The 288358-nt window shown below is 33.9% G+C and overlaps 1 protein-coding gene and 1 pseudogene across 1 annotated transcript; both read left to right on the top strand.

The window, feature by feature from the left end:
- Positions 1-14089: 14089 nt before the first annotated feature.
- Positions 14090-14847, top strand: LOC150037726 (uncharacterized). The gene is made up of 2 exons (XM_090310996.1): positions 14090-14436; positions 14571-14847. The coding sequence occupies exons 1-2, from the start codon at positions 14090-14092 to the stop codon at positions 14845-14847; spliced, it is 624 nt and encodes a 207-aa protein (XP_090167122.1).
- A 41827-nt stretch (positions 14848-56674) lies between these two features.
- Positions 56675-61819, top strand: LOC150037725 (uncharacterized; annotated as a pseudogene).
- The last annotated feature ends 226539 nt before the right edge of the window (positions 61820-288358 follow it).

Here is a 288358-nt window from a genome sequence, read left to right as displayed (position 1 = left end):
ATCCATGCAATCCTTCATTTTTTAATAACTTAGCATTGTAATAAAGTGCATTTCTGTCCGTTATCACACCCCCAAATTTAAACAATGCTTGTCCTCAAGCATAAGCTACAGATTTCCTTAAGTCTTATACAAGTCTCTTCTTAAAATATTTCTAAGACCTAGGGACTGCAGGTTTAACCTTCAAAAGAACTTTACTAAATTCCCAGACATCGTATGATTTATTTCAAAAAAAACTTTTTCACTGGGGTATTAAATGATTTTTATCCTTGCATATTTTTGACATTGTTATTTTTTTTCTGACCTTGCGTTGATCCAAATGCCTTGTCTTCATTTTGGCTTGCCCCCACGTGTGTCATGCAAACATCCAACTATGAGCAAGGCGCTCTTTCTCAGACTAAACTCATACCTACTTGGCAGCAGAGTTATGGTCATTTATTTATGCATTGATCCTGGCGACTTACTTTCGTTTTCGCTTGCCCCAACGTGTGTCATGCAGTCATCCAAATACGAGTAAGTGCCTTTCACAACTTAACTCTTATCAACATGGGTTTCCCCATTGCGTTGACAGTGGAGTTGTTATTCTCAATTTTTTTTTCTAAAGCTAAAAATAGCAAGGTCGAAAATAAATACCTCACCCCAAAATTTAAAATGCGGCAATGTCCTCATTGCCAAAAGATTGAAAGAACTCATGCGATGTTCTTAGGAAGTTTAGTAAAGGGTCAGTTTGAAAGAAAGCTAGCAGACCACTAACTTCTAGAAATAATTCATGAGGTGACTTTCTTAAAATTAAGTTGACTTTAGTATATACGAAAAGAATAGAAGCATGTGTTTCATCATTAAAATCATAATTGATAAAGAGAAATCATGTGGAGACTGACTAAATTTATCAATATTAAATGGTCGCAGTAATCAAAGAGGATGCGGTGATAAAATTTTCAAAGCTAAAAATGCGATGTGATAGTGTAGAATTTGGAATAAAGTGAAGGAAAAATACAACCCCCAAATTTGCGCTGTCACCCGCATTGTTTGTTGACGCATCCTACTTTGTGGCGATCTATCATCTTTGGATTGCGGTAACAAAATAAGATAAGTTGTTTCTTCGAGTAACGCCTCTGCAATCGTTCGCCTCGATCATTATAAGAAAAATAATGAGAGGGTCAATTAATATTAACCAACAAAACAAAACAAACTCTTTTTTTTTTTTGTAATAAGATAAAGAACTAAAAAGATATAGTGAAATAAAAATTCTGAGGAGTAGAGAAAAGTTGAAGAATTCGTGATTCCAACAGGTACTTCACAAAACTTGCGTCCCTGATGAATTTCGATCGTCTGATAGCACAGGGACCACCTTCTTCTTCCTTAATCAGAGTTTCTTAGTTCCACGGAGTTAACTTGGCGATGCCAGCCTTCTCCGTGATACGCTTTTAATCGTTGCCCATTAACTTTGAATATGTTGGTTTCGTCATCATTAGATAATTCGACCACGCCATACGAGAATACCTCTCTAACTATGAATGGTCCGGACCAACGTGACTTTAGTTTCCTAGGGAAGAGTCATAGTCGTGAGTTGAATAGTAAGACCCTCTACCCGACTTGGAGGTTCTTGCCGCATATGTGTTTGTCGTCCCAGTGCTTTGTGCGCTCCTTGTAGATCCTTACGTTTTCATATGCATTGATCCTCCACTCCTCCAGCTCGACCAATTGAAGTTTTCTCACTTCTCCTGCTTTCTTCAAGTCAAAGTTTAGCTTCTTCACCACCCACAGTGCTTTGTATTCTAGCTCCAGAGGCAAATGACATGCCTTACAAAATACCAACGCATACGGGGATATATCTATGGGTGTTTTAAATGCAGTCTGGTATGCCCACAACGCATCGTCGAGCTTTGTTGCCCAATCCTTTCACGAGGGCCTTACCAGCTTTTCAAGTATCAGCTTGATCTCTCGGTTGGACACTTCGGCCTGACCATTCGTCTGCGGATGGTATGCTGTGGCCACTTTGTAGAGGATGTTATATTTGCCCAGCAGTTCCTTGACAGTATGATTGACAAAGTGAGACCTTTCATCACTTATTATGGCACGTGGAGTGCCAAAACGAGTGAAAATGTTTTTCTTCAGGAATTGAGAGACTATCGCTGCATCACTTGCGGCGCATGCCACTACTTCAACCCACTTGGATACGTAGTTGACGGCTAACAGAATGTAATTTTTACCATTTGATGGAGGGAATGGTCCCATGAAGTCGATACCTCAGACGTCGAACAACTCAAGTTCCAAGATGATGTTCACAGGCATCGCATGTTTCCATGAAATGTTACCTGTCCGTTGGTACCGGTCACATTTCATCACGTAGTCAGCTACATCCTTAAACAATGTTGACCAAAAAAATCCACTCTGTAATACTTTATTGAGGTGCGTTCTCCTCCAAAGTGTCCACCATATGGTGAGTCATGACATTGCGATAATATGCGTTGTTGAGCAGCATTTGGTACGCATAGTCGTAGAATCTGGTCTGCCTGCTTTTTATATAGATTTGGCTCATCCCAAAAGTATGATCTACATTCGTGCTTGAGCCTCCTCTTCTGATGGTCAGTATAATCCTCTGGAAATTGCTCACAAACCAGATAGTTGACTATGTCAGCATACCATGACAATTCTTCAACCTAAAACAGTTGCTCATCTGGGAACACTATACTCACTTCTGACTGATTGCGGTCAACCTCTAGGTTTTCCAATCTGGACAAGTGATCCGCAACTTGGTTCTCCGTCCCCTTGCGATCAATTATTTCTATGTCGAATTCCTGGAGGAGGAGAACCCATTTGATCAATCTCGGCTTCCCATCCTTTTTTGTCATTAAATACTTTTATCACCGAATGATCAGTGTGGATGAGTACTTTTGTTCCCAGAAATTACGCTCTAAATTTTTCCTAGGCAAAAATTACTACAAGTAGCTCTTTTTCTGTGGTGGTGTAGTTAGTGTGAGCAGGATTCAACGTCTTACTCGCATATGCGATGGGATGTAATATTGTTTTTCTCTTCTGTGCCAGAGCTTCTCCCATCGCATACCCGTTTGCATCACACATTAATTCAAAAGGAAGTGTCCAATCAGGTGCGATTAACACGAGCACAGTTGTCAGTGCATCCTTCAAAATCCTGAATGCATTGAGGCCATTGTCATCAAAATAAAATTCTCTGTCAGCCTCCATCAACGCACTCAGCGGTCGTGCTATTTTCGAAAAGTCTTTGACAAAGCGTTTGTAAAATTCGGCATGCCCTAAGAAACTTCTTACAACCTTTACACTTGTTGGAGGTGGGAGTTTTTCAATTGCTTCTATTTTTACTTTATCCACCTCCAACCTGTCCCGAGATACCTTGTGCCCCAGCACAATGCCCTCCTTCACCATAAAATGGCATTTTTCCCAGTTAAGAACAAGATTCGTCTCCTTGCATCCTTTTAGTATCTTCTCCAGGTTGGCCAGACAGACTTCGTAGTTGTGCCCATAGACAGAGAAGTTGTCCTTGAAGATTTCAACAAAGTCCTCAAGATATTCTGAAAAGATGGCCATCATGCACTTTTGGAACGTGCTCGGCGCATTGTAGAGGCCAAACCGGATGCGGCAAAAAGCAAAATTCCTATATGTGTAGGTGAATGTAGTCTTGTCCTGATCTTCTAGAGCAATCATAATCTCGTTATACTCAGCATACCCATCCAGAAAGTAGTAAGAGTCATTTTCGGCTAGACGATCTAGCATCTGGTTAATGAACGGTAGAAGAAAATTATCTTTCTTCGTTGTCACATTCAGCTTGCGGTAGTCCATGCAAATGCACTACCTGGTAATGGTCATTTGCGGTATCAGCTCATTATTTTCGTTCAGGACTACCATCATGCCACCCTTTTTTGGCATGCACTGCACGAGGCTGACCCACGTGCTGTCTGCTATTGGATAAATAATGCTCGTATCTAACCACTTGATGATCTCCTTTTTAACGACCTCTTTCATCACAGGGTTGAGTCTGCGTTGATGTTCGATCGATGCCTTGTGGTTTTCTTCAAGATGAATTTGGTGCATATAATATGCGGGGCTAATTCCTCGAATATCTATGAGCGTCCAGCCAATCGCTCGCACATGTTTCCTCAAAATGCTCACAACGCATTCTTCTGAATGCCTTCTTCTGGTCTTTATTAAATTCGGAGGAAATAATGACTGGCAGCTTTTCATTCTGCCCCAAAAATGCATACTTTAGGTGATTCGGTAGGGTCTTCAATTCCATTATTGGTGGTTCTACTAAGAACGATTGCGTTATTTTTCTTTCCTCTTTTACTATTGGCTCGTCTTCTTGGGTTGCGATCATCTCAACTTCCTTGCTTGTTTTTTCTATGATCGCATTACATGTCACAATGGATGCACTTGCATCCTCTTCTTCATTCTCTTCGTTAAGCTTTTCTTCTTCAGTCAAATTCTGGTCGTCTTCAGATTCATGTAGGTCTTCTTCGTCAGGAAAATTCATGGCACGGATGATGTTGAACTTGAGCTTCTGTCCATTTATGCTCAAAGTGATCTCTTGTTTGTGCACATCAATCTGGGCACAACCTGTTGATAGAAATGGTCGCCCCAGGATGATGAGCACATCTTCGTAATATAAGATGATGAAGTCAGTTGGTAAGATTAATTTGTCGATGGTGACCAACACGTCCTTCACCTTCCCCTCTGGATGCACCAAAGATCTATCTGCAAGTTAGACAGTCACAGTCGTGGGTGCAAGTTGCCCCACATTCAGCTGCTTAAAGATCGACAGAGGCATCAAATTGATGCTGGCTCCAAGATCACACAAAGCTTGCTCGATGTAGAGTCTTCCAATGAAGCAAGGTATAGTAAAGCTCCCAGGATCGCTCATCTTCGGTGGAATTATTGATTTCGAGCTCTGCATTAAAGCCACCATGGAAAACTTACCAGTGCCCCTCTTCTTGGTTACCATATCCTCCAAAAACTTCACGTATGCAGGCATCTCGTCAATCGCTTCACTGAATGGAATATTAATATGCAATTGTTTCAACATAGACATGAAGCGTTGGTACTGTACCTCGTCATTCTTTTTCTTTCTGAGTCTCTGCGAGAAAGGTGGCAACTACACTTTCACGGTCCCCTTTTCTGTCAGCTTTGAGGTGGAAGCAACTTCTGGCTCCATCGTTTCTTTTTCTCCTTCCTCTTCTTGAGTTACCGCAATTTTAGGTTCCAGCGCAAATGGAGTCATCCGGCCAGGCTCCGATCTTTCTCCCTCCACAGTTTCCACTCCACAATTTCACGACTTGACATTGCTCTTTACCTGATCCCCCGGGTTGCGTGGAAGTTCTGCTGAACTTGGTAAAGCCCCTTGTGGTCTGTTCTTTAGCTCGCTCGCAATCTGGCCCATCTGTAATTCTAGATTGCGGATGGACGTCGCCTGACTTTGAAGCACAGTTTCGTTTTATACTGTTTCAACAAGATTTCCAAGGAGGAAGATTGCGGTGATTGCAAGCTACTGGCTTGACTGCTTGTCTGATTGTTATTTTGCGGGAAGAATCCAGGTGACCCTTCTTTTTCTGCCACAGATTGGAAATTCTACTGCTGATTCTTCCATGCAAAGTTGGGGTGGTTTCTCCACCCGGGGTTGTAATTGTTAAAAAATGGATTATTTTTCATAAAGTAAATAGACTATGGGTTTTGTGGGAATTCTTCCATTGCGTGTCCCTTACCGAAAGTCCCACACCTTGCAGTGTTTTGATTAATTGTGTTTACTTGCCCATTTTGCAGTGTTGGGCTGTTGATTGCGATTCTTTGAATCAGGTTCATCATTGTGGTCATCTGATTCTAAAGTGAAGCAATAGCACCATTATTTGCATCGTTATCCTTGATTCTCAGTCTCTGATCACTCTCTCTCCAATCCTCGTGATTTTTAGAGATGTTCTTAGCCTCGTCATACGTTTTGTCTAGTAGATCACCAGCGGCTGCCGCATTGGTAGCAGTCTGTGAAGCGGGATTTAAACCATGATAAAAGATTTTCATTTGAAGGCAGTCTGGTAATCCGTTGTGTGGACAGTCCCGGACCAACTGCTTAAACCTCGCCCAGACGTTGCTGAGCGATTCATCCATGTCTTGTTCAAAATTAGTTATTAGTTTCCTTCGTCTAGCATTCTCAGTAGGTGGAAAATATTTCTTCATGAACTTCTCTACGACATATTCCCATGAAGTGATCTCTCCCTGCTCGAGGGAATATGCCTACTTTCTTGCCTGATCACACAGAGAAAATGGAAACAGAGTTAGTCGAACTTCTTTGACAGAGATGTTCAGGAACACGAAAGGATTGCAGATTTCTATAAAGCTACAGAGGTGGGTGTGCGGGTCCTTGCCAAGCCGTCCTCCGAATTGTCCTACAGTCTGGATTATTTGCAGCATCACCAGTTTCATTTCGAATCGGCTTCCATCAAGGGCAGGCCTCATGATTCCTGGAGAGAAATCATAGAGGTTTGGCGATGCATAGTCCCTAATGGGCCTATTACAATCATTTGCCAGTAGGATTGGATTCGCCATGACGTTGTTTTTGTTTGGTGCTCCGTTTTCAGGCTGCTCCACCATATCGTCTTTATCTGGCTGTTGTTGTTCACGGCTGTTTCTTAGTCTCCGTCTGAACGTCCTCTCAATCTCCGGGTCATAATTCGCCAGATATTGAAAGTCTGCAAAGAAATAAAAAAAATTACCATTAGCACACTGATTTGCTGAAGTCCCCGGCAATGGCACCAAAAACTTGACACGTTATTATTGGGCCATTAGGATTAGTGAAAGACATGTTGGTTAGAGTTAATGATCTAATGTTTCCTGTTTATTTTTATGTTTTGGACGTGAATGCTTCTATATCTCCCTCTGATTTATTTATTTTGCTAAGGAGACCTTTTCTGAAGACAGCTAAGGCTGTCATCGATGTGGACAAAGGGTCTCCCCAAATTTATGAGAGAGATAAAATTGAAATTTTTTCTATGATTGATTCTTCTTCCCCCGCTAATCCTATGTGTTCTAGTACTTCTACTTTTCAAGGTAGGGGCCAACCTCCTAAGTCAGGGGTGGAAGATGGTGGCTTTTTTGGGTTTTATGTCCTAATCTCGTGGTTTGTAAACCATAAACGGATTCTATTTTACAATAAAATTTTTATTGAGATTTATTTAGTAAAGTTGTTATTGAATATGTAAATTGCATTAAGATCCCTAAATCCAGTAAACTAAGAACCTCTGGCTATAGAATGAATACTTGAACTATATGTGGAGACATAAAAGTGGATCAAGTTCAAGTAACAGCTAGAAAGGTCTATAGTATAGGGATAATGATGGATACCTTATCCTGGTGACACTATGGATGCGATCCATTTTATATTTAATACAAAGATGTGATCCTGAATTGTTCACGTGAAGACATACGATTGGGGGCGTCTTATGCAATGAGTTTATATAAGATCAGATCGAGAAATAGTCACTTTTACTTTATAACGTCGTTTATTATCAATACTGACTATTTCAATATGATGACTGTTCGGATCGAAAAACGATGTCGTTAATTTGACTCCAAATTGAGACAAAATTATTTCTTAAATCACCAAAACCTATTTTGTATACTAACAAGTAGTATAAGCTGCAAGTACGGGATGGAACCATAGAGAGGCCAGAATTTAATCTTCTTTTAAGCTAAATTCAACTATGAAAAGTAGTAAAAACGAGGTTTCTGTTTTAGAGAAAGTGAAAACATGGAAAAAATTAAAATGCATGGGATATAGGAAAACAAGGATTTGTCTATCTAGTTTCTAAAGTCATTCAATGAAATTTCTATCATCCATTTTTGAAACTTAAACATGCAACTAATTCATATGTGCACAACTACTCTCTCAATGCGATCTAACTAGCCTCTACAAAGGTGGACGAATAGCAAAGATCGAACCTAGGGAGCGTCCTAAGCATCAATTATTATCGGAATGGTCATACCCCTACTAATCTACATGTTTGTAAATCCTATTAGGTTCAATAGCATCCATATAGAATTGAAAACACATGCATTATATTCAAGGATTCTATTGTGTCGATTAATTGTGAAGAAAGCCATATTCAATTAACTAAATTATCTTAAAACCTAGCAATTCATGAATCATAGGAAAAGCCATCAAATGCACAATTAACTAATGTTACTTGATTTATTTTAGTAATACATTCAGGTAAGAACATGACGTAACTAAAAATCGGTTAGCCATGCACGATTATGCTTGAACAGTCAACCTCACAATCATGCATATATAAATTATGATGGATTCAAAGAAGATACAAATTCAGCATGCAATTCATTCAATAACACAAAAACTCAAGAAATTGGCAAAGAATTAAAGCTCCAAAAAATTAAAAAGAAAACCATTACCTCAAACAATCCATAGAAAAATCGAAGAGGAAGATCAAATCCATCGTTTACAATCCAAAATAAAGTAAAAACATAACCTAAAAATACTAAAAATATAAAAAGGAATGAAGAAAACCAAGCCTCTCCTCGGCCTCCATAACATTTAACATTCCATTTGACCTAAAGTTAAGAGATGTATATATAGAGTCTCTTGGAGCATTGCAATGTAATTGTTAGGGTTGATACCCTAAATCTCGTAAGGTCTTGTAGTTTGTAAACACTTGTATGAACAAACATTTTGTGATTTTAATATATGATATTTATTCACTTCAGTCTATGCAATATTTGATATTTTTGTTGCATTAACCACAAACCAATAAACTAAGATCCATGGTTATCGTTGTAACTTAAACATGTATGTGGAGACATACGAGTGGATCGTGTTTTAAGTGATAACCTAAATGGTTTGTAGTATATGGATAAGGCTAGATACCTTATTCTGGTGACATTATGAGTATGGCCCGCTTTTGTAGGTGTTACAAATGTTGTAAAGTGCTACAAATGATCTGATCCTGATCATTCATGATCATTCAGCTATCGGTCTTTAGTGGAGTGCCCGACAGTTAACGGATAGTGCACAATGTGATTAAAGAGTTTAGTCAGTTATTCACGTACTGTTTGAGCTTCAAGTTACAGATCCATAAGGTTCCCTTAGTAGCTCAATGGATTCAAGTTGAGAATCAGTTTTTGAGTTAATTTGAAATGTTTAAATTAATAAGAGAGAATTTGATTATATATGATATAATTAAATTGATTCAATTATATATGATATAATTGACATAATGTATTTGATATATTATTGTTTGATTGTAAGAACTAATATTTGAATATGATTCAAATATAATTTCTATGAATAAGATTCATAGTTATTAAATTTAATATGAATATGATTTATACTAAATGTTAGAAATAAAGAAAAAGAACTATGGTTTATATATTATATATGATGCAATATTAAAACAATAGGTTATAAATATAATATGATAAATTAGTTATCATATTTTTTGTATTTATTAGTTATTCGATAATTAAATTTCTTTTTCTCCATAACCACCCTTAGTGGGTAGTTACATCGTCATGGCAATGTGGGATAAAATGAAAATAGTTTTCTATTGTTTCCAAGAGATATCAGATAGAATATCGAGCTACTACACGATAGCTTTAGATACTATACGATAGCCTTAATATCTAAATGATCGAGTATCTAGTCTATGCGATAGACTCTCTTTTGTACACGACTTTGTTATCGTTTACTCGATCGTCTTCCTCCTCAACTCTAAATCTTCCCTTAAACCAAAATAAGCCAGAGCCCACCACTCTTTAATTCTCACACAGAGAATACCAAGGTAATCTTGTGGTAGTGTCCGGTTTGTTCGAGGATCGAGTTTCTACTTGCTGCTGTTCGAGGGAGATCAAGTTGATCGCTACATTCATGAACAAAATTAGTTCGAGGGATCACTTGAAGAAAGGTTCTTCAAAGGTATGGTTTCTTGATCCTTTGTTTTCATTTCATAGCATGCTGTAATTTAGTTTATAATGCACAATCTTTTTCTGTATGACTGTAAATGTATATGTTCATTCACAATGGAGTTTGGATGATCCAATTCTGCTAAAAGGTCCTTTATAATTAGAATTCCTTCAGTTATGCAGCTAGCCCTCAAGCATTAGGCAAGAGGTGCGACATTGGCTTGACGCTGGTTTGTGCAAAAGACACATGCGTGGACATTGGAGACTTCATCAAAGCTCGTAGCGTTGAGTCCTAAATATTTAGCTATTGCCTTTCAACGTTGGGTTAGAATTGGGCTTAGGCATGATGAGTGTTGCAACGCTAATGTCAGGGGTAGTTTGGTCATTTTTACTCCATTAAAGCTCGGATGCTCAAATTACCTCCAAAATTGCTTCAAATTAACCTCGTTTGGCTCCAAATGCTCAGTTCTACCTCTTGGTTGCTCGCTACATACAAAATTGGATAATTAACATTAAAAACTTACTAATGAGCTTGAGTTAAGTTAGGAATTATAACTCCGTTTGAGAGCTATCAAATACCCCCAACTTAATTCTTACTCGTCCTGAGCAAGGTAGAAACACACATTCAAACAAAAATTTATTAAAAAATATCATGGCTTCTCTAAAATTACGCTTAGTTGTTAATCTAGTCTCCATAGTATAAAAGGATGAAATTTTCAATCAACAATGAAATTTGATTATAATTAATCAATGAAGCACATTTTTAAGAAGACATTAATTACAAAGGGACTTTCTCTCTGATTTCATCGAAAGACTCTTACAAGGTAGACATGATGCTGGTAGCTCACTTTGATTTATAGCTACACTAGATGGATGTAGTAACTACCTTTCTGAATGGAAACATTGATGAAACAACTTATATAGTGCAATAAGAAATCTCTTGATTCTAGTAATTCAAAGTCTATGGTGTGCACATTGAAGAAATCCCTATGGTCTGAAGCAAGCCTCTTGTTAATGGTATCACAAATTCCATGAAGTAATAAGCTCATTTGATTTTGAGATGAATATAGTGGAAGATTATGTATATTACAAGTTCAGTGGGAGCAAATCAATCTTTCTGGTGTTATATGTCGATGACATACTCATAGTAAGTAATGTTATTGGATTATTGCATGACACTGAGATGCTTCTCAAATGGAATTTTGAGATGAAGGATCTTGGTGACGCTTCTTTTGTATTAGGAATTGAAATACTACGAGAATTTTTTCAAGATATTTTGAGATTTTCAAAAAGAACTACATCGCAGAGATTTTGGGTAGATTTGACATGAAAGATTGTGCATCAGGAGATACCCCTGTTGCTAAAGGTGATAAATTTCATTTAGGTCAATGTCCCAAGGCTACACTCAAGTCTAAAGGGATGCATAAAGTTCCCTATGCATCGACTATTGGAAGTCTAATGTATGCTTAAGTATGTACACGTCTAGATATTTCATTCATAGTTAGAGTGTTAGGCAGATATTTGAGCAATCGGGGATGGATCGTTAAAAAGTAGCCAAACTGATTTTGAGGTATTTATAGAGAACAAAAGATTATAATCTCACTTATCGAAGATGAGAAGTTTCAGAGATCATTGGGTATTCCTATTTCAATTGTGTTGAATGCCAAGACACTTTGCGATCAATTTCAGGCTATATCTTCATGTTGACTGGAAGAGTTGTATACTTGAAAAGTGTTAAACAAACACTGCTTATGACTTATTCTACTATGACTGTGGAGTTTATAGCATGTTATGAGGTGTCCAATTATGAAATATGGTGAGAAAATTTTATCACTGAGCTACAGATAGTGGTTGGCTAGAAAGAACTCTACAATTATTTTGTGACAATAGATCGACAGTAATGTATTCCAACAACAACAGAAGCAATACAAAGTCAAAGCATGTAGACATGAAGTTTCTGATTGCGAAAGACAGAGTTTAGAATGGTCAAATTTTGATAGCACATATAGGAAGAAACACTATGGTGGAAGATCCATTGACTAAAGATTTATTACCTAAAGTTTTTCATGAGCATGTTGCTCACATGGGTGTTAGTCACTTTTCTGATCCCATGGTTTAGCGGGAGTTTATTATTGAGGATCTTTTTTTACCTTAGTTTGTTTATTTCCTATATAGAATTAATAAAATTGATGATTTATATTTTATTATTTGAACTTGTTTATCATCATGCAGTTTAGCATGAAGTTTTTTTAAGAATGATCTCACCAAGGAATTTGGACCAATTAGAAACAGGCATGATCTATATCACCTTACATGTAGTTTCCATGCTATACACTCATACTACATCTATGTCATTGAATGTATTGGAATTGGTGATCAAGAAATGTTTAGTTACAAGGGTAGTGACAAAAGTCGCCTTGATTCTATGCTAATATAGGAGATGGAGCAGATTAAACTAAAGGAGAATTCTATTATTGACATAATTTATTTATGCGCGCTTACAGTTTATTTAATTTAATTAAATCATGTAAACAAAATAGCTCAAATGAGAGATTGTTAGACGTATTTAAATAATGATACGTATGATTAAAGTATGGTCTATGTATGTGGATAAATATTTTATTAGATTGGACCCTATTATATGACCTAATTAATTAAGGCCCTAGATTTCTAACTGAGTATGAACTTAATGGGTAGAAGTTCATTCCTAGTTAATTAGAATTTATTGGGAACCCGAATTGAACTAGTATATAAAGAGATCTTTGGGCTATGATCCCCAATATACCAAAAACATACACGTGCACAGTCTTTCTTGAATCCCATCTAGAAAGAGATCCCATTAAGGGTATTCTAAGTTTTTGTTGAGGAAGAGTATAGTCATCTTGAAGCTATCATCAATTTCAATGGAATCCGGTATGTTATTTATTCTTGACAATTTAGCATGTATGATCCTAGGGCTAATCTATTTAATATAGATTTAAAGTAATTATGCTAATAGAAAAGACTAAGACTAAGCGAGTTATATATAGGGAAATTGGAAAATTTTGGTTGCCATGAAAACTACAATTATTTTTATCTTTGGACTTTGGAAAAACTCAAACTTCAAGCACTTAAGGTATATATCGTTAGAATATCTTAAATTTGTTATTTTATGCTTTCAAATGACTAAGTATAGGGTCTTGTTGGTGGAGCTTAGGGGTAAAGCCCCTTAAACCTCAATTGTATACATATTATATGTTATTAGTGACACTTTTGGGTCTAAGGTTTGAGAGGTGATATATATAAACCCTCTAATTTAATTAATTTCATTAATTTCTTTACATTTGTAGATCTGATATTTCTCTTAGATAATAAAACTGCTTCATTTGTAAGTAGAGATAACTGTTAGAAATTAATAAGCTAGATACATTATGGATAACACATTCCTAGATACATTTCTAATTTCAAGATATATGCATTTCTAGATACATGTAATTGTTCAAGTACATGAATAGTATGTATACATGTATTTTATTTATTTTGTGACTTTTAGGAAGTGTCTATTGAGTACTATATAAAGAGTTCATTTCCCTCATGAAAGAGAAAAGAATCAAAATCAATAGAAGCAAATTGAAGTTTAAAAAGAAACTGAGTTTCAAAAGAACAATATTTTTCTCTTGTGCGTTCTTGAGTTTTGTAAGAGAACAAGTTTCTTTTCTTAAAAGTTTGTGAGATTTAGAGTGAATTTAGAGTGTGCTCATCAACGCTTTCAACAAAGTGGTATTAGAGCAAAAGGATTGAAAGATGCCATCTAACATGCTATAGCCTCAACTTCCTTGCTTTGAGGGAAAAAATTATAGACGGTGGAGCCAACAAATGAAGGTTCTTTATGGATCTCAAGATTTTTAGGATATTGTTAACAAAGGATATTCGGAGCCAGAAAGTGAGGATGGTCTTTTACCACAACAACTCAATGAGTTGAGAGATAGTAGAAAAAAAATATAAGAAGGCATTATTTTTCATCTACCAAGCTGTGGATGAAAATATTTTTGAAAGAATATCAGGAGTCTCTACTGCTAAAGTAGCATGGGATGCATTGTAAAATTTGCACGAAGGAGAAGAAAAGGTAAAATTGGTCCGATTGCGAACACTTCAAGCTGAATTTGATACCATTCGAATGAAAGATGCTGAAACTATTGAAGATTTTTTTAACCGTGTTCTCTTAATTGTTAATAAATTGAGATCAAATGGAGAAACAATCAAAGATCAAAGGGTGGTTGGAAAGATCCTTAGAAGCATGACTAGAAAATATGAGCATATTGTTGTAGCAATTGAAGAATCCAAAGATTTGTCAACTCTTTCCATCAATAGCTTAATGGGATCTCTTCAACCTCATGAGTTCAGATTGAAGTTGTTTGATTCTACTCCTTCAGAAGAAGCTTTTCATATGAAATCCTCCTCTAGAGGGCGATCTGGTGGAAGAAGAGGTGATGTAGCGGTAGAGGCAATGGACGATCCAACGTCGTAACAAATTCAGAGTTAGAGAGCAGAGAGAATCCATCTTCTTCAAATAGAGGAAGGGGAAGAAGTTCAAATAGAGGAAAAGGCAGAAGTAGTGGTCGTGGAGATTTTTCTCACATACAATGTTTCAATTGTAGACGTTATGGACATTTTCAAGCAGACCGTTGGTCTAAGAAGGCTAATTCTAATAAAGCAGAAACCACTCTAATGCATGAGCAACAGGATAATGATCAAGGTCTTCTCTTCCTCACATTCAACGTCCAAGAAACAAGCACTGAGAAAATATGGTATCTTGATAGTGGTTGCAGTAACCACATGATAGGAAGAAAGGATATTTTTATATCATTAGATGAATCTATTCAAAATGTAGTGAAGACTAGTAACAACGAGAAGCTTGAGGTCAAAGGAAAATGAGATATTCTTGTCAAGACAAAAAAGAAAGCAAAAAGAATTACTGATGTGTATTATGTTTCAGGTCTCAAACACAATCTTCTAAATGTTGGGCAACTTCTCCAAAGAGGACATGATGTTATCTTTAAAGATAATATATGTGAGATTAGAACCAAGAATGGAGGTCTTATAACGAAGGTATGCATGACTCACAACAAAATGTTTCCAATTAAAATATGTTATGAGAAGCTTGTTTGTTTTGAGACTTTAGTAAATGACTCTTCATGGTTGTGTCATTGTTGATTTGGGCACCTGAGTTTTGACACTTTGTCTCACATGTGTCAACAACATATGGTGAGAGGAATGCCAAATATTGAAAAGGAATATCAACTTTGTGAAGCATGTGTTTTCGGAAAGCATCATCGAAATTCATTTTCGATCGGAGGTTCTTGGAGAGCATCAAAACCTCTCAAGCTTGTCCATATAGACTTATGTGGACCCATGAGAACCACTACACATGGAGTTAACTGTTATTTTCTCACATTTATTGATGACCATAGTCGAAAAACATGGATTTATCTGCTAAAAGAAAAGAGCTCTACTTTCGAATGTTTCAAGACATTCAAAGCAATGGTGGAAAATGAAAGTAACTTGAAATTGAAAGCATTTTGTTCGGATCGTGGAGGAGAATATATAGTCTTTTCAGATTTCTTAAAGGAAAATGGAAACAAGCATCAGAAGACTGTTCGAAGAACTCCTAAACAAAATGGAGTTACAGAGAGGAAAAACAGAAAAATAATGGAACTTGCAAGAAGTATGTTGAAGGCCAAGAACTTCCAGATCAATTTTGGGGAGATGTAGTAACTTGTGCTGTTTATCTCCTAAATCGACCTTCAACTAAAAGTGTTCAAGGTATTACTCCTTAAGAAGCATGGAGCGGATTGCAACCAACTGTTAGTCACCTAAGAATATTTGGGTGTATTGCTTACTTTAATATTTCAGATGAGAAAATAGGTAAACTAGATTATAAATCAGAAAAATGCATTTTTGTTGGATACAGTGAGAACTCCAAGGCTTATGATTATACAATCCTGTAAGTAAGAAAGTTATTATTAGTCGAGATGTCAAGTTCGATTTCTGGCAATGGGATGCACCAAATAAAGACCAGAATCCATTACTTGTTGACATGAATGGCAAAGAAGATGCTCGAGACTTGGAGCTTGAAGAGACTCAACCACTGACTTCACCTTCTTCATCACACTCCACAAGTGATGAACAAACTACTTCAAGGAAGACAAAAAATATTCAAGAGATCTATAATACTTCAAGAAGAATACAAGATGATGAACATGCTGATTTTGCTTTATTTGCAAATGTTAATCCTATATACTTTGAAGAAGCAATTTAAGATGAGAATTGGAAAGATGCAATGGATCAAGAGATTGATGTAATCAGAAGAAACGAGACATGAGAGTTGGTCAAATTACCAGATAATAGAAAAGCTTTTGGAGTCAAATGGATCTATAGAACAAAACTGAAGCAAAATGGAGAAGTGCAGAAATACAAGGCCAGACTCGTAGTAAAAGGTTACAAACAAAAATTTGGTGTGGATTACGAAGAAGTTTTTGCACCAGTAACTCCTTTGGAGACTGTTTGTTTGATGTTAGCCCTTGCAGCACAAAATAACTGGAAAGTTCATCAAATGGATGTCAAGTTAGCATTTCTAAATGGGTGTTTAGAGGACGAAATTTATGTCGAGCAGCCTCTTGATTATGCCAAAATTGGAGAAGAAAATAAGGTGTGTCGATTGAAGAAAGCATTGTATGGGCTAAAGCAAGCACCAAGAGCATGGTACAAACGTATCGATGATTTTTTCTTGATAGATGGCTTTAGAAGATGTCCATATGAACATGCTCTCTACACTAAAGAAGACGAAATTGTAATTTCTTGATGATTTGTCTATATTTTGATGATTTAATATTTACTGGAAATTCAAACATGATGATTGACGAATTCAAAGAGAGCATGAAGAAAGAATTTTTGATGACTGATATGGGTTTATTTCATTACTTTCTTGGTATTGATGTTAAACAAAGTGATAATGAGATTGCAATTTCCCAAAAGAAGTATGCAAAAGATTTGTTGATAAAGTTCAAAATGGAGAATGCTTATCCTGCTACTACTCCTATGGAACTTGGTTTAAAGTTAAGCAAGCATGTTGATAGTGAAGCTTTTGATGCCACCATCTATAGAAGTCTTGTTGGAAGTTTAATGTATTTAACTACAACTAAACCTGATCTTATGTTCTCAGTAAGTTTATTGAGTAGATTTATGGCATCACCAAAGAGAAGTCATTGGGCTGGAAAGAGAGTTCTGAGATATATTCTTGGAACTATTGATCATGGAATCTACTATAAAAGTAATGTGGATAACATTCTTGCTGGCTATGGTGATAGTGATTTGGGAGGAAATATTGATGATTTCAAAAGTACCTCTGGGTATGTATTCAACAACGGAAGCTAAATACATTTCTTTGTTTGCAGCTAGTTGTCAAGCACTTTGGCTTAGAAAGGTATTATATGAATTGAAGTGTCCTCAAGAGAAAGGGACCGTCATGTTCTGTGACAATAAATCATCTATTTCACTTTTGAAGAATCCAGTTTTTCATGGAAGAAGCAAACACATACAGATCAAGTACCATTTCATCAGAGAATTAATCAAAGATGGAGAAGTATATATCAAGTATTGCAAGACACGAGATCAAGTTGCAGACATATTCACAAAAACATTAAAGGCAGATTTATTCTTGAAAATGAAAGAGAAGCTCGGAATCAGGGAAGTCTAGCTTAAGGGGGCATGTTAGAAATTAATAAGCTAGATACATTATGGATAACACATTCCTAGATACATTTTTAATTTCAAGATACATGCATTTCTAGATACATGTAATTGTTCAAGTACATGAATGGTATGTATACATGTACTTCATTTATTTTGTCTTTTAGGAAGTGTCTCATTTGTATGCAAGAGAAACTGAGTTTGTATGCAAGAGAAAAGAATCAAAATCAATAGAAGTTTCTTCATTTATTTTGTCTTTTAGGGTACTATATAAAGAGTTCATTTCCCTCATTTGTATGCAAGAGAAAAGAATCAAAATCAATAGAAGCAAATTGAAATTTGAAAAGAAACTGAGTTTCAAGAGAACAATATTCTTCTCTTATGTGTTCTTGAGCTTTGTAAGAGAACATGTTTCTTTTCTTAAAAGTTTGTGAGATTTAGAGTGAATTTAGAGTAGGCTCGTCAACGCTTTAAACAATAACTAATTAATACATTATTAAATAAACTATGTAATTCTTTGTATCGATCATTATTGTTTATGCTTTCATTTTTTTTTTTTTTTTTTTTTGCTTAACTTCATTTCTCTCCCACAAAAATGATTCGCATTCTCCTATATCTCTCTATGGCTAAAATTTACAAGTAATAATATAATAATATGATAATCCCTCCCCTATCTGAAAGAAGAATTTTCACATTTGGATGGAAAGGTGGAATACATTGTTCTCATTCAAAGGAAAGATTATTTCTCTCCAACAACATTCACTCTCCACCATAAATTTATGACAACATAATACTGTAGGAAAGAAGACTCATTATTGTGATATAACTTTTTTATTCATCATGCTCCAATTAGCTCATCAAACTTTTTAATCTAGAAAACCAAAATTATTCATAGACCATATATTTTCTTAATCACACCCATGTCAGGAATATGTTGATAAATTTTGGGGGCACAATCATTGATATCATAAATGGCTTTGCAACAAGAAGGATGAGGAGCAACTGGAAGCTTGATCACATCTATCACACACATTGTGGCCTCTAAAATAAAGGGTGTGCAATTTGAGAAAGATAAATCCTCTAATACTAGTGGACTTGGTGCTGCTGCAATTGTGCGGGCCGTCATTGATGGTGCTAAAATGAGTATGCAAACAAGGAATACAAGTCCTAACCTTAACTTGGATGCGCTCATAGATTTTGCCTCCATTGTTTGTGTTGGGCCTGCACACTTGAAATTCTTGAATGAAAGCCCAAATGATGAAGCTGACCCTTTTGCTGATCCAAACCGTGATTAAGCCTAGTTGCCCCAAATAATTTTGGTAAGTAGATAACTTGGTCCTGGTTGCTCCACGATCTTCCAGCTAATGTGCAACACACTGATAGATCCACTTACTTTTGCCTGATGGAAGTGATGCCTTTTGCTCTGATGGGAAATGAATTTCAAACAAATTAATTCTTCTTTCTCTCTCACGTTCTCTCCTTTGTTTGCTGAAAAACTCTTTCTAACCCTTTTCTTTATGATTATTTGCGTGAGTTTTGTTGTGTGAATGATGAAGAAGAAGAACGTGCAATATGATAAAAAGAAAGAAGAGAATAAGATCTACACGATTATATACGTGATTCGGCAATACAGTGCCTACATCCACGGGAAGGAGAAGAATCTTTATTTCAAGAGCTAACTCACACTTTTTCTTTACAGATCTTGTAGCTTTCTTGTAAGCTTCTAAAAGATTGTACTATAAATTGTAAATGATGCATATTTATACATTTTTAGCTGATACAAGTAGTTTTATAACAAATTGTAAAGAAAAATGTAAGAGTTATTGAAGTTTTGTTTGTCTGCTTGAGCTTATTTTATACTTCAGTTTATAGAAAAGATGAGTGTAGATGTGAAACCCAGATCTCCATTTTCCTGCCTAAGTAAGTGATTAAGGGGTTAATTAGGAGAAAGTTAAATCCTATGTTATGTAAATAATCTAATAATTTTACAATTGTCATAATAACTGTAATAATTGTCACCTTTTGTGGATCAACAATTAGTAAAAGTGAATGTAAACTATAATGGTTAGGTATTATAGTTATGATAACTATATTTGATCCTGGAATATGAGTAGAGAGGACCCTAAAAGGATAATAAAGAAGAGAAAACCTTGAAGACTTAAATCTTGAATAGTGAAGAAAGGATGGAAGAACTGAGGAAAATATAGAAAATTATTTGGGAAAATTCGTGTGGAAGTTGCACGGACATAAACCATATTTACAGTAGCTAACGAGATTGGAGGAAGTTGGAGAGAATGGAGAGGGCGAGATTAGAGCGAGAGAATGGGAGAGAGTGAGACTGGTTGAGTGAGAGAATGGGAGAGAGCGAGATTGGTTGAGCGAGAGAATGGGAGAGAGCGAGACTAGCTGAGCGAGAGAATGGGAGAGAGCAACACTACCGAGTTCCAAGCTAGCGAGAAGGCTGGAGAGAACGAGATCCTTTGCGAGAGTGGAGAAAGCGAGAGTTTGAGCAAGAAAGTTGGAGAGACGAGAGTGGAGAGAGCGAGAGCAGCCTGAACGCCTCATTCGAATGTCACGCCCACACGATCGAAGGAAACCGCCTGTGCATCGAATGGCTGGGCATTTATGTGTTGTATTTGGCGCGTTGGTGTGGATTATGCATTGAAAACCCTAAATTGAATACAAACAAAGCTTGAAGATGTAAGGGCAAATGTCAATTAAAATTTAGGTGTCCGATTAAGAGGAATTCTTAAACCCTAAGAAATTGTGTTGGATGTGTATGGGAAGAATACATTGAACCAAGGTGAAGTCAGCCTACGTTGATAAAGGGAGGATTAAACATTTGGCCATGTAGTCAAGTAGGTGGTGTCAACACCATAGGAGGTTTGGACGCCTATAAATAGAGCCATTGGGATTTCATTTTCAAATCACAAATCATAAAATTCGTAAAAAGAGGGGGAGAATAGAGTGCATTGGACAGTGAGGGTGGAAGAGAATGCATCAACTTGAGACGAGGAGATTTCCCAAGCTACTCGAGCGTTTGATGTAATTTCAAAGCTATTTGAAAGATAAGAGAGTCTAGTTTTCATGGTGAGGCTGCCGGATAATAAGCTCTAAGGAATTGGGTTGGAGAATGAGGAAAAGACAGAGGGGTCGAGCTATCAGGTAAGCTGGGCCAGTCTTGATATTTGGATGATTCCGGCTAAACCATGAAGAGTTATGAGTTACAATTTTATGGTAAGCTTCTTGAGACATTTAAGAATAGTTTTGTAGAAGGAAGTATCTTAAAATAAGGTTTAGAACTATGAGTAATCTAAGCCGTAAATTAGATCTGGATTCTAGGGGTAAAAAGGGAGCCCGAGGTAGAAAAGGGAACTATTAGAAAGGCTCCTAAGCAGTTAAGGTGAGTGTTATAGTTTTGATAGTTAGCATATGTCGTGAGTGTTATAGATTTGATAATTAACACATAGTGTGGGTGTTATAGCATTATAGTTTCGATATATCGTGAGCGTTATGTTGCTTTGATAAATAAAGTGTGTTTATATAGTGTTGATAGTAAATGCATATTATGAGTATTCACTTAGCTTTATACTTTGATATTGGAATATATGCATCTGTGGATACAAGCTTTATGCTTTGGTAGTATGATGTTGCCATGATATTATTTGTGTGTGACTATGGAAACTGCGATTATGCCCGAGATATGGTTAGCATGCTTAACAAAAGGTGCTTGGCGGGAAAAATTGGCCGGCTTCGGTCGGCGGGAAATAATAGTCTGTGACGACCGGCGGGAAATATGGTCAAGTACCTAAGCATGACTAGCGGGATAAATAAAATGGTCGATGTGCACATTGACAGGAATTGGGGTCTTAGGAAGGTTTCCATAGGTGATTGTATTGATTGATGATATGATATGCATGCCACATGTAGCATTTTGGAATAAAGGTTAATCATTGCATGAATAAATCCATGATCATGCATGGGTACACTGTGATTATTATTATGTGCTTGGTTTCCCAAAATGATGATTTTCAAAATGAATTTTCATCTTAAAAGAACCACTCACTGGGCTTAGTAGCTCACACTCTTCAAATGTTTTCTTAATCCCCCCCAGGTAGCAAAAGATGAGGAGTTCCAGGGTGCTGCTAAGGTTAAGGTCTGCCACGTACCCCAATTACACTTCCGGAGAGTTTTTACGGTTGTCATTGTAAACTTTGTTGTTAAGTCCTTAAGTTGTATAAACGTTATATCATTGTCGTAATAAAAGATGGGCCTACTTAATCTGTTATAGTTTATCTCTTTGACTTAATCATTCCGCTGTGTATAAGTTATAATATGGTATCAGAGTTATTCCGCAAGAATCATTAGGCAGTAAGTGTTAGCTCAAGGGTTGATAACTGTTGCAGTCGCATCCCTCTCCCAGGCTTAGAAGATGGTCTAGGGGCGGGGTGTGACAGTAGAGACTCAAAGAATGAAAGAATCCCTGTTCGATTTGTGTGAGAAAATTGTGAATTGTGGAGTTTCTTATATAGGAGGGGATATAGTACTTGGGATTTTGGCATCTTGTTTGCTCATTGAAAACTACCATTTATATTGATGTAAGTTTGTTTTTTTAGGGATACTACATAACTTGAGTTTAGCTTCATATGGCTAATGCATAATCACAACTAAAAAGTCAGATATTCAAATTTTTCTACCTCCATATATATGTTGAACTTTATTCTTTAGACTTACAAAATCAAAGTGTAATTTCAAAGTTGTTTGATTCGTGGTAGAACTCCTACATGAATGTAGAAGCTAACTCAAAGTTAAAAGGAGAAGGTAGTTATTACTTTTTCTTCAGTTTAACAATTGCAAGGAAATGGAATCAAACTATGGTAATAAGTGTCTCATCGTTTGTGCTATGTTTGGATTGACAAGTACTTATTACTTTCTCGAGTTGAAAATTGGATTTCTTACACAATTTTATTCTACTTAAAAATAATGAAATTTATTTGAATTATTTATTTAATTATAACGTATAATTACTAACTAAAATATCTTTTTCATCAACTAAAAACGGCTTAAAATATTTTAATTTAATGAATTATTAATTAACAATTTAATAATTTAACTAAATAAATTTGAAATTTTTATAATACAAGGATTATATGTAACTAAAGTTATAGAAGAAAATTTATTAGTAGTGTGACAAGAAAATTAATAATAAGAAAAAAGATTATGATGCAATATGACATTTATGCCCTTTAATAGTTTAAAAGGAAAGTTCTACACATTTGGTATCTCAGTATCATATATAGTAATAGAAACTCAAACCATTAAATATCTTTTTCCCATTTACTTTTTTAGTATGAGTTAATTTTGATTTGTTTTCTGCATGCCAATGGACCCACTACCAAATTTATCAAGGTGTTTGGTCTATAATCTAAATAAATAGTTTCAATTACACAATTATTTTAACATTCTTGTTATTTACATGAATGTTTAATGGACTATCATTTTATGCAAAAGTCTGATTCAATTACAATATTTATCATATTCATGTTTTTTAAAATTATATAGCAAGATTAATACCAAAAGATACATTTAAGGGAAGTTTATCATGGTTATGAATCAAAACAATCTTCTTTTCAAAACCTACAAAAGTAAAAATCGTTTTCCGATAAATCTGAAAACTGTTCCTGTAATAAACGAAACTGACCTGGCTAGTATAACCAGCTTTCGCAATTGCAGTTTTAAGCAATTCAAGACCTTCCTTGTTTTCCTGTTGAATATGACAAGCAAAGATATAAAGAAAAGAAAACTCGGCGAAAAGATTCAAAGAAAAAAAAAGGTTTATTAGATAAGTACAACATAATATATTCGATATATATTTGAATCTTCTAAAAATAAACCAGCTAGGATATATTTTAAGGGTATTCGAAAAACTCGATGACCCAAAAAATTCGATCAACCCAGCCTAACAAGTATGATTTGGATTGAGTTACCAATTCATTTTGGGTTGGGTTGTGTTCAAATAAATGAAAATTTTATGAGTTTGTTGGTTCATAAGTTCACATAAAATAACCAAAAATAACCTGAACAACCCAAACTTATTGCTTTTTTTAAAAGAATGTTATTTTTACTTATGATGCAATTAGTTTTACATATATTTAGTTTTATTTCATAATTTTTGTTAATTTATTCTCCCACAACACCTAAAAATAGTTTTTGCACTTTGGAAAGAAATTTTTTATAATATAAATTGAAATTGAGTTATTAATCTAAATTTAATATATGAAAATAATTAAATAAATTTTGTACATATTAACCTTTCACTTATTTTTAGAAAAAAAAATTATATAAATGACACGAATAAGTGAAACCAACACAACCTAAATATTTCATAGTTTGTTTGGGTTGGATTCATTATTTCATAAGAGTTTTGATAAGTATATTTGATAAGTGTTTAAACAACCCGACCCAACCTAACCCATGAACACTCTTAGTATATTTGATAAGTGTTTAAACAAGACAATTTATATAATTTATCATCTTATATACTGAACAATATATGTGGTATGTATTTGCATTTTCAGTATGTTTTTTAGCACATAAAAAATAGAACATGATTTATATTTACATTTTAAAGTATATTGCTAGTATAATTGACATACACTTGAGATTTTAATGTCGAATTTGTCGACTTTTAGTCAAGAATATAGAAGAAAATAAACGAAATCTCCTAAAATAAAAAAACATTAACTAGAAATATTATTCAGTAAATGAATATAGATTGAAATTAATAATAACAAAAAAAAATTAAAAAATTAAAAAATAATGTAAATAAGGAAAGAATTAAATACATTTCAAGAATTTGGAAATAATGGTGAAAATATTAATTTAGTTCAAAACTAAACCTAGACGTTCTTAACAAAATAAGTTAAAATCTAAGATATTTATAAAATATACAGTGTACAAAACATTTTTTGTTTTTTTTGTGTAAAAATTTCTTTTATCAATCTTATTTTCATTCTTTATTTTTTGGACTACATAACATGTTTCTGAATTAGTTTATATTTTTTTAGTTTATATTTTTGTTTATGAATATGCCTTTAGAATGTAACCAATGATAGAATTAAATGAATAAATAATAAAAATAGATTATTTTTAAATGACTAAACCGCTAAAAATATTTTCAAGGATGGTAAAGTGTCAATCTGTTAGTGATAAATACTAATAGACATCCATCAGTGTTTATCAATGATAGATGATAGTAGTCTATTAGTATCTATCAGTATCTTTCACTAATAGACAGTGACATTGTTATATTTGTAAATATTTTGTTTCATTTTACTATATTGAAAATGCCACTAATAAAAATGAAGAAAACATTAATTTGAAATATTCTGCTTTAAATGAATATTAAGTAAAATTAATATATATAAAAAAAAAGTCGAAATTCAAAATTGATGTAAGATATGAAAAGAATGAAATTTTATAAATTTTAAAATAATGACGAAAATGTTAAATTAGTCCAAAATTAAAGTTAAAAGCTTTTAACGAAATAATTTAAAATCTAAAACATTTATGGAATCTACAAGGTATACAAACGAGTTTTTGTGTGTAATCCCTTTTATATTTTCTTTCCTTATTTTGCAGACTCCATAACATTTTTTTGAATTAGTATATATTTGTTAGCCTTCAAATTTTGGTTATATATCTATTAGTATATATATATATATGTAAACACAAACTGTTAATACTCGTTTATAAAATATCTTTGAACTTTCAAAAGTTACATTAATACTTTTAACTAGCCTTACAAAAATAAAATAAATTTGCTCCTGTAGTTAGTATCATGATCAATTTGTTTGAAATTTTCTTCAGTAAAAAAACATTCTAAAATAAATTATCTAGATATCCTCTTTTTTATTATATAGGTACTTTCATCTTTCTTCCATTTGTCCAATTCTACATAATATTTCTCAAAACAATATAAAACCAAAATTTTAAGATAAAGCATCGAATTCTACAAAAACTTATTTTTCTTTTTAACAGAAATACGATATGGTTGAGGGATCAGTAGGTGTACCACGATATCTCAACTAGGTTGACACAACCGTATTGTACCCTCATCACACCTCGACCCCAAATATATTCATCTTCAAAGCCCAAAAATATTTTCTCTATTTGTCCCTTTTGGGGCATCCAATAAAATTCCACAAAAGCTCGTGAAATTTAAAAATCAAAATCTCCTCTTAAAACATATCAAAATGATAAATAGCCAAATACGAAAAGGATGTATTTGGCTATAAACATACATTCAACTACTAACATACAACCTAGTTAAAATTTATGAGTCATAAGATTCCTTTAGTGCTTCCATTATTCTTTTTCAGCTTTTTGTCAAAATCTTTATATTTTAACTGAAGGCAGCATTTTTTTATGAGATAAACAGTGACAATGAGAAAGAAAAAGAGAAAATAGAGAAGTGCTAGCTCATACATTGAAGTAGGGGAGAGAGAGGAAATGAGAGAGGGAGATTCTAGGCTGTAGATAAATAATAAGTGAGCTATTTTAACCATGCTTGTCATTCTTATTTTCATTACTTATTTCATGGGCTCCATTACTGATAGCACTATAAATATGCTATCTGGATTGCTTAATTCGAGATTGTCTTAGGATTTTATTTGTTTATTTTACTATTTTGTAGGTATCGAGCACTCAAGAGGTAGAATCAAGCATCCGGAGTTAAACATGGTTAATTTGAAGCAAATTGAAGGTAATTTCAGCATCCAGGCTTCAAAGAAGAAAAAAATGACTGAAATGAACATGTAGCAGCTTCGCAAACCTATCGCTAGGCTCTCACGCTAGGCTAGAAGGCAGAAAGTGTGGATCTAAGGCAGCGTAGCAATGCTTGTCTTATGCTCGTGGTCTGTTTTGTGGCTAGAGCGTTACAATGTTCCTACCATTGTTGCAACACTGCGACTATGACTATAAATGGTTGTTTCAGCTACCTAGGTCAGAGAATCTCGATTTCTAACAATTCTAGCCATCTCTTAGTTCCATTTCTCTCCACTCTTCTTTTATTTCAGTTTGAGAATGTATCAAAACATTACCTTAGCATTTTTTATGTCTATTATGGGCTAAGATACTGGATCTAGCTTGGGTGTTTAGGATTTTTCACCTATTTGATTGTTTGTGAGATTTCGAACTATCGTTTTTTATAATTTCGAATTCGATTCTATTTTTAATGTTTACGATTATAAGATTAGACGTCTAGGAGGATCTTTGCTTTCAATTAAAATTTGATATATGATATTTAATATTTTGTTAATCAATTAGAAGCAATAGGTTAGGGTAACTTGCAATTCACCTAGATGAATATTGTTCTAATCAACCTAGGATTGAATCAACGGAATGTTTAATTAAGATTGTTTCTTGTTGAATATTCAACCTAGGTTTTCCCTAGATCTTAATACAATTAGGTCAATTTGACTTTGTACATTGTTCATCGATTTAAATTTGGCTAATAAGTTGATTAGGTTGGATTAACTAGTTGTGCCAATTAATTCAGTTAGGTAAAATTAATTATATATCTCTAGAAATGAGAATTATGCGACCGAATATATTGAATACATGATTCCATAAAAAACTCAAGCTAGGCTTTATCAAATTGAATTTTTGCATTTTATTTCATTTTATGCAATTTAATTTCTTTTAAAACAAAACAACTTTCACAAAACCCCCCTTTGGTTACCGTTGGATTGAAAAAACTTTATTTAAGAATTTTGAAGGCTCCCTATTTTCGACCCGGTCTTGCCACTAAGACTAGCAGTTTATTGTGGTGGATACGGTTAAATTATTTAATCCGAATTTGAACAAAAAAATCCGTTCCAACTAAATTGGTGCCGTTGTGAGGGAGCCAAGTATTTTCTTTTTAGTTTTAAAGTGTTTTCGATTCTTATTTCATTTTTGAATTTTTCTTCCTTTGTATGATTTGATCCTCCAAGGATCGAAATTGTTTGTTGTATTTTGCAGAGCTTGGTAGGGAGGAAAGTTGACGAAGAAGAGAAGCTAGAGAACGAAGAGCATTAGAGGAGCAAATCCATGTTGAAGGCACAGTTGAAGAAGAGCATTCCTAAAGAGTAGTTTGAGTAAGAAATGATGGCACAACCTGAAGAGCTCATCCTGAAGGAGCTTTCAACTCTTGACCTTACTCAGCAGTCCCTCCACATCACTTATCTTGAGATCACAGGTAAATTTTAATTAAAAACTGGTCTCATTCATTTACTACCTTCTTTTTCTAGACGTACGGATGAGGATCCACACAAGCACTTGAAGGACATCCACATCGTGTATAGTGGAATGTGCACTCACGGAGTAACTGAGTAGTAATTAAACCTACGAGCCTTTATGTTCTCTTTGAAGGATGATGCAAATGACTAGTTATACTATCTGCCATCGAGATGCATCACCACATAGACAGAGATAAAGAAGAGGTTTCTAGACAAATTTTTACCCAGCATCTAGAGCCACTAAAATAAGAAAATAGATTTACAGTGCCTTATAGGGACATGTGAAGTCTTTATATGAGTATTGGGTGAGGTTTAAGCGCCTCTATGCTGGCTTCCCCAATCATCAGTTCCAAGATCACGTTCTGATTCACTTCTTCTATAAGGGTTTACTATAAGACAAGAGTAACATCTATACAGCTGCAGGTGGAGCACTTGTGAATAAAACCCCTCTCAAGCTATGAAGGTGATTTCTACTATGGCTGAGAATAACCAACTGTAGGTGGAGCACTTGTGAACAAAACTCCCACTCAAGCTATGGAGCTGATTTCTACTATGACTAATAATAACCTGTAGTTCAGAACAAGAGATCGTATCTCTCAGTCAACCACATCTTTAGAAGAGGTAAATAACCTTAGAGCTAAAATTGTTGAACTTTTTACTCTTGTGAAATAGGTTTGCTCTGTAAGGTCAAAATCTTAAGAGCCTATTGAAAATTAGCAAGGCGGTGAGATGTACAATAATCGATGGGGCAACCAAGGACACTAGGGGCATAGTAGTTTGAGTATGCCTTTGAGGATATGGTGAAAAGCCTTGCAAAGTCTACCATACAGATTCAGTAGAACCAGGAGAAATTCTAACAGACTATTACTTCTCATATGATTAGTGTGGCTTCTAAGATCTCTTACCTAGTCGATGCGGTTAACAAGTTGGATACCCATTATGAGAAGCTTCCTTCCCAACCAGTGCCCAATATGCATAATATTAGTGTCATTTATGTTGTGAACTGTGTAGAGAGCCCTGAGGTTGAGGTTGTAAGTGAAGGAAGTTCTAAGGATACTGATGAGCTAATTGCCAGTGCACTTAGAAGATGAGGTATAAGATATGATCCACCTTTAAATTTTAAAGCTAATATCCTTTGTGCTCCTTTTCCTAATAGGTTGATTGTTGCTTAGGGAGGATCACTTAAGGAGGAGGTGGAGTCTGTCGAGTCTTTTTGTGGCAGAAGCCCTACTGAAAAGAGCAAGAAGGTTTGGGTTGAGATTCCTAAAGAAAGCAAAGTCGAAGTTCCTTAGAAAGAGGAAAAGAAAGAGCACATGGTCAAGCAGGAGATGGTTATCACATGTAACTTACCTATTAAGCAGGAAGCCCAAGTATGTTTTATATACCTTGTCAAATAGGTATTAGGAAATTTGAACATGCCATACTAGATTTAGGGTCCGCCATTAATATTATGCCTGCTCCTATCTTCTGTGAATTTCAATCTCACATCTTGCACTCGCTCGATATTTTAATGTAGAGTTGACCACTCTATTATTAGGCCATTAGGATTAGTGAAAGACATGTTGGTTAGAGTTAATGGTGTAATGTTTCTTGTTGATTTTTATGTTTTGTATGTGAATGCTTCTATCCCTCTCTCTAATTTATCTATTTTGCTAAGGAGACCCTTTCTGAAGATAGCTAATCTATCATCGATGTGGACAAAGGGTCTCCTTGAATTGATGAGAAAAGTAAAATTGAAATTTTTTTTATGATTGATTCTTCTTATCCCGCTAATCCTATGTGTTTGAGTACTTCTACTTTTCAAGGTAATGGCCAAATTCCTAAGTCGGGAGTGGGAGATGGAGGCTTTGTTAGGTTTTATGTCTTAAAACTCGAGGTTTGTAAATAATAAACGGATTATATTTTACATTAAAGTTGTTATTGAGGTTTATTTAGTAAAGATGTTATTGAATATGTGAATTGCATTTAAGAACCCTAAATCCATTAACTAAGAACCCTTCTCTATAGCATGAATACTTGAACTATTTGTGGAGATATAAAAGTGGATCAAGTTTAAGTAATAGCCAGGACAGTCTATAGTATAGGGATATTGGTGGATACCTTATCCTGGTAAAACTATGGATGCAGTTCACTTTGTATTTAATACAAATGATGTCATCCTGAATTTTTCATGTGAAGTCATACGATTGGGGACGTCTTATGTAATGAGTTTACATAAGATCGAATCAAGAAATAGTCACTTTTACTTTATAACGTCGTTTATTGTTAATACTGACTATTTCAATACGACGACTGTTTGGATCGAAAATTGATGTCATTAATTTGACTTCAAATAGACAAAAATATATTTTTTAAATCACCAAAACCTACTTCATGTAGTAACAAGTAGCATAAGGGACAAGTACGAGATTGAACCATAGAAAGGCTAGGATTTAATCTTCTATTAAGCTAAATTCAACTATGAGAAGCAGTAAAAATGAGGTTTTGGTTTTGGATAAAGTGAAAAGATGCAAGAAATTAAAATGCAAGATATAGATTTATTGCATGACACTAAGATGTTTCTCAAAAGGAATTTTGAGATGAAGGATCTTGTTGATAGTTCTTTTGTATGAGGAATTGAAATACTACGAGATTTTTCTCAAGGTATTTTGAGATTGTTAAAAAGAACTACATTGAAAAGATTTTGGGTAGATTTGACATGAAAGATTGTGCATCAGAAGATACCATTTTTGCTAAAGGTGATAAATTTCATTTAGGTCAATGGCCCAAGACTATACTCAAGACTAAGGAGATGCAAAAGGTTCCATATGCATCGGCTGTTGGAAGTCTAATGTACGCTCAAGTCATTCATAGTTGGAGTGTTAGGCAGATATTTGAGCAAGTCGGGGATGGATCATTGGAAAGCAGCCAAGTTGGTTTTGAGGTATTTACAGAGAAAAAAAGATTATATACTCACTTATCGTAGATCAGAAGTTTTGGAGATCATTGGGTATTCTGATTTTAATTATGCTAGATGCCAAGACACTTTGTGATCGATTTCAAGCTATATCTTTATGTTGAGTGAAAGAGTTGTATACTGGAAAAGTGTTAAACAAACACTTATGACTTCTTCTACCATGGCTGCGGATTTTGTAGCATGTTATGAAGCATCCAATCATGAAATATGGTGACGAAATTTTATCATTAGGCTACAGATAGTGGTTGGCATAGAAAGACCGCTAAAATTATTTTGCAACAATAGATCGACAGTAATGTATTCCAACAACAACAGAAGCAATACAAAGTTGAAGCATGTAGACATGAAGTTTCTGATTGCGAAAGGCAGAGTTTAGACTATTTAAATTTTGATAGAACATATAGGAAGAAACTCTATGGTGCTAGATCCATTGACTAAAGATTTACTACCTAAAGTTTTTCATGAGCATGTTGCTCACATGGGTGTTTGTCACTTTTCTGATTCTATGGTTTAGTGGGAGTTTATTATTGAAGATGTTCTTTGACCTTAATTTATTTATTTTCCATATAGAATCAATAAAGTTTATGGTTTATGTTTTATTGTTTGAACTTGTTTATCGTGCATGTGGCTTAGCATAAAGTTCTTTTTTTTTTTTTTTTTTTTTAAGAATGATCTCACCAAGGAATTTGTTTGGACCAATTAGAAATAGGCATGAGCTAGATCACTTTGCATGTAGTTTTCATGCTATACACCCATACTATATCTATGTCATCGAATATATTGGAATTGGTGGTCAAGGAAGGTTTAGTTTCAAAGGTAGTGACAAAAGCCGCCTTGATTCTATGCTAATACAAGAGATGGAGCATAATGAACTAAATGAGATTCTATTATTGAAATAATCTGTTTATGCGCGTTTACGATTTATGTGATTTAATTACATCAGGTAAACAAACATAGCCCTAGTGGGTGATTGTTAGACGTATTTAAATAATACATATGATTAAAGTATGAGTTATGTATGTGGATTAATATTTTATCACATTAGGTTATTATATTAGATTGGGCCATATTAGGTGATCTAATTAATCAAGACCCTAGATTTCTAATTGAGTATGGACATAATGGGTAGAAGTTCATTACTAGTTGACTAGGGTTTTTTGGGAACCCTAATTGAACTAATATATGAAGAGACCTTAGGGCTACGGTCCCCAATATACCAAAACAATATACACATTCAGTCTTTCTTTAATTCCATCTAGAGAGAGATCCCATTAAGGGTATTTGAAGATTTAGTTGAGGAAGACTATAGTCTTCTTGAAGCTATCATAAATTTCAATGGAATCTGGTATGTTATTTATTCTTGAAAATTAAGCATGAATGATCCTAGGGTTAATCTATTTAATATAGATTTAAAGTAATTATGTTAATAGCAAAAACTAAGACTAAGGAGGTTATATATAGGGAAATTGGAAACATTTGGTAGCCATGAAACCTGCAATTCTTTTTATGTTAACTTTGGATGCTGGAGTTACCTTGTACCCAAACATTTGTAGTTTATAATAATGCCAACAAGCGTTTCTTGTGAAGAATAATGTCAACAAGGTAAATCAATAAATCCGTAGTTTATAATAATGTCAACAAGAGTTCCTTGTACCCAAACATTTGCCAAATCCTCGAGACCTATGATTTTTAAACATTATTTGAAAATATATTATTATATGTTAATATCAATTTTAAAAATTGACATGGATAGGATCAGCAATATAAACCAAACCAATAACACACTGAAACTTCAAGTACTTAAAGTATATATTGTTGGAATACCTTAAATTTCTTATTTGATGCTTCAAATGACCAAGTATAGGATCTTGTTGGTGGAGTTCGGGGGTAAAGCCCCTTAAACCTGAATTGTATACGTATTATATGTTATTAGTGATACTTTTGGGCCTAGGGTTTGAGGGGTGATATATATAAACCCTCTAATTTCATTAGTGTCTTTACATTTATAGATCTTATATTTCTCTTAGATAATAAAACTACTTCATTTGTGAGTGGACAAAACTAATTAATACATTGTTAAATAAACTATGTAAATCTTTGTATCGATCATTATTATTTATGCTTTCTTGTGTTTATTTCCTTTTCTTTTTCTTTTCTTATTCGTTTAAAATTAATAGTATAATAATATGATAATCCCACCCCTATCTGAAAGAAAAAATTTCATATTTAGATGGAAAGGTAGAATACATTGTTCTCATTCAAAGGAAAGATTATTTCTCTCTAACAACATTCACTCTCCACCATAAATTTATGACAACATAATACTGTAGGAAAGAAGACTCATTATTATGATATAACTTTTTTATTCATCATACTCCAATTAGCCCATAGAACTTTTTAGTCTAGAAAACCAAAATTATTCAGACCACATATTTTCTTAATCACACCCATGTCAGGAATATGTTGATAAATTTCGGGGGCACAATCGTTGAGATCAGAAATTGCTTTGCAACAAGAAGGATGAGGAGCAACTGGAAGCTTGATCACATCTATCACACACATTGTCGCCTCTAAAATAAAGGGTGCGCAATTTGAGAAAGATAAATCCTCTAATACTAATGGACTTGGTGCTGCTGCCATTGTGCGAGCCGTCACTGATGGTGCTAAAATGACTATGCAAACAAGGAATACAAGTGCTAACCTTATTGTGGATGCGCTCATAGACTTTGCCTCCATTGTTTGTAGAAAAGATGAGTGTGGAGATCCAGAGAAAGAGAGAATCCCTGTTTGATTTGTGTGAGAAAATTGTGAATTGTGGAGCTTCTTATATAGGAGGGGATATAGTACTTGGGATTTTGGAATCTTGTTTAGTCATTAAAAACTACCATTTTTGTTGATGTAAGTTTTTTTTCTTAGGAATACTACATAACTTAAGTGTAGCTTCATATGGTTAATGCATAATCACAACTAAGAAGTCAGATATTAGAATTTTTCTACCTTCATATATATGTTGTTGAGCTTTATTCTTTAGACTTACAAAATCAAAGTGTAACATTTATGCCCTTTAATAGTTTAAAAGGAAAGTTCTACACATTTGGTATCTCAGTATCATATATAGTAATGAAAACTGAAACCATAAAATATCTTTTTCCCATTTACCTTTTTAGTATGAGTTGAATAATTATGAATTGTTTTCTGCAGGGAAAATTAAAAGGATATTGTCCTTTTAGAAACTATTTAGGAAAATATTGTTGTTTTCAAACTATTTGTAAAAATATCGTTGTTTTTTTTTTTAATAACTCGAGGTCGAATTTTGAACCCTCGACCTTGTCCTTTCGCTTTTCATTTGTAGGTCAAATTTTGAACCCTCGACCTTGCCCTTTCACTTTTTGAAACATTATTATTTTGAGTTTGTTTAATTATCATTCTGGAGACCTTCCTCGATCAAAAGATCGTATTTTTAAATTTTCATAAGGTCCCCCTGGAATTCCTTCCAAACCTTGTTGAATAATTTTTACGGATTCTGTCATCTCAGCAAGTCTGACTAAATAACGAGCTAGAGAGAGCGAAATTTTGAGAGAGAGCGAGATTTTGAGAGCGAGAGCGAGATTTTGAGCGAGAGGAGAGCGAGATAGCGAGACACTTCAATTTTTGGGTCATCCGTACAATTTTTTTTTAATTATTACACATTTCATCTTCTTCTTTCTTTCTTCCTTTCTTTTTTTTTTTTTAATTTTTCATTTTATAAAAACAATTTCTAAAAATATTTTATTATTTTATTTAAACTCTAAAAAGAATAAATTAAAAAAATAATATCTCATAAAAATAAAAAAAAATGTAAATTAAATATCTCATTTATATAAAAATAATTACAAAAATCAATGTGTCCCACAAGGCGGACGTCGTCGATTTCGAGCTGGTTGTCGTCGTCGACTTTGAACTTGAGGTTGCTCGGGTTCTTCTTGATGTTGCTCTGGTAGCTCTGCAGGTGCTTCATAATATAAATATTCATTATGCTCTCCCCGACCCCGACCATGTCCATACACGTATGAAGACGAAGGACCAGCCTCTGAGTCATAATGTCCTGAACCTAATGTTGGCATCATCATCATCAGACTAACATAATCAATTTGATTCTGCGTCTGCATCATAGGGGGCAACTCTTCCACATTATGTGCAACCTCATCAAACTCATCCTCTTCTCGTAAAGGTCCTCTACGTCTAGGAGCTGGTGGAGGAACAATAGGTATATCGTACATATAATGAATTTCCTCCATATAGCTTTGGTTGTCACTACATATAGCAAGAACCTAGTTCGGATCATTCGCAACCTCACGGAGTCTAGACAATATTTAAAATAAATTTAGACAAGAGTTTAGACAATATAGCAAGAACCTGGTGGAGGATCATTCGCAACCTAGTTTAGACAATATTTAAAATAAATTTAAATTAAAAATAATTAGATAATATTCATTCATTTACTAGATGACCCACAGCTGCTCCCGGACGAGTGATGTAGCGCCTTGTGATATTACTATACCAATGAATATATTCTGGAATGACATCTGTGTCAAACTATTCAAGAAAAACCCCTACTGCAATAAACCTTGCACGATAGTGCCATCGCGCTACCAAATGTGCAAATTTTTCGGACCAATCTCCAGTCCTTAGGTCAATATCATGCAGTACGGGTTCAATATTACAAGGCGATGGGACATCCTGCTGAAAACCGAATTGTCTCATCACCTTGTCAGGAAGATGTCACTCACCAATGTGAAAACGTATGAGAGGACTCATCGTCCGCCATATGTTTTGACCATTCATATAAAAATTAGGCAAAGTATGTATAATAATTTTGTATGGCTCCCAAATAACCTGAAACACAAAATATTATATTAGAGAATATTAAAGACAAATACAATAAAAATGTGTATAAAATAATCAATTAGGTTCAGTATAATGTACCTATTCAGGTTGAAGCAGATCAAACATGTATCTATACTGACTGACTACATATGTGGTTATCCTAGTCACACAAAATTTGTCTCTCCACCTAAATTTTTAAATTGATAATTTAGAATTTAAATTAACTAGATCAGTGATATAAAAATTAAATTGAATTAAAACAACATACCAAGAACCGTAGGCTCGTCTAACTAACTGAGCGTCATTAGCATGTTGTAGCTGTGGAGCCATTGTTGGAAATCACTCCCAAGCCCATAATTGCAAAAGTATGAAAGGCCCAGCTATCTCTCGAACCTCAAGTTTTGTTGCTTTGCATAGTTGTCTATACAACCATGCCAAGCATGCTCCACCCCACAAATACTGCCCCACATCATGGAAGTTAGCTAACAGTGGCAAGAACATCAAGTGAACAAAATGACTTGATTAATCTGAAAAACAGACTTCCACCCATCATTTGTAGTATATATGCTCGTGCATATCTTATGACGGTTTCCTCATCTACATCATCTGTGAGCTCACAAAATTGTGTTCCTAACCATATTAAACATAACCTTGATCCTTTAATCTTGTCGGTAGGTGGGGTCGCACCTAGGTACAGTTGACAAACTTCTGACTAGCCATCGTACATCACTCTGATGACTGGCTCACCGTCAACAAGTAACTCCAACAACATTTCTATGTCTTGTAGAGTGATAGTGCACTCTCCAACAGACATGAAATATATGCGTCTTGGGCCTTCATCCCTCGACCAAGGTTGTGATCAGATGCCAGTCCAACTGAATAAATCCTAATCTAGCAACCCCATAGAATCCAGATGTGCACAGTAGCGGTAGTATTCGAGGGTAGAGCGGGATAGTGCGCTGGAGAACTTCCTCTCGACGCCTGAAGGATATTTCTCTAGTAGTACGATCTCGTCATACAACAGATGATCGATGAATGGACTGGTCGTACAAAACATCAGGATCAACAGGTCCTGGATTTAAAGCCATGATCTGAAAAAAAAATATTTATTTCTCAATTAAAAAAATATTTGTTTCTCAATTAGAAGAATGATGTACAACTTAATTAAAAGAATAATGTACAACTTAATTAGAAGAATAATGTACAACTTAATTAAAAGAATAATGTACAACTTACTTAAAAGAATAATGTACAACTTAATTAAAAGAATATTTTAATAATATTCTTTTGAGGCTAGTAAATTCCACACTGTTAAATAAATTCTTTTGAGGCTAAATTCTACAACTTAATTAAAAGAATATTTTAATAAAGGAAATTGAATATACAATAAAAAAAACAAGAGGATCTCGCTCATGAGCAGGATCTCACTCATGAGCAGGATCTCACTCATGAGCGAGATTTCCTTCACCCACTTATCTTTTATTGTATATTCAATTTTTTTTATTATAAAGTTGTACATTATTCTTTTAATTAACTTGTACATTATTCTTTTAATTAATATATATATATTTCGGTCCCGATGGTGACATTTCGGTCCCGTCCAACTATTTACTGGGTTGTTCACTGCTACGATTATACCTGCATGTCGATCTGAAATTAAACATACCTCTTCGTGTGTTACAATTTCTCCAGGTGTTTCAGGAACCATCCCTATGAGTTTGCGGACTCTTCATCAGCAACGACAAACGTAATTGGAAGAAGATGGCCGTTCGAGTCAACTGATGTAGCAATCAACAGTTTTCCTCTATGTTTGCCGTACAAGTGTGTACCATCTATCTGAATTATCGGCTGACATTTATTAAAAGCTTTTATACAAGGACTAAATGCCCAAAATATAGAAGTTAGGATAACATGGCCTTCAGTAAGCGTTTCTTTAACTCTCCATTCTACACATGTTCCGGGATTGGTCTGCTTAACCATATATAACCACCTGGGCAACAATTTGTAAGACTCATCCCAATCACCGAACATTTTAGCCATCGCTTTTCTTTTTCCCTCCCATACCCTATGGTAAGGAACATGATATCCAAACTTTGATTTGATGTCGGACTGCAGTTGTGCCACACTGATAGATGGTTTTTCTCTTACGGCGTCACAGAACTCTAGTGCAATCATTAATGAATCCAATTGCACGTGATTTTGACTTAGTTTTGAATAAAAATATGTATGCTGCTCATCATACTTAGTGATCTCGAACAAGCCATGCGATTTTTTCTTTATTGCATGAAGTCTCCACTTGCAACCTTCCTCCCACTTCTTACACCGAATTGTCCAAATCATCGGTGTAGATTCAACAACCTCATATGGTGCGTGATACTTTATTGAAAAACATTTGACCGCGTGTTGTAGCATTTTCTTGTCTTGACAAATCATCTCCTTATACAATTGAGTATTGTCAACGTCCACAGGAGCTACAATTGGGTCATGTTCCCGAATGCTATCGAATACATTCATATCCAAATCATTGAATGTATTTGAAAGCATCTCATGTTCACGACCATCAAAATCCAACTCTTCAAATTCGCCATGCGTTGCTGTTCTGAAGTCTCTATACAGGTTGTTAGTCGCCATATTTTCATTATCCCATGGAGATGCAACTGACTCCGGATCAGGATCGATACATTGAGTTGGATCTTTAAATTGGTTAAATGATGTATCAGGATCCACCCCTATCCTATTTACATTTACATACAAATGCACTAGATTTGGCACTGACATTGCCATTGAGAACATAAAGTTCATAACTTGTGCATTCGAAATAGGGAATAACATAAACCTTATTGATCCTGATGGTTCTAGATTAGGATGTCTATATATTATTTCTATCTGATTTGCTCCCATATCTACACCAAGTAACATCCCAACTATTTCAATGAATTGTTCAAATACAATTTCATTGTTCACATTTATGGTAAAACTCCCACTTGGTGGTTGGTCATACTCAACTCCATCAATACCATCAATCATATTACCATTTGTAAACAACAAAAATCCCAAGCATTTGCCTGCCATTTTCTAAAAAAAAAAAAAAAAGACAAACATCAATTTTTTGTATTATACTTTTTATAAGAAGTATATTAAAAAATATTAAATTTTTTAGTTTATAAACATAAACTTTTTAAGTTTTATGAACATCAACTTTTTAAACATAACAATAAATTAAACTTTTTATAACTATTTTTAAACATAGCAATAAATTAAACTTTTTATAACTATTTTTAAAAATAACAACAAATTAAACTTTTCAAATTAAAATGAGGTAAACTTTTTAAAACTATTTTTTCAAATTTAATACAAAATAAAAAATTAAATTAAATTAAACTTTTTCAAACTATTTTAAACTATATTTTCAAAGTTAATACTAGAAAATATCAACTTATCACAATAAACATAACAACAATAATTTTCATATGAATAAACTAAAATTTTCAAACTATATTAAACTTTTGAAACTATACTAAACTTGTTAACTATCACAATAATTTTGTATTAAACTATAAATATCAACTTCTTAAACATAACAATAAACTAAACATTTTAACACTATAAACATCAAAGTTAATACTAAATAAATCAAATATCATAAGAATAAACTAAACTTTTCAAATATCATAAGTTCAACTCACAAATTCAACGGTAGTTCTCTTTTTTCCTTCAAAGTGACAACGTTCACCCTTTTTTCCTGTTATTTGTTATCTGACAACAACAACAAAAAATAAAAAAATAATTAGAATCTATAAAAAATAATAATATAAGAACAAAAATAAAATTTATAATTATTTTTAAAAAATAAAAATTTAGTAGAGTAACGAACCAGTATAGTTGTGTGAGAATAATTTGTATTAAACAAAATACTAGAAAAGAAATGGAAATGGAAATGGGAGGAGAGAAAGATGATTTCGAAGGCTTATTTTCGAAGGCAATGAGGGGGCAATGAGCTATGAAGGGGCAATGAGCAAATCAAGGGGAGAGGAGTGAGCAAAATCAAGGCAGTGAGTTAAAAATTATCGAGGGAGTGAGTGAGCAAAAATGAAGAGGATGGTGGTTTAAAATGATGTAGGTCGAGTGTTGAACACTCAACCCACGGGTTTGGGGTGGTTGAAGGAGCATTAAGGCTATGGCAGAGGGGCATGAATGCGTCAATGAATGTAGGGAATCGGAGCAGGGGAATCGGATCAGTCGGTCAATGCATGCATGGAATCGCGTAGGGGAATCGGAGCAGGGGCAGCATGGTGATAGGACCTCACACCTTTTTTTAATTTACTTGATAATAAAATCAAGGTTGACTATATTTTTTTCAGACTTATTTAATTATAGTCAATTTTAATATATGAACTTTTATTAAACTTACTCAATTATAGTTATTAGTTGTAACAAAATTCCGTTATTGTTGTTATTTTTTCATTAATAATTATTAGCTTTTTTCTCATTGGTCATGTATATAATATATATATATATATATATATATATATATATATATATTTCTGTGGAAAGTAAAAAAAGTGAAGACAAATATGAGTGAGATCCTCCTTATGAGCAAGATCCTCATGAGCGAGATCCTCAAGCATTTCTATAACAAACTATCTTCCTAGCGATGCTCACGAGATTCAGCCCACATTTCTAGCGAGATTCCTTTTTAGAGCCAGATCCCCATCATAAAATTAGCGAGATTTCCTTCTAGAGCGAGATCCTCAAGCATTTCTTTAACAAACTGTCTTCCTAATGATGCTCACGAGATTCAGCCCACATTTCTAGCGAGAATCCCTTCTAGAGCGAGATCCCCATCATAAAATTAGTGAGATTTCCTTCTAGAGCGAGATCCACAAGCATTTCTTTAACAAACTGTCTTCCTAGCGATGCTCACGAGATTCAGCCCATATTTCTAGCGAGAATCCCTTCTAGAGCGAGATCCCCATAACAAAATTAGCGAGATTTCCTTCTAGAGCGAGATCCTCAAGCATTTCTTTAACAAACTGTCTTTCTAGTGATGCTCACGAGATTCAGCCCACATTTCTAGCGAGATTCCCTTCTAAAGCGAGATCCTCATCACAAAATTAGCGAAATTTCCTTCTAAAGCGAGATCCTCAAGCATTTTTTAACAAACTGTCTTCCTAGCAAGACAGCGATGCTCACGAGATTCAGCCCACATTTTTACCAAAATTTCCTTCTAGAGCGAGATCCCCGTCACAAAATTAGCGAGATTTCCTTCTAGATCGAGATCCTCAAGCATTTTTTAACAAACTATATTCCTAGCGATGCTCACGAGATTTAGCCCACATTTCTAGCGAGATTCCCTTCTAGAGCGAGATTCTCATCACAAAATTAGCGAGATTTCCATCTAGAGCGAGATCCTCGAGCATTTCTTTAACAAACTGTCATCCTAGCGATGCTCACTAGATTCAGTCCACATTTCTAGCAAGATTCCTTTCTAGAGCGAGATCCCCATCACAAAATTAGTGAGATTTCCTTCTAGAGCAAGATCCCCATCACAAAATTAGTGAGATTTTCTTCTAGAGCGAGATCCTCATCACAAAATTAGCTTCACCCACTTATCTTCCTTGTCGAGGGTTGAAGTTTCGACTTATGTATGTCAAAACTTCAACCTTCACAACCTAATATACAAAATTAGCGAGATTCTTCTTCTAGAGCGAGATCCCCATCACAAAATTAGTGAGATTTCCCTTTCCTTGTTGAGGGTTGAAGTTTCGACTTATGTATGTCGAAACTTCAACCCTCGACAACCCTAATATACGTATTGTTTCCAAGCTTTTTTCTATTTGTCGAGTTCTCAACATTCGACCTCTACATTAATCAAATCCTCAACCCTCGACTTCTATCCTCGAACTCCCAAAACAATAATATTTCTCTAATAAGTTTCAAAACAACAATATATCTCTAATAAGTTTTGAAAACAACAATATTAATATTAAAGGTCTATTTTCTGCATGTCAATGAAAATTTTTGTTTTTTCTTTGTTACGGCTAAAATTGACTAATAGAATTAACTAGTCGGACCCAACTACCCAATTTATCAAGGTTTTTTTATCCATTACCTAAATAAATAGATTCAAATACATTATTATTTTAACTTTTTTTTATTTACCTGAATAGTTTAATGGGACTATTATTTTATGCAAAAGTCTCACTCAATTTTCTTTTCAACCGTATTTACCATATTCATGTTTTTTAAAATTATATAGCAATATTAATACTAAAAGATACATTTACGGGAAGTTTATCGTGGTTTTGAACTAAAATAATATTTTTTTACAAAACCTACAAAAGTAAAAAATGTTTCTCAATAAATCTGAAAATTGTTCCCGTAATAAACGAAATGGAGACTTGGTGAAAAGATTCAAAGGAAAAAAAAAAGTATATTAGATATATACAACACAATATATTTGATATATATTTGAATCTTCTAAAAATAAACCAGCTAGGATATATTTTAGAGGTGTTCGAAAAATACGATGACACGAAAAATTCGATCAACCTAACCTAACTCATATGATTTGGATTGAGTTAACCGATCATTTTAGGTTGGGAAAAGTTCAAATAAATGAAAATTTTATGGGTTGATTGTTCATAGATTCACCTAAAATAACCCAAACTAACCTCAACAACCCAAACTTATTGCTTTTAAAAAACATGTTGGTTTTACTTATGATGCAATTATTTTTACATATATTTAGTTTTATTTATTTTATTTCATAATTATTTTTGTTAATTTATTCTCCCACAACTCATAAAATAATTTTTGTACTTTAGAAAAAAATTAATTTATAATATAAAGTACAATTGAGTTATTAATTTAAATTCAATGTACGAAAATAATTAAATAAATTTTGTACATATTAACCTTTCACTTATTTTTTGAAATAAAAAATTAAATAAATGACACGAATAACTCAACCCAACACAACCCAAATATTTCATGGTTTGTTTGGGTTGGGTTCATTATTTCATAAGAGTTATTTGAGTTGAAGAATTTTACAATCTCAATAATTGTGTTGGGTCTAAATATGCTTCAACCTGACCGAACCTAACCCACGAAAAGTCATAGTATATTTGATAAGTATATAAACAAGAAAATTTGTACAATATATCGTCTTATGCACTGAACAATGTATGCGATGTGTATATGCAGTTTTTAGTATGTTTTTAACCACATAAAAAATAGAACAAGATATATATGACGTAAATTTCATTTTCAAGTATACGTCATATATATCCTGTTTTATTTTTTATGTGCTTAAAAACATACTGAAAAATGCACTTTTCTTCTATTTTAGTTTCGAGAATGTATCAAAACATGACCTTGGCATTTTCTATGACTATTAAGGGCTAAGGTACTCGATCTAGTTTGGGTGTTTAAGATTTTTTACATATTTGATTGTTTTTTAGATTTCGAACTATCGTTTTTTTTTTTTTTTTTTTTGTAATTTCAAACTCGTTTCTATTTTGAATGTTTATGATTATAAGATTAGACACCTAGGATGATATTTGCTTTTGATTAAAATTTGATATGTGACATTTAATATTTTGTTAATCAATTAGAAGCAATAGGTTAGGGTAGCTTGCAAATCACCTAGATAAGCATTGTTCCAATCAACCTAGGATCGAATCAACTGAATGTTTAATTAAGATTGTTTCTTGTTGAATGTTCAAATTTGTCTAATAAAGTTGATTAGGTCGAATTAACTAGTTGTCCCAATTAATCCAGTTTGATAAAATTAATTACATGTCTCTAGTAATAAGAATTTTGCAATCGGATATATTGAATAGATGAAGTTGGCCAAAACCCAAGCTAGGCTTTATCAAATTGAATTTTTGCATTTTATTTAATTTTATGCAATTTAACTTCTTTTACAACAAAACAACTTTCACAAAACCCCTCTTGTTACCGTTGGATTGAAAACACTTTATTTAAGAATTTTGAAGGCTCCCTATGTTCGACCCGGTCTTGCCACTAAGATTAGCAGTTTGTTGTGGTGGAAATTATTTGGTTCGAATTTGAACAACAAAATCCAATCCAACCAAATTGGCATCATTCTCGAGGAGCCAAGTATTTTCTTTTTTTGAAGGGTTTTCGGTTCTTATTTCATTCTTGAATTTTTTTTCCTTTGTATGACCTGATCCACCAAGGATCGAAATTCTTTGTTGTATTTTGCAGAGCTTGGTAGGGAGGAAATTTGATGAAGAAGAGAAGCTAAAGAACGAAGAGCTTTATAGGAGCAAATCCACGCTGAAGGTACAATTTAAGAAGAGCATTCTGAAGAGTAGTTTTAGTAAGAAACGATAGTGTAGCCTGAAGAGCTCATCTTGAAGGAGCTTTCAACTCCTGACCTTACTCAGCAGTCTCTCTACAACACTTATCTTGAGACCACAGGTAATTTTTAATTAAAAAGTGATCTCATTCACTTACTACCTTCTTTTTCTAAGCATGCGGGTGAGGATCCATACAAGCACTTGAAGGACTTCCACATCGTGTGTAGTGAAATGTGTCCTCATGGGGTAATTGAGGAGTAGGTCAACCTATAAGCCTTTCTGTTCTGTTTGAATAATGATGCAAAGGACTAGTTATTGTATCTGCCATCAGGATGCATCACCACATGGACAGAGATGAAGGAAAGGTTTCTAGAAAAGAAATTTTCCCAGCATCTAGAGCCACCAGAATAAGAAAAGAGATTTACAATGCCTTACAAGGACAATGGAAGTCTGTATATGAGTACTGGAAGAGGTTTAAGTGTCTCTACGCTGTCTTCCTCTACGCTGTATATGAGTACTTTGATGAGGGTTTACAACAGCAAGACAAGAGTAACATCGATGTAGTTGCAGATAAAGCACATGGGAACAAAACCCCTTCTTAAGCTATGGAGCTGATTTCTACTATGGTTGAGAATAACAAGCAGTTCGAAACAAGAGATCGTGTCTCTCAGTCAACCACATCTTCACAAGAGGTAAATAACCTTAGAACTAAAATTGTTGAACTTTTACTCTTTTGAAATAGGTTTGCTCTGCAAGATCACAATCTTAGGAGCCCATTGAAAATCAGTAAGGTGGTGAGATGAACAATAATCGATGGGGCAACCAAGGACACCAGAGGTAGAGTAGTTCGAGTATGTGTTTGGAGGATATGGTGAAAAGCCTACTAAAGTCTACTATGCAGATTCAACAGAACCAGGAAAAGTTCCAACAGATTACTACTTCTCATATGAAGAGTATGACTTATCAGATCTCTCAGTTGGCTGACACGGTTAGCAAGCTGGATACCCAATATGAGAAGCTTCCTTCCCAAAAAGTGTCCAATGTGCAAAATGTTAGTGTCATTTCTATTGTAAACTGTGTAGAATGCCCTGAGGTTCCTGTTGACGATCCAATTAAGGTTGTAAGTGAAGAAAGTCCTAAGCATGTTTATGAGCTGGTTGCCATTGCACCAAAAAGACGAGGAATAACGTTTGATCCACCTTTAAATTTTAAAGCTAAAATCCCTCATGCTTTTTTTCCTAGTAGGTTCACTATTGCTTAGGGAGGATCACCGAAGGAGGAGGTAGAGTCTGTCTAGTCTTCTAGTGGCAGAAGCCCTACTGAAAAGAGCAATAAGGTTTAGGATGAGATTGTTGGGGTTGATGCCCTAAATTTCGTAGGGTTCTATAGTTTATAAATATATTGAACAAACTCATTGTCTATTTAATAAAATATATGATATTATATTCCTTTTTTTTGTTGCATTATGTAGAGACATGTATCTTGCAACCTAGACATGTATGTAGAGACATACTAGTGGATCATGTTTAAGTGATAATATAAATGGTCTGTAGTAGATGGATAAGACTTGGTACCTTATCCTGGTGACACTATGAGTATGGCCCATTGAGAATAAGTGATAACATAAATATAACTATGACTAAACACTATGAGTAGGTGGTTGTTATATTTGGCATGTTGAAAAAAAGAGTTTTTTCTTCTTAATTGAGAGATTGGAAAACAACAGAAGAGTTATGTGTGCGAGTTTGAGTTGTTGTAAACAATTTCAAACCCTCCTCCTTCCTACTAAAATTTCCTCATTCCAAAATAGCTAGAGCCCACCACTCTTAGGTTCTATACCCGAGAATACCAAGGATGCCTTTGTGGTAGTGTTTGTGCTCTTGATCAAAGTTTTCTTGAAGAGAGTCTTTAAGACGTTCGTGTGTTGTTCGAGGGATACTTGAAGAAAAGTCTTCAACGGTAAGGTTTCTAAAACCTTTTTTTATATAGCATGTTGTAATTTATATAAATGCAAATCTAGTTCTTTATTTACTGTAAAAATTTACATTTAATAAAAGATGGATTTGGTACGATCTTTATTCCGCTCACTGTTCTCTTCAATTTGGGATCCTTTAGAGATTCCTAAAGAAAGAAAAGTTGAAATTCCTAAGAAAAAGGAAAAGAAAGAGGAAATGGTCAAGCAGGAGGTGGTTATCACAGGTAACTTACCTATTAAGCACAAAGCCCAAGTATGTTTTATGTATCTTGTCAAATAGGCATTAGGAAATTTGAACATGCCATGCTAGATTTAGGGTCCACTATTAATATTAGACCTGCTAATGTCTTTTGTGAATTTCAGTCTCATATCCTGGAATCGCCTGATATTTTAGTGCATAGTTGTCCATTGTATTAGTGGGCCATTAGGATTAGTGGAAGACATGTTGGTTAGAGTTAATGATCTAATGTTTATGGTTGCTTTTTATGTTTTGGATGTGAATGATTCTATACCTCCCTCTGATTTATCTATTTTGCCAAGGAGACCCTTTCTGAAGACAATTAAGGTTGTCATCGATGTGGACAAAGGGTCTCCCCAAATTGATGACAGAGGTAAAATTGAAATTTTTTCTATGATTGGTTCTTCTTCCCCGATTAATCCTATGTGTTCTAGTACTTCTACTTTTCAAGGTAGTGGCTAACCTCCTATGTTGGGGGTGGGAGATGGAGGCTTTGTTGGGTTTTTATGTCCTAAACACGTGGTTTGTAAACGATAAATATATTCTATTGTACAATAAAGTTGTTATTGAGATTTATTTAGTAAAGATGTTATTGGATATGTGAATTACACTTAAGAACCCTAAATCCAATAAACTAAGTACCCCTGGCTATAGCATGAATACTTGAACTATATGTGGAGACATAAAAGAGGATCAAGTTCAAGTAACAACTAGAACGATGTATGGTATAGGGATAATGGTGGATACCTTATCCTGGTGACACTATGGATTCGGTCCACTTTCTATTTAATACAAACGATGTGATCCTGAATTTTTCATGTGAAGACATACGATTGGGGGCATCTTATGAAATGAGTTTACGTAAGATCAGAATGAGAAATAATCACTTTTACTTTATAATGTCGTTTATTGTCATACTTACTATTTCAATACGATGACTATTCGGATCGAAAATCGATGTCGTTAATTTGACTCCAAATTGGAACAAAAATATTTTCTAAATCATCGAAACCTATTTCGAATATTAACAAGTAGCATAAACGGCAAGTACGGGATTGAACCATAGAGAGGCCAGAATTTAATCTTCTTTTAAGCTAAATTCAACTATGAAAAGCAGTAAAAACAAAGTTTTGGTTTTGGATAAAGTGAAAACATGGAAAAAATTAAAATGAAAGGGATATATGTAAAGAAGGATTGGTTTATCTAGTTTCTAAAGACATTCAATGCAATTTCTATCATCCATTTCTGAAACTTAAACATGCAACTAATTCTTGTGTTCACAACTACTCGCTCGATGCGATCTAACTAACCTCTACAAAGGCAAACGACTAGCAAAGATCAAACCTAGGGAGTGTCCTAAGCATCAATTATTGTCAGAAAGTCCATACCCCTACTAATCTACATGTTTCTAAATCCTATTGGGTTCGATAGCATCCATATAAAATTGAAAACACATGCATTGTGTTCAAGGATTCTATTGTGTCGATTAATTGTCAAGAAAGTCATATTCAATTAATCAAATTATCTTCAAACCTAGCAATTCATGAATCATAGGAATAGCCATCAAATGCACAATTAACTAATGTTACTTGATTGATTTTAGCTAGACATTCAGGTAAGAATATGACGTAACTAAAAATCGATTAACCATGCACGATTATGCTTGAACAGTCAATCTCACAATAGTGTGTATAATGGATTCAAAGAAGATACAAATTCAACATGCAATTCATTCAATAACACAGAAAGCTCAAGAAATTAGCAATGAACTAAAGCTCCAACAAACTAGAAAGAAAACCATTACATCAAACAATCCATAGATACGAATCCATTTTCCTTTTTCTACGTAATCAATCTTCAGGACCAATGTTTCGAGCTTCCGAAATACCATGGGATCTTCGTAACAAAGGATTATCCCGGACTTACATCGAGAAACTAATTGAACCTTTCAAATATGTATAAAGTATTAATAATCGAAGAGAAAGATCAAATCCATCGTTTACAATCCAAAATAAAGTAAAAATGTAACCTAAAGATATTGAAAATATAAAAAGGAATGAAGAAAACCAGGCCTCTCATCGGCCTTCATAACATTCAGCATTCCATTTGACCTAAAGTGAAGAAATATATTTAGAGTCTCTTGGAGCGTTGCAATGTTGTTATGCAGCTGGTCCTTAAGCATTAGGCTGGCTTGACGCTGGTTTACGCAAGAGGCACAAGTGCGGACATTGGAGAATTCGTGAAAAATTTGTAGCATTGCGTCCTGAATATTTAGCTATTGCCTTTCAACGTTGGGCTAGTTTTGGGCTAGCATTGGGCTCAGGCATGATGAGTGTTGCAATGCTCATGTCAGGGGTAGTTTTGGTCATTTTTACTACATTGAAGCTCGGATGCTCAAATTACCTTCAAATTGCTACAAATTAACCTCGTTTGGCTCGAAATGCTCAGTTCTACCTCTTCATTGCTCGATACCTACAAAATAGGATAATTAAAATTAAAAACTTACTAATGAGCTTGAATTAAGTTAGGGATTATAACACCTTTTGAGAGCTATCAAACACCCCCAACTTAATTCTTGCTCATCTCGAGCAAGGTAAAAACACACATTCTAACAAAAATTTATTAAAAAATATCATGTCCTCTCTAAAATTACGCTTAGTTGCGAATCTATTCTCTATAGTAAAAAAAGATGAAATTTGCAATCAACAATGAAATTCGATTATAATCAATCAATGAAGCACATTTTTAAGAAGGCGTTGATTACAAAGAGACTTTCTCTTTGATTTCATCGAAAAACTCTTACAAGGTAACATGACATTGGTAGCTCACTTTGATTTAGAGCTACACCAAATGAATATAATATTTGCCTTTCTGAATGGAAACATTAATGAGACAACTTATATGGTGCAACACGAAAACTTTTGAGTGTGGTAATTCAAAGTCTATGGTGTGCAAATTGAAGAAATCCCTATGGTCTCAAGCAAGCCTCTTGTTAATGGTATCACAAATTCCATGAAGTAATAACCTTATTTCATTTTGAGATGAATAAAGTGGAACATTGTGTATATCACAAGTTCAGTGGTAGTAAATCAATCTTTATGGTATTATATGTCCATGACATACTCATAGCAAGTAATGATATAGGTTTATTGCATGCCACTAAGATGTTTCTCAAAAGGAATTTTGAGATGAAGGATCTTGGTGATGTTTCTTTTGTATTAGGAATTGAAATACTACAAGATTTTTCTCAAGGTATTTTGAGATTGTAAAAAAGAGCTACATTGAAATTATTATGGGTAGATTTGGCATGAAAAATTGTGCATCAGGAGATACCCCTATGGCTAAAGGTGATAAATTTTATTTAGGTCAATGCCCCAAAGCTATACTCAAGACTAAGGAGATGCAGAAAGTTCCCTATGCATCAATTGGTGGAAGTTTTATGGTCCCAATATACCAAAACAACATACGCACTCATTTTTTCTTGAATCCCATCTAGGGAGAGATCCCATTAAGGGTATTCTAAATTTTGGTTGAGGAAGACTATAGTCATCTTGAAGCTATCATTAATTTCAATAAAATTCAGTATGTTATTTATTCTTGACAATTTAGCATGAATGATCCTAGGGTTAATCTATTTAATATATATTTAAAGTAATTATGTTAATAGTAAAAACTAAGTCGAAGAAGGTTATACATAGTCATGAAATTTGCAATTCTTTTTATGTTAACTTTGGACTTTGGAGTTACCTTGTACCCAAAAATTTGTAATTTATAATAATGTCAACAAGCATTCCTTGTACCCAAACATTTGCCAAATCCTCCAGACCAATGATTTCTCAACATTCTTTGAAAATATATTATTATATGTTAATATCAATTTTAAAAATTGACATGGTAGAGACAACAGTTTAATTCTCAACTTTATTGACCAAACCAATAAGAAACTCAAACTTCAAGTACTTAAAGTATATATCGTTGGAATACCTTAAATTTGTTATTTGATGCTCCAAATGACCAAGTATAGGATCTTGTTGGTGGAGCTTAGGGGTAAAGCCCCGTAAACCTGAATTGTATACGTATTATATGTTAGTAGTGATAATTTTGGGCCTAAGGTTTGATGGGTGATATATATAAACCCTCTACTTTCATTAGTGTCTTTACATTTGTAGATCTGATATTTCTCTTAGATAATAAAACTGCTTCATTTGTCAGTCGACATAACTAATTAATATATTATTAAATAAACTATGTAAATCTTTGTATCGATCATTACTATGTATGCTTTCATGTGCTTTAATGTGTGTGTGTGTGTGTGTGTTTTCTTTCGCTTGTTGACTTCGTTTGTACCACACAAAAAAGATTCACATTCTCTATATCTCAAGGAAGCCTCTAGCAAAGATTCACATAACTAGTTAATACATTATTAAATAAACTATGTAATTCAAAATCTATGATGTGCAAATTGAAGAAATCCCTATGGTCTCAGGCAAGTCTCTTATTAATGGTATAAAAAATTCCATGAAGTAATAACCTCGTTTGATTTTGAGATGAATATAGTGGAAGATTGTGTATATCATAAATTCAGTGGGAGTAAACCAATCTTTCTTGTGTTATACGTCGATGACATACTCATAGCAAGTAATGATATAGGTTTATTACATGACTCTAAGATGTTTCTCAAAAGGAATTTTGAGATGACGATTCTTGGTGAGGCTTCTTTTGTATTAAGAATTGAAGTACTATTAGATTTTTCTCAAGGTATTTTGAGATTGTCAAAAAGAACTACATTGAAAAGATTTTGGGTAGATTTGACATGAAATATTGTGCATTAGGAGATACCTCTATTGCTAAAGGTGATAAATTTCGTTTAGGTCAATGACCCAAGGCTATACTCAAGACAAAAAAGATGCATCGGTTGTTGGAAGTCTAATATATGGTCATGTTTGTACGCGTATGGATATTTCATTCATAGTTGGAGTGTTAGGAAGATATTTGAGAAACCCGGAGATGGATCATTGGAAAGTAGCCAAACTGATTTTAAGGTATTTACAGAGAACAAAATATTATTTAATCACTTATCGGAGATCAGAAGTTTTAGACATCATTGGGTATTATGATTTCAATTGTGTTGGATGTCAAGACATTTTGTGATTGATTTTAGGCTATATCATCATGTTGGCTGGAAGAGTTGTATCCTGAAAAAGTGTTAAACAAACACTTTTGACTTCTTCTACCATGGCTGCGGAGTTTATAGCATGTTATGAGGCACCCAATCATGAAATATGGTGATGAAATTCTGTCATTAGGCTGAGATAGTGGTTGGCATAGAAAGAGCACTAAAACTATTTTGCGATAATAGATCAAAAGTAATGGATTCTAATAACAATTGAAGCAATATAAATCAAAACATGTAGACATGAAGTTTCTGATTGCGAAAGACAGAGTTTAGAATTGTCAAATTTTTATAGATCATATAGGAAGAAACTCTATGGTGGCAGATCCATTGACTAAAGATTTACTACCTAAAATTTTTCATAAGCATGTTGCTCACATGGTTGTAGTCACTTTTCTGATTCCATGGCTTAGTGAGACTTTTTTTATTGAGGATGTTCTTTGACCTTCATTTGTTTATTTTCTATATAGAATTAATAAAGTTGATGGTTTATGTTTTATTATTTGAACTTGCTTATCATGCATGCGGTTTAGTATAAAGTTTTTTTTTAGGAATGATCTCACCAAGGAATTTGGAGCAATTGGAAACAGGCATGATCTACATCACTTTTCATGTAGTTTCCATGCTATATACCCATACTACACACCCATACTACATCTATGTTGTTGAATGTATTGGAATTGGTGATCAAGGAGGATTTAGGTATAAGGGTAGTGACAAAAGCCGCCTTGATTCTATGCTAATAGAAGAGATGGACCAGATTGAACTAAAAGAGAATTCTATTATTGAAATAATTTTTTTATGCGCACTTACGATTTATGTGATTTAATTACATCAGGTAAACAAACTTAGCCCAAGTGGGAGATTTTTAGACGTATTTAAATCATAATACGTAAGATTAAAGTATGGGCTATGTATGTGGATAAATATTTTATTACATTGAGTTATTTTATTAGACTGGGCCCTATTAAATGATGTAATTAATTAAGGACCTAGATTTCTAATTAAGTATGGACTTAATGGGTAGAAATCTATTTCTAGTTAATTAAGTTTTATTGGGATCCTTAATTGAACTATCTTATAAAGAGACCTTAGGGTTATAGTCCCTAGTATACAAAAACAATATACGCACTCAATCTTTTTGAATCCCATCTAGAGAGAGATCCCATTAAGGGTATTCAGAATTTTGGTTGAGGAAGACTATAATCATCTTGAAGCTATCATCAATTTCAATCGAATTGGGTATGTTATTTATTCTTGACAATTTAGCATAAATGATCGTAGAGTTAATCTATTTGATATAGATTTAAAGTAATTATACTAATAGAAAATGTGCTTCTTGATTGAATTGAGTGAACGGAATTCCTACGACTCCAACAAACAAAGTAAATAGGGATAACACAAACATCGGAAATAGCATAGTATTATCTGATTCATAGGGATACGAAAAAGTATTTTTAGTACCAAAATGGGGAATAGTAACAAAAGGGCGCATAATTTTTGTTACATGTCCTACCACGACAGAATTTGTAACTTGCTATCCTCTTGCCTAGCAGGCAAAGATTTACCTCCTAGGAAAATTGGAAAATTTTGGTAGCCATGAAAACTACAATTCTTTTTATGTTAACTTTGGACTTTGGAGTTACCTTTTATCCAAACATTTGTAGTTTATGATAATGTCAACAAAGCGTTCCTTGTACCCAAACATTTGCCAGATCACCAGACCTATGATTTCTCAACATTATTTGAAATTATATTATTATATGTTAATATCAATTTTAAAACTTGACATGGATAGAGTCAGCAATTTAATTATCAACTTTATTGGCCAAACCAATAACAAAATCAAACGTATATATCGTTGGAATAGCTTCAATTTCTTATTTGATGCTCCAAAGTATAGGATCTTGTTGGTGGAGCTCGATGGTAAAGTCCCTTAAACCTGAATTGTATAGGTATTATATGTTATTAATGATACTTTTGGGCTTAAGATTTGAAAGATGATATATATAAACCCTATAATTTCATTAGTGTCTTTACATTTGTAGATTTGATATTTCTCTTAGATAATAAAACTGCTTCATTTGTCAGTGGACAAAACTAATTAATACATTGTTAAATAATTTATGTAAATCTTTCTATCGATCATTATTGTTTATGCTTTCATGTGCGTTTTTTTTTCTTTTGCTTGTGCTTTCGTGTGTTTTTTTTTTTTTCTTTTTTTTTGGCTTGTTGACTTCGTTTCTACCACAAAAAAGATTCACATTCTCTATATCTCTCTATGCCTAACATTAAAAAGTTATAATATAATAATGATAATCCCTCCCTTATCTGAAAGAAGAATTTTCATATTTGGATGAAAAGGTGGAATACATTGTTCTTATTCAAAGGAAGATTATTTCTGTCTAACAACATTCACTCTCTACCATAAATTTATGACAACATAATACTGTAGGAAAGAAGATTCATTATTATGATATAACTTTTTTATTCATCATGCTCCAATTAGCCCATAGAGCTTTCTGGTTTAGAAGACCAAAATTATTCATAGACCACATATTTTCTTAATGACACCCATGTCAGGAATATGTTGATAAATTTCCGGGGCACAATCGTTGAGATCAGAAATTGCTTTGCAACAAGAAGGATAAGGACAGCTTGATCACATCTATCACACACATTGTCGCCTCTAAAATAAAGGGTACGCAATTTGAGAAAAATAAATCCTCTAATACTAATGGACTTGGTGCTGCTGCCATTGTGCGAGCCGTCACTGATGGTGCTAAAATGACTATACAAACAAGGAATACAAGTGCAAACCTTATCATGGATGCGCTCATAGACTTTGCCTTCATTGTTTGTAGAAAAGATGAGTGTGGAGATCCAGAGAATGAGAGAATCTCTGTTTGATTTGTTTGAGAAAATTGTGAATTGTGGAGTTCTTATATAGAAAGGGATATAGTTTTTCTTAAGAATACTACATAACTTGACTGTAGCTTCATATGATTAATGGATAATCACAACTATGAAGTCAGATATTAGAATTTTTCTACCTTCATATATATATGTTTTTGAACTTTATTCTTTAGACTTACAAAATCAAAGTGTAACATTTATGCCCTTTAATAGTTTAAAAGGAAAGTTCTTACACATTCGGTATCTCAGTACCATATATGGTAATAGAAACTCAAACCATAAACTATCTTTTTCCCATTTACTTTTTTAGTATGAGTTGAATAATTTTGTTTCGTTTTCTGCATGTGAATCAATTTTTTTGTCTTTTTGTTTTTGTTAAAGTTACTGAAATGGACTAATAGAAAATTTGGAAACAAAATTTTTATTAATATAAATTGAAATGGAGTTATTAATTTAAATTCAATGTACGAAAATAATTAAATACATTTTGTACATATTAACCTTATTTTTTGAAAAAAAAATAAATAAATGATACGAATAACTCAATCCAACACAACTAAATATTACATAGTTTATTTTGGTTGGGTTCATTATTTCATAAGAGTTATTTGTGTTAAAAAAATTTACAACCCGAATAATTGGGTTGGGTCTAAATATGCTTCAACCTGACCCACGAACACTCCTAGTATATTTGATAAGTGTATAAACAAGATAATTTGTACAATATATCGTCTTATACACTGAACAATGTACGTGATGTGTATTTGCATTTTTCAGTATGTTTTTAAGCACATTTTCATGTATATTGCTAGCATATTCGACATACACTTGAGATTCTAATGGAGAATTGGTTGACTTTCAGTTAAGAATATGGAAGAAAATAAATGAAATCTCCTAAAATGAAAAAAAAGATTAATTAAAAATATTTTGCACACTACTATAAAATCTATATTACTTGACACTTGTACTTTTTAATTACTTGACGTTTCTTTGGAAAAAAACGTCAAGTAATATGATTTTGGACAAGAAAATGTCAAGTAAAAGGGTTAAAAGAGCGGAGATTGATGGAATATTTTGGATATTTTCACGCAAACCTTTACTTGACACGATTTTCGTGTCAAGTAATATGAAGTAAACGTGTCAAGTATAAGAAGCTCTTACTTGACATTTTTTTTCGTGTTAAATAAAATATAAAAAAATTTCCTAATAATATTTTTTTTTCCTTACTTTATTGAAAAGCCCTAAATTTTTCCTTTCATTTTCTCCAGCCGCCCCATTTCTCTCCTACCCAAACCCTGGTCGTGTGAAAGGTTGTCCTTCATCCAAGCTTGGTGGTGCGAATCAGGTGTCATTCATCCGTGGTCGTCTGCCATCCGTCTGTGATCGTCCGTCTGTGGCGCCGTTCGTCCGTGGTCGTCAGTCTGTGGTGCCGCTGGGGTTTTTGTCATCGGGTGGGTCGTCCGTTGCCGTTTAGGGTACTTCACCATCCGCTGCCACTGAGATCTTCCACTACCGCTGGTCGTGTTGGCTCCGTTGGGATCGTTCGCTGCCGTGAGTAAGTATTTTTTTATATATTTTTTTTAAATTAAAAAACTGAGTTTAGAACTTTAGTTTGCATTTTTATTATGTGTATGCTTTTTTTTAATTGAAATGGGTTTTTTTTTTTTTAGTTTGAGGATGCAGTTTGGACTTTTGAGTTTGGTTCGAGTGTTGTGATTAGATTAGATTGGATGTTTATTATTATTATTATTATTGATATTTTGCTGATCTGCTTGGTTTTATGGGTTTTTGTGATTCTGTTGGAATATAATGTTTGATTATTTGGACCAAAGTTTGGTGGGTTGTTTATATTTTGATGTTAATTTTGTTGATCTGCTTGGTTTTATAGATTTTTATTTCTGATTAATAAAGTTTCAAGTGTTTATTTAACAAAAGAGGATTTTATATTAAATCGTTGTTTTATTTTATATAATTGGTGAGGTTCAAAAAAACAATATCTTCAATCACCTTCTACGAATGAAGATTCTTATGTTATCTATAAATATCAATTCCATACAAATTTTATAAGTTGTATGGGTTATCTAATTTGAATTATTGTAATATTTTTTTGTAGTTCCAAGATTAACTTATTATAAGTATGGATAAATCATGGATGACAAAGAGTAGATTATCTAAAGAGTTTGAGTTGGGTGTGGAAAACTTCATCAAATTTGGATTTTTCAATACAAATAATACTACTATACGTTGTCCTTGTTTGAAATGCTGAAATTGTCAAAGACATAATGGCGATGATATTAGAGATTATTTATATTTTAATGGGATTGATGAAAGTTATAAGATTTGATTTTGGCATGGTGAGAAACTTCCTAGTTCATAGTTCATCCTTGCATGGAAAATCCCCTGAGTGTAGGTATGAAGAGAATGATGTTAGAAATATAAAAGTAATGGTTGAAATTGCTCATGAGCAATATTCAAAAGATCCCAATGGATTCGAAAAGTTGCTTAATGATGCTGAGAAGCCATTGTATGAAGGATGCAAAAAGTTCACCAAGTTGTCTACATTAGTGAAGTTGTATAACTTAAAAGGTTAGACATGGATGGAGTGACATTAGTTTCTCAAAACTACTAAAAGCATTAAAGGATATCTTACCTTCTACTAATGACCTCCAATGTATGAAGCAAAGAAAACATTAGGTGTAAAGGAATATGTGAATGCAATTGTGTGTCTTGAATGTTTTGAGTCAAGGTGGAAATATTGTAAAGACACAAATAAGAAGAAAATCCCTGCCAAAAAATATGGTATTTTCCTCCTATACCACATTTTCAACGGATGTTTAGAAGTGTTGAATGTGTTAAAAACATGACTTGGCATGCTAATGAGAGAGAAATGGATGATAAATTACGTCACCCTGCAGACTCCCCAACTTGGAAGTTAGTTGACACCATGTGATCGGACTTTAGTTCTGAACCTAGGATTCTTCATTTGCCATTGTCAGCAGATGAAATAAATCCACATAGAGATATGAGCTCTAAGTATAGTTGTTGGCCAGTTGTGATGGTCATTTATAATCTTCCTCCATGGTTGTGTATGAAAAGAAAGTTTATGATGTTATCAATATTGATTTCAAGTCCAAAACAACCAGGGGATGACAATGGGACATACTTAGAGTCATTGATTGATGATTTAGAACTTTTGTGGGAAAGTGGAGTGCAATGTTATGATACTTATCAGAGGTTATAAGGCATGTCTAATTTGCGGAGACAAAACAGCTTCATTAAGAATGAAACAGGGGAAAAAATGGCATACCTTGGCCATCGAAAATTTCTAGCACAAAATCATCCTTTTCGATGTCAAAAGAAATTATTTGATGGTCAGAGAGAACTTGGAAGTATTCAAGAACCTTTGTCTAGGGAGGTTGTATTTGAAAAAAACTAAAGATCTTGATTTTCAAAGAGGAAAAAAAAAAGAACAAAAGAAATATCACCGAATGAAGTACCAAAAGTTGTTGGAATAGGATGTTTGCTTTTTTCTAACTCCCTTAGTAGAAACATCTCCATGTTAGACATTGCTTAGATGTAATGTATATCGAAAAAAATATTTGCATGAATATCATTGGTACACTTCTTGATATTCCAGGAAAAACAAAAGACGGATTGAATGCTAGATGTGATTTAACTAATTTAAAATTTTGACGAGAGCTTCCACCTATTAATGGGGATAAAAAAAATCTTCATTCCCCCTGCTTGTTATACTCTTACTAAAGAAGAAAAACGTTTTGTTTTGAAGACGATATCAGAAATGAAGGTTCCTAACGGTTCCAATGTTAGAAATCTTGTGTCAGTTGAAGATGACATCTTATGATTGTCATGTGCTCTTACAACAATTGCTCCTCATTGCCATCAGATTTGTGCTACCAAAACATGTTCGATATGCGATAACTCGTATGTGTATTTTTTTTTCAATTTTATATGTAACAAAGCCCTAGATGTTATACAATTAGAGAAGTTGTAAGAAGATATTATGATTACATTATGTTTATTAGAGAAGTATTTTCCTCCCCATTCTTCACAATAATGGTGCTTCTCATAATACACATTATTAGAGAAGTCAAATTTTGTGGGCGTATATATTTGCGATGGATGTATCCCTTTGAAAAGTTCATGAAAGTGATTAAAAATTCTATGAGGAATAGGCATCGTCTAGAAGGTTATATTTCTTAAAGTTATATATTAGAAGAAACTGTTGAGTTTTGTTCGGATTTTTTATGTGGAGTAGATCCTATTGGACTTAGGTGTCAAAAGTTAAGAGACAATCCAGGCAATTCAGAAATTGGTAGACCATTGTCAAGTGGAGTTCCTTACATACCTGAACGAGATCTCTTATACCAAGCGCATTGATATGTCTTGGAGAATACAATTAATGTGCAACTATATATAGAGTAAGTTATTGTGACTTGGATCCATTTATTTCATTAAATACATGAATTTGATAATAATTATATTTGAACATTTTTCTTTTTCTTCATAAGGAAACATATGATGACATTGGAATTATAACTCTTAAGTAGATCAAAAAACTAGAAACGGATTTAAGATGAACATAATCGAAATTTCATATTTTTGTTATGAGAAAAGGTAAAACATTAAATATACTATTTAACCTAACCTTTTGTCACTTATATTTTAATTATGTAACCTTTTGGTTCCTAGGTCGGAAATGAGCTTGAAATGGGAGATGTAGAGGTACAGATAACATGAGGTGGATTGCCCATGGTCCCCATACAATTGTGACTACACACAATAGCTATGTTATTAATAGATGTCACTGTCACACAAAGTCATATGACAAAAATAAAAGTGTACAAAATAGTGGGGTTAGTTTAATTGCAAAAACAATGCAAGTATCTAGCTCAAAAGATAAAAATCCTATAATTAGAGACATGTCCGTTTATGGGGTGATACAAGAGATTTGGGAACTAAATTATAATACATATAAGGTTGCAATTTTTTAAATGTGATTGGGTTGAGAACAGTGGTCGCATCAAAACTGATGAGCTTGGTTTTGTGTTAGTTGGCCTAAATAGAATAGGCCATAAGAATGATTCTTTCATACTAACATCCCAAGCAAGACAAGTATTTTATGTTGAGGATCCAACTGACGGTCAATGGTCTATTGTTCTTACTCCACCACAAAGAGATTTTGAGGATCAATACAATGACGATGAACATGGAGATACTGCTCTACATTGTCAAGGAATTCCTAAAGCTATGTTAGATATTGAATCATAATTGATTTGGATGAGAACACTTCAACATATGTACGAGTTGATTGTGAAGGCACATGGATTCCTAAAGAGTAAGTGTATGGGTGGGTTTTCACTTACTAATTCATTTTTATAATTTTGTTGTATCTGACACCTAACTACTCTATTCTATTTTTCAGGATAATTCTTACACCACGGAGATGGCAAGTGATGAGGACTTGCAACTTGGTTTGGATAATTTCAATGAAAATATGGAACTGAAGCAAGATGAAATACCAAAAAAAAAAAAAAAGGCGAACACGAAGACCGACTATTATGCATGAGGTAACAAAAATTAGGAGTGTAGGGGAGAAAAAGTTGGTTAAATATAATGATGATGGAGTACCGATTGGAGATAATGGATATAAGTTTAAATCTTTCATTGGATCTACTGTGGATCATCATATCCCAATTATATATACATCTTGGAAGTGTGTACCAACTGACTTAAAGGAAAAACTGTTTAATATTGTTGAGGTATGTATATTTTTCTTTGATGATGTATTATATTAATATGATATGAAAAGTAATAATCGAGTTTTTTAAATGTTTAGGGTGCTTTCATAATTTATGGTAGAAGTAAGAAGGCTATTCTCAAAACTGCAGGCGTTGCATTTCGTCAATTCAAGTCTTGGTTAACGACACAATATATTGTCCCTTTTAAGGATGAATCCCAACTTTTGTTACACCCACCTTCGATGTACTCCCACATAATTGAAACACATCATTGGCAAGAGTTTGTCAAATCGAGATTATCTCCGGAGTTCGAGGTATTAAACTTTTCATTAAGAACATCAATATTTGTCACTTTCTTGTTATTTTTATTTTGAACTATTAAATTTATATAGAAAGTGAGAAATCAACAACAAGCACTAAGAAATAAAAACAAGTATAATCATCGGATATCCAGAAGGGGTTATGTGAATCTTGCGGAGGAAATTGTAAGAATAGTCTTAAGTTTAACTATTTAACAAATATTCTTATATTTAACAGTATGTTTATTATGCAGAAAAAATTACCTTCGTCCAGCAAATGTGATTTTGGACGAGTTAATATGTGGAAAAAAGCTCAGACAAAATAAAAGGAGAGTATGACAATGGGGATGTCCAACAAGTCGCCAACAGAATAGTAAGATTACCAATGTTCCCTTTGCATGAAATCATTATAATAATTTATATGTGTTATTGAATATATATAATTTCCCTTTAGGATGAGATCATAATGAATGAAGATCCACTTTCCAAGAAAAATGATTCACCGAATGATGTTTTGACTCAAGCCTTGGGTACTCCGGAATATGGTGGATGCGTACATGGGGTGTGTGGTTTCATTACACATACCATTTACTTCCAAACAGTGAAAAGAGAGGATACACACAAAAAAAAAATTGTTGATGAAAATGAAGCACTTCGTAAGCGCATTAAGGAGTTGGAAGATCAAATTCAAAACACGCCAAGATCTGAGCATGGTAGTTGCTCCAAGAATAAAATCCGAAAGAAACAAAATTCAAATGTTGGGGTCACAATTAGTCTCATGTTCTATCTTAGTTAATTTAGCATTAAGGTTACAACTATTAGTTATGATAATTTTTAATTTGTTTAATTTATACTGTTATATTTATATCATAGGAGAAGAAAGTTATTAGTGCATCAATCACAAATGAGGAAGGGAAGAAGGTGAAGGGGATGGAAGCTATTAGTGGACAACCGATCTTGAAGGTGAATTGTATTATGAGGTAAATTTATAAGGTAAATTTAATATTAGTTAATTATGAAATTATAACTTGGTGTTTTTAGGAGAAAGTTTCAAAGAATGCGGGAATGGATGAGGAAGTGATTGTTATCAGTGTACCACCGATCTTGAAGGTGAATTGTATAAGTCCCATGTTTTTCTATCTTATTTAGGAATGAACATTTTACTCATGTTCTATGTTCATTGTGCTAGGAAAAAGCTTCAAAGACGATGCCAAAAGAGAATGAAGCTACTAGTGCACCATCCAATTTATCAATATCCTTGAAATCTATTCTTAGGTACGCTGAAAAGGTAATGGTTGATGGGACTAGTATTTCCTTCCAACTACCTGTTGAGCTCTTTGGTTTTGGCCAAAAGAGTTATGTTCTGTGAGAAGATGTGATCGAATTTTGTAGCATGAAAAAAATGAAGACCTTATCAATGGTAGCTTATATTGCGTAAGTAAATGTTATTTGTTTATGATATATTATCACTTTATTAATTAGTAGTAAGTTAATGTGTTCGATCTATTATTGTAGATACCTACACTCGTTCATTGTTGATTCAAATAAAAGGGTCGAAGTATATTTTTGTAGATCCATCTCTTATATCCACGAGCCAAAATACTCGAGAAGTTAGTGCTCAGAATCTTTGTAGTAGATTAATGGCTTCTGAACACGGTCAGTTAGTTATTGCTCCTTATAATCCCGGGTAAGTATAATTAGTTATACTCATGTTTGGAACCTTATACTCATGTTCTATATTTTTCTGTTTTGTTCCAATGAATTGTGTTGGGATCATTGTACTTGAAAACTCCTTGTACTCATGTTCTACCTTTTCCTGTTTTTTTCCAATGTAGAATTGTGTTGGGATCATTGTACTTGAAAACACCTTATACTCATGTTCTACCTTAATGTAATGAGTTATACCTTCATGTTCCATATTAATTAGTTGTGTAATTTAGTGATCATTGGTCGTTAATTGTTATCAATGCGTATGATGACGTGGTGTACTATCTTGACTCATTGAAAACAAGTTCACGAGAAGATATCAAATATATCACAAATATATAAGCTAACTTTGCTTGAGTTTTTTTTTTACTTTTTTTTTGGTGTAAAGTTTATTTCATTCTGAATATATACTATACTCTTTGACGAATGTAGGGCAATGACCATTTTTCAGTCTAAAAAAATTGCAAAAGATTCGAAAAACCACATTCTGGAAAACAATAAAGGTAAGTATAAGAGCTTTAAAAAAATTAATAGAATGATGTTTATTTAATGCATCTATATGATATGTATTTGGCTTTGTATTTTAGTGTCATTTACAAGTGAAAACTGTTGAATGAGGGTATTATATTATGAGTTATATGCGAGAAATCGTGACTAAAGAGAAGAATATTATCATAGATACGGTATGTCTTTAAACTACTTATATATTATGTAACATTGTAAATAGTGTAAATAATAAATAAATACATATATTTGACTTTCTATATTCTATAGATTGATACAAGGAGCTCGTACTTGAAATTTGAATTGGATGAAGTATGCATGGAACGGACTGAATATTTAGGTCGCTATATCTGATGAACTCCCTATAAATTTTGTGTATGTGACTACATGGGAATGCCCAAAACTTTTTTTGTGTAAATTTTGTGTCAAGATAAAAATATATTTGACAAACAAAAAATGTCAAGAGTAATCACAATAATAAGTGTCAAGAATTAATACACTTGACATGTCATCAGTGTCGAGTGTATTATATTTCTTGACACGGAAATTGTGTCACTTGACATTTTTGCAGTATCAAGTTATGACATTATACCTGACAGTCGAATATACGACGCCTTTATTAGCGTTAAATATACCCTCTACTTGATATTGGAAAAAGGTCAAGTAATCCAATTTTTATAGTAGTGGCAGTAAATGAATATCGATTGAAATTAATAAATAACGAAAAATAAAAAATAAAAAATAATGTTAATAAGAATAGAATTAAATCTATTTCGAGAATTTTGAAAAAATGGTGAAAATATTAAATTTGTCCAAAACTAAAGTTAAAAGTTCTTAACAAAATAAGTCAAAATCTAATACATTTATAAAATATACAGTGTATACAAAGCATTTTTTTTTTTTTTTGTGTAAAAATTTCTTTTATCAATCTTATTTTTGTAGACTCCATAACATTTTTTTGAATTAGTTTATGGTTTCTTAGTTTCATGTTTCGGTATAGTTTATGAAAATGCTTTTAAAAATTAACCAAGGAAAGAATTAAATGAATAAATAATAAAAAGATAAATTTTTTTAAATGACAAAACTGCTAAAAATATTTTCAATGATAGTAAAGTGTCAGTCTATCAGTGATAGATATTGATAGACATCATCAGTGTTTATCAGTGATAGATGATAGTAGTCTATTAGTGTCTATCAGTGTCTTTCACTAATACACAGTGATATTATTATATTTGTAAATATTTTGTTCATTTTACTATATTGAAAACGACACTAGTAGAAATGAAGAAAAGATTAATTTGAAATATTCTGCTTTAAATGAATAAATATATAACAAAAAAGTCAAAATTCAATGTTAGATGTTTATACAGGAAAAATGAAATTTTACAAATTTTCAAATAATGACGAAAATATTAAATTGATTCAAAATTAAAGTTAAAAGCTCTTAACGAAATACTTTAAATTAATCTAAAACATTTATAAAATAATGACGAAAACTTTTCGTGTGTAAATCCCTTTTACATTTTATTTCCTTATTTTGCAGACTCCATACATTTTTCTGAATTAGTATATATTTGTTAGCCTTCAAATTTTTGCTCAGTTTGTTAAAAGGCTTTTAAAAAGTAACAAAGGAAAGAATTAAATGAATAAATAATAACATGGAGGAACATTAATTTAAAATATTCATCATTAAATGAATATCAATTAAAACTAACAAATAACAAAATTAAAGTCAAACTTTGAAAATGGTGTTAATAAAAAACATTAAGGAAAATAATACAAAATACCTGTAAACTTTATACTTTGTATAAAAAATACGCTTGAACTTTCAAAAGATTCAAAATTACCTTTAAACTTTTAGAAAAAATTCAACAATACCCTTACTGTTAGTATATATATGTGTGTATATATATATATGAACACAAACCGTTAATACTCGTTTAAAAAATATCTTTGAACTTTCAAAAGTTACATTAATACTCTTAACTAGCCTTACAAAAATAAAATAAATTTACTCCTATGGTTAGTATCGTAATCAATTTGTTTGAAATTCTCTTGAGTTAAAAAAAAATCTAAAATAAAGTATATAGATATCCTCTTTTTTATTATATAGGTACTTTCATGATTCCATTTGTCCAGTTATACACAATATTTCTCCCAACAATATAAAAACCGAAATTTTAAGTTAACGCATAAAATTCACCAAAAACATGTTTTTTTAAAAAAAAACATGATATGGTTAAGGGATCCGCAGGTATACCAGGATATCTCAACTAGGTTGACACAACCGTATAGTACCCTCATCACACCCCAACCCCAAAAATTTCATCTTCAAAGCCCCAAAATATTTTCTCTATTTGTTCCTTTTGGGGCATCCGATAAAATTCCACAAAAGCTCATAAAATTTAAAAATCAAAATCTCCTCTTAAAACATACCGAAATAATAAATAGCCAAATACGAAAATGATGTATTTGGCTATAAACATACACTCAACTACTAACATACAACGTAGTTAAAATATATAAGTCATAAGATTCCTTTAGTGCTTCCATTATTCAATTTAAGCTTTTTGTCAAAATCTATATACTTAAACTGAAGGCAGCATTTTTCTATGAGATAAACAGTTAACAATAAAGATGGTAAGAAAGAAATAGAGAAAATAGAGAAGTACTAGCTTATACATTGAAGTAGGGGAGAGAGAGGAAATGGGAGAGGGAGATGCTAGGGTGTAGATAAACAATAAGCGAGCAATTTTAACTATTTTTTTCATTCTTATTTTCATTACTCATTTCACGGGCTCCATTATTGATAGCACTACGAATATGCTATATGGATTGCTTAATTCAAGATTGTCCTAGGATTTTATTTGTTTATTTTACTATTTTGTAGGTATTGAGCACTCAAGAGGTAGAATCGAGCATTTGGAGTTAAACAGTTTTAATTTAATGCAAATTGGAGGTAATTTCAGCATCCAATCTTCAAAGGAGAAAAGATAACCAAAATGCATCTGTATAGCAGCATTGCAACCCTATTGCTACGCTAGAAGGCAGAACACACGGATGTAGGGCAGCATAGCAATGCTTGCCATATGCTTGCCTTATGCTCGAGGTCTATTTTGTGGCTAGAACATAGATGGTGGAAAAGGAGGACTTAGATGAGAGAGAAGAGGAGATGAGAGAGAAAGAGGAGGCAGAAGATAGGAGAAAATTTTTTAATATAATTTTTATCTAAGTCATCTTGCCACGTCAGAGATTTAATCAATCAATTTTAATGATTTTATTAGTAAAAAGACTTTTTAAACCTATTCTTAAAAACTCGGGAGCCAAAAAGGTATTGTTCCAAGATACTAATGGGTGGAAGGGATCAAGGGGTGCACCCAGATATTTCAATTACAAAAGAGAATGTAAGAGAGACTTGTATTCAATCACAAAAGTTAATGCAAGAGTGTTTAGAGGTGACAAAACTATAAAGAGAGGCTAGAGGAAAGCCTTCCAATTAAGTACAATAGAAGAAGTATTGTAATTACAATATAGTTTACATTTCAAACACCAAGAGGCCCCCAAATTCATGATGTCTTAAGTGAGCAACCGATTTTTCAGAGTTATTGAACGTTCTATTGTTTCTCTCTTGCCAAATGCACCATAAGCATGCACCGATCATATTACACTCTAAAACATTCTTTATAAAGCTTTTTAGAAAAATATATGTACCTGGATCAAGATAGGATCAAATTTTCATAAAGTAAGGATAGTTTATAAATAAGTGATCCACAATACGTTTCCTCATAATTTTTACACAACATGCACCAATGAGGATTGAGGTAGAACTACGGAAAACACGGTTGGGATTTTCGCCCTAAATCTCGTGGCTTGTAATGTATAAATAAAATTCATTTATTCAATAAAATAAGGAGTTACTTTATTTGACCATTAGATGTAACGACCGGATCCTTACATACTATCCGACCGCTACGCATGCTTAGACTTTTCTATTATGAGATGAGTTTTGGACAAAAATCTCAAAAGAACATATCTAAGATTTTATTAATTAGGTAGAAAACTATATAAAAAGTTTATTTTCAAAACACCAGGATCCATAAAACACTAACATAGTGATACAAAAATGCATATGCCTATAATAGTCAGTTTGATGGTTGGCTATTTGAGCGACGTCCAGTTCTGCCACCTACGCTGTGTCCTTACCTACAAGGTCTGTAAAAATAGGATGAGTATATAATATACCCAGTAAGTAGTTCTCACATAGGGTAGTGACCAAATGCACAATCACATGCAACATGTCCTGAAAACATATGTTTGGGACCGAAAATATATAATAACATGTGATGGTCGGTTATGCTTCTAACGTAAATTTCTCCGCTCTGATAGGAAGATGAGGACTTAGGCGGAAACTAACCCATCTGATGATTAGCGGGTCAAGCAGTCAGTAGGGCCAAAGTCGCATCCAACATCACTAACGTAAATTTCTCCACCTTGATAGAAAGATGAGGACTTAGGCGGAAACTAGCCCATTTGATGATTAGCGGGTTATGCAATCAATAAGGCCAAAGTCGCATCCAACATCAATCATTAATATAAACGTAAGATTGGACTAAAGAGGTGCAACCATACATACCCTGTTAGTCTCTAGCATAATCTTGACATAGAATTAGGTCTAGAGGGGTGCAACCATACATACCCTACTAGCCCTAGAAACATAACCTTTATCTAATTAAAATTTAATCTTATGAACAAACATAATGCATGGGCTCCCTTGTCGACAAACATATTTTAAACACGTAATGCAACATAACAATCACATAATTATGCAACATATTAAAGGTACACTACCATGAAACACTGGTGAGATAACTACTTACCTTGACTGTGATCCTAGTTATTCCTTATTATTCCTTATGGTTTGATTAGTAGAGCTTTCCCTCTTAAACTAGAAGGAAATTTGGACAGCACCTCACCCGAGCTTTATCTCTTCTAACCTCACAGAACTTCCTCACTCACACTTACTCTTTCACACGATTCTTTGTTACTGAGATTGTTTGAGAATGGGTTAAATCTTCCGGCAAAGGGTTCTATTTATAGTAGTTTTTGGCTCTTCTCAGTGTGACAACTCATCCTACAAATGGCTTCTTTAAAATTACTTAGGTTTAAGAATTTCTCTTAATAAGACACCTAATTTTGGCTAACGTTTGCCCTTACGTCTTCAAGCTTTATTTGTATTCAAATTAGGGTTTTTACATGCATCATCCACCCCAACGCGTCCAAATACATCGCCCAGAAGCTTTCTCGGTCGTTCAATGCATAGGCGAGGCATGGGCGTGACGTTCGAATCGGACAAAACAAGGCTAACGCATAGGCACTCTCGCTCTTTCCGCTCTCGGCAGTGTCGCTCACTCCACTCTCGACAGTAATGCTCTCTCCCACTTTCTCGTTGGTCTCACTCTCTTCACTCTCGCTCTCTCCAGCAATCTCGCTCGTCAGCTCTCTCCAATCTCGCTCTCTCTCTCGCTCTCTTCAGCTTTCTCTCCAACGTTTCTGTCCACTCTCGCTCTCTCCAGCTTTCTCGCTGGTCTCGCTTTCTCCCATCTTCTATCCAATCTCGCTCTCTCCCATTTCCTCTTCAATCTCGCTGGTCTCGATCTCAATGATCTCGCTCTCTTCATCTTTAGCTACTATGACAAATGTTCCCCGTATATTTTTTTTTACCCGTTTACTCACTTAATGATATTTTTACACGGATCTTCCAGGATAATTCCAAAATAATATTTTCTATATTTTTCCTTAATTTCTTACTCCGTACTTCACCTAATTTTTCATACTTAGCCATATTCTTCCCCGAATTTTCCAAACTCAATCTTCATATTATTTCACATTAATTCCACGTACTTAATTTCTATATTTATTCCCACTTAATATTTTTCCCCAACTTTCCAATATTATTTTCTCCTTTCAAATCTCCATTCCTTCTTTCATCAATCACACTAACTGTTTTCAACAAACTATTTATTATACAAATTTCATTACAATTTTACCAATTAAAGCTCAACTTAAATTATTCAAGGAAAATCTACTTAACACTTAGAAATTTTCTTCCCTTTAACTTAGGATTTAACTTTCACTTAGTTAATTCCTTTTATCACTTTCTTAAGTAAGGAAAATAGAAATCCGGGTTTCACATTAGACTTGTGTAACTCAATCCAGTAAACTAAGATCCAATGTTATTCTATATAACTTGAACAATATGTGGTAGCCAGACATATAGATTGATCATGTTCAGGTAATAACCTAAATTGTTGTAATATATGGATTAAGGTGGGGTTCCTTATCCTTGCGACACTAGGGATATGACCCACTTTGTAAATGTTACAAAAGATCTAAGTGTTACGAACGATTTGATCCAAATCGTCCATGTGAAGATATGCGAGTGGAGGAATCCTATACAAAGAATTTGTATAAGACTAGACTGCAAAATGATTGATCTCTCTTTATAGTACCGTTGACCAAAAAGGTTAATATTTTAGAGGATAACCATAGGTAACTCGACCTCAATCTTGAGTTAGTTATGAACTCATACCTATGAGGGCAGTCCATTGATTTGAATATGTGAGAATGGCCCGAGTCATTGACTCAATAAGCCTATCATTTTTGGAATTTTTCCGAGTAGGTAGCTGGGAACGTAGCTAAACAAGATGGAATTTCACTCATTTCCGTCTTTATGATATGTAGATAAATTGTTGTCTTAAATGATGATTCCAAGTTTGAACAAGCCTTTTCCTCTCCTTTGCTCGAGAGGGATTTGTTTATGGTAGGACCTTAAATAGGCTATTCATTAGAGGATCAATAAGATTTAAAGAATAAAAGGTAATTATAATATAAAATGGTAATTTAACCCAACTGTAATTAAAAGAAATCCGTGAGGGTTGACTTATTGGTAATGGTTATATCCATGGACACAGAGTATTCTACATTGCAAAGAGTGTAGTTATGAGTCTTTAGTGAAGTGACCCACAATTAAGAAATGTTGATTAATTTAATTAAAGAGTTTAATTAATTAATCTTGAATCATTCAAAGCCTATATTGTAGGATTGTATCAACAACAGCGAAAGAACTAGAATCATCTAAGCATTCAAATTCACTAATTTTGGCATAATATAAAGCATGTTTCTGTAGAAAAATGGGTTTCAAGACATACCTCTTGTAGAACTTCTTCAAAGCTCCATCTCCAGCTGCTATCTTCTCCATATCGTATTGTAGACCATCTCAAGATCTTCCCCACTATTCTCTTGGTGCTCTAGATTGAGTTGTGGGACTCAAAACAAGCTTGAATCAAAGGATGAAAGAGAAAGGCTCACTGCAGCAACCTTGTTGAAGAACCATTCTTCAAACTGAATTTTCTCTCAAAATTTTGTAGATTGCATGCCCGATTTTCACTCCAATCTCTTCATTATATTGCAGATCAACATGCAAGGTGAAAAGTTGCATGAGTTGCAGCTCATGCTTGGAGAAGACAAAGGCAAGAAGTTGCTTCATGAATAAGCTACTTCAAAGATGGATAATGGGAAAAACCCATTTTTTCATTTTGTGTTTTAGTTTTCCAATTTTTCAATTTTATCTAAAAATCAAATTTTGATTTAAAAAATCTATTTGATTTTAAAATGAAAAATTAATTAATTTCATAAATTAATTATTAAATAAAACTTAATTAATTTAATATCAAATATTAAATTAATTTTAACACATATCCATCTTCATATATTTAAATCATATTTAAATATATAAATTCTCCTATTCGTTTAATTCTAAAATTAAACATAATTATATCTCATATAATTACAAATTCTCTTAATTCTTATTTGAACGTTTCAAATTAACTTATCACGCTATTCTAGAGCTAGTCCGTTACGAGCTAGTAGGGGGACCTCGTGGACCTACAAATCATAGGCTTTAATGATCCGAGATTAACTGGCTAAACTCATTAGACCAAATTAATCCCCATTTGTTAACTAATTGGTCATTCCACTAAAGCCCATAGTTGCACTCCCCTCACTGTAGATATATTATGTCCACATGATTTAATTATAATCAGCAAGTTGACCCTTCACAGATTGTTCGTAATAATGACTAGATTAAATATCTGTTTTACGCCCGAGATTATGTCTTATTCCTCAAGTCCCTACTAATCCTCTAATGAACAACTGGTTTGTGATCCAATCACCAAACCAAACTCTTTCAACCTAGTGAGAGGGTGGGGCCCCTTGTTCAAGACTTGGATTCAGTACTTGAGTGAACAACCTTTCTCCTATCCCATAATTGGGTAGGCGTGAACTTCATCTTGCACCCTATGTCCCCAGCTATCTATCCGGTTTTACCCCTGAAATGGGAGTCTTATTGAGCCCGCGTTGTTGAGCCAACCCTCAACTATGCTAATCTAAGGGCAATCCCGAATAAACAGGAGTTCATAGTTAGCTCAGGATTAAGATCGAGTTACCTAGGTCATCTTGGTGAAATAGTCAGTCTTAAACAGTAAACAACATTATAAAGTAAGAGTGACTTATTTCTTGGTCCTGATCTTATGCAAACTCATTGCATAGGATGCCCCCACTTCTCATGTCATAACATGTACGAATTAGGATCACATCGAATGTAGCACTTTTTGTAACAACTATAGAGTAGGCCGCATCCAATGGTGTTACCAGAATAAGGCACCCAACCTCATTCATGTACCATAGATCATTTTGACTATTTACTCCAACCCGATCCACTCTTTTGTCTCCACATAAAGTTCAAGTACTCATACAATAGTCATGAGTCTTAGTTTATTGGATTTAAACTTTCATACAATTTATGAGATCAATAACAAGTATATTGATAATAGAAAATGTTTATCATTTTACAAACTGCGAGTTTTTATGACATAAAACCCAATATATATATATATATATTAGCATTATATTAGTTGTTGCTTGCTATATCTTACTGATGCTGCAAGGAAGGGTCTGATTGTACACTACAAGAAATAATGGTTACAATAGCTAACGAAAAAAATCTATAAAATATCTTTTATAGCATTTTTCAAAGGTCCTGCAATCCATGTTAATAAAAGTCTGGGACTTTTTATAACATTTTTGTAGAGCTATAATAGATGCTATAGTAGAGTATGAAGATATAACATTTTATACATGGCTATGAAAACATTCGATAGTGTTAGTCATAAAGCTATCTTTAACATATAATAGCTTGCTCTCAATGTTATCTTTAATATATAATAGCATTTTCTTAATGCTTTCTTTGACATATGATAACTATTTTTTAAGGCTATTATATCATATATTTATTTGCGAAGGAAGACTATTATATTATATGTATAGCTTAATCTTATGTTATATCAAACAACATCGAACTTATGCCCAGTTACATTACAAGCATTTGTGTTTAGCTTAATAGACACATGAAATACTTCACAATGTATGATTAAATACAAGACTTCCTTTCATTATTGAAATTTAGTAATCAATTTACATTAGAAACTAAAAAAAAAAAATCTAATAATACAAGAAATACATCAAATGTAATTTGCAACTATACAACCGTCATAAAATACAAAATTCGTCAAGTGTTGAGGATTATAGCATCATGAATTGAGCTTTCATCTTTGATCTTTTCACGATTAAAGGTATCATTTCATCCACCTACATAAAAAAATGAATCAACATCAATTTGGTCCCAAAAACAACATAAATAATAGGCTTTAAATGGAGAGTATGGTGTCACCAAACTAGAGAAACAAAATCATTCAGTTTCTATAAACAACTTGTCTTATTCATCCCCCTCTAAAGAAATAAGAATATAAATTGATGAGATAAGATGACATGGTTGTGTTCTTTATTCCTAATAAATAGTATTCATATCTTTATCTTTCATCTCCTGACTCTCCTTTTGTATATGATTTTCAGTATCATTTGCTGAGATTAAACAAAAGATATCAATATGAAAGATTTCTTATAACAAAATTAAGATGTCAATAATTTTGAAGAGAACATTATCAAGCAATTTTCAGAACCAAGAGTTTTTTTATGCATAATCAGTTTGCTGCAATGGCACGATTTGCATCTGCATGATCCTCACTGAGCATTGCAAGTCTCAATAACCACAGTTTAGATGGCACAAGAGTTTTCTGCATTGCCCATCTAATAAAGATGTTCAAATAGATGGCACAAAAGTCTTTTACATTGGCCATTGACAACTAGCATTTAACCCTTTAAATTAGACAGATAATCAAGCAAACAACAGTCATTGACAACTAGCAACATTTTGAAAAATAAGAGCCAGAACTGATCCACGGCTATTATTAATCCCCTCCCTTATTCAACAAACATATGTTGGTATTGAATTACTCCAACCTTGAACCTCTGCTATTAAATATGTTCCATCAACTGGATTATTAGGCGTGGTCGATTTAAAATGAGTTTTTCTTCTGAAATTTAAAACGAAAATAAAATAACATTATTTAAAATAACAACTGGGTTGCAAACGACTGAGTTGCCGTGAACCTTCCACATAAGTTTTTCTTCTGAAATTTTCTCTCCAAGGGTAAACGACTTGGTTGCAATGTCTAACAGCCAAACATTGAATTCAACAATGGATTCTTCATACTTCCATGTCAACAATTGCATCCTTGACATCTTGACTTTAAAAGTTTCCTCATGAGCAACAGATAAGATATTCTATGCCTCCTTAGCAGAGAAACAAGTATTATTTATCTGAATATGTTGCGGTCTACACCACTAAATATGGCATTCAAGGCACGAGAATTTCCCAATGAAGCTTCGTCTTCTTCTGCAGTCCACTGAGACTCTGGCTTGAAGTTTTCCTTTCCATCATTAGTTTGGTGGTAGGATGAGACCACCAAGAGACCACAACCTTTCAAGTTTTGCTATCTATCAACTTCAGAAAGGATGTCATTCGAGCTTTCCCATATAATAATTTGTTCCATCTAGAACTAAAGGACGAGTGGTAGAGCCACCTTCTTTGATCCCATCCATGATCAAAGCACTTGAGGTGAAGGTAACCTGCTCTGATACCAAATGCAAAAGTAATAAGATGACTCCCCACTCGAAATACAAATGTTAAACGGAAAGCATTGACAAGCACTGTAACAACAAGTAAACAAATAAAGACACCCACTCAATTCGACGATAATCCACCTATGTCTGAGGGATAATGTGCCCAACAAAGATAATCTACTAAAATTAAAGAGTTAAACAGTTTACAACGTAGTACTTATCTATAATACAAGATCACTATAGTAACTCACATAGAGCTAAACTCACTAACTACTTAGGTTCCCACTAGATGTAAGACTCTTTCTCAAGTATACTTAGGCTCCACCTAAGTTTAATAACATTAGTGTTAGATATTACCTTAGAAAATTATAAAGCCAACTAACCAAATTTCTAACAGGTTTCATATTGACAATTTGAAGTGTGGGGATTTTAAACAGATGCATTAGTAATAGCGGAGGTGGAGATTTGAGGTTGATTGAAGGGTTGGGAAAAAAATTGAGATCTGGAGAACAGAGAAAAAGAAAAAGAAAAATAAATATAAAATATAGAGGGAAAGAAGTTGGAGAATAATAGGAGAAAGGGAGGAGAGAGAGAAAAGAATGAAAACTAAAAAATAATTTTCAAAAAGGATCTTGTGATTAAAACATAATATAAAATTAGAAAAATTCTCCACCCATTTAGAATTTTCACATTAATATGTCACATCAAATTTTCGTTAGTCAACTATCAATCAAAACAATAGATCATTTAGAATTATTTTTCAAACCCCAAATATTAAAATGTAGTTTTTGAAATTCCAGGACCAAATACTGACCTAAATCTTAAGATTGAAAAGTGTATTTTTTCCTAAAAGTAACAACCACATTTTTTTCTTTGAAGTTTGAAAATAGTTTAAAAAGCTCCAAATAATTTGATTTTGCAAATTTTGGAAATGGGGGGAGAATTTTTTAACTAAGAATTGGAAAGTTAAATCTTGGGGGAGAGATTTGTGTGAGAACAAAGAAGGGGAAGCGTTTTCTAAGTAGTGGAGAGCAAAAAAATAGAAAGGCACAAGATGGAGAGGAGGGGGAGGAGAGAGAAAAGAAGCTCGAGGACTAAACACACACATTCCTAAAAATTTAATGACCAAAAGGGTAATGCTCCCTAATATTACTTTTCAAAATTGACATGATACGGTCACTAACGCATTCCTAATTGCAACATGTGAAATCACACGAGATGAAAGCCTCAATTAGGCAATGGTCGCTTGACCATTCTTTGGATTCAACAAAACTTGGGTCCAAATTGATTTGAATTTCTTTCTTTTGACAATATGTGAGATGAGAAAAACAAACCTCTGACTTTAAGGTTGATAATAGAAGCACTATAACAATTGAGTCTCGTTTATTTGGATAAAATTCCAATTTTTACAATTAATTAAAATACTTATCATAAAAAGCAAATCAAGATTATGTGTGCCAACGTGAGATGAAATTATTGCGTTAAAAGAATCAAAATTATTCACAAACAATAAAGATCAAATTAAAAGTTTTAAAATTACTAAAACAAAATTGAGACTATACTCAGAACTAAAGTTGCAATTTGATTTTTTTTTTTGTAAAATTATTTTCCATGGGTCACCTTGTTAGTTTCCAAGTATGGAGGAGTGTTCAAAGTACACATTAAATGGCCTTTGACAAACAGTAAGAAAATGCTAGTTCTCATTCAAATGGATCAAGCAACACTTTTGGTCTCTAACAAAATCCACTCTGCCTCAAATTAATAATATACAGTACTAATGTAGGGAAGAAAAATGATAATGTTCTTATTCATTATGATCAAATTGATCAAACACCCCACAAAGCACAAATTCCCTTGATCAAAATCATGTCAGCAGAGGGGATGCCTTTGAGAAATTCGGAGGAGCAACCATTGAGCTTAAAAATGGCTTTACAACATGATGGATGAGGAGCAGTAGCATTCTTTATCACATCAATCACACATTTGGTCGCCTCAGAAATAAACGATGTGCAACCCAACAATGAGAAATCCTCTATTGCGAACGAATCAGGCGTTGCCGCTGCGGTGTGTGCCATGGTGGGTAATGCTAAAATAGGTATGTAGATTAGGAATACAAGTGCTAGCTTCATTGACGCCATGCTTTCAATTTGGGTGTGAAAATGGTTCAGACAAGATTGAATTGGGCTGTGTTTGGTTTTGTGGGAGAAAATGGTGGAGTAAGGAGGGTTAAATATAGGGAGAATATTAAATTTTGAAAGGCTTGGGGGTCATTATGGCAATTAAAAACTGCAATTATATTGTTGGGTAACTTTTTTTAGCAAAGGAAACAGTCATTATTAATGTAATTATTTTTATCCTCCATGGATTCATTCATGCGGATTGGTGAAAGTAACTGTCACTTTGAAATCACAAAATTGAGTTTAATTTTTAAGTTGTGGATTTAGTTGTGACTAACCATTGAGGTTTAATTTCTCCATTTCAGTCAATATTATTAATAATATTTGGTTAATTCATCTCAATATGTACTCTCCTTATAAAAAGGCATAAAGTCTGATTATGCACTCTTACCTAGGACACCATATTTTTACGTCATTTTTTCGATCATAATATCTAACTTGAGAATATTTGCAATAAATTTATTGAAAAAATATGCTCAATACATTTTAGTATTAATGAGTGATTCCTTTTTCTTCCTATTGTTTTTCTTTTATTTATCAATTCTTTCTTTTTCTTTTCGATGCTTATATTAAAGAGTGAATCATTGTATTTTGAATAAATGATAAGATTTTGCTAATATACCAAAATTAATAGCTTTTAAAAATAAAATGAATTACGTGTAGGGCTGAAACACACTTTTTTCCATCAATTATGAGCGTCACGTGTGGAATAAGAGAATCACACTCGTGATTTCGAGGTTGATATATATTTGAAATGCATTTTCAAATTTTTTGTTTAAAAAATAAATAATTTTTGAAAAATTAAATTGTTTGACAACTACAAAAAAAATAGTTCGTAAAGTGTATTTATTAACATTTTTTGTTAAAAATGTTTAAATAATAATGAATTTTTTAAAACCATTTTTTTTTAATCAATTCAAACGGATCCTAAATGTTATTCTTATTTCTAAAACTTATCATATATAATATATAACATCAACTTTTTGTTATGAGAAAAGTTTTAAAGTCTAAATAGCCTTCAACTTTGTGGAAAAATGCCTATTTTCTCGTTCAAAGAGAATATAGTTTTATTCTGAAAAAAAAAAAAAAAAAAAAAAAAAAAAAAAAAAATATAATCTAGCCATGTACTTAAAAAGCTAAAGACAAAAATAAAAAGTAAAAAAAATACCATCCATCATCAATTGATAACTTTCATATTCATCATCATCAAATTCACTTCAAACGACTTCTAGTCTAAGAGATAGAATCTCCCCACATAGCACAAACACTCTTAATCAAAATCATATCGGTGGAGGGAATGTCTTTAAGAAGCTCGGATGAGCAATCATATAGTTTAGAAATGGCTTTGCAACAAGAAGGATGAGGAGCTACCACGTGCTTAAGCACATCAATCATACATTTTGTCGCCTCAGGAACAAATGATATGCAAGGGAACAAAGAGAAATCCTCTGTTACGAACGGATTAGGTGCTATTGGCACCATTTCTGGACGAGCCGTTATTGATGACGCTAAAATGGCAATGTAGACTAGGAATACAAGTGGTAACTTGGTGGAGGATGCTGAAATTGTTGGTACTAAATTGAGTATGTGAAGGTTAAGAGAAGGGTTGATTAAGGATAAGCAAAAGATTTGTTTGGTTTGTGGGAGAAAACTAGGGAATAAGGAGGTTATATATAGTGAAACATATGAAGTTTGAAACGTTTGACATCCATAAAAGTTTCCATTCTTTTTATGTTAACTTTGGACCTTTTGGAGTTACTAAAATTTGGGCTTAATTTGGAGTAAGTATAGTATCATAATGTTGTACAAGTTACATTTGGAGTTTTTATTTCCTTCTTAATTTTAATGAAAACTTTCAGAATCACGATGATGATGATAATATATACATGCTCAAAAAAGAAAAAAAAAAAAAAAAAAAAAAACTCATATATATCTATGGCACACTATACTTTTGATTCTTGGGGGCTCATGAGAAATTTAATAGGGATGGGGGATATATAGTTTTAAGAGATATCTTAGGCCTGTTTGGTAATCATTTTATTTTTTGTTTTTATTTTTTGAAAATTAAGTTTATTTTATTCATGTTTCTTATAATGATTTGCATCTTTTTAAGTACAATGGTTGAATTCTTGGCCAAAATCCAAAAACAAAAATATCTTTTTGAAAGCTATTTTTTTAGTTCTCTAAATTTGGCTTGGTTTTTTAAACCATTGGTGAAAAGTAGATAACAAATGAAAAAATTTGGATGTGAAAGTTAGTCCATAGGTTTAATTTTCAAAAACAAAAACAAAAACTAAAAACAAAATAGTTACCAAACTGGGAATAGTCTTTGATTTGATTTTACACTAATTTGGAAAAAATAATAAATAATTTAGGTTAAAAATCACTTTTAGTCCCTAAACTTTAATAAAAGTAATAATTTAGTCCTTGAACTTTGATTTGTAACGATTTAGTTTGTATACTTTCAATTTTGTAACATTTTAGTCCCTGGATTTTACTGTGTAACAATTTAGTCCTTATACTTTTGAATTTGTAACGATTTAGTCCTCATTGTAGAAATTAGTGTAATTTTAAGATTTCTTGCTTAAATAAATTGATAAGCTAATTAGAGACTCGTTATTTTGACAAAATACATAGTCTACAACATAAAATAATAAAAATTGACATCTAATTTTGATTTTTTTTTTTTATATTAAAGACTAAATTGTTACAAATTTGAAAGTACAATGTCTAAATTGTTACATACTAATAAAGTTCAGGAACTAAATTGTTATAAATTTAAAAGTACAAGGACTAAATCATTACAAACTAAAGTATAGGGCCCAAATTGTTACTTCTATGAATGTATAGGGACTAAAAGTGTTCTTTAACTTATTATTTATTTAGTTAAATATCACTATTAGTCCCTAAACTTTCATAAAAATAACAATTTACCATGAACTTTTGGTTGTAACAATTTAGTCCCTGAACTTTCAATTTTGTAACGACTTAATCGGTGAACTTGAATATGTAACAATTTAATTTCCTTAGTTTAAAATTTGTAACATTTTAGTCCTTAATTAGTATTAAAATTTAATGAGATTTCTTATATAAATAAGTCGGCAAACTAATTAGAGACTCAAAGTCTATATCTTGAAGTAATTGAAATTGACATCTAATTTTGACAAACTTTTTTATGTTAGGGACTAAATTATTATAAATTTGAAAGGACAGGGGCTAAAGTGTTAGTGTGAAACCCATAGCCCATTTTCCCTTATAGCATAAAATAAAAGGAATTAACTACGAGTTAAATCCTAGGATAAGAGTAGGAAGGACCCTAAGTGATGAAAAGGAATTAAGTACTTTGGAAATAAATCCTAAGTGATGAAGATGTGGTTAAGTAAAACCCTACTGTAAAATTGACTAAGTGTTTAGGCATTGCTATGCGTTGGCCATAAGATCTTGGAAAGATTACTTGGACAAAGGGAGAAGTTGAAGTTGGAGTGACGCATGCCTTGGAGGTTAGACCAACGCATTAGGCTCAATGGATGCATTGGATGGTGGTATGCGGTTGAAGGAAGGCAGCCGAGGGTGATACATTAGGGTGGCACGCGTGCATGCGAGGGTGCATGGGATAAGCTAGGATGCGAGGCAAGGCAGGCGCTAGAGGGTGGCATTCGTCGATACCCAACGCCCATGCCAAGCGTCCGTGCGTCGATGCCCAACACCCATGCGTCGATGCTAGTGCCCATACCAAGTGTCCATACGTCGATGCCCAACGCCCGTGTGTCGATGCCAAGCGCCCGTGCCAAGCGACCCATGCGAGCGATGCGTTGATGCTAAGCAACCGTCCTATGTGTTGGTGCCGTGCGACCTTGCTATGCGTTGGAGGTTGACGATGGCTTGCACGATGGATACGTTGGACATAGGCCATGCGATGAGCTAGGTTGGACGCATGGTGGTTGGCTCTAACGATGGTTAAGGCTTTCGATGACTGAGCGAGTTGGGTTGCGATGGTGTTGTGTTGAAAACCAAGGGGAACCAAGGGTTGCTATGCGTTGATGACCTACTATGTGTTGTTGATTACATTATGTATTGATAACCAAGGCTAGCAATATACATTGAGAAGGGGTGTTGGTCATCACCCTAGTGAACACATATTGAGTGGGATGGACGCATAAAAAGGATGAGCTTATATGGAGGACGTCATCAGACATGTGGCTTGCTAGAAAGAGGTCTTAAGCCTTAAGGATTTGAGGTGGGGCCATAAGGATACATGCAAAATTAAGTCCCATGCATTGGCTATGTAGGAGAAGGACACCCAACATTGCATTGATCAAACATTGTGTTGATGGGGTGAGGTGAAGACACCTTAAGCAGGAGGTGGAAAGGGCTGGAGGTTGGCAATCGCTAAGGGAAACACTTGGATGAGGAGATGTCGGACAAAGAGGGCTCTTAGATGCCTATAAAAGGGGAGGACGCCCCACTTCGACCTATACATCAAGTTATTACTTAAATATCATAAAGAGAGGAAAAATAAGAGGAGGGAAAAAAATTTGTGGGTCGGAGGTACAAGCAAAGACGCGGAGGAGGCCAAACAGTACGGACAGACGCGAAAGGCCAATTGCAAACGAGAAGTTCTTCCAAACTACTCGTGCAAATCAGGTGATTCTTAGACCAAAAGCTTCTAAATTAAGTGTAGTTTCTATGTGATGGCTGCCTTAACGAAATGCTGAATCTAAGGCTGTCAAAATTAAGGAAAACCGAGAGGTGCTCACCAGAGAGAAGACAGTTGGGCCAGGAGGAATAAATTTGAGACTCGGAACTTTCACCAAGGAATTTGAAGTCGAAAATTTAAGATATTGTAGTTAAGACATTTTCAAACATTTTTTAAGAAGGAAATTTCTTGAGATAAGGCCCGGAAGCATTAGTAATCTAAGCTTAAATCTAGAATACGATCCAACGGTAGAACCAGGGAAACCAGGTGAACTGCGAGGAAAGTTCTCTACAAACTCACTGTGAGTGGTTTTCTTCCTTTGTTCTTTTAAGCATATTGTAAATTAATATGTTGTAGGTTATACTATGTATGATGTTGGGATAGTCAGGGGGTCTAAGGACCTAGAACCTGAGCCTAGAGTGAATCCTTACAGGATGGTTAGGGGACCGAGGAGTCTAGTGCCTGAGCCTATAGGATAGAGAATCCTTGAAATGGGATGGTTAGAGGGCCGACAGGCCTAGTTTCTGATCCCATGATAGGAAGAGCTATATGCACATAAGCTGGTATTGTTGTTATGATTTTGTATGTTAAACATCTACTGTGTGTGTAGGTGGATTCGTGAAAGCTTCATGTTTCGTTGGAGGTTCGCTTAGGAACCTCATGATTTGTATTGGTGTTACCACTCCCTGAGCTTTATAAAAGCTCATGGTTTGTCTCTATGTTTACCTTACAGGTAGCTGACGAGTCCAGGTTACGGTGTTGGTTAAGGTCTACCACAAGTTTGGAAATAGTTGTAAATGAGATTGGTTATCGGGATAAGGTTTCCATGTTTTTGTAATTTGAATTTGTAAACTAGTTTCTAATAAAAGCATGTAATATTTTCCGCTGCAAACACAATGAAAGAAACTAGTAGATTAGCCAAAGTATTAACAGTTAATATCATGCCTCACCTCGGGCTCAGGAGCGCGGGCCTGGGGCAGGGCATGACAGTTAGGTACTAAAGTTCAAACACTTAATTGTTACAAAATTGGAAGTATAGGGACTAAATTATTACAAACAAAAATTCAGGGATTAAATTGTTACTTTCATGAAAGTTTAGGGATCAAAAGTGTTTTTTAATCTAATTTTTTTTGTTGGAAGAATTTTTTTTTACTTTCATGGCTTAGATAATTGTAACACTTATATATCCATGATCATTCCTTTTCCTAACCAATACATGATCTCATGTCAACATCCAAATAGAGGAACGAGCACGAGTACAGATCACACTTGCCCTTATCAAAGTAGGAAAAACCAAAAAGGCTACTCAAATAAACCAAAAACTAGGTTCCTTAAATTTCTTTGTTCACAATTTGAGGATTTCACCCATAGCTAGGTAGGTTTAGACCAAGGTTCTAATACCAATTCATGAGGACAACGAAACCCTAACATATCTCCACAATGATATGATATTGTCCACTAATTTTGGTATAACCTCATGGCTTTGCTTTTGGTAGAGATAATTGTCCACACTTATATACCCATGATCATCCCCTTCCATAATCAATGTGAGATTTTGTTTGCACTCCTAACAATTATGACAAGTATTATTTTCAATATAGCACAACATTTGTATGAATAATGGTTTAAACTTACAATTATAAAAGAAAAAGTGCATGTCAATTACCACTAAACTAGTTCAGAGTTGGCTCTCACAAGTAAAATTGAGAGCTAGTGTATAAGGAATGAGAGACATAATGTGGTTAATTATCTTATTTTCAAACTACACAACTTTAAATAATAATTTTAACTTATATTGCTTTAAGTGCAAAGAAAGATAAAGCTCTTCTAACCTCTAATTATAGGTCTATAAGTCTTACCACCTCCTTGTATAAAAATTCTCGCCAAAGTGCTTGCTAAGAGACTCAAACTCACCTCACCTACGATGTCTGAAAACCAAATGGCTTTTGTCAAGGGCCGTCAAATCACTGATGCCATTCTTTTGGCCAGTGAAGTCATCAATTTCTGGAAGTGCAAAAAGGAAAAATGGTTTGTGTCAAGCTTGACATTGAAAAAGCTTTTGACAAGATTGACTGGAGGTTCATTGACTATATGCTCATGCCTTTAAAGGCTTTAATCCTAAATAGAGAAAGTGGATCAACAGTTGTCTCTCAACTGTAAGTTATTTTTTGTTGATCAATGGCAAACCTAGAGGTCACATTATCCTAAACAAAGGTATCAAACAAGGAGACCCCTTCTCCCCCTTTATTTTTGTTCTTGCCATGGACTATTTAAGTAGACATATACAACAAATGGAGCAACAAGGATTAATTAAAGGAGTTGTTTTCCTAATCAATGCGAATTATCTCATATCCTCTTTACTAAAGCCATCCTTCTTTTTGTGAGGACAATGACGTTTATAATCACAATTTCTTTAAGGTGATTAAGGTCTTTGGAATTGCCTCAGGACTCAAGATCAACCTTAATAATTCCTCTATTACAGGCATTAACATTGATACAAACCGAATTGATGAAGTGGCCGATAGGTGGAATACTATAAAACAACATTTACCTCTTAGATATTTAGGTAACCCCCCCCCCCCCCCCCCCAGTCGGTGGTAAACCTATTTCCACTTCTTTTTGGCATTTCATCGTGGAAAAAATTAGGAAAATGCTAGATAATTATAAATACTCTTATATCTCCAAAGGGGACAGAATCACTCTCATTAAATCAACCCTCAGTAATCTCCCAGCTTACCTGCTCTCAGTTTTCAAAGCCCTTGTGTCCATCTATAAAACAATTGAAAAGCTTTGGAGAAGCTATCTCTGGAAAGATGACTGAAGTAGAAACTCTACTCACCTTGTTCGTTGGTCGATAGTTAATGCTCCAAAAAATAGAGGTGTCTTGGGCATAAACTAAATTTTTGATATAGTAAATGGCTATGGCGTTTCTATTTTGAAGACCTCCCTCTCTGGAAGTGGAATATAATGGCAAAATACAAACAATCTTTTGTTTATGACATTCCTATTGAAGGCAAGTTCAGTAGTTTAAAAGCCCTGTGGCACTCTATCATTAAATGCCTTGACTTGTTTGGGAAAAATATGATATAGGAGGTAAATAATGGTGCTTCGATATCTTTCTGGAAAGGAAAATGGAATCAAGCAAGCCCTATTGGTGAAAACTTTCCTAGACTTTATGCTCTTACAAGTCTCCCAAACAGTTCCATTAAAAACAATTGGGACATTCACACAAACAACTGGAATCTACTCCCTCACAGACCTTTATTTGACAGAGAAATGAGGAATTAGAACAACTTCAAGAGCTCTTTGATAATACCGAACAACATCAAAGATTTTGATAAGCCTTAATAGTCTCGTGAAAGTAATGGTTTATATAGTATCTCCCCATCCAAAATGAATCTCTTTCACCCACCTATAAATGATAATACTAATAAGAATGGTCTGACTCTCAACAAATTTTGGAAATCTTGTATTCTAAAAAAATACAATTTTTTTCTTTGGACAATACTATACAAAGGCCTCAACAATATTGAGACTCTTCAAAAAAGGCTGCCCGGTTCTTCTCTCAGCCCAAACTAGTGCATTATGTGTAAAAAAAATCTTTTTTAAAAAAAAATAAAAGGAGAATATGAATCACTTGTTCATTCATTGTGACTTTGCAAAAGCTATTTTGAGGAAAATTCAACCTTGGACCAATAGCAACATCAGGAATGATAATGACATGCTTTCACTCGCTAATGCAATATGCAATATAAACCACAAAAAAAAGGATATTATTGTTTTCAACTTCAGCTATAGGCATTTACTAGTCTTTATGGATTGAAAGAAATAATCGAACCTTCAACGATCTTAAAAACTCTGAAGCAAAGATTTGGAAAAGTGAATGCATTCTCTTTGGTTTGTGGTGCTCCATATCAAAATAATTCAAAGACTACTCCCCAACTACTATTTAGCTGAATTTTAATGCTTTCATGTAACTTGTACTTTCTTGAGCTCGTCTCCCACTCTCTTTTTGTAACCCTCTTTATTGATGATTAATGAATGGGTTGGGGATATGATGATGGTTTCAATGAGGTGTCAACTTAGTTAAGATATCTCAATAAACCTACTATAACAACCCAAATTTGTACGCTATACTACGGGAAATTAAATGTCAAATGTTAAGCAGGACGAAATTTTATTTAAAGGGATGGTAAATGTAATACCCTAACCCGAATTTAGAAAGCAGGAAAACAAATAAAATATATAATTAAGAATGAAAAATATATAAATTTAATAGGAAAATCGGGTGGAAATTTAGAATTGGAAAAAATAGGAAATTTATTAATTATCCAAAAATAATGAATAAGGGGGCAGAATCAGGGAGGATTAATTAGAAGTTGGACGCTAGCTAATTCAAGAGACAACGGGCAGTAGATAACTTTTTGTTTGGGCACTGCTCATTGGAAGAATTGGAGGTGAATTAATTGCCCATATACTCTTAAAATTTGAAAGAGTTAAAAAGGGGAAGTGAAATCCACAAGCAGTGAAGGCAACCACGCGTGAAAACTAGCGAGATTGGAGAGAAAATTAGAGAGAGCGAGAGTGGAGAGAGCGAGATTAGAGAGAAAATTGGAGAGAGTGAGAGTAAAGAGAGCGAGATTCTCAGCGAGACAGTGGGAAAGAGTGGGAGCGAGAGCGGAAGCGGGAGCGAGAGCGAGAACGAGAGTCACGAGAGCCAAACCAGCGAGAAAGCTCGAAAGAGCGAGATTCTGAGAACAAAGAGAGCGAGATTTGGACAGAAGCGTGGATTATGCGTTGAATTTGGCCACGATCTTATAGATTATACATGGAGAACCCAAAAATTGAATACAAATAAAGGTTGAAGACGTAAGGGCAAACGTTAGCCAAAATTAGGTGTCTTATCAAGAGAAATTCTTAAACTTAAGTAATTTTAAAGAAGACATTTGTAGGATGAGTTGTCACATTGAGAAGAGCTGAAAACCACTATAAATAGGACCATTTGCCTAAAGATTGAACCCATTCTCAAACAAATCTCAGTAACAAAGAATCGTATGAAAGAGTGAGTATGAGTGAGGAAGTTCTGTGAGGTTAAAAGAGATAAGGCTCGGGTGAAGTGCTGCCCAAATTTCCTTCTAGTTTAAGAGGGAGCTCTATTGATCAAACCATAGGGAATAATAAGGAATAACTAGGATCGCAGTCAAGGTAAGTAGTTATCTCACCAGTGTTTCATGGTAGTGTACCTTTAATATGTTGCATAATTATGTTATTGTTATGTTGCATTACATGTTTAAAATACGTTTATCGACAAGGGACCCCATGCATTATGTTTGTTCATAAGATTAAATTTTAATTAGATAAAGGTTATGCTTCTAGGGCTAGCAGAGCATGTATGGTTGCACCTCTCTAGACCTAATTCTATGTCAAGATTATTCTAGGGCTAGCAGGGCATGTATGGTTGCACCCCTCTAGACCCAATTCTATGTCAAGATTATGTTAGGGACTAACAGGATATGTATGGTTGCACCCCTCTAGTCCAATCTTACGTTATGTTAATGGTTGATGTTGGATGCGACTCTGGCCCTATTGACTGCATGACCCGCTAATCATCAGATGGGCTAGTTTCCGCCTAAGTCCTCATCTTCCTACCAGGGTGGAGAAATTTACGTTAGTGATGTTGGATGCGACTCTGGCCCTACTGACTGCATGACCCGCTAATCATCAGATGGGTTATTTTCCGCCTAAGTCCTCATCTTCCTATCAGGGCTGAGAAATTTACGTTAGAAGTATAACCGACCACCACATGTTATTATATGTTTTCGGTCCCAATCATATGTTTTCAGGATATGTTGCATGTGATTGTGCATTTGGTCACTACCCTAGGTGAGAACTACTTATTGGGTATATTATATACTCATCCTATTTTTATAGACTTTATAGGTAAGGACACAACGTAGGTGGCAGAATCGGACGTCGCTCAAATGGCCAACTATCAAACTCACTATTATAGGCATATGCATTTTTGTATCACTATGCTAGTGTTTTATGGATCCTGGCATTTTGTAAAATAAACTTTTTATATAGTTTTCTACCTAATTAATTAAATCTTAGATATGTTCTTTTGAGATTTTTGTCCAAAACTCATCTCATAATAGAAAAGTCTAAGCATGCATGTCGTAGCGGTCGGACCATAGTATGTAAGGATCCGGTTGTTACACCTACTGACCCTGGTTGTATCTTTCTCAAAATAATAATAATAATAATAATAATTTCAACGAGCAATGACACAAATTTAAATTACAAAATCACATAAAGATTAAGGGTGTATTAGTTTAACTTTGATGAAAATAAGTTATTTAAAAAAAAGACTGAAGTGTTTAACCATCACTAAAAATAACATTTAAAATTCTTTTATATTGTATTTTAAATAATTTTTTTATCAAAAAAAGTAAATAATAATGATTTTTTGAAAAACATTTTTCTCTCTGTTTAATCTAAATGAATCTTAAGCGTGTGTTTGAAATGCATTTAAAAATATTTAATTTAAAAAATAAGTCATTTTGAAATATCGATAGTTTATAACAATGTCAGTAATCCTTACTGGTACCAAAGATTTGGCGAATTAATCCTCCATATCCATGACTTCTGGACATTATTTGAAAATATATTATCAGTATATTAATATTAATTTTAAAAATTGACATAGTACAGTCAGAAATTTAATTAGTTGTAAACTTTATAAACTAAGTAGAAAAGTAATAATAATAATCTCTTCCCCTCTCAATGAAAACTGAAAATTTCTCATTTGGAGGGAAGGGGGAATACACATACAATTCTTAGATGAATGTTGCAATTAAAATGTTTGTTTTAATTTAGGGATGTTAATATGAGACTAGCTAATTAATTATTAAGTCATAACCTGAACCAATAGATTAGATGTTCGACTTTATATGTTCTTTAACTTTTTTCTTTAGACTTACAAAATCAAAGTGTAATTTCATGTGACCGAGAATATCAACTGATAAAGACATATGCTAATTCAAAGTTGAAAATATAAGGTAATTATAACATTTTCTTCTTTTTTCTTATTTCAATAATCGTAGGAAAGGAAAATCAAATTATTGTCTTTTGAAATAGTAATAAATGTGGCATCTCCTATTTTATGCACAGATTGACAAGTAACTAATTACTTTCTCTAGTTCAAAGTTTGATTTCTTACCCAGTTTATACTATATTATTATATTGTTATGATATTTAAAAACAATGAATATTATTTGAGTCATAGTTTCTTCTCCTTAATTCAATATTACCTCCTTTTCAAAAGGAAAAGAAAAAAGGAAATGGGAATCATTATTTTTTAAAAAGAAAAAGGTACGGTCGCTGCAACTTTTAATGATTTTTTAGTAGAACTGAGATAAGGAGATTCGAATCACAGATCTTATAATCGCTAATAGACTCTATGTCGTTGAATTATTCTTAGTTTGATGGCTTTTAACGATTTAATTTAGAAGGAAAGTTAATAATTATATATTACAAATTTGGTATTGCCATGATCATATATAATAAAAGAATCTTAATCCATTAAATATCATTTTCCCATTTGCTTTTATAGTAATAGTTGCATTATTATTATTTTTTTCTTTCTTCTCTGCATGCAAATGAAAATTTTCGAGGTTTTGACCATGGTTACTGAGATGGACTAATAGAATTAATTACTAAGACCCACTATTAATTTTACCCGTCTTATTTTCAGTCTATTTTGTGATACCACAACTATTTACGAACATTTTATATTTGTTAGTTCTTAAATTTTAGCTTGATTTATGAAAATGCTATTAAAAAATAAACAAAAAAGCAAGAAAAAGGTAAGGTAGAAGCCTGATATTGAATTATTGTTGATATGTTTACTTTTTCATCAACATTTTCACTAATGTCCAAAAACATAAAAGAAAACAATAGGAAAACATATCAGTAATATGAATATAATATAAATAATAAACATTTTAACTTATTTAAAATTCATAAGTATTTATTTACTGATTTAAATATTTTTTAACTTTTGTTTTCATAATTTTTTACGTGATATCAATATTTTATTGACATTTTCATAAAATTGAGATCTTTATATTTAAAACTTAGATAGAAGCATGGTTTATAGGCATCATTAAAAAAAAACATAAAGCCAAAAAAAAAAAAACTTTAATTTGATTAATGTGGTTTTTTATTTTTTCAAATACTTAAACACCTAGATTGGTGATGTTATAAAGGTGACCTTTTATTTGGTTTCCATATGAAATTATATGTTTCCAAAAAAACATAAGAATCTGTTTCTAGAATTTAGGTCCAATAGAATCTTTTGTTCCACTATGACTTTTAATTAAGTTTTATGCCCTTTAACATTTTTAAAGGAAAGTTTTTACTATTATGGCATCTCCAACTCCATGACCATTTTTGGTAATAGAACATCAAGTTTCTTTTTCACATTTGCTTTTTTTTAGTATGTATTTTAATAATTTTGTTTTGTTTGTTTGCATTTTTTTTAATTATTATTATTATTATTACTACTTGTTTTAAAATTTTATTTTTTAGTGCATATACTACTACTACCTCTACTACTTAGGATCGACGTTTACTTCAAAGAAAATTAGAGCAAGGCATGAAAATGAAAACTTTTATTCATTTTGATAGTGTTTATGAAAATGCATTAATAAAATATAAGGAAGAATACTCCAGATTTCAAAATGTTACATTTTTATCTTTGAAATTTTTGGAAGTTTTCCTTTGATCTTTAAGATTCTAAATTTTACATTTTTATTCTTGAATTTTGAGTTTAATTTTCATTCGGTCCCTCAATTTTAATATTTTACACTTTTATCCTCGAGTTTTTACAAATTACCACTTTAGGTATAATTTTCAGTTAATTAATTTAAAATAATCACAATGCGAAGAATTTTAATTTATTTTAATAATGAGAGAAAATGAATGAAAATTTTAATTATAATTTTAAGAGAAATTCTTATAAATAGGAAAATTCAAAAAATATTTACACTTTATAGCAAAAAGTTCCAAAAGTACTTGTACTTTTGGAATTTTTTGCTATAAAGTGTAAATATTTTGAAATATTTTTTGTAATTAAAAAGACCCCATATTTTAAATTAATTAATATACATTAACACCAATAACTAAAAGTGAATATTCAGTCAAATATAAATTAAACGGAAAAATGTAAATTTTGAAACCTAAGGACAATATATATGGAAATGAAACTTCAAATTCAATAGTAAAAATTTAGCATTTTGAAATATAGGGATCAAATGACAATTGCTAGACCTAAAATCTAGGGACCAAAATAAAAATAGTTAAACTAATGTATTATTCACCTTAAGATTAGAGGTTCGATTCTGTCTCCCGATACATAAAAATAAAAGAAAATAAGGGTGTTATAGTTTCTTATTGCCATAAAGAGAAAGGTGATATCTACCCTTATATAAGAACCTCCACTAATCTCAACTTTCTCACAGAAAAACCAGAACTTGTCTCATCCTCTTGACAATCATTATTTTTTAAAACAAATTAAATAATGGCAGTCAAGTCACTGAATGCATCCACAATGAATTTAGCACTTGTTTTCGTTGTTTGCACAGTTATTTTAGCACCATCGGTGACAGTCGCAGTACCTGATTCATCGGTACCACAAAATTTTCCTTTTCTTGGCTGTGCTCCATTTATTGTGGATGCAACATTATGTGTGGTAGATGTGATCAAGTTTCCAATTGCCCCTCATCCTTCTTGTTGCAAAGCTATTTTTAAGCTCAATGATTGTGCTCCCAAAATTTTCCAAAAGATTCCTACTGCTGACATGGAAGTGATTAAGAAGATTTGTGCTTTGTAAGACGTTTAAGCTCTTAGACTAAAAGTTCTCCAGATTAATTAGAACGTGATGAATAAAAACAGTTATATCATAATTATGTATTTTCTTTCTTTTCTACAGTACTATGTAGTTATAAATTTATATGGGGGAGTGGATTTTGTTGGAGCAAAATTCTTTCAATGAGAATGATCATTTTCCCGCCATATATCGTTTGTATTTTGATGACTTTCCCGATTCTGAAATCAATATTTATTTTTTTATATAATAGATGTTTCTACTATTTGTGTCTATCACGATACAGATAGACGTAGATAGTAATCTATCGCAGTCTATCGTAGATAAATAATGAAATTTTGTTATATTTATAAATCGTAAATAAATTGATATTATTTTTGTTTATATATAATAGACTTTTGAAAAAGGAAGAAGACTCTTGGAAGAGTAGTGAGTTATCAAATTAACTTTAAATAGGATTTTATGCTGAAAATAAAAAAAGAACTTAACATTTTAATTTGACTTGTACTTTTCAGATTCTCAATTTAATTTCTACTGTTTTAAACATAGTTCAAATATAATCATAACTTGATCCTTCGTGGTTTCAATAGCTCCAATTTAGTATTTATTATTAGATATTTTTTTAAACATTATTTTTAATGACAAAAGTGTTGAAAGTATTTATAAATATTAACAAAATATCAAAGTCTATCTAGATACAGATAGTAGTCTATCACATGTATCAAAGATAAACAGTGAGATTTTACTATATTTATAAATATTTTTATTTATTTTCTTATATTTGAAAACAAAATTATTTGTTGAAGTAATTGTCATAGTCTTGAAATTTAGAAATTTAAATGCAATTTGTATTTTTCATATAGTTTATTCTTTAGAATGTTTACAGTTTTTTCTTTAAAAAAATCCCTAGAATATTTTTTTTTTTTTTTCACTCTTGACATTTATGCCCTTTCACAGTTAAAAAGTATAGTTTTTAGAAATTTGGTTTCAAAATTTAGTAATAGGGTTAACTACAAGAATAAGATAATTTTAAATCTATAAAAATGTCTAAAATCTTGCAATATTTTATCTTTATTAATGGCTAAGCCGTTTGAAGCTTAATTTATCTTTCAAATTACTATTTATTCTATGGTTGTATTTTAATAATTATAATAAATTTGTAAAAGAAAAAAAAATATATTTTGATATATTTTTCATTTTTGAACTAATTTGAAAATTAATTAGTTTCTGTATATTAATAAAAGGAAAAATTATTATGGCTTTTATATATACTAGTTAGACCTACCTTCTTTGCATGTATTTTAGAATGTTGAAAATGAAATGTATATGTATAAGTTGAAATAGAAATATTATATTTGATAATATTTTTTTATATATATAAATTAAAAAATCATATTACTCAAAAGAAATTGAATTATTATCACTATGTAAGACGATGTCTGCAGTGATAATAATGCTTAATAAAATTTAAAAATAAAAGTACTTGAATGCTAAAAAAACTATTCCATAAAAAATGAGGGAGAGTAGATTAACAAAATTAAATGGATGGTGAGAAACTGAGATCTGGTTGATTTTTCTCAATACGCTGTTTTTTTTTTTTTTTTTTTTTTTTTTTTTTTTTTTTTTTTTTTTTAATAATCTCAATATACTCTTTGTAGTTCATAAATTTCTTTTAATGTTGTATAAAGTGACATTTTTTTAGAAGTATATAAATCGAACTATAGTTTATTTTCATTTTTAGTAAGAATTACATAAGTTTTCTTTGGGGATTTTCAAAAATAAAAAGATAAGGGAAATTATTTACACAAAATAGTAAAATTTGATTTTTTATTTTTATTTTTTTTATAGAAGCTGATAGAAGTCTATCAGTGATAGAAATTGATAGAAGCTCATCATTGATTCTATATGATAGATGCGGATAGAAATAAATTCGAGATGCCCCAACAAATGATGTGAAATTTTTTTTTCTATTTTTATAAATACTTTGCAATTTTTTTTATCTGTGAAAATTTTCTTTTATTTTTTTATTTGTTAGAAGTTTTTTAAAAATAGTTTTGGTCACTATAAAAGAACAACTTGGTATTTGAACTTCAATTTGTAACATTTTAGTTTATATACTTTTTAATTTTTAATAATTTAATAATTTATTTTTATTTTCCAAAAGATTGGTAGATTATGGAGGGCTAGAAAACCTCGTCTAGTGAAGCAAATTCGAGATGCCCCAACAAATGATGTAAATGATATCCTATTCATTGGAAATGATGTCGGTTTTCTCACTGATGGAAAGAAATGGCTAGCTGTCCAATTCCAAATGAAAGATTGGGAAGAGGCGCAGTTTGTTCTAGGGATCCAGATTATAAGAGATCGTAAGAACAAAAGGTTGGTTTTGTCTCAGGAATCGTTTATTGACAAGATACTGTCACGTATTCAATGCATAATTCCTAGAAGGGTTTATTACCTTTTAGGCATGAAATTGTATTGTCTAAGGAACAGTATCCTAAGACTCCTCAAAAGGTTGAGGAAATTATACGAATTCCCTATGCATCGGCTGTTGGCAGCCTTATGTATGCAATGTTATGTACTAGACCTGAAATTTACTATGCAGTAGGGATTGTCAGTTGATATCAGTCCAATTCAGGATTAGATCACTAGATGGCGGTCAAAACGATCATCAAGTTTCCTTAGAGAGCGAGGGACTATATGCTCGTCTATGGAGATAAGGATTTGATCCTTACAAGATACATAGACTCTGACTTTCAGACTGGTTGAGATTATCAAAAATCCACATCAGGGTCAGTATTTACTCTGAATTGAAGACTTATAGTATGATGAAGCATCAAGCAAGGATGAATCGCGGACTCCACTATGGAAGCAGAATATGTAGCTTCTTGTAAAGCTGCTAAAGAAGTTGTTCGGCTTAAAAATTTCCTTACTGATTTGGAAGTTGTTCCGAATATGTCTTTGCCCATCATACTTTATTATGATAATAGTGTGAAAAATTCTAAGGACCCTAGGAGTCACCGAAGAGGCAAGCACATAAAGCGAAAATATTATCGGATTTGGGAGATTGTGCATTGAGGTGACGTGACTGTCATGAAGATTGTTTCGGAGCAGAACGTTGTGGATCCGTTTACAAAGGCTCTCACGACTAAAGTGTTTGAGGGTCATCTAGAAAGTTTGTGTCTATGAGATATGCGACATATTGTCTAGGGCAAGTGGAAGATGTTACTAGGGTATAATGTATGTTGAGGTTGATACCCTAAATCTCGCAGGGTTCTATAGTTTGTAAACATTGCTTAATAGAATCATTATGTGTTTAATAAAATATATGATATTTTATTCACTTTGTTTATAAAATATGTGATATTTTAGTTGCATTAACCACAAACCAATAAACTAACATCCAAGGTTATCTTTGTAACTTAAACATTTATGTGGAGACATACAGGTGGATCGTGTTTAAGTGTTAACCTAAATGGTCTGTAGTAGATGGATAAGGCTGGGTACCTTATCCTAGTGACACTACAAGTATCACCCACTTTGTAGGTGTTACAATTGTTGTAAAGTGCTATAAATGATCTGATCCTGTTCATTCATGTACTAGACATGTGAGTGGGGATATTTTATACAAAAGAGTTTGTATAAGACCGGACCATGAAATGTTTAGTCTCATTATATAACACCATTCATAATAGAGACTCACATTTCACCAGGATGACCATAGGGAACACAACCTGAATCCTGAGTGAGTTGTAAACTTCTACCTATGAGGGCGGTCCTTTGATTTGTATGGGTGAGAGTGGTCAGATCACCGACTCAACAAGCCTACCATTTTGAGGATTCTTCTAATTAGGGAGCTGGGTGGAGAGTTTATGGAGAAGGAGATCAATTCGTGACTTTGTTTGAGGGAGTTCTTGAATAATAGTCTTCAAAGGTAAGGGTTTCTGAAACCCTAAGTTTTCCTTTTTTAATGCATGCTATAATTTATGTGAATGCATATCTTGTTCTTGATTTATAGTAAAACTTACATTCAATGAAAAATGGATTTGAGACGATCTTACTTCCGTTCAAGGTTCTCTCCTCACAGAGTTCCTTCATTAGATAACCTTGGATGTTAATTTATTGGTTTGTGGTTAATGCAAATAAAATATCATATATTTTATTAAATAGACAATGAGTTTGAATAAAATATCATATATTTTATTAAATAAATATGAGTTTGTTCGATATATTTATAAACTATAGGACCCTACGAGATTAAGGGCATCAACCCCAACAATTCAAGATCTTACGAAGGTTGAATGGCTAACGGGTTAGACTTAATATCAAGGTAAGTGTCCTTCTACTGGTTCACCTTCAAACCAGTCGTCCCTACCACTTGGTCTATTTACTTAAGATTACTTGGACTACCTGGGATCACTTGGACGACTTACTTAAGATTACTTGACTGTTTACTTGAGATTGCTTAACTATTTCTTGAAACTGTTTATACTGATTTGAGTGATTATTCCAGATTGTTTCGGCCGATAATTTATGACTCATTGTGTAGGGGATGATGCCTAGAACTTTTGTTTGGTCTTGTAGTTTGTAAACACAGTATTGAACAAACGCTTGTGATGTAATAATATATGATATTTTCTTCACTATTGTCTATGGAACATTGGATGTTTTAATTGTTTTACCACAAACCAATAAACTAAGATCCCTGGTTGTCGTTGTAACTTAAGCATGTATGTGGAGACATATAGGTGGATCATGCCTTAAGTGATAACTAAAATGGTTTGTAGTATATGGATATAGGAGGGATACCTTATCCTGGTAACGCTATGGATGCGGCTCGCTTTATAGATTAGTTATAAGTGTTGTGACTTGCTACAGATGGTCTGATCCTGATCATTCATGTGGAGACATGCAAGCGGAGGCATCTTATATACAGAAGTTTGTATAAGACTGGAGCATGAAGTGTTATAGTCTCGCTATATAATGTTGTTCATGACAGAGACTTCATTCACTAGGATGACCATAGGTAACATAACCTCAATCTTGAGTGAGTTGGGAACTTTTGCCTTTGAGGGCGGTCCTTTGATTTGCATGAATGCAAGTGGCCAGATCGCCGACTCAAACCTACCACTTTAGGGATTCGTCTGATTTAGGAGCTGAGAACTCAGCTACACAAGATGGAATTCACTCCTTCCCCTAAGTAGGGGTAAGTAGATAGATTGCTCCCTTAAGGGCTGATTTCGGGGCTTGAATGATGTGGTGCCATACACCTTCTCATAGCCTGAGTGGTGTCCACACATAGGAGAACTATGTTGTATTGTTCATTAGAGGGATCAGTGGTACTTAAGGAGTTAGATGTAACTATAGAAACAAAACAGTAAATTGACCCAGTTGTACTTACGAGCATCTGTGAAGGGTTATCGTACTATTGATTGGTTATATCCGATGGACATAGAAATATATTTGTGGTGAGAAGAGTGTAGTTGTCAGTCTTTAGTGGAATATCTGGTAGTTAACAGATGGTGGATCTCGTGGCTAAAGAGTTTAGTCAGCTATTCACGTACCGTTGGAGCTTCAAGCCATAGGTCCATAAGGTCCCCTTGGTAGCTCAATGGATTCAAGTTGATAATAAGTTTTTGGGTCAATTTGAAGTGTTCAAATTGACAAGAGCGAGTTTTATTATATATGATATGATTGAACTTGTCAATTATATATGATATGGTTGACATGATGTATGAGATGCATTAATTGGAGGAAAATGATATAAATATGATTTATATCTAGTGGAGGAGAAAAGGACTATGGTTCATATGTTGCATATGATGTGATATTAGGTTATAAGTATAATATGATTATATTTATTTTTTATTTATTTAAACAATTATAAGATAATTGTGGCGGTTTTTTCTCCGTAACCGAATGAGATAGTGGAGGTTGCATTCAGTTTTCGTAACTGAAGGATAAAATAAAAATGGTTTTCATTTTGCAAAAAATGAGGTATTTGCTTTCCGGTTAGTATATTGCCCATCGCCTAGCAAACCGAGAGCATACACAACAGCTCAAAGTTTACTAAACGATCGTGTACACGCATGCTTTTCCTAAACGATCGCATAGAATTACCTAAACGATCTTCTAGTCTTTTCTAAGAGATCGCGTGTCCGAGCATTTTACTTAACGATCGTCTATACGATCAGCTCAGTTTACGACACGATCGTGTACCTTTACCTAAACGATCAAGCATCCATTTATACGATAGACTTTCGATATCTCCCACTTGCTTGGTCGTGGTAAATGATCGTTCCTTCCTTTTTTCCTCTACCAAATCCAACATGGACAACATGATTAACTACAAGGCATATGGACAACATGAAGATTGACAAGGAAAAATACTCCCCGTTAGATTCCTATATATATATATATATATAATATGCTTCATTAAAACTTTACTAGGAAAATTCTAATGGGAAAAAAACCCTAGTGAAGGAAAAAGAATACATATTTCATATAATATATACTCCTAAAAGAATATGATATATACTCCCTCTCACGAAAACATCACTTAAGATCTCTGAGTTGTCGTACTCTAATGTTGTGCACCAATTTTTCAAAACTTGCAGTTGGTAATGCCTTTGTAAATAAGTCCATCAGGTTATCCTTTGGACAAATTTCTTGTACAGTGATGTCACTATTTTCTTCAAAATCATGAGTGTAGAAAAGCTTAAGTGAAATATGCTTTCTTTTATCTCCTTTAATATATCTTCTTTTGATTTGGGCTATGCAAGCTGTGTTATCTTCGTACAATATTATTGGAAGATTTTTATTAAAAGACAAACCATATGTTTCACGAATGTGCTAAGTCATTGATCTTAGTCATACACATTCTCGACTAGCCTCGTTAATTGCAAGAATTTCAGCATGATTTGAGGAAGTGGCCGTTATAGTGTTATTCACCAATTGCCATGATATAACAGTGCTCCACATGTGAATAGATAATCTTTTTTAGATCTAGCTTTGTGTGGATTAGATAAATATACAAAATCTGCATAACCAACTAGATCAAAATTTGATTTATTTGAATAAGGAAAACTTATATCGATTGTTCCTCGGAGATAACGGAGTATATACTTAATTCTATTTCAATGTTTTTTTGTAGGAGAAGAACTATATCTACCTAATAAATTTACTGAAAATGCAATATTTAGTCTTGTATTATTAGCAAGATACATAAGTGCACCAATTGCACTAAGATATGGTGCTTCAGGATTAAGAAGTTCTTCATTATCGTCTCGAGGTTGAAATATATCTTCCTTTATATCCAATGAACGGACTTCTATTGGAATATTTAATGGATGTGCTTTGTCCATATAAAATCTTTTAAAAAAATTTCCATTATAAGTTGATTGATGAATAAATATCTCATTTACTAAATGTTCAATTTACAAACCAAGGCAAAAATTTTATTTTTCCGAGATCTTTCATCTCAAATTCTTTCTTAAGATATTCTATTTCCTTTGAATGCTCTTCGGGAGTTCCAATTATATTTAAGTCATCAACATATACAATTATAATAGCAAATCCTTATTGTGATTTCTTTATAAAAACACAACATTTTGGATTATTTTGATATCCTTTTTTTAAAAAATATCCATTCAGTCGATTGTACCACATTCTTCTTGATAATTTCAATCCATATAGTGATCTCTATAACTTTATTGAATAAAATTCTTGGGAATTTGATCTATATGTTTCAGGTACTTTAAATCCTTTTGGGATTCTCATATAAATATCATTATCAAAAGATTCATATAAATATGTTGTGACTATATTCATAAGATGTATATCTAGACTTTCATACACGATTAGGCCAATTAAGTATCTTAGTGTAATTGCATCTACCACTAGAAAATATGTCTCTTCATAATCAATATCGGGTCTTTGTGAAAAACCTTGTGCAAATAGTCTTGCTTTGTACCTTGTGCAACTAGTCTTGCTTTGTATCAATACCCATTTGTATCCCACAAGTTTGACACCTTCGATGTTTAGACTACTGGTCCAAAAACCTGACGTTTTGAAAGTGAGTTTAATTCTGCCTCGATTGTTTCTCTCCACTAGAGCCATCTTTTCTATGCCGACATATCTAGTTCAAGATCCTCATTTTAAAATATAATACCAAGAGCAACATTATACGCAAAAATGTTGTCAATAACTATATTAGTTCCATTCCAGCTTTATCCTGTCATGATATAGTTTATTAAAATCTCATTATTATCTTTAGTTATTTCATCTTCCTCACTAGTCATGTCAAGAATTTCTTCATGGGTATTTACATCCTCAAACAAGTCTTTTTTACTATTAATTATTTTTTGTTTTCAAGGATTTTTATCTTTGGAATCTACTGGTCTACCCATGCTTCTGGTGTGTTCCATATTCATTAGTGACAACTTGTTGTGTTGGGATATCAATTTTTGATGAACATTTGCACTTAGTATATGTGACTTAGTTACTTTCTTTGCATCTATAAATGCATCTGGTAACTGATTTGGTATATTTTGCAAATGAATTATTTTCTGAACTGTAAATTTACATTGATCTGTATGGAGATTTAAACAAGACAATAACGATGCATTCATGTAATTCTTTTTCCAACTTCTTAATTCCTCCCCCTAATGTTGAAAATTTTGTCTAATTTAAATGACAATCAATAAATCTAGTAGTAAATACATCAACAATTAAGGGTCAAGATGTTTAATAATTGATGGGGAATCATATCCAACATATATTCCTAACCTCCTTTGAAGACCCATCTTAGTGCATTGTGGTAGACCAATTGGAACATGTATTACACATCCAAAAATTCTTAGATGGAAAATATTTGGTTGATGATCATAAGCTAATTGTAATGACGAGTAATTATGACAAGCTATTGGCCTAATGTGTACAAGTGACGTTGCATGCAAAATAGCATATCCCCATACATATGAAGGAAGCTTAGCTCTCATAAATAATAGTCTTACAATTAATTGAAAATGTTTTTATAAATGATTCTGCCAAACCATTTTGTATATGAATACGAGCTACAGGATGTTCAACACTTATCTCAATTGACATACAATAATTATCAAAAGTGTTGTCTTAGATAACTATGATCTTCTCGTTTGCAATCACAAACTACTCAGAATTAACGGTCAAGACTCAGGGGAGGCTGTATGCTTAAGGCTTGAAAACTCTTCTGTCGTTTACCTGATGGCAGCTCAATCGTGTAGATGAAGTTCCATGAACTAGACGATAGTTTAATTATGTAAACAATAGAACGAAGCACTAAACAATCGTGTAGACGACAGTTGAAGAGCTAGACGATCGTATAGACAATGCGATGCGGAGCTAACGATTGTGTACAAATGCGATAGGAACTAAGCGATCGTGTAAATGATACTTAAGTAAATGCTAAATGATCGTGGAGTAAGAAAGAAAGAACACAAGAGTTTAAGTGGTTCGGCCAAAGGCCTACGTCCACTGTGCAAATTGAGAGAGTCTCTTTTATTACTTCTTCTTCAAAGTTATTACATAATGAATGTCTTGCTCTCTCTCTTACGTTATTCTCACATTTGTTTTCCTTATACACAAGCATTCATGGTCAAGGAAGAAGCTCTGGTGGTTACAACCACATAACATAAAGAAGATGACAACGTTTCAACTGCCCGCAATCTTGTTTTCTTGTCTTCGGTTCTTTCTGTAATAGAAAGCTTGGGATGTAAATTCACCAGCATTATTAAGACAAATATTTTTAGTCGTATAATCAGAAAATTGTGCTCTTAACTTCATTATTTAAGCAAGTAATCTTGTAAATGCAAGATTTCGATTTGATAATAAGCACATGTATGATCATCTACTGGATGCATCTATTAATATCATAAAATATCTAAATGGTCTACTTGATGGGTTAATAGGTCCACATATATCACCATGAATTCGTTCTAAAAATGCAGATGATTCAGTTTCCACTTTAGCTAGTGATGGTCTAATTATTAATTTGCCTTGAGAGCAAGCATCACATGATAATTCATTAGATTAAAGAATTTTCTAGCTCTTCAATGTGTGTCAATTTGAATTTTCAACAATTCTTCTCATCATTATAGACCCTGGATGACTCAATCTATCAAGTCAATTAGAAAATATATCTACATCCATGAACTTCAAGTTCATTGTTGCACATGTTTCAACTACTCGTATATGAGTATAATACAATCTAGAAGATAAATCATGCAACTTTTCCAATATATGTTTTTCATTTGAGACAGTAGAGATAATATATAGATATTCCACATTATTCTTACTATCAATCTCAATATGATAACCATTACAGCGTATATCTTTAAAACTTAGAAGATTTCTCTTTGATTGACTAGAGAACAATGCATTGTCAATTGCAAATTTTGTTCCTCTAAGCAAAATAATATTTACTTTTTCAAAACCTTCAATCAAGTTTGCAGAATCTAATATTGTATTTACTTTTACTTCAAATATTATCCGTTAGGAAAAATATTTTTTATTTATAAATATTATGTTTGTAGTTGCATGTTTTTATGATAACACCATGTTTTTATGCCATTTTTTCGATCATAATATCTAACACAAAAACATCTTCAATAAATTTATTGAAAAAATGTGCTCAATACATTTTAATATTATCGAGTTATCCATTTTTTCTCTCTCTTTCTTTTTCCTTTTTTTTCTTCTTTTGTTTATCAATTCATTCTCTTTCTTACCCGTTGTATTTTGAATTAATGATAAGATTTTGCTAATATTGACCAAAAATAAAATGAATTACATCTAGGTTGAAGCACATTCTTCCCGTGAACTATGAGTGTCGACAATACATGAGATGAGAGAATCAAACTAGCACAGTCTTTCCATGAACGATGTGTGTCATTATTTGACAATATGTGAGATGAAAAAAATCAAACCTGTGATTTCGAGATTGATAGTTCAAGCATAGCAAGTATTATTCTTATTTCTCAATTTTACCTATGTAACATCAATTTTCGATTATGAGAGAAGTTTTAGGAATCTAAATAGCTTCAACTTTCTTGGAAAATACTTATTTTCTCGTTCAAAAGGAATATAGTTTTATTCTAAATTAAGAAAAAAACCACCTCACCATATAACCTAGCCATATACTTAAAAAAAAAAAAAGTCATCCATCATCAATTGATAACTTTCTTATTTATCATCATCAAATTAACTTCAAACGACTTATAGTCTAAGAAATAGAAACTCCCCATGTAGCACAAACACCCTTAATCAAAATCATATCGGTGGAGGGAATATCTTTAAGAAATCCGGATGAACAATCATAAAGTTTAGAAATGGCTTTACAACAAGAAGGATGAGGGGCAACCACACGCTTAAGCACATCAATCATACATTTTGTCGCCTCAGGAACAAATGATATGCAAGGGAACAAAGAGAAATCTTCTGTTACGAACGGATCAGGTGCTGCTCCTGGCACTGTTGCTGGACGAGCAGTTACCAATGATGATGCTAAAATGGCAATGCAGACTAGGAATACAAGTGGTAACTTAGTGGGGGATGCTGCCATTGTTGGTACTAAATTGAGTATGGAAGGTTAAGAGAAGGGTTGATTAGGGTTAAGCAAAAGATTTCTTTGGTTTGTGGGAGAAAATTAGGGATAAGGAGGTTATATATATAGTGAAACATATGAAGTTTGAAACGTTTGACATCCATAAAAATTGCAATTTTTTAATGTTAAATTTGGACTTTTTGGAGTTACTAAAATTTGGGCTTAATTAGGAGTAAGTATAGTATCATAATGTTCTACAAGTTACATTTGGAATTTTTATTTCCTTCTTAATGTTAATGAAAAACTTTCATAATCACGATGATGATAATAATATATACTTGCTCAAAAAGGAAAAAAAACTCAATATATATATTTATGGCACAGTATACCGTGGATTCTCGGGGCATATATAGCAATTTTTGAGGTATTTAACTTAAAATAAGTATTATAGCAATTAATTAGACATTATATATAACGTATCTTTAACGTATCCGTATCTTAGTTTTTTTTAGAAATTAAAGTATCTCCATATTGTATCGTATCGGTGTCATGTATCCATATCTATGTCTGTGCTTCTTAGATGATATATAATTTGAATTTCAATTTTTCACCGTCTACTTTTTTTTAAAGGTTTTGATCCAAAATTTGAAAGCAGAAAAATATAAACTAATTCATAAAAAAAATTGTACAATTAAAAATGAAAATGAGATTAAGGTGTGTTTGGAATACATTTTGAACGGTTTAATTTAGAAAATAAGTGATTATGGAAGAAATTAGAGTATTGGACTACTACTCAAAATAGTTTTTCAAGTACATTTTAATCCATTTTTAACAAAAGTATTTAAATAAATTTGATTTTTATGAAAAAATATTTTCTCTCAAATCAATAGATGTGAAAACACCAAATCCAATTCCGACCTGGATATGTGGAAGAACCTGTGGGAGCTAATGGTGCCTGAAAGTGACGTAACGTAACCAATCTAAAGGAGCCCTAATGAAAGTGTTTTTTTTTTGGGTGGGGGGAATACATTGCTGATTTTGTATGATGATTTTGAAAAGTAGCAAACCATGATTTTTTGAGACAACACCCTTTTGGTGTTGCTTTCCATAAAGACCAAAGAAAAAAAAATCACTATTAATTTTTCTCTCGATTTTAAAAAATCTTCAATTTTATTTAAGCTAATAAAGGAAGGGGTTTATTGGGGGATAAAATTTTGTTTCACAACTTCTATGCCTAATTGAGTTGGGGAAGATCGGGTTAATTAATGGGTTAAGATTAAGAATAATATGATTTTTAAAAATAATGGCAAAAATGTGGTACATAGGAAAGAAATTTTAAAAGTAGGGTTGAAGAGAAAAGTATTGACAAAAATATGGTAGCTTTTGGTGGCCAGAAAAATCGTGTTGTAAACGACCTGACCTTTACATACAAGGTCCGACCGCTACAACATGCATACTTAGACCTTTTTTTTAACCAGAGATGAGTTTTAGGTAAAAACTTTTTGAAGAACATATCTAAAGTTTTATTAATTAAGTAGCAAAACTTTACAAAAAAAATCTTTTACAAAACATCAGGATCCATAAAACATTAGTGTAGTAGAACAAAATGCACATATAACCAAAACAGTGAGTTTGAAGGTTGACCCCTTGAGTAGAGATGTCATGCCACATATGCTATGTCCATACCTACAAAGTCTGTAAAATGGGATGAGTATATAATATACCCAATAAGTAGCTCTTACTTAAGATAGTGACCAAATGAACAATCACATGCAACATATCATGAAAATATATTATTGGGACTCAAAACATAAACTTATCATAACATGAGGTAATCAGTTACACTTCTAACATGAGTTCCCTTGTCCTAGTAGGAAGATGTGGACTTAAGCAAAAACTAACCCATCTGATGATTAGCAGGTCATGCAGTCTGGAGGGCGAGAATCGCATCCAACTGTTGGGGTTGATGCCCTAAATCTCATAGGGTCCTATAATTTGTAACAATTGTATGAACAAACTTTTATGTGATTGAAAATATTTGATATTTTATTCAATTTTTCTATAAAATATGTGATATTTTAGTTGCATTATCCACAAAATAATAAACTAACATCCAAGATTATCGTTGTAACTTAAACATGTATGTAGAGACATACAGGTGGATCATGTTTAAGTGATAACCTAAATAGTCTGTAGTATATGGATAAGGTTGGGTCCATATAAAAACCATGGACGTAGAAATGGAGTCAATGTACTTCTGTTCTGTTTAAGAACTTGTTGATCAACCACACAGGGGTTAAACCTATAGGTTGTAAATGAATCTACAAGAGAAAGCAAGACTAAACTCGCAAGTAGTAAACCTATAAAGCCAGACTCGTGGCAAAAGATTTTACTCAAAGGGAGGGGGTTAACTATGAAGAAACCTTCTCTCCTGCATCCATGATAAAATCAATAAGAATATTTTTATCTATTTCTGCATATTATGACTATGAAATATGACAAATAGATGTCAAGACAACTTTCTTGAATGGCCATCTTGATGAAAGTATTTTCATGTCTCAACAAGTGTTGAAAGGTTCATTGAGCAGAATCAAGAACAAAAAGTTTGTAAGCTTAAAAGATCCATTTATGGATTGAAACAAGTTTCTAGATCCTGGAATATAAGATTTGACACTACGATCAAGTCTTATGGCTTTAAATAGAATGTTGGCGAACCTTGTATATACAAGAAAATAGTCAACAAAACTGTAACTTTCCTGGTACATTATGTTGATGATACCTTGCTTAGTGGGAATGAGACAAGTTTCCTTGCTGACGTAAAGAGATGGTTAGCATTACAATTCCAAATGAAAGATTTGGGAGATGCTCAATATGTTTTTGGGATCCAAATTTTTCGAAATCGTAAGAAAAAAACCCTAGCACTATCTCAAGCATCTTATATTGAAAAGATGTTGTCAAGGTATAATATGCAAAATTGCAAAAAGGGTATGTTACCTTTTAGACATGGAATTCATTTGTTAAAGGAGCAGTGTCCTACAACACCTCAAGAAGTTGAGAAAATGAAAAGAATTCCATGTGCGTCGGCAGTTGGGAGTTTGATGTATGCTACGCAGTTGAGAGTATGATGTATGCTATGTTATGTACACATCCAGACATTTGCTTTCCAGTTGGAATCGTCAGCAAGTTCCAATCTAACCCTGGACATAGTCATTTGCTGTCAAGAACATCCTCAAATATCTCTGGAGTACGAGGGACTATATGCTTAGGGTTTCTATTAATTGTATTTGATACAATTGAAACGTTTAATTTTTTTCGAAATTAAACGAAATTGGAGAGTTAAAAAATATTTAAACAATGATTTAAATATTTGATGAGATGTAATATAATATTTAATATTTGATATTAATTTAATTAATTAAATTAGTTTAATTGATTATTCAATTTTATTCAATTTTGAAATTTGTTCAAAATGGGTAATTTGATTAATTAGAATTTTGGATTTTTTTAAAATTCAAAATTATAAAAATTCAATTAATTTTTTTTTTTGAAAAATTAGTTTTAATTTAAAATTAATTAATCAAATTAAATAAATAAATTGAATTTAAAATTTGAAAGTGGATTTTCCCACTCAACCATGCCATTTCAATTTCAAGAAATTGAAGTGGCATCGACCCTTTACTCAAATATGCATGGTCTCTTATATAAATTAAAGTTTTGAACTTCAATTACAGCTTCATGCATGCTGATTAAAAGCTCTGAAACTCAACTGAAAAAATCCCTCTAAACCCACTTCAATCTCACTCAAATCTTGCTCAAATTTAGAGATTCTACCTCTCAATTCATGTTAGAGAATGGTAGAGAAGGTCTCTGTGGTGGTCTACTGAAAGATTGAAGCTTCAATTCGTAGAAATCAATTGGAATTGAAGAGTTTTCATCAAAGGTATTGAATAAAACCCTTTCCAGAAAACTGTTTCTTTGCATGTTTTAAAAATCAAATTAAATGTAATTAGAAAGCTTATTGAATCTGATTTTTGTTGCATGTTAGTTTACTTTATCATAATATGCTCTCAAGTCTTGGTACATCTTAGTACTCCTAGGATGTACTGAAAAGCATGACTTGTTGGCTTCCTTCAGTAGTTCTTTCTTGATTTCTTCATCATCTAGTACATATAGACATCCACTGTAGAGAAATGTGGAGTTTGAAGTTGTAGAGAATTCATTGGTTTCTCCCTTCTCTGACTGTAGTTGTTTGTTTAGGTGTTCATTTGCTTGTGCATCAATTATCCTGTGTCTTAAAGTAGAACTTGCAGTTAGCTGGGCTATTCAAGTTATGATGGTTTCTGGTATTAGTGAGATCTCAGCTCTTTTCAGGTCAATTCATTATATGTTTGGAGATGGTACTTAGAGCTATCATGTGAGCTGACTTTTGGCTAAGAGCATCAGCCACAACGTTAGCTTTTCTTGGATGATAGAGATCTCATAGTCGTAGTCTTTGACCAATTCTAGCTATTTTCATTGCCTCATATTTAATTTTTTTTGGGTAAAGAAGTACTTAAGGCTTTTATGATCTGTATAGATTTAAATCTTTTCGCCATATAAGTAATGTCTTCATATATTTAAAGTAAAGACTACGACTACTAACTCGAAGTCATGGACATGATAGTCTTGGATGCGTCTCTGTAGATAGTTAAACCCCATGATCCATCAGGTAGTGAGAATGGGAGCTATGGTCAGTCTTTCCTTTAATTCTTGAAAGCATTGTTCACATGTTTGGTTCTAGACAAAAGGATTAAGTTAAGGGTAATTCTATACTTGACAAATTCTTCACAAATCATCTACAATATCATGCCAATCCAAGAAAGCTTTGCACCTCATCGACCATTGTTGAGCGAGGCCACTTGCTAACCATTTCAATCTTAGCAAGATTCACTGAGATCCCTTCTTGTCTTACAATATGCCCTAGATAGGAAACTTATTGCACCCAAAACTTGCACTTGGAGAATTTGGCATACAACTTATTTCACAATAGAGAAAGGACATTCCTAAGAAGTTTTTCATGTTCTGCCTCAGACTTAGAATAGACCAGGATATCATGTATGAATATGATCATGAAGTTATCAAGATAATCCTTAAAAATTTTATTCATCAAGTCCATGAAGGCTGTTGGGGAGTTAATTAATCCAGAGGGCACGATGACAAACTCATAATGCCCATATCTTGTTCGAAAAGAAATCTTAGGAATATCAAACTCCACGATTCGTAGCTGATGATATTCTGATCATAAGTCTATTTTGGAGAATAATGAGCCTCCTTGCAATTGGTCAAATAAGTCATCAATGTGTGTGAGTGGGTACTTATTCTTTATTGTCAACTTATTCAACTCTCAATAATCTATACACAAACGTATTGGTCTGTCTTTTTTCTTAAAAAGTAAGACAGGTGCTCCCCATGGAGACACACTAGGGCGTATAAATCCCTTGTCTAAAAATTCTTGTAATTGTATTTTGAGATTTTTTAACTCCGTAGGTGTCATTCTATATGGTGTTGGGATTGATGTCCTAATTCTCTAGAGTTTCGTAGTTTGTAATATGCACATTGTTATGAATAAAATAAAAGTTATTTCATTCAAGAATTTACTTATATCCAATAAACAAATCTTCATGGTTATCGTATATAAAATTAAGCATGTATATGAGATATACAAATGGATCATGCCTTAAGTGATAACCTCATCCTAGTGACACTATGGATACGACCCGTTTTGTAGAGGTTTACAAGTGTTGTGAACTACTACAGATGGTAGATACTGACCATTCATGTGGAGACATATGAGTGGGGGTGTCCTATACAAAAAGTTTGTATAAGACCAAACCACGAAATGATTCGTCTCTATATATAACACCGTTGATACTGGAGACTTACATCTCATCTAAACGACCATAGGTGACATGACCTCAATCCTGAGTTTTTTGGGAACTCCTGCCTTTGAGGGTGGTCCTTTGATTAGTATGGGTGAGAGTGGCCAGATTGCCAACTCAACATGCCAACCTTTTTGGGGACTTATCTGATTTGGGATATGGGAACTGGGTTATACAAGATGGAATTCACTCCTTCCACGTAGCAGGAGTAAGTAGATAGATTGCTCCCTTAAGGGCTGATTCTGGGGCTTGAACATAGAGGCCATAACTTATCCTTGGAAGAGAGGACTCAGTCATAGTAGGACTATGACTTATGTTCATTAGATGGATCAGTGGTAGTTAAGGAGTTAGATGTAACTACATGGGCAAAGGTTATTGATCGAGTTGTGCTTACGAGCGATCTATGAAGGGTTGTCACACTGTTGATTGGTTAAGATGGACACATAATATATCTGCAGTAAGAAGAGTTTAGTTACCGGTCTTTAGTGGAGTGTTTGATAGTTAAAGGATGGTGGATCCCATGACTAAAGAATTTAGTTAGTTATTCACTTACCTTTAGAGCTTCGAGCTACAGGTCCATAAGGTCCCCTTGGTAGCTCAATGGATTCAAGTTGAGGATCAGTTCTTGATGTTGATTTGAAATGTTAAAATTGACAAGAAGCAATTCAATTATATATAATATGATCAGTATGATGTATGAGATACATCTAGTGGAGGGTTAAGGTAAATGGGATTTACATTAAGTGCCATGGAATAGAAAAAAAGTTATGGTTTATATGTTTCATAAGATGAAATATGAACACTATAGGTTATAAATATAATATGGTAGGTTGGTTAACATTTATATTTATAATAATATTAATTATTGGATAATTATCCCTTTTTCACTAATAACCAATCGAATGGAAGGTTATTTGTGGTTTCATGGTAACCGTAAGATAAAAGGAAAAATATTTTCCTAAATTTAGTAGTTGTTGAATTGAGAATTCCTTTCTTGGAAATTACTCATGGAAAAGATTGTCAAGTAAATCAGATTTACTAAGCGACAACTTGGAGAGACTAAACGACCGTAGAATGTTCCTACACGATAAACACTCAGTTGGACGATTAGCTAAACGGTCTCATAGCTTTAACTAGACGATCGCATAGCTTTTGATAAACGATTGGGCATTGATCTATACGATAGGATTTATCATCTCCCACTTGATCAATCCTTTATACGATTGTTCTCCGCTAGTCTCATCCTCTAACTAAGTCCACACAAAGCTCACACTTTAGATTCTCACACTGAGAATACCAAGGTTGATGGAACTCGAGACATACGCAGCGGAATTAGGATCTAATTACACTCTAATTACTCTTAAATTAAAGGAAATAAACATGCATCATGAAGGAAATAACAGTGGATTAAAAAGTGTAGGATACTACATTTGAAGCCCCCAAAAACCGCTTCTCCTCGTTGAATCTCGACTCGAACTCTTTCGGACCACCACTAGAGTTGACCTACTATCCTCTAGACTCAGAACTGAGTTGTGGGACCCGGTGGATGAAAAGAATCGAGAGAGAGAAAAGAGATGGAAAATAAGATGAATTTGAGTTTCACTCAAAGAAAATAGGATTTTCTAGCCCAAATTTAGAACACCCTTTTTTTAAAATGGAAAAAGTCTTTTAACTAAATTGAAGAACCCAATTTATAGAAAAAAGGCATGCAACAATTGCATGAAAAATTTTCACAAAAACCCAACACCTAGAATCCACTCACTTAGTGGGCTTAATGTCTCTACTATAAGCCAACATCTAGCCCACTATTTTGTTAGTTGAATTATCCAACAAAAGTTTGGTTTTTCCCACTAACTATAGTCAAAGGGCAAAATAGTCATTTGGTCAAAGTCAAACTTTGACCAAAAAGTCAACATTTTGACTTTTTATGATTTTTTCCATGTTGACTAATTTTGACCTCTCGAGCATGAATCCACATTCATTTTCTCGAAATTCAAATCACATTTGAATATAAGGTCGGTCAAAGTTTTGACTTTTCAAAGTCAATAGTCAACTCTTTGACTTTTTACAACTTTGACCATTTCCATCATTTTCGAGCTTCCGAATATGAACGTATTCATATTCTTGATATTTCAATCACATTTAAATATTAAAGTTGTATCTCTAAGCTAAAAAAGACCCGACCACTATATCACATATACTTGTCGGTTTCTCTCTCTCTACCTAATTCGAACAATTCAAATTATTCTATCATACTGTTCTAAGTTTATTCCATATGAGCTAGTAGGGGAACCTAATGGACCTATAGATCATGGGCTCCAACGATCCAAGATTAACTAGCTAAACTCTTTAGACGGAGCTAATCAACATTCGTTAACTAACGGGTCATTCCACTAAAGTCCCGTAGTTGCACTCCCCTCACTATAGATATATTTGTGTCCATTTTATATAACCATGATGAGTAAGTTAATCCTTCACAGGTTGTTCGTAATCTCGGCTGGGTCATAAAAGTCGTTTTACCCCCAAGACTACATCTTGTTCCTTATGTTTCATGATCCTCTAATGAACAATTGGTTTAAGGTCCAACCTATAAACCGAATCGCTATCGGGCCAAAGAGAGGGTGGGGCCCCTTGTTTAAGACCTGGATTCAGTACTAAAGGGAACAACCTATCTACTGTCCCTATAATGGGTAGGAGTGAATTCTGTCTTGCACCCTATGTTCCCAGCTATCCACTCGATCTTACCCCTGAAATGTGAGGCTTATTGGACTAGTGATATTGAGCTGCCCTCACCTATGCAGATCTAAGGATAATTCTGAGTGAACAGGAGTTCATAGTTAGCTCAGGATTAAGATTAAGTTACCTAGGTCATCAATTAACGAAATAGTCAATTTTATACATAAAACGGCATTTAGAACGTAAAAAGTGACTATTTCATGGTTCAGTCTTATGTAAACTCTTTATATAGGATACCCCCACTCGCATATCTCTATATGAACGATTCAGGATCACATCGTTTGTACTATCTACAAAGTGGGTCGCACCCATAGTGTCCCCAGAATAAGGCGCCCAACCTTATTCATATACTATAGACCATTTTGGCTATATATTTGAACTTGATCCACATTTATGTCACTACATAAAGTTCAAATTACATTAAATAGCCTCAGAACCTTAGTTTATTGGATTCAAGATTACAATTTCAATAACAACTTTATCGAAAAACAAAACAGAATATATTTATTAATTTGCAAACTACGAGTTTTAGGACATAAGATCCAACAAACTCCCATTTGGACTAAAACTCCTAGTGGAGTATCACAATGTTGAATTTAAGTGAGAAACATATGAGTACAATAAACTAGGCCATATACCCAAAAATTTTCCCACTTGTCCTAGTTTACAAACTTCGTAGACCTAGACTCTGTAGGTGACCTTCAAACACTTTAGTCGTGAGGGCCTTTGTAAAAGGATCGGCAATGTTTTGCTCAGAAGATATCTGGGTCACTACAATGTCTCCACGATGTACAATCTCCCGGATCAGATGGTATTTGGGTGATAGGTAGATGCATATTTGGAACTACTTCCAAATCTATCAAGAATTTCCTCAACCATACAGTCCTTTGCTGCTTCACAAGCAGCTACGTATTCAGCTTCTATTGTGGAGTCTGCAATACAGTTTTGCTTTACACTTCTCCACACTACTGCTCCTTCATTAAGAATGAACACTGATCCAAATGTAGACTTTCTAGCATCTTTATCAGTTTGAAAATCAGAGTCAGTGTATCCAATAAGGATCAAATCCTTAGTACCATACACGAGCATGTAGTTCCTCGTTCTCCTAAGATACTTGAGGATATTTAACGGCAGTCCAATGATCATATCCAGGATTGGACTGATACCTACTGACTATCTCTACTGCGTAGCATATGTCAGGTCTAATACATAACATTGCATACATCAGGCTCCCTACTGCGGAAGCATAGGGAATGCATCTCATATCCTTAACCTCTTGAGGTGTCTTAGGACATTGATCCTTTGACAAATAAATTCCATATCTATAAGGTAACATACCTCTTTTGGAATTCTGCATCTTATACCTAGACAACATTTTGTCTATATAAGTTGCTTGAGACATAGCTAGTGTTTTATTCTTGCGGTTTCGAATAATCTGAATTCCGAGAACATACTGTGCATTTCCTAAATCTTTCATTTGGAACTGCGTTGCTAGCCATTTCTTGATGTCAATTAGGTAACCTACTTCATTCCCAATGAGTAGAATATTGTCAACATATAAAACTAAGAACGCTATAGTAGAATTGACGATATTCTTATAAACATAAGGCTCGTCAACATTCTGTTCAAAGCCATAAGATTTGATCGCAGTATCAAATCTTATATTCCAAGATCTAGAAGCTTGTTTCAACTCATAAATGGATTTTTAAAGCTTACAAACCTTTTGTTCTTGACCTTGTGCAATAAACCCCTCTGGTTGAGCCATATAGATACTCTCCTCAAGAACGCCGTTCAGAAAGGCTATCTTGACATCCATCTGTCAAATTTCATAGTCATAAAAGGTGGCAATGGATAAGAGTATTCTAATCGACTTAAGCATGGCAACGGGAGAGAAAGTTTCTTCATAGTTCACTCCCTCTCTCTGGGTATAACCCTTTGCCACAAGTTGAGCCTTAAAAGTCTATACTTTACCGGCTTGGTCTCGTTTTCTCTTATAGTTCCAATTGCAACCAATTGGTTTTACATCATTTGGTTGATCTACAAGTTTCCAGACAGAATTAAAGTACATAAACTCCATTTCGAGGTCCATGGCTTTGACCCACTGATCACAGTCCACATCTTTTATCGCTTGTTTATAGGTCGATGGATCCTCTATGCCGTCATCAGGTATGACGACTTGTGTTTCTGTAAAACCCAAGTAACAGTCAGGCTGATGAACAACCCTCCCACTACGTTGAGGCATTCTCAACTCTTGAGAAGGATGTGACTGACCAGATGTACTAGTTTTATCTACTACTTTAGTAGATGAACTAGCTCTATCTGTAGCGTCTTCGGAAATTTCATTCAATACTAGTCTACTGCGAGGTTGATGACTTCTTATGTGGTCTTCCTCTAAGAATGTGGCATTTGTCGATACAAATACCTCATTCTCTTGAGGATCATAAAATAGACCACCTTTTGTTTCTTTTGGATAACCTACAAATAGGCATAATTTTGAACGACGGTCCAATTTTTTAGGATTTTGCACCAACACGTGTGTCGGGCATCCCCAAATCCTAAAGTGACGTAAAATGCCTTTACGCCCTTTCCATAGCTTATAAGGTGTTTTTGAAACACTTTTAGAGGGAACGTTATTCAAAATATAGACAGCAGTCTCTAATGCATGTCCCCAAAAGGAATCAGATGACTCAGCAAAGCTCATCATTGAGCGAACCATGTCCAACAAGGTTCTGTTTCTTCTTTCAATACACCATTTTGCTGAGGCATATTAGATGCAGAGAATTGTGACTTGATTCCGTGTTCTATCATATAGTCCTGGAATCTTAAGTCCATGTACTCCCCACCTCAATTTGATCGTAGTGTCTTAATTGTTTTACCTAACTGGTTCTCAACCTCAGCTTTATATTCTTTGAACTTTTCAAAAGAATCAGACTTGTGATGCATTAGGTAAATATGACCATACCTTGAATAATCATCAATAAAACTGATGAAATATTGATATTCACCTCGAGCTTTGACATTCATCGGTCAACAGAGGTCCGAATGTACGAGCTCTAAAGGTATTGTGGCTCTGAGACCTTTTCCAGTAAAAGATCTCTTAGTCATTTTTTTCTCAAGACAAGACTCACATGGAGGTAAAGAATTGTCTTCTAACTGATTTAGTAGTCCATTCTTAACCAATCTCTCAATCCTATTGAGATTTATGTAACCAAGTCTTAAGTGCCATAGATAGGCATTAGAAGAAACTTTTTGTCTTTTATTCTGAGTTTCGACTGTTCTAAACATCTCAGTATTTAAGACAAATTTTGCTTTAGTTGGTCTTAACTTATATAAGTTGTTTTCAAGTATAGTAGAACAAATTTTAATACCTTTTTGAAAATGAACGCTTCATTAACTTCAAAAGATATTTTATACATTTGTTCCATAATACAAGCGGTAGATATTAAATTTCTCTTCATAAGAGGTGCATACAAAAAATCTTTAAGTATGATATATCTATCGTCGAAAGAAAACTTCAAATCTCCCACTACTTCGGCCGAGACAACCTCTCCTGTTCCAACCTTGAGAGTGATTTCGCCTTCTTCAATCTTTTTCCAGGAACTAGTTTCCTGAAAAGAAAAGCAAATATGTGTAGTGGCTCCTGAATCTAATATCCAGGTTGAGGTATCATCCTCCACTAAATATGTCTCAGCAACTAGTAAATCATATTTACCTTGTGCTTCTTTTGAGGTAAGGGCCTGAGGACATTCCTCAGTTAAGACAAATCTCAAGTCATCTATTACTAGTGTTGAATTCATATTGTTTTTCCATGTTGAGTAATTATCGCCGTTTAGTTTCTCAGAAGCTAAGAGTTAATCTAAAGAGCTAGTCATGCTGAAAAGAAAAACATATCCTTTTTAGTAAAAACATTAATCTGTTAAATCCAATCAAGTTTAGCAAAAAAAAAACTAATAATGTACCCTTCATTATTATATTTTGCAACAATATTTCAATAGTTTAGAATTATTCCTCCGTTGAACCAAGACTATCTTGACTAGATACTATCACCAGAATAACTCTTATTCCTATAGTAACTCAGTTATCGCTACTTTGGTCAAGAATTTACTAACACTTCGTAATTCTTGTAAGTGTGACCCTCCATTTTCAGACCTCAAAGATCAGAATCATTATGCTCCCGAAGTTAGAAAGACAAGAATAAAAACAGACCTGAGAGACCTTATCTATTTCTAGAGTTTGCGGAGTTCCGAATCCTATAATACAGCCCTCCGATTGGTAAGGTCGCTCCAGGGCAGACATGCAGGCGGATTATAGGAATCTCACGGTGCGACCTAATGGAAGAGACCGTAGGATGTGTTGACACACTTCCTTCTCCCACTTACTATGAACAACTTCCTCTATTCACCTTGGTATTGACTTTGCAAATACTCTCCGAATGGAGTCCGCTCCCAGGGCGGCCCAAAGCCGAGCATGAATCTCACGGTGTGAACTCTTAGGACGCTAGAGCTAAAAGCACATTACTTCTCTCCAGCTGAAGTGTTCTAGACGGTTAGGGTATAAAATACTTAGCGATACATTTCGGCTAACTAAAACATATCCTAAGTCTAGGTGATTCATCCGAGTATATCTTTTATACTGGATTTTTAACATACGATATCTAGGTGATAAACAAATTTTATTACCTCACACCGCTCACGCATGCTCATAAAACCGGTTTAACCTAACTCAGACGCTGGCTCGATCTCCAGGTAGTAGGAGTTCCGTGAACCGTCAACTTAAAAACCTTCAACCTTAGTCATCTTATCTGAATTTTTTCCAAGATCTTGCCGGGTGAGTTTTCTTGTAACTTCGGTTTTACAAGAAATCGACCTATTTTCTATGAAAATTGGGATTGCTCGATGGTTAACCCTAAATGAGCATGCATCTTATCTTTGTTATAGATTTTAGAGGTCTAGGTTATTTTATAACAATTATAAAATAAATTATAACAATTATAACCCTAGAGCATTCATCTATAACATGCTTCCTTCAATCAACATGCTTTAATATAACATTTATATTAAAACTAAGCATGCATAGTATATATTTTATAACACTTATAAGATATAACAAATGCATGTCACATGTTTTTCTATGGTGGGCTTTTAAAACTATATGGCATACTATATGCACATGTAATCAAACAACATTATACATCATATGCATAATAAGTAATAACACTAAAGTGGACCAATTTTTGGCATTAAAAATAAACAAAAAACTAATTTATTACAAAATTCAGCAACCAGCTTCCCTGAATCGGCTTCAAACACTTTGAACATCAAGAACCGCTCAAAAATCACTCGAACCGACCTAGAAACACCAAAAACCAAGCTGAACCGGTCAAACCGACTCAACCAGGTCAAATGGGCTGGTCAGACCATCTAGACCGGCTGGTCAACACACTGGGCGGTCAACAGAGGCGCGGGTCGCGGATCGAGTCTTGGGCAGGCGGGCGAACGGGCATGCGAGGCTATACGAAGCGAAGCGAGCTAATGGATCGGATCCGGCGGGGTCGCTAATCTTCTCCGAACCGGGTCGGTTCGGGATGCAAGTCGGGTCTGGTAGTTATTCTCGGGTCTGTAAGTTTTTTCCTCTTCAATTTTGATGTTGTTCTCTCTCCCGGAATTAAGAAATTACAGCCTAATTTCAACTTTAATGACTCCAACAAATTTACAGACCCTTTTTCACACATTAATGCTCATAAAAAAGTGAGCAATTACAAATTTCCATAAGAAATTTAAAGAGAAAAAATGCTAAAATCATAATAAATCCACTTTAGTCCCCATTTCATTCAACACTTGAATAGATAGGAAAAAAACACCCACCAAAAGCAATTGAGAGTAATTCTAGCATGCTCTGATACCACATGATGGAAGAATTAGGATCTAATTACACTCTAATTGCTCTTAAATTAAAGGAAATAAACATGCATCATGAAGGAAAAAACAGTGGATTAAAAAGTGTAGGATACTACCTTTGAAGCCCCCGAAGATCGCTTCTCTTCGTTGAATCCCAACCCGAACTCTTTTGAACCACCACTAGAGTTGACCTACTATCCTCTGAACTCAGAACTGAGTTATGGGACCCGGTGGATGAAGAGAACCGAGAGAGAGAAAAGAGATGGAAAATAAGATGAATTTGAGTTTGGGTTTTATTTCACTCAAAGAACATAGGATTTTCCAGCCCAAATTTAGAACACCCTTTTTCTAAAATGGAAAAAGTCTTTTAACTAAATTGAAGAACCCAATTTATAGAAAAAAGGCATGCAACAATTGCATGAAAAATCTTCACAAAAACCCAACACCTAGAATCCACTCACTTAGTGGGCTTAATGTCTCCATTATAAGCCAACATCTAGCCCACTATTTTGTTAGTGGAATTATCCAACAAAAGTTTGGTTTTTCCCACTAACTATAGTCAAAGGGCAAAATAGTCATTTGGTCAAAGTCAAACTTTGACCAAAAAGTCAACATTTTGACATTTATGATTTTTTCCGTGTTGACTAATTTTGACCTCCCGAGCATGAATCCGCATTCATTTTCTCGAAATTCAAATCACATTTGAATATAAGGTCGGTCAAAGTTTTGACTTTTCAAAGTCAATAGTCAACTCTTTGACTTTTTACAACTTTGACGATTTCCATCATTTTTTAGCTTCTGAATATGAACGTATTCATATTCTTGATATTTAAATCACATTTAAATATTAAAGTTGTATCTCTAAGCTAAAAAAGACCCGACCACTATATCACATATACTTGTCGGTTTCTCTCTCTCTACCTAATTCGAACAATTCAAATTATTCTATCATACTGTTCTAAGTTTATTCCATATGAGCTAGTAGGAGAACCTAATGGACCTATAGATCATGGGCTCCAACGATCCAAGATTAGCTAGCTAAACTCTTTAGACGGAGCTAATCAACATTCGTTAACTAACAGGTCATTCCACTAAAGTCCTGTAGTTGCACTTCCCTCACTATAGATATATTTGTGTCCATTTTATATAACTATGATGAGTAAGTTAATCCTTCACAGGTTGTTCGTGTCTGGGTCATAAAAGTCGTTTTACCCCCAAGACTACATCTTGTTCCTTAAGTTCCACTGATCCTCTAATGAAAAATTGGTTTAAGTTCCAACCTAGAAACCGAATCCCTCTCGGGCCAAGGAGAGGGTGGGGCCCCTTGTTTAAGACCTGGATTCAGTACTAAAGGGAACAACCTATCTACTTTCCCTATAACGGGTAGGAGTGAATTTCGTCTTGCACCCTATGTTCCCAGCTATCCACCCGATCTTACCCCTGAAATGGGAGGTTATTGGGCCAACGATATTAAGTTGCCCTCACCTATGCATATCTAAGGATAATTCTGAGTGAACAGGAGTTCATAGTTAGCTCAGGATTAAGATTAAGTTACCTAGGTCATCAATTAACAAAATAGTCAGTTTTATACATAAAACGGCATTTAGAACGTAAAAAGTGACTATTTCATGGTTCAGTCTTATGTAAACTCTTTACATAGGATACCCCTACTCACATATCTCTATATGAACGATTCAGGATCACATCGTTTGTACTATCTACAAAGTGGGCTGCATCCATAGTGTCCCCAGAATAAGACACCCAACCTTATTCATATACTATAGACCATTTTGGCTATATACTTGAACTTGATCCACATTTATGTCACTACATAAAGTTCAAATTACATTAAATAGCCTCGGAACCTTAGTTTATTGTTTTCAAGATTACAATTTCAATAACAACTTTATCGAAAAACAAAACAGAATATATTTATTAATTTACAAGCTACAAGTTTTAGGAAATAAACTCCAACAAAGGTAACCTTTTTTGCGGTGTCATACTCAATTCGACACAGTCGAGGTTCTGTGGAGGTCATTCGTGGTGTTCGGAGTGTTCGTAACCTTGGTGGTCGCTTTGTTCGAGTTCTTGTGATTATGCAATATAGCGATCGTATTGTGCGAGCGTTTGAGTGTTGCAGTGTTGCCAATTGTTCGAGCGTTCGTGATCGAGGGATCTTGAAGATGAGTCTTCAAAGGTATGTGAATTCTTCCCTTGATCCTATAGTAAAGCATGCTATAATTTATGTTTTGCGCATAGCCTGTTGTTTCCATTTGTGACTGTAATTGTGTATTTTCATATACAATTGAAATTTGGAACGATACTTCTGCTGTTCATGGAAATCCTCATGTTCGCTTTCTTTCAATTGGTATCAGAACCAGGTTGTTCTGATATTTCAAATTTTACTTCTGTTTTGAACATCTTTTACAGTCATGGTGGGTTGTCTGCACTTGTGTTTAATTGTTAAATGCTTTTATGGATGGCGTTGATGAATGTTTACGGGTTTAATTGCCTCTGTTTAAAGCTTTCTTTCAATTACAAAGTGGTAATTTCTAAAAGCCCCTGTTTTTTTGGGCATAATTAACATGCAATCGAGTCTGTAATTCAAAGAATTTGATTTAGTCGAGTCGTTCGTGATGAAGTTTCGACGCATGGAAATGTGGTTCTCAGCGAAGAAAAAGACCAAGAGTTGGTCGTGTCGTGTAGCCTCAGGTAAACGACCGTTGGGTTTTATCTAAACGATCATGTAGATTTTTCTATACGATTGTGTAGTATTTATTAAACGATCATTTAGCTAATGCTAAACGATAGGGTAAATCGTTTACTTTATCGCGTAGCGTTGGTTGCCCGATCACGAAGACGCTGTAGGTAGATGATCGTAGTCGGAGCATATAATGCTTATCGTTTAGAAGAAGGCACACGCTAAACGATTATGTAGTTAGCATGCATCATCGAATAGTCACTGACTACACGATCACGCGGTATACGGAACAAAGGTGCTTGCTCAGTGATCGTTTAGATGATGGTGCTTTTCCGCATCATTGTCGTTTATACGATCGTATAAGACTTGCTTTATGCGGAGCGCACTAGACGATCGCGTACCTCGTGCTTCATTGCATTGTAAAAGGTACATGATCGTTGCTAAACGATCGTTTAAGTCGGAAAGCGTAGGTAAACGATAGGGCAAAGCGTTTGTTCTTTTATGTAGACGATTGTGGGGTGTTTGTTGCATGATAAGTGGAGATGCATTGCTTCGCCCGGATGATTCAAGACCTGGTTCACCTGTTTGAACCGATGAATCCTTGTTTTGTAATAGTTAGCTTGTTTCTTTTGAGGATTTGAGGCAATTTTACATGGTTCATCAATATTTGTTTATTATGCATGTGATGTATGGTTTATATGGTAAAGTGTTTGACATATAGATTTGAAACTCACCTTAGGTTGTGCAATTATTCAAGCATCATGTATTATAAATGTTATAATCTAGCATGAAGAAATTACGTGAAAGCATGTGCAAGCATCATGAAAATATAAGAGTTATATTTATGCATGCAATGAGCATATTCATGCATCATCCTTTTATTGTAAGCATTATAGTATAAGGGTGAATGGAGGCATGTTTTGCGTGATTCATTGCTTGTTTGTATAAGACTTATATAAAAAATAGCAATGAATGAACAATGCATTGAACATGACACTTAGATTGTTTATAAAAGTTATGAATGTCTTATTTTTGTTTTGCTTTGCGTTGTGATTTTCGGTCTTTCCGTTATAAGTGTTATAAAGGAAATTAGAACTAAAATCGATAAGAAAGAGTTGCATGCGGACTTAGAGTGAACTCATGTTTGTAAAAGGGTTTTAAAATTGGATTGAGATAGACTTAAGTTCAACTAGTTTTAATGAGATTAGTAACCTAGATTAATCTTATAAAATTGGTTTAATATGATTAAATTGATTGGCATAATAGATTAATTTTGTTTTAAATCTATCTATAAGAGACCTTTTGTCTAAGGCAGGTTCTGTCTAGGCTGGGGTTTTTAAGCTGACGGAAATGGAATACCCCTATCTGGGAACCTACCTGGAAAGGTGAATTAGATAGATTTTCTACAAGCATGCGACAATTGGTCAAAGACTCCGTTAAAGAGTTTAATGGATGATGATCAAAAGTTGTTTAACTATCCAAGGTAAACGTTACTCTTGGCAAACCTAAAATGTCACTTAGTTAAAATTTTTAGCCGTGTTTTTTTCTAAGTAAACTAAACCCTAGGTTATAAAATACTCAGTGGGACGAAGAGATATATCTGATATATCAATGATTCTACTCTCGTTTCTCCCTGTATGTTCACACTGTGGGATTCATACTTGGCCTCATGGTGCCCTGGGAGCATCCCCCTCCGGATTGTGTTTGCATGAGTTAATATCAAAGTGGACGGAAAGAGTGTTTATAGTAAGTGGGTGAAGGGTGTGTGTCAACACGTCCTACGGTCTCTGTCATTGGTTCACACCGTGGGATTATTTTGTACTCTCTCGTGGTGCCCTGGGAGCGTCCCCCTTCATATGTGTTTTGCAGTTGGTCAAGATCAAGGTGAACTCCAAAAATGGATAGGGTCGCTTTAGGTTTTGCCCAAATCGGATTTTTTCCCTTTGGATTGGCTGCTTGGGGTGGATCTCTAAGACCTAAAATGGCAGGTCACACTTATGGGAGATTGTTAAGTAAGTTAATGATCTTTTGACCAAATTAATGATGGCTAGTCGTTATAGAAGCAAGAGTTGTTATTGTATTAATGACTGATCGAGAATTTCTCAATTCAGAGGAGGAATAATTGACCTCCCTTCGGCAGTTTTTGTCCTAAACCTTTGAAGCGTCATTGCGAAACTAGATGTCACACGTGGTTCATGTTAGTTTTGCAAAACCTTATTGGATTTTGTGTTTTTTCAACGGGTATTTGCTTAAAACCTAACATAGGTCAAGGTGTTTTTCTTTTCAGCAACTCGTTAATATTTCCGTTTAGTACTTTTAATATGATCGATTACATACAGTGGAAAGAGTCATGTAAAACTTATTTTGTGGAAAATGACCTCAAATTTATTGTGGTTGAAGAATGTCCTCAAGTCCCAACCCTTGATGCACCACGAAGTGTTTGCAATGCATATGAGTTGTGGATGAAGGCTAATTCATTGGCCTAACTTCACATTTTGGCTAGCATACCTGATGTTTTGGCTAAAAGGGTTAAGAACATGGTCATTGCACGCGAGATCATGGACTCGTTGCAAGTTTTGTTAGAACGTCAGTCTTACTTTTCGAGCATAAAGGGATGGATGACAAAACTAGTAGTGTCAGTTGTTCTGATATTGATCCCACTACTCTCCAAAAGAGGAGGAAAGACAGTAAATCTGATTTATTTTTCTTGGAGACGTGTTTGGTAGAGAATGATGATTATGCCTGGATCCTAGATTTGGGTGCTATCAACCATGTCAGTTCCTCTTACCAAGGATTCAATTCCTGGAAAACGTTGTTACAACGAGAGATGACTCTTAGAGTCGGTACTGGTGAGGTTGTTTCTGCTATTGTTGTAGGTAGGCTGAAGTTATTTGTTGACAAGAAACATTATCTCTTACTGGATAATGTTTTCGTAGTTCCTCATATTAAGAGGAAATTAATCTCGATTTATTTTCTCATTGAACAAGGGTATACCGTCTCCTTTTCTGAGAATAAAGTATTTATTTTCAAGAATGGAATGGAGATTGGTTTTGGTTCGATGCAAAGTAACTTATATGTACTAAGCTCTTTGGTCATAAAAGCCTTATTTAATACTGAAATGTTCAGTACGAAAACAAAGCTAAAAGACCAAAGGTTTCTTCTAAGGAAAACGCCCATTTTTGGCATCTAAGATTAGGTCACATCAACCTCAATAGGATTGAACAGTTACTAAAAAGTGGACTTCTATAGAGTTTAGAAGAAAACTTCTTACCGGTGTGTGAATCATGCCTCAAAGGCAAGATGACCAAGCGACCTTTTACTGGAAAAGGTTACAGAGCCAAGGAAGCCTTGGAGCTTGTACATTCTGACCTTTGTGGTCCGATGAGTGTTAGAGCTCGAGGTGGGTATGAATATTTCATCTCTTTCATAGATGATTATTAAGGTACGGGTATCTCTACCTAATGCGACGTAAGTTTGAAGCCCTTGACAAGTTCAAAGAGTATAAGGCTGAAGTTGAAAACTTGTTAGGTAAGAAGATGAAAACACTACGATTTGATCGTGGTGGAGAGTATATGAACCTTTAATTCCAGAACTATATGATAGAACATGGGATTGCGTCCAACTTTCGACCCCAAGTACACCTCAGCAGAATGGTGTATTAGAAAGGAGAAACATAACCTTGTTGGACATATTTCGGTCTATGATGAGTTATGCTCATATTCTAGACTCATTTTGTGGTTTTACAGTGGAGACTGCATGTTATATTTTGAACAACGTTCTCTCGAAAAGCGTTTCCTAAACACCTTTTGAGTTGTGGAAAGGTCGTAAAGGTAGTTTACGCCACTTTAGGATTTTGGGTTGTTCGACACATGTGCTTGTGACTAACACGAAGAAGTTGGAACCGCGTTCGAAATTTTGCCTCTTTGTAGGCTACCCTAAGGAAATGAGAAGTGGATACTTCTATGATTCGAGTAAGAACAAAGTGTTTGTTTCTATAAATGCTATCTTCTTGAAAGAAGACCATATTAGGGATCATAAGCCACAAAGTAAGCTAGTTTTACGTGAGATTTCTAGTGAGACTGAGACTACTGAGGGTTCAACAAAAGTTGTTGAACAAACTGACAGGTCAACAAGAGTTGTTGAGATCGGTACATCTAGTTAACCAACTCAAGAGTTGAGACCGCCTCGACATAGTGGGAAGGGTTATGAACCCAGTGGCTCGCTACACGGGTTTGACTGAAGCCTAGAACATCATTTTTAATGATGGGGTTAAGGATCCGCTGTCTTTTAAGAAAGCAATGGAGGATGTTGATAAGGATGAATGGATTAAAGCCATGAACCAGAAGATGAAGTCAATGTACTTCAATAATGTTTGAGAGCTTGTGGATCTGCCTGATGGGGTAAGCCCTATTGGGTGTAAGTAGATTTATAAGAGAAAGAGAGGTATTGATGGAAAGGTGCAAACCTTTAAGGCTTGACTCGTGGCAAAGGGTTATAACCAGGTCGAGGAAGTTGACTATGAGGAAACTTTCTCACCTGTTTTCATGCTTAAGTCTATCAGGATACTTCTGTCCATAGCCACATTTTATGATTATGAGATATGGTAAATGGACGTCAAGACTACCTTTCTTAATGGTAATCATGAAGAGACCATCTATATGACTCAATCAGAGGCGTTCACATTTTAGATCAAGAGCAAAAAATTTGCAAGCTTAATAGGTCCATTTATGGGTTGAAACAAGCGTCTCGATCATAGAACATTAGATTTGACAAAGTGATCAAGTCATTTGGCTTTGATCAAAACGTTGATGAGCCTTGTATCTACAAGAAGATCATCAACAGCTCAGTAGCTTTCTTGATACTGTATGTGCATGATATCCTACTCATTAGGAATGATGTAATCTGACTGACATTAAGAAATGGCTAGCTGCCCAGTTCCAAATAAAAGTTTGGGTGAGGCACAGTATGTTCTAGGGATCTAGATCATTCGCGATTGTAAGAACAAGACGTTAGCCTTATCTTAGGCATTGTACATCGATCAAATGTTGATCAGGTATAGGATGCAAGATTCCAAGAGGGGTTTGTTACCCTTCAGGCATGGAATCGTATTGTCTAAGGATCAATGTCCCAAGACACCTCAAGAGGTTGAGAAGATGAGACGGATTCCCTATGCTTCAGTTGCAGGAAGCTTAATGAATGCAATGTTGTGTACAAGACCAGACATTTGCTATGCAGTAGGGATTGTCAGTCGATATCAATCCAATCCAGGATTTGATCACTGGACGGCAGTCAAGACGATCCTCAAGTATCTTCAAAGAATGGGGGACTACATGTTCGTGTATGGAGATAAGGATTTGATCCTTACAAGATACACAAACTCTGACTTTCAGACCGATAGAGATTCTCGCAAATCGACATCGGGGCAGTGTTCACTCTTATGGATGGGTTGTAGTGTGGCAAAGCATCAAGCAATGATGCATCACAGACTCCACTATGGAAGTCGAATACGTAGCTGCTTGTGAAGCAGCTAAGAAGGTTATGTGGCTGAGAAAATTCCTTACAAATTTGGAGCGGGGTTGGAAGCTCCATGATACTTAAGACTTATATCTCACCTAAACAACCATAAGTGACATGACCTCAATCCCTAGTGTTTTGGGAACTCCTACCTTTGAGGGCGCTCCTTTGATTAGTATGAGTGAGACTGGCCAGATTGCCAACTCAACATGCCTACCTTTTTGGGGACTTTTCTGATTTTGGAAATGGGAAGTCAGTTACACAAGATGAAATTCACTCCTTCCCCGAAGCAGAGATAAGTAGATAGATTGCTCCTTTAAGGGCTGATTCCGGGGCTTGAACATAGTGGCCAAAGCTTCTCTTTTGAAGAGAGGACTTAGTCATAGCAAGATTATAACTTATGTTCATTAGAAGGATCAGTGGTACTTAAGGAGTTAGATGTAACTACAGGGGCATAACGGTTATTGGCTGAGTTGTACTTACAAGCGATCTGTGAAGGGTTGTCGTACTATTGATTGGTTAAGATGGACACATAATATATCTGTAGTAAGAAGAGTTCAGCTGTTGGTCTTTAGTGGAGTGCTTGGTAGTTAACAGATGGTGGATCCTATGACTAAAAAGTTTAGTCAATTACTCATGTAACATTGGAGCTTCGAGCTACATGTCCATAAAATCGCCTTGGTAGCTCAAAGGGATCAGTGGTACTTAAAGAGTTAGATGTAACTACGGGGGCATAACGGTTATTGGCTGAGCTGTACTTACAAGCGATCTGTGAAGGGTTGTCGCACTATTGATTGGTTAAGATGGACACATAATATATCTGTAGTAAGAAGAGTTCAGCTGTTGGTCTTTAGTGGAGTGCTTGGCAGTTAACGGATGGTGGATCCTATGACTAAAGAGTTCAGTCAATTACTCATGTTACGTTGAAGCTTCGAGCTACAGGTCCATAAAATCGCCTTGGTAGCTCAATGGATTCAAGTTGAGGATTCGTTCTTGGTGTTGATTTTGTAGGGATAATGCCCTAAAGTCTCATGTCCTTTAGTTTGTAAAAATAGTTTTATACAAACACTTGTGATGTATAATATATGATATTTTCTTTACTACTTGACTTTGCGTATTGGATGTTTTATTTGCTTTATCACAAACCAATAAACTAAAATACTTGGTTTTAATTATGTACTTAAGCATGTATGTGGTGAAATACAATTAGATCATGTCTTAAATGATAACAAACAATGGTCCGTAGTATATGGATATAGGAGGAAAACCTTATCCTGGTAACGCTACGGATGCTGCCCGCTTTGTGAAAAAAGTTACAAGTGTTTGACTTGCTACGTGCGAGCGGGGGCGTCCTATACAAAGAGTTTGTATCAGACCTGACCACGAAGTGTTAACGTCTTGTTATAAAACGTTGTTCATGATAGAGACTTCACTTCACTAGGATGACCATAGGTAACATGACCTCAATCCTGAGTGAGTTGGAAATTGCCATTGAGGGCGATCCTTTGATTTACATTGGTGCGAGTGGCTAGGTCTCCAACTCAAACATACCACTTTGAGGATTCATCTGATTTGGGAGCAGAGAACTCAGTTACACAAGATGAAATTCACTTCTACCCTAAAGTAAGGGTAAGTAGATAGATGCTTCTTTAAGGGCTGATCCCAGGGCTTGAACGATGTGGTACCACACACTTTCTCATGGTCCGACAGGTGTCCACAAATAGTCGAACTATGTTGTATTGTTCATTAGAGGGATCAGTGGTACTTAAGGAGTTAGATGTAACTACAGGGGAAAATGATAAATTGGCCTAGTTGTACTTACGAGCATCTGTGAAGAGTTATCGTACTAATGTTTGGTTATATCTTATGGACACAAAAATATATCTGTGGTAAGAAGAGTTCAGTTGTCCATCTTTAGTGGAATTCCTGACAGTTAACAGATGGTGGATCTCGTGGCTAAAGAGTTTAGTTAGTTATTCATGTACCGTTGGAGCTTCGAGCCATAGATCCATAAGGTCCCCTTGGTAGCTTGGATTCAAGTTGAGAATAAGTTTTTGGGTCAGTTTGACATGTTCAAATTGACAAGAGAGAGTTCGATTATATATGATATGATTGAACTAGTTAATTAAATATGATATAATTTCTTTTATGTATGAGATACATTAATTTGGAGGAAATTGGATATAAATATGATTTATATGTAGTAGAGGAGAAAACACTATAGTTGATATATGATATTAAACTATAGGTTATGAATATAATATGATTATATTTATTATTTTATTAATTGGACAGTTATGGGATGATTGGCCGCCGTTTTCTCCGTAACCATATGTTAGTGGGAAGTTCCATTCAATTTTCGTAATTGAAGAATAAGATGAAAATTGTTTTCATTTTGAAAAACATACGGTTAGTAGCTCACGAAGTGTTTGCATTCTATCTTTTAGTGAATTGAGAGTCCATACGATAGCTCGAGTTTACTAGATGATCGCTTACACACGCACGCTTCTTTCTAAACGATCGCCCACGTTTTACTAAATGATCGCCTAGCGCCGAGCTTTTACTAAATGACGTATAGGCGATTGCTTACCTTTTCCTACAAGATCGTATGTGTCACCTAAACGATCAAGCACTTTGTCTATACGATACACTCGCCTTTTCTCCCACTTGCTTGATCGTTGTATATGATCTCTTTTCCTCCTCCCCTCTACCAAATACGAATAGAGTCCACTCTTTGGATTCTCACTCCGAGAATACTAAGGGTTCGAAGTGGTGGAGTTGTCCTCATCTTCGTCTGTTCGTGTAGAGTCCATTTTAAACCATAGCTTGCCATTCCAGCAACAGCGAGATCCATTCGTAGAGAGAGCGAGATTTGTCGAAAAGAGAGTCTTCAACTGATAAGTTTGCTTGGTCTGTTGTTTATTTATCTTTAAGCATGTCGGGAAATTAGCAGTTTGATGCATATCTGTATGTATGAATGTAAATGTGGTAATTCTGTCAGAATGCTTTTGGAAAGATCCGCTTTTGCTCAGAGGCACTATTGTATAAGAGTTCCTTGAATTTGTATCAGAGCCAGGTTTCTAATATTCCAAATTCATTGATGCAAAGAATTGCATTTATATTCTCAGTAGGTAGAAGCACGTCTACTCTCTGTTTTAAGCGTTAATTCGTCTGTGGATGTGTGGATTAATGGAATTTTCTGGGATGAAATCTCAATTTGTTAAATTCTTTTACATTTCAAGTTAATTGTAAAGGCCCTTGCGTTTTTTGGCATTATTAACTGCTATCAAGTCTGTATTCAAAGTTTTTTGCGTCTTTATGTGGTTCGTGAAGAAGCTTGTAGCAAGGGTTGCTGTTCTTTGAGGATGAAGACGACCAAGCATTGGTCGGGTCGTGTAGACGATGGGGTAGAAAATCGCTGAGTATTGGATACTCAGGAGTTTTTTTACGCATGCACACTAGACTATCGTATAACTCAACAAGCTTCAGCGCTTAGTTTCTAACTATACGATCGCGAAGTAAATCGTTTACCTTTCGTGTGTTAAGAGATCGTATAGAAGATCGGGCTTCGCAGCTTCGTTGTCGTCTAAACAATCGTTTAACAACCGTGCATTATCGTCTTATGCGCTACACGATCGTTTACCTGGAGGCGTTTACTAAACGATGGGTGCTTCGCCCGACGGTTCAAGACCCCGTTCGCCTGTGAACCGGTTTGCTTGGTGGAAAAATGTAATAGATAGAATTTTTCCATTCCAGTTTTTGAGGTGGTTCATCCCCGTCAATTAATCTGTGTTATTATGCATGAGATTTATGTTTTATTTATATGTCATATGGTATGCACATATAGAAAAATCCCACCTTAGGTTATGCATTGGTCATGCATCATCTCTTTATTATAATTGTCATGATTTAGAGAAGCATGATTTACCGCAGAGCCGGAGCCCGCCATGTTTGCCCACTGGGCCTTAAACACTTCCCTAGCGGCTTTATTGGTCGCTGGTCTGCCATTCTCAGTGTGAGCTAACAACATATCAACTTATGATTAGTTGACCCATACCAAGATCCTGCAGGATCCCCTCATTTTTTCCACAATTACAGGCGACACTGGGCGAAAATGCCGCAGGCGCGAAGCTGAAGTATCTCTTTGAAAAGCCAGCCTTCATGGGCCATTAAAAGTCAATCGGTGTTCTCCCTACGAAGTAAGATTCCATTTTCATTTCCTAAACAGAAATAAGTTGACACGATCGACGTTCAGTCGACAGTTCCTTTTCCATTAAGTGATTGCTTAAGGATCTTAGCGTACGATCCCAACCATGGAAGTAATGAAAAAGAAAAGAGAAGAAATGATCAGTTTCATGAATCTTCCGTTCATAAAACCCATGAAATTCAAAGGCCTTTTGATCAAATTGGATGTTTGAATTTGAAGCTTGTTCATATCAATCGGCCCAACACGGATTGAAATAGAAGCCGGTTCGATAAGAAGACTTTAGTAAATATGGAGTGTTCCCTAGCTTGATTCTTTATTACGTAAGAGCATGCTCATGCATCATATAATATAAGAGTTATATTTATGCATGCATAAAGCATAGACATGCATCATCTTTATATTATAATTGTTATAGTATAAGGGTGAATGGAAAGTATGTGTGATTGGTTGTTACTTGTATATATAAGTTATGTATAGTAATGACCGAACATTGTATGAAGCATGACACATAGGTTAATTTATAAGCATTATAAATACCTTGTTGTGTGGCAATGTATGTTTTAGTTGTTTCTTTATAATGGCTATAAACAGAAATTAGAACTAAAATCAATAAGAAAGACATGCATGCCAACCTAGGATTAATCATGGTTTTAAAATGTTTTAAAACTTGATTGAGATAGACTTAAGATCGTGATTCTAATATGATTAGCAACCTTAGGCTTTAATCTTTTAATCAATTTAATAGGATTAAATTTACTAAAAAAAAGTTAAAGTGTAGCAAATCTATCTATATGGGACCTTTTCTTTAATGCGGATTCTGTCTAGGCTGGGGTATTCAAAGTGATGGAAACGTAACACCCCTACCTGAGAACCTACCTGGAAAGATGAATTAGATAAATTTGATGCATGCATTCAAGTTAAGGATAGTTCATTAAAGAGTTTAATCTGATTACTTGAACTTGTTTTATTTTAAATACAAAAGTTGTTTTTGAGCGGACTTAAAAATGACTTAGACTAAAATCTATAGCCGAATTGTCTAGGTTAATGAACCCCTAGGTAGAACATTCAGTGGGAGGTACTTGGAGCATTTGATGCTTCATTTAAACCTTTCGCGTTTCTCCCTTATTGTCCACACTGTGAGATCTACCCTCAGCCTCGTGGTACTTTGGGAGTGTCCCCTTAAAGGATGGTGTTTGGGTAGGTCAATATCAAGGTGGATGGAGAGAATGTTCAAAATAAGTGGGAGTGAAAAGTGCGACAGCATATCCCACGATATCTCTCCTTAGGTTGAATAAAGTTTCTACATATGGCCTCGAGGCACCCTAGGAGTGTCCCCCCTGTAGGATGGTAGTTTTGCGCGTTTCTTAATTTGATCTCTTATAAGAGGATAAGGTTACTTAGTCTCTTGTCCTAATCTACTTCTTTCCTATGGTGGGCTCATTAGGGCGGGACTTTAGGACCGAAAACGAGGGGTTACACTTACGCGAAATTATTAAGGGTTAACAGTTCTGGACCAAATAAATGGAGACCATTAGGTTCAGTTCCAAGAGTTGGTTATGCTTGATGGTTGAGAATGTCTCATCCCAATGAAGGGACATTTGATCACCTCACCGCGACGTTTGTCCTGCCTCGCTGGGGCATCATTGCAAGATAGAAGTTTTATCACTTAGGATACTTAGAAACTGTTTTGCTAAAATTATTTGGCTAAAATGTGGTTTAGCAAAGTCTTATAAAAGTTTGTTCATTTTTTAGCAATGGTTTTAAAATTTTCTACAGACATAATTGCATTGTTAAGCGCCGAAAAACTTACTGGCGATAACTATTCGAGTGAGAAACATATGATCACGACGATAAAGATCTCATGTTTGCCCTTATGGAGGTCTGTCCTCCTATTCCAGCTCTAAACGCCACTCAAAATGTTCGAGAGGCGTACGAGCGATGGACATGTGTAAACAAGAAGGCCCAAGCCTATATCTGGGTCAGTCTTAGTGACGTGTTGGCCAAGAAGTATGAGCCTATGGTCTCAGCATGTGAGATCATGGAGTCCTTGTGGGGGATGTTCGGACAACCGTCTGGACAGCTCAAGCACAAGGCTCTAAAATACATCTTCAACTCCAAAATGGAGGAAGGCACCTCTGTTCGTGAACATGTGCTTAACATGATGGTCCACTTTAACGTGGTGGAGATGAATGGGTCTAGAATCGATGAGGGCAGTCAGGTTAGCATAATCCTGGATTCATTTCCAGAGAGATTCCTCCACTTTGTTATCAATGCGATTCTTAACAAAGTGGAATATACCCTCATAACTCTCCTCAACGAGTTACAGACATACCGATCTTTACTGAAAAGTAAGGAGAGGAAAAGAGGTAAGGCAAATGTTGCCTCGTCTTCAAGAACGTTCCATCGAGGTTCGACCTCTAGGACAAAGTCTGCACCTTCTACTTCTAACTCTTAAAAGGGGAAGAAGAAGGATGGTAAGGGGAAAAAGAAAGCAGGACGGACACTGGAAGAGGAATTGTCCTCATTATCTGAAGGAAAGGAAGGAAGCCAAGGTTAAGGCCAAGGCAGACATAGGTAAATATGATTTACATGTGCTAGAAACGTGTTTAGTGGAGAATGATGATTCTGCCTGGATAATTGTTTCGGGCGCCACTAATCCCGTTTGTTCTTCTTTTCAAAGAATTAGATCCTGACTAGAGGCTGGTGAGATGACGATGCGAGTAGGTATCGGGCATATCATCTCAACTGTGGCAATGGAAGGCATCGATTTAACTTTACATAATATGTTTCTTGTATTAAAAGATGTTTTTGTTGTTCCTGATTTAAAAAGGAACTTAATTTCTGTAAAGTGTCTGTTACAATGTAAATGCACCTTTCTTTTAATCTGGATAAAGTTTTTATTTATAAAGCTGGTGTTGAGATTTGTACAGCTAAACTGGAAAATAACTTGTATGTGCTAAGAGCTTTAGCCTTAAGTTCCCTTCATAACATAGAGATGTTTAAATCTGCCATAACTCAATTTAAATGTCAACGAATTTCTCCATAAGAAAATGCTCAACTTTGGCTCCTTCAATTAGGGCACATTAATTTCAATAGGATTGTGAGATTGGTGAAGAATGGCCTTTTAAGTGAGTTAAAAGAAAATTCTTTACCGGTGTGTGAATCTTTCCCAGAGGGTAAGATGACTAAAAAATCTTTTACTGTAAAAGGTTATAGAGTCAAAGAGCCTCTTGAGTTAGTACATTCTAACCTTTGTGATCCTATGAATGTGCGAGCCCAAGGAGGCTATGAGTATTTTATCAATTTTACTGATGATTACTTTAAGTATGGATATGTTTATCTGATGCAATGGAATTCTGAATCTTTTGAAAAGTTTAAAGCGTTCAAGGCTGAAGTTGAAAATGCATTGGATAGACGGATTAAAACACTTCGATCAGATTGAGGTGGAGAGTTTTTGGATCCAGAGTTGCAGGACTATTTGATAGAACTTGAAATCGTTTTTCAACTCTCAGTGTCGGGTACACCTCAGCAAAATGGTGTAGCGGAAACGAGAAACAGAACCTTGTTGGACATGGTTCGTTCGATGATGAGTTACGCTTCCTTATCGGACTCATTTTGGAGTTTCACAGTTGAGACTACGGTATACATACTCAACTATGTTCCTTCCAAGAGTGTTGCGAGAACACCTCCGAAGTTGTGGATCGGGCGTAAAGCTAGTTTACGTCACTTTCGCGGTCGAGGTTGTGCCTCTTTGTAGGTTACCCCAAAGGTACACGAGGGGGTTACTTTTATGATCCATCGAAAAATAGGGTGTTAGTTTCCACGAACGCTATATTCTTGGAGGAGGATCATATTAGGGAGCACAGTACACGTACTAAAGTCGTGTTACGTGAGCTTTTTAACAAAACTACTGAAACTTCAATAAGAGTTGTTGAAGGGTCTGCTTCATCAACAAGAGTTACTGATGATAGTTCATCTAGTAGGTCGGTTCCACCTCAAGAGTTGAGGAAACCTTGACGTAGTGAGAGGGTTGCAAACCCACCCATTCGCTATCTGGGTTTCACAAGCTATGGTAGCAGATGGCGACGTTGAGGATCCATTGTCTTATCAGAAGGCAATAGAGGATATAGACTGGGATGAATGGGTCAAAGCCATGGATCTCGAGATGGAGTCAATGTACTTCAACTCAGTATGGGATCTTGTAAATCAACCTGATGCGATAAGATCTATAGGTTGTAAATGGATTTACAAGAGGAAACGAGGTGCTGATGGGAAGGTGCAAACCTTAAAGGCTTGACTTGTGGCAAAGGATTATACGCAGGTGGAGGGAGTCGACTATGAGGAGACTTTCTCGCCTGTTGCCATGTTAATGTCGATCCACATCCTGCTGTCCATTGCCACTTATTATAATTATGAGATTTGGCAAATGGACATCAAGACGGCTTTTCTGAATGGCAATCTTGAGGAGACCATTTACATGGTGCAACCCGAGGGATTCATTACCCAAGGCCAAGATAAAAAAATTTGCAAACTGAATCGGTCCATTTATGGGTTGAAACAAGCATCTCAATCTTGGAACATTTAGTTGGATACTACGATCAAATCGTATGGCTTTGACCAAAATGTTGATGAACCTTGTGTCTACAAAAAGATCGTCAATAGTTCATTAGTTTTCTTAGTGTTGTATGTAGACGATATCCTCCTCATTGGGAATGATGTAGGTCCACTGACTACAGTTAAGCACTAGTTAGTGACCTAATTCCAAATGAAGAATTTGAGAGATACTCAGTTTGTTCTTTGTATATAGATCTTTCAGGATCATAATAATAAAGTGTTAGCATTGTCCCAAGCATCGTACATTAATAAGATGTTGCTCAAGTACTCGACGCAGTAATCCAAAATGGGCTTATTTTCGTTCAGGCATGGAGTCATTTTGTCTAAGGACATGTGTCCTAAGACGCCTCAGGAGGTTGAGGAGATGAGACAAGTCCCATATGCATTTGTCGTTGGTAGTCTAATGTTTGCGATGCTCTGTACTAGGCTAGACATCTACTATAATGTGGGAATAGTTAATAGGTATTAGTCTAACCCAGGCCAGGGTCACTGGACTACAATTAAGATTATCCTCAAGTATCTGCGGGGAATGAGGGACTACATGCACGTGTATGGATCTAAGTTAATCCTTACTGGATACATGGATTCTGACTTTCAGACTGAAAAACAGTCTCGTAAGTCCACTTCAGGGTCAGTTTTACTCTTAACGGAGGTGTTGTAATGTGGCGAAGCATAATGTAGGGGTGCATCGCCGACTCTACGATGAAGGCCGAGTACGTAGCAGCTTGTGAAGCTGCTAAGAAGGTCATCTGACCCAGGAAGTTCCTGATAGAGCTGGAAGTTGTTCCATATATGTCTAGGCCTATCACTCTCTATTGTGACAATAGTGGTGTTGTAGCGAACTCTAAGGAGCCCAGGAGTCACAGGCACGGAAAACAAATAGAGCAGAAGTATCATCTAATCTGCGAGATAGTGCATCAAAGAGAAGTGATCATCATGAAGATCGCTTTGGAGCACAACGTTGCTGGCCCGTTTACGAAGGCTCTCATGATTACAGGGTTTGAGGGTCACCTTCAGAGCATGGGTCTACAGGACCGCCCACGGTTGGACTAGGGCAAGTGGGAGATTTTATTGTACTAGGCCTTAGTGCCCTAGTGTACTGTTTTGTACTAGTTTTTGTACACCCCACTCACTTTAGAAAAGTGGGAGATTGTTAGGAATGATGCCCTAAAATCTCGTGTCCTATAGTTTGTAAACATAGTTTTGTACAAACGCTTGTGATGTAAAATATATGATATTTTCTTCACTACTTGTCTTTGCACATTGGAAGTTTTATTTGCTTTACCACAAACCAATAAACTAAAATCCCTGGTTTTCATTATGTAACTTAAGCACGTATATGGTGACATACAAGTGGATCATGTCTTAAGTGATAACGAAAAATGGTCTGTAGTATATAGATATAGGAGGGAAAATATATCCTGGTAATGCTATGGGTGCGGCCCGCTTTGTGGAACAAGTTACTAGTATTATGATTTACTACAGATAGTTTGATCCTGATCATTCATGTGGGGACGTGCGAGCAGGGGCATCCTATACAAAGAGTTTGTATAAGACCTGAACATAAAGTGTTAACGTCTCGTTATATAACGTCGTTCATGACAGAGACTTTATTCAATAGGATGACCATAAGTAACATGACCTCAGTCCTGAGTGAGTTGGGAACTCCTGCCTTTGAGGGCGATCCTTTGATTTGCATGGGTGCGAGTGGCCAGGTCGCCGACTCAAACCTACCACTTTTGAGATTCATCTAATTTGGGAGCTGGGAACTCAGCTACACAAGATGGAATTCACTTCTTCCCCAAAGCAGGGGTAAGTAGATAGATTGCTCCCTTAAGGAATGATCCCACGGCTTGAATGATGTGGTGCCACATACGTTCTCATGGCCTGAGAGGACTATGTTGTATTCTTCATTAGAGGGATCAGTGGTACTTAAGGAGTTAGATGTAACTACAGGGGCAAATCGATAAGTTGGCCTAGCTGTACTTACGAGCATCTGAAGGGTTATCGTACTAATGATTGGTTATATTCGATGGACACAGAAATATATCTATGTAAGAAGAGTTCAGCTGCCGGTCTTTAGTTGAATGTTTGTTATTTAACGGATGGTGGATCTCGTGACTAAAGAGTTTAGTTAGCAATTCACGTACTGTTGGAGCTTCGAGCCATAGGTCCCATATGGTCCCCTTGGTAGCTTGGATTCAAGTTGAGAATAAGTTTTTAGGTCAGTTTAAAATGTTCAAATTGACAAGAGGGACTTCGATTATATATGATATGATTGAACTAGTTAATTATATATATGATATAATTTACTTTATGTATGAGATACATTATTTGGAGGAAATTGAATATAAATATGATTTATATCTAGTAGAGGAGAAAACACTATGGTTGATATATGATATTAAACTATAGGTTATGAATATAATATGATTATATTTATTATTTTGTTGATTGGAGAGTTATGGGATAATTGGCCGCCGTTTTCTCTGTAACCATACATTAGTGGGAATTTCCATTCGATTTTCGTAACTGAAGAATAAAATGAAATTGGTTTTCATTTTACAAAACACACAGTTAATAGCTCATGAAGTGTTTGCATTCTAGTGCCGAGCTTTTACTAGACGATCGTATAAACGATCACTTACCTTTTCCTACACGATCATATACCTCACCTAAACGATCAAGCACTTTGTTTATACGATACACACGCCTTTTCTCCCATTTGCTTGATTTTTGTATACGATCTTTTTTCCTCCTCCCCTCTACCAAATTCGAACAGAGCCCACTCTTTAGATTCTCACTCCGAGAATACTAAGGGTTCTAAGTGGTGGTGTCGTCCCCATCTTCTTCTGTTTGTGTGGATTCCATTCGTGGTAGACGATCAGTTGTTGTTAAACGATAGCTTGCCGCTCTAGCGAGAGCGAGAGCGTCCATTCATAGAGAGAGCGGGGTTTTTCGAAAAGAGAGTCTTCAACTAGTAAGTTTGCTTGGACTCTTGTTTATTTATCTTTAAGAATGTTGGTAATTTAGTAGTTCGATGCATATCTGTATGTGTGAATGTAAATATGAATGTAAATGTGATAATTTTGTCACAATGCTTTTGGAAAGATCAACTTCCGCTCAGAGGTACTCTTATATAAGAGTTCCTTCAGATTTGAAATGTTCAAATTGACAAGAGGTAATTCGATTATATATGATATGATCGGTATGATGTATGAGATACATCTAGTGGAGGGTTAATGTAAATGAGATTTACATTAACTGCCATGGAATAGAAAATGAGCTATGTTTTATATGTTTCATGAGATAAAATATTAAAACTATAGGTTATAAATATAATATGGTAAGTTGGTTATCATTTATATTTATAATAATATTAATTATTAGATAATTATCTCTTTTTCTCTAATAACCAATTGAGTGTGAGGTTATTAGTGGTTTCATGGTTACTGTGTGATAAAAGGAAATATATTTTCCTAAATTAGTAGTTGTTGAATTGAGAATTCCTTTTTTGAAATTAGTCACAGAAAAGATTGTCAAGTAAATCAGATTTATTAAACAACAGCTTTGAGAGACTAGACGATCGTGGAGTGTTCCTAAACGATAAAATCCCAGCTAGATGATTAGTTAAACGATCGCATAGCTTTAACTAGACGATCGCATAGCTTTTAATAAACGATTGGGCATTGACCTATACGATAAGCTTTATCATCTCCCGCTTGCTCAATCATTTACACGATTGTTCTCTGTCGGTCTCATCCTCTAACCAAGTCCACACAGAGCCCACACTCTAGATTCTCACACCGAGAATACCAAGGTAACCTTTTTGGTGGTGACATACTCAACTCGACACAGTCGAGGTTTTGTGGAGGTCGTTTGTGGTGTTCAGAGTGTTCGTGACCTTGGTGATTACTTTGTTCAAGTTTGCTGTGATCGTGCAGTATAGTGGTCGTGTTGTATGAGCCTTCGAGTGTTTCAGTGTTGCCAATTGTTTCAGCATTCGTGATCTAGGGATCTTGAAGATGTGTCTTCAAAGGTATATGAATTCTTCCCTTGGTCCTATAGTAAAACATGCTGTAGTTTTTGTTTTGTGCATAGCCCGTTGTTTCCCTTTGTGACTGTAATTGTGTATGTTCATATACAAATGATATTTGGAACGATCCTTCCGCTGCTCATGGAAATCCTCATGTCTGATATCCTTCATATGGTGCTTTAAATACTGGTTCAGCTTCTGGAATTAAGTCTATACAAAATTCTATTTATTGACTAGGTGGTAAACCTAAAAGCTCTTCTGAAAATGCATCTTCAAGCTCTCTTATCACAGGAATGACCTTAATATCATCCTTTTGGTTTTGTAAATCCATCACGCTTCCTAGATATGCCCAAGCCCCATGGTTGAAAAAATTCTTAATTTTTAAGGCTGAAATCATTCTTGGGGCTGATTTTGTATTAGAACTGTTAAATTTAAATTTTCGTTCCTGTTGGGAAGGTAAATATGATCTCCATGTTATGGTAATATATGCTTTCATAGTTTGCTACTAACTAGTCCACATCTAGTATTATGTCAAAATCACTTACGTCTAAGAATCACCCATAGTTTATGTCCTGATACTAACAACTCGCAGTTTTCCACTGCTGAGCTAGCTAGCATATATACTTCGACTGAAGTAGCTAAGGTTCTAATGTAGCCTAAGGGCTTTGATTTTAGTTGAGCATGTTGTGCAAATATTGTGGAGATGAATGTACCTGTAACAACTGCAAATATTGTGCAAATATTATGGTAATATAGAGCTTGATTCAAATAAAGTGAAGGCATATACCCGAGGACGAGTAATGTACCTGTAACAACTGCATCTTGATTTGCCACCTCTTGATGTGTAACAAAAAACACTTGCCCTTTCTACTATTTCGTGGCCTTGTTACTGGTAGGCTGGGTGGTCTGAGCAATTGATAATTGGGTGACAAGCTTTGGGAAAGCCTTTGCATAGTGACCCGTCTGACCACAGTTAAAACACACTCCTAAGTTCCAAAGACATTGCCCCTGATGGTGTTTTCCACAATATCCGCAGTTACGATATGTGAAAGTTTGGCTCTTCAGTTGTTACGGTACGCCCTGAGTGCCTTGGAAATTTTTGGCTTGCCGTTATGAATGTTGGAAGCCTTGTTGGTTGAATTTTCTCTTTTGATTTAGCAAGAATCCTCGTTCAGAAGTTGAAGTCATGCCACCTACGCTATGTCCTTACCTACAAAGTCTGTAAAATAGGATGAGTATATAATATACTCAGTAAGTAGTTCTCACTTAAGGTAGCGAACAAATTCACAATCACATACAATATGTCATGAAAATATATGATTGAGATCCAAAACATAAACTTATCATAACATGAGGTAATTGGTTACACTTCCAACATGAGTTCTCCCCTAGTAGGAAGATCTGGACTTAAGCGGAAACTAACCGATCTAATGATTAGCAATCATGCAGTCAGGAGGGCTAGAGTCGCATCCAACACCAATCATTAACATAAACATAAGATTACATTAGAGGGGTGCATCCATACATACCCTGCTAGTCCCTAGCATAAACATAACGTAAGATTGGGCCTAGAGGGTGCTACCATACATGCCCTACTAACTCTGGAAGCATAACTATACCTAATTAAAACTTGATCTTAACATAATCATGAACAAACATAATGCATGGGGTCCCTTGTAGAGAAACGTATTTTAAACATGTAATGCAATATAACAATAATAACATAATAATAGTAACATAATAATGCAACATAACGAAGGTGCACTACCATAAAATACTTAAAGAGATAGTGAGATAAACTAGTTACCTAGATTGTGATCTTAATTATTGCTTACGGTTTGGTCCTATAGATTTTATTAAGAACACTTATGATTAAAACTAGTTTTAAAACTATTGGATTAAGGAACTTGATGAACATGACCTACTTATTTATAGAAATGATTATTAAATCTTGAGAGTACTAATATAACTATGCTTAATTATTTAATGATGATGATGACGACGATGATGATGATAATGATAATAATAATAATAATAATAATAATATATTATTATTATTATTTTATTTTTATTTTTATTTTTTTTCACTCTTTTACCGACTTACATTTACACAATTTGTTATATATATTTTAAATTATTTTCACTCTTTAACCGACTTACACTACACAATTTATTGTATTTTATTTGTTATTTATTTTTTTCTCTATCTTTAGATAGTTCTTCAACATTTTTTTTTAATTTTATTTTAACATTATAGATATTTGTTAATAGATATTTCTTCGTTTAAAAAAATCAAAATACTATTTAATTATTTACTTATTTTAACGTCCTAGATAATTCTTTAAAAATATCTTTACATTATTATTATTTTATTTCTTATATATTTATTTAGGTTTTTTATATTTACTAAATTTTATTTTGTATTTAGTTAATAGCTAAGGAGATTTTAGTACCAATTTTTTATCCATAATGTATTAAACATTGAAATGGTCTTCTCTAACTAGTTTAGTCTTAGGAAAGAAAATTTAATGTAGAACCTTAATTAAAATTAAAGTTCAACTTGTAACTTCCTATAATATTTATGTACAAATTTGGGTTGTTACACGTATACTGTTGGAAATGTCCTAGAATTCGCAGTCCGTAAATTTTGTGTTAAATATTCTATTTATCAATAAAATATTATTGAGTATCTTATTCAATAAAGTTGATGATTTTGCATTCTATTATGAAAATCCAATAAACATATCCATGACTATAGTATGAATACTTTAATTTTATGTGGTGATATAAACATGATCAAGTTAATAGTATATAGCCTAAATGGTCTATAAGTATATGAATGAAATTGGGTATCTCATCCTAGTAACACTATTGGATGCGACCCATTTTGTATAGGTAATACAATGAGTTTCCATATAGACTGGACCACGACATAGTCACTTTTCTTTATAACGACTGTTTATGGTTAAAACTGACTATTTCATACTAAAGTAACCTAGGATAACTCGATCTTAATCCTGAGCTAGCTATGAACTCCTGTTTATTCGAGATTATCCTTTGATCTGCATGAGTGAGAGTAGTCCAACAACACTGCTCAATAAGCCTTCCATTTTGGGATAAGACCGGATGAATAGTTGAGGACATAGCCTTGCAAGATGGAATCCATTCCTACCCATTTTAGGGTTAGCAAATAGGTTGTTCTCTTAAGTGTTGATTCCAGGTCTTGAACAATCGGGGCCTCGCCTTCTCATAGTAGAGAGAGACATGATTCATAAATAGTATTATGAATCAAATTGTTAATTAGAGGGTCAGTAGAAACTTAAGGAATAAGATGTATTTACAGGGGTAAAATGGTAATTTTGACCCAATGACATGTGAAGGATCGACTTATTGATTATGGTTTTTATGGACAAAAATATATATACAGTGAGGAGAGTAAAACTATCGAGCTATAATGGTGTACCTTGATAGTTAACGAATAGTAAATTAATTTGATTAAAAAGTTTAATGAATTAATTACAGATCGCTGGAGCTCATGATCTGTAGGTTCATTAGGTCCCTCTACTAGCTCTTAAATTGAAATAAAAATTTGAGTATTGATGTATGAAATTAGGGTTATGAATTTAAAATGTTCAAATTCAATTTTAGGGTTTTCAATTGATTATATATGATACAATTAGAAACGTTTAATTTAATTGAAATTAAACGAAATTGGACAATCATTTAATTTTAAATTATGATTTAAATATGAAGTTGATTTATATTGGTGAAATTTGTATTTTATTGATTTAATATTAAGATATTAAATTAATATTATTTTAATTAAAAAGTTTAATTAAAAGTTAATTAAAATTAATTTTATTTAAATTAATTATTTTGAATTAATTTTATAAAAAAATTAAAAAATAAAATAAAATAAAATGGTTTTTGAAATTATTTTTTAAGTTAATGGATTTTTCCATTTTTTTGGGAAAACCCCACTAACTATTTTTTGATGGATTATCACAAAAATCTAATTGAATCTTGTGATGATCACTAAGTAGGTGGTGCCCTCCATGAAGCCTATTGGTTTTGCATGAATTCTCTCTATATATTGAAGCTCCATGTAGAAAAATCATCAATGAATCTGAGTTTTACTTGCTGAAGTGAAAACTTGAAAACCCTACTCGACCCTCAATTGTTCATCCTCAATTCAGCTCCATTTAAATGTTTCCACCACACGTTCCTATTTGAGCATATGGAGAAGATCTTGGTGGTGGTTTTCTTGAAGATTAAAGCTCTATCTTGGTGGATTCTTGCTAAATTCATGAAAGAGATCTTCAAAGGTAATATGTGTTTCAAACCCTCTTATGAATATCATATGAACAACATATTTAAAACTCAAATTAAATGTAGTTTAAGTGTTTATTGATTCTGAAGTCTTCCATTGCATATTATATTACTCCTTCATATACCCGGTACATGATTAAGGTTTAATCTAGTTTACACCCCATGGACGCTAGATGAGTGCCATGTCAGCCACGTAGACCAAACTCATGGACGGGTTCCACGATTTTAGTATTTTTTTTTTTCAATTTTGATTATTCTTTTCTATTTGTAACTAAAGATTTTCTTCCTTACTTATTTTGTTCTTGATCTTTTATATCATACTCATTTACTAGATTCAGTGTCTCATGAGAAAATGTAATTTCATTAGTTCTTTAATTTCAAAATAGAAGTTCACATGAAGTTAAAAATTTGAATTACAAGTCACTTAGTTTTCCACAGGGTGGTCGTCTTTGTGTACCTCTAGATTAGCTTTGCTTTGTTGTCATTTTCATCTACGATGAATATGTCTTTGATTAGTGTCAACAACATTGAGTCATTTTTTCTGTTGAATAATGCTTTCTATATTTACTACGGTTTGGTCACACATTGAACCCAACTCTAAAAAATTGTATCGTACTAAATATTGTTGTACATCTTGGACAAAATTATTCTGTATGATGAAAAAAAATTAATACTAAATAGTGTTCATAACATACATTTGGGAAATCTAAGATAATAAAATTCTTACCATGCAGTAATAGTAAGCACCGTCAGGTGTGATAAATCGCCTTGTGATTTAATGTACTAGGAAAAATAGTCATCTGATACAGTTGATCCACTTGTTATTTCTCCTTGTGCAAATGATCATGACGTGCATGCAGTACGATATATATTCTGCATGAATTCAGCGCCAGTCTTAGTTGTGCGTACCTCTTAAATCAATTCGGTGTAGTGTCGGGAGTGTATAACACAACAAAGATATCGTTTGTCGCGGACCGAGTTGTCTCGACACACGATCTAGTTTATGCCACTCTACTATATGGAAGCATATAAAAGGGCTAACAGTCAACCAAATATCTTGACCATCACGATAATAATCGGGTAGTAATGACCAAATATCTTGCGTGTATGACATCCAATTAATTTGAAGAAAAAAAAAGAGAATAATTAGGCACCCAAAAGGTATGTAATATTAAATGTCAAATAACATTCCTTTTTGTATATTTATTTGTTACTCGATCGTGCATCAATTGGTCAAGTATTTGTCGGTATACTAGCAACATATTTGCTAACTGTTCAAAGGCAGCTAATACTCCACTTCATCTAAAATTTTTTAAAAAAACAATCAATTTATTTTATTATATAAAATGATAACATAATAAATATATAAATAAAATAATATCGGATACTGAGTGGATGATGATGTAAGGCCTGTAACTGGACTTATGGTACTATAATTTTAAATCTTTCATAAGCCCATACTTGTAGTAGTATCAATGGCCGTGCTATTTCCAAAGTTTGTGCATTAGTAGCTCGACATAGTTCTCTATAAAACCATGCAAGACAAATACCACCCCACGAGTACGTACCAACATGCTCGAAATCAGACAACAGCTGAAGAAACTTGAGATGTACCATGACTACATACTTACGCATTTGGTGTTGATTTCCTTCCTTAAACACCAAATCTTTCAGTTGCTTCGATTTGTATTTCATATTGGATTACTAGCAACATGACAAAAACAATATCGATGGTACGCTTTAGGTTCACTCCAACCTATTTCCTCATTGTTAATTGCAACAACAATGTTTTTATATATATATCAGAAGTCAAGCAAATACCATCTCATTGGGTAACATATTCACACAATACCCACAGAAACCATGACCAACTACATAAGATTTCTCCTTCAACAATAGCAAAAGCAAGGGCAAATATATGCCCATCAATAGATAAGGCAGTCAATAATTTTCCCTTATATTTTCTGTAGAGATGAGTTCATCAATTTGAATTAATGACCTACAATATTTCACCCTTCTCTTGCAGGAACAAAGGACCAAAAAACTCAACCAAAGGATATTCGTATCTGGCTCATCAGATAGAAGAAAATACCAATCTGGTCGTATGCTAAGATTGTAATGCACAACAACACTCAACCAATACAAACTCTGAATATGAATTCTCCCACTCACCAAAATCAACAATCAATACTTTTCTCTTTACGTGCCACACACGTCTATAAGTAACATTATACCTATATTGTTTTTTAATTGTTTCTTGGAGTAAGGCCACAGGAACCCAGGGTCAGATCTTGTGTCAATTTTGAGTACGAACATGAGTGCTTGTCTTCAACTCTAGTAATTTCAAACATTCCATGAGTTTTCTACCGATATGCCCATAACCTCCAATCACAACTATCCTTTCACTGTTTGTATCTCACATACCAAATACCTTTGATTCTACTTCGACAATCTCATAGTGTTCTGTCACGCAAAATTTTTTTAAGGAGTGTTGTAGATCTTCTTTAATGTCAAATGACATTCCTTTTTATATTGAACTAGAATTATTTACGCATATACTCCTTTCCTCCAATGTTGACCTTTGTTCACAGGTTGAATTAATAATATCTCAATCTATTTGGGTGAACATCTCTAACGGTATCAACTCAAGGTCATGTTTGGCACTTCTATCATTTCCAAATAACTCACCGCCGTATGGCTGACCGGCGATTACTCAAGTTCTACATCAATATCACTGTCCCCATCATTTTCAGGTTAAAGAATGGCTAAATCTTTAGGACGTATCGACATATTAACTAAAATCTTTACAACTGTTAAATGCAATATTAGTCTAAATTAATACGTTAATACTAGCAGCCCAAACCAACATCAATCCAAAAGATAATCAAAACTCAATTTTATAACCAGTCCATTTGATAACCATTTGGTTTTTTGTTTTTGATTTTAAAAATTAAGTCTATAGACACTACTTTGACAACTAAATATCTTCCTTTATTATCTACTTTTTACCAATGATTTAAAAAATCAAGCTAAATTTTGAAAACAAAAAAAAAATAGCGTTTAAAAACTTGTTGTTGTTTTCGAAATTTGGTTAAGAATTCAAGCATTGTACTTAAGAAAGATGCAAATTGTTGTAAGAAATTGGGAGAAAATAGGCTTAATTTTAAAAAAACCAAAAACAAAAAACTGAAATTGTTATTAAACGGGGCCTAATTTTGTAGTTTTCAAAGTTCGGCATAGTTTTTGAAAACATTGGTAAAAAGTATATATTAAAGCAAGAAAAATTAGAGGTGGAAGAAGTGTTTATAAGCTCAATTTTCATATATATATATAAAGATGGTTACCAAACAAGACCTTAGTTTTTTGAAATTAAGCCTATAATCATCTTTGTCATCTCTATGTTTTTTTGCTTCATTATGTTATCTACTTTTTGCCAATGTTTTAAAAAACCAAACCAAGTTTCTTTTTTTAAAAAAAATTGTTTTATTTTTTGGAATTTTGTTAGGAATTCAACTCTTTTAGTTAAGAAAGTTGTATAACATTGTAAGACATTAAGAAATAAATTCATTTTTCAAAAAAAAAAAAATCAAATTGATCTTAGTTTTCCAAAATTTGCTTTGATTTTAATAATACTATCAAAATGTAGACAACAAATTATAAAAATTAGTAAATAGAAATAATTCTTACAAAACCCTATTTCTAAAACTAAAAAACAAATAATTACCAAACTCGACTTTAAAAATATGTTTCTGGAATGTAGTTCACTTTCGATTAAAAGGAAAGTTTTACGAATATGGTATCACCACCATACGAAAAGGAAAGTTTTACGAATATGGTATCACCACCATATATAGTAATGAAGTTTGAAGCCATTAAATATCATTTTCCCATTTGCATTTTAGCGAGAGTTGATCAATTTTATTTTGTTTGTTTCTGTTTTCCTTCCATATTTTTCACTTATGTTCTATTCACTTCAAGGGTATTAGACGAAAATCAAAAACAGAAAAATTGAAAAATGAAAATTTACTTTTCTTCTTATGGTGATGTAATAAAAAAAATCAATTAGTGAGGATCCATCACTAATTTTAAAATCACTATCCTATTAAAATGTAATTCTATTGTTATCCAAAGTGGACATCATTGTCATTCTTATTTTTTAAATTGTTTTGCAAAATTGATATCAATCTCATTCTTATTTTTTAGACCATTCAATTTTATTTTACAATAATTATGTGATGGGAGGGGAGTTTAAACCACTAACCTCTAGTTATGAGAATCATGCCAATACCATCGAGCCACATTCACCATAGGGTAGACCAAACAATTTGTTTTTATTAAGGCAAATATTAATTTATACCCCTAAACTTTGGATATGGTATCAATTTAAATCTTTAATTAAGAATTGTACCAATTTAAACAACTTCTAGAATTGTATCAATTTAAACCTTGAACTTTGAGAGTTATATAAATTTAAACCCCAAACTAATAATTGTATCCATTTAAATCCTGAACTTTCATAAATGTATCAATTTAAACCTTGAAGTTTCATAAATATATTAATTTAAACCCTAAACTTTCATAAGTGTATCCAAATAAAATATAATTGGAGGGTTTAAGTTGATACAATTATGAAAGTTCATGGTTTAAATTGATACACTCAAATAAGTTAAGGGTTTAAATTGTTACAATTATTTATTTGGGGTTTAAATTGATATAACTCCCAAAATTTATGAAATGATATAATTATTAGTCTAGAGATTAAATTAATACAACACCCAAAGTTCAGAGGTATAAATTAATATTGACCCTTTTTATTAATTACTTAGGCCCCGTCGAGTAACCATTTTGTTTTTTGTTTTTTGTTTTTTAAATTAAGCATATTTTCTCCCTATTTCTTATAATGATTTGAAGATTATAAGAAATATAATCTTATAAATTAATATTGACCCTCTTTATTCTATTTTATTTTTTGAACATTTTTATTTTATGTTTGTTTTTTATTAAAAAAAGAAACTTAATTAGGCTCCTTGGTTATGATAGTGTTTTACTAAAATGTAAACATAAAATAATTGAAAAGAATACGCTTTTTATTTTTTTCTTTTTTACTTGGGATGGATTTCATGTCAATACTATTGAACCAAATTCACCTTAGTGAAAAAGAAAGAATACATTTTTACTCCATTGAATTTTGAGTCTAGTTTCCATAGTCTCAAAATTTCAAAACGGTGCGCTAAATTGGTTATTATAGTAAATTATTATAGTAGTGGGTAGGTTATTCTAGTGGGTAGGTTATACTAGTCTATGTTTCGAGTGCAAATTATTTTAGTTTAGATTATAGTAGTCTGTGGTTAGAGTGCTGACTATTTTGGTCCTGGAAGAAGTAAACCAGTATAAAATTTTGAAATAGATGATGAGTAAGAAATAGTAAATATAGCAATAAAAGGATATGAAATAGTAATACTGTAGTTAAATTATAGGTTATAATAGTTGGAAATGACAACTATTATAATGGGTTATCCAGAAGAATAACAGATTTTAACTTTTCATTTGTAAAAATAGCAATCAACATTTCATTCATAAAAATGACAAAATAAATTAAAAATAAAAAATAAACGAATTTATAAATGTCTAAACTACCTCAGCCATATAAATGAGATTGAAATTGGCTTATTAACAAATATCAATAATTACACTGTAATTAAAACAAACATCTAGAGACTATAGGTTGTCTAGACTCTGAGCACTGCATCGACTTGGTTTTCTCCAACAAAGTTGCGGCCATTTTGCTCTCCAAAATCATCTCCTCCACTAATAGTGGCAACACCTTCGACTTCAATTCTCTCTTCATCCCTTGCTCTGTCAGGTATGGTTCCCTTTCCTTCCATCAAAACTTCAGCATCGGCTTCGACTTTGGCTCCTTCTCCACCAACTTCATTTATTGCTCATTTGGAACCACTAGTGATCACTCAAATTCCATCTTCTTCTATCTTAACTTCTCTGACACAGGCTCCGTCGCCAACCTCAACCCCTAACAATAATGTCGTCATGAAGAGAATCACTTACTTCACTTACTTCCTGTATTTTCTGGTCTACAAGGTAAGGATCCGCACAAACACTTGAAACAATTCTATGTGGTGTGCAATGGAATGAGACCTAATGGGGTGACCCAGGAGTAGATAAATATGGGGGCATTCCCTTTTTCATTGAAGGTAGATGCCAAGAAGTGGCTCTACATTCTTCTTCCTTGGAGTATCACGGTCTGGGAAGAGTTGCAAAGGAAGTTCTTGGAAAAGTTCTTCCCAGCATCTGGAGCTACCAGTATCATAAAGGAGATTTACAGCATTATGCAGTTCGATGGGGAAACTCTTCACGAATATTGGGAACAATTCAAAAAGACCTGTGCCAAGTTTCTTCATCATTAGATCTTAGACCATTTATTGATCCTGTACTTTTACGAGGGACTAATGCAAACTGACAAAAGCAGCATAGATGCAGTTGTAGGAGAAGTCTTAGTCAATAAAACCCCGATTGAGGTAATGAACCTGATTGCTACTATGGCAACAAATTCCCAACAGTTGGGAACCAGAGTTGCAATCAGTGTCAAGTTCGCCAATGAGATAAGTGAACTTAAGAAAGAAATATCTAACTTAGGTTTTGTTGTGAAGAAACTGGCAAAGATGTAGATTGGGAAGCTCGCTACTGTTTGTCGAGTGTCTCACTGAACTGGCCATTCAACTGACGTTTGCCTAAGTGCTCTACAAGGAGCAATTCCTGAGGTAAATGCTATTGGAGGCTATAATTTCAATGGACAAATAGACAGTGGAACCCATTCAATTAGACTTACAATCCTAGGTGGAGAGATCACCCAAACTTCAAATGGGGAGGATAGAACAAGCAGGCTCAACTTAGTCATAGAGCCCCAGCTGGTTCAGGTATGCGCTTATAAGATATGGTTACAAGTCTTGCTGATAATCACTTTAAGTTTCAGAGTGCCATTAATGCTTTGGGGATCCGTCTCTCAACTAGCCACCTCGATGAATAATTTGGAGAGACAGTCTGGCAAACTCCCATCTTAGCCAGAATAAAATCCTAGAGAAAATGTAAGTGCAATAACGTTAAGGAGTGGTAAGGAGTTGAAGCCACTTCCTAAGTCAAAAGAGCTAGAATTGGAAAGCCTTGGAACTTCTTCTTCAAATTCTAACGTCATACCACCACAACATAAATAGGAAGTATCTTCTCACCCTTATCCTCCTTTAGATGCGTACATGCCTAAAGCGCCTTTTCCTTCCAGGCTTGCAAGGTCAAAAGAACCAATGGTAGACAAGGAGAAAAAGCTTCTAGAGATGTTCAGAAGGGTGGAGATAAATATTCCTCTCCTCGATGCCGTCAAGAAAATTCCTAAATATGACAATTTGTGTTTGCAATTGTCCAAAAAAATTTTCCTAGAAAACAATAGGATTCAGGTATGTTTTCTCTCCCTTGCATCATAGAAAAAAAGAAAATTGATAGGGTCATGCTAGATTTAAGTGCATCAATAAATGTCATGCCTTATTCAGTTTATCAAGAATTAAAATTAAAACACCTAACTGGAACTAAAATTGTGATTCAACTAGCTGATAGGTCTTTATACACCCATAAGGAGTCATAGAAGATGTCCTAATTCAGGTTAATGGTTTGCTTTTCCCTGTTGACTTTTATATCTTAAGATAGAAGAGTCCATATCTATTTCATTTGCATCCATCTTGCTTAGTCTACCTTTTATGAGGATGATTAAGACTAAGATTGATGTGGATGAGGGCAATTTGTCTATCGAGTTCGATGGTGAGATAACTAAGTTTAATGTTTTCAATGATATGAAATCTTCCATTGTAGGGCATGAACAGTCTCTGTGTCAGATTGATGTATTTGACTATTTTGAGCAAAAAGTTATATGGGACATTTATGATGACGATGAGGATGATTCAGGAGACTTGATTTCGGTTATGGAGCTTCCTGCTTTATTGATGATTAAACCGGTATGTAAGCACTCTTATTCTGACAATGAATCATCTGACATGGTATTTCTTTATGTTTTGCAGGCACCTGAAGTAGACTTGAAAGTGCTTCCAGACCATTTGAAGTTTGCCTATTTGGGAAAAGCTGAGACCTTGCCAACAATTATTTTGAAGAACCTGACTGAGAAAAGAAATCCATGTTTTGTATTTTGTGAGGTTATGGAGAAATTTTCTAACGAGATCCAGTTGATAGAGTTAGAGGTCGAAAGACCTCACCCTATTTTATCCTCTAAGATTTCCTACATATTTGAGTTTTATTCTCCTAGTCCTCATGAGTCTATTGCGTTCGTTATTTATGTGGGCCTTTTAGAGTCATTTGAGTCTTTTTATGCTTTATTTTCTTTACCATATTCCAAAAAAATCCAAATTTGACCTACCCGGTTCTCTTCTGAAGATGAGAAGCATTTTAGCTTATCAGAGTATATTGATTTATCCAAGAAGGGACTTAAGAAACACGAGAATTTTTATTCACCTTGACAAAAGATAGGTCACGGTCGAGCAATTGACCATAAATATTTGTGCTTCCTAGAGGTAACTAGACTTTAAATTTTCTTGCTTTCTTTGTATAGATTTCAATTCAGTATTTTTTTTCTTTTATTTTTGTTGAGCCTAATTCTTTCTATCATTCTTGTTTTGCTAGTATTTGTGGTGAAAAAGAGTTGATTCGAGTGTCCGATATCATTCCTTCACTCCATTGTTCAGGGAAGTATTTTATCCCTCATGCTTTATTTTGCTCACATTGAGGAATGTGCATTTTAAAAGTTGTGGATGGGTTGTTTGGAATTTTAGGCGATTATTGGGCTGAATTTTTTTTTCTGATGATATTATTTGGGGCCCTTCAGTGCTATGCTCGGGTAATGTTTACTTGATTGTGTAGTTTTTCTTACTATTTTGTTCCTTGCAATGACTAGTCTATGACACACTCGTATGAATCGATTTTGCATGAGGATATGTTGGATGAAAGGATTCATATTTTTCATGATGTTTTTGAAAATTATACTTAATTTTTTTTATTACATCTTCATGCCCTTTGCATATCTATCTTGACCCAATATGCTTGCTTAGAATTGAATTATGAGATCATAAGTTTGTTGTAACTCTGATAAGGCTTTGGTGATAGATGTCAGTCTTTCCACGGTTTAATTTAGTAATGCATGCTTTGAGATGTAGTCAATTAATATCATTGTCCCCTAGTCCAAAAAAAAAAAAAAAAAATGAGAATTTTCATGTATGCATGTATAGAGGGTCTACTCCTCTTCTTCAAGGGTATGATTAAACTGGGGCGGCCATGACACCCGTGGTTTCCTTTTAAGCTAAAGTATCCTAGAAGAATGAGTAAGCTCTGGCACTTTTGAAAGAAAATTGGTCCGGGTTGGATGACTTGCATGACACCCGTGTGGGCAAGCCAAAACGAAAGTCGATTTCTTAAATTACGTTTCCCCTTTGCGCTTTAAAAAAAGAGAAGGAAAATCATGCACTAAGGATGATGGATGATTAGATTTTAACCAATCCAATTTGATGACATTACCACTTTGAATTTAGAAAAACTAATTTTGGAACCATCGAGCAAGTGTAGAGGAAAACAAACGGAAGATTCATAAGGCCATTATGGGTTCGCTCTTGTTCGAAATAAAAAACTTTGAGCATGGACATGCATAACAAATCTTAAAATGAATTTTCAAACCGTTCTTGAAATGATGAAATGTTTTTTGACTACCTATTCGATTGTGAAATTAATTCTAGTTGACTGTTGAGGTTTGAGTAAGGAACATTCTAGTTTAACAAACTGTTTCTTTTTTGCATGGTTGCTTAACTTTCTCGAGGGTGATCAAGATTTAAGATGGGGGTGTTTGATAGCACTGGAAATGTGCTATATTCTTCTACTTAACTCGAGGTTGTTTAGCTACTTAATTTGACTAAATTTATAATTTTGTAGGACTCGAATGTACAAGTATTCGAATTAAGTATTCGGGACAAAAAGGTGTTAAAATGATGAAGTTGGGAGCTAAAATGACCAAATGATGAAGGAAAGAAGGTTGTTGCCCTGTCGAGCGCTGCAACACTCTCATTATACCTAAGTCCAATGCTAGCTCAATGCTATTGAATAAAATACTTGGACGCAGGGCAGCGTTGCAACACTACGGAGATGCCCCAACACCACCGTCGCACCGCTCGTCAACACTGCACCTCCAATGCTCTAGGACGTAATAGGCAATGTTGCAATGCTCTCCCAGAGCTTTGCAATGCTACGTAGTTTTACGGACATTCAGCCTCGGTGCACACACAATGCAGCATCAAAGAAGTGTTGTGACGCTCGCCCAACGCTCGTCCAATTTGTGCCACAGTGTTAAAGGGCCAATTTGGTCAGCCGATGACATTACAACTGAAACACTCGATTTTGAATGCCACTGTCCTATTCCAGCTCGATTTTAGCCCCATTTTCACATGATTTTGTAGTAATTCCTTCCCCTTTGAGCTCCGTATCAATTTTTGAACACTTTTCATGGCTAAAGGGTAAAAACTTAGCTTGGGTTTGTTGGTTTAGTTTCATTTTGATCGATTCTTGAGACTTGTTATGTAATTCTGTGAGTTTGTTATGAATTTATGAGAATTTATCTTGAGCACATTCTTCAATTGTCTTGTACGGGATAATCTGACAAATTAGCTATGCATGTACAATTTACTGCTTTGATTAGCCCTAATTTGTAATTATTAGATTGTTTTCACTTAGAAGCATGGGTCATGTTAGTTTGTTGTGTTAAATTGTTATTCAATTTAGTAAGCATTTACTTTCTAACTTAGATAAATCTCGCTCGACTAATTGGTTAGACGATGGAAATCAATTATTTGGCTTAACTTTGCCTTAAATCTTAATGCCTATTAATTGATTGATTGGTTGAGGATTCTCGTTTTTCCTTTAACTAACTTGATTTTATGGATTACTGGTTAGGATTCTAATCGAGTAGACAGTTTTAATTTAAAAATTCTCACGTTTCTTTTGATTAGTCTGTGATAGCATTGAAAAGAGATTAATTAAACTAGAATTACCCAAGCTAAGTATTTTGTTCAATTGATTATTCACAGATCCGTTTGCATCGTGCACTTTCGTTTTCTACAATTTGCTTCACAATTTTCATAAATCCCCCCACCCCCCGCACCCTTTGGTTACTTCCTACAAGTGTCAATTCTCGAGGAATCCAAATCGGCTCTTTTTGGTTCGACCCTGGACTTGCCGCTTGTACTACAAGTTAGTGTAAGTAGTCGGTTTGGTGCATATAAATATCATTTGCATAGGCGCGAGTTCACGAAGGATTGTGAATCCGGCAGCCTGCCAGGCGATCAATAATTTTCCATTATACTTTATGTTGAGACAAGTTCCATCAATTTGAATTAATGGCCTAAAATATTTGAACCCTTCTCTTGTAGGACCGAAGGACCAGAAACTCAACCAAAAAATAGTCGTATCTGGCACATCAGACGGAAGAAAATACCAATTCGATCGTGTGCCAAGATTGTAATGGACAACAACACTCAACCAATATGATAGCTTTGAATATAACTTCTCCCAATCATCAATTACAACAATCAATACTTTTCTCTTTGTGTGCCACACACATTTGTAAGTAACATTATACCCATATTGTTTTTAAATTGTTTCTTAGAGTAAGGCCACAGGAACCCCAGGGTCAACTCTAACCATATTTTGATTTCAACTCATAAAATTTGAATCAAGCTGTGAATGATCTTGTGTCAATTTTGAGTACAAACATGAGTACTCCTCTTCAAGTCTAGCACGTTCAAACATCCCATGAGTTTTATGCTGACATGCCCATAACCTCCAATCACAACCATCCTTCCACTGTTTGTATCTCACTTACCAAATACCTTGGTTCGATTCTACTATGACAATCTCATAGTGTTCTATCACGCAGTATTATTTTACGATCAATTGTAAATCTCCTTTAATGTCAAATAACATTTTTTCCTATTGAACTATAATTATCTACACATCTACTCCTTTCCTCTAATGTTGACCTTTGTTTAAAGGTTGAATTAGTAATGTCCCAATCTATTTGGGTGAACATCCCTGACGGTATCAACTCAAGGTCAAGTTCTGCACTTTTATTGTTTTCAAATAACTCATCAGGTTCTAGGTCAATATCGTTGTTCCCATCATTTTAAGATTAAACAATGACTAAATCTTCAGGACGTATTGACATATTTACTCAAATATTTACAATTGTTATAGTTAACACAAAATTAGTCTATATTTTGATTTCAAATCATGTGTCAATTTTGAGTACAAACATGAGTGCTCCTCTTCAAGTTTAGTAAGTTCAAACATCCCATGAGTTTTATGCCGACATGCCCATAACCTCCAATCACAACCATCCTTTCACTGTTTATATCTCTCATACCAAATACCTTGGTTCGATTCTACTACGACAATCTCATAGTGTTCTTTCATGTAGTATTTTTTTACGACAAATTGTAAATCTTCTTTAATGTCAAATCACATTTTTTTTTTCTATTGAACAAGAATTATCTACACAAATATTCCTTTCATCCAATGTTGACCTTTGTTCAGAGGTTGAATTAGTAATGTCCCAATCTATTTGGGTGAACATCTTCGACAGTATCAACTCAAGGTCATGTTCTGCATTTTTATCATTTCCAAATAACTCATCAAGTTCTACGTCAATATCATTGTTCCCATAGTTTTCAGGTTAAAAAATTACTAAATCTTCACGGCGTATTGACATATTTACTCAAATCTTTACAACTGTTATAGTTTTTGGATCGACACCATCACGCCGCGAAAGAAATCAAGATCCATAAGTACCCTAATTCATTAATTTTGGTTGAAAAGAAACATGTTAAAAACAGAGTGTAATGGGTTTCAAGAACATAGCTTGGCCGAATCAACGAAATCTCCACTTCTAGCTACTAAATCCTCCAAATCCTTGTGTAGACCACCACAATATCTTCCCTACTATCCTCTTGATGCTCTCGATTGAGTTGTGGGACTCAAAATAAGCTGAAATCAAAAGGAATATGGAAAAAGCTCACTGAACCAACCCATTGAAGAACACCTTCTTCATCCGAATTTTTAAGCACAAATGCAATCGGTTCATCACTTCTTTAATATTATGCCAAGAGATGTGTTACATAAGATGCAACTCATACTTGGAGTAAACCAAAGGAGAAAGTGTGTTCCTATTAAGCTAGTTGAAGATGAAAAACCCATTTTCAATTTTGTGTAATTTTTCAATTTCCAAAAACTATTTTGATTTTAAAATCACATTTTATTTCTAAAATCAAAATTTATCAATTTTACAAATTAATTTCATAAATTAATTTTCTAATAAAATTAATAAATAATTATTAAAATAATTTAAATAATTCTAATTAATTTAAAATCTAATATTAAATTAATTTTTACACAAATTCATCTTCGTATATTTAAATCATTTTAAATATATTTTCTTAAATTCCGTTTGATTCTAATTTGAACGTTTCAAATTAACTTATCACACTACTCTAGAGCTAATCCATTTCCGAGCTAGTAGGGGGACCTCATGGACATACAGATCATGGGCTCCAACGATCCGAGATTAATCGGCTAAACTCATTAGACTGATCTAACTCCCATTCTTTAACCAATGGGTCACTCCACTAAAGCCCATAGTTGAACTCCCCTCAATGTAGATATATTATGTCCACTCGATATAACCATAATTAGTAGGTCAACCCTTCACAGGTTGTTCGTAATAATGGTTGGGTCAAATCTCTGTTTTACCCTAGCAATTATCTCTTGTTCCTTAAGTACCCACTGATCCCCTAATAAACAATTGTTTTGTGATCCAATCACAAAACAGAGTCACTCTCATGCCAAATGAGAGGGCGGGAGCCTTTGTTCAAGCCCTAGAATCAGCACTTAAGGGAACAACCTCTATGCTAAGCAGGTAGGAGTGAATTCTCTCTTGCACCTTATGTCCCAAGCTATCTATCCAATCTTACCCGTGAATTGGCAGTCATATTAAGTCGACGCTGTTGTGCCAACTCTCACATATGCAAATCTAAGGGCAATCCCAGATAAACAGGAGTTCATAGTTAGCTCAGGATTAAAGTCAAGTTACCTAGGTCATCACTTTGAAATAGTCAATCTTAAACAGGAAACAATGTTATAAAATGAGAGTGACTCATTTCGTGGTCCGATCTTGCACAAACTCTTTTGCACAAGGACACCTCCACTCCTCATGTCCAACATGAACGAATTAGGATCACTTCTTTGTAGCACTTTACAACTCCTTGTAATAACTATAGAGCAGGCCGTATCCAATCGTGTTACCAAAATAAGATACCCAACCTTATCTATATACTATAGATCATTTTGACTATTTACTCGAACCTGATCCACCTTTATTTCTCCACATAAATTTCAAATACTCATCCAATAGCCAAGGGACTTTTAGGTTTATTGAATTTCTATTCAAGCAATAGATCTATTCGATAACACCTTTATTGAATTTTTTAGAATAAGCTCCATTGTTTACATAGAACGAGTTTTAGGATATAAAACCCAATAAACTGCCACTTGGACTAAAACTCCAGTGGTAACTTATACATCCGATATATAAGATTGAGTTTCTGAGTTCTATAGAGAAATGCAATAAACTAGGGCATCTCATACCCATCTTTTATCATTCGGTAACTCTATACTCGATATTTCTCCCACTTGCCCTAGGTTATCTAGTATTCCTAGTCCTACTAGGTAATTCTTAAACACTTTAGCCGAGAGAATTATTGTAAACATTTTAGTATACAATAGGCTTTAGATAAAACTATAAGCGGATTGCATCTTAATCTCAATAATGGCCAGGAAGCACATTTTCCTCCCACTACATTGAGCTACTCTCAACTCTTTGAGCAAGATGCATCTGACCTGTCTCAACAACTCTTTGTTAACAGTCAGATCTAGAAATCTTTAAACTTTTTATACTTTGATCTAGCCATTTAGATATCCGAATATCTACAAATGGCATTTAACAATTTGATTCTCAACAGAGGTTGCTAGAACAAACATAATTTTTTAAAATGAACATTTCATTTATCCCAAAAATATATACAATTTGTTCTACTCAAGATTTAACAATTAAAAAACAAGTAGCAACTTCTCTCACTGGATGAGCTGAGCAAATGGTCCTAGGGTCAGGTTAGCCTTGTTACCTTTTCTCTGCTCTCTTCTCGACAAGATATTAAGGACAGTGTCTCCTTCAGTGCCCTTCATCGTTGCAATGGAAACATTTCCCTTTGCAGCGCTATCCTTGCCTTTCAATCCAGTAGGCTTTTTCTTCCCTTTCCCTTTACCTTTCTTCACAAGAATACTCTTACTCTTTGAAGAGGAAGCAACTTCAGGCTTGGAGGAGATTCCTCACTTCTCTGCAGTAGTAACATTTACTTCTGGCATCAGACCCTTTGTTCTCAACATTATCTGGTAAGCCTGTAGCTCATTAAGTAAAGTAGTCAAATTTTATTCATTAATGCATTCAAAATTTGCAAAAAACTCTTCAGAAGAGATTCTAGAATAAAACCAACTTGACTTCTCTCGTCCATGAGAGTATCGTTTACTTCTACCATATGAAAGTGGGCCATCATGTCTAGGGCATGTTCACAAACATTGGTCCCCACTTTGATGCGACTGTTGTAAACGTACTTAATGACATCCCTCATAGAGATTCCATAATCTCTTTGGCAGTATTCATATCCTCATACTTCTTTTGTCAACACATCAAATAAGCTGGTGAGGATATAAGCATAGGCTATATCATTATCCTTGACCCATCTTCATATACATCCCGAAAATTTTGGTTTGTGTTAGAGCTAGGAATGGGAGGACAGTCCTCAGTTAAGACAAAACTGCAAATGGTCTATCACAAATCTAATGTTTGGATAACCTTATACTTAGGTTCTTTTCTGGCTAAATAAAAATAACCCTAAGTCTATGTAGTTTATCCAAGTATAACTCTTATAAATGGACTTAAACCTATGATGTCTAAGCGATAAACCCTTTTATTACCTCACATCGCTCAGAGATACTCATAAAACTTGTTACCAACGCTCAATTATTCGGCCATAATCTCCAGGTAGGAGGTGTTCCGTCTATCCTCAACTTAAATACCCCCAACCTTCGACAGGATTATATACCGGTTGAGTTTGTAACCCTAGTTTTACAAGTTTAACGACCTATTTTAACTAATTAAAACAAGTAGTTAACCTACGTGAGCCAACAACAGTTCTTCGTTATGGATTTTAAATGTCTAACCTAATTTTATAACAGCTTATAAAACTTTAGACATGCTAAACATCCACAACATACAGGCATTCAATATCTAATATAACATTTATATTAAATATAAGAAACCCTAACATGCATACTATATATTATAACAAATTATAACATACTTTCAATGCAGGTTGCATGCTTCCTATGGTGGGATTTTCAATCTAAATGATATACTATATGCACATACAAGATTTATTTAATTATAGCATACATCCAATGCATAAATAATTAAACACGACTGATATGATTTTAGTTTTGGCAAAAACAAGAAAGCAAAAGCCTAACTATTACAAAAACAGCTTAAACACCGCTCGAACCGCTCTAAAACTGCTTGAACAAGACCAGCAGAGACTGAACTGGACCAACCACAAACCATTTGAAGCTGAACCAGACCAAACCTATAGAGAACCGGTCGAACCGACTTCTCTTACTTTCACTCAAAATCTCGCCAAGTCTGATCGTTTAGCAATGACGACTATTGTCATGCAATTGGCTTGATCTTTTAGTGTTTGCTTGATCGTTTAGCAACCAACGCCTATCGTTTAACAAAGCTATATGATCATGTAGTGTTCGTCTGCTATCATATAGTGTCATCATCTATTGTCGGAGGATGCTACACGATCGCTTAGTGTCAAACACTATCGCATAGCTCCATCGTTTAGCACCATGTCTTGATCGTTTAGCATGCACCCGAGGTAAGCGATTGCCTAGTGCTATCGCATAGCAATCGACGTATTGCTCAGCTGTCGCTCATAGGTAAACGATCATGTAAGCGATTGTTCAGCACCATCGCGCCATCGCGTAGCTCTTCACTACATCGTTTACCTCCTGATCAAAGGTAAACGATCATTTAAGCGATCGCTCAGCACCATTGCATAGCTCTTTACTGCATCGCTTAGCTCCCACCCGAAGCTACACGATCGTGTAGTTCCATCGTATAGCAATACAACGCATCGCTTAGCTTCAGAGGTAGACGATCATCTAGCGCACAACACCTAAACAATTAACGCCTGAACCTACACGATCGTTTAGCTTTTTCTTCATATCGTCTAACGCATGAAGCTAAACGATCGTTTAGCTACTAAAGCTCAATGACGATATGAGTATAGGCTGATGGTCTGGAATCTTCAGCTCGGCTCCTTCGCTTGTTTTTTCTAATTACTGCTTAATTCTAATGATTCCAAATAAATTATAAAAACTTGGGAAGACATTAAAGCTCATCAAGCAAGAGCCAAATACAAATTTAAACAGGAAATAAAAGAGAAATTAAAGGCCAAAACTCATAAAACCATATTATTACAGCAGTTTCATATTTTCATACAAAACACCCCACCAAATTAAAATTAATCTGATATGAATGCTTATAAGATGCTCTGATACCAATTGTTAGATCGACACCATCACACAGTGGAAGAAATCAGGATCCATAAGCACTCTAATTCATTAATTTTGGTTGAAAAGAAACATGTTAAAAACAGAGTATAATGGGTTTCAAGAACATACCTTGGCCGAACCAAGGAAATCTCCATTTCCAGTTGCTAAATCCTCTAAATCCTTGTGTAGACCATCACAAGATCTTCCCTACTATCCTCTTGGTGCTCTAGATTGAGTTGTGGGACTCAAAATAAGCTGGAATTAAAAGGAATATGGAGAAAGCTCACCGAACCAACCCATTGAAGAACACCTTCTTCATCCAAATTTTTCAGCAAAAATTCAGTCGGTTCATCACTTCTTTCTTCACTCCAATCTCTTCAATATATTGCAGACTATCATGTAAAGAGATTTGTTGTATGGGATGCAACTCATGCTTGGAGTAAACCAAAGCAGAAGGTGGGTTCCTTGTAAGCTAGTTAAAGATGAAGAACCCATTTTCAATTTTGTGTTATTTTTCAATTTCCAAAAATTATTTTGATTTTAAAATCATATTTTATTTCTAAAATCAAAATTAAATAATTTTACAAATTAATTTCATCAATTAATTTTCTAATAAAATTAATAAATAATTATTTAAACAATTTAAATAATTCTAATTAATTTAATATCTAATATTAAATTAATTTTTACACAAATCCATCTTCGTATATTTAAATCATATTTAAATATATTTTCTCCAATTTCGTTTGATTCCAATTTGAACGTTTCAAATTAACTTATCACACTACTCTAGAGTTAATCCATTTTCGAGCTAGTAGGAGGACATCATTGACCTACAGATCATGGGCTCCAATGATCCGAGATTAATCGGCTAAACTCATTAGACTGTTCTAACCCCAATTCATTAACCAATGGGTCACCCCACTAAAGTCCATATATGAACTCCCCTCACCGTAGATATATTATGTCCACGGTAAATACCTCTTATTCCTTAAGTCCCCACTGATCCCCTAATAAACAATTGTTTTGTGATCCAATCACAAAACTGGGTCCCTCTCATGCCAAATGAGAGGGTGGGATCTCTTGTTCAAGCCCTAGAATCAGCACTTAAGTGAACAACCTCTCTACTATTCCTAAAGCGGGTAGGAATAAATTCCCTCTTGCACCCTATGACCTCACCTATCTATCCAGTCTTACCCCTTAAATGGCAGTCATATTGAGTTGGCGCTTTTAAGCCAACCCTCACCTATGCAAATCTAAGGGCAATCCTAGATAAACAGGAGTTCATGGTTAGCTCAGGATTAAGGTCAAGTTACCTAGGTCATCGCTTTGAAGTAGTCAGTCTTAAACAGTAAACATCATTATAAAGTAAGAGTGACTCATTCCGTGGTCCAATCTTGTACAAACTCTTTTACATAAGGACACCCCCACTCCTCATGTCCAACATGATCGAATTAGGATCACTTCGTTTGTTGCACATTACAACTCCCTGTAACAACTACAGAGCAGGTCGTATCCAATAGTGTTACCAAAATACGGTATCCAACCTTATCCATATACTATAAATCATTTTGACTATTTACTCGAACCTGATCCACCTTTATGTCTCCACATAAAGTTCAAGCACTCATTCAATAGTCAAGGGATTTTTAGGTTTATTCGGTTTCTATTCAAGCAATAGATCTATTCAATAACACCATTACTGAATTTTCAGAATAAGCTCCATTGTTTACATACCACAAGTTTTAGGACATAAAACCCAACAATAGTGAACACAAAATTAGTCTAAATTAATAGTTAATACTAGCAACCCAATCGAACATCAATCCAAAAGATAATCAAAACTCTATTTTATAACGAGTCCATTTGGTAACTATTTAGTTTTTGGTTTTTGTTTTTAAAAATTAAGTCTGTAGACACTACTTTTACCTCCAAATTTCTTCCTTTGTTACCTACTTTTTGTCAATGGGTTAAAAAATCAAGCCAAATTTTCAAATTTAAATAAAGTAACTTTAAAAACTTGTTGTTTTTTTCAAAATTTAACTAAGAATTCAAGCATTGTACTTGAGAAAAATTCAAATTATTGTAAGAAATTGGGAGAAAATAGGATTAATTTCCAAAAAATCAAGAACAAAAAATCAAAATTGTTGTCAAACGGGGCCAAATTTTGTAGTTTCAAATTTCGGCATAGTTTTCGAAAACATTGGTAAAACGTATATATTAAAGCAAGAAAGTTAGAGGTGAAAGAAATGTTTATAAGCTCAATTTTAAAAAATATATATAAAAAAAACACATATGGTTACCAAACGAGATCTTAGTTTTTGGAAATTAAGCCTATAATCATCTTTTTCATCTCTATGTATTTTTGGTTCATTATGTTATCGACTTTTTATCAATGTTTTAAAAAACCAAACCAAGTTTCTTTTTGAAAAAAGTGTTTTATTTTTTGGAATTTAGTTAAGAATTCAACTCTTTTAGTTAAAAAAGTTGTATAACATTGTAAGACATTAAGAAATAAATTCATTTTTCAAAAAATAAAAAAAAATTCAAATTGATCTTAGTTTTCCAAATTTTGCTTTGATTTTAATAATACTATCAAAATGTAGACAACAAATTATAAAAATTAATAAATAGAAATAATTCTTACAAAAACCTGTTTCTAGAATGTAGATATAAATTTTATGGATTTGATAGTCAAAAACTAAAAAATAAATGATTACCAAACTCTACTTTAAAAACATGTTTCTGAAATGTACTTCACTTTCGCTTAAAAGGAAAGTTTTAAGAATATGGTATCACCACCATATATAGTAGTGAAGTTTGAAGCCATTAAATATCATTTTCCCATTTGAATTTTTGTGAGAGATGATTAATTTTGTTTTGTTTGTTTGTGTTTTCCTTCCATATTTTTCACTTATGTTCTGTTCACTTCAAGGGTATTAGACTAAAATCAAAAACAGAAAATTTGAAAAATGAAAATTTACTTTTCTTCTTATGGTGATGTAATAAAAAAAAAAATCAATTAGCAAGGATCCATCACTAATTTTACAATCACTATCCTATAAAAATGTAATTCTATTGTTATCCAAAGTGGACATCATTCTCATTCTTATTTTTTAAATTGTTTTTCAACATGGATACCAATCTCATTCTTATTTTTTAGACCATTCAATTTTATTTTACAATAATTATGTGATGGGAGGGGAGATTAAACCCCTAACCTCTAGGGATGAGAATCATGCCAATATCATCGAGCCACGTTCACCATGGGTAGACCATACAATTTGTTTTTATTAAGGAAAATATTAATTTATATTCCTAAATTTTGGATATTGTATCAATTTAAACCTTAATTAAGAATTATTCAAATAGAGTTCATTGTAACAATAAATATAATATAAATTGACGTAAGATATCAAACTTTCAATTAATAAAAGTAGCAAGCATAAGATCTATTCGAACATATTTTAATAGATAACACACTTATTACCATTTCAAATATAGATGGTTTGAATTCTCTCCATTTCAATTTTTGACCTTGAAAAAGGAAAATGTAATAAATACCTTACTCTTTTTACTTTAAATTAACCTCAATTCTACAATACATGGAACAAAGCTCGACAACATATGAGGAAGGGAGGTATAAAATATCTGATCTTTTTCAGTTGAGGTCATATGTCTTGACACAATTGAATTATACTCATGTTGAAATTCATAAAGGAACAAAGTTACATCAACAAGAACTGTAGTTTCAATCACCATCATGATGCCAAAACCCCAACTCCATATCTTCCCCTATATAAGAGGCTCACAATTCACAACTTTTTCACACAAACAAAGTTGAAGATTCCATAATTCTCTAGACCTCCACACTCGTTTTTCTTCAAACAATGGCGGCAAAGTCACTTGACATATCTGCAATGAAGTATGTGCTTGTATTTCTTGTTTGCGTAGCCATTTTAGCACCATCGACGACAATGGCGAGCACGACAACTGCAGCACCTAGTCCATCAGTACCTCAAAATTTCCCTTTTTCTAAATGTGGTCCTCTTATTTTAGAGGCAACGGTTTGTGTGGCAGATATTATCAAGTTTCCAGTGCTCCTCATCCTGCTTGTTGTAAAGCCATTTTTAAGCTCAACGACTGTGCCCCTGAAATCTACCAAAAGATTCCTCCTAAAGACATGGATGTGATTAAGAAGATTTGTAGTTGGTAAAGAGGTTTTAGCTTCTTAAACTAAAAGTTCTCTTAGTGAATTAGAATATGATGAATAAGAAAGTTATTTGATAATAATGAGTTTGTTTTTCCCTACAGTACAATGTTCTTGTAAAATTTGGTAAGGAGGAATGGATTTCGTTGGAGCAAAATTCTTTCTTATCCTTTTGAATGAGAACGAGCATTTCCCACCTTTTTATTGAGTATTGTTTGTACTCCGTCATATATGATAAACTTCTTATGACATGTTCGAGAGTGATGATGAAATTACTAAAATCACTCGTCATTATTAAAATTATTCAAAAAATAATTTTAATAATAATTCAAAATGAATTTTAATGGTATGAAAAATGTGTTTAAAGGTGTAAATTAATTAAATATAATTTTTGAATTATTAAGGATGTGTATGAGAGTTATTTTAAATATTTCTAAAGCGATTTTAGCCATTTCAAAATCACTCTTAAATATACACTTCTTAAATATGTATTGATTAAAAGAGAAAACAAGTTATGGATGGAAAATGTGTTATAAAATATATTTTAAAAGGTTTAATTGCAAATGCAACTCTAAGATAAGGTTTGAATTTTGTTCATCAATTTGGAAACATAATCCTCAAATGACTCTTGTTTAAAAGTTTATGTTTTGCTAACTATAGTTATAGCTTTGTTTCAATTTCTTTAATTAATTTTGATTCTGTAGAACGTTATTTTAACACTACTGACTTTTTTAGCCCTTTAAATAGTTTAAATTTAAAAGTTATTTTTTAAATACAAAATTGGTATCTTAATAATTACAACCTTATTTAGTAATAGTTGCATGTTTTTAAATATTTCTAAAGCGATTTTAGCCATTTCAAAATCACTCTTAAATATGTACTAATTAAAAGAAAACATAAGTTATGGATGGGAAATGTGTTATAAAATATATTTTAAAAGGTTTAATTGCAAATGCACTATAAGATCACCGTAAGAAAATCGACCTTTTTCGAAGGTCAAAACCTTCGAAAAAAACATTTAATAGACCTTCGATACATTTTTTTCAAAGGTTATCTCAACCTTTGAAAAGTGTCAAAATAGATCCCATGGAAAAAAAAAATTTCAAAGGTTTATTAACTTTCGAAAAATATTATTTTTCAAAGGTTTATTAACTTTCGAAAATTATTATTTTCAAAGGTTATATATCTTTGATAATTTTCAAATTATTTATCGATAATTATCTATTATCAAGTAGTCTTTTTTTGAAGGTTTTCATTATTTTTAAAGGCTTATCATGCTATTTTCAAAAATTTTAAAACCTTAATAAAAAATTATTTATCAACAATTGTATATCCTTTGAAAATTCTCTTACAAAACCTTTTTAACACAATTATTAACAAATCTCGGAAGGTTGTTTATACTAATTCATCTACATGTAGTACCCTGAATTACAAAGTATAAGAATAGAATAAAAAAAAACTAGACAATGACATGGATGTAAGTAAACTTATATGTCATAAACGTACACCAAAAGGCTATCAAAATTCTGTAACATCAAACTACAATTGATTAACTAGAAACAAAACTTTTACGCATCTCTGTCCTCATTTTTTGAAATCTATTCTCAAAACGATTTTCTAATTCACTTGTTTGACGCCTAAGTGCTTCTACCTCAACCTCTTTTTGTCGTTCAGATTCTTGAAGTCGTTGTTCGGACTCATTAAAACAACGCTCAAGATCGCGTATAGTAGACGATGACCAAACAACTCAGAAGGAATAACACCTACTCCATAACCACGAACACGCCCGTGTTTCTCTGGTCCAAATATTCGTACGAAAATCTCGTCCTCGTTCATGTCAAGTGTACCATCAATTACTTGAGAAGCATATGATTTAAGTTTCAACTACAAATACAAATTCACATATTATAATTCAAAACTAACACATATAAATTCAAATGTTTACAACAAACAAACACGTGTCTTTGTTTGAGACTCAAGAAGTATTTTTACCTCAATTGGGGAAGATGGAGATTCAAGAAATATTTTTATTATATCTAACAATATAAAATTATTACTTTAAACTAGTTTACAATTCAAAGAATAAAGGGAGAGAATGACAATAAAAGAAAAGTAAATAATATATTTAAAAGTAGTTTAATAATATAAGTATTCATCATGATTTTTCATTGTGTTTTTAGTTTAAAAAATTCAGAAACCTACTTGTTTAAAGGTATGTGCCCAATGGTCCACTGGTTGGTATTGTTCCAAACAAGTCATTGTTTGAGACATCCTTAAAACAAAGGAGACACAATCCATCATAAACCAATCACATGACATGGCACAAAACTTCAACCAGGGATGTATATCACCTAAATGAACTAATACAAAACGGCGAAATTATACAAAGACTTACACAAGTTTAGGACTTGCAATGCCAGTAACTTCTTTCAAGATTGGTCTATTTAATCGGTTATCAGTAAGCCGTCTGCAAAACAGAATAAGAGTTCATAAAAGATTGTGAAAAGAAATGGTCACAGGAGAAAGCATTCATTCAGATTTTACTTCCATCCAGAAAAAAGGGAGAAGAATATCTCATTACTTCCTCCCTGAAGAATTATGTATAACTTAGACTCGTAAATCAACTGAGGATGCTTCGTCTTGACATTTTCATGCACATGAGAAAATTAAAGCAAATTAGATTTATGTTTTACTAAGAACATGAATTGGCTCATAAAGAAAATGAAGACTACAGTATTCAACTCAATGAAGCATTACTAACACAATGAACAAATAACTATGCATCAAAAAACTCAACTGAACACACACACATAATCTATTTGCTTTAAAATTCTTTGCATTCACTATCCCTCCAAGTAGCATAACCAGAGAGGATCAACGTTCCACTCAACGAAACCAGGAAAATTTTAAAGTAAAACCAAAAGAGAACCTGTCTGTCTATCAGCATTTGCTATACCAGGAGGAATTTCAGAATTGGTTCTAGCACCAGCACCCTGTAGAAAAAAAAAAGTACACTTAGTGCGGTTAAAAGAAAGGGCACAGTTGCACAACAAAAGCAAGTCACATATAACTAACTAGGGCACGGGTTGGAGGAGTGGCTAGCTGTGACTACTAATACTTTAAAATGGTCCAGTCAAAGACATAATCAAACTGGAAACTTATAGCAAGAAAACAAAGAGCAGCAAAATAGACAGGATTTCAATAATAGACGATTGGCAACAAAAAAAAAGCTGCAAGTATGAACTATAAAAGAAAAACTCATACCTTCACGAATAAAGAGATCACGAAATATTCTTTTCAGATAAGCATAATCTAGCTTATCATCAAAACGAAGTGATCGGCAATAATGGAAATATGATGCAAACTCTTATTGATATCCATGACATAATGCCTTGAAAATAATTAAATTATTTAAGACACAAAATAGTGTTAAAAATGCTCCAAAATTTACATTTGAGAACAACTTACCTCAATAGATGTAGAAACTTTTTTTTCACTGATTTGATATGACATGTAAGGTCTTCTCTTATGCAGTTCTCAAGTGATATTGTAAGGTCTTCTCTTATGCAGTTCTCGACACCGAACATAAATTATAGAACAGACATGTATATATTCTTAGAATTACAAATATGAAAATGATGAGCAGGATTTGCCAAACAATCAAATGAATATGTAACTGACCAGATGAACATTTTTCTTTAATTTTCAGAAGGAAAGAAAAGACTCTACAAAATGTCTACGTCTCCTCTCCTCATTATGACACAAATAAATTTCAGACCATGACAAACCACAGCAACAATATAAAAATTAGAACTTCAAATTAATTCAAGCATATTTCCCGAGTATGAATTCAGGTAGAATATACAACCTTCTCAATTTAAAGATCTATATTTTTAAGTAAGGTTGCCTATACATAACTGGATGAAACAGGGGCAGGGGTCCTCAATTCACTCTGCAATCTCGCCAACTCTTTCTGCAAATGCTTAACCGAAGCCTTATCAACGATCTCGCGCATAGCTTATCGTTTAGCTACCGCGCCCATCGTTTACCTCCATCGTTTAACGCTAACGCCTTATCGTCTAATGCATTCGCCTATCGCTTAACGTCATCACCCAGTGCCTACATCTATCACCCAACGCCCATCGCTTAGTATTCTGCCTATCATGTAGCGCGTCTGCTCATCATTTAGCACAACATAGCTATAGTCTAGCGCTTTCACTAATTGTGTTATACTTTGCCTATCAATCACCTACCTCTTCGCTTAGCTCAGCGTATTGCTATACGATCGCATCGTAAGTCATATCGTTTCGACTTTTTCGGGTAAACCGGTTTTCGGGTATCTAGGCATGGTTTATGCCATGATCAGTATAGGTGTTCTTGGATTTCTTGTATGTTCTGTTACAAGGTGATGCCGTTTGGTTTAAAGAATGCCAGGGCGACCTACCTGCGAATTGAAAATGTTGAAGAATCGATGAAACAACCTTTCTTCCTTCCCTTTTCTTCTTGCTTATCACGCCTACCTCATCGTTTAGCTTCCCGCATTACTACACGATCGTCCAGCGCGCACCTACACGATCGCCTACCTCATTGTGTTGCACCGCTCACTTATTAGACGATCGTCTACCTCATCGTGTATCTCTGCTCATTTGCTACACAATCGTCTGCTCAACGCCTTACGCTTAACATTTAGCTTTCTCTACTCTTTCTCACGCATACCCAATGCATAAAAAACTCTTGGCAACGCCTCTTGCCAATATTTCGGCCAATCATGCGTTCAACTTTACAAATGCATGGTTGCCTTCTCCTTACAACCTTATAATGCATGCGTCCAACATTACGTGTCACACCCCACCCATGATCACCTTCTTAGCCTAGAGAAGGGCGTGACTGCAGCAGTTATCAACCCTTAGGTTGACACTTATTGCATAAAAACTCTTGCGGAATAACTCTGATATCAAATACAAATTATATGCAACGGGACGACTGTAGGCCCACAATTTATTAACTTAGAAACTTAATATGTTTAGAGTATTCACAACATTAGATTTACAAGTCCCAAAACCCACAAACCCTAGTCCCTATATGAACAATAGTAACATGTGTACAATATTAATAGTAACCACCTAGCAAACGATTACAAGTCTTTTCGTCCTTTAGTAGCAGAGCAGATATTGAGCTATCTTCAGAGGATTTGAGTGCTACCTGTGGGGGGGAGACAAAACATTTAAAAACGGGGTGAGCTCACGCCTAGTGAGTGACCGAAAAAACATAATAAATTCTCATGCATAATTTCAGAAGATAGTTTTATCTGAAATATAATTTAATGCAGCATAAACAGTTTCCAAGCGTAATGTATATAAAACTATTTTAAACATAAAACAGTAAAATCATTTCTCAAATCAAAGTACTGTATAACTGGTAAAATAATCCCAACACCAACTACTAGTCCAGAGAGAACCCTTTTGCTCAATCTCTGACTTTATTCACCTGTGGCCACATTAGGTACTACTGCTCAGATACCTTCTCCTTGTACTTCAGTATCGAGCTACTAGGATACCTTCTCCAACGTACTTCAGTATCCCGTTGGCTTGGTACCTTCTCAAACGTACTTCAGTACCAATAGATACCTTCTCCTTGTACTTCAGTATCTAGTTGGGTGGATGCCTTCTCCTTGTACTTCGGCATCGCATTTTACCAAAACTATTTATAAACAACTTTTCTCTTTAAATCATGTATACTATAACACATATACAACATGGCTTTAAAGATGATAACGCATGCTGGATAAAATCAACATATGTAAATAGTTTTTCAACAATATGCATGCGTTCAAATCACAACTCAAACTTGCTTGGAAACCACTTTATAAAACTAGTAGGCATGAGAATTATTTTCGCAAACATGCTTTCTGTAAATGTTGTAATCAAAACAGTTTAAAAACTTTTTAGTTCGAAAATATTTTAGCTACTCACCTCGAACTCTTAGGAACTTTTCACTCTAGTAGCTCCTCGGGTTCCTTTTTCACCCCTAGAATCCAGATTCAATTTACAACTTAGATTACTTATAGTTCTGAACCTTATTTGGAAATACTTCCTTCTACAAACTTATTCTAAAATGTCTTAGAAATCTTACCCTAAACTTTCAGCTCATAACTTCTTGTGGTTTGGCCGGAATCTCAAAATCTTCAAGTCTGGCCCAGACTGATCCGACAGTCTGACCTTTCTGCCTTCTTCTCAACCTCCAGCCCAGTTTCTTTGAGCCTTTTCCTCCGGCAGCCCCACTCTAAAAACTAAACTTCCAGAGCTTTCAGATGGCTTTGTAATAACTCCAAACGCACGAGTAGATTGAAAGATCTCCTCATCCAAATTTGACACATTCCTCTGAACCCTCACCGCTTTCTACTTTTTCTACGAAATTTATGATTTTTTGTGATTTGAAAATGACATCCCAACTCCCTATTTATAGGCGTTTAAATTGCTCGTGGGATTGACAACACCTACTTGACTGCATGGCCAAATGTTAATCCTCCCTTTATCAACGTAAGCTGACTTCACCTTGGTTCAATGTGTTCTTCCCAAATGCATCCAACACAATTTCTTAGGGTTTAAGAATTTCTCTTAATCGGACACCTAGATTTTAATTGACATTTTCCCTTACGTCTTCAAGCTTTTTTTGTATTCAAATTAGGGTTTTTACATGCATAATCCACCCCAACGCGTCCAAATACATCGCCTAGAAACTTGCTCGGTCGTTCAATGCATAGGCGAGGCGTGGACATGACGTTCGAATCGGACAAAGCAAGGTTAACGCATAGGTGTTCTCGCTCTTTCCTCTCTCGGCAGTGTCTCTCTCTCCCACTTTTTCGCTAGTCTCGCTCTCTTCACTCTCACTCTCTCCAGCAATCTCGTTGGTCTTGCTCTTTCCAATCTCTCTCTCCCTCTCGCTCTCTCCAACTTTCTCGCTGGTCTCGCTCTTTCCCATCTTCTATCCAATCTTGCTCTCTCCCATTTCCTCGCCAATCTCGCTGGTCTCGATCTCAATGATCTCACTGATCTCATTCTCAACGAGCTTGCTCTTAGCTAATGCGAACATTATTCTCAGTACACGTTTGCTCACTACTTTGTGATACTTTTACACGGATCTTCCAGGATAATTCCAAAATAATATTTTCTATATTTTTCCTTCATTCCTTACTCCGTACTTCACCTAATTTTTCATACTTAGCCGTATTCTTCCCCGAATTTTCCAAACTCAATCTTCATATATTCCACATTAATTCCACATACTTAATTTCTATATTTATTCCCACTTAATATTTTCCCCAACTTTTCTAATATTATTTTCTCCTTTCAAATCTCCATTCCTTCTTTCACCAATCACACTAACTGTTTTCAACAACCTATTTATTATACAAATTTAAATAGAGACACACAATTAAGTGGAAAAGTAAGATAATTTAAATAAGAAAACATACTTAAGTGTAAAATTGGGATTCGGGGTTCACATTACGTCTACTGAAATAAAAATCTTCTTTACAGTTCACAGAGGAAATATCATAAAAGAACATTCTAGTAAGCATTTGTATTTGAGAATATAAACCATTCATAAACTAGATGCGATTTAGACAAATTTTATGTGACATGAATAAAACTAAGAATGGTTGATCATGTAAGAGCCGCTTGCGAACCTGAAAGTGATGGAATGGCTTGGTGGAGCTGCTTGCGAACATAAGAGCGAAGATCGGAACTTGAGCCTAAAAGTGATGGAATGGCTTAGCGGAGCTGGAATAGAGCGAACAAAATGAAGCTTAGCAGCGGAACAAACAACGCAAAGATGAAGAAGAACCACCAAATCAAAACAGCAAGATGAACGAAATGAAACGAAAACAAAATCATAATAGCGCGAAGATGAACGAAACAAAATAAGCAAAAATAAAGAAGCAGAACTGTAAACACGAAATGAAGAAGAACCACAAAATTAAAACAGCAAGATGAACAAAATGAAAACGAAATCAAAACAGCGTGAAAATGAACGAAACGAAATAAGCAAAAACAATGAAGTAGAAGTGTAAACACAAGATAAAGAACAACCACGAAATCAAAACAGCAAGATGAATGAAACGAAATAAAAAAGAAATCAAAACAACGCGAAGATGAATGAAACAAAATAAGCAAAAACAATGAAGCAGAACTGTAAACACGATATGAAGAAGAACCATGAAATCACAACAGCAAGATGAACGGAATGAAACGAAACGAAAACGAAATCAAAACAGCGCGAAGATGAAGAAAACGAAATAAGCAAAAACAATAAAGCAGAACTCTAAACACAAGATGAAGAAGAACCACGAAATCAAAACAACAAGATGAACGAAATGAAACGAAAACGAAATCAAAACAGCGAGAAGATGAACGAAACAAAATAAGCAAAAATAATGAAGCAGAACTGTAAAGACAAGATGAAGAAGAACCACGAAATCAAAACAACAAGATGAAGTACGGATCTGAATGGCGACAAGCAAGATGAAGAAGAACCACGAAATAAAAACCCTAGAGGTTTTTTTTTTTTGTTTTCTTTTCTAAATTATTACAAATACATATTTTTCTCAAAGGCTTTTACTAACCTTTGATAAAAGTAAATATTTCCAAAGTTATTTTCACGTCATCGCCCAGCGCTTGCGTCTATCGCCCAACGCCTATCGCTTAGTTTTCCGCCTATCGTGTAGCACGTCTGCTCATCGTTTAGCATAGCACGACTATCATCTAGCGCTATCGTTTAGTTTCTACACTTATCGTCTAACGCTTTCACTGATCGTGCAGTACTTTCCCTATCGTATAGCCCAATTGTCTAGTGCGTCACTCCTCATCATTTAACGCCGCACGCATCTTCACGATCGTCTTATGCATTTGCCTATCGCTTAACGTCATCGCCCAGCGCTTGCGTCTATCGCCCAACGCCCATCGCTTAGTATTCTGCCTATCGTGTAGCGCGTTTGCTCATCATTAAGTGCAACACGGTTATCGTCTAATGCTATCGTCCAACTTTTAAGCTTATCGTCTAGCGCTTCCACTGATCGTGCAATACTTTGCCTATCGTATAGCCCGATCTTCTAGTGCGCCACTCCTCATCGTTTAACGCCGCACGCATCTTCACGATCGTCTAACGCATCCGCCTATCGTTTAACGTCATCGCCTAGCACCTGCGTCTATTACTTAACGCCCATCACTTACTATTCTGCCTATCATGTAGCGTGTTTGCTCATCGTTTAGCGCAGCACGGCTATCGTCTGCTCATCGTTTAGTGCAACACGTCTGGTTATTACAAATGCATATTTTTCTCAAAGGCTTCTACTAACCTTTGATAAAAGTAAGTATTTCCAAAGGTATTTTAACAACTTTTGATAAATGTTAATATATATTTTTATTAAATAAATATCATCTTTAATAATTTTATTAAGAATAAACTATTTTCAAAGGTTTTCTGAAACCCTTTGATAAATTTGATAACATTGTTATATTTCTCAAAGGTGTTTTTTATTAACCTTCATTAATAAAAAATACATATTTCTCAAAGGTTTTTCCAATACCTTCAATAAATGTATATCTTCCTCAAAGGTTTTTATTAACCTTCAGTAAAAGGTGCATATTTTTCAAAGGACTTATCAAAACCTCCGATAAATATATGTATTTCTCAAAGGTTTTTATTACCCTTCGATAAAAACTACATATTTCTTGAAGGTTTTTTCAAAACCTCCAATAAATATATATCTTTTTCAAAGGTTTTTATTAACCTTCAATAAAAAGTACATATTTCTCAAAGGTTTTCCTATACCTTCAATAAGTGTATATGTTTCTCAAAGGTTTTTATTAACCTTCAATAAAAGGTGCATATTTTTTAAAGGACTTATCAAAGCCTCCGATAAATGTATGTCTTTCTCAAAAGTTTTTATTACACTTCGATAAAAACTACATATTTCTCAAAGGTTTTTTCAAAACTTCCAATAAATATATATCTTTTTCAAAGGTTTTTATTAAACTTCAATAAAAAGTACATATTTCTCAAAGGTTTTCCAATACCTTCAATAAATGTATATCTTTCTCAAAGGATTTCTTAACCTTCAATAAAAGGTGCATATTTTTCAAAGGACTTATCAAAGCCTCCGATAAATGTATGTCTTTTTCAAAGATTTTTATTACCCTTCGATAAAAACTACATATTTCTCAAAGATTTTTTCAAAACCTCCAATAAATATATATGTTTTTCAAAGGTTTTTATTAACCTTCCATAAAAAGTATATATTTCTCACAGATTTTTCCAATATCTTCAATAAATGTATATATTTCTCAAAGATTTTTTATAGCCTCCGATAAAAGATTGTCGAAATAGCTCAATTTTCTTGGAGTGGATAAGGTTTCAATTTTGTTCATCAATTTGGAAACATAATCCTCAAATGACTCTTGTTTAAAAGTTTATGCTTTGCTTACTATAGTTACAGCTTTGTTTCAATTTCTTTAATTAATTTTGATTTTGTAGAACATTATTTTAGCACTGCTGACATTTTTAGCCCTTTAAATAGTTTAAATTTAAAAGTTATTTTTTTAATACAAAATTGGTATCTTAATAATTACAACCTTATTTAGTAATAATTGCATGTTTTTGTTTTGTTTCTGTTTTTCTTTCAATTTTTTTTGACTTTATGATACTGATGTGTTTTTTTACCAACTTCTAGCTACTTTTTTAATGCTATTTTCTCTAATGAAAGCTTACAATATATAATACCTATCTTCTAAAAAAATAGTTAAAATATCAAAATAAAATATAATGAACTATGTTTATGTGAAAATTTGTATCAAAATAAGCATAATTTAATTTATATAATGTTTAAACTATAAAAAAAATACTAATCGCTAAAAATTCAATTATCCTCCTTAAAATAACATTCAGAGCCTAACTTTAATTTAGTTGTAGCAAAAAAAAAAAAAAAAAACACTTGGTTAATGTGGTTTATATTCTTTAAAATACTGAAAAAAAAAAATAACTGGTTCTAGAATTTAGATTTCATGAAATATTTGACTTTTGTGCCTTTCAACAGTTTAAAAGGAAAGTTTTTACACATTTGGTATCTCCATGATCTTATATAGTAATAGAATCTACTTTTGTTTTGTTTGTTTGCATTTTGTTTGTTTTTATTCTATTTTATTTTTTGAAGATTTTTATTTTATGTTTATATATATATATAAAAAAAAAAAACTTAATTAGGCTCTTCTTGGTTATGATAGTGTTTTACTAAAATGTAAAAATAAAATAATTGAAAAGAATACATTTTTTTTATTTTTTACTTAGATGAATGTCATATCAATACTATTGAACCAAATTCACCTTAGCGAAAAGAAAGAATACATTTTTACTCCCTTAAATTTTGAGTCTAGTTTCCATAAAGTCTCAAGATTTCAAAACGGGACGCTAAATTGGTTATTATAGTAAATTATTATAATAGTGGGTAGGTTATAGTAGTGGGTAGGTTATACCTAGTTTATGTTTCGAGTGCAAATTATTTTAGTTTGGATTATAGTAGTCTGTAGTTAGAGTACTGACTATTTTAGTCTTGGAAGAGTTAAATCAGTATAAAATTTTGAAATGGATGATGAGTAAGAAATAGAAAACCTAACAATAAAAGAAGATCTGAAATAGTAATATTGTAGTTAAATTATAGATTATAATAATTGGAAATGAGAACTATTATAATGGACTATTGTTTGATTTATGGCAAAAAAGCGTAATATGGTGGGCCCCATCTTCCTACTTATTTCTTCAATTTTGTCCCTTCCAAATCTAACGCTTCCATCATTATCTCCCTACAATTTTAGCAAAATATAGTTCTTACAAAAATACAACTATTACGGTTGGAGTATATCACCACAAATTTAGCAAAAACTAGAGAAGTTTGTAAACTTATTACGGAGAGATTTTGTTTAGGATTTAGTTTTTAATTAGTAGAGATGATTTAGAAAATTAAATCCAAAAAAGTTTCTAAACATTTTGTCCGTGATTGATTTGGATTGTAATAACACATTTCAATTGTTTCTTTTTAAATTTTGATATATTTTTTAATTCCAACTACAAAGGTCAAGATCACATCATATATGATTTCCATTTCAATTATTCCTTCTTCTCTCTCACACATTCCACTTTTACTATACCTCTCCGCAAACCAAGTTCGATTTCTTACTCTTTTTATCTCCTATTTTAGTGTGGATCGTTAAGAGATGTAACTTGTTTCGACTGTGTAAGTGAGAATGGAAGGTACTTCGCTTCATGGAACGCTTCACTCCACAATCTATGAAGTCGACATGTAACATACTGGTGATGGATCCAACGTATTAAGCATGGTACATCTCAACTTGTGGATTGAATTTTTCTTTCGTATTTTGGTGGCATTATCAATTTGGAGTGAATATTTACCTGAAAAGGTTATTGATAGAAAAAATCTAAAGTCTAGATTTTAAAGTTTTCCAAACGTGTTTCCCCCAGCCTCCTATTTTTCAAAGTAAAGTGTATTTCCATGACATAACGAAGATTTTAGCAATTAAGTTCAAGGTATTTGTGTGACTTCTTTTTTTAGTACATCGTATTTGCATGACTCAAATAAATAATTCAAGATATCTGCATGGTTCAGAAATTACAACATTATTTTTTTAGTATAAAGTACTTGTTTTTTAGGTTGGTGGGGAATTAATAGTCACTTAAAACTTGTTGCTTCTCGTCCTTATACTTTGTATTTTCTTTGGAGGTTGTTCCAAATCTTCCATGTATTTTTTTTTCTTGAAAAACATTATAAACATTATCTTTAGTTTGTTAAATTGTGTTTTCCTAGATTTTTTTAGTTGTATAAATTTTATTAGATATTATTTTTAGTGTATTAGATACATTTTTAAATTATAACTGTAATTATATGGATATAACTACAGGGTAAATTCGTTCATTTGTAGATTTTAAATTTGGTTATTCTTTAAAATAACATTCTATTTTGACCATTTATCCAATTCATCCATTATTTTGGTTATCATTTAATCTCCAGGGTCTCAAAAGTTGCATTTTACCTTAGAGTTTGATTTAATTTTCATTTGATTCCTTAGTTCAATATTTTACATTTTTACCCTCAAATTTTCAGAAAAGCTCACCTTATGTATTTGGCATTAACTTCTAATTAATTAATTTAAAACAATTATGGTGTAATATTTTTAATTAATTTCAATAGTGACATAAAATTAGTAAAAATGAATTTAATTATAATTAGTTTGACATTAATATCAATGGCCGAAAGTGAGTTTTTTTCTCCAAATTCAAGGGTAAAATTGTAAAATTTTGAAACGGAAAGCCTAATGAAATTTAAACTAAAAAACTCAAAGGTAATAGGAAAACTTTTTGAAGCATACCGGTCAAATGGAAACAAAGTATACTTAAAACTTAGGGACTGAAACAGTATTTTTCCCTAAAATAAATCAACGAGTCCTATCTCATTTCCATTTCCTTTTACTAGATGTTTTACCACATGGTATGCACGTGATATTTCATTTTATATGACCTGTATTAATTAACAAAAAAGAAAGTTAAAAAATAAATGGATAATTCTAAATTTGAAAAAATATAAGAAAATTGATTATAATTTTGAATATAAAATAAGTATTAATAATAATAGTGAGAAAGATGAAAACTTTACACAAATATATGATTCTTCCCGTATACTATTGTGTCACTTTCATAAATCAAAGAGTAAATTGCTCTTTTAGTCGGTACACTTTGAAGTTTAATTTTAGTGATTATATACTTACAATTGTCCATTTTTAATTCATGTACTTTTAATAAATCTTAAACTTAGGCTCCACTACTAGTCTATGGTTGATTTTTTAAAAAAAATTATGTAATTTATCGGTATTTTTCCTATAAATTTTGTAAATATATTTACCTATTGTATTTCCTTGAATTTATAATTTATAGTAATAATTATAGTATAATAAGAGAAAAAAATCTAAAAATATATTATATTTTTAAAATATTTGAAAATATAGATGAGTTGACTAGTCAATCTTTGAATTTTTTTTAATTTTCAATTTCGCCCTCCCTTGTCTTATTTTGTTGTAACTTTTTTTTAGTCTTTTTATTTTATTTCTCTTCTTTGATTTTTGCTTCTTCCCTCCCTATTTTCATTTTTTCATTTTATTTTCTTTCTTAGTTTTTGCTTCTTCTCCTTTTTTTTATTTTATTCTTTCCTTTATCCGATTTTTGCTTATTTCTTTTATTTTTTTTATTTTTTTTCATTTCCTTCTTTTTTCCTTTTTTTTTCATTTTTTTCATTTTCTTTTCTTTCTTCAGTCTTTTATTATTCTTTTATTTTTCTTTCTTCAGCTCTTACTTATTCCTTTTTTTAATTTTTATTTTCTTCCATCTCTTCGATTTTTTGCTTCTTCTCTTTCTTTTCCTTTTTCTTTTTTAGTTTTTCTTTCATTTTTCCAGTTTTTTTCTTCCTTTTTTCTATTTAATTTTCTTCCTTTTTCTTCCTTTTTGCTTCTTCTCTTTCTCTTATTTTTAAAATTTTTCTTTCCTTTATTTGATTTTTTTCTTCTTCCCCTTTTTTCACAAGAATTATGAGGCTGAGTTCCATATGCATGACTTGAAAGTATTCAATTCATAAGTGACTTAACACCAACAAGCCAATCATCAATTTTGATTATTATAACAAATAATACATATAAATAGCAAATGAAAGTCTATCAATGATAGCCACTAATATTTTCTATCATTGATAGCTTAATCATTGATTATATTTTCTTAGTTAATAGCCACTTGTAGAAATATATCATTGATAGCAAACTTAGTGAATTTAATTAATAAAATTGAATCTCGAACTAAAATGTAAGTGGATGCCTAGAAGTTATCACTAATAGAATGTTTATCAGTGATAGAAGCTATCATCGAAAAGAAAAGAGACTTATAAATGTTTGGGAAGGACAAGAAAGGGGCAAAAAGGTGTTTAGTGGTTATGATTGATAGAAGCTACTACTAATAGCATGTTACCAATGATAGGAGCTAATATAATAGCATGTTATCGATGATAGAAGTTATCCGATAACACGTTATTGGTGATAGAAGCTACCACTGATAGCACGTTATCCTTGATAGAGAACTATTATTGATAGCATGATATCAGTGAGATCGTTGATAGCATCTTATTAGTGATGTTATCAGTGAAAGAAGCTATCACTGATAACCACAATATGAGTGATGTTAGTAATATCGGTGATAAAACTTAAGTGATATCTATATATCGAGTTTCTTTCAAAGGTGATAACCAGTTATAGAAATCTATCATTAATAGCCTTAAGTGTTAATATTTCAAGGTTGATTCTAATTGATGAAAGTCTAGTAGTGATAATGACTGATAGCTGCTATCGGTGATAGCCGTGATAAAAGATTATTAGTGATAACTACTATGGTAAAAAGTTGTTGGTCTTCTTTCAAAGTTGATCACTATTTATAAATTTATCATTGATAGCCACTGATAGTCTTAAGTAGTAATATTTCAACGTTGGTTCTAATTGATGAAAGTGAATAAATGATAGCTAATAATAATTGATAACAAATTAAAAGTTAATATTTCAAGATTGTATTAATTTTTTTAAAATTGAAAGTTATTGCTGATAGCAACTATCATTGATAGCAATTGATAGAAGCTATCAACGATAGCAGCTGATAGAACCTATCAGTGGTCATCACTAATAGCTGCTATCAGTGATAGTAGCTAATAGCAGCTATTAGTGGTTATCACTGATAGCTTTTAATTTGAGAAAACTGGGAAGAAGCGAAAAAATGGTGGCTAGGCATGGGTTTTTTAGTCTTTTACCATTTTTGATCTATATATGTAATTATTTTATCCTTGTAGTATACATTCTATTATTTTGGGCTTAAATTCTATTTATGCAACTAGCCCTTATATAAAAGGGTTGTTTCTAAATATAGAAAAATGAATCAAAATATTTACAAAATATAACAAAATTTTAGAAATATCAATGATAGACGTTGCAGTGACAGCGTCTATTATTTATAGTTCTAAAATTTTGTTATATCTTATAAATATTTTCAACGATTTTACCATTTTAAATAATTTTTCTATATAAATTTTATAGTAATTATTATAATTATCAGTATTTATAATTATGTAAAATTCGAATAAAAAGTAACATGTGAAATATAATAATAATAATTAAAAAGTATATAAATGAATAATCATTAAACTAAAACACATTTAAAACAACAACAATATTATTAATAACATTTCAGTGACAGTGGAATCTAATTGTCAATCATCCATTCAAATCGAAGGAAAAATAAAGTAAAGAAATAAGGTGAAGCTATGTGTTTTGTGATTAAATGGATGATAAATGGGTCATTTAGAATAGTAGAATATTGAGGAGTTACAAATCTTTTAATATTTCAAGTTTTTTTAAAGAAAAAATTATCAATAAAATGATGATATTCTGCTATTTTATTTTATTATATTTATCAATGGTTATAAATACACGTATTAACACATAATATGAAAAAAGTGTAACTTATGTAAATTGGATTTTAGCTTATAAATTATCTAACGGGGGTGGGCGGTTTTAAAATTAATCCGTGTTAATTTAATCTGTATGTCTCCGTTATTATTCACAAAAGGAAAATAAAAGACGTAAGAATGTTTTTTTAGTTCAAATCGAAGTAAACTAAGGAGAGAGTAGATTTTGAAGAAATCTTCTCTTCAGTTGCCATAATAAAGTCGATTAGAATACTTTTGTCCATAGCCACATTTTATGATTATGAAAATGGAAAATGCATGTCAAGACAGCTTTTCTGAATGGCTATCTTGAAGAGAGTATCTATATGTCTCAACCAGAAGGGTTTATATAGCAAGGTCAAGAGCAAAAGGTTTGCAAGCTTAATCGATCCATTTATGGATTAAAACAAGGTTCTAGATCCTAGAATATGAGATTTGACTCTGCGATCAAATCTTATGGCTTTGAACAAAATGTTGACGAACCTTGTGTATACAAGAAAATCATTAACAAAACTGTTGCTTTTCTAGTGTTGTATGTTGATGATATTCTACTCATTTGGAATGAGGTAGAATATCTAGTTGGCTTAAAGAGATGGTTGGCTTCACAATTCCAAATGAAAGATTTGGGAGAAGCACAGTACGTTCTTGGAATCCAAATAGTTCGGAATCGCAAGAACAGAACATTAGCATTATCTCAAGCATCTTATATAGACAAGATGTTGTCTTGGTATAAAATGTAAAATTCCAATAAAGGTTTTTTACTTTTCAGGCTTGGAATTGACCTGTTTAAGGGACGCAGTCCTAAGATACCTCAAGAGGTTGAAGAGATGAATCGAATTCCATAAGCATCAGCAGTAGGGAGTTAAATGTATGCAATGTTGTGTACTCGTCCCGATATATGTTATGTCGTAGGAATTGTCAGTAGATTTCAGTCCAATCTTGGTCATGATCATTAGACTGCTGTTAAAAACATTCTCAAGTATCTTCGGAGAACGAGAGATTATATACTCGTGTGTGGTGCTAAGGATCTGATCCTTACTAGATACACTAATTCTGACTTTCAGACCGATATTGATTCGAGGAAATCAACTTCGGGGTTAGTATTCACTCTAAACGGAGGAGCAGTTGTGTGGAGAAGCATCAAGTAGAGTTGTATTGCCGACTCCACATTGGAAGCTGAGTATGTAGTTGTAAGTGAAGCACCAAAAGGAGTTGTATGGCTCAAAAAGTTCTTGACAGATCTGGAAGTAGTTCCTAATATGCACCTGTTTGTCACTCTCTATTGTGACAACAGTGGAATAGTTGCAAATTCAAAGGAACCACAAAGCTATAAAAGAGGAAAATATATCGAGCGAAAGTACCATCTCATCAGGAAGATTTTACATAGAGGAGACGTTACCGTCATCTAGATTGCTTCCCAAGACAACTTAGCTGATCCATTTACAAAGGCCCTCTTGACTAAAGTATTCAAGGATCACTTAGTAGAACTAGGTCTACGAGTTTTGTATCACTATGGCAAGTGGGAGAGTTTATGGGTTATGTAATGCCCTGATTTATTGTATTTGTACATTTTATTCTCTCCATGTAAACTCAACATTGTATATATTTGTATATATTGATCCACTGAAGTTTTAGTCTAAGTTGGAGTATTGTTGGGTTTTATGTCCTAAAGCTCGCAGTTTGCAAAATAATAAACATTTTCTATAATCAATATACTTATTATTGATTTCATAAATTGTATGAATGTCTAAATCCAATAAACTAAGACCCATGACTATTGTATGAGTACTTGAACTTTATGTGGAGACATAAGAGTGGATCGGGTTCGAGTAAATAATCAAAATGATCTATCGTATGTGAATAAAGTTGGGTACCTTATTTTGGTAACACCATTGGATGCGGCCTACTCTGTAGTTGTTACAAAGAGTTGTAACTACATACGATGTGATCCTAATTCGTACATATTATGACATGAGGAGTGGGGGCGTCCTATTCAATGAGTTTGCATAAGATCGGATCAAGAAATAAGTCACTCTTACTTTATAACGTTTTTTACTGTATAAGACTGACTATTTCACCTAGATGACCTAAGTAACTCGATCTTCATCCTGAGCTAACTATGAACTCTTGTTTATTCGAGATTACCCTTATATTGCATAGGTGAGGGTTGGCTCAACAATGCCGACTCAATAAGACTCACATTTCAGGAGTAAGACTGAATAGATAGCTGGGGACATAGGGTACAAGATGGAGTTTACGCCTACTCGATTTAGGGATAAGGTTGTTCTCTCAAGTACTAAATCTAGGTCTTGAACAAGGGGCCCCACCCTCTCACTGGGCTGAGAGAGTTTGGTTTAGTGATTGGATCACAAACCAGTTGTTCATTGGAGGATTAGTAGGAGCTTGAGGAATAACACATAATCTCGGGGGTAAAACAGATATTTAACCCAGCCGTTATTACGAACAACCTGTGAAGGGTCGACTTGTTGATTATGGTAAAATCATATGGACATAATATATCAACAGTGAGGGGAGTGCAACTATGGGTTTTAGTGGAGTGACCCATTAGTTAACGAATGAAGGATTAATTTGGTCTAATGAGTTTAGCAAATTAATCTCGGATCATTAGAGCGCATGATCTGTAGGTCTGCGAGGTCCCCGTACTAGCTCGTAACGGTCTAGCTCTAGAATAGTGTAATAAGTTAATTTGAAACATTCCAATTAGAATTAAGGGAATTAGTAATTATATGAGATATAATTACGTGTTTAATTTGTGAATTAAACGGAATAGGAGAATTTATATATTTAAATATTATTTAAATATATAAAGATGGATGTGTGTAAAAATTAATTTAATATTTGATATTAAATTAATTAAGTTTTTTTAAAAAATTAATATCTGAAATTAATTAAAATTTTTAGTTTTTAAAATCAAAACAGATTTTAAGAAATCAAGTTTTGGTTTTTGATAAAATTGGAAAATAGAAAAACAAAACCACAATATGGAAAAGTCATGTTTTCCATTATCCATTTTTACACTTGCTCACAGAAAATAGCATTCACTTTGCCTTGTCTTTCTCCAAGCATGAGTTGCAATTCATGCAACTCTCTCCCTTGCATGTTGATGTGTAATATAATGAAGAGTTTGGAGCAAAATTCGGACATGCAATCAAGAGAGAATTTTAGAGAAAATTTGGGTTGAAGAAAGGGTTCTTCAACAAGATTGCTACAGTGAGTATTTCTTCTTCATCCCTTGATTCAAGCTTGTTTTGAGTCCCACAACTCAATTTAGAGCACCAAGAGAATAGTGGGGAAGATCTTGAGGTGGTCTACAACAAGATTTGGAGAAGATAGCAGCTAGAGATCGAGCTTTGAAGAAGTTCTACAGGATGTCTTGAAACTCACTTGTTTTCTGCAAGAGCATGCTTTATATTTTGCCAAAATTAATGAATTAGAGTGTTTAAATGATCCTTATGCTTTCGCTGTTACTGATACATTCCTACAATTTGGTAGTTATGATTTCTGGTCTGATGAAGTTCATTCATTTATCTTTAATCATGAGCTTAATTCTCTAAGGAGTTTAGCAATGTGGACACCCTAGGGTCTTATGACTTAAGGAATGCCTATACTTCATATCGTCTTTACTTATGCATTATTTCCTTTATTGAAGTTAAAGATAAAAATTGTTTTAAACTTGTCACTTAATTTGGCAATCTAGTGGAGTCTCAATGTTGAGAAGGTAAGGATATAAACCGATGTCACAAAGAGATATGGGACTAAGAATCTAGAAATAAGGTTGTCATGTTGCCTTAGAAACAAGAGATACAATGGATAAAGAAACTACATGTGAATTAATCTAGGATCTTGCTAGCTATAGAAACATAGCTATTAGCTGCTTAGAACTCCTAAAGGAGCTTGACACAAGACCGAACAGGAGAAGTTTTCTATCCATGATTAAGTCACTATCTAGGTATGGAGCGACCATGTTGCCAAGGCACACTGCATGACTGGTTGAAACATTGATACACCTCTGTTCATCTATTCTTGTTTCCTGCTTTTAACCCAATTACCTACTTATTCACTATCTAATCATACACTCGGTTATCTTCGATTACATTGGTTCTTGATCTTAATAGCATAAAATTGATTATAGTCTTGTGGGATTCAATTCTTGGAGTACTCCAAGAATTATTACTTCATCGATAGTGTATGTTTGCACTTAGACTTGTTTATCCTTATTTTTACCACTCATATACAGCTGTTCGATCATCTAGCTTAGCCAACTCATCTAGAAACACTGAGAGTTCAAATTATCTAATTAGCCAATTAGATTAAATGAGATGCATCCCTAAATAATTGAACTAATCACATTAAGCTTAGAGAATCGCTAAGGTGAATTTTTTATAGGGAAATCTTAGTTAAATATTCACTATGACTCTTTTCTAGGTCGATAAAACGATGTTATTTGTTATGTATAAAAAATCGCAAGTCTAACTAACTTTTTCCTATTTATGGATTAAAATACACTTATATGTTATGTATTGCAAATTAATCCTTAGCTATCGATGATATATCCTAAATTAGTATAAAAAACATTCATGAGAAAACATAATCAAAATCATTCCAAGCAAGAATTATCCAAGAACAACATAAAGAATTATAATTAAATTGATCAAAATCTCACATGTCTAAAATCATTGTGGAAATCTACATAATGCCTAAACTAGAATCACATCCTTAGCACATAATCCTCATGATAATGAAGGAGGAGTAGCTTGAGTACATTAAAAGAGAAAAGAACTAAAGAAAATAGAGAGGAAAGCAAAGGAGAATCGGCTGGTATCAGAATGAGTCAACTCTAGCGGCTGAAGTTATATTTATAAAAAACGAATTAACCCCAGCCGATTTGTATATTTATTAAGTACATGAATTGAACTCTTAGCCAAATTTTGAAATCTAAGATCTCGTTTGGTAACCATTTTGTTTTTTTGTTTTTTAAAAATTAAGCCTAAATACACTACTTCCACCTCCAAATTTCTTCCTTAGTTATCTACTTTTTACCAATGGTTTAAAAACTTAAGCCAAATTTTAAAAACTAAAAAAAAGTATCTTTTAAAATTTTTTGTTATTGGAATTTGGTTAAGAATTTTGAACTTAAAAAAGATGCAAATCATGGTAAAAAATTGGGAGGAAATAGACATATTTTTCAAAAACAAAAATAAAAAATGATTACCAAACGGGCCTAATTTTGTAGTATTCAAATTTTGGCATAGTTTTTTGAAACATTGGTAAAAAGTAGATATTTGCAAGAGAAATTAGAGGTTTATTAAGAAGGGTTTATAAGCTCAATTTTAAAAAATAATTATTAAAAAAAAACATATAGTTACGAAACAAGACCTTAGTTTTTTTTTTTTTTAAATTAAGCCTATAATCATCCTTTTCATCTCTCTCTCTCTCTCTTTTTTTTTTTTGCTTTGTTGTGTTATCTATTTTCATTTTTACCAATGTTTTAAAACTCAAACCAAGTTTTGAAAAAAAAAAAGTATTCTTTTAAAAAATTTGTTATGTTTTTTAGAATTTAGTTAAGAATTCAACTCTTTTACTTAAAGAAAGTTATATAACATTGTAAGAAGTTAAGAAGAAATAAGTTTATTTTTGAAAAATTAAAAAAAATAAAATTGATCTTAATTTTCAAAATTTAACTTTGATTTTAATAACACTCTCACTCTCAATATGTAGACAACAAAATATTGAAACTAGTAAATAGAAATAATTCTTACAAAAACCTGTTTGTAGAAATGTAGGTACCAATTTTATGGGTTTGATGACGAAAAATTAGAAAACAAATGATTATCAAACACGACTTTAAAAACATGTTTCTAAAATGTGCATTTGCTTTTGCTTAAAAGGGAAGTTTTACAAATATGGTATCACCACCATATAAGGGAAGTTTTACAAATATGGTATCACCACCATATATAGTAATAAAATTTGAATCCATTAAATCATTTTACCGTTTTCCATCTGAGTGAGAGTTGATTAATTTTGTTTTGTTTGTTTGTGTTTTCCTTCCATACTTTTCACTTATGTTATGTTGAAATTGAAAAATAAAAAAATACTTTCTTCTTATTGTGATGGAATAAAAAAAAAATCAATACAATCCTATAAAAATGTAATTCTATTGTTATCCAAATGGATATAACTCATTTTTATTCTTATTTCTATATACCATACAACTTTTGTTTGAGTATAATAATTACGGAATGGAGATCGAACCTCCAACCTCTAATAACGAGGATCATGTGAATATCTCTAAGTCACATTCACCATGGCCTAGACCATACAATTTATTTTTATTAGAAAAAATATCAATTTATACTTCCAAACTTTAGGGATTGTATCAATTTAAATCATGAACTTTCATAAGTGTATCAATTTAAATCATGAACTTTCATAAGTGTATCAATTTAAATCATGAACTTTCATAAGTGTATCAATTTAAATCCTAGACTTTCATAAATATATCAATTTAAACCTTAAACTTTCATAATTGTATCTAAATAAAACATAATTGATTTGTTAAGTTGATACAATTATGAAACTTCAAAGTTTAAATTTTGATATGCTTATAAAAGTTAAGGGTTTACATTGATACAACTATTAGTTTGAATTTAAATGGATACAACCCTCAAAATTTAGGGTTTAAATTGATTCAATTATTAGTTAAGGGTTTAACTTAATACAATACCCAAAGTACTGGGGGTATAAATTAATATTTTCCCTTTTTATTAATCACTTAGGCTCTGTTTTGGTAACAATTTCGTTTTTTTTTTAATTAAGCCTATTTTCTCCTTATTTCTTAAAATGATTTGCATCATTCTTCAGTACAATGGTTGAATTTTTAGCCAAATTCCAAAAAAAAAAAAAAGTTTTTAAAAGCTACTTTTTTTAGTTTTCAAAATTTGGCTTAGTTTTTTAAACCATTGGTAAAAGTTAGATAACAAAAAGAAGGAATTTGAAGATGGAAGTAATCTCCATGAACTTAATTTTGAAAAAAAAAAAAACAAAAAACCAAATAATTAACGAACAGTACCTTAATTTTTTACTTGCCTTGATCTCATCTATAAATGAGACTTACGTTCTTGTTATTAGTTAAAATATTTTAATGAATACGACGTTTATTACCATTTCAAATGTAGATGATTTGATATCTCTCCATTTGAATTTTTTACCTTGAAAAAGGAAAAAGTAATAAATACCTTACCCTTTTAACTTTAAATTAGCCTCAATTCTACCATAGATGGAACAAAGCTCAACAACACAGAGGTAGGGAGATTTTGAATATTTGACCTCTTGATTGATGTCATATGTCTCAACACGGTTGAGTTATATTCATGTTGAAATCCATACAGTTACATCAACAAGAACAGTAGTTTCAATAACCATCAGGATGTCAAAATTCCAACTCCATATCTTCCCCTATATAAGATACTCACAACTCAACTTTTTTACACAAATAAAGCTGAAGATTCCTAATTCTCTAGACCTCCACGTTCATTTTTCTACAAACCATGGCGGCAAAGTCACTTGACATATCCGTAATGAAGTTTGTGCTTGTATTTCTTGTTTGCGTAGCAATTTTAGCACCATCAGCGACGATGGCGAGTACGACAACTGCAGCACCTGGTCCATCAATACCACAAAATTTTCCTTTTTCTAAATGTGCTCCTTTTATTTTAGAGGCAACATTGTGTGTGGTAGATGTTATCAAGTTTCCAGTTGCTCCTCATCCTTCTTGTTGCAAAGCCATTTCTCAGCTCAATGACTGTGCCCCTGAAATCTACCAAAAGATTCCTCCTACTGACATGGATGTGATTAAGAAGATTTGTAGTTTATAATGAGGTTTTAGCTTCTTAAACTAAAATTTCTCTGAGTGAATTAGAATATGATGAATAAAACAGTTATATGATAATAATGACTTTGTTTTTCCCCTACAGTACAATGTTCTCGTAAAATTTGGTAGGGAGGAATGGATTTTGTTGGAGCAAAATTCTTTCTTATCCTTTTGAATGAGAATGAGCATTTTCCCATCTTTTATTGAATATTGTTTCTACTCAATAGGCTTCATCTGGTACTAAAAAAAACAATGTTATATATGATAATCTTGTTATGACAAGTTCGTGAGTAATTATAAAATTATTAAAATCACTTTTATCATTTTAAAATTATTCAAAAAAAACTTAATAATAATTCAAAAGTATGAAATATGTGTTTAAAAGTATAAATTAATTAAATATTATTTTGAGTTATTAAGAATGTGTATTGCATTGATTTTAAATATTTTAAAGTGATTTTAGTCATTTCAAAATCATTCTCAAATATGCGGAACATGATTCATGGAAGGGAAATGTGTTATCAAATATATTTTAAAAGGTTTAATTGCAAATGCACTCTAAGATAAGGTTTCAATTTTGTTCATCAATTTGGAAACACAATCCTCAAATGACTCTTGTTGTTTAAAAGTTTATGTTTTGCTAACTATAATTACAGCTTTGTTTCAATTTGTTTAATTATTTTTTATTCTGTAGAACATTATTGTAGCACTACTAACTTTTTCAGCCCTTTAAATAGTTTAAATTTAAAAAGTCAGTTTTTTTTATTATTCTTATTATTATTTTTTTACAACATTGGTATCTTAATAATTACAAGCTTATTTAGTAATAGTTGCATGTTCTTTTTTGTTTCTGTTTTTTTCCATTTTTTTAAACTTTATGATACTGATGGCTTTTCTTACAAACTTCTAGCTACTTTTTTTTAATGCTATTTTCTCTAATGAAAGGTTACAATATACAATACCGATCTTCTCAAAAAAAAAAAATAAATAAATAAAAAAAAAGTTAAAATATCAAAAGAAAATATAATGAACTGTGCTTATGTGAAAATTTGTATCAAAATAAGCACATTTCAATTGACATAATATTTAAACTATAAAAAAATATTAATCGGTAAAAATTCAATTATCCACCTTAAAAAAACATTCAGAGCCTAACATTAATTTAGTTATTGAAAAAAAAAAAACTTTAATTTCGTTAATGTGGTTTCTATTCTTTAAAATAATGAAAAAACTGGTTCTAGAATTTAGATTCCATGCAATATTTTATTGTACTATGACTTTTGTGCCCTTCAAAAGTTTAAAAGGAAAGTTTTTACAAATTTGGTACCTCCATATTCGTAATAGTAATAGAATCTACTTTTGTTTTGTTTGTTTCCGTTTTGTTTATTTTTATTTTTATTTTATTTCATTTTTTGAAGATTTTTATTTTATGGTATTTTTAGGCTCTTCTTGGTTATGATAGTGTTTTACTATAATGTAAAAATAAAAATAATTGAAAAGATACTCTTTTTTTACTTGGGATGGATGTCATGTCAATACCATTGAAACAAATCCACCTTAGTGAAAAGAAAGAATATAATTTTACTCCCTTAAATTTTGAATCTAGTGTTCATTAAGTCCCAAGATTTCAAAATGGTGCACTAAATTGATTATTATAGTAAATTATTATAGTTTGTGGCTTATAATAATGGGTAGGTTATACTAGTCTATTATTAGAGTGCAAATTATTTTAATTTGGATTATAGTAGTTTCTATTTAGAGTGCTGACAGGGTAGAAAATAGTAAACCAGTATAAAAGTTTGAAATAGATTATGAATAAGAAATAGTAAATATAGAAATAAAAGGAGATATGAAATAGTAATATTGTAGTTAAATTATAGGTTATAATAGTTAGAAATAGCAACTATTATAATGAGCTAACAAGAAGAATAATAGATTTTAACTTTTCATTTGTGGAAATAGCAAATCAATATTTCATTCATATAAATGGAAAAACAAATTAAAAATAAAAAAATAAATGAATTTATAAAAGTCTAAACTTCCACAGCCCTACAAATGAGATTGCAATTGACTTATTAATAAGTATTCATAATTATATGGTACTTAAAACAAACATTTACAGATTATCGGTTGGCCAGACTCTGAGTACTGCACCAACCTCATCTTCTCCAACCAAGTTACTGCCATTTTTCTTTCCAAAATTGTCTCCTGCACCAATAGTGGCGAAACCTCCAACTTTAATTTTGTCTTCATCCTTTGCTCTGTCAGGTGTGGTTCCCTTTCCATTCCATCAAAACTTCATCATCATCTTCGACTTAGGCTCATTCTCCACCGATTTCATTTATTGCTCATTCGGAGCCACTAGTGATCACACCAATTCCATCTTCTTCTATCTCAACTCATCCGACACAGATTCCATCACCAACCTCAACTCTTAACAATGATGTTGTCGTGAATAGAATCATTGTCTCTTTATTTATCATTGCAGTATTTTCTCCACTCTACAACTTTAAATGTGTTTGGTCTATTTTCACTCTTTACTAGATTTTTCAGACTAATTAAAAAATTGATATTTGATTGTATAAATTTTTCAAACTAATTAAAAAATCAAAATGCAGAAACATTAAATAAGTTGAAAAAACATTAAAATGATCAAAACAAATAAATAAAATAATATTTAAAAAATTGGTTTAGTTTTGATATTTGAAAAAAAAAAATAACAATATGATTTTTTGATTTAAAATAGGGAGATATTTTAGGAGAAAATAAAGATGTATGATAAAATAAACGTACAAAGCAGTGTAACTCTAAAGAGGGTTTTGTAGTCATAAAAGGTCTTTTGAAAGTTTTTTGTGATACTTTCAATGAGATATTTACATGTCCTACAAATACATCGTAATTAGTCTCCACACTATGGCCAACAATACACCAAACTTAGAAACAAATACACTGCAATTGAAAATCAATTAACTAAACTATCTAAATCACTTCTGAAGTTAACCAAAATTCTATAACAATACTTTTTCTTGTTCTAGACCCAAAATTGTAATGACCTGACTTTTCGAGTACTTTGACAAGGGTCGTTAATCATATTACACATTTACATTAAAAACATTTTGACTATTGAAGTAAAATTCATTAAAACAATGGAGACAACTTTCAAAACAATATGTAATTTTAATAAAATAAACAAATAGATAAAATCCTTTGTTCGGGGCCGTAAAACAACTAAAAAACTAACACTTAAACAAATAATTTTTTTGACCAATCATCTAGTTTCACATAAAAACTTTTAAATAGCTTAAAAATATAAACTTAACGGACGCGATTTTTTTGTCCAATGTGACACAATCACAAGTCCTTCTCATCACTCGTCGGTCTGTTCCTGTTCTTACTTGAAAAACTTAAAATATAAAAGGTCAAGTATAAAAATACTCAGTAAGTGACTCTCTACTGAAGCCATTTGGGTGAACTGTTAAACCCGACCTAACATTGGCATAATGTACATAACATAGTATAGCATAGCATGGCATGGCATGGCATAGGTAGTGCTCCCGTAGGAACACCAAATCAGTCGTAAGTGTGAACCCGGAGGAACTCAAATCATAATAATAGTGGTGATCCATAGAGACACCGAAACAGTCATAAGTAGTGAACCCGAAGGCTCACTAACATAGGATGTAAACATCCCGATAAGAGAGTTAACAGCCACCCCTTAGCCTAGCATACACAAAATAGTCAAACCTTAGAGTCATAGTCTATGGCTTTCCAACATGCTCATAATATAGCTTAAAATTACATAGCTTAGCAAATCATTCCAATCAATCTTTAGCATGCTTTTATGGTTCCATTTAGTTAACATTTTTATTTAACTTGATGTCCAATTCAAGGGAATTCTAGTAGAAAATCACTTAACTCAATATAAACGAAGAAATCCAACTCTCTTAGCTTGAGAAACTTCTTGGTGTAAATCCCAAATTAATCTTCAATATGAAAATTGCCTCAGAATCGACCTTAAAGTTATTGAATAACATGCTTTTGATTCAAAAATCCCTCCGGGCCTTCAATTTGAGTCCACAATTTTTTTCAAGAAAAATTTATAAACACTTACCAAAATTTCTAAAGTCAATCTTTGATAACGCCAGGCAACATGCTTTGTCAGTTAAAACTCCAGTTTGATGCCTGAATATATGAGAAATATGACTTTAGTTCAAGATAAAACTCTAATTGGCCTCCCTTTAGAATGTAGTGAATGGTTTGGAATGAGGTGGATGATTGTATTTATAGAGGAAAAATAATTCTAATCCTAAACCATTTGAGATTCCATCACTTGAAGTAGTAAATAGATTAAATTTTCTTTTTGAATAAGACATTGTCTAATTAGGAGATCCATATTTGAATTAATTTGAAAATCCATATTCTAATTAATTTGGGAATTCATATTCTTTTTGAATTAGAAATTTCATAATCTAATTGTTAGAAATTCCATAACCTAGTAATTTAAATTAAATCCAGATTTCTCTTATCAACTCAACTTAAATTAATTATCTTCTCTAATTTGGATCCAAACTCTAAAATTAAAGAAGATAAAATTTAAAACCATAATTTCTTTTTCTTTTTTCCTTCTTAAGTTTCAAATTCCTTTTAATTTCCAAAATCCCAATTCTTTTCATTTTCTTTCTTTTCAAAACTTTATCCAAAATAATCCCAAAAAATCCAAATTTCTTATCAAATTAATCTCAAACCAATTAACTTAATTTTGGGTCCAAAACCAAAATTAAAGTGAGTTGAGATAAATTACATCCTTCAAAGTATTTAATCAATTTAAAATCACGCTTTCCCCCAGGTAAATTAATCCAATTTTTCCTTAAATTGAATTAAAATTCCAATTCTTTACCAATGTATTTAAAATCAATTATCTTGCCTTTCAAAATAAATTTTTAGCCCCAATTTATCCAAAATAATACCCAAGTATTTCAAAATAATTTAAAGGAAATTACATGAAATTTCGGGGTGTTACATTCTCCCCTCCTTAAGAAACTTTCATCCTCGAAAGTTGTAAATCAAAAAAATTCTCTGCATACTAAATCCTTATCTTGACCTTTCATCCCCAACTACCTCCATCGACATGATAGAGAAGCTCCTCCCTTTTCATAGCCCATGCATATTTCCTTTTCATACCGGCAATGCCTCCAAAATCACAAAACTAAAAGAACCATCTCCTTCTTCAACTTAGGATTGATTAGTTCTACACATCCCCTAACCAACTAGGCTCATTTTCATACGAACTCTATGTGGGTATCAAACCCAACAAACTCACCCATGCCTAAGACAACGTCAAAAGCTTGAATGTCCGAGTCTATCACCTACACTTGACATTCCTTTTACTAACAAGCGAACCGTACTTCCACCACTTAGCATTGCTTTAAACTCCAAACGCTTACACTTCCTCTTGGCATAAGTAATTAAACTTGAGCATTTTTATTGCAACAAAAACATGAACATAACCCAAGTACCTTAAGAACGATCATTCAATCCAACAACTTATTTTCTCCCATTTAAAGCCAACTATAATTTCAACCATCTTGGTTTTCCTTGACCAATTCATCATACCTAGGTCATGTAAAGAGTTCCTCATACTATTGCTCTATGCTCCAACTAGTAATTATTCTTCTTTTTAGGCACGTTACATGAAGAACCAAAACATGAAAGTTGCTTTATGCTCCACATCATACTCAATCCACCAACTTTGACACCATGGAAGTGTTCATCACCTATTAATCCTTTCAAAATTTCTCTTGAAACATTTTGACTCTATTATCTAGTAATCCTTAATAGAACTAAAGTATCTTCACCTCTTTCTTATTTTCTAAAGCAACTTTAATCCATACCTAAGAATATGTGCCTTGTGATAAAGTTTCTTCTAGGACCACCAATTTTATTCTCTTAATGCAAAACTTAATATTATTTCTTCATTGAATTTCTAATTCGCCTACCTTATCCTATGACTTAAACAAATGCAACATTTTCTTTCTTTCCATGATACCAAAAGAAAATAGCCATCTTCCACTAACTTCTTTCAGGTCATTAAGCTAGCAATAACAACCAGTCGATACATAAAGCTTAAATATGAATGCTTTAAAACACATTTTTTATAAAATATTCATTGACAAAACATACTTGGCAAGGACAAAGGATCCATGAATGGGTCATAAGGGACATACATCCTAAACTCACATTGTAAGTCAGTCTACAAAACCTAAAACTTAAGCTTTGATGCCAACTATAATGACCCAATCATTTGAGTACTCTGACAAGGTTCGTTACTCATAATTACACATTTACAATAAAAACATTTAGACTATTGAAGTAAAATTCATTAAAATAATGAAGACAACTTTCAAAATAATTTATAATTTTAATAAAATAAACAAATAGATAAAATCCTTTGTTTGGGGCCCCTAAAACAACTAAAATAAATAACACTTAAACATATAAGTTTTTATTTTGACAAATCATCGAGTTTCACATCAAAACTTTTAAATAGCTTAAAAACATAAACTTTACGAAAGTGATTTCTTTGTCCCATATCGCACGATCACAAATCTCTCTCATCACTCGCTGGTCTGTTCTTGTCCTTACTTAAAGAACATAAATTATGAAAGGTTGAGTATAAAAATACTAAGTAAGTGACCCCCTACTGAGGTCATTTGGGTGAACTATTAAACTCGAGCAAACATTGGCATAATGTACATAGCATAGCATAGCATGGCATAGCATGACATTGTTGGGGATGATGCCCTAAACTCTCGTGTCCTGTTGTTTGTAAACATAATTTTGTACAAACGCTTGTGATATCTAATATATGATATTTTCTTCACTACTTGTCTTTGAACATTGGATGTTTTATTTGCTTTACCACAAACCAATAAAATAAAATCCGTGGTTGTCGTTATGTAACTTAAGCATGTTGTGGTGACATATAAGTAGATCATGTCTTAAGTGATAACCAAAATGGTCTGTAGTACATGGATATAGAAGGGATACCTTATCCTGGTAATGCTACACATACGAGCGGGGGCGTCCTATACAAAGAGTTTGTATAAGACCTTACCACGAAGTGTTAATGTTTTGTTATATAACGCCGTTCATGATAGAGATTTCACTTCACTAGGATGACCATAGGTAACATGACCTCAATCTTGAGTGAGTTGGGAACTCCTGCCTTTGAGGGCGATCTTTTGATTTACATGGGTGTGAGTGGCTTCGCTGACTCAAACCTACCACTTTAGAGATTCGTCTGATTTGAGAGCTAGGAACTCAACTACACAAGATAGAATTCACTCATTCCCTGAAGCAGGGGTAAGTAGATAGATTGCTCCCTTAAGGGTTGATCCTGGGGCTTGAACGATGTAGTGCCACACACCTTCTCATGGCCCGAGAAGTGTCCACACATAGTAGGAATATGTTGTATTGTCCATTAGAGGGATTCGTGGAACTTAAAGAGTTAGATGTAACTACAAGGGCAAAATGGTAAATTATCCTAGCTGTACTTACGAGCATTTGTGAAGGGTTATCGTACTGTTGATTGGTTATATCCGACGGACACAAAAATATATCCGTGGTAAAGAGAGTTTAGCTGTCGGTCTTTAGTGGAATGCATGCCAGTTAGTGGATGGTGGATCTCGTGGCTAAAGAGTTTAGTTAGCTATTCACGTACTGTTAGAGCTTCAAGTCATAGGTCCATAATGTTCCCTTAGTAGCTCAATGGATTCAAATTGAGAATAAGTTTTTGTGTCACTGAAATGTTCAAATTGACAAGAGATAGTTCGATTATATATGATATGATTGAACTGGTTAATTATATATGATATGTTTGACTGTATTTATATCTAGTGAAGGAGAAAACACTATGGTTTATATGTGATATTAAACTATAGTTTAATGAATATAATATGATTATATTTATGATTTGAATTTGAAAATTATGGGATAATTGTGCACGTCGTTTTCTCCGTAACTGTATGTTAGTGGGAGGTTTGATTCAGTTTTTCGTAACTTAAGAATAAAATGAAAATCATTTTCTTTTCAAAAGATCACGTAATTCGCTAAAGCAAAGTATATACTGTCCATCGTTTAGCTAAAGGAGAGACTATATGATAGCTTTAAGTTGCTACATGATAGTATACAAGTACACATCTTTCTAAACGATCGTATAGCAACAAGCATTTACTAAACGATCGTATAGACAATCGCAGCCTATTTATTACATGATCGTGTACTTCTTCTAAACAATCAAGCACACTCTATACGATAGACCCTGCCTTTCTTCCTCTTTCTTAGTTGTTGTATACGATCTTCATATCCTTATTCCCTCTACTAAATCCCAACAGAGCCCACTCTTTGGATTCTCACACCGAGAATACCGAGGATTCCAAGTGATAGTGTCGTCGCCATTTTCTTTTATTCATCTGGAGGTCGTCTGTGAGTAGACGACTGGTGTTGTTGGTGAATGATAGCTTGACGTTTCTGCAAGAGCTAAAACACCAATTCGCTTGGACAGAACAAGATTTTCTGTGGAGAAAAGTTCTTCAACCGGTACGTACGTATTTCTTGTTCTCTTAGTTTTAGTCTCAAAACATGTTGGTAATTTTGTAGTATGATGCATGTCCGTATGTTTGAATGTAAATGTGGTAATTCTATCATATTTTTTTGCAAAAATCCACTTCTACTCACAGGTACTCTTGTATAAGAGTTCCTTCAATTGGTATTAGAGCTAGGTTCTGATATTCCAAATTTATTGATGCAAAAAATTATATTTACATTCTCGGTGGGCAAGAGCATGTCTACTATCTGTTTAAACGTTAAATAGTTTGTGAATGTGTGGATTAATGTAGTTTATGGGATGAAGCCTTTAGATTTTTTAAATTCTTTTACATTTGAAGTTAATTGTATGGGCCCCTACATTTTTTGGCACATTAACTGCTATCAAGTTTGTAATTTCAAAAAGTTTGAGTCTGTAGGTCGTTCGTGAAGAAGCTTCAAGGCAAGGGTTATTGTTCTTTAAAGATGAAGACCACCAAGCATTGGTCGGGTCGTGTAAACGATGGGGTAGACAATCGTTGAATATCGAATACTCGGGAGCTATTTTTCGCGCGCGCACTAGACGATTGTCTAGCTCAGTAAGCTTCATCGTTTAGTTACTGACTACACGATCGCGGAGTAAATTGTTTACCTATTGCATGTTAAGTGATCATCTAGACGATCGAACTTCACTTCTTTATGTCGTCTAAATGATCGTTTAGCATCCGCGTGTTTTCGTCTTGTGCGTTAAACGATCGTATACTTGGTGAACGTTTACTAAACGATGGGAGCTTCGCCCGGCGGTTCAAGGCCTGGTTCGTTGGTGAACTGGTTTGCTCGATGGCAAATGTAATAGATAGAATTTTTCTTTCCGGTTTTGAGGTGCTTCATCTTGGTCCATTACTTCTTTGTTAATATACATAAGATGTATGTTTTATTTATATGTCATATGGTATGCCATATAGAAAAATCTCACCTTAGGTTATGCATTGATCATGCATTATCTCTTTATTATAAATGTTATGATTTAGAGAAGCATGATTTAAATTACGTAAGAGCATGCTCTTGCATCATATAATATAAGAGTTATATTTATTCATGCATAAAGCATTGTCATGCATCATCTTTATATTATAAGTGTTATAGTATAAGGATGTATGGAGCATATGTGTTTGGTTCATTACATGTATATAAAAGTTATGTATAGTAATGACTGGACATTGCATGAAACTTGACACATAGGTTGAATTTATAAGTGTTATAAATACCTCGTTGTGTGACAATGGATGGTTTTAGTTGTTTCTTTTATAAAAGTTATAAAGAAATTAGGACTAAAATCTGTAAGAAAGACATGCATGCCAGCTTAGGTTTAAATCATGGTTTTAAAATGTTTTAAAACTTGGATGAGATAGACCTAACATCACGATTCTAATATGCTTAGCAACCTTAGGCTTTAATCTTTTAATCAGTTTAATAGGATTTAGTTGACTAATAAAAGGTTAAAGTATAACCAATCGATCTATAAAGGACCTTTTGCCTAAGGCGGGTCTGTCTAGGCTGCGTGTTTAAGGTGACGGAAACAGAAAACCCCTACTTGGGAACCTACTTGGAAAGGTGAATTAGATAGAATTGATGCATGCATGCAAGATTAAGGACAGTCCATTAAAGAGTTTAATGTGACTACTTGAACTTGTTTCATTTCAAAGAAAAAAGTTGTTTTTTAGCAGATTAAAAAGGACTTAGACTAAAATCAGTAGCCGGATTTTCTAGGTTAACGAATCCCTAGATAAAATATTTAGTGGGAGGTACTTGGGGCATCTGATGCTTCATTTAAACCTCTCGCGTTTCTCCCTTTATTGTCCACACCCTAAGATCTATCCTCGACCTTATGGCACCCTGGGAGTGTCCCCCTAAGGGATGGTGTTGGGTAGATCAATATCAAGGTGGGTGGAGAGAATATTCATAGTAAGTGGGAGTAGGAAGTGTAACAGCACATCCCACACACTCTCTCGTTAGGTTGAATAAAATTTCTATGCATCGCCTCGAAGCACCCTGGGAGTGTCCCCCTATAGGATGGTAGTTTTGCGCATTTCTTTGTTCGATCTTTTATATAGGATAAGGTTACTTAGTCTCTTGTCCTAATCTTCTTTTTTCCTACAGTGGGCACATTAGTGTGGGACTCTGGGGCCGAAAACAAGGGGTTATACTTACGTGAAGTTGTTAAGGGTTAATAGTTCTAAACCAAACAAATGGTGGTTGTTAGGTTCAGTTCCAAGAGTTGATTCTGCTTAATGGTTGAGAGTGTCTCATCCCAGTGATGAGGCATCTGATCACCCAACTGGTGACATTTGTCCTACCTTACTGGGGCATCATTGCAAAATAGAAGTCTTATCACTTAGGGTACTTAGTAACTAGTTTGCTAAAACTAATTGGTTAAAATGTGGTTTAAGCAAAGACTTATAAAAGTTTGTTCATTTTTCAGCAACAGTTTTAAAATGGCTACAATCACTAATGCTTTGCTAAGTGCTAAAAAACTAACTGGCGATAATTATTCTAGTTGGAAACATATGGTCACGACGATACTCATCATTGAGGATCTCATGTTCACCCTTACGGAGGTTTGTCCTCCTATTCCACCTTCAAACGTCGCTCGAAATGTTCGGGAGGCGTACGAACAATGGACACGGGCAAACGAGAAGGACCGAGCCTATATCTTAGCTACTTAATATGATGGTCCACTTCAATGTGGCAGAGATGAATGGGTCTAGAATCAATGAGGGCAGTCAAATTAGCATAATTCTGCATTCTTTTTCGGAAAGCTTCCTCCACTTTATTAGCAATACGATTCTTAACAAAGTGTAATATACCCTTACAACTCTCCTCAACAAGTTGCAGACATACCAATCTTTACTGAAAAGTAAGAAGAAGAGGGGAGGTGAGGGAAATGTTGCCTCGTCTTCAAAGACGTTCCATCGAGGTTCGACCTCAGAGACAAAGTCTACATTTTCTACTTCTAACTCTGGAAAGGGGAAGAAGAAGAAGGGTGGTAAGGGAAAAGGGAAGAAACCTGCTAACCTGCCACCTATCGCCTAGAGGAATAGGCGTCCGGTACCGGTTGACAAGGAAAAATGTTTCCATTGCAACCAGAATGGACACTAGAAGAGGAATTGTCCTCGCTATCTGAAGGAAAGGAAGGCCGCCAAGGCTAAGGCCAAGGAAAACAAAGGTAAATATGATTTACTTGTGTTAGAAACTTGTTTAGTGGAGAATGGTGATTCTGCTTGGATTATCGATTCGAGTGCAACGAATCATGTTTGTTCTTCTTTTTAAGGGATTAGATCCTGACGGCAACTGGAGGCTTGTGAGTTGAAGATGCGAGTAGGCATCGAGCACGTCGTCTCAACTGTGGCAGTGAGAGGGATCCAATTATCTTTACAGAATAGATTTCTTATTTTAAAAGATGTATTTGTAGTTCTTGAGTTGAAAAGGAACTTAATTTGTGTAAAATGCCTATTACAATGTAAATATACACTTAATTTCAATGTGGATAAAGTGTTTATTCATAAGGATGGACTTGAGATTTGTACAAATAAACTGGAAAATAACTTGAATGTGCTAAGACTGTTAGCCTTGAGTTCCCTCCATAACATAGAGATGCTTAAATCTTCCGTAACTCAATCTAAACGTCAACGTGTTTCTCCAAAAGAAAATGCCCAACTTTTGCTCCTTCGATTAGGGCACATCAATCTCAATAGGATTGAGAGGTTGGTGAAGAATGACCTTTTAAGTCAGTTAGAAGAAAATTCTTTACTGATGTGCGAATCTTTCCTTGAGGGTAAGATGACTAAAAGACCTTTTACTGAAAAAGGTTATCGAGCCAAAGAGCTTCAAGAGTTAGTACATTCTGACGTTTGTGGTCCTATGAATGTGCGAGCCAGGGGAGGTTATGAGTATTTTATCAGTTTTACTGATGATTACTCTAGGTATTGGTATGTTTATCTGATGCAATGGAAGTCTGAATCCTTTGAAAAGTTTAAAGAGTTTAAGGCTGAAGTTGAAAATGCATTAGATAGACGAATTAAGACACTTCGATCGAATCGAGGTGGAGAGTTTGTGTATTTGGGATTCCAAGACTATTTGATAGAACACGGAATTTGTTCCTCGAGTACACCTCAGCAAAATGGTGTGACAAAGAGGAGAAATAAAATCTTGTTGGACATGATTCGTTCGGTGATGAGTTGCGCTTCTTTACCGGACTCGTTTTGGGGTTTTGTAGTGGAGACTGCGGTATATATACTCAACCGTGTTCCTTCCAAGAGTGTTGCGAGAACACCTCTTGAGTTGTGGAACGGGCATAAAGCTAGTTTACATCACTTTTGCATATGAGGTTGCCCAACACATATACTTGAGGTTAATCCCAAGAAGATGGAACCACGATCGAGGTTATGCCTCTTTTGTAGGCTACCCCAAAAGGTACAAGAAGGGGTTACTTTTATGATCCATCGAAAAATACGGTGTTTGTTTCCACGAACACTACTTTCCTTGAGGAGGATCATATTAGAGAGCACAATCCATGTAGTAAAGTCGTGTTATGTGAGCTTTCTAACGAAACTACTGGAACTTCAACAACAGTTGTTGAAGGGCCTGCTTCATTAGCAAGAGTTGTTAATGATAGTTCATCTAGTAGGTTGGTTCCACCTCAAGAGTTTAGGGAACTTTGACGTAATGGGAGGGTTGCGAACCCACCTGTTTGCTATCTAAGTTTGACAAAAATCTTGGCCTTGTTAGCCGATGGCGACGTTGAGGATCCGTTGTCTTATCAGAAGGCAATGAAGGATGTTGACTGAGATGCATGGGTCAAAGCCATGGATCTCGAGATGGAGTTGATGTACTTCAACTCAGTATGGGATCTTGTAGATCAGCCTAATGGGGTGAGACCTATAGGTTGTAAATGGATCAACAATGTAAACAGGGTGCCGATGGGAAGGTGTAAAGCTTCAAGGCTCGACTTGTGGCAAAGGGTTATACCCAGGTGGAAGGAGTCGACTATGAGGAGACTTTCTCACCTATTGCCATGTTAAAGTTGATTCGCATGCTTCTCTCCAATGTCGCTATTATGATTATGAGATTTGGCAAATAGACGTCATGATGACCTTTCTGAATGACAATCTTGAGGAGACCATTTACATGGTGCAGCCTGAGGGATTCATTGACCAAGGTGAAGAGCAAAAAGTTTGCAAACTGAATCGGTCCATTTATGGGCTGAAACAGGCATCTCGATCTTGGAATATTCGGTTTGATACTATAGTCAAATCGTACGGCTTTGACCAAAACATTGATGAGCATTATGTCTACAAAAAAATCGTCAACAGTTCAGTAGTTTCTTAGTGTTGTATGCAGACGATATCCTACTCATTGGAAATGATGTAGGACTACTGATTGCAGTTAAGAACTGGCTAGCGACCTAATTCCAAATAAAAGATTTGGGAGAGGCTTAGATTGTTCTGGGTATACAGATCTTTCGAGATCGTAAGAACAAAGTGCTAGCATTATCTTAGGCATCGTACATTGACAAGATGTTGCTCAAGTACTCAATGTAGGACTTCAAAAGGGGCTTACTATCGTTCAAGCATGGAGTTACTTTGTCTAAGGACATGTGTCTTAAGACACCTCAAGAGGTTGCGGAGATGAGACGAGTCCCATATGCATCTGTCTTTGGCAGTTTGATGTACATGATGCTCTGTACTAGGCCAAAAATCTGTTATGTTGTGGGAATAGTCAGTAGGTATCAGTCTAACCCAGGCAAGGGTCACTGGACCACAGTTAAGAACATCCTCAAGTATCTTCGAAGAACGAGGGACTATATGCTTGTGTATGGATCTAGGGATTTGATCCTTACTGGATACACAGATTTTGACTTTCAGACTGATAAGGACTCTCAGAAGTCCACTTCAGGGTCAATTTTTACTCTTAACTGAGGAGTTGTAGTGTGGCGAAGCATTAAGTAGGGGTGCATTGCCGATTCCACTACGTCAATTTGATCAGGTCTTTCATCTATACACTAGTCGATTTGATCGATTAAGTCAAACCTCCAAAGTAGACTTATTGTCAATTGAGAACAAAAAATAAAATCAGTAAAAAAGATGAACAATTTAAAGATTAGATAAAATATAATTTGAAATTGAAGATATGATCAAATTAAATATGATATCTTGAAAAAAAAAAAAGATTACATTCGATTTTAAAATTTGAGAAGTGTTAGGAGATAATTTGAGAGAAAATCAAGATTCATGCAAAAAAATATTTGTAAATAGTAGAATTAGTTGCAGTGTAATTGAAAATCCAGATGAAGGTATCAGAATGAACTAACTTTAGCGACTAAAGTTATATTTATAAAAGACGAATTAACCCTAGCCGATTTGCATATTTCTTAAGTACAAGAATTGAATTCCTAGCATTTTAAAAACTAAGATCTCGTTTGGTAACCATTTGATTTTTTTTTTTTTAAATTAAGCCTACATACACTACTTCGACCTCCAAATATCTTCCTTTGTTATCTTCTTCTTACCAATGGTTTAAAAAACTAAGCCAAATTTTAAAAACTAAACAAAGTATCTTTTAAAAACTTGTTTTTGTTATTGAAATTTGGCTAAGAATTCAAGCATTGCACGTAAGAAAGATGCAATTCATGGTAAGAAATTGAGAGGAAATAAACATATTTAAAAGAAAAAAAACAAAATTGGTTATCAAACGGGTCTAATTTTGTAGTACTCAAATTTTGGCATAGTTTTTAGAAACATTGGTAAAAAGTTGATATTAGGGCAAAAGAAATTAGAGATGGAATAAGAAGTATTTATAAGCTCAACTTTCAAAAATAATTATATATATAAAAAAAAAAAAGACATATAGTTACCAAACAATACCTTAGCTTTTTTTTTAAAAAAAAATTAAGCCTATAATCATCTTTTTCATCTCTAATTTATTTATTTATTTATTTTTTTTTTTACTTTGTTGTGTTATGTACTTTAATTTTTACCAATGTTTTAAAAAATTAAACCAAGTTTTGAAAAAAAAAAAATAATACTTTTTTAAAAGTTTGTTATTTTTTTAGAATTTAATTCATAATTCAACTATTTTATTTAAGAAAGTTGTATAACATGGTAAGAAATTAAGAAAAAATAAATTTATTTTTCAAAATTTAAAAAGGAAAAATCAAATTCATCTTAGTTTTCAAAATTTAGCAAACACTCACTTACTCTCAATTTTATGGGTTTGTTGACGGAAAATTAAAAAAAAACAAATGAATATCAGATACACTTTAAAAACATGTTTCTAGAAGGGAAAATTAAAAATATATGGTAGTTTTAAAAACTATTTATAAAAATATTGTACTTTTGAAACTATTTAGAAAAATATTGTTGTTGTTTGTTTTTTTAATAGGTCAAGGGTTCAAAATTCCACCTATAGGTCGAATTTTGGACTCTCGACTTTTACCCTTTTTTTTCTTTTTAATAATTTAGACATTTGGAAATTCGACCCACCTAGGTCGAATTTTCAACATTCGACCTTCTTCTTTTTTTTTTTTTTAATTTCTATTTTATAAAAATAATTTCTAAAAATATTTTATTATTTTATTATTTTATTTAAACTCTGAAAAGAATAAATTAAAAAAATAATATCTCATAAAAATAAAAAAGTGTAAATTAAAATATCTCATTTATATAAAAATAATTACAAAAATCAATATGTCCCAAAAGGCAAACGTCGTCGACTTCGAATTTGAGGTTGCTTTGGTTCTTCTTGATGTTGCTCTGGTACCTCTGCAGACACTTCATGATATAAATATTCATTATGCTCTCCACGACCCCCACCATGTCCATGCACGTATGAAGACGAAGGACGAGCCTCTGAGTCATAATGTCCTGAACCAATTGTTGGCATCATCATCATCGGACTAACATAATCAGTTTAACTTGTTTGCATCACAAGGGGCAACTCTTCCATATTATGGGCAACCTTATCAAACTCATCCTCTCCCCGTATAGGTTCTCTACGTCTAGTTGTTGGTGGAGGAACAATAGGTATATCGTACATATAATGTATCTCCTCCATATAACTTTGGTTGTCACTACATATAGCAAGAACCTGGTTCGGATCATTCGCAACATCACGAAGTCTACTATTGTTCGATCTCTGTTAATTATAAAATAATTAGATAATATTTAAATAAATTTAAATTAAAAATAATTAGATAATATTCATTCATTTACCAGATGACCCACAGTTGCTCTTGGACGAGTGACGTAGCACCTTGTGATATTCTTATACCAATGAATGTAGTCTTGAGTGACATCTCTATCAAACTGTTCAATAGAAACCCCCACTGCAATAAACCTTGCACGATAATGCCATCGCACTACCAAATGTGCATCTTTTTCGGACCAATCTCCAGTCCTTAAATCAATATCATGCAGTAGGGGTTCAGTATTACAAGGCGATGAGACATCCTACTAAAAACTGAATTGTCTCATCACCCTGACAAGAAGATGCCACTCACTAATGTGAAAACATATGAGAAGACTCATCGTCTGCCATATGTTTTGACCATTCATACAGAAATTGGGCAAAGTATGCATAATAATTTTGTACGGCTCTCAAATAACTTGAAATACAAAATATTATATTGGAGAACATTAAAGACAAATACAATAAAAATGTGTATAAAATAATCAATTAGGTTCAGTGTAATATACCTGATCAGGTTGAAGCAGATCAAACATGTATCCCTATTGGCTGACTACATGTGTGGCTATCCTAGTCACACAAAAATTGTCTCTCCACCTAAATTTTTAAATTGATAATTTAGAATCTAAATTAACTAGATCAGTGATATAAAAATTAAATTGAATTAAAAAAATGTACTGAGAACCATAGGCTCGTCCAACTAACTGAGCATCATTAACATGTTGTAGCTGGTCTTGTTGCAAAAGTATGAGAGGCTCAACTATCTTTTGAACCTCAGGTCTTGTTGCTTTACATAGTTGTCTATACAACCATGTCAAACATGCTCCACCCCATAAATACCGCCCTACATCATGAAGGTTAGCTAATAGTGGCAGGAACATCAAGTAAACAAAATGACTTGATTTATTGGAAAACAGACTTCCACCCATCATTTGTAGTATATATGTTCGCGCATATCTTATGACGGTGTCCTCGTCTGCATCATCTGTGAGCTCACGGAATTGTGTTCTTAACCATATCAAACTTAACATCGATCCTTTAATTTTGTCAGCAGGTGGGGTCACACCGAGGTACAGTTGACAAACTTATGACCAGTCATCATACATCACTCTAGTGATCGGCTCACCATCAACAACACTTCTATGTCTTGTAGAGTGATAGTGCACTCTCCAATAGACATATGAAATGTATGCGTCTCAGGCCTCCATCTCTCAACTAAGGCTGTGATCAGATGCCAGTCCAACTGAATAAAACCCAATCTGGCAACCCCATAGAATCCCGATGTGCGTAGTAGCGGTAGTATTCGAGGATGGAGTGGAATAGTGCGCTGGAGAACTGCCTCTCGACGCCTGCAAGATACTTCTCTAGTAGTACAATCTCACCATACAACAGATGATCGATGAATGGATTGGTTGTACAAAACATCAGGAACAACAGGTCCTAGGTTTAAAGCCATGATCTGAAAGAAAAAAATATTATTTTTCAATTAAAAAAAATATTTATTTCTCAATTAAAAAAATATTTATTTCTCAATTAGAAGAATGTGTACAACTTAATTAACTTAATTAAATAATGTACAACTTAATTAAAATATGTATGTTGTTCATCGTACTTAGTGATCTCGAACAAACAATGCGATTTTTTATTTATTGCACGATGAATAAGATAGTTATATGATAATAATGACTTTTTTTTCCCTATAGTACAATGTTCTCGTAAAATTTGGTAAGGAGGAATGGATTTTGTTGGAGCAAAATTCTTTCTTATCCTTTTGAATGAGATGATCATTTTCCCATCTTTTATTGAATGTTGTTTCTACTCAATAGACTTCATCCGGTACTAAAAAAAACAATGTTATATTTGATAAATATGTTATGACATGTTCGTGAGTGATTATAAAATTATTAAAATGACTTTTGTCATTTTAAAATTATTCGAAATTTTTTTTGATAATAATTTAAAATGGATTTTAATGGTATGAAATATGTGTTTAAAACTATAAATTAATTAAATATCATTTTGAGTTATTAAGAAGGTGTATTATAGTGATTTTAAACATTTTAAAAGTGATTTTAGTCATTTCAAAATCACTCTCAAATATTAAAAGAGAACATAAGTTATGGATGGGAAATATGTTATAAAATATATTTTAAAAGGATTAATTGCAAATTCACTCTAAGATAAGGTTTCAATTTTGTTCTTCAATTTGGAAACATAATCCTCAAATGACTCTTGTTTAAAAGTTTATGTTTTGCTAACTATAATTACAGCTTTGTTTCATTTTCTTTAATTAATTTTGATTCTGTAGAACATTATTTTAGCACTAACTTTTTCAGCCCTTTAAATAGTTTAAATTTAAAAGTCAGTTTTTTTTTTCTAATACAAAATTGGTATCTTAATAATTACAACCTTATTTAGTAATAGTTGCATGTTTTTGTTTTGTTTCTGTTTTTCATCCAATTTTTTTAACTTTATGATACTGATGGGTTTTCTTACCAACTTCTAGCTACTTTTTTTAATGCTATTTTTTTTTTTTTTTTGAAATAGATGAGATTATTATATGACAACAAGGAGGATCTCACAGTTTGGGATCAAGGCATCAACGCAACCAAACACAACAAAAGACAGGGCAACAAAATGCAAACAAAGCCAACAAGATAAAACTCGAACATAACCAAACATAAACGTAAAAAAAACCCCAAACACCTAGGAGAATGCTATTTTCTCTAATGAAAGCTTACAAATATAATACCTATCTTCTCAAAAAAAAAAAAAAGTTAAAATATCAAAATAAAATATAGTGAACTGTGATTATGTGAAAATTTGTATCAAAATAAGCATATTTCAATTGACCTAATGTTTAAACTATAAAAAATATTAATCAATAAAAATTCAACTATCCACCTTACAAAAAAAAAAAAAAAACATTCAGAGCCTAACTTTAATTTAGTTGTTGCAAAAAAAAAAAAAAAAAAGAAAAAAAGAAAAGAAAAAACTTTAATTTGGTTAATGTGGTTTCTATTCTTTAAAATACTGAAAAAACTGTTTCTAGAATTTAGATTGAACTATTTCTGAATATTTTGTTGTACTATGACTTTTGTGCCTTCAACAGTTTAAAAGAAAGCTTTTACAAATTTGGTATCTCCATGATCGTATATAGGAATAGAATTGTTTGTTTGTTTGCGTTTTGTTTATTTTCATTTTATTTTATTTTTTGAAGATTTTTATTTTATGTTTTTTTTTTAAATAAAAAAACTTAGGCTCCTTCTTGGTTATGATAGTGTTTTACCAAAATGTAAAAATAAAATAATTGAAAAGAATACTTTTTTTAAAAAAATTTGGGATGGATGTCATGTCAATACCGCTAAACCAAATTCACATTGGTGAAAAGAAAGAATACATTTTTACTCCTTTAAATTTTGAGTCTAGTTTCTATTAAGTCTCAAGATTTCAAAACGGTGCACTAAATTGATTATTATAGTAAATTATTATAGTTTGTGGATTATAATAATGGGTAGGTTATACTAGTCTATGTTTAAAGTGTATGTTTAGAGTGCAAATTAATTTAGTCTGGATTATAGTAGCCTGTGTTTAGAGTGCTGACTATTTTAGTCTAGGTAGAAAATAGTAAACCAGTATAAAAGTTGGAAATGGCAACTATTATAATGTGCTGACAAGAAGAATAACAGATTTTAACTTTTCATAAAAATAGGAAATCAATATTTCATTCATAAAAATGGAAAAACAAATTAAAAATAAAAATTAAACGAATTTATAAAAGTCTAAACTACTCCAGCGATGCAAATGAGATTGCAATCGACTTATTAACAAGTATTCGTAATTCCACTATAATTAAAACAAATATTTAGAGACTATCGGTTGGCCAGACTCATTGCACCGACCTAATCTTCTCCAACCAAGTTGCCGCCGTTATTCTCTCAAAAATCGTCTCCTCCACCAATAGTGGCGACACCTCCGATTTTAATTCTGTCTTCATCCCTTGCTCTGTCAGGTTTGGTTCCCTTTCATTCCATCAAAACTTCTCCATCATCTTCGACTTAGACTCATTCTCTGCCAACTTCATTTATTGTTCATTCGGAGCCACTAGTGATCACTCCAATTCCGTCTTCTTCTATCTCAACTCCTTCGACACAGACTTCATCGCCAACCTCAACCCCTAACCAATGATGTTGTCATGAATAGAATCATTGTCTCTTTATCTATCATTGCAATATTTTCTCCACTCTCCTACCCTAAATGATATTGTTCTGTCTTCATTCTTCACTCTAGATTTTTCAAATTAATTAAAAAAATGATATTTGATTGTACAAAATTTTCAAACTAATTAAAAAATAAAAATGCAAAAACATTAAATAAGTTGAAAAAAAACATTAAAAAGATCAAAAAAATAAATAAAATAACATTTAAAAAAATTGGTTTAGTTTTGATATTTGGAAAAAAAAATAACAATATGATTTTATTATTTAAAATAGGTGAGATATTTTAGGGGAAAATAAAGATGTAGGATAAAAGAAACGTGCAAAGGAAAAAAATTAATTACAATGTAACTAAGAAGAGGGTTTTGTAGTCATAAAAGGTCTTTGAAAGTTTTTTGCAATACCTGAAAAACTTAAAATATAAAAGGTTAAGTATAAAAATACTAAGTAAGTGAACCCTATTGAGGCCATTTGGATGAACTGTTAAACCCGACCTAACATTAACATTGAAGGAACTCTTATTCAAGAGTACCTACGAGTGGAAGCGGATCTTTCCAATTCATTGTGACAGAATTACCGCATATACATTCAAACATACTTTCATAATGCTAAAGGGATCAAGAAATCATACCAGATGAAGAGTTCTCGAGTCTGAAGCCCAACCGTCTACCTCGAACAATCACCACTCAAACAGAAGGAATCAGAGAAGACAACACCAGTTAGAGCCCTTAGTATTCTTGGAGTGAGAATCCAAAGTGTGGGCTTTGTTCGGATTTGGTAGAGGGAAGGAGGAATAGCGACCGTACACAATGATCAAGCAAGTGGGAGATGTGGTCGTCTATCGCATAGACAATATGCTTGATCGTTTAGGTAAGTATACGATCGTGTAGTACAAGTAAGCGATCGTCTATACGATCGTGTAGGAAAAGATAACCGATCATCTAAACGATCGTGTAGGAAAAGGGTGAGCGATTGTCCAAAACGATCACGTAGGAAAAACTAAGTGATCGTCTATATGATTGTTTAGTAAATACTGGGATGTGAAACCCGAAATTCCATTTTCCCTTTTTAAGTAGAAAATAAAAGGGATTAACTAAGTATGACTTCGATCCTAAGATAAAGAGTAGAAAAATTCTAAGTGTTTAGATAGGATTTGTTAAGTAGCTTTGAAATAAGCTTTAACTGGTGAAAATTTGGTTATGAATCAAAACAGAACTATGCGTTGGAGGCTAGGAAAAAAATATTAGACAAGTGCGTTGGCCTTGTGCTAAGTGTTGGTGTTATGCCATGCGTTGGCCATAAATATTTGAGAGGTTATTTGGGCGTTGAAAGAGGCTGAAGTATGGCCGAAAGGAAAGGCTATGCGGGGACAAGCATGCGGCAGCCTATGTTTGAGAGGTTAGTAGAGCTTACGGTAGCCTCAGGTTGTGTGGACATAGGTGCAAGGCGCTGGAGGTATGCACACGCATTAATCGAGGATGTGATGATGGTACGCGCATGCATTGATCAAGTATGTGACGATGGTACACGCACGCATTGATCAAGAATGCGGCGATGGTACACTCACGCATTGATTGAGTATGCGGCGATGGTATGCGCACGCATTAACCGAGTATGCGGCGATGGTACGCGCACGCGTTGGATGCGGCGATGCTATGTGAGAGTATGCAGCGATGCTGTGCGATGGATGTAGTGATGCCTCGCGATGGTGCTATGCGGCGACCTTGCTAAAGGATGAGCTAGGTGATGAAACAAGCTGTGGTGGACGCATGGTGAATTGTGCTTGCATTGCTAAGGCTTGCGGTAATAAGGGTTATGAGGTTGGTTGCGTTGGTCATAAGGGATGTGTTAGCAAAAACCTAGGCGATGATGAGTTATACCATGAGGTGTTGAGTTGAGAACCAAGTCGACCCAAAGGTTGTTATGCGTTGGTGATGTGCTATGTGCCAAGAACATCCGAGGCATGTGGACGCATAGGACAAGGCTTGAGCAAATAGTATGCGGTGGAAGAAGGTTGGTCATAATCTTAGTTGAGTGCATAAGGGCAAAGGTAAGCCATGCAGTGGAGGGCACGCGGCCAAGAAAGAGCATTGCGAGCGTCTAGTATATGCGACCAAGTTGTGTCAATAGGAAGGCACAAGGTAAGATTGGATGAACGCATATGAAGTTGGATGGACGCACTCAAGGACGTCATCCAGACATGTGGCTTGATGGGGAGGAATCTTAAACCTTAAGTCAATAAGGTAGAGGCAAGAGAAGACATACAATTGTGAGGGCTATGTGTTGGCTAAAGGAAGAAGAAGACACTTTGGTTTGCATTGATAGTGTGGGGAAAAGACACATCAAAGAGGAGGTGGAAAGTGTTGGGCATTGGCAGAAGATGAGGAAAACACCTAAATATATTCAATGGAAAAGGTATCGGACAAAGGAGAGGAGTTAGACGCCTATAAAAGAGGCAAAACGCCTCACTTCAACCCACAAATCATTTAAGTACATAAACCGCAAAGAGAGTAGAAAATAAGAGATATTCGCAGAGAGAAGGGAGGCGTTGATCGAGCAGAGGCACACGCAGAGGTGCCAAAGAAAGCTAGGTGTACGGGCAGACTCTTAGGCTAACTTCAAGCAAGAAGTTTTTCCAAACTACTCGTGCAAATCAAATGATTTTTAGACCAAAAGTTTCTAATTAAATGTAGATTCAGTGTGAGGGCTGCCTTAATGAAATTCTAACTCTAAGGCTATCAAGTTCAAGGAAAATCGAGAGGTGCTCACCAGTGAGGAAACAGTCGGGCCAGGGGGAGTAAACTTAAGACTCGGAACTTTCGCAAAGGAATTTCAAGGCAAAGCTTTAGGGTAACTTAGTTAAGAAGTTTTCACACATTTTTTAAGAAGGAATTTTCTTGAGATAAGGCCCGAAAAAGCGAGTAATCTAAGCTTAAAGTTAAATCTAAAATAGGGTCCAGTGAAAGAATAAGGAAAATCGGGTGAGCTGGGAAGAAAGGCCTCAGCGAGTTACTGTAAGTGGTTTCTTCTTTTACTCTTTTAAGCATATTTTAAATTGATTTGCTGTAGTTTATATTATGAGATGAGTATGACGTTGGGATGGTCAAGGGGTATGTGGACCTAGAGCCTGAGCCCAAAATAAATCCTTACAAGACGGTAGGGGACCAAGGAGTCTAGTTCCTAAGCCAACGGGACGGAAAATCCATGAATTGGATGGTCAAAGGGCCGACGGACCTAGCTTCTGAGCCCATGAAAGGGACAACTATGTGCACATAGGTTGATATTTTTAGATATGAAAGTTAACTATCTATTGTGTGTGTATGTAAGTTTGTGAAAAGCTTTATGGTTTGGTAGAGGTTTGCATTGGAACCTCGTGATAATACTTGTAATCTGTAAAAGACTTGTATTTGTGATACCACTCAATGAGCTTTGTAAAGCTCATGGTTTGTTTCTGTGTTTCTCTCGCAGGTAGTAGAAGAGTCCAAGTTGCGGTGTTGATCAAGGTTTGCCACAAGTTTAGAAATAGTACTATATGAGATAGGTAGTCAAGATAATCTCTCCCATGTAAATGTAACTTGTATTTGTAAACTAGTTTCTAAATGAAGCATGTCAGATTTTTCCGTTGCTATTGTGAATAAGGTTATAAAGTAAACTAGTAAAATAATGTCAATAAAAAGTAGCATTAGTTAATATCATGCCTCTCCTCGGGCTTAGAAGTACGGGCACGGGGCGGGGTGTGACACGGGAGCAAAATGTCGCTTAGTAAGAAGGTAAATGATCGTTTAGATTATAGCACGCGACGGTATAATTGGTATGCAATCGCTTAGTAATATCGTATATGTAAGTGATCGTGCAGTCCTATGATATAGACACTGATTTTCTAAACGATGAGACTATTTTTTTCACAATACCCGCGCACACCGAGATCAACATACCGTCTGCTATTTATAATGCACTCATCCATTATTTTAAAAGAAGAGACTCCTCCCATTTCCTTTATAACCGTCCAATTAATGTGATCTTATCACATTCATAACTTATAAATTAATATCAAATATTAATTATAATATTTTTTTCCTCTACTAGATAAAAATCATATTTCTATCCAATTTTCTCCAAATTAATGTATATCATACATAAAGTTAATTATATAATATTTAATTAACTTGTTCAATTATATCATATATAATCGAACTCCCTCTTGTCAATTTGAACATTTCAAATTGACCCAAAAACTGACTTTCAACTTATATCCAAGCTACCAAGGGGACCTTATGAACCTATGGCTCGAAGCTCCAACGGTATGTGAATAGCTAACTAAACTCTTTAGTCACGATATCCACCATCCGTTAACTACCAGACATTTCACTAAAGACCGACAGTTGAACTCTTCTTGCCATAGATATATTTCTATGTCCATTGGATATAACCAATCATCAGTACGATGACCCTTCACAGATGCTTGTAATTATAGCAGGCCAATTTACCGTTTTGCCCTGTAATTATATCTTCCTCCTTAAGTACCACTGATCCCTCTAATGAACAATACAGCATAATCCTACTATGTATGAACATCTCTCGGGCCATGAGAAGGTGCGTGGCACCACATCATTCAAGCCCTGGAATCAGCCCTTAAGGGAGCTATCTATCTACTTACCCCTGCCTCGGGGAAAGAGTGAATTCCATCTTGTGTAGCTGAGTTCCCAACTTTCAAATCAGACAAATCCCCAAAATAGTACGTTTGAGTCCGCCTTCTGGCTACTCACACCCATGCAAATCAAATGACTGCCCCAAAGGCAAGAGTTCCCAACTCACTCAAGATTAAGGTCTTGTTACCTATGGTCATCCTAGTGAAGAGAAGTCTTAGTTATGAACGGTGTTATATAACGAGACATTAACATTTTGTGGTCAGGTCTTATACAAACTCTTTGTATAGGACGCCCCCGCTCGCATGTCCTTTACATGAATGATCAGGATCAAATCATCTGTGACAAGTCACAACACTTGTGACCATTCCACAAAGCGGGCCACATCCGTAGTGTTACCAGGATAAGGTTTCCCTCCTATATCCATATACTACAAACAATTTTGGTTATCACTCAAGACATGATCCACTTCACCACATACATGCTTGAGTCACATACAAATAACCATGGATTTTATGTTTATTGGTTTGTGGTAAAATCTAAATGTGCAAAGTCAAGTAGTGAAGTAAATATCATTTATATTATACATCATAAGTGTTCATACAAAGTTGTTTACAAACTACTTGACACGAGAATTTAGGGCACAAACCCCAACAATCTCCCACTTGTCCTAAAGAGAAATGGAAAGTACAAGTAAATAGACATAAAAAAATAAACTAGGGCATAAAAACCCACCAGTGCAACAAAATCTCCCACTTGCCCTAGTCCAGCCGCAGGCGGTCCCGTAGACCCATACTCTGATGGTGACTCTCAAACACTATAGTCGTGAGAGCCCTCGTAAACGAATTAGCAACGTTTTTCTCCGAGGCAATCTTTATAACGATCACGTCACCTCGATGCACTATCATACGGATCGACTTTAACATGACAACAAGTGAGAAAGTCTCCTCATAGTCAATTCCCTCCACCTGGATATAACCCTTTGCCATAAGTCGAGTCTTGAAGGTTTGCACCTTTCCATCAGCACCCCGTTTGCGCTTGTAGATCCATTTACAACCTATAGGTCTTACCCCATTAGGCTGATCTACAAGATCCTATACCGAGTTGAAGTACATCAACTCCATCTCGAGATTCATGGCTTTGACCCATTCATCCCGGTCAACATCCTCCATTGCCTTTTATAGGACAACAGATCCTCAACATCGTCATCTGCCACCATAGCTAAGATTTTCGTGAAACCCAGATAACGATCAGGTGGGTTCGTAACCCTCCCACTGCATCGAGGTTCCCTCAACTCTTAAGGTGGAACCGACCTACCGGATGAACTATTATCAACAATTCAGTTTGAAGAATCAGGTCCTTCAATAACTCTTGTTGAAGTTTAAATAGTTTCTTTGGAAAGCTCACTTAATACAACTTTACTACGTGGACTGTGTTCCCTAATATAATCCTCCTCCAGAAAAGTAGCATTCGTGGAAACAAACACCTTGTTTTCAGACGGATCATAAAAGTAACCTCCTCGTGTACCTTTGGGGTAGCCTACAAAGAGGCACAACCTCGGTCGTGATTCCAATTTATTGGGATTTTGCATAAGCACATGTGCTGGCAACCCCATATGTGAAAGTGACGTAAACTAGTTCTACACCCGTTCCACAACTCCTAAGGTGTTCTTGCAACACTCATAGGAGGAACACAATTGAGAATGTATACCGCAGTCCCCACTGCAAAACCCCAAAACGAGTCTGGTAAGGAAATGTAACTCATCATCGAATGAATCATGTCCAACAAGGTTTTGGAGAAATTCATTGGCATTTAGATTGAGTTACGACAGTTTTAAACATCTCTATGTTATAGAGGGAAATTACGGTTAAAGTTCTTAGCACATACAAGATATTTTCCAGTTTAGCTGTAAAAATTTCAACACCATCCTTACGAATAAATGCTTTATTTAATAGTGTAATTGTATTGTAACAGACACTTTACAGAAATAAGGTTCATTTTAAGTTCAGGAACTACAAAGACATCTTTTAATTAAGAAACCTATTCTGTAAAGTAAATTGGATATTGATAACGGGCAGAAATGCACGTTATTACAGCGCAAAGTTATAAAACAATGCAGGGTTGCGATGATAAAAGTATACAATATTGCGTCCAAAAGCATTAAGTTCACAATATTGCGATCACATGCATCCATCGCATGAAAACAGTTAACTTATGTATTTTTGTGTAGAAAATGCGTTGACGCAATGCAAAAATTCGATCCAAAGGAATCAATGTCCAAACGCATTAAAAGATTGCATTGACGCAAGGCTATGCGATCATTTGCGCTCGCGAATATCTGCTCAAGAAGATGGCCACATAGAGCCGGCGCATCATGGTAGGTGCATCTGGGTGAAAAGCATAATAAATCATGATGGGACAGAAAGGTGATGACTGTGATTCCGAATTAAGTTGACAAGCCGTTAACGACCTACTGTAGCAAGTACACTCAACTTTTCGGTGACAATTATTCAGCGCATTAGACAGGAAATTAATGCCAGGCCATCACTGCAATCATAAGAGAGAAGAAGCTTTTCACCCTGAAGCTCTATAAATACCGGAGGCCATCTTCAGTGAAGGAGTTTGTTTAGTTAGTTAATTCACCCAGTCTTAGAGTTCTTGTTCTTAGTTTTTTTATACTTAGAAGGCAGAAGCGAGAGAAGGGAAAAGATGCCGGAAGATCGTCCTGGTCAGCTCGAGAGAGAATCCAGGGGCGTGGAACAATAGAGAGAGGGCCGACTCTTGCGGGAGCAAGATTATCTTTTGAGTAGAGTAGAAAAGAATAGTGTAAAAGCCTTGCGAAGTAAGAAATTACTACCAGGCTCTTTATTCTTATTCTGCATTGTCGTTTTGTACTTCGATTATATATGTATAAAATGGAACTTTCTTATCTACATCTGTTCACTCTCTTTAAAACACGCATGAGTAGCTAAATCTATCGAATGGGTTGAGAAGTACTTAGCTAACATGACCTAGGATCTTCATTTCATGCGATCATCTTGTCTTATGTTGCGCCCAACACCCTTTAGAGCTACTCAAGAGAGAGTCTAAAGAAAGAACCTAAGACTTGAGAGAGCTAGGTTAGAATCTAGACTCGAGAGAGCAAAATTAGATCTGCATAAGCAAGAGATAGGGACTTAGAGATAAGCTCTGTTTGCCAACATGCATCGTATGCACCCTAGAGATAGGTTATGGTAATATGCAGTCACCTTGTATGTGTGTGTGTCATTCCTCATCGCATAGACAAGAATAGAGGCTTATGTGTAAGTCTTATAGATATCATCGCATATATCGCATGCGTTCTAGAACTAGAAGCCGTAGCATTTGCATTGAGAGATGATTTGCTATTGTATGTGTGTAGCATGATCACATAACATGAACGTAATCCTAGGAAATGTTAGCTAAACCCCTTCTCAACCCGTTCCTCTGTATATTCATTGCATCTTCCGTATTATTAACTCTTTTCTTAAATCCATTGCATACATTTTGTACTGTAAACAACAACCTAAAAAACTCTTTGATTTATTTGTTACTGCAAAGTGATTTCAAAATTATCACCGCATATTGTTTTCCTTAGTCCTTGAGTTCGACCCTGGGCTTACCAGGAAACTCAGTAGGATTTATACTTGGGTCATACTGAGAAAACATGTTGCACAACGCATTTTCCACCAACGCAATCCTTCCATTATTTCATCGCATAAAATAACGCATCAGATATCTCCCACTGCCATAGCTAAGACAACGTGCCCTGCTGCCTACTCGCATCATCATCTCACCAGCCTCCACCTGTCGCCAGAATCTAATCCCCTTTTTCTGCCTTAACCTTAGCCTTGGCAGCCTTCTTTTCCTTCAGATAACGAAGACAATTCTTCTTCCAGTGTCGGTCCTGATTACAGTGGAAACATTTTCCTTTTCCAATCGATGGTGGACCCTTCTTATGGGCAACAAGTGGCGGGTTAGCAGGCGCACTTCCTTTCCCTTTACCACCCTTCTTCTTCTTCCTCTTTTCAGAGTTAGAAGTTGAAGGTGCAAACTTTGTTTCTGAGGTCGAACCTCGATAGAACTTTTTAGAGGTCGAAACAACATTTGTCTCACCTCCCTTTTTCTCCTTACTTTTCAGCAAGGATTGGTATGTCTGTAACTTTTTTAAGATAGTGGTAAAGGAGTAGTCCACTTTGTTAAGAATCGTATTGCTAACAAAATAGAGGAAGCTTTCCGACAATGAATGTAGGATAATGCTTACCTGACTGCCCTCATCAATTTTAGATCCATTCATCTCCGCCACGTTAAAGTAGATCATCATTTTTAGCACGTGTTCATAAACAGAGGTGTCTTCCTCCATTTTGGAGCTAAAGATGCGTTTCAGAACCTCATGCTTGAGCTGTCCAGACAGCTGTCCAAACATTCCCCGCAGGGACTCCATGATCTCATGTGCTAAGACCATGGACTCGTGTTTCTTGGCCAACACGTCACTAAGATTGGCCAGAATATAGGCTCGGGCCTTCTCGTTTGTCCATGTCCAACACTCGTACGCCACCCGAACATTTCGAGTAGCGTTCTGAAGTGGAATAGAACGACATTCCTCCGTTAGGACAAATTTGAGATCTTCGATGATGAATATCGTCGTGAGCATATGTTTCCAACTTGAATATTTTTGGCCATTCAGTTTTTCGGTGCTAAGAAAATTGATAGTGGCTGATGCCATTAAAAAAACCGTTGCTGAAAAAAAAACGAATAACCTTTTATAAGACTTTGCAAAAACCACATTTCAATTAATCAATTAATTTTTAGCAAAACAGATTCCATGTACACTAAGTGAAAAAACTTCTAGTTTGCAATGATGCTCCAATGAGGCAGAACAAACGTCACAGGTGGGGTGATCGGATGGCTCTTCACTGGGATCAGACATTCTCAACCATTAGGCAAAACCAACTCTTGGAACTAAACCTAATAGCCACCATTTGTTTGGTCCATAATAGTTAACCCTTAGCAGTCCTGCATCCTATAGGGTGATACTCCCAGGGTGCCACGAGGCGATGCACAGAAACTTTATTCAATCCAACGAGGGAGACCGAGGGATATACTGTCGCACTTCCTACTCCCACTTACTATGAACACTCTCTCCATCCACCTTAATATTGACCTACCCAAACACCATCCGTTGGAGGGACACGGAAAAGGTGCCTCGAGGTCGAGGGTAAATCTCAAGGTGTGGACTATGAAGGAGAAACGCGAGAGGTGAAAATGAAGCATCAAATTCTCCAAGAACCTCCCACTGAATGTTCTACCTAAGGGTTTATTGACCTAGACAATCCGGCTATTGATTATAATCTAAGTCCTTTATAAAGTTTGCTAAAAAACAACATTTGTCTTTGAAATAAAAAAATCCAAGTAGTCACATTAAACTCTTTAATGGACTGACCTTACTCTGCATGCATCAAATCTATCTAAATTACCTTTCCAGGTAGGTTCACAGGTAGGGGTGTTCTGTTGCCATCATCTTAAATACCCCAGCCTAGACAGAACCCGCCTTCGACTGCTACATATGGATCTTTTACTAATTATTTTAGTTCTAATTTCATTTTATAACAATTTAAAAAATAAACAACTAAAAGACTCATCCCACATAACGAAGTATTTATAACGCTTATAAATATTATGAAAAAAAATTAAATAAAGCATACATAAATATAATCCTTATATTATATGATGCATGAGCATGTATTTATGTAAATTAAAGCATGCTTATCTAAATTATAACACTTATAATAAATAAAATATGGATGACCTAAGGTGGGTTTATCTATATGTGCATACCATATGACAAATTAAAAAACATACATCGCATGTAAAAAATAAAGGATTTATGGACCGGGATGAGCCTTTACAAAACCGGAATGAAATAACCCTATCTATTACATTTTTCATCGAGCAAACCTGTTCACAGGCGAACAGGGTCTTGAACTGCCAGGTGCTGACCTAAACGATCGTCCAGTGTGCGCGCGCATTAAACGATACGTGAGCATTTCATCGTCTAACCGATGTGTGCAACCAGGTAAATGATTTACCTTGCGTTACTAAGCGATCATTTAGTATATTACTAAGCGATGAAGCTTATTGACCAAAATGATCGTCTATGCGATCACTTAACGCGGCGTCAGGTAAACGATTTACCTTGCGTTACTAAGTGATTGTTTAGTCAGTTACTAAGCCATGAAGCTTGTTGACCTAAATGATCGACCAGGTACGCGCGCTAAACAATACGCGAGCATCACCTCGTCTACACGACTCGATACTCAATGATCACGTAACCGATCTTCAACATGATGCGATCAACCCTTGATCGCTTATCCGATCGTGTACACAATGCGATCATCAGTGATCGTGTACCCCATCGACTGCACGATGTGATTAACACTTGATCGTATACGCCATCGTTTAATCGATACGATCAACAGCGATCACGTGCTCCATCATCTAACCGATGCGATCAACAGCGATCGCGTACCCCTTCAACTGCACGATGCGATCAACACTTGATCGCGTCCTTCCTTGAAGAACTGCAACGTTTGCTCCGATCTTCTTCACAAATGACCCAAAACTCAAACAGACTTTAAATACAGACTCGATAACGATTATTAATGCCCAAAAACGTAGGGGCCTTTACAAACAACCACAAATGTAAAAGAATTAAAACAAATCGAGGCTAACATCCACGAAAACATCCATAAATCTGCACATCCACAACAATTTAACGATTAAACAGTGTAGAAATGCACCCACCAAGAACGTATTTGCAATTCTTTTGCAGCAATGAATTGGAATATCAGAAAACCGAGTGCTCTGATACTAATTGAAGGAACTCTTATTCAAGAGTACCTACGAGCGGAAGCGAAACTTTTCAATTCATTGTGACAAAATTACCGCATATACATTCAAACATACTTTCATAATGCTAAAAGGATCAAGAAATCATACTAGATAAAGAGTTCTCGAGCTTGAAGCCTAACCATCTACCTCCAACAGTCACCACTCGAACAGAAGGGATCAAAGAAGACAACACCAGTTAAAACCCTCAGTATTCATGGAGTGAGAATCCAAAGTGTGGGCTTTGTTCGTATTTGATAGAGGGAAGGGGGAATAGCGACCATACACAACAATCAAGCAAGTGAGAGATGTGGTCGTCTATCGCATAGACAATATGCTTGATCGTTTAGGTAAAGTATATGATCGTGTAGTAAAAGTAAGCGATCGTCTATACGATCGTGTAGGAAAAGGTAAACGGATCGTCTAAACGATCGTGTAGGAAAAGATGAGCGATCGTCCAAAACGATCGTTTAGTAAATACCAGGAGCTAAACGATCGCTTGTAAAAAGGTAAACGATCGTTTAGTTAATAGCGCGCGACGGTGTAATTGATATGCGGTGGCTTAGCAATATCGTATATGTAAGCGATTGTCCAGTCTTATCGTAAAGGCACTGCTTTTCTAAACAATGACACTATCTTTTTCACAATACCCGCGCACACCGAGATCAACATATCGTCTGCTATTTATAATGCACTCATCCGTTATTTTAAACGAAGAGGCACCTTCCCATTTCCTTTATAACCGTCTAATTAACGTGATCTTATCACATTCATAACTTAATATCAAATATTAATTATAATATTTTTCCTCTACTAGATATAAATCATATTTATATCCAATTTCCTCTAAATTAATGTATCTCATACATAGATTTAATTATATCATATTTAATTAACTCGTTCAATTATATCATATATAATCGAACTCCCCCTTGTCAATTTGAACATTTCAAATTGACCCAAAAACTGACTCTCAACTTGTATCCAAGCTATGAAGGGGACCTTATGGACCTATGGCTCGAAGCTCCAACGGTACGTGAATAGCTAACTAAACTCTTTAGTCACGATATCCACCATCCGTTAACTACCAGGCATTCCACTAAAGACTGACAGTTGAACTCTTCTTGCCATAGAAATATTTCTATGACCATTGGATATAACCAATCATCAGTACGATGACCCTTCATTGATGCTCGTAATTGCAACAGACCAATTTACCGTTTTTCCCCTGTAATTACATCTTCCTTCTTAAGTACCACTGATCCTTCTAATGAACAATACAACATATTCCTACTATGTGTGCCTTTCGGGCCATGAGAAGGTGTATGGCGCCACATAGTTCAAGCCATGGAATCAGCCCTTAAGGAAGCTATCTATCTACTTACCCCCTACCTCGGGGAAGGAGTGAATTCCATCTTGTGTAGCTAAGTTCCCAACTTCCAAATCAGACGAATCCCCAAAATAGTACGTTTGAGTCGGCGTTCTGGCCACTCGTACCCATACAAATCAAAGGACCGCCCCCAATGGCAGGATTCCCAACTCACTCAGGATTAAGGTCTTGTTACCTATGGTCATCCTAGTGAAGAGAAGTCTTAGTTATGAATGGTGTTATATAACGAGACATTAACATTTTGTGGTCAAGTCTTATACAAACTCTTTGTATAGGACGCCCCCGCTCGCATGTCCTTTACATGAATGACCAGAATCGGATCTTCTATGACAAGTCACAACACTTTTGACCATTCCACAAAGCGGGCCGCATCCGTAGCGTTACCAAGATAAGGTTTCCCTCCTATATCCATATACTACAGACTATTTTGGTTATCACTCAAGACATGATCCACTTGTATATCACCACATACATGCTTGAGTCACATATAGATAACCAGGGATTTTCTGTTTCTTGGTTTATGGTAAAATCTAAATGTACAAAGTCAAGTAGTGAAGTAAATATCATTTATATTATACATCACAAGTGTTCGTACAAAGTTGTTTACAAATTACTGGACACGAGACTTTAGGGCACAAACCCCAACAGGCATAATGTACATAACATAGCAAGACATGGCATGACATGACATAGGTAGTGCTCCCATAGGAACACCAAATCAGTCGTAAGTTGTGAACCTAAAGGAACTCAAATCATAACAATAGTGGTGATCCTGTAGAGACACCGAAACAGTCATAAGTGGTGAACCCGAAGGCTCACTAACATAGGATGTACACAGCCCGATAGGAGAGTTAACAGCCACATCTTAGTCTAACATGCACAAAATAGTCAAAGAGACTTAATTGTAGAGTCATAGTCCATGGTTTTCCAACATGCTCATAATGTACCTTAAATTACATAGCTTAGCAAATCATTCAAATCAATCTTTAGCGTGTTTTTATGGAACCATCTAGTTAACATTTTTATTTAATTTGAGTGTCCAATTCAAGGACGTTCCAATAGAAAATCACTTACCTCAATATAAACGAAGTAATCCAAGCCTCTTAGCTTGAGAAACTTCTTGGTGTAAATCCCAAATTTGTCTTCAATATGAAAATTGCCTCAGAATCGACTTCAAAATTATTGGACAACTTGCTTTTGATTCAAAAATCCCTCCGAACCTTCAATTTAAATCCAAGACAACATGGGTAACATGACTTTAGTCCAAGCTTAATAGGAGTCTACAATTTTTTTCAAGAAAAATTCATAAACATTTACCAAAATTTCTAAAATCAATCTTTGATAACGTCGGGCAACATGCTTTTTCTGTTAAAACTCGAATTTGATGCCTGAATACATGAGGAATATGAGTTTAGTCCAAGATAAAACTCTAATTGGCCTCCCTTTGGAATGTAGTAAATGGTTTGGAATGAGGTGGATGGTTGTATTTATAGAGGAAAAATAATTTTAATCCTAAACCATTTGGGATTCCATAACTTGAACTAGTAGATAGATTAAATTTTCTTTTTGAATAAGACATTTTTTCTAATTAGGAGATCCATATTTTAATTAATTAGAAAATCCATAATCTAATTAATTTGGGAATTCATATTCTTTTTTAGTTACAAATTCCATAATCTAATTAATTTAAATTAAATCCAGATTTCTCTTATCAACTCAACTTAAATTAATTATCTTCTCTAATTTGGATCCAAACTCCAAAATTAAAGAAGATGAAATTTAAAACCACAATTTCTTTTTTTTTTTTCTTCTTAAGTTTCAAATTCCTTTTAATTTCCAAAATCTCAATTCTTTTCCTTTTCTTTATTTTCAAATCTTTATCCAAAATAAACCAAAAAAATCCAAACTTCTTATTAAATTAATCTCAAACCAATTAACTTCTCCAACTAACTTCATTTTGGCTCCAAAACCAAAATTAAAGGGAAACATGCAATCCAATAGTTGAGATAAATTATATCATTCAAAGTATTTAATCAGTTTAAAATCACGCTTTCCCCAAGTAAATTAATCCAATTTTCCTTTAAATTGAATTAAAATTTCAATTCTTTACAAATATCTTTTAAATTAATTATCTTGCCTTCTAAAATAAATTTTTAGCCCCAATTGATCCAAAATAACGCCCAAATATTTTAAGATAATTTAAAGAAAATTACATGAAAGTTCGGGGTGTTACATTCTCCACTCTTTAAGAAACTTTCATCCTCGAAAGTTTTAAATCAAAACAAATCTCTGCACACTAAATCCTTACATTAACCTTCAGTCCCCAACTACCTCCATTGACATGATAGAGAAGCTCCTTCATTTTCATGGTCCATGCATATTTCCTTTTCATACAGGCAATGCCTCCAAAATCACAAAACTAAAAGAGCCATCTTCTTCTTCAACTTAGAGCTGATTAGTTCTGCACATACCATAACCAGCTAGGCTCATTTTCATACGACCTCCATGTGGGTATCAAACCCAACAAACTCACCCATGCCCAAGACAACGTCAAAAGCCTGAATGTCTGAGTCTATCACTGACACCTGGCATTCCTTTTAATAACAAGCGAAACATACTTCCACCATTTATCATTGCTTTAAACTCGAAACGCTTACCCTTCCTCTTGGCATAAGTAATTAAACTTGAGTCTTTTCATTGCAACAAAAACATGACCATGACCCGAGTACCTTAAGAATAATGATTCAATCCAACAACTTATTTTCTCCCATTTAAAGCCAACCGTAATTTCAACCATCCTTGTCTTCCTTGACCAATTCATCATACCTAGGTCATGTAAAGAGTTCATTATACTATGTTGGGTTTTATGTCCTAAAACTCGCAGTTTATAAAATGATAAACATTTTCTATAATCAATAAACTTATTATTGATTTTATAAATTGTATCAAAGTCTAAATCCAATAAACTAAGACCCATGACTATTACATTAGTACTTGAACTTTATGTGGAGACATAAGAGTGGATTAGATTTGAGTAAATAGTCAAAATGATCTATAGTACATGAATAAGGTTGGGTACCTTATTCTGGTAACACTATTGGATGCGGCCTACTCTGTAGTTGTTACAAAGAGTTGTAAAATGCTACATATGAAGTGATCCTGATTCATACATGTTATGACATGAGGAATGGGGGCGTCCTATGCAATGAGTTTGCATGAGATCGGACCAAGAAATAGGTCACTCTTACTTTATAACACTGTTTACTGTATAAGACTGACTATTTCACCTAGATGACCTAGGTAACTCGATCTTAATCCTGAGCTAACTATGCACTCTTTTTTATTCAATATTATCCTTAGATTTGCATGGGTGAGAGTTGGTTCAACAATGTCGGCTCAATAACCCTCTCATTTCAAGGGTAAGACCTAATACATAGTTGGGGACATAAGGTGCAAGACAGAATTCACGCCTACCAGATTTAGGGATAAGAGAAAGGTTGTTCTCTCAAGTACTGAATCCAGGTCTTAAACAAGGGGCCCCACCCTCTCACTGGGCTGAGAGAGTTTTGTTTAGTGATTGGATCACAAACCAGTTGTTCATTAGAGGATCAATAGGAACTTGAGGAATAAGACATAATCTCGGGGGTAAAACAGATATTTGACCCAACCATTATTACGAGCAACTTGTGAAGGGTCGACTTGCTGATTATGGTTAAATCATGTGGACATAATATATCTACAGTGAAGGGAGTGCAACTATGGGCTTTAATGGAGTGACCCATGAGTTAACGAATGAGGATTAATTTGGTCTAATGAGTTTAGCTAATTAATCTCGGATCGTTGGAGCCCATGATCTATAGGTCCGCGAGGTCCCCCTACTAGCTCGTAATGGACTAGCTCTAGAATAGCGTGATAAGTTAATTTGAAACATTCAAAGTAGAATTAAGGGAATTAGTAGTTATATGAGATATAATTACGTGTTTAATTTGAGAATTAAATGGAATAGTAGAATTTATATTTAAATATGATTTAAATATATAAAGATGAATATGTGTAAAAAAATAATTTAATATTTGATATTAAATTAATTAAGTTTTATTGAAAATTAATTTGTGAAATTAATTTTATAAAATTAAATTTTTCAGTTTTAAAATCAAAATGGATTTTAAAAATCAAGTTTTGATTTTGTGATCAAATTTGAAAATTAGAAAAACAATACACAAACGGAATATAGAGATATTCTATTATCCATCTTCTACTTGCTCACACAAAAGCCATCACTATTGCCTTGTGTTACTCCAAGCATGCAACTCATGCAACTCTCTTCCTTGCATGATGATCTGCAATATATTTGAAGAGTTTGGAATGAATTTCGGGCATGCAGTCAAGAGAAAATTTTAGAGAAAATTTGCGCTGAAGAAAGTGTTCTTCAACAAGATTGCTACTGTGAGTAATTCTCCATCATCCCTTGATTCAAGCTTGTTTTGAGTCCCACAACTCAATCTAGAGCACGAAGAGAATAGTGGGGAAGATCTTAAGATGGTTTGCAACAAGATTCGGAGAAGATTACAGTTGGAGATCATGCTTTGAAGATGTTCTAGAAAAGGTATGTCATGAAACTCACTTGTTTTCTGTAAGAGCATGCTTTATATTTTGCGAAAATTAATGAATTAGAGTGCTTAAATGATCTTTGTTGCTTCTGTTGTTGCTGATACATTCCTACATACTATTGTTTTATGCTCTAACTAGCAATTCTTCTTCTTTTTAGGCACGTTACATGAAGAACCAAAACACCGTATCATACTTAGTCCACCAAATTGGAAACCATGAAAGTGTTCACGACCTATTGTTCCTTTCAAAATTTCTCTTGAAACATTTTGACTCTAGTATCTAGTAATCCTTAATAGAACTATAGTCTCTTCTTCACCTCTTTCTTATTTACTAAAGCAACTTTAATCTCATACCTAAGAATATGTGCCTTGTGATAAAGTTTCTTCTAGGACCACCAATTTTATTCTCTTAATGCAAAACTTAATACTACTCCTTCATTGAATTTCCAATTCGCCTACCTTATCCTATGACTTAAACAAATGCAACATTTTCTTTCTTTCCATGATACCAAAACAAAATAGCCAACTTCCACTAACTTCTTTCAAGTCATTAAGCTAGCAATAATAACTGGTTTGGTACATAAAGCTTAAACATGAAGGCTTTTAAAAACACATTTTTCATAAAATATTCATTGACAGAACATACCTGCCAAGGACGAAGGATCCGTGAATGGGTCATAAGGGATATACATACTGGACTTACATTGTAAGTCAGTGTACAAAACCTAAAACTTAAGCTCTGATACCAACTGTAACGACCCAACCTTTCGAGTACTCTGACAAGGGTCATTACTCATAATTACACATTTACAATCAAAACATTTTGACTATTAAAGTAAAATTCATTAAAACAATGGAGACAACTTTCAAAATAATTTATAATTTTAATAAAATAAACAAATAGATAAAATCCTTTGTTTGGGACCCTTAAAACAACTAAAATAAATAACACTTAAACAGATAATTTTTTTTGACAAATCATCAAGTTTCACATCAAAACTTTTAAATAGCTTAAAAAATAAACATAGCGGAAGCAATTTCTTTGTCCCATATGACACGATCATAAGTCTCTTTCGTCACTCACTGGTTTGTTCGTATCTTTACATGAAAAACATAAAATATGAAAGGTTGAGTATAAAAATACTCAGTAAGTGAATCCCTACTGAGGCCATTTGAGTGAACTGTTAAACCCGACATAACATTAGCATAATGTACATAGCATAGCATAGCATGGCATGGCATAGGTAGTGCTCCTGTAAGAACACTAAATCAGTCGTAAGTGTGAACCCGAAGGAACATAAATCATAACAATAGTGGTGATCTCATAGGGACACCGAAACATTCATAAGTGGTGAACCCGAAGGTTCACTAACATAGGATGTACACAACCCGATAGAAGAGTTAACAACTACCCTTTAGCCTTTAGCATGCTTTTATGGTACCATCTAGTTAAATTTTTTATTTAACTTGAGTGTCCAATTCAAGGGTGTTCTAGTAGAAAATCACTTACCTCAATATAAACGAAGCAATCTAACCCTCTTAGCTTGAGAAACTTCTTGGTGCAAATCCCATAATCTTCAATATGAAAATTGCCTCTGAATCGACCTTAAAATTATTAGACAACTGTCTTTTGATTCAAAAATCCCTCAGGATCTTCAATTTGAATCCAAGACAACATGGGTAACATGAATTTAGTCCAAGCTTAATGGGTATCCAAAATTTTTTTCAAGAAAAATTCATAAACACTTACCTAAATCTCCAAAATCAATCTTTGATAATGTCGGACAATACGTTATGTCTATTAGAACTCCAATTTGATGCCCGAATACATGAGGGAGTTTAGTCTAAGATAAAACTCTAATTTCCCTCCCTTTGGAATGAAGTGAATGGTTTGGAATGAGGTGGATGATTGTATTTATAAAGGAAAAATACTCTTAATCCTAAACCATTTAGGATCCCATAACTTGAAGTAGTAGATAGATCAAATTTTTTTTTTGAATAAGATATTTTCACTAATTAGGAGATCCATATTTTAATTAATTAGAAAATCTATAATCTAATTAATTTGGGAATCCATATTCTTTTTTAATTAAAAATTGCACAATCTAATTATTAGAAATTCCATAATCTAATTAATTTAAATTAAATCCAAATTTCTCTTATCAACTCAATTTAAATTATTATCTTCTCTAATCTGGATCCAATTTAAATTAACTATCTTCTCTAATTTGGATCCAAATTCCAAAATTAAAGAGGAAAAAATTTAAAACCAAAATTTCTTATTTTTTTCCCTTCTTAAATTTCAAACTCCTTTTAATTTTCGAAATTCTAATTCTTTTCCTTTTCTTTCTCTTATCCTAATACAAATTCGGGGTGTTGCAAAATTATCAGTTTAGAAAGTGAGGGTTGGACTAATAAAATTTTTATCTAAATAATTGTATTCTTGAAGAAAGAAACCGATTTAGATTGGAGTATGAAAATCCTAATTAAAAAGCGTCAATTGAAATTACTAACCAATTATGTGTTGTTGATGTCAATTGTGGAGATCTCATGAACAGAAGACAAACAAATAATATTTGACGATGGTACATCCTTCCTTGATCGAATCTGTCAAGGTGGGTTTAAGACCTCCAAGGCAAACTAGTTAATACATACACTATGCATATGTTGGGCCTACCTTTACACAATGACTTGATAGAAATCACTTTAGAAAAAAGAGACTTTGTGGCTTGAACTCTTAGTCGATGGTCAATTAAGTCGAGTTTTTCATCTATGCACAAGTCTATTTGATCGATTGAGTCAAGCCTCCAAAGTAGATTTATTGTCGATTGAGAATAAAAAATAAAATCAGTAAAAAAAGATGAAAATTGAAAAATTAGATAAAATAAAAATTGAAATTGAAGATATGATCAAATTAAATATGATATCTGAAAAAAAAAATATATATTACATTTGGTTTTTAAAATTCGAAAAGTGTTGGGAGATAATTCGAGAAATCAAGATTCATGCCAAAAAAAATTGCAAATAGTAGAATTAGGTGCACTGTAATTGAAAATCCAGATGAGGGTATCAGAATCAGTTGACGCTAGCGGCTGAAGTTATATTTATAAAAAAAAACGAATTAACCCTAGCCGATTTGCATATTTATTAAGTATAAGAGTTGAATTCTTAGCCAAATTTTAAAAACTATGATCTCGTTTGATAACTATTTGGTTTTTTTTTAAAAAAAAAAATTAAGCCTATATACACTACTTCCATCTCTAAATTTCTTCCTTTGTTATCTAGTTTTTACCAATGGTTTAAAAAACTAAGCCAAATTTTAAAAACAAAAAAAGCATCTTTTAAAAACTTGTTTTTGTAATTAGAATTTGGCTAAGAATTCAAGCATTGTACTTGAAAAATATTCAAATCATTGTAAGAAATTGGGAGGAAATAGATATATTTTTTAAAAAAAGACAAAAATGGCTACCAAACAAGCCTAATTTTGTAGTATTCAATTTTTGGTATAGTTTTTAGAAGCATTGGAAAAAAGTAGATATTAAAGTAAGAGAAATTAGAGGTGGAATAAGAAGTGTTTATAAGCTTAATTTTAAAAAATAATTATAAAAAATAGACATATAGTTACCAAACAAGACCTTAGTTTTTTTTTTTTTAAATTAAGCCTATAATCATCTTTTTCATCACTTTTTTTTTTTTTTTTTTTTTTTGCTTTGTTATGTTATGTACTTTAATTTTTACAAATGTTTTAAAAAATTAAACCAAGTTTTGAAAAAAAAAAGTAATTTTTTAAAAATTTGTTATGTTTTTTAAAATTTAGTTAATAATTCAACTCTTTTACTTAAAAAAGTTGTATAACATTATAAGAAATTAAGAATAAATAAATTTATTTTCAAAAATTAAAAAAAAAATTAATTTAATCTTAATTTTCAAAATTTAACTTTGATTTTAACAACACTCACTCACCCACAATTTTATGGATTTGATGACAAAAAATTGAAAATCAAATGATTATCAAACATACTTTTAAAAACATGTTCCTAGAATGTACATTTGCTTTCGCTTAAAAGGGAAGTTTTACAAATATGGTTATCACCACCATATATAGTAATAAAATTTGAATCCATTAAATCATTTTACCGTTTTTCATTTTAGTGAGAGTTGATTAATTTTGTTTTGTTTGTTTGTGTTTTCCTTCCATACTTTTCACTTATGTTCGGTTGAAATTGAAAAATAAAAAATTACTTTTCTTCTTATTGTGATGGAATTTAAAAAAAAAAAAAAAAAAAAAAAAAAAAAAAAAAAAACCTCAGTACAATCCTATGAAAATGTAATTCTATTGTTATCCAAAAGGGATATAATCTCATTTTTATTCTTATTCCGGTAGACCATATAGTTTTTGTTTTAGTACAATAATTATAGAATGAGGATTGAACCTCTAACATCTAGAAACGAGGATTATACCAATATCTCCAGCCACATTCACCATGTCCTAGACCTTACAATTTATTTTTATTAGGAAAAATATCAATTTATACCCCCAAACTCTAGGGATTGTATCAATTTAAACTGTTAATTAAGTTGTATGAATTTAAACTCTAAACTTTGGGAGTTGCAATTTAAAGCTTAAACTTTGAGTGTTGTATCAATTTAAAGCCTATAAATTTAAACCATGAACTTTCATAAGTGTATCAATTTAAACCTTGAACTTTCATAAATATATCAATTTAAACCTTGAACTTTCATAATTGTATCTAAATAAAACATAATAGATTGTTTAAGTTGATAAAACTATGAAAGTTCACAGTTTAAATTGATAGCCTTATAAAAGTTAAGTGTTTACGTTGATACAATTATTAGTTTGGAGTTTAAATGGATACAACCCGAAAGTTTAGGATTTAAAGTGATACAATTATTAGTTAAGGGTTTAAAATAATACAATGTCCAAAGTAATGGAGTATAAATTAATATTTGCCCTTTTTAGTAATTACTTACACTCCGTTTTTGTAACAATTTCGTCTTCTTTTGATTAAGCCTATTTTCTCCTTATTTCTTAAAATGATTTGACATCATTCTTATATACAATGATTAAGTTTTTAGCCAAATTCCAAAAACAAAAACAAGTTTTCAAAAGCTAATTTTTTTAGTTTTCATAATTTAGCTTAGTTTTTTGAATTATTGGTAAAAGGTAGATAACAAAAAGAAGAAATTTGGAGGTGAAAGTAGTGTCTATGTGCTTAATTTAAAAAAAAAAAAACAAAAAATCAAATGATCAAATAAACCTAAACTTAATTTTGTAATTTACTTTATTTCATCCATAAATGAGACCTATGTTCTTGTTATTAGTTATCTTTCATCTATTTTCTCTCTTTTTTATGGTTCTATGATTTTTATTCTAATAAAATAACATCATAGTAATCTATTCTTTTAATTTCTATATAAAATTAGAATTTTATACTTAATATGTTAATTATGTAACTATTTGATAAATAAGTATTCAAATAGAGTTCATTGTAACTAAATATTGTAACAATAAATATAATATAAACTGGTGTAAAAAATCAAACTTTCAACTAATAAAAGTAGTAAGTATAGACCTATTTGAAAATATTTTAATGGATAAGATGCTTATTACAAATGTAGATGGTTTGATATCTCTCCATTTGAATTTTTTATCTTGAAAAAGGAAAAAGTAATAAATGCATTACCTTTTTAACTTTAAATTAGCCTTAATTCTACCATACATAGAACAAAGCTTGACAGCATATGAGCTAGGGAGATTTTGAATATCTCAACTCTTGGTTGAGATCATATATCTTTAACACAATTGAATCATACTCATGTTGAAATCCATAAAGAGCAAAGTTACATCAACAAGAACAGTAGTTTCAATGACCATCAAGATGCCAAAATCCCAACTCCATATCTTCCCCTATATAAGAGGCTCACAATTCACAACTTTTTCACACAAACAAAGCTAAAGATTCCCTAATTCTCTAGACCTCCACACTCGTTTTTCAACAAAAAATAATGGCGGCAAAGTCACTTGACATATCCACAATGAAGCTCGCGTTTGTATTTCTTGTCTGCATAGCCATTTTAGCACCATCGACGACAATGGCGAGCACGACAACTGCAACACCTGGTCCATCAGTACCACAAAATTTCCCTTTTTCTAAATGTGCTCCTTTTATTTTAGAGGCAACGTTGTGTGTGGTAGATGTTATCAAGTTTCCAGTTGCTCCTCATCCTTCTTGTTGCAAAGCCATTTCTAAGCTCAACGACTGTGCCCCTGAAATCTACCAAAAGATTCCTCCTACTGACATGGATGTGATTAAGAAGATTTGTAGTTTGTAAAGAGGTTTTAGCTTCTTAAACTAAAAGTTTCCTTAATGAATTAGAATATGATGAATATGAAAGTTATATGATAATAATGAGTTTGTTTTTCCCCTACAGTTCAATGTTCTTGTAAAATCTGGTAAGGAGGAATGGATTTCTTATCCTTTTGAATGAGAATGAGCATTTTCCCACCTTTTATTGAATATTGTTTGTACTCTGTAGACTTCATCCCGTACTCAAAAAAACAATGTTATATATGATAAATTTTTTATGACATGTTCAAGAGTGAATATAAAATTATTAAAATCATTCATCATTTTTTAAATTATTCGAAAAATAATTTTAATAATAATTCAAAATAAATTTTAATGATATGAAAAATATGTTTAAAAGTGTAAATTAATTAAATATCATTTTTAAATTATTAAGAATGTATATTGGAGTTATTTTAAATATTTCAAAAGTGATTTTAGCCATTTTAAAATCACTCTTAATATATGCACTAATTAAAAGAGAACACAATTTATGGATGGAAAATGTGTTATAAAATATATTTTAAAAAGTTTAATTGCAAATGCACTCTAAGATAAGGTTTCAATTTTATTCTTCAATTTGGAAAAATAATCCTCAAATGACTCTTGTTGTTTAAAAGTTTATGTTTTGCTAACTATAATTACAGCTTTGTTTCAATTTGTTAATTAATTTTGATTCTGTAGAACATTATTTTAGCACTACTGACTTTTTCAGTACTTTAAATAGTTTAAATTTAAAAGTGAGTTTTTTTTAAAAATTTTTTTTTTTGACAAAATTGGTATCTTAATAATTAAACCTTATTTAGTAATAGTTGCATGTTTTTGTTTTTCTTCCAGTTTTTTTAACTTTATGATAATGCTGGGTTTTCTTACCTAACTTCTAGCTATTTTTTTAGTGCTATTTTCTCTAATGAAACCTTACAGTATATAATACCTATGTTCTCAAAAAAAATATCATTTCAGTCTTTTTATACTTTGAACCTCATTTATATAGTCCAAACATTTGAAAACATCTAAATTTTAATTCTTGTATTTTTAATAAACTTAGTTCAAATAAATTTAGTGTGATCAAAACAAGAAAATAAATGTTTGAAGTTTGTAGAAGGGATAGAGACTAAATATTAAAAAAATGAGCCAAATCCTTAATTATCCCATCCTTTTATTATTTCATTATACAAATATTCAAAAATTAAAATATAATCTACTGTGATTATGTAAAAAATTGTATCAAAATCAACCTAATTCAATTCGCATAGTGTTGAAACGGTAAAAAAATATTAATCGATGAAGATTCAATTATCCACCTTAAAAAAAATACTCAGAGCCTAACTTTAATTTAATTGTTGCAAAAAAAAACTTTAATTTGGTTAATGTGGTTTTCTATTCTTTAAAATACTGAAAAACCTGTTTCTAAAATTTAGATTTCATTGAATATTTTGTTGTACTATGACTTTTGTGGCCTTCAACAGTTCAAAAGGAAAGTTTTTACAAATTTGGTATCTCCATGACCATATATAGTAATAGAATCTACTTTTGTTTTGTTTGTTTTTTTTTTTTTTTTTATGTTTTGTTTATTTTTTATTTTTAAATTTTATTTTTTGAAGATTTTTATTTCATGTTTGTTTTTTTAAAAAGACTTAGTCTCCTTCTCGGTTTAAAAATAAAATAACTGAAAAGAATAAATAAATATATATATATATATTTACTTGGGATGGTTGTGATCATATCAATACATTTGAGTCAAATTCACTTTAGCGAAAAGACTTTCATTCCCATAAATTTTGAGTCTAGTTTCCATTAAGTCTCGAGATTTGAGAACGGTGCACTAAATTGATTATTATAGTAAATTATTACCATCGATGGGTTATAATAGTGGGTAGGTTATACTAGTCTATGTTCAGAGTGCAAATTATTTTAGTTTAGATTATAGTAGTATGTGTCTAGAGTGTTAACTATTTTAGTCCGGATAGAAAATAGTAAACAGATAAAAAAGATGGAAAGAGATGATGAGTAAGAAATACTAAATATCATAACAAAGAAAGATTGAAAATAGTAATATTATAGTTAAATTATAGGTTATAATAGTTGAAAACGCTAACTATTATAATTTGAGCCTCCTGGACTATAATAGTCCGCTCCACCTAATTGAAGTTGGGGCCCAAACACCTCTTGAAAGTTTATTTTGGTTTTCATTTAATCTCTATGATTTCAAAAGTTATTATATTTTACCGTGAAGCTTTGAGTTTAATTTTCATATGGTTCCTTTGTTCAATATTTTACATTTTCACCCTTAAATTTTCATAAATGCTCACCTTAGATATCTGGCATTAACTTTTAGTTAATTAATTTAAAGTAATTGCAGTGTAATAGTTTTAATTAATTTAAATAGTGACATAAAATTAGTAAAAATAAATTTAATTATAATTATTTTAAAATAATTAATATACATTAATATCAATGACCGAAAGTGAGTATTTAGTGAAAGATCAAGAGTGAAAATGTCAATTTCGAAACATAGAGATAATGAAACAAAACTTCAAATTCAAGGATACAAATGTAAAATTTTGAAACTGAAAACCTAATAAAAATTTAAATTCAAAACTCAAAAGGTAAGAGTAAGAAACGAAGTAGACTTAAAACTTACGGACAGAAAAGAGTATTTTTTCTTAAAATAAACCGATGAGTCCTATCTCATTTCTATTTCTATTACTAGAGGCTTTACTACATGCTATGCATGCGATATTTTATTTTATATAACCATATATTAATTAACAAATAAAAAAGTTAACAAATAAATGGATAAATATAAATTTGAAAAAAAAAATAATATGAAAATTGATAATAATATTGAATATATAAAATAAGTATTAAAAATGTTTAAAAAATAATAGTTGTTGTGAACTTGAGGAAAACAACGGGAAGACAGATACCAATAAAATATAATATAAAATAAATAAATATTAAAATAAATTAAACATAATATATAAATTAACAAAATAAGATAAATTAACAAAATATAAAATATGAAATTTCTCTAAATTCTCCACTTTCTCTACCAAATGCCACTATTTATAGGGAATTTGGCAAGTAGGAGGTGGATTAAATGGATACTAATAATGTGTAATATTGAGACACATAAACAACACTTTGGGAAATGAGGGCATGATACATGATCAATGGACACTAAGCATGAGCATCTAGTTGGCATCTGTTATCATAATATTTATAATACTCCTCCTTAGATGCCCATTATTTAAATGAAAAACATACCTCGTTAAAACCTTACTAGGAAAAAATCCAATGAGAAAAATATCATAGTGAAGAAAAAAGTGTACATATTTCATATAATTTATACTCCTAAAAAATATATTTACTCCCCCTCACTGAAACATACGGAAACATCACTTGAGATCTCTGAGTTACCGCATTCCAATGTTGTCCACCAGCTTTTCAAAGATTACGGTAGGTAATGTCTTTGTAAATAAGTCTTCCAAGTTATCTTTTGAACAACACTACTACAAAAACAATGTTTGTTGATATTTTTTAAATGTCAAGTGTCACTTTTCTTAAGTTTTAAAAAACGTCAAGGAAACCAATATCAAGAATGTAGATTTTCTTGACCTTTTTAAAGCGTCAAGAAAAGTGACTTTTGACATTTAAAAAACGTCAAGAACAGTGACACTTGACATATTTGAAATGTCAAGAATATAAGCGTTCTTGACAAGAAAAAATGTCGAGATCTTTTTCAACTTGACGATAAAAAAACATCAAGATATATCATACTTGACATATTAAAAATGTCAAGAATATAAGAGTTCTTGATCTGTTCAACATGTCAAGAATATCTATCATCTTGACACGTTCAACATGTCAAGCCTGCTTGTGATTTGCTTTTAGAAAAATCTCTAATATTGACGTTTTTAGCTATAAGCTCCTGTATTTTGATCCAACAACAACATTTGGTATATATATGTCATATATTCATCAATCAAATAAACAATACACACATTTTCAATCTTATATATCAACAAATTTCTACCAATATCTTTATAAAAACTTCAGTTCTTTAACATTGTCATTATTACAAGCTCATAAAGCATTTCTAAGTTAAAAGAATATGGAAAACCCCATATGAAAAATTCCAACATTATAGTCAACCCCATAAGAAATTTTAAAAGTACAACTATCAACCCCTATATGAACATTTTCTATGGTACAATCAAACTCCATCCCCTCTATGAACAATTAAAAAAAATTACACCTATCAATCCTATATGAAGTAATCCTAGCCAAATCTCGCTTATCCATCTTCTATCTAAAATTTAATCATCTATATTTGGTCTTCCATAATTCTAAAACATAGAAAGTAGATCTAGACTAGTAGACAATTCTAAAACTCATCCATCTTCTACATAAAACTCAAGTGAATATTCTTGAGTCTTGTGGTATCGAACTTCCATCAATACAAAAGAAATTTCTCATAAAAGAGCAACAAAACTATAGAGAATATGAAGGATTTTGTAAGTTAATTAGAAGATTATCGACAGTCCCATATGGACACTTCAGAAAAAATATAAGGAACATAATTCTAACAGTCAACTTAATATGAACGGTTTCAAAATTTTCTAACACTAAAGGTCCTGCCTTGTTGTAGCGTTGTAGAGCAAATCACAGGCATTGCAAACCATGTTTATAACAGCTTGCAGGATACTACTCCCACAACCATCCAGTCGCCTAATCTCTTTATTCTTTAATCAAACTCATACAAAAAATTCCTAGGATTAGTTGGGTTTATTTCACCTTTTAGGTGAAAGCCCAAATTAAGGCCCAAGGCCCATTAGGCCCAAATCATTTTTTTTAAAACAATAACCCTTGCAGCTGCCGTTTCTGTGGGAGTTTTACGCAAGCCGAGAGTTTCAACAGCAGAAGAAAATTAGATTTTTTGGTATTCCAATCAGTAGCATTTTTCAGCCATTTAGGGATCGATTCGTAGTTCGATCGAGTTAAAATTTTGACAGCGTGTTCTTGACACGAGGGTCTTTAATCTGGACGTTGGAGATTTTGTTTGGAACTACCTACAGTTAGATACCGTGGGTAATTGGTTGCCAATTCAAGTGAGACATTTCTAATTTTATTCTCCTCAAGTTGTTGTTGTTTGTTGCCAAGATTGTTGTTAATCTTGAGATATTTACTGTGTACGCCTCTAGTTGTGACTAGGGAGAACTCGTTGTAACCCATTATGGATTATAGTAGAGATTTTGACTTCAGTCCGTGGTTATTTACTCCTCACATTGAGGGGGATTTTCCACGTTGCATCCTTACTTGACTATTGTTGTTATTGCTGGTTGATTAATATTTTATTAGATTCACACAAAAGTGGGATAATTAATTAAAAAATATAGTGTTTATCCCAACAAAGTGGTATTAGAGCCTTGGTTATGTTAATCGGGTTTACCTTTGTTGAATATGGATACTAGTTCGGCTAAGATGGTTACCCTTAATGGGTAAAATTATCAAGTTTGGGAAAGAAAGATGGACTATGTGGAACAAGTTTGAGTCGCTATGTGCGCCTAAAACTGGTAATAATAAAATGTTTCTAATCAAACAAATGATGGCATTTTGAAGTATTAAGATGGAACACCCATGTTAGATCAGTTGAATACATTCCAGTGTATCATTAGTCAGCTATCTAGGATGAATATCAAGTTTGAGGATGAGATACATGGATTATGGGTCCTTGGTATATTGTCGGACTTATGGGAGACATTTAGAACTTCCTTATCGAACTTAGCCCCAAATGGTGTACTAAATATGGACTTAGTAAAATGAGAAGAAAGCCACAAGGCTCTTCTTCACAATCAGATGTTCTTGTTACTGAAAGAAGTGGGAGGAGTAAGAGTAAAGGTTCGACGGAGAAAGACAAAAAAAAAGTAAAGGTGGCCGGTTTGCAAATGTTGAGTACCATTATTGCCATGTGAAAGGGCTTATAAAGAAGCATTGTCGAAAATTTAAAAGGGACAATAAAAATGATAAAGACAAAGAAAAGAAGAATGTCGATGACAGTGATGCAGACACAATTATTGTAGCCACCGAAGATTTTTACATCTTATTTGACAGTGATATTATAAATCTTGCTATGCAAAAGAGCAGTTGGGTGATTAACAGTGGTGCCTTAGTTCATGCTACATCAAAAAGGGATTTCTTTGCATCCTATACACCTGGTGATTTAAGCTCTGTTAGGATGGGTAATGATGGATCAACAAAAGAAGTTGGCATCTGAGATGTACACTTGGCGAATAAGAATGGTTCTAAGCTGATTTTGAAGAATGTGAAGCACATTCTTGATATTCGCATGAATTTGATTTCTCTAGGTAAGCTTGATGATGAAAGTTTTTGCAATACCTTCTATGATGGTAAATGGAAACTTACTAAAGGTTCTATGGTAATAGCTATGGGAGAGAAATATTCCTCACTGTATTATATGGAGGCTAAGATCAATGATTGCGATATAAATACAGTGAATGATGAAGAGAGTGTTGAACTTTGGCATAAAAGTCACATGAATGAGAAGAGTTTGAAGATTTTAGCCAAGAAAAATCATCTTCCTAATATAAAGAGTACACCCTCAAAAAGGTGTCCTCATTGTTTGGTAGGAAAGAAGACTAGAGTTACTTTTAAGTCATCTTAGCATTCAAGGATACGAAATGTAATAGATTTGATACATTCTGATGTGTGTGGTATTATGAAAATAAAAACACTTGAAGGTGTGTCATATTTTGTGTCGTTTATTGATTATCATTCAAGGAAAACATGGGTCTATACGTTAAAGACTAAAGATCAGGTATTACAGATGTTTAAACAGTTTCATGCCCTTATTGAGAGAGAAATTGGTAAAAAGTTGAAGAGTATTAGGACTAATAATGGAGCTGAGTATTTGATGAGTATTGTAAAAATCATGGTATTCCACATCAAAAGACACTTCCGATGACTCCTTAGTTAAATGGCATAGCTGAGAGAATGAACAGAATATTAGTTGAGAGAATGAGGTGCTTGCTTTCAGAATCACAGTTATCACAATCGTTCTAGGGTGATGCATTGAATATAGTTGTACATGTTTTGAATCTCACACCATGTGTTCCTTTGGGATCAGAAGTTTCAAATAGAATATGGTCAAATAAGGGTATATCTTATGATCACTTGCGTGTCTTTGGTTGTAAAGCTTTTGTTCATGTTCCTAAAGATGAGAGATAGAACCTTGATGCAAAGACTAGACCATATGTATTTCGTAGCTATGGCCAAGATGAGTTTGTTATAGATTATATGATCCTGTACAAAAGAAACTCATAAGAAGTTGAGATGTTGTGTTTGTTGAAGACCAAACAATACTAGACATTGAGATGACAAATAAAAAAGAGTCTGAGCACAATGATGATCTGATTGATTTAAGTTCAGTTTCTTTGACACAACCTTCTACACCAATAGAAATGAGGTTCAGGATGATCAATTTGTTGAAACAGATGAGGGTTTTGAACAGGTTGAGGTAGATGATTGTAACGCCTGGATCCTTACACATTATGATCCGACCGCTACGACATGCATACTTAGACTTTTCTATCATGAGATGAGTTCTAGTGAAAATTTCAAAGAACATATCTAAATTTTATTAATTAGATAAAAAAAAACTATATGAAAAGTTGATTTATCAAAACACCAGGATTCATAAAACAATAGCGTGGTGGTATAAAATGCATATACCTATAATAGTGAGTTTGATGGTTGGCCATTTGAGCGACGTCCAATTCTGCCATCTACACTGTGTCCTTACCTACAAAGTCTGTAAAAATATAGGATGAGTATATAATATACCCAGTAAGTAGTTCTCACGTAGGGTAGTGACCAAATGCACAATCACAAGCAACATGTCATGAAAACATATAGTTGGGACCGAAAACGTATAATAACATGTGGAGGTCGGTTATGCTTCCAACATAAATCTCTCCGCCCTGATAGGAAGATGAGAACCTAAGCAAAAACTAACCCATCTGATGATTAGCGGGTCATGCAGTCAGTAGGGCCAGAGTCGCATCCAACATCAACCATTAGCATAAACGTAATATTGGACTAGAGGGGTGCAACCATACATACCCTGCTAGTCCCTAGCATAAACATAACGTAAGATTAAGCTAGAAGGGGTGCAACCATACATGCCCTGCCAGCCCTGGAAGCATAAATTTCTCCGCCCTGATAGGAAGATGAGGACTTAAGCGGAAACTAACCCATCTGATGATTAACGAGTCATGCAGTCAGTAGGGCCAGAGTCGCATCCAACATCAACCATTAACATAACGTAAGATTGGACTGGAAGCATAACTTACACCTAATTAAAACTTGATTTTAACGTAACCGTGAACAAACATAATGCATGGGGTCCCTTGTAGAGAAACGTGTTCTAAATATGTAATGCAATATAACAATTAACATAACCATGCAACATAATAAAGGTACACTACCATAGAAAATTTAAGGAGAAGGTGAGATAAACTACTTACCTTAACTGTGATCTAATTGTTCCTTATTATTATTTATGATTTGATCAATAGAGCTTTCCCTTTTTAAACTAGAAGGAAATTTGGGCAGCACCTTACCCGAGCTTTTCTCTTTTAGCCTCACAGAACTTCCTCACTCACACTTACTCTTTCACACGATTCTTTGTTACTGAGATTTGTTTGAAAATGGATTAAATCTTCGGCAAAGGGTCCTATTTATAGTAGTTTTCAGCTCTTCTCAGTGTGACAAATCATCCTACAGGTGGCTTCTTTAAAATTACATAGGGTTTAAGGATTCCTCTCAATAAGACACCTAATCTTGGCTAACGTTTGCCCTTACGTCATCATTCTTTGTTTGTATTCAATTTTAGGGTTTTTCTAAGGCCAAATTCAACGCATAATCCATGCTTCTGTCCAAATCTCACTCTCTTTATTCTCAGAATCTCGCTCTCACCAGCTTTCTCGCTGTTTTGGCTCTCGCGACTCTCGCTCTCGCTATCGCTACTCTCGCTCTGGCTCTCACTGGTCTCGCTCTCGCTCTTGCTCTTGCTCCCGCTTCTGCTCCCGCACTTTCCTACTGTCTCGCTAAGAATCTCGCTCTTTTTAACTCTTTCAAATTTTAAGAGTATATGGGCATTCACCTCCAATTCTTCCAATGAGTAGTGTCCAAACAAAAGTTATCTACTGCCCGTTGTCTCTTGAATTGGCTAGCGTCCAATCTTCCAATTAATCCTCCCTGATTCTACTCCCTTATTCATTATTTTTGGATAATTAATAAATTTCCAATTAATCCAATAAATTTCCAATTTCCAATTATTCATTTTTTTCCTTCTTCTAAATTTCCACCCGTTTAAATAAAATTTCGTCTTGCTTATTATTTGACATTTAATTTCCTGTATGCGTACAAATCTGGGTTGTTACAATGATAGTGTTCAGGAACAGGTTTCAGAAACAAAAGTTCCTACAGATGTTTCACTCAAGAGATCTATCAGAGATCAACGTCCGTCAACAAGATATTCAGCTAATGAATATTTACTATTAACTGATGGGGGAAAGCCTGAGAGTTATGAAGAGGGCATAGAAGATGAGCACAAAAAAGTGTGGATTAACGTCATGAAAGATGAGATGAAGTCTTTACATGAAAACCACAGTTTTGAGCTTGTGAAATTGCCAAATGAAAAAAATTGCACTGAAAAATAAGTGTGTTTATAGAGTGAAACAGGAAGAACATACCTCAAATCCATGTTACAAAGTGAGATTGATTGTTAAAGGGTTCAGTCAGAAGAAATGTGTCGGCTTTGATGAAATTTTTGCTCCAGTTGTCAAGATGTCTTCTATACATGTAGTTTTGGTTTTGACAACTAGTCTTGACTTAGAGGTTGAGCAGATGGATGTTAAGACTGCATTTCTTCATGGGGACATAGATAAAGAAATCTACATGGAACAACTAGAGGCTTTTGAGCATAAAGGAAAATAGCATCTGGTGTGTAAATCGAAGAAAAGTCTTTATGGGTTGAAATAGGCACCGAGGAAGTGATGTAAGATGTTTGAAATAGGCCCAAAAATTATCTGATGATGATTTTACTATATTATTGCTTTATGTTGATGAAATTTTGATTGTTGGCAGAAATGTTTCGAGAATTGATAGGTTAAAGAAATAATTGAGCAAATCATTTGCCATGAAGGATTTGGGGCCAACAAAGAAAATTCTTGGAATTCAAATAGTTCGAAAAAGAGCTTCGAAAAAGTTGTATATGCCATAAGAGAAATACTTGGAGAAGGTACTTGAGCGTTTCAACATGAGTAAAGTGAAACTGGTCAGTTCTCTTTTATCTAGTCACTTCAAACTGAGTACAAACAGAGTCCTTCTTTAGATAAAGAGAAGGAAGATATGAGCAAGATCTCTTATACTTTAGCAGTGGAAACTCGATGTATGTCATGGTATGCACTAGATGTGATATTACTCACGATGTTGGGGTTAGTCATTTTATGTCCAATCCTTGGGAGGTAGTCAAGTGCATTATGAGATATTTGAGAGGTAATTCCAATTTGAAGCTCACATTTGGAGGTGGAAAGCTACTTCTTGCTGGATACACTGATTTAGATATGGCAAGAGATCTAGACACCAGAAAGTCTACTTTCGGTTACTTGGTGACATTTCCAGGTGGTGCAGTGTCTTGGTAGTCAAGGTTGTAAAAGTGTGTTGCACTTTCTACAACTGAAGTAGAGTATATTGCGGCAACAGAGGCTTGGAAAGAGATGTTGTGGATGAACTGCTTTATATAGGAGTTTGGTTTCAAGCAAAAAAGATATGTGATATACTGCGATAATTCGAGTGCTACTCATCTTGGTAAGAAATGCTACATTTCATTCTAGAACAAAGCATATAGATGTGAGGTATCACTAGGTGAGAGATGTTTTGAATAATGAACTGTTTGAGGTTGAGAAGATACATACGAATCGTAATGGATCCGATATGTTGACGAAGAATCTACCAAGAGAGAAGCTTGAGTTTTGTTGTTCCATCGTGGGGATGACAAGTTCCTCCACAAAGTGAAATAGAGGGAGATTTTTCGGGTTTATTTCACCTTTTTGGTGAAAGCCCAAATTAAGGCCCAAGGCCCATTAGGGCCAAATCATTTTTTTAAAACTTAATAATCCTTGTAGCCATCGTTTGTGTGGGAGTTTTATGCAAATCGAGAGTTTAGACCAAAAGCGTTTTCAGCCATTTAGGGATCGATCCGTGGTCCGATCGAGTTGAAATTTTGACAGATTGTTCTTGACACGAGGGTCTTCAATCTGGACGGTGAAGATTTCTTTTGGAGCTACCTACAATCAGATACCGTGGGTAATTGATTGCCAATTCAAGTGAGACGTTTCTAATTTTATTCTCCTCAATTTGTTGATGTTTGTTGTCCAGATTATTAATTTTGAGATATTAACTGTTTATGCCTCTAGTTGTTACTAGGGAGAACTCGTTGTAACCCATTATTGATTATAATGGAGATTTTTACTTCGGTCCGTGGTTTTTTACTCCTCACATTGAGGAGGGTTTTCCACGTTAAAATTATTTTCTTTGCATCTATAAATGCATATGGTAACAGATTTGCTATATTTTGCAAATGAATTATCTTCTGAACTTCAAGTTCACATTGATCTGTCGGGGATCTAAATGAGACAATAACAATACATTTCCATGTAATTTCTTTTTCCAACTTCTTAATTCCTCCCCATAATGTTGATAAGTTTATCTCATTAAAATGACAATCAGCAAATTATGTAGTAATACATCACCTGTCAGGGATTCGAGATATTTGATAATTGATGAGGAATCATATCCAACATATATTCCTAACCTCCTTTGAGGACTCATCTTAGTACATTGTGGTGGAGCAATTGGAACATATACTGCACATCTGAAAATTCTCAGATGGAAAATTAACTCATGATCATAAGTTAATTGTAATGGTGAGAACTTATGATAAGATGCTGGCCTAATGAATACAAGGGATACTGCATGCAAAATAGCATGTCCCCATACAGATGTAGGTAGCTTAGCTCTCATAAGCAATGATCTAACAATTAACTGAAAACGTTTTATGATTGATTCTGTTAAACTATTTTTGTGTATGAACATGAGCTATAGGATGTTCAACGCTTATCCCAATTGACATACAATAATTATCAAAAGTTTGTGATGTAAATTCACCAGCATTATCAAGATGAATGATATTAATTGTATAATCAGGAAATTGTACTCTTAACTTAATTATTTGAGCAAGTAATCTTGCAAATGCAAGATTTCGACTTGATAATAAGCAAACATGTGATCGTTTGCTAGATGCGTCTATTAATACCATAAAATATTCAAATGACCCACTTGATGGCTTAGTAGGTACACATATATCACCATTAATTCGTTCTAAAAATATAGGTGATTTAGTCCCCACACTTTAACTTATGATGGTCTAATGATTAATTTGCCTTGAAACCAAGCACCACATGATAATTCATTAGATTGAAAAATTTTCTAACTCTTCAACGAGTGTTCATTTAAATTCTCAATAATTCTTTTCATCATTATAGACCCTGGATGACCTAATCTGTCATGACAAATTGTAAACATATCTGGATTCATGAACTTCAGGTTCATTGTTGCATATGTTTTAATTACTCGTATATGAGTATAATATAATTAAAAAGAAAAAGCAGACAACTCTTCCAGTATACATTTTTCATATGAGAAAGTAGATATGAGATAAACATACTCCATATTATTCTTTCTATTAGTCTCAATATGGTAGTCGTTGCAATGTATATCTTCAAAACTAAGTAGATTTCTCTTTGTTGGCTAGAAAATAATGCATTGTCAATCATAAATTGTTTCTCCAGGCAAAATAATATATTTTTTCCAAATTCTTCAATTAGGTTTGCAGAACTTGATATTGTATTGACTTTTGCTTCCAGCATTGTCCGTTTGGAAAAATATTTTCTACTTGTAAGTATTGTTTGTTAGTTGTCATGTCTGTCAGACATAGATCTTTATTACTCATTTTTTAGTCACTCAAAGTATGAAAATTATCCAGGTTTCTTCATTAAAAGAAAATAATCATAATAAAAAAAACAACATTTGGAATATACAAAATTTAACAACCGAGAAAAACACATGAAAACAAAAATAAAAAAACAGACAACATTAATACTAAATATTTTCAAAATCAAAAGAAATGCTTGTTATGCCATCAACTGTGTCAATTTTCTCTTTAAGACATTTGAAAAATGTGCCACATCCAACCCTATTATATTGGATGGGTAAAATATCTCATTATCCTGCTATACAAAATCCTCTTCCACATTTTTTCCTTTTTCCTTCAGGGGGGCTTCATAGAGATCAACTAAGTGTTTTGACATACGACAGGTATATGACCAGTGCCCAATCATTCTACATTGGAAACATTTATTTTCAATATTTTTTGAACTATTATCTTGTGGAGCTTTTCCTTTGTGATCATCATTTTGTGTGGTTCTTTTGAAATTTGAATGATTAGAACGACCACTACGAAAATAATATTATTTCTTCCTCTGCCATGGTCATGACCTCAACCACGATTATTATTACAATTCATAGCATTCACTTCAAGGAATGGTCTCGTCTCGGTTGTCAAGATTCATAATTTTTCATCCACGATTATTAAAATTTATAACATTTACTTTAGGGAATGTTGTTGTTCTAGTTGGTTAAGGTTTTTATTTTTTTAATCGATAACTCGTTATTTTATTCATCCACGAGAAGACATCAGATGAATGCATAATACTTTTAAAATATTTCTCTCGATATTGCTATTGTAGGAGCATATCCGAAATGTAGAAAAATATCTTCTCTAACATATTGATTTAAAATTTTGGGGCCTCACAATTTATGACGATCTGTAGGACCAAAAATTGTTTTCTGATAATCACAATTTATGGCATTTTGGTGTATTTCTACATCAAACACTCATGAAAAATAATTTTTACCATTAATATCAAATGCTACAAATTCTAATTTTGTAATTTTTTCATAGTAACGCTATTACAAAATATTATATTTATATTAAAAATTTAATATATATAAAATATGTAAAATAACATTTTATTTATTGATTATAACGAATAAAGAAAAACCGACATACCTTTAGGACCTACCTTTAGTGAAAAAATAATAGGAGATCGTGCTGATAACGTGTTGTGAACTTGAGGAGCATAATAGGAACACAGATGCCAATAAAATATAATATAATATTATAATAAAAATAAATAAATATTAAAATAAATTAAACATAATATATAAATAAACAAAATAAAATATTAACAAAATATAAAATAAAAAATTTCTCTAAATTTCCACTTTCTCCAATTTTCATGGAATTTGCCTAATTTGTGTGTTCTCCAAACCCCACCAAAATGCAACTATTTATAAGCAATTTGGAAAGTAGGAAGTGAATTATATAGATACTAATAATGTATATTGTTGAGACATATGGACAACACTTTGGAAAATGAGGACATGACACATGTTCAATGGACACTAAGCATGAACATGTAATGGACATCTATTATCATAATATTTATAATAATAGTAAGAAAGATGAAAACTTTACTCAAAGATACAATTCTTTGGATATACTATTGTGTCACTTTGATAAATTAAAGGATAAATTGTCTGGTAGTCCTCCACTTTAAAGTTTGTTCAGTTTTAGTCATTATAGTTACAATTGTCCAATTTTAATACATGTACTTTTCATAAATCTTAAATTTAGTCTCCACTATTAGATTTATTTTAAATTTAGTATTATTATTAGTGTGTCCATATTATGTAAGTTTAAGCCCTCTTAATCATGTGTTTAAATGCATATTAGTGATAATGGAAAAGAACGAACAAAGTATACTTAATGAAGTTTGCATTTAAAAGATTACTAGGGTAGAATTCTCTAAGTGTTGCGTGATTATGCGTCCAGATAACGGACGTGGTTGACGCCAGTGGGAAGACGGAAAAAACGGTTAAGTATGTGAGGTAGGCGTTCCGAGCCCTGATGAGTTCACGAAGGAGAACGCATGGAAGATGCGGCAGGAGTAACACTAAGGTAAATGGTCAGATGGTCTGTGAGATAAAAGATGTATGTTTGACTAAGGGCCACCTCGGCTGTTGAGCTTGTAAGGGCTGTGAGGTTAAGGCTTATGCGGCAGATAAAATCTTATGCATAAGCTTAAGAGGATATCGGATTGTGCAATGAAGGTAAGAAGAGTGGATGAGTAACATGCGTTAATTCAGGGGCTTAAGTTGTGAAGACATGATGCCAAAGCGGAGAAGCGATAACCGAGAAAGGCGAATGCGTTGCGAATATAACACATGTGATGGTTTAGTAACCAGGGCGTTGGAGAAGAGATGAAAGATTTCGACTTAAATCACAAAATTTAGTGGGACAGCTATCATGTTTAGATGTTCTAAACATCTTTAGTGGGTTAGCTGTCATGTTTAACACGCATAATTAACATGCATTTTCAAGTATATAAGGAAGGATGAAAGAATGACTCGGTTTGGTTAATCTGATTGTGCTAAGAGGGAAGAGTGCAACTAACTTAGAAATCTCACAGAGGTGTAGAGGGCTGAAACTTGAACAATTCTCCAAGTGTTCAAGAGCTCGTGGACATGATCAAGCAAGGTGGAAGATTGGCAAATTGTGGGCTTATTAGGAGGAATTGACAGCTCAAACTTCAAGGTAAGGAAGTTTAGATATTCATGATTAAGTTTGTAGAAGGAAGTTTCTTGAATTGATACCTAAAATTCAAGTTATTCATACGAAAAATTGAAGTCTAGAAATTAGTGGTTGAATAAGCAGGCAACTGCTTACAAAGAATAAGCAGGCAGCTGGAAGCTCCAGTTGGGGCGTTGATTAACACACGAACGTGTATGCCTGTAGTGTGTGCAAGAGGAGAATGCATGACCACAAGGGAGAGTTTTAGCTGAAGTTAAAATAGACGCGTGGGAAAAAGCGCAGCACATTAACACAGAAAAATGCCTATAGGAGAAGCTGATCAACCAAGTGGGGAAGTAACACAAGACAGTGAGTGACAAGTTTTAATAAATGTTTTTTCTACGTGATTTTTATGGTCAATTTAAACCCATAGGTATTTCATATGTTTATACCATGATCTTCCAACGCATGCTTTTCAAACGAATATTAACGCATGATTCATATTTCTGCCACCACTTCTATCCTCGTCGCCACCGCCACCCCCTGCTTTTGATCAGGCCTGCGACTGTACTTCTACCCTGTGTAAATTGAAAAAATGTGGATGTTTCCGAAGAAGGCTCGCATGTATTGATGCATGCAGAAGCAAAGGGAAAGAAGATTGTCGCTCTCCGCTTAACACGTTGGTAGATCAACCATCAAATTGGATTGATCACTACTGTTCATGCATCTTATGCAATACTAACAACTGTGGATGCAGAATGTTACGAGAGGCTTGCATTCATCGTTGTAGATGCCGAGGCTGTTTGGCTTGGACACACACATCGCATTTTAACTTAGAAATATTAACATTATGAAAAAGATGAGGAAACAAATAATTCATATATTGAATTTTAGGATGGCCAAGGCGATAGTGCCATAACATATAGTGAGTTTCAAAAACAGAAAAATGAGATGAAAACAAACTAGTCCTATCACATATCCTAAATGAGGCTTCTTTAGTGAGGAAATAGAGTCTCTTGTCATGTCGGGTAGTGCCAATCGTCATCCCGAGTTTAAATCTTGAAAAACAACAGCATCAGGTGAGAAGATAACACGGCATTTCAAATCCCTCGTAATTTTACTATTAGATAAAAGATTGTAAGAAACTTTTGATACATGCAACACATCTTAGAGGGTTAATCCCACAAAGGGTGACACCCGTCCTTTTCCAGCAACAGGGGCAAATGACCCATCGGTAATCCTGATCCTTTCATTTCCAGCACTAGGTTGATAAGAGAGAAATTGATCAGAGGAACCAGTTAAGTGGTTTGTGGCCCCTGAATCTAATATCCATGGTTTATTACCAGTTATACTCACAAGGCCAAATGAGTGAAAAGTACCTGATTGGGCGATTGCACATACTTCAACTATAGTAGAAGTGCTCTGAATGGTTTCCTAATTCTGAGGCTGTGTATCTCCAGTTACTGATTCACCTACTAGTACCCGGCTTGATTGTCGTTTCTTATCATTCGGCAGACAACCATGAAGCTTCCAGCACTGATCTTTCGTGTGCCATGGTTTCTTGCAATGTTCACACACTGGGAGCGGCTTACTGTTCTGTTTAACATGGATGGGGGCGGCTTACTGTTATGTTTATAATGGACAGGGCCTGATGTTTTGAAAGCAGCAGAATCTGTTGGTGTCACAAGTGTATTGTTCATGGCCCTCGACCTATCTTCCCCTAGGCGAACTTCATAACAGAATTCCATTAAGGATGGTATAGGCCTAGTCCCCAATGTACGACTTCGCATAACATCAAATTTAGGGTTTAGTCTGGCAAGAAAGTCATACATGCGGTCGGTTTCCTCAGACTGATAATGTAAAACTCTTCCACATGAACAGTTCCAAATCATTTCACAGCACAAATCCATCTCTTGCCACAGGAGAGACAGTTTATTAAAGTAAGTTGTAACATCCATTGTCCCTTGTTTACACTCATGGACTTGCTTACGTAAGGTATATAAACGAGAGACACTCTATCTCCTGGAGTAGAGTTTTTGGACTACTTTCCAAATATCATGAGTTGTGGCTGCATATAATAAGGGTTTTCTAATCTTAGGTTCCATACTTCAAATCATAATCGATCTCAACAAAGAATCCTCTCCTTTCCAAATTCGTTCTTGGGTGTCACCTATCCTTGGTTTTGGTATTTCACCTGTCAGATCTCAAATTTTTTACGACCCTCAAGGGCCATTTTAATGGATTGGGACCAAGAGAAATAATTATCGTCATTCAACTTTTCTCCTATAATAAAGCTAAAAGAGTTGCCTATAGCTCCAGAACATAAATTTGAGGAGTAAGTAGGGAACGAAGTTACCGAATTTTCATAATAGATCGGTTGATTTTGGTTTAGATCTGGTTGGACATTGGATGTCGATCCCAGGGCTTCCTCTGTTGTTTAATATGCTGCTGCAACTGAGTAAACTGATCTTGGATTATACTCCCTTGGTCCTAGTGGTAAGATGATGATTCTCCCCCTCCAAACTCACCCATGATCGGCGAAGACTGCCCTAACCTATTGCTCATATTCAATTGAAGTATAGAATCCCGACAGCCACTGATCTGATCTATTCTCGACTGAATCGGCCAGTAAAACACACCGCGGCTGATCCCTTCAATCATGACTCCTCTGTTCGGCTGTGGCTGAGTAAACCCAAAAAAGTTTCCGTTGAATTGAAGGCTTGGCTGAAGGCGTCTGTTCTGCAGCTGAGAGACGAGTCGATTGGCTGCAATTGGGTTACAAGGGTTGGGCAGCGCTGACTGCGACCGCCGCGATGGACTTCGGCGGCTGGGTCTGATCGCCGATCTGTAGGTCGAGTCGGCTGGTCGTCCCTACTTCGAACAAAGCAGTTGGAAGGTCTGCTGGCTGGTCGGCTCGGATCGGTTGGTCGGAGTGGGTCAGGTGATCGTCACGTTGAAAATGGGGAAGAACGGATTGAAAATATCTATCAATGGCGTTTTGGATAACAGTAGTTATATCTGGGCTATTGGTTTGGGATTCTCTTATTGGGTTTTCCTCAATGGTGGCCAGAGTTTCGTCTCCATACTCTGATACCATGATGAAAAATACAGAGTAGAAAAAGAAAAGTAGCACACATAAGGTTTACGTGAAAAACCCTAATCAGGGAGAAAAAACTACGGGAAGAAGGAATTTTTATTGTATGACTGATACAAAATCAATTTAAATAGAAAAAAGGAAAACTCTAGGTTACAAATATAAAGACAAAATTGCCCCTAGAATAAAAAACCCTAATTTCCAACCGTGCGACTATCAAAGAGAGAGATCGGTGAACATTCCATGGAAATGGTGGGACACAGACCATTGAGGTGGCCCAAAAAGAGGACCAGAATCGTACAAAAGCAATTAGATACACTTTTTCGTGGGTTATGGCTGTCGAAGATCACAGCTGATTTGTACAAGGTACCTGAATTACCTCAAAACGACAAGGTAACAAAGGCTTAAAGTTCTACTTCTTTTTTAAAATTCAAATACTTTTACTCATTCACGTGGTTCATTGGTGATCATACTTATTGTTGAATTGATGCATCTCTTGAATCAATTCTTTATCAAGGTGGTTACACTAACTATTTCTTTTATTTAGCGTCACTTGGTGGCAGGGCATGTTGTGAAAGGATTAAAGTGTTATTAAGATATTGTTACCGAGTTTGAATTGGGTCAGATTAAAGTGGTACCGAAAGCTCTCTAGTTAGTCTCGTTCATTTTATCATTATTTAGTACTCTTTCGTTGGCTTTCAATTTTTTTAAGAGTTGTAAGCATGATTGGCTAGGTAATTCTAATAGCACTCAAAAGAATGAAAACATTTTTAATAATATCAGTTAACGAGTTCTTAGAGAAGTAATGACTCCACATTCTTCCATATTTTTTAAGTGATTTGAAAATAATGGTTTGTTTTGTTTTTTCTTTCTTTGAATCATTACCAACCTGACTTACTTCTTCGAGGTGAATGAAAATCACATATTGATATTTGATTTTAAGATTTTGACCTTTCAATTCTATGTTTATAAGTCTTATGATTTTATTTCTCTCTTTAGCTTTATTGCTACAATTCAGTCGTGTCCATTAATTTCGATTGGGAGGCGTAGGGGCTATTTTTTTGGGATGAATTTTCTTTTCTTTCCTTCTTTCTTTTCTTTTCCTTTTTTTTTTTTTTTTTTGATAAAAAACTCTGGATTTTGTAGTACAATTTTTCTTTCTTTTAACTAGGTGAAAAAAAAAACGTTAAGAAAATTTATGATGTAGCTAAGACGGCGTTTCATAAAATTTTAATTTTTTTTTTCAATTTTTAAAAAGTTAAACTTATAAATAGTACTTCCATCGTTATTGGTTTCTTTGTTTTGTTGATGACTTAGTGTACACTCAAATACAAATATTGGTATTTGATATTAAGACTACAAATTTGGTGTATCACTTGGTTTATTGAAAGTAAATTATTTTTTTAGAAGAGGCTCGAGTACATGGAAGTACATGAAAGAAGTGATTAATGCTTGATAATTGTTCTTCTTTATGTGATTTTTTTAAGATGATGACTTAGTAAAAGTGTATTTATTGTTCATATTTCTTTTAGTTTGTTAAAACCATCATGACTCTACTATGTTCATATATAATCTTTTTTTATGATGTATTTTTATAAAAATAAATTAGTTTGTCAACTCATCGTTAAAGAATTGGACCAGTTGTTGAAATGTTTGTCATTATTAAACTTTATTTGTGGCATTTAGTGTGACTTTTGGGTTTTGTAACTTTTAGTTTTTTTGTAACCAATAGTGATTTTAAGTTATAGGAGTTACGTGAGTTATGAGCATTTGATGACATTTCTAAGTTATAGGAATTATGTGAGTTATGAGATTTCTGTAACCATTGGCATTCTATGGTTATGTTTGTAAGCCTATATAAAAGCATGCTTAGTTGAATGGAAAATATATCTCTCATTTTTCATATTTGTCCTCCATGTTTTTTCCTAACATAGTGGTATCAGAGCTAGTAGAAAATATTGAGAGAAAAATGGCTAACGGTGGGATAGGTTCACTTCAACTACCAATGCTTACCAAGCTTAACTATGACAATTAGAGCATCAAGATAAAAGTGTTACTAGGAGCACAAGACGTGTGGGAGATCGTGGAGAACGGTTTCCAAGAGGCAGAAGCTGGAGCCGATCAAGTGCAAAGATATGCGTTAAAGGAGACAAGAAAGAAGGACAAGAAGGCCCTTTATATCTAGTATCAATCGGTGGACGAAGATATGGTTGAGACCATCGCCAATGTGGAGACGTCAAAGGCGGCATGGCACAAGCTCCAATCGACTCATAGAGGAGCCGATCGTGTGAAAGATGTACAGTTGCAAACCTTAAGTGGTGAGTTTGAATCTTTACAAATGAAGGAGGCGGAGGTGATACCAGAATATCATACAAAAGTAATGGTTGTCGTCAACCAATTGAGACAGAATGGTGAAGAAATCACCGATATTCGTGTCATGGAGAAGGTTCTACGAATCCTAAATACAAAGTTCGAGACTATCACCACGACGATCGAGGAGACACGGGATCTCGAGAACATGACAATTGAACAATTTATAGGCTCGTTACAAGCCTATGAGGAGAAAAAGGAAAGGAGGATGAAGCAAACAGAGACCGTTGAACAACTTCTCCAACTCAAAATCAAGGAAGAGAATAGTCGTGGACGTGGAAGAGGTCGTGGTGGTCGAGGCCATGGTGGAAGAGGTGAAGCCAACACCGATGTTTCTTAAAACTCGTCTGAATCCTTAAAAGAAAGAGGAGGTCGAGGTCGTGGAAGACGTGGTGGAAGGTTCGGGAGAGATAAATCTCAGGTAAAATGTTATAATTGTAACAAATATGGACATTATGCAAATGATTGTTACTCATCTCAAATAAAGTCGATTGATCGAAAGCATCAGGACCAATCAACCGCTAGCACATCAAAAGCCCATCAAGGGCAATCTAATTATGCATAGGAGAATGGAACCTTACTTATGGTTTCAAAGGGAGAAGAAGAGAGTTAAGATAGTATGTGGTATCCTGACACAGGAGCCTCGAATCACACGTGTGGAAAACCCGAGATGTTTGTGGAGTTGAACGAGATGGAGAAAGGTAATATTGCCTTTAGAGACAATTCTTTGGCTGCCATCAAAGGAATAGATAAAATTCTCATTCGGTTAAAAAAATGGAGAAAATCAATATATCACAAATGTTTATTACATTCCTAATGTAAAAAATAATATATTGAGTGTAGGACAATTGTTAGAGAAAGGTTTTGAAGTTCAAATAAAAAACAATTGTTTGTATTTGAGGGATAATCATGAGAGACTTATTGCTAAAGTCTCCATGACCAAAAATCGAATGTTTTCTTTGAATATATGTAATGATGTTCCAAAATGCTTGAAGACGTGTTATGAAGATCTCTCCTAGCTATGGCATCTATGGTTCGCGCACCTCAATTTTGGAAGTCCAGAAGATTTGTCGAAGAAGTAAAGGGTACATTCACAAGCCAAACCAAGTGTGTAAAGGGTGTTTGCTTGGCAAACATCATCGAAGTAGTTTTCTGAAGGAGTCTATGACAAGAGCAAAGAAGCCTTTAGAACTCATCCATGCCGATGTGTGTGGAATGATCAAACCAGAGTCTCATGGTAAAAGTAAATATTTCCTTCTCTTTATTGATGATTTTTCTAGAAAAACATGGGTGTACTTTTTGAAGGAAAAATCAGAAGTATTTGAAATCTTCAAGAGATTTAAGGCACGTGTGGAGAATGAAAGCAACCTTACAATCAAGGCCATGAGAACCGATCGAGATAGTGAATTCACATCAAACGAGTTCAAAAAATTTTGTGCTGAAAAAGGCATCCGACGTCAGTTAACAGTCCCAAGGAAACCGCAACAAAATGGCGTGGTGGAGAGGAAGAATCAGACAATCTTGAACATGGAAAGAAGCATGCTAAAGACAAAGAAGATGTCGAGGAAATTTTGGGCGGAGGTCGTAGCTTGTGCGGTTTATTTGAAAAATCGAGCACCAACCAAAAGTGTGCTAGACAAGACACCTCAAGAAGCATGGAACGGAAGAAATTCTGGGATTGGTCATTTCAAGGTGTTTGGGAGTATTGCATATGCTCATGTGTCAGAAGAAAAAAGGACCAAGCTTGTTGATCGAAGCAAGAAACTCATCTTCATCGGCTATGATGAAAGTTCAAAGGGTTATCGTCTTTACAATCCTTTGAATGGGGAGGTAATGATTAGTCGTGATGTTGTTTTTTATGAGGAAGCCTCTTGGGATTGGAATATACAAGAGGAGGATTATGATTTCCTTCCATATTTTGAAGAAGACGATGAAAATGAGCCGACCAGGGATGAAATGGGTGAAGGTTTGCCCATTCCAGTGCCACCTCATTCGACCAATCGATCATCATCTGAAGGTTCATCCAGCGATTCGGAGAACGAAATTGGCTCAAAAGGAACTCGAAGTCTACGGGAAATTAATGAGGTAAATGAAAATCAAAATGACATAATTCTCTATTGTCTTTTTGGTGATAGTGAGCCTATTAGTTTCCAAGAAGCCATTGCAGTCAAGAAATGGAAGGATGCAATGGATAAAGAAATTCAAGTGATAGAGAAAAATGACACATGGGAGTTGACCAAGCTTCCAAAAGGGCACAAACCGATCGGAGTGAAGTGGGTATACAAGACAAAGAGAAAAGTCAATGGCGATGTTGAAAGACACAAGGCGAGACTAGTTGTGAAAGGGTATAGCCAACTACATGGCATCGACTATGATGAGGTATTTTCCCCTATTGTTCGTCTTGAAACTATTCGTTTGATTATTACTTTGGCAGCCCATAATCATTGAAAGATACATCAAATGGATGTCAAATCAGCATTCTTAAACAGAATTCTTGAGGAAGAGGTCTATGTGGAACAACCATTGGGTTATGAAGTCAAGGGTGAAGAAGATAAAGTGCTTCGATTGAAGAAGGCACTTTATGGTTTAAAGCAAGCACCAAGAGCATGGAATTCAAAGATTGACAAGTACTTTCAAGAGAAGAAGTATATGAAGTGTCCTTATAAGCATGCCCTCTACATCAAAATGCAAGGTGAAAGCATACTGATCATTTGTTTATATGTTGATGATTTAGTATTTACCAGAAACAATTCTGGCATGTTTGATGAGTTCAAAAGAGAGATGGCAAAAGAGTTTGAAATGACAAACATTGGTCTCATGAGTTACTATCTTGGGATTGAGGTCAAACAAGGTGAAGATGGGATTTTATATCCCAAAAGGGCTATGCTAAAAAAGTGCTCAAGAAGTTTAATATGAATGATGCTAATCCAGTTGGAACACCGATTGAATGTGGAGTCAAAATCACCAAGCAAGATGGAGGAGAGAAGGTAAATTCTACATATTTCAAAAGTTTGGTTGGAAGTTTGAGATACTTGACATGTACAAGACCGGATATTCTTTATTCGGTTGGAATTATTAGTCGATTTATGGAGGAACCGACAGCAACACATTGCAAAATGGCAAAAAGGATACTTCGCTACATCAAAGGGACAATTGGGTATGGTCTTTCCTATGTCTCTTCTAGCAATTTTGATATTATTGGTTATTGTGATAGTGATTGAAGTAGTGATTTGGATGATCGAAAGAGCACTACGAGGTTTGTGTTTTTTATTAGTGAACCAGCATTCACATGGATGTCAAAAAAGCAACCCATAGTCACATTATCAACATGCGAGGCAGAGTACGTTGTAGCAACTTCATGTGTATGTCATGAAATTTGGTTAAGAAACTTAGTGAAGGAGTTGAAATTTCAAATGGAAGGTCCAATGGAGATTTTTGTGCACAACAAATCGGCCATTGCCTTAACCAAAAATCTGGTATTTCATGGGAGGAGCAAGCACATTGATACCTGATTTCACTACATTCGTGATTGCATTACGAAGAAAGAAGTGGAACTCAAATATATCAAGTCACAAGACCAAGCGGCGGACATTTTCACAAAGCCCCTCAAGTTGGAGACTTTTATCAAAATGAGGAGTTTACTTGGTGTAACAAATCAAGTTTAAGGGGGAGGTGTTGAAACTTTTGTCATTATTAAACTTTATTTGTGGCATTTAGTTTGACTTTTGGGTTTTGTAACTTTTAATTTTTTGTAACCAATAGTGATTTTTAAGTTATAGGAGTTATGTGAGTTATGAGTATTTGATGACATTTTTAAGTTATAGGAGTTATATGAGTTATGAGATTTTTGTAACCATTGGCATTCCTAGAATGCTTAGTTGAATGGAAAATATATCTTTCATTTTTCATATTTGTCCTTCACGTTTTTTTCTAACGCCAGTTTCATTCTTCATGTTCAAATGTGCCATGGTTTGCTAGACCTTTAAGACAATACAGGAAGGAATTAAACTACAGTTGTTCATTCCCGCAAGGTGAGTAAACTTAAGTAAAGCTATATTTTTATTTCAGGGACCCTTGGGCTTGATTGCTGAAGAGTTTGATTCTAAGGAGTAAGAGTTTCTTTCCTTTAACTGACTTACATTTCCTTAACAATCCATTTCATTCTTTCTTCATTTGATAGAAAGTTCAAGAGATTACTAAAGAACTCAAGTCTTAAGCTCCTGTTATTTTTCCAATGCGCAACTGATAGAAGGAGTAGTGAACATTTCTTCGAACTTTTAAGCCTCATAGTATCATTGTATTGCAAAATTTATGTTATATGTATTGGATTATTATACTTTATTCATTTAAAAGGAAGATAAACAATTATGGACCATATGCTAATTGTAACGGATGGCAGACAACTTCTATCCAATTCAACCATGAATTGTCTTACGCAAACCTATATAACCTTGACCTCCTGCTGCTAACCTATATAACCTAAATTACTCTTCCAGTCTTTGTGTCCTTAGTGTTTCTATTCAAATGTTCACTTTTCACCTTTTCCCACTTCTATTTTTTAGCAAAATTTGTTGTTGCTACTTGAGTTATTCTTATTGATAGAAAATGTCTTTGATTTGTCTATGTTTAAGGATGAAAACTTGTCATCTTCTTCTTCCTTGCCAAGCCTATGAAAGGAAAAACTCAAAATCTTCCACTGGGACCTAAAACCCAAAAACATCTTAGCAAAACCAATCCTTGCCAAAAACATCTTCCTTGCCAAACCTATGAAGAAAGCATAGACTGGATGAAGTAAATCCAATCCGACAAATGTGCTTCTAACCAATTGATCATTGCAAACATTAGTTGCTGATTTTCCTCTTGTTTATTTTTATTAAGAAGGAAATTGAATTAACCTTTGAGGCGGAGTGAAATTGAATTATACTGCCTGCAGGAACTTTTACTCTTCGCAATCTAGGCAAGTTTGGAGTGGACAGGTTTGATGTTATACTTCCTCCTGGCCAAGTATGGAAGTTAGGCTACTTATGCGTAAGCAATGAGTTTTTTTCTGATCCCTTTGTTTCTTTCTGTTTTGAGTTGATTATTCCACACCATGTCAGGGAGCTATCATGGCTATTGGAGCATCAAACCAAACTGTTGTCACTGATGCTGATGGCTTTTTTAGCGTGAAAAGTAAAATGGCGACGAGTTCTGTTTCTTCTAACATTTTGTTCCTGTTCTCATCTATATTTATTATGAAGGCTAACTTTAAGGTTAGTTACTGTACAGTCTCTAATCTTAAGAATAACATATTAGGCCAATAAACCATCTAAATCATCTAAGCCTAATCTTAATTTCAAAAAACCCTTATCTTCTTCCATGGTTTGCCGCCTTGATATATATGCCGAAGCGCTATAGCGTCGTTTTTTTTTTTTTTTTTTTTCCATGTAAAGCGTTGCGGCCTTGTCACTTGTTTGCACAACTACAGGTTCACAATGTCATAGTGCTATGGAAGGGCGTCGCAGATGGAATCTGCGATGATCATGGACTTAATCTTTGTTTTTTACCCCTGTTTTTTGATCTTCTTCACAGCAACTCTTTGCCACAAACGACACCGACTTAAAGACTTTATTTATAGTATAAGTATACCAAAAACCAATGGTTTACATTGATGTTATTTATAAAACTGTAAATCTAAGTGCCATAAGCCTAATACGCCAACTTGCAAACTGCAATTAAAAACAACATACATCTTATGTATTTATTTTTAAAAGCAACCTATCGTTCTGATTTTTAATTCAAATCAGGAATCAAAGTTTAGCTTTGAGACCAATTGACGGGATTGAATCTCAGCGGAAGCGTGTGATCACGTTCTTCGATTTTTTGAAGGTACACAATACCGTTGTCGAAACACTACAAGAATTTTGGACTTTAATGTCAGAGGAAAAAAGTAAAAAATGATGTATAATGTAAGTGATTTAAAAAAAAAAAAAAAAAAAGCGAATCTTTAATATCGGTTTTAAATTGACATTAAAGATAGGCAACATCAATTTAAAACTGACATTAAAGATACCCATTGATTTTTTTTTCCTTTAAAAATAAATATATCTCTTCCATTTCACTATCTTTCTTCTCTCTCCTTTCTCATTTCTCTCTTCCAAACCCTCTTCCCCTTTACCATACCAATCATCACCATTGAGCTCGTCATTGGTCATGCCATTCAACGTTGTCATTCAGCTTGTCGTTGGTCGTGCAATTCAGCGTTCATGTAGTCCATTATAGTTCAGCTCGCTCGCGTGTAGTCTGTTGTCGTTCAGGTCGTCGTCAGCTTGCTCACGTGTTGGTTCTGGTCGTGCAGATCTCCGACGACGATAGAGAGATCTAGTCGGTCATACAACTTGACTGTGGCCTTCGAGCTCACGTGTTGGTTCAGTCGTACAACTCGGTCGTGCAGATCTCGCGTGTTGGTTTTGGTAGGGAGATCCATTAGCTCGCTCACATGTTAGTTGCGGTCGTCAGATCTGGTCGGTCATCTCCATCGTGGCATTTAGCTCGTGATGTAGATCTTCGGTTGTACAACTTGTTCGGTTGTGTAGGTGGGTTACCGGCGTTTGATCTATAGATCTAATCCTTGGCTTTTCTGATTCGATCGTCTATTTTCCTGATCGTTTAGCTCTGTTCGCAAGGTCTGACGCTCGCTAGTGTTGTTCATCCACCATATCTGCCCGTCTCAGCTCAGATTTGTTCCAATCTTCGATCTCCAGTTTAGATCTCTTCAAGCTTATAGGTTGTTTGAGTTGTTTGCTTCCTCCGAAGGTAAATTTTTTTTATATTTATTTTCAATTTACTAATTTAAAGTTATTTCATTCATTTTATTTTTATTCCAATGGATAAGCTTCTTGAAATTTTGAAATGTAAGAATGAAATTAGTCCAAGAATAGGTACTTGGTTGATAGTCTTGCTTGGTGTGGTTCAAGTGTATATTAGAAATATTTTTCAATTATATATAAACTAATTTAGTCTTACTTGGTTGATTAACCTTGTTTGGTGTGATTCGAGTATTATTTCATTCATTTTAGTTTTATTCCAATGATTAAGTTTCTTGAAATCTTGAAATGTTGGAATGAAATTATTTCAAGAATATATACTTGGTTGATAGTCTTGTTTGGTGTGTTTCAAGTATATATTTGAACTATTTTCTAAAATTACATATAAACTATTTTAGTCTTACTTGATTGATTAAACTTTCTTGGTGTGCTTCACGTATTATTTCATTCATTTTATTTTTATTCCAATGATTAACCTTCTTGAAATTCTAAAATGTTGGAATTAAATTAGTTCAAAATATGCATTTGGTTGATAATCTTGTTTGGTGTGGTTCAAGTCTGTATTAGAACCTTTTTTTTCAATTGTATATAAACTAATTTAGTCTTACTTGTTTGATTTAACTTGTTTGATGTACTTCAAGTGTTGTTCCATTCATTTTATTTTTATTCCAATGATTAAGCTTCTTGAATTTGAAAAAGTTGGAATTAAATTAGTTGAAGAATATGTACTTGGTCGATAGTCTTGATTGGTGTGGTTCAAGTGTATATTAGAACCTTTTTTTTCAAATATATATAAACTAATTTAGTCTTACTTGTTTGATTAAACTTGCTTGGTGTGGTTCTTGTGTTATTTCATTCATTTTATTTTTATTCCAATGATTAAGCTTCTTGAAATTTTGAAATATTGGAATTAAATTAGTTCAAGAATATGTACTTGGTTGATAGTCTTGCTTTAGTGTGATTCAAGTATATATTAGAACCATTTTTTAAAAATTATATATAAAGTAATTTAGTCTTACTTGGTTGATTCAACTTGCTTGGTGTGGTTCAAGTGTTATTTCATTCATTTTATTTTTATTCCAATGATTAAGCTTCTCGAATTTTTGAAATGTTGGAATTAAATTAGTTAAAAAAATATGTTCTTGGTTAACAGTCATGCTTGATGTGATTCAAGTGTATATTAGAACAATCTTTTTTAATTATATTTTAGCCTTTAATGTTATATTTGTTTTAATCTTTTGAATTTATATCAAAATTTAATATAAACTAATTTAGGTATTATTGTTGATTATGGTTCATAAGATTTTGAAGTGTTGAGATGAAAATTAGTTCATGAATATGAACTTGTTTGATGGTCTTGCTATCATCTTTTTGTCTTGTGGCTAATGTGTTTATAGAACATTTTCTTGGGTTATATTTTAGTCTTGAAAATATTTTACTTGTGTTCTTTTGTGGTGGTCTCATGTTGATATAAACAAGTTTTAGGTCTTCCTATTGATTATGGTTAAGTTTACTAGCTTAAGGTTACATAATTTTTTCTTCTTATTGTTTGTCTCTTTTGTAGATTAAGTCCCATATTTTACAATCATGTATAAGTCATTGATGAAATTAAATAGAATGTAAACTGAGTTTGGTTTTAGGGGTTGAGATGTTTATTAAAAATGGTCTACAACATTCAAATATGTCGAATGTCATGAGTTGTCCATGTTTGAAGAGTGTGAATGCAAAGACTCTAAATGTGAACAAAATAAGAGATCACTTATTTTTTATGGTATAGATCAAAAGTTATCAAACATGGATTTTTCACGCTGAATCATTACCGAGTAAGAGAAACAATGAAAATGTTTCTACTAGTGAAAGAAACGAGTTGATGAAGATAATGTTGATGTTGATAATACAATTGGAATGTTTGAGGTTGCACACAACTATTTTAATAACAAATCCGATAATTTTGAAGAACTACTAGATGATGCGAATAAACCATTGTACCAAAATTGTAAAACTTTTACCAAAATATCTACATTGGTAAAGTTATATAATTTAATAGCTAAATTTGGATGGAGCGATAAGAACTTCACTTAGTTTTTGGAATTAATTCTGATATATTACCTAGTCCTAATGAAATTTCAACTTCTACTTATCAAGCAAAAAAGATTTTGTGTATTCTTGGAACGAAGTACGAGAAGATTCATGTATGTAGCAATAAATTGTTGCTTATTTAGAAAATAACTCTTTGATGCAAATGTATGCCCCATTTGTGGTACGTCAAGATGGAAGCTTCATAAAAATTGAAAGGAATGGCTAAAAATGTCCCTGCAAAAGTCAAGTGGTATTTCTCCCCATTTCAAGATTTGAAAGAATATTTTGAAGCAAAGAAACATCAAGTTTATTGAGTGACATGCTAAAAACAAAAAAAAAAAAAAAAAGAAAACAGAAAACAGATGGTTTATTACAACATCTCAAAAATGCAGTATTGTAAAAAAAGTAAGACAATTTGTGGCTAGAGTTTCGGTCATAACCTAGAAATCTTTGTCTTGCTCTTTCCACAAATGGGGTCAATCTACATGGAGATCTTAGTAGTAGATATAGTTGTTGGTTAGTGATGTTAGTGACATACAATCTACCTCCATGGTTATGCATGAAGGGAAAATTTTTTATGTTGATTGCACTAATATTTGGTCCTAAACAATTGAAAAATGACATAGATGTTTATTTAACTCCGTTAGTAGATTATTCGAAAAAGCTTTGGAAATATGGGGTGGAATTTTATGATGCATATAAAGAACAACGTTTCATGCTTAAAGTTATTTTATTATGGACCATCAATGATTTACCTGCATATGACAACTTGTATGGTTGTACGGTTAAAGGATATCATGCATGACAAATTTGTGGAGAAAACTTCATCCACTTATTTATCCAAAGGGAAGAAGATGGCATTTCTCGGGCATCACAAGTTTCTACCACGTCATCATCCATATAGGAAAGAAAGCTTTTAATAGCGGACAAGAATAAGAATTTGCTCCAGAACCATTGAGTGGGGAAGAAATTATTGCAGAAACAAGTAAGTATCAATATTCATTTGATAAGAAAGCTATCAAGGAAAAGAATATTGGAGATAGACCTTCAACTTATTATAAGGAAAAATCTATTCTTTTTAGTTAGAAAACTTGAAGTATCTTGACGTGCAAAATTGTTTAGTGATGCACATTGAAAAGAATATGTGTGAAAACATTATTGGCACATTACTTGATATTTCTAGTAAAACGAATGATGGAATTAGAACTCGATCAGATTTGGTGGAGCTGAACATTAGATCATAGTTAGCCCCTTAAGTGGAAGAGAAAAAAGTATTTTTACCTCCAACATGTTATACATTATCACGAGCTGAAACATTGAGCTTTTGTTAGACTTTATCAGGAATTAAAGTAACTGAAGACTATTCATCGAATATTCTAGTGTTGCTCACAGATCTACATTATACGCGTACTAATATTTCAAAATTATTGCTTATTATAGTTATCATTGGATATTGATTGTATATATCTTTAAAAAAAAATGTGTTTATATTTGGACTCTATCGAAGTAAGGTCCAAGAGGAATTTCATGGAGCTATAAATATGTAAGTGTAACTGAACTTTCTTAGCTTTTAATTCAAGTATTTATGCTTGGCTAATGTTTTCAGACTATTTAGTGGATTGAAAACATGGCAAGCCATACACGATCTCCAATACCATTGTTCAAGCCCCGGAATCAGCCCTTAAGAGAACAATTTATCTACTTACCTCTGCTTTGGGGAAGGAGTAAACTCCATCTTATGAAGCTGAGTTCCCAGCTCCCAAAGCAGACGAATCCCCAAAGTGGTAGGTTTGAGTCAGCGTTTTGGCCACTCGTACCCATGCAAATCAAAGGACCGCCCTTAATGGCAGGAGTTCCCAACTCACTTAGGATTGAGGTAATGTTACCTATGGTCATCCTAGTGAAGTGAAGTCCCAGTCATGAACAGAGTTATATGACGAGACATTAACACTTCAAGGTTAGGTCTTATACAAACTTTTTGTATAGGACGCCCCCGCTCGTATGTCTGCGACACGAATGATCAGGATCAGACCATCTATTCATAACAATTCCACAAAGCGGGCCGCATCCGTAGTGTTGCCAGGATAAGTTTCCCTCCTATATCCATATACTAAAGACTATTTTGGTTGTCACTTAAGACATGATCCACTTGTATGTCACTTCATACATGCTTAAGTTATATAAAGACAACCAGGGATATTAAGTTTATTTGTTTGTGGTAAAATAAAAACATCTAAATGTGCAAAGTCAAGAAATGAAGTAAATATCATATATATTATAGATCACAAGCGTTCGTACAAAGTTGTTTACAAACTATAGGACACGAGACTTTAGGGCACAAACACCAACAGTTAAAATAGACAGAAATATATTTATAGTGAGGAAAGTGCAACTATCGAGCTATAGTGAAATGTCTTGGTACTTAACGAATAGTGATTAATTCGATTTAAAGAGTTTAATCAATTAATTGCAAATTATTGGAACTCATGATCTGTAGGTCCATAAAGTCCCTCTACTAGCTTGTGATTTAGATTAGTAAATTGAGTAATCTTGATGAGATTTGAAATTAGGGTTTAGAATTTAAAATGTTCAAATTCAATTAAGGTTTCTATTAATTGTATTCGATACAATTGAGATGTTGAATTTTATCAAAATTAAACAAAATTGAAGATTCAATTAATGTTTAAATTATGATTTAAATATTAATTAATTAAATTCATTATAGTGAAATTGGTGTTTTATTAATTTAATATTAGATATTAAATTAACAAAATTAATTAAAAGGTTTAATTAATTAGTTTTATCTATTGAATTAATTTTTATAAAACTAATAAACAAATAAATTAGTTTATTTATTAAATTGATTTTAGAAATAAATTTCGAAAATACAATTTGAAAAACAAAAGGAAAATTTCCAAAAGTTGGAAATCTCCATTAAAGGTGCAAGCACCTTATTCATCCAATTCCACTCAATTTATGAAGGAGTTGACCTTCATGCAAGCTTTGAGATTACACGTTGAAAGCTTTATAAATGGGAGTGTTAGGCTGAACAATGAGCCAAGCATTCAAAATTTCTACAAAAATTCTACAGAATTTAAAACTCTTAGCAAATCCTCTTCAATTCTATCAAAACCAGATCAATTTAATGTTTCCACCACACAATCCTTGCAAGAGAGTAGTAGAGAAGATCTTTGTGGTGGTCTACTTGAAGATTGAAGCACCTTTTTGTGGAGCTCAACTAGTTTTGAAGAAAGTTCATCAAAGATATTGTGTTCAGCAAACCCTCTTGTGAAATAGTTTTTCTAAAGCATGTTTTAAACACAAATTAAGTGTAATTAGAGTGCTTATTGATTTTGATTTTCTTCGCTGCGTGTTAGTTTACTCTATAATTTGTATTAGAGCATGATTTAAGCACTCAATTGTCGTTAATTTGAGTTTAGTGTGTTTTTTTCATAAACTGTTTGATGGTGAAATGATGTGGTTTTTTTTTAGATTTGGCATTTAAATCTTTTCAATTATGTTGTAACTCTTGTAGATGGCTCTTGTTTGATGGGCTTTAATGAGTGTTTGAGTGTTTGTAATTCGTTTGGAGTCATTAGGGTTGCAATTAGGATGTAATTGAAGAAATAAATGAAGAAGGTCGAGTAGCAGGAACTGGAAATTCAAACCACTGCCACATACTCGATGCTCGATGGAATACTCGATGACATACTCGATGGTATTTCATTAAGTACTTGATGCACGATGCCATACTTGATGGTACTCGATGCATTTACTCGATGATATTTCATGAAATACTCGATGCTCGATGCTCATACTCGATGGTATTTCATGAAATACTTGATGCACGATGCCATACTTGATGGTACTCAATGCATGATGTCTTACTCGATGGTCGATGGAGTTCATTCATGGTAATACTCGATCTTCGATGATGCTTGATGTCATACTCGATTCACATTAGCATACTCGATGCTTGATGGTATGCTTGATGGTACTCGACGGGTTTTGCCCAGTTCAGCCCATTTTTAACATTGGAGGTTCGGTTCAAGATGGTTCGAGCGGTCTAGAAGGTCTTTGAAGCCAGTTTTTGTTGATTTTTGTAATAATTAGGCCTTTGATTGCTTGAAAATGTCAAAACTAAAACCATATAAGTTTGGGCTTAATTATTTATGCATTGGATGTATGTTATAATTAAATAAATCTTGTATGTGCATAAAGTATGTCATGTAGAATTAAAATCCCACCATAGGAAGCATGTTACATGCATTGAAAGTATGTTATAAAGTGTTATAATATATAGTATTGTTGATGAAAATTTGTAGAATACAATTATGCGATGTTGTCTTAAGCTATGCGTTTATATCCATGCGTTGGAATGGAAAGTATGTGTTAATCTAGTATGCAATGACCATACGTTCCTATCACAAGTTTTCTTGACTTCTCGCCAAGTATAACGAGAACGCAAGTTTCTCGGGTAATCTAAGGTCGAACATAGGACTTGTAACTCAATAATGCTTGTGAAGCAATGCGTTTGAGGCGATGAATAAAAGTAAAAAGAAGAAGTTAATAGATTACACACTATTCCTACTCCTAACTAAACAGATTGAGCAATGGAAGACTTGCGATGAGAATTGGTAGATACACAACAACTGTAAACGCATATTAATGTTTATTATCTTAAATCGCTTAAGTAATCCCAACTCGTCACACTAATGCATCACACACCTCTCGATGGTCAACCACATGACTATATCTCTATAGTGGATGGTTGCGTCGAGTATAAGACCGTGCCTATCTCTAGGAACAATGCATACTTTGCTTTAGTGTGTTCCATCTCTTACCTTCTCAGACAGTTAGATGTGGCTAATTAGCTCATAGACAAGCATTGCAACAATCCATAGACAATCGTTGCTACAGCCTTACACCAAGCAAAGAGGATTAACTCACTATACTCGCACAACGCACACCTTTTGGTGGGTTGTTACATGCATCTTATCTCTAGGCTACACGATTGAGCATGCGATTGCCTTTGATAATTACACGATGAAGGTAAACAATGATAAAGATAAAAACGATGAAGAAGGTGGCATTAAAGGAATTAAGATATGCATTGATTACAAAATATCTTAATATCTTAAGCTAAAATGTAATACAATATAGAGATCAAAGAAGAAATGAAAGACTCTGCGTCAAGGCTGCTGGTGGTGTCATGGATGGATGGTGGAGACGTCTCTCTCGAGCTCTATCTCTGGCGAAAGCTTCGGTCATCACTCGGACGAGATGAAGAATCCTCAAAGAAAATCTCGCTCATGCTCTCATCTGTGACCGCAAACCTCTACGTTAAGGCAGAAGTTTGGATACTCTGAAATAAAGGTCCAAAGGGCTATTTATAGAGTTTAAACGCCGACAGCAATCATGATTGCGTTATGTCTCACTACTGCCTTTGTCGCGGTATAGGTAATGTCAAATCATCGTATCTTGTTGATACTCCCAAGGTATGCATTCGAGCTTGATTCAACTGAAGTATCAACGCATTCCACCCTTCTTGCGATCGCCCTTCTATTATGGTTATAACTCCGTAGCTGCAGCATCCATGCGAAGACCGCATTCGCTCGATGACCGCAACTTCTAATTAATGACCGTATTTGCATGACGACCGCAACTTCTATGCGATGACCGCATTCGTTTGATGATCGAAACTTCTATGCGATGGATGCATGCGGCTGATTACCACAACATCCATGCATTGAATGTATGCATTCGCCTTTGCGATGGAAGGATTCTCTGCATACGGTCATCTTTACGATAGTTCGACTTCCGCGTTTGCGTCCGTTTTTTGTGTTAGCTACAAAAATAAACACTTGAATGCATAATAATGTATAATATTGGGGTCAGTGAGGATTTAGGTGCTAATCGACGCAAAAGTCAATTTTTCATAAATTCCAAGTATTATCACCGCATTTTCTACTTGTTAATCCTCATAATTCTAAATAAAAGGCTTATAATAACTGGCATTTCTGACAGTTATCAAGTATGCATGTATAGGGTTTCAATATTTTTAATATAAAGGTTATGTTAAATGTTGAATGCCTTTGATGTAAGTTATGGATGCTTAGCATGTCTAATTTTTGTAAGTTATTATAAAATTGAATTAGACATTAAAATCCATAACAAAGATAAACAGCATGCTCACTGAGGTTAACAACTTGTTTTAATGGTTAAAATAGGTCGTTATCTTATAAATTTTGGTTACAAACTCAATTGGTTCACACTTCTGTCTAAGATTGAGGGTATTTAAGTTGACAGTTTACGTAACACCTTTTACATGGAGATTATGACCGAAACAATGAGCATTCTTAACCGATTTTTATGAGCTTGCTTAAGCGGTATGAGGTTTAAAATTAACTTTAACACCTAGACATCGTAGGTTAAAATCCAAATATAAATGTTATACTTGGATAACAATCAAATAGACTTAGGTTGTTTAAAATTAGCCGTAATAAACTTAAGTTAAAGAATAACCGAACATTTAGAACACTTCAGTGTGAGATTAACAATATATATGATATATCGTTTTTAGTTCTCACGTTCTCAAGAGTTCACACCGTGAGATCCATGCTCGATTCGTGTCAATTTTACCTCGGCTGCTCCATCCTGAAAGTGTTTACATGGGTCAATAATAAGGTGAATGAGGGAAGTAGTTCATAGTAAGTAGGTGAAGGAAATGTGTCAACATATCCTATGCTCTCCTCCATTAGTTTGAACCATGAGATTATTATGTTGCGTCTGCTGTCTTTTTAGGCTGTACTAGCTAGTCGTTAACAGCGACGATCCCTTCAAAGGATTGTAACATAGGATTCGGAACAACCCAAGCTTCAAAAATGAATAGGATCTTATAGTTTCGTCTTGCACATTGTCATCCAATTTGGGGGGCATGTTCATACCGTTCTATAAGATCTGAAAATGGCGGGTAACTTTTACAGATTACTAAATGTTAGTAAGTTCTTGACTGAAAACAGTAACTAAATGATTGTCGGAATATGAGTTATTCTAGAGATAGTATTTAGTAAAGAATGTCTTGCTTTAGTGAAGGAGTATTTGACTGCCTCAGGTAGCACTTATTCTAACTCACTATAGTACCATTGCAAATAAATAAAGAAATAAGGGTACTTTATTATTTTTTGCTAAAATTAGGTTAAGATGCACAAGATTAATAGAGTTTGTTTAAAACTTTCAGTAATGTCAAACTCAATAATACAACTTCTTGCTTTTAAAAAATTTAATGGAGAGAGTTATTCCAACTGGAAGTCAAATTTAAATACAATATTAGTAGTTGATGATCTGAGGTTTGTGTTAATGGAGGAATGTCCTCCGACTCCCAATTTGACTACAAAACGAAACGTTCGGGATGCTTATGATAGGTGGGTAAGGGCAAATGAAAAGGCAAGGGCCTATATCTTAGCGAGCATATCTGATGTGCTCAATAAGAAACATGAAACCATGCCCACAGCCCATGAAATTATGTCGTCATTACAGGAAATATTCAGCAACCGTTATCTTCTGTACCACACGAGGCTATAATGTATGTTTATAACTCATGCATGAAAGATGGAACCACTGTCAGGGAACATGTACTAGACATGATGGTTCATTTTAATGTGCAGAAGCTCACGGGACTACCATAGACAAAACTAGTCAAGTTAATATCTCTTCCGAAGAGCTACCTAACCTTCCATACTAATGTCGTAATGAATAAAATTAATTACAATTTGACTACTTTATTAAATGAACTACAGACTTATCAGTCAATGATTAAATTGAAAGAAAGTGAAGCAAATATTATTTCACAACAAAAGAAATGAAGGGTTCATCATCGGGAAAGAAACCCTTGGACAAAAGGAAGTATGTCCCTTCATCATCTAAAGACAAAAGTTTACAGATGAAGAAAAATGGGAAAGGGAATAAACAACCTACTGCAAAGAAAAACAAAGCTCCCAAAGGAAAATATTTCCATTGTGGAGAAGATGAGCACTGGAAACGAAACTACCTGAAGTATTTGGCTGAGAAAAAAGCAGAAAAAGAAAATCAAGGTAAATCAGATTTACTTATAATTGAAACATATTTAGTGGAAAATTCTTACTTAACCTGGATATTAGATTCAGGAGTCACTAACCATATTTGCACTTTTCTACAGGAAACTAGTTCTTAGAATCAACTTTCAACGTACGAAATGACCTTCAAGGTGGGAATAGGAGAAGTCATTTCACCTGAAGCAATGGGAGTTGTTTTTTGGAGAATCTTTTATCTTGTTGAAGAATGTATAGTATATATCAAAGATGAAAGAAACTTGATCTCCATATCATGCCTGTTGGAAAATATGTATAAAGTATCTTTTGAAGTTAATGAAGTGTTCGTTTTTTCAAGAGGTGTTCATATTTGTTCTCTAGACTAGAAAATAACATGTATGTATTAAAACCAACTGAAGAAAAGACCATTTTGAATATAGAGATGTTCAAAACAACAGAAACTCAAAATAAAAAACGAAAAATTTCTCCTATTTCCTATCTTTGGCAACTAAGACTTGGTCACATAAATCTCAACGGAATTGAGAGATTAGTTAAAAACGGTCATCTAAATCAATTAGAAGACAGTTTTTTACCTCCTTGTGAGTCATGTCTTGAAGGATAAATGACTAAAAGATCCTGAGCTAACTCTGAACTCCTGTTTATTCGGGGTTATCCTTAAATTTGCATAGTGAGGGTTGGCTCAACAGCGCCGGCTCAATAAACCTCCATTTCAGGGGTAAGATCGGGTAGATGGATGGGGATTTAGGGTGCAAGATGGAATTCACTTCTACCTGCTTTCAGGGATAGTAAGAGAGGTTGTTCCCTTAAGTGCTGATTTCGGGTCTTGAACAAGGGGCCCCACTCTCTCATTGGGTTGAGAGGGACTCGATTTGTTGATCGGATCACAAACCAATTGTTCATTAGAGGATCAATGGGACTTAAGGAACAAGAGGTAATCTCAGGGGTAAAACAGACATTTGACCCAACCATTATTACGAATAACCTATGAAGGGTTAACTTACTGATCATGGTTATATCGAGTGGACATAATATATCTACAGTGAGGGAGTGCAACTATGGGCTTCAGTGGAGTGACCCATTAATTAACGAATGGGAGTTAATTCAGTGTCGGTGTAAAGAGTTTAGCCAATTAATCTCGAATCGTTGAAGCCCATGATCTGTAGGTCCATGAAGTCCCCCCACTAGCTCATAAATGGATCAGTCTTAGAGTAGCATGATAAGTTAATTTAAAATGTTCAAATTAGAATTAAGGAAATTACTTATGTGTTATAATTATGCGTTTAATTTTAGAATTAAACAGAATTGTAGAATCAATTAATATTTAAATATTATTTAAATATTACATGAATAAGGATTCATGAAGGTGAAATTTGTGTAAAATTAATTTAATATTTAATACTAAATTAATTAGAATTAATTAAATTAATTATTTATTTATTTATTATTAATTTTATTAGAAAATTAATTTATGAAATTAATTTTGTAAAATTAATTAAGTTTTTAATTTTGAAAACTAAATTTATTTTAGAAATCAATTTATAAAACACAAATTGAAAAAGATTCGAAAATGAAAAGTGGGAGAATTCCACTTTCTTCAACCAAGGAGCTCACTCAAAATCCACCTTATTCTTGCTTCAATCTTCCAAGCATGAGGTGCTCTTCATGCAACCTTCTCTTCATGCAACCTTCATGCAATACAAAGAGAAGATTGAAGTGGAATTCGATGATGAAAATCTGTTGCACTTGATGAAGTTTTGTTGAAAACTAGTGAGGTTGAAGAAGGTTCTTCAAGTTTCTACAGTGAGCTTCTTCTCCAAATTTCCTTCATTTAAGCTTATTTTGAGTCCCACAACTCAATCTAAGGCTCCAAGAGAATAATAGGGAAGACCTTGAGGGGGTTCACAACAAGATTTGGAGAAGATTTGCAGCTAAATTTGAGATTCAAAAAGTTCTACAACGGTATGTTTTAAAACCCTTGTATTATTGTATGAGCATGCTTTATTTACAGCCAAAATTGATGAATTAGAATGCTTATTGATCCTTATTGCTTCCGCTGCATGCTAATGTACTCCTACACATGCTCGGCTTCATGTCGCCTTTGGCGCAATCTCCTTTCGAAAAGTGTTTGCATGGATGGATCAATAATAAGGTGAATGGGGAATGTTTCTATAGTAAGTGGGCATGGGACACATGTCAACGTATCCTTCGGTCTCCACTTCTTGGTCACACTGTGAGATTCCCATGACCTACCTGCGTGTTGTCCTAGAGCAATCATCCCTTTGGAGGGCCAGATCATAGTATTCAGAACACATTGTACTATTGAAAAGGATAGGGTCACTTATGTTAATTACCAACAATTGTCTTTCCCAATGGTAGCATGTTTGTTCATACCTCTAGGATCTAAAAGTGGGAGTGTTATATTTATGGGGATGAGTTAAGAGTTAACGAATCCTTGACAGAACAACAGTTGCTAATGTCTATAGGAATATGAGTTATTTTAGTATTAGAATTAGTTGAGAGCAGTCTCATTTCAGAGGAGGAGTGTTTGATCACCATTCAGTAGTTGTTGTTCTAAACCCTTGAAGCATCATTACAAAAACTAAATCAATGATTTATTAGGGTTCTATGATTTCTTGTCTTTGCTAAATTGATTGGATAGTTTGCAATTGTTTGCTTGTGTGATGGGTTAAGGCAAAGATAACTAATACGGTCAATGTTTGTTTTTATTTTCAGCAATGTCTTCCTCAATAATTGCACTGCTTAAAATGAAAATTTACCGGTGATAATTACTCTACGTGGAAGTCCAGCTTGAATACGATTCTTGTTGTTGATGATCTGCGATTCGTCTTATCGGAGGATTGTCCTCCGGACCCTACTCATAATGCATCTCACGCTATGAAGGATACTTATGACTGGCAGATAAAGGCCAACGAAAAGGCCCACATCTACATCTTGACGAGCTTATCTGAAGTTCTGTCCAAGAAGCATGAGGTCATTTAAGTACGAGGGAGATTATGGAATCTCTCCAACAGATGTTTGGACAACCGTTTTATCAGCTCAACCATGATGCCCTCATATACATTTACAACTGTTGCATGAAAAAGGGCACATCTAGTCAGGAACATGTCCTAGAAATGATGATCCAATTTAACATGGCAGAGGTAAATGGAGTGGTTATAAACGAACACATTTAGGTTGCATTCATCATGGAATCTCTTCCAAAGAGTTTCCTATAATTCCATAGTAATGTGATGATGAACAAAATTCAATATAACATGGTCAGTCTCCTTAATAAGCTACAGATTTACCAGTCACTTATGAAAAATAACGGACCGATTGAGGGAGAGGCAAATGTTGCCCATTCCAAATGGAAGTTCTAAAATGGTTCATCCTCTGGAACTAAGTCTATTCCTCAATCTTCTGCTTCGAAGAACATTCAGAAAAAGAAGATAAATAAGGGGAAGGCTCCTACCATTACTATAAAAGGCAAGGGAAAGGCCAATGTGGTCGACAAGGGCAGAAGTTTCCACTGCAATGAGGATGGACACTGGAAGAGGAACTGCCATAAGTACCTCCCTAAGAAAAAGAAGGTAAATACTATTTACTTGTTATAGAAACGTGTCTTGTAGAATATGATGAGATTATTGGGAATTGTGTCCTAAATCTTCTTTTCATCTCGTAGTTTGTAAACTCTATATAAACATATTGTTGTTAATAAAATAATTGTTATTTTATAAGCATATACTCAATCCAATAAACTAAGACCCAAGGTTATTTTATGTAAATTTAAACAAGTATGTAGAGACATACATGTAGATCTTGTTTAAATAACAACCTAAATGGTCTGTAGTAGATGGATAAGGTTGGGTACCTTATCCTGGTGACACTATGGATACGACTCGCTTTATAGGTGTTACAAATGTTGTAAAGTGCTATAAATGATCTGATCCTGATTATTCATGTGAGACATGCGAGCGGGGGTATCTTATATAAAGATTTTGAATATAAGGTTGGACCATGAAATGATTAGTCTCTTTATATAACACTATTGATAATAAAGACTTGCATTTCACTAGGATGACCATAGGTGACATGACCTGAATCTTGAGTGAGTTGTGAACTTCTCTGCTCATGAAGGCGGTCCTTTGATTTGTATGAGGGAGAGTGGCCAGATTGCCAACTTAACAAGCCTACCATTTTGGGGATTTTTCTAACTGGGGAGTTGGGAACTCAGCTACACAAGATGAAATTCACTCCTTTCTCAATGCGGGGACAAGTAGATAAATTGCTCTCTTAAGGGCTGATTTCGGGTCTTAAACATAGTGGCTACACCCTCTCCTGGCCCGAGAGAACTTGGTCATAGTGGGACTATGACTTATTGTTCATTAGAGAAATCAGTGGTACTTAAGGAGTTAGATGTAACTATAGGGGCAAAATAGTATTTTGGCCCAACTATACTTATGAGTAATTTGTGAAGGATCCTCGCACTGTTTATTGGTTATATCTAATGGACACAAAAATTTATTTATAGTGCGAAGAGTGCATTTGTCGGTCTTTAATGGAGTGACCGAAAATATACGGATGTTGGGTAATTTAATTAAAAAGTTTAATTAATTATCTAAGTACGGTTGGAGCTTCAATCTACAGTTCCATAAGGTCCCCACTATAGCTCAACAGGTATTTAATCTTTTGATTAATTTGAAGTGTTCAAATTAATTGAGGGAATTAATTATATATGATATAATTATATAATGTATTTGATACATTATGAGAAGAATTTGAATATGATTCAAATACCAATTATATGAAAGAGATTCATATAATCAAATATAAATATGATTTATATTGAAAGGAATAAAATATTTGGATATGATCCAAATATCATTTATATGGATGAAATTCATATAAATGGACATAATATAAATGCGATTTATATTAAATGTCACGTATAGTTAAGGGAGAATAACATCTATAGTTTATGTTGTATTTGATGCAATATAAAACTATAGGCTATATGTTATATTTGATATAACATATAGTGTATAATAATAAAGTAGTTATTATATATTATATTTTATTAATTTATTTGAAATTAATAAAAGAGAAGGAGTTATAACTCCCTCCCTACATTCTCTCAAAGAAAATTAACAAGTGATAAAAGAAATTGATAGGATCATCTTCTTGATTGATTCACATTTTACATAGAGAAAAGTTCTCTGAGAAAACTTCCTCTCATCCTTTCCTTCTCCTTCGCTCTTCCTAAGACTAAAGCAAAGCCCACAACTTCTGCTTGAGTCTTTAATCCCAAAAGAGAATACAGAGGGTTCTCGCTTGGTAGTGTCCGTGTGTGAAGAAGGAAATCCTCAAAGAAGGAGTTCTATTCGTGGCTAGCACGAGGGGTTACTAGAAGAAAGGTTCTTCAAAGGTGAAGTTTCTTAAAACCTATTTACTTTGTAAAAGCATGTTGTAATTTATCCTTGAATGCATATCTTTTATATGTTTACTATAAATTTTGTATTCAATAATTAATGGAATTCGAACGATCCACTTCCGCTTAAGGATCTCCTTATGTCGAGTTCCCTTCAATTGGTATCAGAGACTGGTTGTTGGTTTCTGATTCCAAACTCCATTCTTTTATTGAATTCATTTACAGTACTGGTAGGTTTTATAATTTTCATTTTGTTTATGTGATAAATGTTTGTGGATGTATTGTTGATGGATGTTTATGGGATAGAAGTCTCAGTTTTATGGCTTTCTGTTTAAATTTACAAAGTTAATTTGTAAGGGTCCCTACGTTTTTGGGCAATAATTGCAATCGTGTATGTATTGGTTATGTTTTTGAGTCGCTCGTGAGGCTTCAGAAGAAGGGTTACATGCATTTCGATGGAGAAGACAAAATAAAGGATGTTGCATCATGTAGCTAGAGCTAAATGATCGTTTAGATTTTGTTACGCGATCGTGTAGAATTTGCTACACGATCGTGTAGCATTTGCTAAACGATCGTGTAGCATTTGCTAAACGATCGCATAGCTAATACTATGTGATCATGTAGAATTTGCTACATGATCATGTTGCACTGGTTGTATGATCGCATAGGCGTTGGCTTGGTAGACGATTGTGCAGCATATGATACTCGGCGCATCCTTGCGTGCTAAATGATCATGTATACTATCATGCTCTCGCATAGTCATTAGCTACACGATTGTGTAGTATATGATACTCGATGCATGGTTGTTTACTAAACGATCGTGTAGACTACCATGCTCATCACATAGTCATTAGCTACACAATCGCATAGTATGTGATACTCGATGCATGGATGTTTGCTACACAATCGTGTAGACTTTCATGCTCATCGCATAGTTATAAGCTATGTGAATAAACGACCGTTTATACTCGATGCCTCATTGCTCAACGATTAGGCATTTGCTACACGATCAGCTGCAAGGGTTCTTTGTAGAGCGGTTTGAGGCGAGCGGTTCAAGACTTGGTTCACTTGTGTTGAATCGATGGACTCACTTTGTAATAGATTAGCCTTTTATTTCTTTGTTTAGAGATTTTTTATCCCAGTCCATCAACTATAATATTAATATACATGTGATGTATGTTTTATTATATGTCATAATTAGGGGTGTTCAAAAAACCCGATGACCCGAAAAAAACGATCAACCCAACCTAACCCGTGCGGTTTGGGTTGGGTTATCAACTCATTTGGGTTGGGTTGGGTTCAGATAAATGAAACATTTATGAGTTTGGTTGATTCATGGGTTCAACTAATATAACCCAAACCAACCCGAACCAACCCGAGTTTATTATTAACTTTAAAATATTTTTTTTTTATTACATATAACACAATTATTTATACATATATGGATTTTAATTTTATTTAATTCAAATTTTTTTAATAATTTATTCTTCAACAACTCTTAAAAGTAGTTTCTTTGCACTTTAGAAAGGAAATTTTCACTATATAAATTGAAATTGAGTTGTTAATTTTAATTCAGTATATGAAAATAATTAAATAAGATTTTTACATATTTACATTATGCTTCTTTTTAGAAAAAAATTTAAAAAAAAAATGACCTGATTAACCCGAACCAAACTAACCTAAATATTTCATGGTTGAGTTGGGTTGGGTTCATTTTTTAATAAGGGTTATTTGAGTTGAAGAAATTTACAACTCGAACAATTGGGTTGGGTCTAAAAAATCTTTTAACCCAATCCATGAACACCCCTAGTCATAACGTATGTCATATAGTTTTAAAACCCACCATAGGTTATGCATTTATCTTCATGCATCATTTTATATTATAAGTGTTATAATATATTAATATGCATGATTTAAATTACATAAAGCATGCTCATGCATCATATAATATAAGAGTTATAGTATATGTATGCATGCATTATAGCATATCCATGCATCATTTATATTATAAGTGTTATAATATAAGGTTGAATGGTTATATGGAATGTATGCTATGGCATAGTTCATTATTTAGTTATATAAATGTTATATATTAGTAATGAATGAACATTTCATGAAGCATGACACTACCTTAGGTTAATTTATAAATGTTATAAATAACTTATATATGTCATCCATGTAATGGTTGGTTTTAATTGTTTCATTTCTTATAATTGTTCTAATAAATGAAATTAAAATTAAAATCAATAACGAAGAGTTGCATACAAACTTAGGTAAAATCATTTTTTAAAATAGTTTTGAAATATGATTGACATAGACCTAAGTTCACCAGCTTCAAATGATATTAGAAATTAGATTAATCTTTTAAATCGGTTCAATAGGATTAAATTGATTTCAATAAAAGATTAAATTTGTAATAAATATAGGACCTTTTGTCTAAGGCGGGTTCTAGCTAGGTTGGGGTATTTAAGCTGACAGAAACAGAACACCCCTAGCACAGAACCTATCTGGAAAGGTGAATTAGATAGATTTGCTACAAGCATGCAATTATTGATTAATATTTGTTAAAGTGTTTAACGAATATTAATCAAAATTGTTTAACTTTCCAAAGTAAGTGTTAATTTTGGGAAAATTTAAACAATCACTTAGTAAAAATAATTAGCCGTATTTTTCCTAAGTAAATTAAACCCTAGGTTGTTAAAATACTCAGTGGGAGGAAAAGATATATATGATATGTCATTTTTCCACTCGCGTTTCTCCCTTAATATTCGCACCATGAGACTCATGTTTGGCCTTGAGGAGACCTGGGATCGTCCCCCTTCGGATGGTGTTTGCATGGGTCAATATTAAGGTGAATGGAGAAAGTATTTATAGTAAGTGGAAGAAGAATATGTGTCAACATGTCCTACGGTCTCTTTCATTGGTCTGTACCGCGAGACCTTCTTGCACAGCCTCGAGGAACCCTAGAAGCGTCCCCCTTCGGATGGTTTGTGCAGCTGGCCAATATCAAGGCGAACTCCAGAAATGAATAGGGTCGCTTTAGTTTTTGCCCCAATTGGTTTTTCCCTTCAGTTGGTTCATTGGGGGGGAGCTCTAGGATCTACAATGAAGGATCACACTTATGGAAAATTATTAAGCGAGTTAATGGTTGCTTGACCAAATAAATAATGGCTAATCATTATAGAAACAATGAGTTATTCTGGTGTAGTGATTAGTTGAGAGTGTCTCAATTCAGTGAAAGGAGAAACTGACTATCCTTCGGTGGCTTTTGTCCTAAATCACTGAATCATCATTGCAAAATGAGATGTTAAATGGGGTTCATTTAGATTTTACTAAATCTGACTGGATATTTTTTAAAAGAGTTATGCTAAAATCTAATGTATATCAATATGTTTTTTTCAGCAAAATGTCAAATAGTAATTTTCCGTTAGTTGCCTTTTCAAGTTTTCCGTTAGGTGTTCACATATAGTTGGACTATGTTGTATTGTTCATTAGAGAAATCAGTAGTACTTAAGGAGTGAGATGTAACTACAGGGGCAAAACGGTAATTTGGCCCAATTGTACTTACGAGCATCTATGGAGGGTCATCGTACTCATGATTGGTTATATCCGATGGACACAGAAATATATTTGTGGTAAGAAGAGTTCAGCTATTGGTCTTTAGTGTAATGCCTGACAGTTAATGGATGGTGGATCTTGTGGCTAAAGAGTTTAGTCAGCTATTCACGAACCGTTGGAGCTTCGAGCCACAGGTCCATTAGGTCCCCTGGTTAGCTTAGATAAAGTCGAGAATCTGTATTTGGGTCAGTTTGAAATGTTCAAATTGACAAGAGGATGTTCGATTATATATGATATAATTGAACTGGTTAATTATATATGATATGATTGACTAAATGGATAAGATACATTATTTTGGAGGAAATTAGATATAAATATGATTTACATCAAGTAAGGGAGAAATTACTATAAGAGATATTTGATATCAAACTATAGGGTAAGAATATAATATAATTATATTCATTAATTATTAAATTGGTTAATTATATGATAATTGACCTAAAACTTCTCTCGGACGTGCATTAGTGGGAGCAGTCACATTCGGTTATGGTAACCGAAGAATAAAATGAAAATTTGTTTCATTTTACAAAAGTTCGAAAAAATTGGCATCGGTGTGGAAACGTAACGATCGCATAGTTTGAAAGCCTATACGATAGTCGCTCAGTGCCTAAACGATTGCTTAGCTTTTCTAAATGATCGTATAGTGTGTCGCGTTTAGACGATCGTCCACCTTTTACTAAACAATTGCTTAGTAAAACCTAAACGGTCGTGTAACTTCTTCTAAACGATAAGCATTTAGCTTACGATAGCTTCCTTTTCTCTCTCACTTGCTTATCGTTTACACGATTACTTCTTTCTCTAACCTCTACCAAACTCACCAAAGACCACACTTTGGATTCTCACTCCGAGAATACCAAGAGCTCCATTTTGGTGGTGTCGTCCCCACTGCATTCACTTGTTCCTAATTGATTGTGTTGCTGCAAACGACTTTTTTGCTGGACAATAGAGTACGGGTGGAGGTTCTTCTGCTACATCTAAGTTTTAAAGCTTGAAGAAGGTCTTCAACTGGTGTGAAAACTCTTTCCCTTATATTTTAGTGTTCAAAGCATGTCGTTAATTACTGTTTGATTGCATAACTGTATGTTAGAATGTATGTATTGTATTTCAGTCACAATGAAATCGGAAAGATCCGAATACGCTCATGGATGCTCTTTGTTAAGAGTTCCTTCACATACATCATATGTACATTCACAAAGATTAATGGACTGGGAGGAACCGCCTCAAAACCAAATTTTATCTATTACATTTTCCATCAAGCAAAGCAGTTCACAGGCGAACCAGGTCTTGAACTGCCCATACGGAGCTCCCATCGTTTAATAAACGCAATCGGGTATACACGATCGTTTAGCTACGATCAAGTACCAATAACTATGCGATGAAGCATGAGGTACCCAATCATCTAGCGCACAAGAAAAAACACGCGAGTCTAAGCGATCGTTTAGACGACAACGTTGCTGTGAAGCACGATCGTCTAGACGATCACATAACAAGTGCTTAAGTAAAGTTTTACTCCACGATCTATAGTCAGAAACTAAGCGATGAAGCTTGCTGAGCTACACGATCGTCTAGTGCACACACATCAACCTGCTCCCGACTATCTGATACTCAATGATCGTATACCTCATCGTTTACACGACCCAACCAACACTTGGTCATCTTCATCCTCGAAGAACAGCAACTTCTTACCTTCAAGCCTCAGCACGAACGACTCAACAACTCAAACACTTTGAAATTACAGACTCGATAGAAAGCTAATATGCCCAAAAACACAGAGGCCCTTACAGTTAACTTCGAATGTAAAAAAAATTTAAACAACCAGAGGCTTCATCCCAGAAAACTCCATTAATCCACATCAACAAATCCATTTAACACTTAAATAGAATGTAAAAATGCTTCACCCATCGAGAAATTAAATGTTATTCTTTCCATCAATGGATTTAGAATATTAGAACCTGTCTCTGATACCAATTGAAGGAAATCTTATCAAAGAGTACCTCTGAGCAGAAGCAAGATCATTCCAAACTCATTGTGGCAGAATTACCGCATTCACAATCAAACAAGCTAGATATGCATTTAACAACAAATTATAGGCATGCTATGAACTTTAACAATAAAGGGAACAAAATACATATCAGTTGAAGAACTCTTCTTCGCCTCAAATCTCGTTCTCGTCCAAGGACTGCACCTCTTACTCTCGCTGAGATCGTCCAAGCAATCGACAACCAAATCGTCTACCCATGAACGGACTCCTCACGAACTCGACAGCAAGGAAGACACCACCACTTGGAACCTTCGATATTCTCGGTGTGAGAATCCATGATGTGTGAGCTCTGTTGGATTTGGTAGAGGGAAGGAGGAGGAGACGATCGTTTACCACGACTAAGCAAGTGGGAGATATCGGGTGTCTCTCGTATAGACGATACTTAATCGTTTAGGTAGAGGTACATGATCATTTAGTAAAAGGGGCACGATCGTATAGGTGATCGTTTAGTAAACGCTCGGGTGCGCGATCGTGTAGGAAAAAGCTAGACGATCGTTTAGGAAATCCTATGCGATCGTTTAGTAAACTGTGCGCATGTATACGATCATTTAGAAACGTTGAGCTACCGTGTATGCTCTCGGTTTGCTATGCAATAGGCAGTATACACTATCCGATGAACGAATGTCTGATTCTTTGCAAAATGAAACATTTTTCATTTTATCCTTTAGTTATGAAAACTGAATGCAACGTCCCGCTATCTCATTCGGTTATGGAGAAAAAATCGACACAATTATCCTATGATTGTTAAATTAAAAAATACAAAAATAAATGTAATCATATTATATTTATAACCTATGGTTTAATATCACATCATATGCAATACATTAACCATAGCCCTTTTTCTTCTCCACTAGATATAAATCATATTTATATCATTTTCCTCCAATTAATGTATCTCATACATGATGTCAACTATATCATATATAACTGACCAGTTCAATCATATCATATATCATCGAACTCCCTCTTGTCAATTTGAACACTTCAAACTGACCAAAAAATTGATTCTCAACTTGAATCCATTGAGCTACCAAGGGAACCTTATGGATCTATGGCTCGAAGCTCCAACGGTACATAAATAGGTGACTAAACTCTTTAGCCACGATATCTACCATCCGTTAACTGTCAGGCATTCCACTAAAGACCGACAGTTGTACTCTTTTCACCACATATATATTTCTGTGTCCATCGGATATAACCAATCAACAGTACGATAACCCTTCACAGATGCTCGTAAGTACAATTGGGCCAATTTATCGTTTTGCCCTTGTAGTTACATCTAACTTCTTAAGTACCACTGATCCCTTTAATGAACAATACAACATAGTCCTACTATGTGTGGGCACTTCTCGAGCCATGAGAAGGTGTGTGGCACCACATCGTTCAAGCCCCAGGATTAGCCCTTAAAGGAGCAATCTATCTACTTACCCCTGCTTCGAGGAAGAAGTGAATTCCATTTTGTGTAGCTGAGTTCCCAGCTCCCAAATAAGATGAATCCCCAAAGTGGTAGGTTTGAGTCGACGATCTGGCCACTCGCACCCATGCAAATCAAAGGACCGCCCTCAAAGGCAGAAGTTTCCAACTCACTCAAGATTGAGGTCATTTTACCCTTGGTCATCCTAGTGAAGTGAAGTCTCTGTCATGAACGGCGTTATATAACGAGACTATAACACTTCGTGGTCCGATCTTATACAAACTCCTTTGTATAGGACGCCTCCGTCGCATGTCTCCATGTGAATGATCAGGATCAAACCATCTGTAGCAATTCATAACACTTGTAACTATTCTACAAAGCAGGCCGCAGCCGTAGCTTTACCAGGATAAGGTTTCCTTCCTATATCCATATACTACAGACCATTTTGGTTATCACTTAAGACATGATCCACCTGTATGACTCCATATACATGCTTAAGTTACAAACGACAACCAGAGATCTTAGTTTATTGGTTTGTAGTAAAGCAATTAAAACATCCAGTATTCCATAGACAAAAGTGAAGAAAATATCATATAAAATTACATCAGAAGCGTTTGTTCAAAACTTGTTTACAAACTACAGGACCCAAAGAGAGTTTAGGGCATCATCCCCAACAACACTTTCCTTTTTCTGCAGTGTTAGCCTTGCCTTTTCTCCCAGCGATTTTCTTCTTCCCTTTCCCTTTGCTCTTCTTAATAGGAATGATCTGTGAAGAGGAAGCAACATCAGGCTTTTTGGAGGACGTTTCTCTCTTCTCAACGATAGTAAATGTACTTCTGGTTCCAGATCTTTAGCTTTCATCATTGTTTGGTAAGCCTATAACTCATTCAAAAGAGTAGTCAAGGTGTATTCAATTTTATTCATAAGCGCGTTCGTGCAAAACTACAGAAAACTCTTCGAAAGAGATTCTAGAATAAAACCGACTTGACTTCTCTCGTCAATGATAGCTCTATTTACCTCCACCAATTGAAATGGACCATCGTGTCCATGACATGTTCTCTAACAGAAGGCTCTTCTTTCATATGACAGTTGTAAACGTACTTAATGGCATCATGCCTTAGGAAGAAGGACGGTCACCCGAACATCCCTCGTAGAGATTCCATAATCTATTTAGTAGTACCTATATCCTCATGTATCTTCGGAAAAACGTCAGATATGCTAGCGAGGATATAGCCATGAGCTTTATCATTCACCCTAATCCATCTATTGTACGCATCCCGAACAGTTCGGTTTGCGTTAGAGCTTGGAATGGGAGGATAATCCTCTCTTAAGACAAATCGTAAATCGTCTATCACCAATATAGTATTCAGGTTTGATTTTTCAAGTTGCATAATTATCCTCAATCAGACGCCAACAATTGTAGTAGTGCACTTGTCATTCTGAAAAAATATAAATAAATTTTATAAATGAATTGCTTTTAAACTCAATCAAGTTTTATCAGAGTAATAATATACCCAAGACTATTTTTGCAACGATATTACAACAAGACATTCTTGGCTAAATACTATCTCCAAAATAACTCATATTTCGATAGTCATTTAGCTACTGTTTTTGGTCAAAAATTACTAACTCTTTAGTGAATTTGTAAGTGTAACCTTCTGCTTTTAGACCTCAGAAGTCCGATCCCAACGATGCTCCCGAAGTTGGAAAGTCAAAGTTGAAACCAATCTTAGAAATCCTATCCATTTCTGGAGTTTGAGTTGTTTCGAATCCTATGTTAAAACCCTTCGAGGGGATAGCCGTCGTTAAACGATTAGCGAGGCCGACTTAAAGACGAAAAGTAGATGTAATGTAGGAATCTCACGGTTCAAACCAACAGAAGAGGCCGTAGGATATGTTGATACATATCCTTCACCCACTTACTATGAACTACTTCCCCCATTCGCTTTGGTCTTGACCACGTGACAAACACTTTCCAAATGGAGCAGTGAAGGTATAATCGACACGAAGTGTTGCACGCATCTCATGGTGGGAATTATGTAGGGATGTGAGAATTAAAATCGATATATCATATATTTAATTTTCCATTGAACAACTTCCCCTCATTCACCATGATCAATTCACGCAAACACTTTCCGAATGGAGCAGTCGAGGTATAATCGACACAAAATGCCACATGAACCTTTCGGTGTGAACATCTTGAGAATGTGAAAATTTTAAAATCAAAACATCATATTTGATTTTTAAGTGAAAAACTTCCACCATTCACCAAAATCTCAATTCATGTAAACACTTTCTGAATGGAGCAATCGAGGTATATTCGACACGAACTGCCACATGAATTTTGATCGTGAACTTTTAGGGACGTGAGAGCTAAAAATAATCATATCATATATGTTTATTAATCTCCCACTGAAGTGTTCTAACATATCATATACGTTATTTGATTTTCACTGAAGTGTTTTTATAGCATATCATATATGTTATTAAACTTCCACTGAAGTGTTTTTATTGCATATCATATATGTTATTAAACTTCCACTAAAGTGTTCTAACGATTAAACGGGGTATACATTTCTTAAGTTTGTTTCGGCTAATTAAACAATCTAAGTCTAGGTGTTTATCCAAATATAACTTTTATATTTGGATTTAATCTACGATGTCTAGGTGATAAAACAGTTTTAAAACCTCACATCGCTTACGTATTACTTATAAAACAGGTTAACAACGCTCAATAATTCGGCCATAATCTCCAAGTAGGAGTTGTTCCATAGACCATCAACTTAAATACCTCCAGCCTTCGATAGGATTATATACCGGTTGAGTTTGTAACCCGAATTTTACAAGTTTAACGACCTATTTTAACTATTAAAACGAGTGGTTAACCTATGTGAGCATGCAGTTGTTCTTTGTTATGGATTTTAAATGTCTAAGCCAATTTTATAACAACTTACAAAATTTTAGACATGCTAAATATCCACAACAGACATCAAAGCATTCAATATTTAATATAACAAATATATTAAATAAAAGAAACCCTAAACATGCATACTATATATTATAACATTTTATAACATACTTTCAATGCATGTAACATACTTCCTGTAGTGGGATTTTAATTCTACATGGCATACTTGCACATACAACATTTATTTAATTATAACAAACATCACATGCATAAATAATTAAACATATACTGGTATTATTTTAGTTTTGGCATTTTCAAACAAACAAAAGCCTAATTATTACAAAAACAGCAAAAAAAACGGTTCCAAAACCCTTTTGAAGCTGAACCGGGTCAAGTTTGAAGAAAACCAGTCAAACCGATCAATCCTCGATGGTCCTCGCTCAGTCAACGGGTCAAACTCGTCAAACCGGTTCAAGAGTCTCTCTGCTGGACCAAATTCTCGCTAGGTTGAACAGGTTCTCGCTCTTCGTTGAAATCTCACTCAAACTCGATCAAAATCTCGCTTTGACGTTGAAATCTCGCTGCTCAAAGGAAATCCCACTCAAACTATCAAAATCTCGCTCGAACTTGAAATCTTGCTTGAACTGGATCAATATCTCGCTCAAACTTGAAATCTCGCTCGAAAATGAGCATCGAGTTTTGAGCAGATGCTGAAAAACTGGCTCTTGCTGCTCAACCTTCTTCTCTTCTTTCTTCAATTACAATTTAATTTCAACTCTAATGACTCCAAATAAATTATACTCTTGAGCACACATATAAGTTCATCAAACAAGAGCCAATTACAAATTTAATCAAGGAATCAAAGAAAAATTAAATACCAAAACTTAGAAAACGATATTAGTGCACCATTTTCATATAACTCATGAGAAACACCCGCCACACCCAAATTAAACCAAATTGAATGCTTAAATGATGCTCTGGTACCAATTGTAGGATTACATCAGCATGCAGTAGAAGCAACAAGGATCAATAATAATTCATTAATTTTGGCTATAAATAAAGCATGCTCATACAATAATAAAAAGGTTTAAGTCATACCTTTGTAGAACCTTTTGAATCACGAATTCAGCTGCAAATCTTCTCCAAATCTTCTTATGAACCACCTCAAGATCTTTCTTACTATTCTGTTGGAACCTTAGATTGAGTTGTGGGACTCAAAATAAGCTAAAATGGAAGGAATTTGGAGAAGAAGCACACTGT

Source organism: Benincasa hispida, chromosome 2, assembly GCF_027475165.1.
Source record: "Benincasa hispida cultivar pf3 chromosome 2, pf3_genome.v1.1, whole genome shotgun sequence".
Taxonomy (NCBI): Eukaryota; Viridiplantae; Streptophyta; class Magnoliopsida; order Cucurbitales; family Cucurbitaceae; genus Benincasa; species Benincasa hispida.
This window is presented reverse-complemented; position numbering and strand designations above follow the sequence as displayed.

Bases quoted from the DNA above. Each gene is read 5' to 3' on its own strand.
- LOC150037726 (XM_090310996.1), top strand. From the start codon at position 14,090: ATGAAAGATGCTGAAACTATTGAAGATTTTTTTAACCGTGTTCTCTTA. The intron at 14,437-14,570 runs GTAACAAATTCA...TTTCAATTGTAG, and splicing joins GCAATGGACGATCCAACGTC to ACGTTATGGACATTTTCAAG.